We start from the raw sequence: 268,705 nt of genomic DNA on the forward strand, positions 1-268,705 counted from the left end.
GATTAAATTTTTAAAGGAAACTATTAGTTCTGAATGGGGTAAGTATTTTCTGAAAAAATAATCACTTTTATGGAAAATTTGATTCTTTAACAACACTGTATTCTGCTGCTGCTGCTGCTAAGTCGCTTCAGTTGTGTCCAATTCTGTGAGACCCCATGGACGGCAGTCCACCAGGCTTCTCTGTCCCTGGGATTCTCCAGGCAAGAATACTGGAGTAGGTTGCCAGTTCCTTCTCCTTAACAACACTGTATACATTGATATTATTATACATTTCCAAGAAAATGAGGAACTTTGAAATAGTGATTTTAGTACACTTAGTATCTTCCCTCCACAGAACTGTAAACACTATCTCAGTTATCCCGGAAGCATCAACATGTGGGAAGGAACAGGAAAAGTTTTTCACATTTTCTGAGAGAGAAAGTGATATGAAAGACATAATGCCAAAGTTAGATCATCCAATAAATATATACTAGAGATAGGACATGGATTTCCAGATTTGTTTGTGTTTTAACCATTGCTTATCCATCAGTTTTCCATGAGTACAATCTTCTCTTTTTGAACTAGAAAACCATTAGGATAAAATGAAATGGAGAATTGTTTCCATTCAAATAATCCTATATTTTGTTGTCTACCTGGTCTATTCCCTTTGAATGCCATTTAAAAACACCATCTTGGGAATTTCCTTATGCTTTCATCTAAGCCTCTTACCACTGGCACTGTATTTCTTATTTCATCTGCTTCCTGGCTATAACTGTTCATTCCTAGGAAGGGAGCAGGAACCTTTGAAAATATATTTGCTCTTCCAGGAAGGTAAGCAGTACGTTTCTTTAAAAAAAAAAAAAAAAGCATGCTCTCTCATGTTCAGATTAATTATATGGAATCTAGAAAGTTCAAACAAACAAGAACAGTTCTGTTGTTACAGAGATAGCTCCTCTGGACAGCACTATACTGACACAAATTTTAAACAATTTCTCTTCAGAATACTTGTTAGCTAAAACTTTCTATACATATTGCTATTTCTGACACTAATGAAAAGATGCTGAGACAAACAACTATTTTTTTAATGTAGGAAAATAGATAAAGAAATAGCTACCAAAGGCCTCATAAGGATGAAAGAATAGTGAGCAATGTGAGTAATTTCTCTTATTTATTTATGTCTTTTATATAGAAGTATAGTAATTAGGGGAGGAGGAAATGGCAACCCACTCCAGTATTCTTGCCTGGAGAATCCTATGGACAGAGAAGTATAGTGGGCTACAGTCCATGGGGTTGCAAAGAGTCAGATACGACTGAAGCATTTTAGCACACACACATGCATAGTAATTAGGAGCATGGACTATGGGATCTGTTTCCACAGATTTGAAGCCTGGCTCTGCCATCTGCTAGCTGTGTGACTATGGGCAAGTTACTTAACCTATTGATTCAATCATTTCCTTATTTGCTGTATGGGAATAATAACAGTATCTAATTAGTAAGGTTATTATGCACATGAAATGAGTTAATATTTATGAAAGGTTAGAAAAGAGCAAGATACATTGGAAGCACTTTGTTTTGTTGTGAAAGTTGCTTAGTCATGTCCAACTCTTTGCAACCCCATGGACTATACAGTCCATGGAATTCTCCAGGCCAAAATACTGGAGTGGGCAGCCTTTTCCTTCTCCAGGGGATCTTACCAACCCAGGGATCGAACCCAGGTCTTCTGCATTGCAGGCGATTCTTTTGTTAAATACCTAAAATAGTAATAGAAAAATCCATCAATTACATACAATCTCCTTTGACCTGCCCTAGAATTCCATCTTCAAGTTATTGGTTGACGAAAAAGTTCTTTTGGGGTTATCTGCAAAATGTTGTGGAAATATATATGGGTATTTAAAAGGCAGAAATAAAAGAGTTGCCCTGACTTAATTTTACATGCAGTTTTAGCTGTATTAAAAGTTGCTACACAGGAGATGAAAGTATGAAGCAACAAATCTTTTCTAACTAGAGGGAGAAGAGAATGGCACTGATGGAGCAACTATAATTTACCAGGCACAATATTGAATAGTTTATAATACTCATAACAACTCTAAAGCTAGGTTGTTGACCGCTTGTTGAAAAAACTGAAGCTCAGAGAAGTTAAATATCTGAGCCAAGTTCACACAGCTAAGTAAACTGACAAGGCAGGATTTGAACTGCGGCATGTCTGACTTTAAGCACAGTATTCTTTCCATTCCTCTTTCAAGAGAAATGACATAGGAAGGCAATTAAAGAAAGGGTTCAAGACTAGATTGCCAACTTTCTCATTGGCAAAGACACCCATAGAATAGTTTCTACTTTGACAATGTCAGTTTAACCCATTGAGCTGTGGATTTATCCACCACCCTACTTTGTTTATTCCCAAATGTCACTCATGAGCTTCAAGGTCATCAATGGACAGCTCCACTTAGACATCTTTAATTCAACACATTTAAATCTAAACTCACTATCTTTCTCTTCTATCATGTTACTCCTCCTATAGTAGAATGTCATAACTAAATCCATCTACTGGATCAACACAAGTAGTATTTTCCAAACTTCCACAGAATACTCGTGCTCAGTGAGCTATACGAAGTGTTCTGAGGAAAAACAGCTCTGTAGTCAGATGACATCAATATTAGATTAAACAAGGTTAAATAGGACTTCTCAAAATCTTTCATATGTTAAGTCATTGCAAATCATTAAGAAGTGGACATAATATTAGATAGGATTGTATTCAATTGCATGGACTCAACTCAGTAGCTTAACCAAATCAAGACTGATTTTCTTCCCATGGCAAAGAGGCAGGAGGTAGACAGTCCAGAACAAGAAAGTCATTAGGACCTATGTGGTTTTCTTTCTCATGGTTGCAAGATGGCTGTGCCACCTCTAGGACTTGTATCCCCCTTCTAGGCAAGAGAAATGGAAAAGAGAGAAGGGGAAAAGATATATGCCAGCTGAGTCTTTAAAAGCTTCCCCAGCAGCCCCACACATCTGCTTATATCTAACTGGCCTGAACTGGATTATGTGGCCTCTTCAGACCATGAGGATGTCTGAGGAGGTGAATATTTTAACTGGGCACATTGCCACCCTTAAAAAATGAAACCTTTTCTATTAGAAAGAAGAGTAGGTTGAGTGTAAGTAGACATACTGTGTATGTCATCAAATGTTAATAATTTCACCAGTGTATCTGGCCCAAGCACCCAGTAACATATTTCATGGCTCCCCGTCATTGACAGATGGAATTCATGCTGCTTGGCTTGGCACCCAGACCCGCCATGTACCAGTTCCTGCCACAGGGTCTTTGGCTCCACCCACAGTGAATTTCCTGCAGTCTCTGAGCTAACAATGGGCTTCAAGCTCCTTGTTTCTGCACACTCTCTCCCTCTGTCTCCTCTTCTCTTCTGCTTCTGGCTAGCTCTGGCAGATACTTGGAAATTCAATTCAGACATAACTGCTGTGACATCTTTCTTACTCTCTACTCTTCCAATAGTGTTATTTGCCCCTCTGTCATCCCATAGATCACTTCATTATCCTCAATTACAGTTTTTTTCTTATATATTGAGTGGGGGCAAAACATGAAGCAAAATTGTATCTATACCTTAGTTATCTATACCTATGGAAAACATACATATTAAAAAGGCATACAATATATTAAAATACTAGAGATGACCGTTTCTCTAGCTTTGAAATTTTCAGCAATACCATATAATTGTTATGATCACATTTTTATTGTGAAATTGTAACAACTTAAGGCTGAATATGATAAAAACAGTATCTGATTAATGACATATTGGTAGGTGATGAGTAGCAGGTGGAACACTGTGGGCTCAGAAGATTAGAAGAGCTATCCAGAGGATGTGGACATATCTGACCCCTAACATTTGAATTGGTTTAGATGGATTGGTGGCCAATGTGGGTCAGCCTTGCTTGTAATGAACAGGAGTGAATATACAAGGTGCCTCCCAGGAGAGCGAGTGGTATCTAATAGGAGAGGGGTCAGCATGAGATGGGGAAAAAGTAGACTAGGGACAAATAGTTAATGCTTTGGTGAGTCCAGCTGATCTGTGTTGAAAAGCTACATGATTACAGCTGTTATTATCTAGATGTGACCCATAGTAGGGCTTCCCCAGTGGCTCAGTGGTAAAGAATCCACCTGCAATTCAGGAGCCACAGGAGATGTGGGTCTGATTCCTGGGTTAGGAAGATCCCCTGGAAGAAGGCATGGCAATCCACTCCAGTGTTCTTGCCTGGAGAATCACATGGACAGAGGAGCCTGTCAGGCTACAGTCCACAGGGTCGCAAAGAGTTGGACATGATTGAAGTGACTTAGCACACACACAAGACCTATAATAAATTAGAAAAAAGAAGACCTAGAAGGAGAGTTGAGAGCTACTTTATGAGGAGACTTGGATATAAACCAAGGTGATGTTAGAGAAGATGGAGAGAGAGGAATTGAAGGAAAAACAGGGGGTTGACAGGACTTTGTAAATGATCATGGTATTGACAAAGAAAGAAGTTAGAATGTTAGAAGAAAGTTAGAAGTTAGAACCTGGTGGCTCTGAATCTGGTTAGTTGAAAAAAAATGATAGCTTATTTTATCAAAATAGAAGAGTCAGAAAATTCAGTTGCTTTAGGAGGTGGGGCTATAGGAGATGGCCTTGAACAGGTTGAACTAAAGAGAATAGCTGAGCAGTCAAGTGTCCAGACACAGGTTTAGGAATCATTTACATAAAAATACAGTTGAAGGACTTTCCTGGCAGTTCAGTGGTTAGGACTCAGTGCTTTCACTGCCATGGCCCAGGATCAATCCCTGGTTGGGAAACTAAGATCTCACAAGCTGTAGGATATAGCCGCCCCCAAAAAAGATACAGTTGAAATAATAAGCAATAAACAATAAGTTTAAATCCCCCTGAAAAGTGGGTAATTTTAAGAACATTTGCCATCTGTACTGTAACTATCTATTTTGTAATTTTCACAATATAATATTGGCATAGGAAAAGACTTTGGAAATTATTAGGCCAACCGCTTTTTATGGCATGAGAAAACTGAAGTCTGCTGAGACTATACATTTAAAACCTTTTATTCCATGAGCCCCAGTCTACTCAGGGTTATATAGCTAGTTAGGACAAGTGACTAAGTTGGGGTTGAGCCTTCTCTGTGCCCAGTACTCCTAAATCGTCAATTTGGAGCACAAAGGAGACTCCTGAGAGTCCCTTGGACTGCAAGGAGATCCAACCAGTCCATCCTAAAGGAGATCAGTCCTGGATATTCATTGGAAGGACTTATGTTGAAGCTGAAACTCCAATACTTTGGCCACTTGATGCGAAGAGCTGACTCATTTGAAAAGACCCTGATGCTGGGAAAGATTGAAGGCCAAGAAGAAGGGGACGACAGAGGATGAAATGGTTGGATGGCATCACCGACTCAATGGAGATGAGTTTGAGTAAACCCCGGGAGTTGGTGATGGACAGGGAGGCCTGGCGTGCTGTGGTCCACGGGGTCAGAAGAGTCAGACACGACTGAGCGACTGAACTGAACTGAACTGAGAGCACAAAGGTTCTACTCAGTTTTTCTAGCTCTTCAGCTTAAAATCAAATAAACTATCCCCCAGTACACACAGCTTAGAAACCCAACTCTAAAATGCCCATAGTCTCCTAAAGCAGCAATTTTTAAAAATTTTATTCACGTTTAGTTGATTTACAATGGTGTGTAAATTTCTGCTTACAGAAAAATGTATTCTTTTCCATTTTGGTTTATCACGGTTTATTGAATATAGTTCCCTGTGCTATACAGTAGGACTTTGTTACTTATCCATTTGATATATAATAGTTTGCTTCCTAAAGCAACAATTTGATATTAAAAAAAAACTTTGCAAGTGGGATTTCAAGATAAATAATATAGGACAATATATTCAAGCTGCTAATTAAGCTAGGTGTGCTCCTAGTTTGGTTTTACCTACAGATCATAATTTCACTGGATAATTTTTAATCCTAAACTTGGGCTGTGATTTCAGACACAAGCGCTTTTCTCAATGTTTTCATTTCAGGTCTCACAAGATTACAATGCAATTTAGCAGGTAAATCTGTGACATAATTTGCTCTAACCCTAAATTGAGTATAATAGACCTCATTGTAGAACACAGATTCAGTTACCAGGAACATCAGAGAACCTCATTAAATAATGTCAAACCATACACCATCTTCAGAGATCAGGATAACAGCTTCAGAGTATTAATACATTTTGAAAGTCTATCAGCTGAGTGGTAAAGAAAATGGAAGGCCTTAGCCACCCAAGGTTACAATAATAATAATTTCATTTATGTTCCTGCAAAATTCAAAATGGCCCCTCCCATGTTCTACCTTAAACTTTCTGTACTTATAAATGCTATTTACTCACAGAAATATTGCCTACTAAACTTGAGGAATAAGGGCCTTAAATCCAAAGTTAATACAAAATTATTATGAAAATAGTCCTAACTCTGATGAAGTCTAAGCACTTTTTCATGAATGCAGTTAGTTTCTCTAACATAACTATAGAAGATTCCTTCATCATAAAGGAATAATATAGCATTTTCCCACTTTCTTCCTTCCTTCAGGAATGTTTGAATGAAGGCAAGTTTTATTACAAACAGAAAAGAAGGAATCCTTTTTAAAATGATTGATTATTGTTAGAATACATAATATCCTTATTATGGGGAGAACTCTTTTTGGGAATGAAAGCATATATTACTTTTAAAGCAGTATTAGAATTTATATTAGAAAAAATTCCAAATAAGTAGGAGATTTCTCAGTCTACTAATGATGCTTTAGGGCACTTTAGGGGAAAGTCCCTGTAGCTCAAATGGTAAAGAATCTGCCTGCGAGGCAGGAAACCAGGGTTCAATCCCTAGGTTGGGAAGTTCCTCTGGCGAAGGTAATGGCAATCCAATCCACTCCAGTATTCTTGCCTGTAGAATTCCGTGGACAGAGAAGCTTGGTGGGCTACAGTCCATGGGATTGCAAAGAGTTGGGCACTACTGAGCGACTAACACACACACGCACACTAATGACCGTGTAGGAAGTTTGCTCTGTAAAACTATCATTTTCTCTGGCTTCCTACCCATCCAACAGGGAGAAAGAAGGAGGCTCAGATTACTGTCTCTTACTCTGGGAAAAAAAAAAAGGTCAAACCTGCAGACTTGAAGTAATAAGTAGCTAAATTCACTAGCTTTGAATTCTTTTCAGTCTCACTGGTGTGGTCCTGGGTTATAATACTTTTAAATACACAAAGAGAGTCCAATACACTTGTAATTTTCTAGTATGTGTTCTTTTTTGTATACAAAAGTATTTTTAATCACCCCTCTATGGACTCAGAATATTCTGCACTTAGTAAACAAATATCTTGGATATGATGAAATCCAAAGGGATCAGTAAAAATAAAAACCCCCTTTGAAAATTTGGGATGAACCTCTTCCTAATGTGCTTACTCTCAATAGGACTTAAAAAAAAAAAAAAAACTACTGTAACCAGTAACAATAGCTACTGTTTATTAGAGACTTACAGTGTGGCAGACTCTGTGCTAAACCTGTGACAGATATCACCTTCAGTCCTCACAGCCACAGCAGAGAGAGACCTTCAGTCATCATCTCATTTGACAAATGGGAACTGAGACTCCCACAGCAGGGTGGAGACAGTAACCCAAACCCCTGTTCTCTAAAACCCATGATCAAAGCCTCTATGTCCATCATGGTCTTTGGGAAATATGGAAAAGCAGTAGAAAGAGCAAACCCACTGTAATGAAAGGGCAAATCAGCCAAGATGGCATGCTCAGGCTCTCTCGCCCCACGGCCTCTCACTCTTCCCCGCGTTTTGTAAATAATGATCACTAACAGCTGAGATCACTGATAGCACTGTGCGTGAGCATCACAAGGAACTCACTTGGTCACGGACTACTTTGTGAGGTACACCTGTATGAGCTTTACCATGAAAGCCCTGGCTGCTGCTGCATTGGGGCTACATTGGAGCGACTTCATGATTATGTTATATGAGGTTATGTTATGGCTCTGTTACGGTTGTGTTGTGGCTGCTGCCACAGCTGCTGCATCAGGCAGGAGAGAGGTTGTGTTCTGGCTGCCATGCCAGCCAGGAGAGAATAAATGTGTCTGCAGTTCCTATGGCTCCTCAAGACTCCTTCCAGCCTCTTAGTTTGCACCTTGCCCACCCTGGGTTCAGCGAACAGTGTGGACAGCATGAATAGCAAGACAATTGGCATCACGAACAGGATGAACAACAATACACCCATCATACCAAGAAAGCAGTTTACATTTTGGCATATACTTTTCTGATTGTATTTCTAGCCATACGATTTTGGTTTCATACTCTGACTTCTTATTATCGAGTTATTACAAATTATTTCAAAATAACATCACCATGGCCAACAACTATTCCAGTGACTGGATACTCCTTGTTCAACTTAATGCCACACTTGTTTGGACATTTGGGCCATTTTCAGGTTTTTGCTGTAAATAATACTTGCATAGATATTTATGGGAGTTAAATATTTTCTTAATCTGAGATTATTTACAATCATTAAAATGGAAATACATTTAAAAGCCACATTAATTACATTTAAGGTCACATTGCAAACTTCTTTTCAAAAAGGGTTATTTCAGTTTGTACAACTACTTCTAATATACTGACTATTTTACCTCACTCATACCAGGACTGGGTATTATACTTTAGAAATATAAATTTCCTAATTCAGTATGTGAAAAGTGATTCTTCTTAATTTGCATTTCTTTTCCTGGATTATATGTAAAATTGAACATTTATTGTAAAATTTTCTATGCTTGCTAATCAGTTTTTTTTTTTTTTTTTTAATTTTTCATTTATTTTGGCTGCGTTGGGTCTTTGTTGCTGTGAGCAGGCTTTCTCTAGCGGCGGCCAGCAGGGGCTTCTCTCTGCTCGCAGAACATGAGCTTCTCAGTGCAGTGGCTTCTCTCGTTGCGGAGAACAGACTGTAGCTCACCAGCTCAGTAGTCCTGACACACTGGCTTAGTAACGCTGCGGCCTGCAGTATCTTCCCAGACCAGGGATCAAACCCATGTCTCTGCATTAGCAGGCAGATTCTTAAGCCCTTGGGCCACCAGGGAAGCCCGCTAATTGGTTTTATTTCACCCTTTTTATTAGATTCCCAAGGTGGAAGCTTATTGACTTTAGTTCTTTTCTAACATATGCATTTAATTCTATAAACTTTCCTCTAAGCAAATTGATTTTGCTGCATCCCACAAATTTTAACAAGTTGTACTTTTATTTTTCTTTAATTCAAAAAATCTTTAAATTCCTCTTGAGATTACTTCTTTGGCTTGAGTTATTTAGAGGTATGTTGTTTAATTTCCAGATATTTTGGGATTTTCCAATTATCTTTCTGTTATTTGCTTCTACTTAATTCACTGTGGTCTGAGAACATACCATGCTTGATTTCTATTCTTTCAAGTTTATTAACATGTGTTTTATGGCCCAGTATATGGTCTACCTTGGTATATATTTCTTGTGTGTCTACCGTTGTTGTATAGAGTATTCTATAAATGTCAACTTGATCAAATTGACTGATCTGTTCAGGTCATCTATACCCTTACTGTTTTCACCTTTTTCAAATTATGCTCATTTTTTACAACTAGTGAACAAAACAACAGAAAAGTAAATAAAAAACTTAATTACACTTAAAGTTTATAATGCAGGAAACAGATTTCCATGCATGCTTTTCATGAAGTTTTTCACTTTTGCCTGTTACCTCATTCTAACAATGAAAAGGATGTATGAAAGGAAAAGGTGGGTGAGAGGGTAAGCCAGAAACACAGAAGAAAGTGTTGAAAGGAAACACCAGTTACGTCACTAGCCTGAGATTTTTCCATATTCTAAATGATGCTTTCACACCTATTTTTTTAAAAAAGCTTATTTTCTCTTTGTCTTCTTGAGAATTTGTAATTTTTAATTAAAAAGTGATATTATAACTCTTAAAAAGAACATCTATAATCTTGTGATTTGAACTGACCTTGTTTTCACTGTAAAATATCACAAAATCACAGTTATAGAGTTGTAAAGGTAACTGTAATACGGAAAGTCTGGCTGATAACATAGTATTATAGTTTTAAGAGCTCCTTCAAAAGCAATCAGACTAGTTGGAAAACCGTTTTCATAATAAATGTCTTCTTCCTTTAAAATGTAATCACTGAGCCAATCTCAGAAGCAAACACTGACTGCATACTTGTAGCAAGCCGATTGTTGTATTTTAGTTAGAACAATCCAAAAACGTGAACCATAGGTTTACTTTTTAACTCCAACCCTGTTCAAAGATCACTTATTGGCCTCTGAAGGAACAGGTGGCATGTCTGTTATAGTTTAACAAATGGCCTTTGGGTGAGGTATAGTCACTCAGATACCTCTGGATGCTTTGGACGCTCTCATGTGTGGCAGGCTGCACTTGCTAAAACATTCTCCTTTCTAGAACTGGAAACCCAGAGTCTGTGTCTTAGGCATTAAGCTGGTATTCCAGACTTCCCTTCTGAGTCATAGATGAAAAATGCCATCTTGCAACTGAGGCAGCAATTCCTTTGCTAAGAAACCACATTCCTAATTTCCCAATGTTGACATTAATGTCCAATTCTTGGTATATAAGAGAACTGTTGTGTTTGCAGTATACATATATCTGAGCATTCATCTTTCTGATAGCAAACTTCTCAAGGATTTTTTTCTCCTATTAGAGGTAACTTTAATTATATTAGACTCCCCCCAAATTCCAGATTCACTTTAGGTACCAGCAACTCAATTATATTCCACTACTCATAGCTATTGAGTTGTGTTTAACTGGAATTGTATTATATATTCAAAGTTAATTTTAAGGTTATTTACTTTCTTCAGAAATTGAGTTCACATTTTTATGAATATGGTATAACTCTTTATGTATTTAGGTCCTCTTTAAGATATTTCAATAGACTTTCATATTTTCTTCATAAAAATATTGTCAATCTTTAGATTTATTCCTAGACACTATCTTTCTAAGTGTCTTTTTAAAAATAGCATTTTAAAAATCATTGTTGTTGGCATATTGGGACATAATTGATTTTTTTGTGTATTGATCTTATATCTAGCAACCTTACTAAATTCTTAGTTCTGATCATTTTTAGTTTTTTGGACTTTTCTGTATAGACAGTCTTATCATATGTGTATACCTATGGTTTATTTCCAGTCCTTATAAGTTTTATTTGTTTTTCCTTGATAATTACACTGGCTAGAACACTTAGTACATTTTGAATAGTCACAATACTGGATGACTGATGAACTCATTTTGTGAGGTAAGCAAAATGTGCGTGTGTGTGTGTGTGTATGTGTGTGTGTGTGCATGTATATGTGTGTGTTTTGGCCAGCTCCAGCTTGTAGGATCTTAGTCCTCTGACCAGGGATCAGACCAGGGCCCCCTGCCATGAAAGGGAGGAGTCCTAACCAATGGATTGCCAGAGAATTCTAAACAAAGTGTTTTAAAGTTTTGTTTTGTTTTGTTTTTTTAACCCAGCACTAGGTGTTTTGTACTGAGAGAAATCAAATTGTCTAATCTGCCCTATTGCTAGAGTCATAGCCTACCTTTAATCATTTCCCATACTTTTACCTAACCTTTTCTACTAGGTAAATTGCTCTTTATACATTTTCTGAGTCCATGTTTCAAATTCACTTTTCTCATTTCCAATGGTGTATTTTTGTGAAATTGAATATTGATTGTGAAATCAAAACCCTAGTGAGAAACTGTCTTTCTCTTTACATTCCAGTTATTCATACTTCTTAATATTCATGGCTTCTAGGAAAAACTTAATTAAAAATGAATGTACTTTCAAAGACAATGAGATGACTATGGGTCTACCTAGCACATCAGTGTTCTCTGTATCTTCCTACAGTTTTTCTAGTGCTTCCAACATGCAGCTTGCTTTGTTGCACAACATCAGAGGCACCATTTACATTACTGTCTCTGTGAATGGCACTCCCTGAAATTCTGCAGCACACAACCTGCAAGGCTGCTGTGGTGGCCTTGCCTGTCTATTTCACTTTTCTGTCTAATTAGGACTCTGGGGTCTCTCTCAAGCAAGTAGTGATAATCTGTAAATGTCTGACTCCAGAAATAACCCTAAATGTGTTTCAAAAAGATTCTTTGGCTACAAGTAGAAAAATGCTGTCTAGGAGACATGTTGTCATTATAATGTAGCTATAGTAGAGTAGCCTCCTTCTTCCACTCCAAATCAGTGTTGATTCAATGTTCTTTAACTTTAGTATTATGTAATTAAGTAAATTGTCACTCCTGTTTGTATAAACATATGATTAAGATGAGGTGAAAAAAAGGAAAGAATTAAATGTATTGCTTGGGGGAAAGAGTCAATGTAAAACTATTAAATTACAAATCTCACCAGTAGTAATAATAATATCTGTGATTAAATAATGGTAAGGTGCTAATGATAATAATGAGTCCTAGTTGTTTGGTTTAGTTTCATTTTTTTAACTCTTTTTTCTTAACTGATTTACAGTGTGGTGCCAAATGTCTGCTATACAGCAAAATGACTCAGTTATACACAAATAGACACTTTTTAATCTTTTTTCCATTATGGTTTATTACAGAATATAAAATATAGCTTCCTGTTCTGCACAGTAGGACCTTGTTGTCTATCCTTCCTATATATAATGATTTACATCTGCTAATCCCAAATTCCCAGTCCTTCCCTCTCTTACCCTCCCTCTCCTTGGCAACAAGTCTGTTTTCTATGTCTATGAGTCTGTTTCTGTTTTGTAGATAGATTCATTTGTGCCATATTTTAGATTCCACTTATAAGTGGTATCATATGATTTTGATATCACTTTGATATCTCTTTCTAATTTACTTTACTTAGCATGATAATCTCTAGTTGTATCCATGTTGCTGCAAATGACATTATTTTGTTCTTTTTAATGGCTGAGCAGTATTTCATTGTATATATGTACCACACCTTTATCCATTCATCTGTCAATGGACATGTAGATTGTTTTGGCTATTGTGAATAGTGCTGCTATGAACATAAGGGTGCATGTATCTTTTTGAATGATAATTTTGCCCAGGTATATGTCTAGGAGTGGGATTGTTGGATTGTATGGTAATTCAGTTTTTTAACTTTCTGAGGAACCTCCATACTGTTTTCCATAGCAGCTGTACAACTTACATTCTCATCAACAGTGGAGGAGGGCTCCCTTTTCTCCATACTCTCTCCAGCATTTGTTACTTGTAGACTTGGCTTAGTTGCAAATTCAAATTGCTTTGGGGCTTCAGTTCAGTTCAGTTCAGTTCAGTCACTCAGTCGTATCCGACTCTTTGCGACCCCATGAATTGCAGCACACCAGGCCTCCCTGTCCATCACCAACTCCCGGAGTTCACCCAGACTCATGTCCATCGAGTCAGTGATGCTTAGTTTCTGCCATAAAAAATTCTTAAGACAGAGGATTATATACCATAGTTGCTACCTTCTCACTAAGAAATGTCAGTGTTAATGACATATGCCAGACATACAATGACACCAGATTTCCAATTTTTTGAACTCTCATCTTGTGCCCAAGCAATGTCAAAGTTAATTTTATCTGACTGAACCCATAAAGTTATCTTTAGAAAGACAGATCTTCAGTTTTAGACTAAAAGGGGGCAAAACTTATAGCCAATTCATCTTTGTACCTGTACATCCGTAGCTTTGAGTTACATATATTTCATTGATTCATTCACTATTGTGTAGCAGTTTTAGACCTCACAGAAGATAATACCACAAAGGAAATAATATGTGCTGAGTACAAAGTTGTTGCTGTTCAATAGCTAAGTTGTGTCTGACTCTTTACGACCCCATGGACTACAGCTCACCAGGTTTCTCTGTCCTTCATTGTCTCCCAGAGTTTGCTCAAACTCATGCCAATTGAATTGGTGATGCTATCTAACCATCTTATCTTCTGCTGCCCCCTTCTCCTTCTGCCCTCAATCTTTCCCAGTATCAAGGTCTTTTCCAATGAGTCTGCTCTTTGCATCAGGGCCAAAGTATTGGAGCTTTAGCTTCAGCATCAGTCCTCTCAGTGAATATTCAGGGTTGATTTCCTTCAGGATTGACTGGTTTGATCTCCTTGCTATTCAAGGGACTCTCAAGAGTCTCCAGCAGCATAATTCGAAAGCATCAGTTCTTCAGTGCTCAGCCTTCTTTATGGTCTAATTCTCACATCTGTACATAACTACTGGAAAATCCATAGCTTTGACTATATGGACCTTTATCAGCAAAGTGACGTCTCTGCTTTTTAAAATACTGTCTTGGTTTGTCATAGTTTTTCTTCCAAAGAGCGTCTTTTAATTTCGTAGCTGCAGTCACTGTCTACAGTGATTCTGGAGCCCAAGAAAATAAAACGTGTCACTGCTTCCACATTTTCCCCTTTTATTTGCCATGAAGTGATGGGAATGGATGCCATATTAGTTTTTTGAATGTTGAGTTTTAAGCCAACTTTTTCACTCTCCTCTTTCACTCTCATCAAAAGGCTCTTTACTTCCTCTTTACCTTCTGCCATTAGAATGGTATCATCTGCATATTTGAGGTTGATTATTTCTCCCGGTAGTCTTTATTCCAGCTTGTGATTTATCTAGCCTGGCATTTCACATGAAGTACTCTGCATATAAGCTAAATAAGCAAGGTGACAATATACAGCCTTGTCATATTCCTTTGTCAATTTTGAACCAGTCTGTTGCTTCATGTCTGATTCTAACTGTTGCTTCTTGACCTGCATACAGGTCGCAGTAAGGGTTTGCAACCAATTTGCACTGTCAGAAGAAAAGCACTGGATGGAGCCGAAAGAGGAGTGTAGGTCAGTCGTGACCTCGATATAAAAGGACAAAATTTGGATGCTTGGACGTATTTGCTAATAATGATGCTAGCAGAGGAACTAAACAGAAGGCAAAAAGAGAGACCACAGGTTATATAAAAAAGTTACGATTAGTCAAGAGTTGGAAAACAAGTTAAAAAAAAATAAAAGCAGTCTGCCCTGCCAATGTATAAAGTATAGTAGGCTTGTCACTACTATAACAAAGGTCAGCATAGTCAAAGCCATGGTTTTCCTAGCAGTCAAGTACGGATGTGAGAATTGGACCATAAAAAAGGCTGAGCACTAAAAAATTGTTGCTTTTGAATTGCAGTGCTGGAGACTCTTGAGAGTCCCTTGGACAGCAAGGAAATCAAACCCTAAAGGATATCAATCCTGAATGTTTATTGGAAGGACTGATGCTGAAGCTCCAAAACTCTGACCACCTGATGAGAAGAGCTGACTCATTAGAAAAGACCCTGATGCCAGGAAAGATTGAGGGCAAAAGGAGAAGGCAGCGGGAGAGGATACGATGGTTAGATAGTATCACCAACTCAATAGACATGAGTTTAAACAAACTCTGGGAGATGGTTAAGGACAGAGAGCCTGGCATGCTGCAATCCATGGGGTCTCAAAGAGTCAGACACCACTGAGTGACTGAACAACACTACTCTGAGGTGGCCAGGGACAGTAACTGTATTACTTCATCCTTATATCCCCAATCCTGGGCACAGAATAAGCTCTCAATAAATACATGTTGAAAACTGAAGAAGGATGATCAATTAGATAGATATGTGATTTAATTTAAAATATCCCAACTCACAAATGTCACATGTTATTAAAGGAAATCTGTTTCTGATTTGTTTTGTGGGTGTGGTTCACCCAGCATTGGTGACACATCGGGAAAGATAACAAACAGACTGAGAACAAGCTGCAAAAAGTGATCTCACTGTAAACAGCATGGGTGGGCCCGGTAGGTCAGTTCTCATACAAGCACAGTCATCATAGAAAGCTGTCATATGACTAAGAACTGCGAACAGAAATCAAAGAGATTTCATCATTAAACAAATAGGAAACATCAAATAGGTAATGGAAAATGCTGAATGAGGATAGGAAGAAACATTTTTAGTTATTTTTATAACTTTCTGCCCTTTCAATCCTTTTCACATATTGACCTCTCTCTCTTCCTATTCCCCTTGCCCTCTTCCATCCCTACCTTACAAGGCAGGGATGTTTCCCTCTGATCCATTCAAGAGCACCATCTCTGGAGGTTAAGTAACTTGCCCAAGATCACCTAAGAAGAGACAGAGCCAAGATTTGAAAAATTGGACACCAGAGCTGGTGGCTATTACCATTCTACTAAACTAGATGATGCAGTAGTTACATGGCAGGATAAAAGCAAATGCCTTGAAGTTGCCATGGGTTTTTCCGCTATTCTGTCACTAAGCAGCATTATCCTTCAACTAAAAGATTCCAAGATGTCAACCTTCCTCACCAGAAAAAGCCCCCTAAATGTTTCCAAAATATTCAAAGAAATTTGAAACAAGAAAACACCAAAGATCCAGGAATCTCCAGGAATAAAGAATAGAGGTGGGAGGGGAGAGGGTGAGCATTTTACCCACCCACTTAACCTCATTCATAAAATGGGAATAATAATGATGTGTATTTTGTAGGTTTCCATAGAATTGAATAAGTTCATTAAAACACTTAGAATAATGTTTGGCACACTATAAGCATTTAATAACAAGTTAACTATCATTTATCTTTTTTCTATCAGGGATAGTGGATTGTTTTCTTTTCTGATATTTTTTCTAAAAAATATTTCAATACAGCTACATGTTTTCAATTCCTGTCACCCAAAAATGTGATTTCTAGCATGTACTTACATTTTTTAAAACTCTATAGAACTTATTTGGATATTCCATGTTGTAAAACAACACAGCTCACCTCACTCTTTTAACTAGGAATTTATATTGCTTTAACAAAAATGAATTAAAAGATTATCGATCTTGTTGCAAAGGCAGAATAGTGAGATGCTTAAAAGCTCAGACTCTGGCATTCTAACTCTAGAAGAATCCCAGTTCTTCCACTCACTAGCAGAGTGACTTTGGGCAAATTATCTACCCTCTGTATACCTCAGTTTTCTCACCTATAAATTAGGATACTAAAAATAGTATCTACTTCATAGACTTCTTATGAGGACTAAAAAGTCATTTCAAGTAAAGTTCTAGGAATATACCTTGTACATAGCATGCACTTATATGAGTTTTTATTTCTCCTATATTTTGTCCATATAGTTGGAAAATGTATTTTGCCAATTGATTTTTTAACATTTAGCAGCAAAATGTCCATAGGGAAACATTCAAATTCCCCTACTCTAAATGCCTAAAATATATTTAACAGGTGGTTGAAATTCAGACCTTTCTAACTATCTGCCTAATTTTAGTATATTATAATTATTGCTTTAATTCTATTTTAATCCTCAGATACTTTGTTCAGGGTAGTTGCCGTTTACTGTCTCAGCCTGTTACTTTTCCTAAAACTCATGCTCAAGTTTAAATTTGTTTATATAATTTTATATTAAGCCCCTTTCTATCAAAGCAAACTCTTAAGGTATAGTAAATGGTAATAAATGCTTAGAATATTTTATCTGTTTGTACAGACTCTGCTAAACATCATAAGGCTTAGAGCTCAAAAATTAAAATACATGTATATATTTTTAAATTTTATGCTTAACCACTGTTTATGAGTGTTGAAGTTAGCAACAGTCTCAAATCAAGCAGAGAAATATGCTTGTGACTCATCACATTTTCATGCTGCTTAATTTTTAGGCTTCCTGTGTGAATTAGCTAAGAGATACAGCAATTTAAATAATAATGACTAAAACCTTTTCTATTTCCTGTTTAATTTCTTTCTGAAGGAAAGTATTGGTGTTTGAATAGTTCTCAGATGTTCTCTATATAAAGAAAACCAGGGAATTAGAATTCTCTTAACAAGCATATTTTCTAGACCTAAGAATTTTAGATGAAGGAAAAAAGTTAATAGAAAAAAAAATTTTTATTTATTTAGAAATAATAGGTCTATGTAGCTCTAGAGTTTAAAAAGTTCAATCAAATATTGTCAGTTTCATTTTGATAGAATGTTATTTTGTGAATTCTCCAGTCTTGTCCCAATGTCTGACTTCATTCACACACCTGCACACCAGGTACTGGTGGCAGTAAGACAGCACAGTGATCACCTCCCCTTGGAAGAAAGATGAATAAAGAATATTTGCCATTTGGTTCACTCCTTGGAAAATATTAGAAGCATAATAGGAAAAACAATTAAAACTATAAAGAAATTTTTAAAAAATTATTAAGAAGTCAGAGTGATCAGTTTTCTTATTTATAAGGATGGAAAACATTTTATTCACATTACTAAGGGTGTAGATAAGGCTTTCTTTAACTACACCATGTCCTCTCATAGAACTGAATATTTAAAAATATAATGTACAAAATTTAAAAACTCTCCTGGTCCAAAATCAGTTGACTATTCAAAAACCTGTGTCTTCCTCTGCTTCCATTTCATGATTTATAAAGAATTAGCTTCAGCACTCTTTTTAGAGCATAGGTTGAAAAGGCATTTTAATTTCCATCTCAGGGTAATTTTAAAACCACATCAATTATTTTTCATGTGCAGCTGTTTTTATCCACAAATTATTGCTCTAGGCATTTTTACTTTACCACACATTTCAGAAGAGAAGGAATGAAGGGAAACCAGCTAATCTACAAATATTTCACCAACAGTAGATCAGACCACATAAAAGTGAAGGGGGAGTTATAAACCAACATTTCTTTAGGAATAAAAACTACTCATTAATAGTCTGAACCTGGATATATAATCCACTTTGGTGGTGCTGGTGTAGTCACTTCAGTTGTGTCCAACTCTGCGACCCTATGGACTATAGCCTGCCAGGCCCCTCTGTCCATGGAATTTTCCAGGCAAGAATACTGGAGTGGGTTGCCATGCCCTCCTAGGGGATCCCCCCAATCCATGGATCAAACACGTGTCTCTTAGGTCTGCTGCATTGGCAGGTGAGTTATTTACCATTAGCACCACGTAGGAAGCCCATAATCCCTTTTACTTGCATTTAATTTTCACTAAATAGATGAGGAAGCAGTGGAAACAGTGTTAGACTTTATTTTGGGGGGCTCCAAAATCACTGCAGATGGTGACTGCAGCCATGAAATTAAAAGACGCTTACTCCTTAGAAGGAAAGTTATGACCAACCTAGATAGCATATTCAAAAGCAGAGACATTACTTTGCCAACAAAGGTCCTTCTAGTCAAGGCTATGGTTTTTCCAGTGGTCATGTATGGATGTGAGAGTTGGACTGTGAAGAAGGCTGAGTGCTGAAGAATTGATGCTTTTGAACTGTGGTGTTGGAGAAGACTCTTGAGAGTCCCTTGGACTGCAAGGAGATCCAACCAGTCCATTCTTAAGGAGATCAGCCCTGGGATTTCTTTGGAAGGAATGATGCTAAAGCTGAAACTCCAGTACTTTGGCCACCTCATGTGAAGAGTTGACTCATTGGAAAAGACTCTGATGCTGGGAGGGATTGGGGGCAGGATGAGAAGGGGATGACAGAGGATGAGATGGCTGGATGGCATCACTGACTCGATGCGTGTGGGTCTGAGTGAACTCCGGGAGTTGGTGATGGACAGGGAGGCCTGGAGTGCTGCGACTCATGGGGTCTCAAAGAGTTGGACACGACTGAGCAACGGAACTGAACTGAACTGAAAGAGTTGATTCCTGATTTACTTTCCCCCTACCATTTACTCATTTAATAAATATTTATCTATGTGCTTGGAAACATAAGTAAACCCTAAGAATGTTCTCAACCAGCTTACAATCTGATTAGGAATATAAATGCCACTGCTGCTAAGTCACTTCAGTCGTGTCCGACTCTGTGTGACCCCATAGATGGCAGCCCACCAGGCTCCCCCGTCCCTGGGATTCTCCAGGGAAGAACACTGGAGTGGGTTGCCATTTCCTTCTCCAATGCATGAAAGTGAAAAGTGAAAGTGAAGTTGCTCAATCATATCTGACCCTCAGCGACCCCATGGACTGCAGCTTTCCAGGCTCCTCCGTCCATGGGATTTTCCAGGCAAGAGTACTGGAGTGGGGTGCCATTGCCTTCTCCGAGGAATACAAATAATTGTACACAAAACAAATAGAGAATACTACAATCCAATAAAACACACTAGAGACCGGGATGCCCAGAAGAGGAAGGAGAAGAAGAAGAAAAGAGGAAAAGCAGCAGCAGCTGATGGAGATGATAAGCTAAAGAAAGGCAGGAAAGACATTCTGCAAAGGCACGAGTGAAGGCTTAAAGTGAATAGGGAACGCTTGGATACACTGGGTAGGCAAGTCGTAGGAGCAAGGTTCACAAAGGCCAGTGGAATAATAGAATTTAGCTCTGGAATGGAGCTTAGATGCCATCTTTCTGAAGGTGCAAAAAAACCTCTTTTATAGCATCTCTGGATGATAGCCATTTAACACCTACTGTTATGTGTTTCTTGTTTGTTTAGCAAAACACTAATTATGCTCCAGGTTCTACTCTGAAGACTTCACCATTAACTCGAGTGGTCTCATAACAGTCTTGTGATAGAAGTATAATTGTTATCCCTACTATACAGATGAGGAAGTGAGGCAAGGAGAAGATAGGTCATTGGCCTCAGGTCACGTTGCTGAAAGTGACTGATCCAGGATCCTTATGCAGAGTCCACACTCTGACCAGGTGTTTACCCCTTTCGAGGGTAGAGATGACCCTTCCACTTTTGGCCAGATTAGGTAATTAGACATGAGGTCGGAAAACTTCTAAAATTTTTCCTATATTTCAGCATTATTTGTGATGTAGATTTGCCTCATAATAATGCAGATTTCAAGCAAAGTATACTGTAGAACTCTAAAAATTTGAGTGAAAATCTTCCCTGACTTACAGTGGTTACACTCTAGTAACCGCACTGTAAACCGAAGGCATCATAAATCAAAAATGCCCTTAACCTACCAAACATCACAGTTTAGCCCAGCCTACCTTAAACGTGCTCAGAACACTTACATTAGCCTACAGTTGGGCAAAATCATCTAAAACACAAAGTCTGTTTATAATAAAGTGTTGAGTGTTTCATGTAATTTACTGAATACTGTGCTGAAAGTGAACAACAGAATAGTTGTATCAGTGGTTTACCCACATTCTTGTGTGCCTGACTGGAGCTGCAGCTCACTGCCACTGCCCAGCATCATGAGAAACTGTATCACTAGCTCAGGAAAAGTGCAGAGTTCAGAATTCACAGTACAGGCTCAGCTGTATGTGAATCACTTTGGCATCATCAATATAAACTGAACCAGAAAGAAAGTACTTTTCCAAGGAGCATGAGAAAGTGGAGCTCCCTTTGAGGAACACCTGGGTCAGATGCTACCTCCCAGCAGCTTTTAACTCCTCCCCAGGCTGAGAAATTCTAAATTTTAAAACATCCTAATAATTTTTAAAGTATCGATAATGATGGTAAAATAAACACTCAAATTTAGTATGTGGTATTATCATATAAAACAAAGTATTTTATCATAGAACCAGAAACTGACACAAGGCTCAAATATTATTACAAGATTTTGGCTATAGAACCAGAAATACCAGTATTTAAGCCATGACTCATATAGGATGATTTTCTCCAAGGACAAGGTTGATCATTCAATTAAGCACTTAGTATAATAGTGTTTATGAAGAAAAGTTCAGATGTTTCTAAATTCTAAGGCCAGAGAGAAAAAGTTAAATCAGTGACTGAAAATTTACAGATTTTATTGAATAAATGATAAAATACTTGGTTGTGAAAATATGTTTTTCTCCCTAGAGTTACAAAATTTATATCATTCTTTAAGAAAACATCCTAGGAACATCATCAATTATAAAGAAGGATCAGAATTCAGGCTTTTTGCTTTAAGGAAAAGGAACTCTGAATATTTCTTTAATTGCCTGAATAAAACAGCTGTAACACAGCCTTTTATACCTCTGATACAAGCCATATGCTCTTTGATCTATTCAAGTTGTGAAAGTTTTTGGTGGACAAATAATTAGAACCCAAGATAGATTCTGTTCTCTTATAGCAGGTTCCATTTTCTACATGTAAGTTCACAATGGATGCTATAACCCACTAGGTCTATACACAGTCATTGCACCAAATTAGGACTTGAAAATATTCTTAGTTTACTTTACCAAGGCTTTGCACATGTATCAGGGTTGCATGTGTGCGTGTGTTAATCACTCATTCACGTCCGACTCTTTGACCCCATGGACTGTAGCCAGCCAGGCTTCTCTGTCCATGGAATTCTCCAGGCAAGAATACTGGAGTGGGTTGCCATTTCCTTCTCCAGGGGATCTTCCTGACCTAGGGATCAAACCTGGGTCTCCCGCATTGCAGGCAGATTCTTTACCATCTGAGCCACCAATAGGATTGCATAATAAGAGAAAAATAAACCCTGGTACAATTTTCATAGCATTGACATGATCTCTGTTGAGTAAAACCACAATTAAAAAAACAAAAAACCAAAACGGCCCAGTATACTATCGTAACTATGGCCTTAAGTTGTTTAAATAAAAAGAATTGTCATGTTAAAGAAAAATTCTGTTTGTTATTCAACACCTGATATTGGTAGATTGAGACTGTGACCAACAGAACTGAGAGTTCCTGAAAAGAGGAGGCCTTTTAAATAAGGAAAGAATCTGAAACAAAGACAATAAACAGATTTCAAATTTACTTGGTTTTAAGCGTCTTTACACAATGTAGTGAAATTTCATTGATTTGCATTCATAACATCAACTAATGTCACCTAGATAGTGCCAAAGGTTACTTTTGAAGTATTTATTATGCAAGAAAATCAATAATAAAAATTTAAAATAGTTCTTTCCATTTAGAATGCATAAAATGAAAATATTTGGACAAGGTGGCTCAAGGAAATATTTTTAATTTGTAGAGCAATTCCTGGGATTTAGTTTGCTCTGCAGGGAAGAACAAGCTTCCAATAAATATTTTTCCAAATAAATATGTTATTACATTTTTTTCTTAAGTAGTCTAATAGGAAAAATATATATGTAAATACTTTGATTGGTATATATAAATCAAATATTTCCAAAGTAGATATTGCCCACATTTGCCTATACCTGAATTTACAGGGTTTGTCTCTATTTTCATTCACATGATCAAATCATTAAGCCACCATCATGGATGCAGGCATCAGCCATACATTCTAGTTATTGCCGGAGTGAAAGTGGAAGTCAAGAGGTTTAGGAAAAGCGACTAGGTAAGTGCTTTTGCCTGTCTCAAGAAGGGGATTCCAATCTGGGACCCATGAATGAGCTTTAATGAGGTCTGCAAATCTGCAGAAACTGCATGAAAATTTTTGTTTATATGAACATTTTCAGAGAGTCCATAGTTTTCATGATCATCAAAGGTCCTTGCTGCTGCTACTGCTAAATCGCTTCAGTCGTGTCCGACTCTGTGCGGCCCCACAGACGGCAGCTCACCAGGCTCCGCCGTCCCTGGGATTCTCCAGGCAAGAACACTGGAGTGGGTTGCCATTTCCTTCTCCAATGCATGAAGGTGAAAAGTGAAAGTGAAGTCACTCAGTAAGTGCCGACTCTTCGTGACCCCATGGACTAGAGCCTACCAGGCTCCTCCATCCATGGGATTTTCCAGGCAAGAGTACTGGAGTGGGTTGCCATTGCCTTCTCCTCAAAGGTCCTTATCCCCCTAAAAAGTTAACAATTGTTGATTTAAGGAGTCTTTGTTCATGGAAAATCCAGTGTGCCAATAAAATGCAATACGACTTTGAATTAAAAGATTTGGGAGAATGGCATTGAAACATGTAAAATATCATGTATGAAACGAGATGCCAGTCCAGGTTCAATGCACGATACTGGATGCTTGGGCCTAGTGCACTAGGATGACCCAGAGGGATGGTATGGGGAGGGAGGTGGGAGGAGGGTTCAGGATGGGGAACACATGTATACCTGTGGCGGATTCATTTTGATATTTGGCAAAACTAATACAATTATGTAAAGTTTAAAAATAAAATAAAATTAAAAAAAAAAAAAAGATCTGAAATGGGAATTCGATGGCAGTCTAGTGGTTAGGACTCAGTGCTTTGACTGCTGGGGCCTGGGTTCAATCCTGGGAAGTAAGATCACCTAAGCCTTGTGCAGTGTGGCAAAAAAAAAAAGATCTGAAATGATGTCCCATCCCCACTGACCATAAACTGAGCTTTGAGATTAGAGTCACAAGTTTCTCCTGAAAAACACTTCAAATACCTAGCTGCCATTTGAAAGAAAAACTATTCTAAATGTAATGTTATACACTTTGGTAATATTAAACAGTTTTCTGTTAAAGTCTCTTGTATCCCTTCAGTTAACAATATTTTGGCAACAGTATTACATGCAGTAGATGTTGAGAATAAAAACCAGGAACCAAAACAGATATGCCCCTCACCTTACAGAATGTATATATAGCAGAAAACATTCTCAGTTTTCCTCCTTCTTTACATCAACTGGAGAGGGAAACAAATGTCTAAGACATATTCAAGTTCATCTAATCTCAACTCAAAGCACTCACATTTAACTGAATTAATGAAGTAAAGTGACATCTAGTGTTGGTTAAGCGGCAGTGAACCATGTATAAGTACACTGAGGCTTTAGCTTATTCTCTGGAAATAATGTTAAACTTGACCAATTCTTGAAAGCATAGTTTTGTTTTCATTTTTAAAGATATTCTGGAGTATTTTGAAATAATCTAAATTTAAATGTTGATATTGTTTTTACTTTCATAAAAAAAACTCAAAGTGCAGAAAGAAGTATCATATAGACACTCAAGTATCTATCACCCAATTTTGGCATTTTACTGTATTTTCATCAGATAGCTTAAAAGTAAAACACAGGAGACACATATGTGCCCTTTGAACTCTCTCCTGGCTTCATTTGCATCTTTTTCTCCTCAGAAGTAACCACTATCTGGCTTACTATTTCTGTGCCTGTTTTTATATTTTTATTACATATTTGTGTGCCTATAAAATTTATAATACTTTTTATGCTTGATTTATTGATAAATAATACCACACTGAATAAATCCTCTGCAGCTTGCTCTTTCTATCTCAATACTATACTTGTCAGATTTATTCATATAGATCTTTAGTCATTTATTTTAACTGCTGTATGGTAGTAATCCATTGACTGAATTATAGCACGATTTATTTATGAACATTTAGATTGTTTCCAGGATCTTGTTCTTTTAAACCATGCTACAGTGAACATGGAAACTGGAAAAGGTCAGTTTTCATTCCAATCCCAAAGAAAGGCATTGTCAAAGAATGCTCAAACTACCACACAATTGCACTCATCTCACACGCTAGTAAAGTAATGCTCAAAATTCTCCAAGCCAGACTTCAGCAGTACATGAACCGTGAACCTCCAGATGTTCAAGCTGGTTTTAGAAAAGGCAGAGGAACCAGAGATCAAATTGCCAACATCCGCTGGATCATGGAAAAAGCAAGAGAGTTCCAGAAAAACATTTATTTCTGCTTTATTGACTATGCCAAAGCCTTTGACTGTGTGGATCACAATAAACTGTGGAAAATTCTGAAAAAGATGGGCATACCAGACCACCTGACCTGCCTCTTGAGAAACCTATATGCAGGTCAGGAAGCAACAGTTAAAACTGGACATGGAACAACAGACTGGTTCCAAATAGGAAAAGGAGTACATCAAGGCTGTATGTTGTCACCCTGCTTATTTAACTTATATGCAGAGTACATCATGAGAAACTCTGGACTGGAAGAAGCACAAGCTGGAATGAAGATTGCTGGGAGAAATATCAATAACCTCAGATAAGCAGATGACACCACCCTTATGGCAGAAAGTGAAGAGGAACTCAAAAGCCTCTCGATGAAAGTGAAAGAGGAGAGTGAAAAAGTTGACTTAAAACTCAACATTCAGAAAAATAAGATCATGGCATCTGGTCCCATCACTTCATGGGAAATAGATGGGGAAACAGTGCAAACAGTGTCAGACTTTATTTTGGGGGGGCTCCAAACTCACTGCAGATGGTAACTGCAGCCATGAAATTCAAAGACGCTTACTCCTTGGAAGGAAAGTTATGACCAACCTGGATAGCACATTGAAAAGAAGAGACAATACTTTGTCAACAAAGGTCCGTCTAGTCAAGGCTATGGTTTTTCCTGTGGTCATGTACGGATGCGAGAGTTGGACTGTGAAGAAAGCTAAGCACCGAAGAATTGATGCTTTTGAACTGTGGTGTTGGAGAAGACTCTTGAGAGTCCCTTGGACTGCAAGGAGATCCAACTAGTCCATTCTGAAGGAGATCAGCCCTGGGTGTTCTTTGGAAGGAATGATGCTAAAGTTGAAACTCCAGTCCTTTGGCCACCTCATGCGAAAAGTTGACTCATTGGAAAAGACTCTGATGCTGGGAGGGAATGGGGGCAGGAAGAGAAGGGGACAATAGAGGATGAAATGGCTGGATGGTATCACTGACTTGATGGACATGAGTTTGAGTGAACTCCGGGAGTTGGTGATGGACAGGGAGGCCTGGCGTGCTGCGATTCATGGGGTCGCAGAGTCGGACACGACTGAGCGACTGAACTGAACTGAACTGAACAGTGAACATTCTTGTATGTGACACCTGTGCACACCTTTGAGAATTTCTCTAGGCTGTATGCCAAAAAGTAGTACTCAGGTATATACTTAAAAAAAAAAAAACTATAGATATTGAGAAATCGCTTTCCACAGTGATTGGACCAATTTACACCCTCATCAGCAATGAACAACAATGGTGTAAGAAAATTTCTATTTCCTCACTATCTCACCAACACTTGACATTGTCAGGTGTTTAAATTTCTAACTATCTGCTTGGTACAGAATATTATTTCATTGTTATTCAATAAGTGTTTCCCTGATTAGCAGTAAAACGGAGTTTCTTTAAAAAATGTTTTTACCATCCAAGGGTCTACTGTGAATCGCCTATACCTCTCCTGTGTCTATTGGATTACTGGCTATTATCCTTACTGAATTGTTGGAGTTCTTTACATACTCTTTACATACTCTTGATATAAGTACTGTGTAGGTTCAACATTGCAAATATTTTATTGTTCCCCAGTTTACAGTTTGGCTCTTCACTATGTTAATAGAATCTTTAATTTTTGATTGAACCAACTTTAGCTATCTTGCCCTTTCTCCCTTTATGGTGCTAAGTTGCTTCAGTTGTGTCCAACTCTTAGCAACCCTGGACTGTAGCTGACCAGGCTCCTCTGTCCATGGGATTCTCCAGGCTAGAATACTGGAGTGGGTTTCCACGCCCTTCTCCAGGGGATCATCCCAACCCGGGGATCAAACTCACGTCTCTTACATCTCCTGCCTTGGCCGGCAGGTTCTTTACCACTAGTGCCACCTGGAAAGCTCCATTCCCTCTTTATAGCTCAAGAAATTCTTTCATGAGCTTTTCTCCTAGAACGTTTGAAGTCTTGATTTTCATATTTAGTTTTCTATATTGCTAACTTATGTGTATTATGTGAGGTAGGAAATTCGTTTTCTTTTTTCCTATGAATAGTAATTGTTCCAGCATTATTCACTGAAGAAACTATCTCTTCCTTACTGTTCACAGTAAAAGCTGTGCCAAATTTCTCTTGTGTAGCACTACTTGAATAGGACCTTTAGTTTCCCTCTACTGAATCAAGCGTATCTCCTGACACAATGCATCTGTGGGCTTTTCCGTACTCACTGAAATGCTGGACCTGGTTTGCCATCTGCCCGAGAAACACTGGGCAATCTCAGGACCATTCTTTCTAATGTTCTGAGACAGTGTCTGTGTTCTCACCAGTTCTTGCAATCCATATCCTTGTTTGTGTTCCTATTCTGGGTTCTGAGTTAAGGTGACAAGCCATCCAGGTTTGCCCAGGAGAGAAGTCTCCCAAAAGCAGGACTTGAAGTGCAAAAAATGGGACAGTCCCCAGCAGATTGGAGTGGGCCAGGTGGTTACCTTAGTTCTTTCACCTCCAGTTTTAGCTTCCTCCCATGTTGAGTCCTTTACTGTTTAAAGTTGGTGCTATCTCCGTGTTCATCAATCATCTTTATATTGAACTCATGTTTGTTGAGCACCTACTTTATCAGAGGCTGTGTGAAGCATTTTCACATAGGGTATCTCACTAAATAGTTGCAACAGAGTTACGTGTCTTCTTTTTATACATGAGAACTGTATTAATAATTGGCAAGAATCACAAAATTACTGACATAAAAGACAAAATATTTTATTTCTACTAAACTTTCTATCATCCCATCTGTAGCAAAACACTGATGTAATTTCATATATGGGATCCACCCTTATATGAACTTAAGTACTAACTGAACTTCTGGGTGGAATTCCGTTATGTCTAGCTTCTTGCGGTCCATACAATTTTGGTCAAATGTTATTCCTGGTACATTTGACAGTACATAAAGTCAACTTTATTTATTATAAAGCAAAAATCACAATTCCATTTGTTATGCAACAGTACAAACATCTCAATGACTCATTAGGATAAAAAACAAGAAGAAAAACACGAATGTTATAGAATGGCTCATCACACTGCCATGTCAGACTGTATTCCTCCAGTCAAAATGTTACTGCATGGATGTGAGATCCTTTCATCTTACTTCATCCACTTTATCAATCTTTTCCTTTTTATAGCTTATTTAAGAAATCTTTCATTGTGGTCTCTACTTTCTCCAAATCCCAAATCTTATGTATAAATTGTTAATACAAAAGCCATTTGTATAATATTAGTTCCCCAAATATTAACAGGACTTAGATGGGAAAAAGAGAATTCAATTAGTTTGGAAAACAAATTTCCTTGTTCCAGAACTTTTCAATCTTTATTTTGTCAGTTTCCTTTGTTACTTCCCTACATAGAGATAGCGTAGCATCTTTTGAATGATTTGACCTTGGAACATTTTTGTTTGTTTTCTTTTCATAACTTATCCAGTGCTTTGGAATATACAAAGAGAAATTCTGCTTTCATCCATCACAGCAGAATATCCTCCAGAGGGCAGCAGATTCCCTTGGCATATGGCCAATTACCTGTTCATTGAATAGGTTGACAAGGGTCCTGGAACATATTCTATGATTATTCAGTTCATAGATGGAAAATTTTAGTTCCTATAGCAGGAATAGGCATTGAAATCTAGCTGGAAATAAATGTGTGGCAGAAAATAAATGTTCAGTACTAAGATATAATACTGAAAAATAAACCAATGGAGTCTCTCATTAAACACAAGTACATCGTTGGATTATATAGTTCAGATAACAGATCACATCTTTTCCTTCTTCATTCTTCAAACTACAAATATGAACCAAATGTTCTATACAGAATAAAATGAAGTATTAGAATCAAGATTGGGAAATAATTTAGATAAGGCAGCATGTTAGCTCAGTGACTTTCATTCCTGGATGTGATTTAGAATCACAATAATAATGCCCAAGTCCCACCTCAGAACAATTAAATTTGAACCTCTGTATTTTAGTGTCAGGCACGGCATTAAAAAAATACTCTCAGATGATTTAATGAGCTGCCAGGGTTGAAAACCACTATATTATGATAATCAAATAATGCTTTGGGGAAGCAGTTTCTGACCCTTTCAAAGAAAAGCAGAAATTTAGGCTTTTCCCCCACAGGAAATGTTTTAAAAGTGTGTGCATGCACACTCAGTTGCTCAGTCATGTCCAAGTCTTTGTGACCCCATGGACTGTCGCACACCAGGTTCCCCGGTCTGTAGAATTTTTCAGGCAAGAATACTGGAGTGAGTTGCCATTTCCTATTCCAGGTGTTTTAAATGTGGAAGAATACAGAAAGGAAAAGTCATTCTTACAGCTTCTATCTATAGTTAACCTATGTCAACATCTTTATTCTTTCTTTTGGTCATCATCAGAATTGCATACAACAAAATCAAACAATAACTCCACATTTTATAGTTCCTAATGGCATCCAGTCCCATCAATTCATGGCAAATAGAGGGGGAAACATCTATTTTATTTTTTTGACTGACTTTACTTGGCTGACTTTATTTTTTGGGCTCCAAAATCACTGCAGATGGTGACTGCAGCCATGAATTAAAAGATGCTTACTCCTTGGAAGGAAAGTTATGACCAACCTAGACAGCATATTCAAAAGCAAAGACATTACTTTGTCAACAAAGGTCTGTCTAGTCAAGGCTATGGTTTTTCCAGTAGTCATGTATGGATGTGAGAGTTGGACTGTGAAGAAGGCTGAGCACCAAAGAATTGATGCTTTTGAACTGTGGTGTTGGAGAAGACTCTTGAGAGTCCCTTGGACTGCAAGGAGATCCAACCAGTCCATTCTGAAGGAGATCAGCCCTGGGATTTCTTTGGAAGGAATGATGCTAAAGCTGAAACTCCAGTACTTTGGCCACCTCATGTGAAGAGTTGACTCACTGGAAAGGACTCTGATGCTGGGAGGGATTGGGGGCAAGAGGAGAAGGGGACGAAAGAGGATGAGATGGTTGGATGGCATCACTGACTCAATGGACATGAGTATGGGTAAACTCCAGGAGTTGGTGATGGACAGGGAGGCCTGGCGTGTTAAATTCATGGGGTCGCAAAGAGTCATGACTAAGCGACTGAACTGAAACTTCTCAGGAAACATTTCCTAGACTTAGAGCAAAAGACATCATTTTTTGCCTCCAAAACTTCATTATCACTCATCTTAACAAGTAGCCTATCTCATTACAAGTTGATCCACCGGACCCATAAGGGCCTCATCTGACAAAAATGAATTCTGTTCACTTGTCACCTGAATAGAGCTAAGAGGATTATTTGTGCAAAAACTAACCTGTGAGACAGAGGAGGATGGAGAAAAAGATCAAGAAAATATGAATGAATATACATCTTCCCTGGATGGCTAGAATGAGAACTGTAGGCTATAGTTACGGATCGGAGGTTTTCTTCATGCAAAATTAACAGATTTACAGTGGGAAGTGAATGCATGGAAATGTGTCTCATTAACATCATATTCTTACCTTGAGCTCAGTTAGTGTCAATAACCTGATAGGATGGCCATTTTTAGGGCATCATAAAACTGGAGCCCTCCTGAAGACAATGATAAGTCTTTGAACTAAAAGATGGTATTTGAAAATAAAATTCAGGCAGAAATACGAATGCAGGTCCTCTGACAGCTGATAGAGATTTTAAGCAAGGAAACAAATCAATCTTTTGTAAAAGACTTTAGAAATCAAACTAAAAATGCCTAGCTAGGTCTAATAAAGTGTACTTCGAGTGATCCAAAGGAATATATTATTATTATCCATATTTTATGGATGAATTGGAGAAATTAAATAATTTCCCCATGACTGCAAGCAAATAAGAAACAGACAGGCTTCAAAGTCTGCATGCTTGACTACTACACTGTATTGCCTCAGAACTTGCAGAAAATTTCACGTTGCAATACAGAACACACATATTCGCGCATATCACATGTATTTCCTGTTGTAAGACACTTAATTTAACATCTCTAAAACTGGGATATTACCAAAAATCAATGAGGTCTACAATCATAATTACCTATACTGATACATAAGTGATACCTATAACTATAACAGATACATAACTGATAATATAAAACAATGCTGTGTCTTTGAAATATAGTAAAATAAATCTCATAGGCACTTATAGTTTTTCCTTCCTATAGAAAGATGTTCGTAAAATCAGAAATCTTTTTTTTTTTTTTAAGAAAAGTGATTAAATAAATACAAATTTCTGCAAATGAAAGTTCACTTACTCTTTTAGCCACCAACCATTCATTGAGTTTGGTGATCAAAGTAGCAAAAACTCTGAAATCAGACAGACTTAATGTTAAATACTAGTCAAACCATTTTCAAGCTGTGTGACCTTGAACAAGTTACCTAATCTCTCCAAACCTCAGTCAGATGAAGATGTTAATAGTAACTCCTAAAGTTATCATGAGGATTCAATGTAATAATTCATTTAAGGGACCAGCACAATGTTTAGCACACTGATAAGTGTTATCCACTATCATCACTATTAATTTTAAAATCTTTTACATACCTCTGTTGTGCTACACAGTGTCCTAAGGTTAGGTAATACCCCAGTGTTCATCACAGCACTGTTTATAATAGCCAAGACATGGAAGCAACCTAGATGTCCATCAGCAGATGAATGGACAAGAAAACTGTGGTACATATACACAATGGAATATTACTCACCCATTAAAAAGAAAACATTTGAATCAGTTCTAATGAGGTGGATGAAACTGGAACTTATTATACAGAGTGAAGTAAGCCAGAAAGAAAAACACCAAAACAGTATATTAATACATATATTTGGAATTTAGAAAGAAGGTAATGATAACCCTGTATGCGAGACAGCAAAAGAGACACAGATGTATTGAACAGTCTTTTGGACTCTGTGGGAGAGGGAGAGGGTGGGATGATTTGGGAGAATGACACTGAAACATGTAAAATATCATATGTGAAATGAATCACCAGTCCAGGTTTGATGCATGATACAGGGTGCTCGGGGCTGGTACACTGGGATGAGTCAGAGGGATGGGATGGGGAAGGAGGTGGGAGGGGGGTTCAGGATGGGGAACACATGTACACCCATGGCAGATTCAAGTCAATGTATGGCAAAACCAATACAATATTGTAAAGTAAAATTAATTAATTAAAATAATAATTAAAAATTAAATAAAAATTTAAAAATAAGGTTAGATAGCATATTAAAAAGCAGAGACATTACTTTGCCAACAAAGGTCCGTCTAGTCAAGGCTACGGTTTTTCCAGTGGTCACGTATGGATGTGAGTTGGACTATGAAGAAAGCTGAGCACCGAAGAATTGATGCTTTTTGAACCGTGGTGTTGGAGAAGACTCTTGAGAGTCCCTTGGACTGCAAGGAAATCCAACCTGTCCATTCTAAAGGAGATCAGTCCTGGGTGTTCTTTGGAAGGACTGATGCTAAAGCTGAAACTCCAGTACTTTGGCCACCTCATGCGAAGAATTGACATTAGAAAAGACTCTGATGCTGGGAGGAATTGGGGGCAGGAGGAGAAGGGGACAACAGAGGATGAGATTGCTGGATGGCATCACTGGCTCGATGGACATGAGTTTGAGTGAACTCCGGGAGTTGGTGATGGACAGGGAGGCCTGGCGTGCTGCAATTCATGAGGTCACAAAAATTCGGACACGACTGAGCAACTGAACTGAACTGAACCGAATGACTTTAAAACAATGAAATAACGAAAAGATTTAGTTGTCATAAAGCTTATATATATCCTAGTAGAAAGGGACAAAATTATTAATATATATACTTTGTGGTCAGCACCAGGCAAATCACTTAGGGTTTAAGATGTGAGTTACATATAGTAATAACAAAGTAATGCTCAAAATCCTCCAAGCCAGACTTCAACAATATGTGAACCATGAAATTCCAGATGTTCAAGCTGGTTTTAGAAAAGGCAGAGGAACCAAAGATCAAATTGCTAACATCCACTAGATCATCGAAAAAGCTAGAGAGTTTCAGAAAAACATCTATTTCTGCTTTATTGACTATGCCAAAGTCTTTGACAGTGTGGATCACAACAAACTGTGGAAAATTCTGAAAGAGATGGGAATACCAGACCACCTGACCTGCCTCTTGAGAAATTTGTATGCAGGTCAGGAAGCAACAGTTAGAACTAGACATGCAACAACAGACTGGTTCCAAATAGGAAAAGGAGTACATCAAGGCTGTATACTGTCACCCTGCTTTTTTAACTTATATGCAGAGTACATTATGAGAAACGCTGGGCTGGAAGAAGCACAAGCTGGAATCAAGATTGCTGGGAGAAATATCAATAACCTCAGATAAGCAGATGACACCACCCTTATGGCAGAAAGTGAAGAAGAACTAAAGAGCTTCTTGATGAAAGCAAAAGAAGAGAGTGAAAAAGCTGGCTTAAAGCTCAACATTCAGAAAACAAAGATTATGGCACCTGGTCCCATCACTTCATGGCAAATAGATGGGGAAACAATGGAAACAGTGTCAGACTTTATTTTTGGGGTTCCCAACTCACTGCATATGGTGACTGCAGCCATGAAATTAAAAGACGCTTACTCCTTGGAAGAAAAGCCATGACCAACCTAGACCAACCTAGCATATTAAAAAGCAAAGACATTACTTTGTCAACAAAGATCCATCTAGTCATGGCTATGGTTTTTCCAGTGGTCATGTATGGATGTGAGAGTTGGACTATAAAGAAAGCTGAGCACAGAAGAATTGATGCTTTTGAACTGTGGTGTTGGAGAAGACTCTTAGAGAGTCACTTGGACTGCAAGGAGATTCAACCAGTCCATCCTAAAGGACATCAGTCCTGAATGTTCATTGGAAGGACTGATGTTGAAGCTGAAACTCCAATACTTTGGCCACCTAATGTGAAAAGCTGACTCATTTGAAGACCCTGATGCTGGGCAAGATTGAGGGTAGGAGAAGGGGACGACAGAGGATGAGATGGTTGGATGGCATCACCAACTTAGTGGATGTGAGTATGGGTAAACTCCAGGAGTTGGTGATGGACAGGGAGGCCTGGCGTGCTGCAGTCCATGGGGTCGCAAAGAGTCGGACATGACTGAGCGACTAAACTGAACTGAACATATAGTAACCTAGTAAGCTAATTGTTGGGCTTCCCTGGTGGCTCAGTGGTAAAGAACCTGCCTGTCAATGCAGTAGACACGTATTCGATCCCTGGTCAAGGAAGATCCCCTAGAAAATGAGATGGAACCCACTCCAGTATTCTCACCTAGGAAATCCCATTGACAGAGGAGCCTGGCAGGCTACAGTCCATGCGGTCACAAAAGAGTCAGACATGACTCAGTGACTAAACAACAACAAACTAATCATTAACACCTAATTGTAGAAAGTCCCTTTGAAAGTAGTTATGTCCTTAACAAGGACAATCAAGACATTTCTACTTATGGCCTAGTAAGAGATTCAAACTAGTTAATCCAAAAATATTTGTTGAATCAAATTAGGCTGCCTATCTCTTCATTCTAGTTTGCTGTGAGCCAGGAAACTAGAAGGGGCCTTCTTCCAGATAGTTTTTTTAAAAACCAGTTTCCCTCTAAAAATGCTACTATAGAATCACAGGAAATTTTAAAATGTTGAATATTTTCAATTACACATTTTAATTACAATTACACAGGTAATTAATTACAGTTACTTCCAGTTACACATTCAGATACTTCCAATTATACATTCAGATGTTTCACGCATTGCTATGTGTCATTCTGACATATTAACTAAGTTGTCCTTCATCACTAGGGTGATTATTTTTTATCATCAATGATATGCTGAGTCACCAAAAATTCAATCCACCACATAAGATGAGTTCGGCCCCAATGACTAATTCTTCATGATCTTTTACATGACTCCAACCATCTTTACCTTTATATAAGATGATAACTATAGCAGGTGAGATGGTTTAGTGGCTAATTTTCTTTGTATCAGATGAGAACTAGAGAAATCACACTGGTTTCATGACTCTTACCTCAAGGCTCAGGAAAAAGCATCTGAGCCAGTACAGTTTCCCGGTTCCAGTCTAAGAATGTTCCATATAATATTCCTGGTCTCAATTTAGGAACTGAAAGAGATTTTCTTAAGTATTTTTTTGTGAATATGAAAGTAACATACATACTGGTTTCTGAATATTTGGTAAAAAGAGACGTATATAAATGTAACACAATCTTATCACCCAGAGAGAGCCAAATATTAACATTTTTACATATTTCTCTCTAGAAAAAGGAAAACAGTAAAAGAGGTGAGTACATATATATACAGATTCAGTTCAGTTCAGTTCAGTCGCTCAGTCGTGTCCGACTCTTTGCGACCCCATGAATCGCAGCACACCAGGCCTCCCTGTCCATCACCAACTCCCGGAGTTCACTCAGACTCACGTCCATCGAGTCAGTGATGCCATCCAGTCATCTCATCCTCTGTCGTCCCCTTCTCCTCAGGACATAAACAAATGTATAGGTGAAATCAACAAGTAGAGTACTTTATGAAAATAAATAAAAAGATGTGAGTGATTCTTAGAAAACTATAAATTACATTAATTGACTCAAGAATAAGAAGTTTTTGTTGTTTAGTCACTAAGGTATGTCTGACTCTTTTGTAATCCCGCCAACTACAGCCTGCCAGGCTTCTCTGTCCATAGGATTTCCCAGACCAGCATACTGGCGTGAGTTGTCATTTCTTTCTCCAGGGGATATTCCTAGACCAGGGATCAAATCTACGTATCCTTCATTGGCAGGAGGATTATTTATCACTGAGCCACCAGGAAAGTCCCCAAGAATAAACAGTAGAAAACCTAAACAGATCTTCAACTATGAATGAAACAGAAAAAATTTGCAGAAATATACCTCCATGAGGTAGACACCATTATAACCCCCATTTTACAAAATGAAGAAGTTACACGTCAAAGAACTAGCAGAACTGGGACTTGTCAGTGGTTTCCATGATTGTAATCACCATACTCTATGTAGGTCTGGACCCCAATGAGGAAAGATTCTTCCTATGGTAGACAAGCTATTTAACAATCAGTAACCCAGCACCTTTTCTGTGCTAAGCATTGCTATGGATGCCGGGGACACAAAGATGAATAAGTACACCACGGTCTCTGTGTTCAAGAAGCTTCAAGTTGAGTCAAGACCAACAAATAATTATACAGACTATATTGCAACATATCAGTTGTATTGCCAGAGCCTAGAGGAAGGAGTGATGCCATGGGAGATAGGGAAGGGATCATATTGAAAATACCATCTGGGCTGTCTCTGGAAAAGTTTGGCAGAGAAGGGAGAGGCAGGCATTCCATGCAGAGGGAACAGCACGCGCCAAGGCAGAACACTATAGATAATCTACAAGTTGATGTGTCATTAAATCTCTCTTTAAAACAGTGCAAAGAGACATTATGCTGCTTTTGACAGAAGGCAGCAGTTCTCAGCAGCTTCTTCTTCCATCATGACAAAAACTGCTCTCAGTTCACTTTAAGGGGGTAGTGATATTTGGCAGAAATCTACTGTATTTCTTCCTTAATGAGTTGTCAGAGATTCTGCCATGCCATTTGTCTTCTAGGCAAGTTATTATGAAGGCTGTCAGTAAAGAGTAAAAATGAGGATAAGCAATATATTCACCAGTCAGCAGGGGGCTGAGAATCTGTTCATTCAGAAGCAGCAGGGGGCTGTGGGAAAATGTCTATCCTTTAAGCAAGCCTATGAAGGACAACCATTCAAAAGAGAGGGCAGATTTGTAAGAAGCTAAGAATGTCTTTCTCTAATTTAAACTCCCAGGAGCTTTCTTTGGTTCCTATATCTGCTTACAGACAGAGAATAGAATAAAGAATAGCAGACATTCTGATATAAGAGTGATCTTAATTTTGACCACACATCAAAACCTAATTTGGAGACTGACGGACGAGTCTGATACTATACGGAAGGTTATGTGTATGGGTAATTAAGTGGACAATCACATATGTCAAAATAAATCACATTCAGTCTGCAGTACAGAAATTTCACTAACTTAGGCTATTAACTGTATGTAGAATTAAGATAGATTGTGTTTGTTTGTTTTCCCTGGGCTTCATACAGTTTGCATTAGAAGTGCTAAGGAGCAAAGTTGGAGAAAGATCCTGGCTCTGAGGTTTAATCCTTGTGGGATTTTCTGCAAGTTACTTAGCAACTCTAGCTAATAATAGCTGCCTCACAGAGTTGCTGTAAGGATTAAATGAGATGATATATGTAAAGTGTTGACACATAAGTGCTCAATAAATGGCAGTCATAATGATGCTGCTGTTGACTTAAATATTATTATTATTATACAGATCTGAAAACAGTCTAGACTTTCCCCCAAGCATAGCAAGTTCCTATAAGGAGAAGAAAACTTTTATTGTCTAAATAATTATGGATAAATAAATTACATTATGAATAAAAATAGTCTGCTGAATAAATTTAATCTTGTGTCAGTTATAAAAATCTAATTTGTCATCTATAATTGGATAGAAGCAGAATCAGCTTTAGTTTCCCTTCTAAATTATTACATTTCTAATTGCTCTATTAGACTATGGGAATCAAGATACAGATGTTTAACAGCATCATTGCAAAATCTCATTTTACAGTGTATGGTTTTAAAAGAATCATATTTTCTTGCCTAACACTCTGAACATACATGGAAAACTGAAAGGCTTAATCTGTAAGAAACACTGTTACTCAAACTGAAAATCTATTCTGTCTTTTATTTGGGAGTATGAAGGATTAGTCTCATATAATTGAGACCATGGTTACAATTCAAGTTACAACAATAGTTACAACTATATCAAAATAGGTATTTCCTATTTTAATCTTCAATTTATTCCAGTTATTAATTTAAACTATCAGAGAAAATGATTTATTTCAATCCCTTAATTTGACTAATGCAAAACTAAGGCCTAGAGAGGTCAACGGACTTCACCAAATATCTATGGGATCAAGTGTAGAACTAAAAAACTTCTTTGTTTTCAGAATCGCAGCAACCATAAATAAAATAAGTTGATAACTGCTAGAAATAAATAGAACTAGTTTGGTATGGAATAAACCTGACTTTTAAAATCTTAACTGGTTCTCACACCTAAGGATAAATATCAACTATTTGGAACAATGTAAATAACATTAAGTGCCTCATTTCTACAGTTCTTTACACAATAGCCCACTATATTTCTACAACACATGGACAGGTTCTTCAGTGCTTTAAAAGTCAAAATGCTACTCAAATTCCATCATTTTAGACATTGGCTAGCAATAGATGTAGCATCATGTTTGGCTTTGGGAAATTTCACTTTCTTGGTGTATAACTAATACATTCCTCAAATATTTGTCTATATTGTATTATTCACTGTAATTACTGTATATATTGGCCAAAAAGATCAAATAATTTTTTAACAAAAGATACTCTCTGTGTTTGAGAATAACAGAGAATGGCTATTTTTTTACAAGCTAGTTGATGTTACTCTATAAAATATACAGTAATTATGATTAAAAAAAACTAAATAGACTTCTTAACCTTATACGTCAACAATTTTTCACTCATTCACATTCAGTCATGCATGCAAAGCTGTCATTTCCAATCTAGACTATTTCTGGTTAGTCTCTGCTGTTCTGAAGCAATGCCAATCAGAGTGATTATGTTATCACTGTTGTGGCAATTAAATGCTCTATTTTTTTTACTACTGAAAGCATGACTGATCTGATACATAGTCAAATCATAAATAGTTCTGTGTCTGATATTAATGAATGCCCATAATGCATTTTTCCAAAGTTATTTCTTCACAGTTAAAATAACTCTATTTACAATGAAAATCCTTCCTATTTTAATCAGTGGTTCTCAGCCAGGGGCAACTTTGTCTCCCAGGGACATTTGGTAATATCTAGGGAAATTTTTTCACAACAAACTATGGAAAATTCTGAATTAGATGGGAATACCAAACCACTTGATCTGCCTCTTGAGAAATCTGTATGCAGGTCAGGAAGCAGCAGTTAGAGCTGGACATGGAACAACAGACTGGTTCCAAATAGGAAAAGGAGCATGTCAAGGCTGTATGTTGTCACCCTGCTTATTTAACTTATATGCAAAGTACATCATAAGAAATGCTGGGCTGGAGGAAGCACAAGCTGGAATCAAGATTGCCGGGAGAAATATCAATAACCTCTAATACACAGATAAAACCACCCTTATAGCAGAAAATGAAGAAGAACTAAAGAGCCTCTTGATGAAAGTGAAAGAGGAGAGTGAAAAAGTTGGCTTAAAGCTCAACATTCAGAAAACTAAGATCTTGGCATCCGGTCCCATCACTTCATGGCAAATAGATGGAGAAACAGTGGAAACAGTGGCAGACTTTATTTTGGGGGGTTCCAAACTCACTGCAGATGGTGACTGCAGCCATGAAATTAAAAGACACTTACTCCTTGGAAGGAAAGTTATGACCAAACTAGACAGCATATTAAAAAGCAGAGACATTACTTTGTCAACAAAGGTCCGTCTAGTCGTGGCTATGGTTTTTCCAGTAGTCATGTATGGATGTGAGAGTTAGACTATAAAGAAAGCTGAGTGCAGAAGAATTGATGCTTTTGAACTATGGTGTTGGAGAAGACTCTTGAGAGTCCCTTGGACTGCAAGGAGATCCAACCAGTCCATCCTAAAGGAAATCAGTCCTGAATGTTCATTGGAAGGACTGATGTTGAAGCTGAAACTTCAATACTTTGGTCACCTGATGCGAAGAGCTGACTCATTTGAAAAGACCCTGATGCTGGGCAAGACTGAAGGCGAGAGGAGAAGGGGATGACAGAGGATGATATGGTTGGATGGCATCACTGACTCAGTGGACATGAGTTTGAGTAAACTCCAGGAGTTGGTGATGGGCAGGGAGACCTGGCATGCTGCAGTCCATGGGGTCGCACGACTGAGCGACTGAAATGAACTGACTGAGGGACATTTTTGATTGTCGTGACTGACGAGAGGAGGGATGCCACTGACATCTAATGGGTAAAGTCCAGGGATGATGCTAAACATCCTCCTATATATAGGACAGGCACCCTGCTTCAGCCCCAACAAAGAATTATTTGATCCAGAATGTCTGCAGTGAAAAAGTTCTGGAGATTGATGGTGGTGATGGTTGTACAATAATGAGTGTACTTAATGCCAATAAACTATATGTTTAAAAATAGTTTACATGGAAAATTTTATGTTATGTATATTTTACTACAACAAAAACATCAATAAATCAATAGTTCTGAGACAGAGAGCTTTAAATCACTTAGCGTCCTTTTATAAGGAAAGTATTTCAGTACTTCTAGGAAGGCCGAAAGACTCTGCACCTGGTAAAGTGACATTAATAAAGCAAACAACTTTACTTCCTTCTATCAAATCATATTTTGTTCTCTCTTGACTTACTTCCAAATTTCTTTCATCCACTAGTGAATGACTAAAAACAACAGTTTCCTCACCAACATGCACACTGTTGAAACAAAAATGAAAACAGAAACTATAATCAGATTGTTTTTTTTCCCTTAGGCTAGTTTCAGTTACATGCAACCAAAATCTTGACAAACATAGGACACAACAGAGGAACTTGGACAAAGACCAAATGTAAGAAAAAACATGTGGGCTGTATGGAAAAGAAAGAAGAAAAAAGCAATAAGCAAAAGATATAAAACATATGTTCAGTTCTCTAGTAGTCATGGAAATACAAATTAATATGAAGTATTAGTTCACACTAAACAAGTTGACAAAATTACAAGAGTTGGTAACACTGTGAACTCTCAAAAGGTGTTGGTAGAAGTGTAAATTGATACAACCTGTAATGGTTAATTTGATGTGTCATCTTGACTAGGTTATATTACCTGGTTGCTTGGTCAAACACCAGTCCAGATGTTGCTATGAAAGCAACAATGTATTTTTCGATGTGATTGACACTTAAATCAGTAGACCTTGAGTAAAGCAGGTTACCCTGTGGAATGCAGGTGGGCTTTACCCTATCAGCTGAAGGAATTAAAAGACTGAGGTTTCTCAAAAAAGTGATTCTGCCCCAAGACTGCCCTGACTATATTTTCAGTTACTGAACTGTTCTGCAGATTTCAGGCTCAAACCAGTAATATCAACTCCCACCTGAATCTGTAGTCTGCTAGTTTGCCCCACAAATTTTGGGCTTGGCCCACAACCTTGTGAGCCAATTTCATGAAATCTCTGTCTCTCACTCCATATTATATGTATGTGTGTGTGTATAATCTCTGTATGTTTGTGTGTTTATATGCCTGTGTGTATACACACAGAACCTCTTGGTTCTGTTTCTCTGAAGAACCCTAATACACATCCACTTTGAAGAACAGTGTGGCAATTTCTGGGAAAACTGAAGATGAAAAGGTCTAGAAAAGCTGAAGATGGGCATAGCCATTTTCAGATCTAGGTATGCAGCCTGCAGTTCCTCTCAAAGGGGAACTACTGGAATTGTGGTGGGGAAGTGTAAAATAAGATGAAGGAATGGAACTTCTATGTCTTAAAGAGTGTGGGGTGGGGTGGGAAAAAATATGGCAAATGTTAGAATGTGCTAAAAACAGAGATGAAGTATATTTCATGTTGCCATATTGTTTTCTGCCTTTCTTCTGTATTTTGTAATATTCTGACACTTCAATAAAAGCAGTTTTATAGCAACTTTTGTTAAGCCTGATGGCAATGGAAGTGGCCCTGACTGACAGGCCAAATGCACTTAAGCTCAAAGGGGAAAAGACAGTCTCAGCAGAGAACAAGGATGGGTGAGGAGAGGTTAAAGGAGAAAGTGAGTAACACTTGAGAACCCCAACACTTTCAGAATTCCCTTTGTGCACAGAACTTCCTTTGACTTCAAAATGGCTCATTTATCATTAACTGGCAAAGTAGAGAATACACATTTGTCAGATTAACATGATGCCCATGGATATCAGTGATCATCTTGACCTTTATTACTTTGTTAAGGCAGTGTTTGCCAGATTTCTGTACTATAAAGTTACTGTTTTCTCTTTTTATAGAAGTTTTTGAGTCTCATCTTGGAAAATGTTATAAATGGTTAATTTGCTATAATATCAAGTACAACCCTTTGATGATTGTCGCAAATGAGTTTTATGAGAAGTCGAAAGAAGACAGATCACAGCAAGGAAAAACTATAAAAAGCCTAGAATAGGACAAAGGTAGGAAAAAAATGAGATGTTGCTTAATCCCTAGTACTTTGCTATTTTTCTCTGCCTTCCTTTGTCCTAGAAGTTTTTTTTCTTCTTTCTTTCACTAACTGGGTCCAACTAGGTCCAAGCACGCAGGAACCCAGCCTCTATTTGTTAACCCTTGGATCTCCAGAGCCTGTAATAGAGTCAGTGATAAATAGATACTTATTGAAGAAAAGGGAAGAGAAAAGATAGGAGAAAAAGAGGAAATAACTGACCATACAGATTATCAATATATTTCTTAATATTTATTTTCTGTTACATAATCTTAAACTGAGCTTCATTGATTTATATCTTCTCTCTTAAAATATTTTCAAAAGTAGATTTTTTAACTCGATATCACTCTAAAGTCGTATTTTTTTTATTGGTTACCTGCCCTAAATAAAAATTTTACCATGCTTGCTTTAACCCATAGGAATTAATTTCAAATGCTAAAACTTCTAATTCCCTAGGAGATAAACAGGCAAAACTCCTAGCTACACTAAAAATATGTACTACATTAGACTATAGTATTCTTCTTACTCCTTATTTGCAGGAAATATACACTAAAGTATTTGGTGTAATAGAGCATCATGTTGGCAACTTACTAGCAAATGATTCAGGAAAAATAAAGTTAATGTGCCGTGCTTGCAATATTTCAATAAATTTGAAGTTATTTCAAAATAAAAATAATAATTTCCTTTCCATGAATGTGATTAACTACTTGATGTCCTAAGGGCTGGAAACAAGCTTACATAACTAATCCATTAGTTTATATTTGCTGCTGCTGCTGCTTAGTTATATCCAACTCTCTGCGACCCCATGGACTCCAGGCTCCTCTGTCCATGGAATTTTCCAGAGAAGAATACTGGAGAGGGTTGCCATTTCCTACTCCAAGGGATCCTCCCAACCCAGGGATTGAACCTGAGTCTCCTGCATTACAGATTCTTTAGCAGTAGTGCCACCTGCAAAGCCCTAATTTATTATAGGTGGAACTGAAAAAAAAAGGCCACAAACCTGGTCACCATTGCAAGGTTTCCCTTCTCTGAAAGCATCAACCTAAATCAAGACTAGAAAGAGTAGCCATACCTTTTGCTTAACAAAAGTAGCATCTGCAGTGGAACTCGCAATTGGGAAGAAGAGAATAAGCATTAAGACTACAGTTTCAAGGTTCTATTCCCTTCCTCACGTATAATTCTAATCTACGGCATGTCTGTGAGATAATCTAGATCACAGCGAGTCCGGTTATCATTTTCTTCCACGTGTTTTATTCATTCAGTCAATACTGGCAAAGTGAAGCTCTACCTTGGGTGTCATCTGATTGAGTGATGGACTAGGGCCAAACAGTGAAGGAAGGAATCTGCAGGCAGAAGGGTCAGTGACCTGACTGGCATTCCATGGACCAGTATTTGTGGGCTTGATATGGCCAAACACTTCAAGAATTGTGCTCCAGAAGAGCAAACTTGCCTGCCCCCTCGTCAGAAGAGCCTTGCATGTAGAGGAAAGTGGTCTTTGAGCTTGGTTGTCAGCTGCTCAGGGCTGTTCCCTACAAGTGCTGGAACACTTAGCACTTGGAACCTTTGTAGAGAGAGAGAGAGCCAGGAGCCACCAAGCCCAGCAAGCTTATTACCAAGCAACCCAGAAAGAGCCACAGGATGGTCCAACAGACACGCTTGTTTGACTCACTACACTCTGTTAACATTTATCAGAAACACTGAATTTTTGTTTACCTGGAACCAAAGGAATTTGAAGTGAAGTGCTTGTTGCTCAGTCATGTCCGTTTCTTTGCAACCCCATGAACTATAGCCCCTCAGACTCCTCTGTCCATGGTATTCTCCATGCAAGAATACTGGAGTGGGTAGCCATTTCCCTCTCCACGGTATCTTCCTGACCCAGGGATCAAACCCAGTCTCCTGCACTCTAGGCAGATTCTTTACCGCCTGAGCCACCTTGGAATCCAACAGGGTGGGTAACAGATGAAAAGTAAAATAACAAACGTATTTTTTTTTAATTTAGGGACTTCCCTGGTAGTCCAGTAAAGACTCTGCACTTCAAATGCAAGGGGAAGGGTTCAATCCCTGGGCCCCAATTGGGGATGCTGCCCAAAAAAAAAAAAAAAAAAATTTAGAAGTTTGATTCACTGGAAACTCTGGAGGAATAAGAGAGGGAGGGAGATTGTACAGCACAGGCGACTGTGGGAGAAGTTCCACGTGGTTTTGTTTTGTTTGTGTTTTGAGAACAGTGAAGTCCCTTTTTGTACAGATAAACTTCCAAGTGTCTGTATGATTAGAAATTTTACTCAAAATTCACCACCGGCACCCTGTGGAAGTACAGCAAGGAATCAAACTGTGTTTAAAGTTGATATTTGAAGCTGTCATCTGGTTGAGGGGTTCCTAGTCTTTTTACCTCTATATACATGCTCAGTTGCTCAGTCATATCCTACTCTTTGTGATCCCATGGACTGTAACCCGCTAGGCTCTTCTGTCCATGGTATTTTCCAGGCAAGAATACTGGAGTGGGTTGCCATTGCCTTCTCCAAGCAATCTTCCCAACCCAGGGGTTGAACCCATGTCTTCTGCATCTCCTACATTGGCAGACTGATTCCTTACAACTGCACCACCTCTAAAGGGTTTTACTCTCTACTTTTCCCCCAAATTGAATCTATAATTTGTGAAACTAAAAAACATCATTTATTGACAATTTGCTTGTCCATTTTTATAAACCAGATACATCTAATAATGCCCGTAGAGCTTCTGATCCATGATTATCAACTAGTATTTATATTTTTAGTTGATTTCATTCTAATAAAAAGCAAAGGAGCATAAAGTTTTCATCAGTCTTATACAGTCTCTATTAAAGGTACTGACCTTTTCCAGTCCTGTGGCAAAAAAAAGGTCAGCACATTTAATAGAGACTATATAAGACCTCAGATATGCAAATGACATCATCCTCTAACATCCGTTGAATCATTGAAAAAGCAAGAGAGTTCCAGAAAAAATATCTACTTCTGCTTTATTGACTACGCCAAAGCCTTTGACTATGTGCATCACAACAAACTGTGGAAAATTCTGAAAGAGATGGGAATACCAGACCATCTGACCTGCCTCCTGAGAAAGCTGTATGCAGGTCAGAAAGCAACAGCTAGAACTTGACATGGAACAACAGACTAGTTCCAAATCGGAAAAGGAATACGTCAAGGCTGTATATTGTCACCCTGCTTATTTAACTTATATGCAGAATACATCACGCGAAATGCCAGGCTGGATGAAGCACAAGCTGGTATCAAGATAGCTGGGAGAAATATCAATAACCTCAGATATGCAGATGACACCACCCTTGTGCCAGAAAGTGACGAACTAAAAAGCCTCTTAATGAAAGTGAAAGAGGAGAGTGAAAAAGTTGGCTTAAAACTCAACATTTAGAAAACTAAGATCATGGCATCTGGTCCCATCGCTTCACGGCAAAAAGATGGGTAAACAGTGGCAGACTTTATTTTGGGGGGCTCCAAACTCACTGCAGATGGTGACTGCAGCCATGAAATTAAGACGCTTGCTCCTTGGAAGAAAACCTATGACCAACCCAGACAGCATATTAAAAAGCAGACATTACTTTGTCAACAAAGGTCCATCTAGTCAAGGCCATGGTTTTTCCAGTAACTACGTATGGATGTGAGAGTTGGACTATAAAGAAAGCTGAGCGCCAAAGAATTGATGCTTTTGAACTGTGGTGTTGGAGAAGACTCTTGAGAGTCCCTTGGACTGCAAGGAGATCCAACCAGTCCATCCTAAAGGAAATCAGTCCTGAACATTCATTGGAAGGACTGATGTTGAAGCTGAAACCCCAATACTCTGGCCACCTGATGTGAAGAACTGACTCATTTGAAAAGACCCTGATGCTCGGCAAGATTGAAGGAGGGAGGAGAAGGAGATGACAGAGGACAAGATGGTTGGATGGCATCACTATCTCAACAGATAAGAGTTTGAGTAAGCTCCAGGAGTTGGTGATGGATAGGGAAGCCTTGTGCGCTGCAGACCATGGGGTCACAAAGAGTCAGACACAATTAAGCAACTGAACTGACTGAATTTTTAAATGTACTATTTGTTAGTTGTTTTATTTTTGAATAATAAAAAAGTTTGCAAAGCCTTAATACTACCTGCAAAGTGAGCCAAGTCTGTGGCCTGTGTTCGTAAACCATTGATCTAATCCAGAAGTTTTCAATGCGGAACAACTGTGCCATCCAGAGGATGCTGGGTAATATCTGGAGACATTTTTGGTTGTGACAACCTGGAGGGAACGGGTTGCAACTGGCATCTAGTTGGCAGAGGCTGAGGATGCTGCTGCAATATATTCATTCTACAATAAAAGGGCAAACCCCACAGCAAGAATTGTTTGGCCAAAAATGTCACTAGTAGTGAGGTTGAAAACTGTGATCTAGTCCCAAACTGTATAAATGAAGAAAACAAGCCCCAGAATAATTAAGTGACTTTTCCTTGTATTTTAAAAAACTTAGTCTGATTTTAAATTAGACAATTCATTCAAGGATTCCAGAAATAGAACCTATAACTTGAACAGACATTTATCCAAAAATATACAAGTAGCCAATAAGCACATGAAAAGATGCTCAACATCATTAGTCATTCAGTTCAGTTCAGTTCAGTCGCTCAGTCGTGTCCGACTCTTTGCAACCCCATGAGTCACAGCATGCCAGGCCTCCCTGTCCATCACCAACTCCCGGAGTTCACTCAAACTCACGTCCATCGAGTCGGTGATGCCATCCAGCCATCTTATCCTCTGTCATCCCCTTTTCCTCCTGCCCCCAATACCTCCCAGCATCAGAGTCTTTTCCAATGAGTCAACTCTTCGCATGAGGCAGCCAAAGTACTGGAGTTTCAGCTTTAGCATCATTCCTTCCAAGGAACAACCAGGGCTGATCTCCTTCAGAATGGACTGGTTGGATCTCCTTGCAGTCCAAGGGTCTGCAAGTCAAGAGTCTTCTCCAACACCACAGTTCAAAAGCATCAATTATTCAGCGCTCAGCTTTCTTCACAGTCCAACTCTCACATCCATATATGACCACTGGAAAAACCACAGCCTTGACTAAACGGACCTTTGTTGGCAAAGTAATGTATCTGCTTTTCAATGTGCTATCTAGGTTGGTCATAACTTTTCTTCCAAGGAGTAAGTGTCTTTTAATTTCATGGCTGCAGTCACCATCTGCAGTGATTTTGGAGCCCAAAAAGATAAAGTCTGACACTGTTTCCACTGTTTTAGGGAAATGCAAATCAAAGCCACAAGGAGATGGTTTATTAGGATTAGGATTACTATGATAACTATTGGAGAAGGAAAACAGCAACCCACTCAAGTATTCTTGCCTGGAAAATCCCATGTACAAAAGAATCTAGGGCTACTGTCCTTGGGGTCGCAAGAGTTGGACACAACTGAAGTGACTTAGCACATGGGATAACTATGATTTTTTTTTTTTTTAACGGTAAGTGTTGGTGAGATAGTGGAGAAGTTAGAAATCTCATACATTGCTAGTGGGAACATAAAATGGTGCAGGCATTGTGGAAAGCAGTCCGGTACAAAAATTCAAGTACAGAATTACCATATGACACAATTCCATTGTACATTAAAAGGATTAATCCGCGATAGCATGAATATCCTCCACCTCAAATATAAATGCAGTATAAAGACCGTTGCGGACCTCTGTCCACAAGGCAGAAGAAAGAGATGGGCAGGAAGACCACCACGCCATATTCTAGACTTCATCTGAAATATATTCTGTACTTGATCTTCTGTGAGTTTCAGCTCCCTTAAGTCTATCCAGTCTTGCTTCTAACTCCAGAGACCCAAACTCGTTCTCCCAAGTGTACAAGGACTAAGGAAACCCCCAATAGCTAGAAGTAGAAAGTAGAACGTGAAGTCCCTCAGTCGTGTCAGACTCTTTGCGACCCCATGGACTGTAGCCCGCCAGGCTGCTCCGTCCATGGGATTTTCCAGGCAAGAATACTGGAGTGGGTTGCCATTTCCTTCTGCAGAGGATCTTCCCAAACCGGGGATGGAACCAGGATCTCCCGCACTGCAGGCAGGCTCTTTACCGTCTGAGCCACTAAGGAAACCCCCACTAGCCAAGCTGGCGAGAAATCACGATCCCTCTACAGGGTACGCAACAAACCCTTGAGGAAGACGAGCATCTCACTGCCTATGCTGCATCGCAGGTACTCATTCTTCCGGCAGAGCGAAGTAGCTCGTTTTCCAATGGCCGCGCGCTACCAGGAAGGTACGCACCCGTTGGCTCCTGTGGTTGCCCGGAGACAGGCCACCCACTTCCTCCAATCAGCATGCATCTCTTTGAGCCCAATCACAGAAGCCAGAAGAGCGGCAGTCTGAGGTGAAAGGTCATGCTGCTATTTGGCGGCCATTTCTCTTAAAGGCCTGTGTGGTTACTTCAGTCCCGAGGGTCGCACGAGAGTTGCGTCGGCGGCGAGTATCCTGCAGCATTTCCCCACTACCGCAGCAGCAGTCGCGATGGTAAGGAGAAAGAGAACGACCAGAGTTGCGCGTGAGAGAGAGGGAGACTTGCCGGGCCTGGTGGTGGTTTCGCGCGTTTCCCATTCATCCGCGTGAGGCGCCGCGGGCCCGGTGGCCGGCCCCTTTCTCCCCGCCCTGGTTGTCTGAGGCGCGCCCTCCTTCCGAAGCCCTGTCTTTCCCTCCCTAGGAGTGCTCCTGCCTCCTTCCTCTTCGTTTGAATCCGAGCCTGAGGTGTTCTTGCTGCCTGGGGCCCGGGGTTGGGGTAAAGATAAAGCGACTTTTCACGTTCCACTTTACACACTCCAAAATCCTGTTTCGTCTAGTGATGTTGAGAGGCCCGACAGCCCTTTGGAATACTGAGCCCAGCCTTTGAGTATTCTCAAGTAAATGTGTTCATTTAGCAAATGTTTACTGAGCGCCTGCTACCTGCCAGGGCCTGGGCCAGGTAAAGTTCTAGGTGCTTGGAATATAGGGTGAAAAGTATTGATGCGGACCATGCTCTAGGTTAACTCAGTCGGTATGGGAGAAAGACATTAATCAAATAACGATAAATGTGTACTTTCAAGTAATGTTAAGTGCTGAGAAGGGCGCAAACAGGGTGCTGTGAAGGCCTGCCATGGTACGTTAGAAGAGTGGTTACGGTGTGCATCTCTTGGAGGAGGGATTTAACCTGAAACCTAAGCGTTATGAGAATACAGCTCCTTAAAGAGCAGGAAGAAGTGTATGAAGGCCCAGCTCAGGGATCAGGAGCACAGGCCCTAAGGCCGAGAGGAAAACCTGACCAGTTGAAAGAATTGAGAGCAGACTGCAGCCGCTTGCAAGGATAGAGGTTCTGAGATAATAGGGTCGGGCAAGACTTCTTAGGCCTTATGAGGGATTCTGGATTCAACTCCCAAGTGCATTGGGAAGCCATTGAAGCATTTGAAGCAGAGATAAGATAAAAGTAATACTTGCCTTGTGGCTGGTAAGTTGGAGAAAGACAAGAGTGAAAATTGGAGACCCACCTGAGATCACTCCGGATATGTTTATTCTAGAGGAGTTCAGTAGCCAGGTTTCTTGGTTCTTTTCCTTCTTTGAGCTGATGAGTGAGCAGATGAGGAAAGGAAATAAAGTCTGAATTGACTGGGAATACTATTGGTTTGCTGAATAAACAAGTTTAGGGATTGCCTATAGGTAGGAGACCCTGCAAGTCAAAGAAGAGCCAATCCTATCTCCTGGAATTCTAAGTGAAAAGCTGTGGAGCATGATCTGCCCCCTGCCTCCTCCTGTGGCCTCACACAGAACTAACTCCTATGTCCCAGAGATCACCTTATTGATTCACTATTCCCTCCTTTTACATAGGTAGCCCAGCCTGCCTAGATCTGCCCTTTTCCCTCTGGAAATACCTCTCATCCTTTAAAACAAAGGCACTACTTATTTCAGGCAATCCTCCCTTTGCTTTTAACCTGAGATTGTTTGGTATCCTTGTACGCAGCATATATCCTCTTACTACATTGCAAAATAATTGTCTGTCTGTATGTTTTGACCCTCCCACTGTGGGCTTCATGAGAACAGGGACTATCAGCTGCTCTTTTTCCTTTTCCTTTTTTGCCTTTACCTTTGTTTTTTTGTGGCCTTGGGACAGTGAGTGATGTATATTAGGTATTCAGTGTTTTAAGTCGACAGTGAATACTTCTGTAAGTTTTAATGGGTTGAAGATGAAATTGGCTGACTAGGTATTTTAATTTCTCTGAAGCTCTTCAACAGAAGTGAAAATTATGTAATAAAATGAAAGGAAATCAAGAGTTTGCTTCATTTGGACACCAAATAGTATTGATGGTTTAATAAAGAAGAGAATTAATCAAATTGGGTTCTTTTTTTTGTTGTTCTTTATGCAGAGTTTGCCCCTCAACCCCAAACCTTTCCTCAACGGATTAACAGGAAAGCCAGTAATGGTGAAGCTTAAATGGGGAATGGAGTACAAGGGCTACCTGGTGTCTGTAGATGGCTATATGAACATGCAGGTGAGCTGAAGAGTTATAAAGATCATTAAGTTGTATTTATTTTTCTTCCCCTGACTCCTCAGAGGTTTAGTGTGACTTACAAAGATATAATTCGTATAACTGACAAACATAAAATTCAGGAATAAAGTCAAGGCCAGGAAGGATGCTGTAACTGTGATCACTACATGTGAGATTGGGCACAGATTTCACTCCTAGTGTTTACAAGTAAGAAGAGCTCAGACATTTGGTTCACAGTGCCATAAGACAAATACACTAGAGTGTACAGAAAAAGCACAAATTTTTGCAGCACTTAGCTCTGAGAGAAACTTTTCAAGTGAAGTCTTTTGATAAATGCTAAATGTATAACATCAAAGTAATTTGATAAAAGCAATTCTTGAGGGAGAAAACAGACCGTGATGAACTGACTATGTGTCTGTTAAATTGGCTACTGTAAATGTTTCGGCCAGGCTTTATACTTTGTGTTTAATTGTGATTTTAAAATGTATAATGTAAAATTTACCATTTTAATCATTTTGAAGTGTGCAACTCAGTGGCATTAACTACATTCACACTTTTGTGCATCCATCACCATTATCCATTTCAAGAGCTTTTTCATCATCCCAAAGTGAAACTCTATGCCCATCAAACAAGAACTCGCCATTCCCTCTGCCTCCTGGTAAACACTATTCTTTTTGTCTTTATTTGAGGTACCTCATATGAGTGGAATCTTAAAATATTTGTCCTTTCGTGTCGGGCTTATTTCATTCAGCATGGTGTTTCCAGGGTCCATCCATGTTGTAGCATGTATCAGAATTTCAGCCCTTTTTATGGTTGAAGTAATGTTCCGTTGTGTGTAGCAGTCCCTTAGTATCCTTGGGGCGTTGGTTCCAGGACCTGCCTGCTGTGCTGAACTCCACAGATGCTTGGAGTCCATAGTTGGTTCTCCATATCGTGGTTCTGCATCAACTTGTCCATGCAGTTCAAACCTGTATTGTTCAAGGGTTGACTGTATATACCTCATTTTACTCATTCTTCTGTTGTTGAATATTTGAATTGTTTCCACCTTTTGACTATTTGTGAATAATGCAGTGAACATAGGTGCACATGAATCAGTTAAGGGTCTCTACTTTCAGTCTTTTTGGGTCTTATATCCAGAAGTGGAATTGCTGGATGGTACAGTGATTCTTTAATTTTTTGAGGAACTGCCAGACTGTTTTCCATAGCAGCTGCACCATTTTACATTCCACCAGCAATGAATGAGGGATCCAATTTCTTAATATCACCAACACTTGTTTTCTGTTTTTATAATAATAGTCATCTAATAATGTGAAGTAGTATCTCATTGTTTTGATTTGCATCTCCTTAATGATTAGTGATGTTGAGACTTATTTATGTGCTTACTGGTTATTTACATATCTTGCGGAAAATGCCTATTCATGTCCTTTGGCCATTTTTAAATTTTTGTTGCTTAATTCTAGTAGTTTTCAGCCACTTTTTTGAAGAAAATATTTGAGGTTATATTTTCCTGAAGCACAGGTATTTGTGTGACTGATTAATGACTGATGAATGAATTTTAAAGGGAACCTAGATAGGTGGTCAATCATGACTCCGTGTATTCTATACTGGTTATGTTTTTAGGTGAATACTAATAGGCGCACTTATAGGCTCAAAGCTGAGATTTTCTTTACTTTAGAGTTTACCACCTGAACAGACCATGCTCAGGTGCCCAGAGTTCCTGGAAAATTATCTAAGCAGTAATCGTTTGCCAGGGCTATAGAAAAATTTGAAGACTATACCCATTGTGCTAAAAATGTTCTAGACATAGTGGTGATTAATTACACAAGTTTGTGAATATACTAAACATCACCAACTTGTACACTTGAAGCGAATTTTGTGGTATAAGAATGATATCTCATTAAAAGAAGGGAATAAAAAAATAACCCACCAAATATTTGGTTTTAGAAGTAATGTAGCTTTCTAATGAGCCAGCAAGAGTTAGTATCTCTGAGTAACTAACCACATTGGTGATGCTTTTTTGAGTTTGTTCACTGGCACGGAATATACCGGTGAACAAAAGTTGCTGTGCTCAAGAAGTTTATGCTTTAGTGATGGAAGATGGTTTTATAGTGTGATATCAGGTAATGGTAGATGGCTTTGAAGAAAAGGAAAGCAGAAATGGAATGGAGTGAAAGAGTGTACAGTATTAGAAGGGATAGCCAGGGAAAGCCTCTCTGAGAAAGTAAATTTAAGCAGAGACCAGAATTGACTGAGTGAGTGAAGAATATCTGGTGAAAGTGAAAATCACTCAGTCGTGTCCGACTCTTTGTGACCCCATGGACTATAGGCCATGGAATTCTCTTAGCCAAGATACTGGAATGGGTGGCCTTTCCCTTCTCCAAGGGATCTTCCCAACCCAGGGATCGAACCCAGGTTTACCCACATTGCAGATGGATTCTTTACCAGCTGAGCCACAAGGGAAGCTCAAGATACTGTAGTGGGTAGCCTATTCTTTTTCCAGCAGATCTTCCCGATCCAGGAATCGAACTGAGATCTCCTACATTGCAGGTGGATTCTTTCCCAACTGAGCTGTCAGGGAAGCCCTTTCTTGGGAAAGAGCATCCCAATTTGAGGGAACAGCAAATTGCAAAGGCTATGTAACAGAAACATGCTTTTTCTGTTCAAGGCTTGGCAAGAAGGCCAGGGCAGAGTTAATAAGGGAAGTATGATAGAGAAGTTGGAGTGGTAGTCATGGAACGCCTTTTAAGTGATAGTAAGACTTTTGGATTTAATTAAAATATGATAATATACAAACAGCTCATACAGCTCAATATAAAAAAAAAAATGGGCAGAAGACCTAGACATTTCTCCAGAGAAAACATACAGATGGCTAACAGGCACATGAAAAGATACTCAGCATCACTAATTATTAGAGAAATGCAAATCAGAACTACAATGAGGTATCACCTCACACCGGTCAGAAAGGCCATCATTTAAAAGTCTAACAAATGATAAGTGCTGGAGAGGGTGTAGAGAAAAGGGAAGCTTCCTACACTGTTGGTCAGTATGTAAATTGGTACATCTTCTATAGAGAATAGTATGGAGGGTCCTTAAAAAGCTAAAATATAGAGTTAACATATGATCCAGTATTCCCACTCCTGGGCATATATCCAGAGAAAACTAATTCAAAAAGATACATGCACCCCAGGGTTAAGTCTTAAAGAGGAAAATGTAGAATCTAAAAAAATGATACAAATGAACATGTTTACATAACAGACTCAGACATGGAAAACATCTTTGGTTACTAAAGGGAAGGATGGAGAGGGATAAATTGGGAATTTGGGATTAACAGATACACACTACTATATGTAAAATAGATAAACAAGGATTTCATGTATAGCACAGGGAACTAAAACTACCCTGTATCTTGTAACCTATAACGGAAAAGAATCTGAAAAACGTAACTGAATCATCTTGCTGTACACTCAAAACTAGCCCAGTAATGTAAATCAGCTGTAATTCAACTAAAAAAAAAAATGTCGTAGAAGGCCTTTGAAGCATCATTGTATAATTTAGAAACCAGTTAAATGTTGGTGAACAACTGCTGCAAATAATCACTTCAAAAAAAAAAAGCTGGTTGATCTTTTGCATACAAAACTAATTGTCGGCAGTAATTTCAGGCAAAACCATATCCTCTACGAGATTATTTTTGTTGTCTAGGAGAAGGAATAGTATCCAGTAGCATTATTAATTCATTAACATGTTTTAATTACTTTATCTAACATCCGTTCTAAGCCCTGTTTTTCTTTCCCTTTGCCCACTTACCTAGTTAGTGATGGAAATTTGCCTGTTTCCTTTCCTGTTCATTTCTTTTCTGAGTCCCAGTAGCACTGATTGTGATTTTAATTCACAAGTAAAGTTTATTAACTATATGTAGAAGGAAAGCTAAACATTTTGATGTAAAGTTAGAAATAATAGAGTTCTCTAAAGTAACCATAAGGGTCACTCTTAATTACTTAACCTCTTAAGAACTTTTTTTTTCCTGTTTGTTAGCACATTATTTTTTAAATATCCTTATTCATTTCTTTAGTTTGGTTGTTGAATAAGAGTATTTGGCATTTTAATCATAGCTTTTATACCCATTGGGATCCTCAGTATGATTGATACAATGTTGTTAGTCCAAGAAAAGTTACTGTCTAGTTCTTCAGAATTATTCAAGCTTATTCATAAATTGGAGACTTCCTAACATGTTAATGTTTAATAGAAAGAAATATACATTACTGAGAGATTTTAAAAATTGTGTTGAAACAAGCTTTATTATATTAGTTCCACATCCATCAATATTAACTTTACTTAATGTTTTACATGAAACCAAAAAGGACTACAGTAGTATTGGAAAGCTAATCTAATTATTGTGGATAAATGTACATCATTGGTACAGAAAGGTCTCGGTTAATAAGTTCTCTCACCAGTATTAGCTATATAATACTCTTTTCCTCTGGTATGATAATACATTTTCTTCTTATTTAAAGCTTGCAAACACAGAAGAATACATAGATGGAGCATTGTCTGGACATCTGGGTGAAGTTTTAATAAGGTAACAATGTCAGTAGTATATATAAGGAGTTGGTGATGAGCATTAGAAATACATGTTTAAATGAACTATTGGTGCCTCAATCTCAGACTTATGTTTTTTTCTAACTACTATTAATTTAGAATAATATGCTACAGCTAGACTTCGAGAGTCTTGAAATTGTTAAACTTGTCAAAGCAGATTTAAATACTTCGGAGCTGTTCATTCTTAAGGTTTTCCTAGTGTGGCTATTAAACTTTGTAGCTCTTAACTGTGCCTTTTTCAGTGGTTTTAGTTGCAAGAACTTGATTTTTGGGTGGGTCTGTCTGCTGTTAGGTATTTGTATTATACTTACTTTCTAGAACTAGCTTCACACCTCTAAATTCTAGTCATTTTTACAACCACATTGTATAAAAGTAATACCGTGTGCTCTATAACAACCAAAGGTAAATTTTTTTAAAAGAGAAATGATGTGTTGTAACTTTAGCATTAATATTTTTGTAATGAAAAAAATCTAGTAATAGTAATAATTCAGATCTTACATGGGCTCTTGTTGAAACAACAAAATGGTGTCTTTCTGTTTACAGGTGTAATAATGTCCTTTATATCAGGGGTGTTGAAGAAGAAGAAGAAGATGGGGAAATGAGAGAATAGCATCTTTGGGGGGGAATTTTTTATATATATTTGTATACAATAAAAATCTGTTTGGTTTTCAGTTTGACTGTGAGCGGCTATTCATATTCAGATACTTACTTGCATATTCAGATGAAACAGTTCAAAGATTATTCACAGAACTAATACTTTAAAAGCCACCCAACTTTATTCAAGTTTGTTTTCATGTAAACCCAGTGCTGTATTTTTTTTTCCTATGAGAGAAATGTATTTATATGCTTTATAAATGTTTGTGAAAGTGAATTTCAGCCCTTGAAATTGTATATTAACCGAGACCTTTTAAAGTTATTTTTGAGCCACTTTTGACATATATAAAGTTAAATATTTTCTTAGAATTCATATAGATTGTGTTATTTTACTCAGTAGTCAATAAATTACATGTTAACACTATATCAGCGTATGCTAAATGATACATACATTACAGCTAAAATTGAAACACCACCTGAAAATTAAAATAGTTTTGAGTATAGAACACAACAGAAATTGTGAAATCAAATGTAGGCTAAAGGCATATGGTTTGTTCACTTAAGAGAATTAAATTTTCTGAACAGAACACCTTAACGTGAATTAGAAATCAGTCTCAAGGTTGGTTATGTTCAGACCACATAATCTAGTGGTTTTAAGTTTTAAACTCCTCAAAATCAGTGTTTTAGAGCTGTACATTGTTAAAATGTATACCTCATGGTGATAAAACGTATATTATGAACTTTCCTGTGGATCAGTTGAAAAAAATTATTTAAAGTCTCAGGTTGTCAGAATGCCATTATTGCTCTTAAAAGGTCATTCGCCATAAAGTTACACTAACAAAGTAGCTGTGGATGTGTATCCCCAACTGGGACAACAGAAGGAATAAATGTTTAGCTGTATACAGTAATGGTTAGGATATGGATAATAAAAGTCTTCAACAAAATAATGTAACTCTCATTTCCAATCATAAGAGTCTTTTAGAATAAGGGCCTGTCTTCTGAAATTGGTTAGGCCTGTATGTGTGGCAGAATATTGCCATGACTGAAAAGCAAAATCTACAGAATATGCCTAAGGCATTCTGGTAATAAATGTCTTACTGCTCCTGTTCAAGTGAAAAAATACTCTTCCTCCAGGGATTTTGTTCTTGTATCCTTGACTAAAAGTAGTTCATGTTTGTTACCAGATGGAGGTTTTGAACGGTAGATAAGTTGTCTTCCCTGCTGAAACAAAAGAGAAAAATAATATTTTTCATAACCATTATCTATTGAAGTATAACCCAGAATACTAATTATTAACTTGATTTTCCCAAAGAATAATATAGTTTAAAATAATCCAGTTACAAAGAGATTGATGACTAATGGATGTCCAAACGCAGGCAGAGTTAAGTAGCAAATGGAGTACCATGGTATGCAGAAGACAGAGCAGTTAGGTGTTATGGGGAAATGGGAGGGTATAGATAAAGTCATGTGTTTCAGATATGGTAAGCCATGTTTGAGGCCAACACTTCATTTCTCAGTAACCACCAGTAGGAGGAGTAGCTAGTTTCTCTGGTTAGAAGTGATACTTTGCTCTGCTGAGCAACAGTTACTAGCATTTAAAATCCTGTTAAACAATAACTTGAGAAAACCGCCTATTATCTTCTTGAGCACTCACAATCCTGTTGGCTTTTGGAGGTGTTCCAACCAGGAGAGGCTTAGGGACACCCTGAATCATACCTGTTTATTCTCTCTGGGGCATACACTCAACTTATGTCATACTAATTTTTCTCTTTGAATCTTTTCTCTCCCTTTTGTTTATTTTTGTTTTGCCTTTATATCTGAATGTGTGTAAATTAAAAGGATAAAAAACTATTTTGTTGGACATGAAATTTGATGGGACATCTCCATTGTGTCTCAAAAGAGGCAGCAACCCTGTGTGTGACCATCCCTGCATTGCAGTATATTCGACGTTCCTGGCTCCAGGGAACTAAATAGCACTGGCAGTCCTCCCCTTCATTATAACAACAAAAATGTCCTTAGAGGACCAGAATCCTTGAATTCCTTTTCTAACGTCAGATTTCCCCCACCTCCCCACCCTGCACCAATCTCCTTTGATAACCTTTGTTATTAATTTCTGCCTGAGAAAATTGCCAGCAATGAAGTGTTCTGAGTAAAAACCTCTTTCAGAGGTCTTCATATATTGTTGACTTAGCAGCATTTTTTTTTTTTTTTTTCAGTTTTCTTCCAGATTCAGTTTGCATTCTCATTTTTAGTCTGTTAACTCAGTAAGCATTTATTGACTGTCCATTGTGTGCCAGGCATTGGGGATACAAAGGTCATAAAACTCATTATTGGTCACTTGGTGGGCTGAGTAAATAATAATTTATACATGTAGCAGGGTGTTAACTGGCTAATTATCTCTTGGAGGAAGAGGACAAGTCAGATCTTCATAGGCAGAGTTGAACTAGGTAAGTACAGATCCTTTTAAAAAATAAACACTAATTTATATAAAAATCATTACTTTTTTAACATAGTACATATTAACAGTTACCAGTTACCATACTTCACGACTTTTAAGTACTTCAGTGGCTGGTTGTGAGGTGCATAATATGCGTTAGCTATGACTATGGTTAGAATCAGTGTCCACATTAATTCTGCAGATAACTATGAAATTGCCTCCCTGCAATATGATTTCAGACTCAAACTCAGAGCAGGAAGAGAGGCATATAGAAACAAAAGGCCCTTCATACCCAGGGGGAGTAATAGACCACATGTACTTGGAGACTGCCCCATCCTGAACTTCTTATTGAACAGGTAATCTTGAAATATGAAGAACCTTGGCTTCTGCTTAGATTCTCCTGCTAAATCTGAAGTGACTCTGGGTAAATTATTTTAACTTCAGCTGTAAATCTCATTATTTTCACAATGTGAGGATTAAAAGACCCTTCCAATTATATATAATACACTATTATTTTTGTATTTCTGTAGTTTCATGTACCCAGAGCTAAAGAGGCAAGGGAGAAGTTTCTTTTACTAAAAAGTGAGTTTAATGGAAAACTGTAGACCCAATAGTTTAAATTATTCTAAAAATAACAAGGAACCAGAGAGATCAGTTGAACTGTCAGCGCACTTACTGAAGTTTAACCTGAATAAATGAGACGAGTTAGGTATTTTGTTTTTACATTACAGAAGCCCTCACACATTGATGTAGCTGGACCTATTAACAATAAAACACAGACCTTCTTTTTCTTTGGTTGTGCTACTGCTCTTTCCAGGGCGGCTTTTAGCCTTTCCTCCTGGTGTTTCTGTTTCTCTCTCATTTTCTCTTCACGCAACCTGTCAAAAGAGGAAGACATTGTTCTAGCTATAAATCCCAGTCAAAAAGATCTACATCAATACTATTTGATAAAGAATTACCTAAATATTGTTAAGTCTCCTTTAAGGCTAAATGAAAATAATACTTCATCTTCCCCCATAATTGTGGGTTTTGAATATTCAGGTGAAATTTCAACAACAAACCCTGTTTATGTTGAAATGGGAAGAAAGTGCATGTCACTGTTGTGGAAGAAGCAAAATCTACCCAGATCTTGGTCCAAAACAAGCACCTCAACAGAGCCCTCTCATCGTTTCATTTACAGTTCAGTACTTTATATTAGTCTATATGATGGCCACTTGAATTATTGATAGTTTCCAGTTATTTTCCCCTCTTTTTAAACCTTTTTATTGAAGTACAACATGCAGAAAACTACACAAGTCACAAGTGTATAGTTCAGTTGATAACCACAAAAATATATTTTCCAATAAATCTCTTTGAATGTTATCCTCAAATTAAGGCCAAGAAATACTATTTGTCTTTGTTCTCTTTAGAGTTGTTGTGAGGATAAAATTAAATGAGATATGCACACTGTCTAGTCCACTGCCTATTGCAGAATAACCACTTGCCAAGTGACTATTTTATGGATGTATATAATTATCAATGTAACATTCACTGAACATTTTTTATGCAAAATTAGGTATTATGTTAGGTGCCTCCGAACCATGGGAAAACATCCACTAAAATTTTTTTGATCAAAATGATAATTGGGATTAGATTCATATATTAATCTCACTGTTAGAAATAGAAATAGTAGTTACACTTTAGTCAGAATATATTTTCTACTGTAAAAAATGCAGATGTTCTTAGTGTAAGTGAAAGGTCATCTTGTAGAAGGAGTGATTTCTCATAATTTCTTTAAAATGTGCTTCATATTCAACAAAATCCCATCAGGATCACCTTAGTATATTCTAGTCTTTGTTTTTATATGGGTGGAACAATATCCCCAACACCCCAGTAAAGTGGTAAGCAATAACAAAGTATCTAATATGAACGTCTGCTATTAGAGTACTTACTGTACGCCAAGCATGCTTTAGTGCTTTTACATAGATTTTTCTTTTTAATTTTATTTTATTTTTAAACTTTACATAATTGTATTAGTTTTGCCAAATATCAAAATGAATCCGCCACAGGTATACATGTGCTCCCCACCCTGAACCCTCCTCCCTCCTCCCTCCCCATACCATCCCTCTGGGTTGTCCCAGTGCACCAGCCCCAAGCATCCAGTATCGTGCATCGAACCTGGACTGGCATCTCGTTTCATACATGATATTTTACTACATAGATTATTTAATTCAGTCCTCACAACAACCATATGAGATAAGTGTCATTATTGCCATTTTACAGGTAAGGAAACTTAGCTGTTGGCAGTTAGGAACCAAGGAAAAACCCTCATTATCTAGCTCTTTCAAACAGTTCCTTCACAGATTAAATCTCCCTGTAGTTTTCCAATTAAGGAAATTCTAGTCTTAAACCCTTTCACCACAAGTATTCTCCTTCCACATGATAATCCTTTGCATATTATAAGTAGGGAATATTCACTCTGAAAATTCACTTTTTTTCAGACTGGAGGGACCCCTTGCCCATCTGAAACTACGTCATTTGTCCCTGGTGAACAAACTCTTTGCTTCACAGTGCTCATTTTATCCTTGGTAATGACATTTATTTCCTAAGAATATTGATGAATATATCTCCATACTAAATAATAGCTCTATGAGGACAGCAGATCTGAGTTTGATTCTAGTGTCAATATGGCATATAATGAGACTTGCCATATAACAGACTTGCCTAATGTTTAAGTGTTTTATTATATGTATATCATAAGACAGTGACTGTACCTTTGCCGTCGTTCTTTCTGTTTCATCCTCTCAATTGCCTCCACATTTTCTTTAGGAATGGAGTCAATGAGATCACTCAATTCTACCAGGCGAGACTCTACTTTTACCAGCTTTTGAACTGGGTTGAGGCTTCCAACCTCAGCATCTCCAATGCAGACTTTGTATACTTGGTTAATTTTTTTACTAAGAGAGTCTATCAGTTTTTCCTGAGATTAAAAAGAAAAGGAGAGCAGAAAACATCTCATTACTGTTTGCTTGTTCATTCAATAAATGTAAAATTCCCTTTTACTATATTGTAATAGGCTTTTATTAATATGTTCTACTAAATACTTTTTTAAAAGAAAAACTTTAATACAACATTAGAACAGTGGAAAAAAATGCAGCAGTCAATTTATGTCATAATTTATAGTCAGAGCAGGCTTCCATGGTGGTTCAGGGAAAGAACTCGCCACAGTGTGGGAGACCTGGGTTCAATCCCTGGGTCTGGAAGATCCCCTGGAGGAGGGCGTGGCAGCCCTCTCTAGTATTCTTGCATGGAGAATCCCAGTGAACAGAGGAGCCTGGTGGGCTGCAATCCATGGGGTCGCAAAGAGTCAGTCACAACTGACCGACTAAGCACAGCACATAGAGCATTACTATAATAACATCCTGGATTATTTCTTTAAAAATATTTCAGTCTAGGTATAAAATAATTTAGTAGGACGCTTGAATGTTTTTGTATATCATTCCCATTCAAGTAGACACTACATAAACATTTAAATCCTTTTTTCTCCCCACTCCAGTGCATTTCCTAGCAGCAGTATGTGAACTCCCTTTTTTGTGCTTGCTACTCTAATTACTGGCTTCCCTGGTGGCTCAGAGGTTAAAGCGTCTGCCTGCAATGTGGGAGATATGGGTTCAATCCCTGGGTTGGGAAGATCCCCTGGAGAAGGAAATGGCAACCCACTCCAATATTCTTGCCTGGAGAATCCCATGGACAGAGGAGCCTGGTGGGCTACAGTCCAAGGGGTCGCAAAAAGTAACTACTAACACTATAATCCTGTCTGACAGTTATTTGCATACATGTCTTATTGTCCCTTATAGACTGTAAGCACCTGGAAGGCAGGAGCTATTTCTTATGTTTATACTTATATCTAAAGTAGCCCCTTGCATGTAACTATGCATTTAATAAATGTTTGCTGAATAAATGAATGCATTTTTTCATAGGGAAAAAAAAGTTACAAGCAAACAGCTTCCCAGGCTGGCCTACAAAACATTTTGAGTTTTCATTCTCTCCATCTGGAAGTCATTCCAGTATTCTACTCTAAGCGGAGGCTTAGGCCACGCCTTGCTGATCCCTGTACCTGGCCACTGTGCCATTTTAACTGTTGGTAGAGATGTTCGAACTTGTAGGTAACATTTTTCGAGACTGTAAGAAAGCTCTGTTTCTGTGTTTCCACTGTATACCCGGCATTCGCAGATAAAAGGATCTCAATAAACTTCTGGGCAAAGTAAATCGTTCTCCTGGTAGAATCCTGCCCCCATTCCTGCTTCTGCTCAAGAAGATGAGAATCACCATAAAGCCACGGACAAATAATACTCAAGATAGATGTGGCTCCAGGAGCCATGGGAAACCCCTCCTGAAACCACAGACTCATTACAGAGCTACCAACACTTAATTACAAATCAAGATCTGTTACCAGTAGCTTACTTCAAACAGCTTGTCTCTCCCACCTAGTTTAACAAGCTTTCTGATGGTCCTATTTACTATAAAGCCCCCTCTCTTTCCTCCTACAGTAACACTTACTGTAGTACCTATTTATATTTAAAATGATTTTAGGAAGTTTGGAGAAATACCTATAAAATAAAAGGAAAAAAGAAAAAAAAAAAGTCCTGTTTGACGTAAAGCTCCTTTTTGCTACCCCTGGGTCAGGAAGATCTCCTGGAGAAGGAAATGGCAACCCACTCCAGTATTCTTACATGGGAAAGAAAGTATGGACAAAGAAAGGATCCTGGCAGGCTACAGTCCATGGGATCGCAAAAGGAGTAGTGACTAAACAAGACAGACGCTGGTCGGAGAATAGGGAATTATTGTTTAATGGGTACAGAGTTTCTGTTTGGGATGATGGAAAAGTCCTATAAATAGTGGTGATGATTATGCAGCATTGCAAATATAATTAATGCCACTGAATTGTACATTTGAAATGGTTAAATGGTCAATTTTATGATATGTATATTTTTTACCACAATTTTTTTTTAAGGTGTAAAAAAGACAGCATTGAAGAGCTGAAAGGTAGCTTTCAGCTCTAGCAGTGCACAACCCCATCCCTCCCTTCCTTGGTGTTACACCACATAAGAAATGTGGATTGTGACTGGAGCCATAAACAGGTTTGTTTTTGTAACCCTGCCTGCTTATATGGGTAAGGGAGCACAGTGATCTTCTGATAAGAGTCCCTTTAAATCTACTGTTTGAAAGTCAAGTTCATAACTATAATTGTGATATTAGTTTCACATACGAGTTTGGAATTTTTATTTCATTCAAGATTTTACAAAGAAACCAATGCTAGCTGGAGTTTATTGTGGATCTTAAAACTAGCCTGATCATTCATTCAACAAACATTTATGGAGCACCTGCTTTATGAGGTTGCTAAACTGAGCTGAATAGAAGGGTAAGACAAGCCTTGCCCTAGGGTTTGCATCCAGCTGGGAGAGACCTGCATGCAAACAGATAAGCACACTAGTCTATGTCACAGGTGCTCTGGTGATAGAACTCTGCAGACCCCAAAGGGGCCACAACCTATTACAAGCTCAGTGTTGGGAAGATACTCCATTCAGTGCTGATTCAGTGCTTCCTGTCTTCATTATTTGCCCTTGAAATTAATACCAAAATGATCACAGCAATGAACTACTTCATATGTATAGTCATGTGTATACTGACTAAAACAAATGTATTTATAGGTGGGGAAATCTCAGCATCATACTTGATGCTTACATCATAAGAGAGTACCAATGATAATTGAATGTTTTCTATCCACTGTGTAAGTTGGCTATACATATTGACAAGGTAATTTCCAAGCAGGTTTTCAGCCTCTGTCATCAACCTGGGACTTGTGGTTTGCTTTAATCCTCTTATTCCAATGCTTAAGACACAGGGAATGCAGATTCTTATTACCATGAGCCAAAATAAAATTACTGCAGGCAAAGAATGATTACCTGAGCATCTGAGTTATATTGTCCAAAACTAAATAGCCTGGACCTTAATTCCAACTCTGCTGCTTTTTCTTCTTCTCTTACACAGTTGGCCTTGAGCAATGCCTTGTGTTCCAAAAGAAACTCTATGTTGGTATTTCTATTGCAAAGAAGAAAGAGACCCTTATCTGTAATTTATGATTCAGTGAAATAAACCATCAGTCAGGAGCTTCAGCACTCTAGATCATGTGTCAACATCCTATGTCTAGTAAGCCAAATAGAAGTTTATATTTTAAGATATTGACAAAATACCTGCAACTTTTCAGGTTAAAATAAGAAAAATAAATGCACAGATGCTTTTCAACGTCTATCGGGAAGTATTTTCTCACCCCTCTACTTCTGTGGCTCCCCTGAGTCCCCCAAATAGAAAAAGCAGTAGAATTGAGGTATTGGAAACCCAAGCTGGGTGACCTAGGATGTCACTGTTCTCAAACCTGACTGATAATCAGAATACCTGGGGAGCCACTGGGAAAAGTAGAGACTCCTGACTCCTTACTTAGAGCTTCAGATGTAAATACCCTTTTCCTGCCCAACCATACACACCCCATCCCCTCATATCATAGTGTCATGGTGGGGGCACCATATACTGAGGACTAGAAGTGAGGAGACAAGGATTAAAAGGCGACAGTAGTTTACTGGGTGGCTATAAGATTATGGTTTTAAGTTCTTCTAATATGTCCCAAAGTTCAATGCAGTTTGACAACTATTTAAAAAGATTGACATCTTCTGGTGCAAATGAGTCTTCCAAAAAAGGTTCTGCACATTTTTACAACAAGTATTAGAGTAGAAAGGAATTTTTTGAGTCATCAAATCCAGCCCCCTTCCCAACAGAAGTCCCTTTTATAATAGCCCTGATATTGATAATGTACATTATAAAATGATACAATATTTAAGTCATGAAAAAACTTTTGCTGAGAGTCACAGCCAAGGAAAATGAGTTTATTAGCATCATCATCCAAAGCATGATTTGGTCAGCCAGATGACAGCGTAAAACTGCATTGAACAAAGAGTAAGGCAGTAGGTGACATTTTGATTCTTTATAATCTTCTATATTGTCTTTTATTCTTGCTAGCTAGGAAAATATTTTGACAAGTGAAAGGAATTAGGGACTAAAACTAAAACCAGTCTATTCTGTATAAATATAATTCCTACTTTTTCCATTCTGCAGTGTAAACTATTAATAAAAATTCTTCCCTAAATCCAGGGAAACCACAAGGAAGGGCCACACATAAATGAAGGTGGACTTCGTCTCTGATTAGAAACTGGTTAATAGAATGTCTGCTTGTTTTTTATGACTTACATTTTATCCTGTATAACTTTTTCTCTTTTATTTACATCTTCAAGATTTTCATCTACATCTTGGGAATATTGTACCAAAGTAAGATTCTGCTCTTCCAGCTCTGTGAGGACTTGAAGTAACTCTTCAGGTTCTTTGAAATAAAGTTCAGGCTCCTAATCAATAATGAAGAATATAATTAATTCACTTAACATGCTACCTGTGCATATGTGACTTATCTAGGAAAAAACAGTGGGGTAAAGGAATACTGTTCCGATTATAAGGGAGATAATGGGCAAAGAGTGACGACAGCCTATTTCCATGTGAGAGCTGGCCTTAGGGAAGAGAACACTTTTGGTGTTGGGGGGGAGATGAAGTTTATTAGAGACGGTGAAAAGGAAGAAGAGAGTGAGGAAAAGAAAAAGGAGAGGGATGGGGCAGAGGAGGAGGCAAAAGCAGGAAAAAAGGAAAGGCAAGTTTCTAGGGAAAGACGAGAGAAGAAGTAGAATGAGAAAAGACAGAGGACTGAGTGAAGGTCATTTTCTCCCTACATTTTAATAATTTTCTATTTTCTAAAATTTTAAGCATAAGTTTATATCACTTTGAATTAATTTATAGCGAGATGACTTGGATATTTGCATCCCCACGTTCATCAAATTTACTGTAGCAAGAAGTGGAAGCAACCTAAATGTTCATCAATGGACTGATGGATGGATAAAGAAAATGTGGTCTATCCACCCTTAAAAAATAAGGGAACCCTGTCATTTGCTACAATATGGATGAACCCGAAGAACATAAGGACATGAGACTAAATGAAATAAGCCACTCATGAAAAGACATACTGCTTCCACTTTTACGAGGTATGTAAAGTAATCTAACTCTTAGAAATATAAAGTAGAATGTGGTTGCTAGGGGCTAGAGGGAGTAGGCATAGGGGAGTTGTTCAGTTGATGTATAGTTTCCATTGTGCAAGATGAAAAAGTTCCAATGGTCTGTTACATCAGCATGTTAATAGTTAACGCTGCAGGATCATACACTTACTAGTTAAGATGATAAGTTGTGCTTTTTCCACACACACACACACACACACAAAGATGATTTGGCTAAGGTATGTTATATGTAGTATACAGTTAATGCTTTTAAGTGTTTTGTTCCTTTTCTGTGAGTTTCTGTGGTTGTATTTAGGGTGAGATTAGTTCACAATCAGACCTGTAGCCACAAAGAACTGTTTTGTTGAAGCTCAATTTATCTCACAGTCCAGCTACCCAATATATCTCAAGCCCCAATAAAATGATAAATAATCAGAAGGTGGTTATGTTCACAGGAAGATTGTAGATAATATATATCTCCTAAATTGTTACCTTCTAAAGGACACATTTATTTACTTATAATTTTTTAAAAATCTTTTGGCTGTGCCTCACAGCATCCAGGATCTTAGTTCCCCCAACCAGGATGGAGCCCATGTCCCTTGCAGTGGAAGTGTAGAGTCTTAACCACTAAACCGCCAGGGAAGTCTTGACATATATTTTTCATTAAATGTCTGATGACAAACATGAACTATATATACAACTAGAGAACAGTAGCAAAATCATATTTGGGGGGATTTCCCTGGTGGTCCAGTGGCTAAGGCTCCATGCTGCCAGTGCAGAGGGCCCAGGTTCGTTCCCTGATCAGGGAACTAGATCCCACATGCCACAACTAAAGATCCTGCATGCTGCAACTAAGACCTGGTGCAAACAAATTTTAAAAAATCATATTTTCTTCTGAAAGGTTGTGGAATATTTGGAACAGGACATTTTAATTTCAAAAGAAGAAATGAGCATCTATACTTTTCATCAAACAATATTTAAGTCAAGACAAATAGTCCGGTTACCAGATCGTAGTCCATATCATCATCTAAAAAGAATTCCAAACTGTCTTCTGAACTGATACTCTCAGTTTGGCTGTAAAAGGAAAAGAAAATGCCTGATTTCTGAGCCATTTTCTATCAACAGATTTGCTTTCATGACTAAGTTATTTTTGGAACCTAAATGTAACCTAGTTCTTTTCAATAGCCTGTTTAGCCTTTTAGGGAATTGCAGGAATCCATGGATTCCACAAGAATGCAAAAGAAAATCATTCATTCCCAGACAAGGGTGACATATGCAAACAAAGAGACCATAAGGAAGAGTTGTACCGTGTGGTACCAATTATTTGAGGTGCATCTGTAAAATATCTTCTGATCAGGCTGGGGAAATGTTGGTTGGGGAGTGGGGTGGGTGATGAGATACATACTTAAAGAATAGTTATGTGGCTTGCAAGGTGGCTCTGAAAGAATCCTTTAAGAACGATAAATTGAAAATGATTGGAATGTTAAAAGGGCAGGGGCTAAGGAAGGAGTAAAGCAGCTGTTGGTGTGACCTAGGTAAGTAATGTTTGTAGTGATGGTGGAAAACAAGTCAGTGGTTGGGGTTGGGAGGAGAATCTAGAGACACAGGAAAGAAAGAATTCATGGGAACCAAGAATAGAAAGGGCTCCTGGGGCACAAAGAGAAGAGACCAGATGACTTCAGCGTTTGTAGTCAGTAAGCCTGGAGTAGTGGAGGTCATGCTAACAGGAAGGAGAACAGCTTTAAGGATAGGATAAGGACAAGATTGGGCTTCCCTGGTAGCTCAGCTAGTAAAGAATCTGCCCCCCGCCCCGCCCCCGCCGCGATGCAGGAGACCCAGGTTCGATTCCTGAGTCAGAAAGTTCCCCTGGAGAAGGGCGTGGCAACCCACTCCAGTATTCTTGCCTGGAGAATCCCCATGGACAGAGGAACCTGGTAGGCTAACAGTCCTTGGATCACAAAGAGTCGGACACGACTGAACGACTAAGCATAGCACAAGGACAAGATTAACATTTGCTTTGTTCATGCTGAGTTTGAAGGGACAAAATAACCTGCTTGGAGCTGCCCTTTAGCAATGGGAAATATGTTGTAGGGAAATTGAGAGGGCCATAGAAGTCAAGGGATACTTGGGAAACATCCACAGTTCAGTCCACTGTTAGTGGATTCAGTAATATCATTTTCAAATCAGTCTTCTCCCACCTCTCTGATACTATGTTACTTTTTGGTTCCTTTTCTTTGAGTCTGTTTCCTCAGCCTTCTTCCCTCTCCTTCTACCCATCCTCTGGGGCTGATCCTCTCTTATAGATTCAACCACTACTAACATACCGACTCCCGCATCTCTGTCTGTCTTGAGCTCTGGACTTCAGTGTCCAGCTTCCAGCTGAACATCAGTATCCACTTGGGTGTCCCATAGAGAGCTCAGATGAATGCATCCAAAATCACACTCCTTATTTTCCTCTCAGGCCTGCTCCCCTTGCTGTGTTCCTAATACCTTTGAATGACAACACCACACATCCAGTTGCCACATGAGAAATTTGGGAGTTATCTGTGGCCACTCTTTTTATTGGGGGAATTCCCTAGGTAGCATTTCCCTGATGTGTCCCACAGCCTCTCCTTCTTGTTCCAGCTGCCACTGTCTGGCTGGGGGAGTTCATTATCTCTCATCTAATGAATTGTGACCACAGGTTCCTAACTGGCTCCTCTACATCCAGTTTTTTCCCTGTCCATTCTGTTCTCTAAAATACTACCATCTCCAATTTTCTAAAATGTAAATCTGATTTGAGCCTCTGTCACATTCTTGCTAAAACCTTCAGTGACTCCCAGGGCACTTGGAACAAAACACAGACACCTTTGGGATGACCCCACTGCCTCCTTACTCATGAGACAATACCTAGTTACCCCTCCAGTCTTGTCCATTTACACCCTGCAGCCCAGCCATTCTGAACAGACCCAAACACTGCCACCCTTGTGCCAGCAGGCCCCTCCCTCTTCACTGACCCCTCGTCCTCTCACCAGACACAGCTTAGATGCCATCTGATCTGGAGGGTGTCCACTGATCCCGCCTTTGCTTCTCCAGTCCCTCACCTCTCCTCTGGGCTGAGAGTCCTTCCTTTGCAGGCCTGAGGCACCCTGATTGTCCTTCCAATGGCCTCATCATGGTATAATGTAACTGACGAACTCCTTGTCTGTCTTCCTCACTAGACAGTAGGCTTGTTGAGAGCAAAGACTGTCTTTTTTTTCATTCTGGCCCTATAGGGCACTCAGTAAATACGTGCTGAGTAAATGAAAGAAACTAAGAAGCAGTGAACTTTCTGAGAAAGTGAATGTGACGTCTGCGTATTACTTTGTGCTTCAACATGGAAAATCCTTATGATGTTCTGTTTTTGATTGTATCTTGACTGTACTGATGTCAATATCCTGTTCGTGCTATTATACTACAATTTTGCAATAGTTGTTACTATTGGGGGAAACTGGGTAAAGTATAGTGAGACTTCTCTGTATTTTTTCTTGTAACCGCATGTGAATCTATAATTCTCTCCAAGTGAAAATGTAATTAAAACACAACAAAACAGTGACTCTAAAATGCCACAGAAGTAGAATGACCGTGAGGCCCCTGAAATTCAGAGCACAGTGTTGACTTTTATCATGGATAATACACTGCTGGCCCAGATACTTCCTTTGGGGTCAAAGTATCCATCCTGGACATCAATATATTTTCTTACAGCTCCTCTAGGGTAGCTGGGGGCTTCCCTGATAGCTCATTTGGTAAAGAATCTGCCTGCAATGCAGGAGACCCCAGTTCAACTCCTGGGTCAGGAAGATCCACTGGAAAAGGGATAGGCTACCCACTCCAGTATGGTTGGGCTTCCCTTGTGGTTCAACTGGTAGAGAATCTTCCCGCAATGTGGGAGACCTGGGTTTGATCCCTGGGTTGGGAAGATCCCCTGGAGAAGGGAAAGGTTACCCACTCCATTACTTTGGCCTGGAGAATTCCATGGACTATACAGTCCATGGAGTCGCAAAGAGTCGGACATGACTGAGCAACTTTCACTTCACTTCAGGGTAGCTAGGGTGGAGAACTACCACTTTCTGAAATAATGAATATAAATGAGTCAATAATCAAGTAAGGGAAGAAACAAACAAAAAGTGCTTTCTAGTCCTATAGTGGAGAAGGCAATGGCACCCCACTCCAGTACTCTTGCCTGGAAAACACCATGGATGGAGGAGCCTGGCAGGCTGCAGTCCATGGGGTCGCTAAGAGTCAGACACAATTGAGCGACTTCACTTTCACTTTTCACTTTCATGCACTGGAGAAGGAAATGGCAACCCACTCCAGTATTTTTGCCTGGAGAATCCCAGGGACGTGGTAGCCTGGTGGGCTGCTGTCTATGGGGTCGCACAGAGTCGGACACGACTGAAGCTGCTTAGCAGCAGCAGCAGTCCTATAGCAGCAATTTTGAATGCCATGGTAAATTTGTAAACACATGAGTCAGCAGAGTAGATCAAAAACAACTGGGCAGTGGATTCTGAGAGGCAAAGAGCCAAGAGGCAGGGTGTGGGTGGTTTCTGCAAATAGCAGATGTAGGCCCTCATCAAAGGATACAGGAAGACCTGTGAGAACTTGGTCACCTGCCGAGCACATAGAAATGGCAACCGCTACCTCCAGCATCTCCTATGGTGGGTATGGATACGTGGCACATATGTTGAAGAAAGGCTAAAAGAGATATTTGCTTATAAAAAAATACACCATTTCCAAGAGAGGTAATCAATATGTACTGTACTTTGATAAGGATGATTTCTTATCCTCTAGGTTGGGAGTGGTCCTCCTGCGTGATCTTGCTATTCAGAATGTCCAGGTGAAGTCCACATCATTGGTGATGGTGGAGGTAAAAAGAACATGTAATTAGGAATGAGTGCTTGCTATTTGGTGAGCAGGATTCATTTTTCTGTACTGATATGCCCATTACTTAAAAAAAAATTATTAGAAACAGTCATATAGAAAATGGTGCTGTTTTATTCTACTGACTTTTGGTTCCAAGCATAAAATCAGAAATCGCTGTTTGGGGTGGTGTTTTTATTGTCTAAAACATGGCACAAATCAGGGACATAAATGGTGAATATAAATCACAGTTCTCTTGTTACCTAATCATATACATTTTTAATCACAGATTTTAAAAGATCAAGGATATAAAAATGGTGGACTTTATTTATTACCAATGTCTGGGTCTGACCATGGTCTGAAACTCAGAAGTGGGTAACTGGTCTTGGATCTCTGCATCCACTGGCCCCCAGGTCATGCTTCCTCATGCCCGAGCTTTTGTGGCTTCCAACCACCCTTCCTGCTATTCCGTCTTGAAACTACAGCAGGTCTCACTCCCCGATCCCTCTACCTGGAAAGTCCCACTTATTCTTCAAAATCCAGCTCAGATGTCACCTCCTCTTAAAGACTTTTCTGAATGCCTTAGGGAGAGATCACATTTTTGGTTTTTGCCCCCAGACCCCTCACCATCACTGCTGTATCATTTGTCCCATTACATTGTATTTGTATAGTGCAGTATGCAGAACTATATCTTACTCATCTTTGTGTACTTGGAGTTTCAAAAAGTTGCTGATACATAGTATTCCTCCAGTATATCCAAGGTGAGTGGGGGAAGGAAAGAAAATGGACAAAGAACCAGTGGATTGTAGCACCACCGTAAATGAGCATCTTAAATTTTTAAGCTGATACTGGAACACATATTACTAAAAATGTCTTGGGAAGGGATGCTATTCAAACTGAGTGACTCCTATATTCAAGATTTTAAAGAGAAGAAAATATGGACCCCACCACCTACTTCCTCTACACCCCCTTCACCTGCACCCTACTCCAGATCCTCTAACAGACAAAGTAGTATGTCTTAAATAATTTGGGTCCAAATTGGCCTCACACTCTGAAAGAATCCACCTTTTCAATCAGCTGGCCAAGTGCACTTATGCCAGGGTTGTTTCTGGGCAGGCGAATTGTATGGTTGATCTTTACCCCTACCACTAAATACCTCTGATGGTTGGCAGCAGGATAAAGGAGAAAGAGAGTCCCTGGAAGTCAGCTTGCCTGTGTGTGTTGAATGACTACAGGGCAGGGGTTGGGCAGGGGTTGAGGCTGAAGGTATCCTTAGAGTTGATTATGAGCATGGTAGAGCTTCCTCAGTCTTCCCAGTTACTTCCCTGAGTCACCTGCCAATGACAGTCACCTGGTTGCTGTTGGCCTGGATTGTTGGGCCCTGGGAATTGGTCCACCAACACCAGAGGGCAGGCTTGAACCAGAGGAATGAGGAGGCCCAGCTGAGAAGGACCTCAGAGGATGTGCTAGTCAGCCAGGGACAACTTGTACAAGATCCTCTGCCCCTGACTTCTCTGCCGGTTCTATTCATTCCCCCACCTCTCTGAGTTTCGTAATAATGTCTAGAGAGACAGAAACAGAACACCTAGCTCCCCAGGATTAAGGGTGATGTGGACACTAGGCTCTGTTTTTCAGTTTATAGGTCCTGCATCTCCACTTTGAGATGGGCACCTTCTCTGACTTTACTTTTGTGGGTGAAGTGCCAAAGATCCAGTGTTACCTTGGCTACTTCTTCCCAAAGAAGAATCTTCCGAAAATGATGTCCTTCTGGACTCGTCAGTGGTCTCTCTTCTCCTTGCATTTAATTCTAGAATGGAAAATAAACAAGTTGGGGTGGGGAAACTTTTGAGAATGAGAGCTTTGTTTCAGGGTGAAGGCCAAGTTATTGTGAAAATTTCCAGGGACAGAAATGTAAGATGGGGACATGGTAACCAGCATATGTATTATGCAGATGGCCAGGGCTGGTCTCTGGAGAAGGCAGGATGGATGAGAACTAACCTAGAGGGCCTGAAGAAGTCTCTTTCCCATGTCAGTCTATCAGAACTTCTAAAATCCTGGTGTTAACCATTCAACCCTCTGGACTGAGACTCAGCGCTTTCTAAGCATCCTTGAGTTACAGGACAAGTCTAGGAGCACTGAATCCTAAGCTGTTAAATGTAAATACTTCTCAGTTTTCCTTCCCATGTGTTTTCTCTCTTGTCAAACATCACATAATGAGTTTAACCCAATGTCATTACTGTGCTTGACACTTTATACACATGATCTCATCTAAGCACACGCAGCAACCATGAGAGACACAAGGGAGCTAAGCAGGGGAGTCACCCCTGGTGTGCTAATTAAGGCTTAATAACCAGCTCTCAGGGGAAAGATTCTCCCTGATTTGTAATGTGCTGATTTCAGTGGTATAAGTGCTCTCACCCCTAAGGCTCAGGATGAGCTCTCAGCTGACGAGTCGAGAACCCTCTTTCTGTGTGGCTTTCTCCCCTCCAGTACTCTGCTCCGGGGACTCCAGCCACCATGGTCTCCCTACCCCCAGCTCTGTCTTCTCCATCCACAGAGCCTGCTGAGGCCTCCCTCTGCCTCACTGAGTCCTGGAAGTGTTCTCCAGGCAGCACCCTGAGGCCAGCACAGGGCTCAACTCATGTGTTTCCCTTCTCTCGGGGATTACTTTGTTTTGCTTCTTGATGTCTGATGTCTTAAAACTGTTGTTTCCTATGTTTTTCAGGCAGGAGGATGTGTCTGGTTCTTGTTACCCCAATATTGCTGGGAGTCTGTCTTCATGTTTGATTTGTGACCCTACATTCATCACTTACATATGAAATTCTTACCTATAATAGGATCTATTCCTGTTCCACTGAGCTTCTTAATGCCAGTACCATACAGTTTTCATTTTTGAGACTGTGATAATATAACATCTTAAAGGATAAGTAACACACCCACCCGTCACCTTCTTAGTTCGGAAGTATTTGTGTATCTTTCTAGATGAACCTCAGAATCATCGTGCAAAGATCTACCTAACCCAACTCTCTGAGGAATTTTTGGTAACATTATTATTATACTTCCATAAAGCTTATATATGAATTTCAGAAAAATTGGCAACTTTACAAAATCAATCTTCCTGTCTGATAACATATTTCTCATTTGTCAAATCTCCTGGTCACACATTGAAGGTTATTATTGCTTTCTTGAATTTAACTTCCTTGTATATTTTCTAATTAATAAAGTTAACCTATTTAGCTTAATATAATAGGTTAATAAGGAGAAGGCACTGGCAACCCACTCCAGTACTCTTGCCTGGAAAATCCCAGGGGCAGAGGAGCCTGGTAGGCTGCCATCTATGGGGTCACACAGAGTCGGACACGACTGAAACGACTTAGCAGCAGCAGCAGCAGTAGGTTAATAAAGTATAATTGACTTTGTGTCCAATTACTCTACAGAACGTTTTAACAAGTCAAATTGTATTTCAGGGTTTTTATTGGGGAGAGGTTTGTAGCTATGCTATTCTCACTATCTACAAATAAAATATTTTCTATTTTTCCATGTATATATTTTTATTGCTTCATATTTGAAATTAACCTGAATTTCCAAATTAATAATTTATAATATCAGAGTTAGTGGGATTGTTCAGGGTCTGCCTACAATAAAAATTCTAACTAATAACAAACACTGAAGCAGAATATTTTAGAATTAGGATATGTACTTAATTGAATATGGGACTTACTTGTTATTATACTTGGAAGCATGACATTCACATTTTCTTTACTCCTTGACACCCTTTTCATTGCTTGCTGGATCTGCCATTGTTTTGGAGACAGTTTCAGCAGAAAAAACCCATATTTCACGTACTCTCTAAGGAGGAATTCTGTTTTTGCTATTTCACTACTCAAAAGAAAAATAGATATGGTTAGATATACCCGTGTGAAAGCATGTTCATTTTTTAAATAGGTTTTAAAAAAGTCATTCTCTTGATCATGTATTTGAATAATAATTTGCTTAACAAATATTGTAAATATGGCCATAAAAATAAGGACTTCAATAAGATATGACACAAGAGGCAAGAAACCTGTAGGAATGTTATTTGAACCAAAATGCCCAAGGCTAGGCAGCTGACCCTCAGAACCAGCACTGAGGCAGAAAGTACATTGAGGGGGCCAGGATCGAGTGTGCCCAGGTGTTCCCTATAAAGGAGCAGCATGTGCTCTGGGCCCCAGATTGGCAAACCCTGGTGCTTTCCATCATCTCCCATGAACGCGAGGGTTTTCCAGGTGCAGCCAGCATTGCAGCATCCCATGGACCCCGAGCCTCTTGTAAGACTGACATCTGGGCCAATCCATGGAGGCCGGGAAAAGGCAGCAGGCATTTGCTCACAGCAGCTGTTCCAGGCTCTTCCATGTTTTTTCTGGCCTAGAAGCAAAGTGCTTCGAGCACAATGATGGGAGACAATGCAGTCAGCCAGCGGCAGAGCTCCAACTTCACTGGGGGCTTGTTTTCCCCCAGAGAACAGGCTCCCACATGGAGTAGTCCTGGCTGTCCCACCATCAGCTCTGCCTCGCACTGTGAATATCAACTTTCCTCAGATCAAGAGAAAGCAGGTAGAAGACATTTGACTGGCTTTTCTAACTTACTTTGCATTTTTTTCAGCAGCAAAACCATATTGGGTCTTTATGTCAGAATAAGAATTTTTAGAACAGATGTAAAATTACAGTTCAAGGTAAGATTCAGAAGAAGCCTGTCTTGCCTGAAGTCAGAGCCTAATGATGATCTTGACTTACTACATTTGGCTCCTCCTTGGGTACCCAGTGTTTTCCTCTTAAAAAAAAAAATTTATTGAAGTATAATTGATTTACATGTTGTTAATTGCTACTGTACAGCAAAGTGATTCAGTTATATATACATTCTTTTTCATATTCATTTTCATTATCACAGGACATTGAATATAGTTCCCTGTGCTGTATAGTAGGAAATTATTCATTCTGTATATGAGTTTGTATCTGCTAATTCCAAACTCCAATCCTTCTCCCATACCCTGCCCCTTGGCAATCACTACTTTGTTCTCTATGTCTGTGAGTCTATTTCTATTTCAGAGATAAGGTCATTTGTGTCATGTTTTAGATTCCACATATAGGTGATATATGATATTTGTCTTATTCTGACCGACGATAATCTCTAGGACCATCCATGTTGCTGTAAATGGCATTATTTCATGCATTTTTATGGCTGAGTAGTATTCCATTGTGTATATATACCACATCTTCTTTGTCCATTCATCTGTCAGTGGACACTGAGGTTGTTCCCATGTCTTGGCTACTGTAAATAGTGCTGCAGTGAACACTGGGGTGCATTTGTCTCTTCAAATTGCAGTTTTCTCTAGATTTATGCCCAGGAGTAGGATTTCAGGATCACTGGGCAGTTCTGTTTTAGTTTTATGAGGAAACTCCATACTGTTTCCTACAATGGCTGCACCAATTTACATTCCCACTAACTGTGCAGACTCCACACCTTTTCCGGCATATATTATTTGTAGACTTTTTAATGACAGCCATTCTGACCAGTGTGAGGTAATACTTCATACTTTTGATTTGCATTTCTCTAATAATTAATGATGTTGGCCATCTTTTCATGTGCCTGTTGGCCATTCTGCATGTCTTCTTCTAAATGTCTATTTAGGTCTTCTGCCCATGTTTGACTGGATTGTTTTTTGTTATTGAGTTGTATGAGCTATTTGTATATTTTAGAAATTAGGCCCTTGTTGATTGCATCATTTGGTTCCATTTGTTTATTTTTGCTTTTAGTTCTATTGCCTTGGGAAACTGACCTAAGAAAATATTGGTACATAAAATCCTTGTTTTAATATCAATGTTAATTTCAACCAAGTGTAAGTACAAATATAAAAAATACTGCCAATTATAATTGTAAGATAATTGTAAAAATATTAAAAGCATCCTAAATTCAGAGATGTTAAAATGGGGGACGGGAAGAACAGTGCCTTAGAATGAAGAAAAAAGAACATTTAGGAAATAATTTGCTTACCTCTAACATTGGTTTCCTTCTTTTCAACTAATATCTTGTAATGACAAGTTAGAGAAACTTTTCAGCCAGAGGTCACTGTCTCCTGGTCCCCAGGTAGACACAATCGTTGATCAACAAATTACTTATTTTTAAAATGTGTTCATACTTATGAAATCACCAACTGATCAGGATTAGTCCCCCTGAGGTCTTGCCAGGCACCAGTAGGTTTCAGTGGGGGCAGGGACAAATGATGGGTAGAAGACAGGCCCAGCCTTACCTTTTCACAGACTGGATCTCTAAACTCGCCTTCTTGAGTTCCGCCGTCATTTGCAGTTTGTTTATAGTTTCCTGAGCTGCACTGAAAAGGAACAGATTTGTTAGTGTGTTTTGTATTGGGCTGTGTTCTGAAAAACTAAAAAGAAGAAAGAAGAGGGTAAAAAGCGATTTGGCCAAAGCGGGGGTGCGGTGGGCAGTAGGGGGAAACGAACATTTTGAGAGCATCTACAGATCTCTGGTCATTTTCTCGGAGGAACTCCTCAAAGGCTATTGCGTCGTCTTCGAGCTTTTTTTCTGCTTTCATGAGTTGCCTTTCCTTCATTGCTGTGTGTTTTTCAAACCTTTGAATGGTGTTTCTTTTGGTTGACAGAGTATACTGAGAATGTTGAAAACACAAGTGCATCAAGAACATGACTCCACATTTCTAGCACATTTCAAAGGTTTCATAACAAAGGGGGAAAATAACCTGCCTGGTTATTTTTGTATATCTGTGATCATTTGTATTAGAAATAATAGCGTGTGAACCTTGGGGCTGTGGCCTTCATTTCATGAAGGAATTCTATTTTCAGGATAGGTAGAAGGGAGACTAATGCCTCTCTTTGACTTTTATGAAGAGGCTTGATATTGCTCCAGAATAGCCCCACAAATAAAAATAGCTATGTGTCTCCTCAGGCTGTATCCTAAAAAGGGGGGGAGGGGCATGTTCCATATTTCTCCAAAAAGCAGGTCCACTTAGTGTTACCCACACTCTGGTACTTTCTGGGCCTTGGGAAATTGGATTGTCTGCAATCACAAAGGCTCTCCTATAGGAAGTACCATGGGAGAGTCAGGGTCCAACAGTTCCTCCAAGCCAGCCCCAGGGTCAGGGGGAGTGCGGGGTGGGGGAGTGTTTAACCAGCCTCAAAGCACCCTGTTTAGATCCTCCAACGCAACTTTGATAGCTAGATTCTGTTTTGTTTTGTTTTGTTTTTAACTACATAATGGAAGAATCTACTTGTATTTTTAATGCCATGCATGAACAATAAAGTATAAACAAAGCCACAAACATTATAATATGAATGGATTCAAATGTGGAAATGAGATAACTTTAAATAAACAACAGCCAGGACTTCACTGGTGGTGCAGTGGATAAGAATCCACCTGCCAGTGCAGGAGACACAGGTTAGCTCCTGGGTCCGGGAAGATCCCATATGCCTCAGACAACAAAGCCTGTGCTCCACAACAAGATAAGCCACCATGGTGAGAAGCCCGGGCACTACAACAATGACCCAGGGCAGCCAAAAATAAGTAATCAATGAATTAATTTTTTTTTAAATACAGTATTTCTAAATATGAATGGATGTAAAATAAAAGATTAAAGGAAAAGAAAAAAACCAAAAGTTAGATACTCCACGTGTATAACCCCCAAATATTTATTACTTCATTTGCCAAGCAGTTACTGTGTGCTTACTGTGCACCAGTTCTGTTTTAATCATTCTTTTGGAGCAGTGAACAGAATAAAATGGATTGCTTTTGTGAGATGTTAATTCTAGCAGAGGGAGATGTCGATTAAAGGGGAATAAGTGGTCCAGTGGGCAAGGGCAGGAGATTAACACCATGTTTAGCCCAGAAAAGACTCCCTGATACAGTGAAAACTTAACAGAGACTGAAAGGAAGTAGGGAGCAAATCATGTAGCTATCTCAAAGAGGAATCTTCTTCCCAGAAGGAAAAGCCTCCTGTGCAAAGGTCCTGAGGGAGAGAGAGTATGACTGGTGTGTCCTGGGAACAGCAAGGAGGCCAGCGTGGCTGAAGCAGAGTGCGCAACGCACAGGGTGGAAGGAAGGAGGTCAGAGAGTGAGCAGAGCTGGGGACCAGAAAAGTCAGCTCTTCAGCAGAGCAGGGGCAGGGGACAGACTGACTACAGGGAGCAAAAGTGGAAGCAGGAAACTAGTGCTCAGAAGTTATAATAATAATCATGCAAGACCTACTGGTGACATGAACTACAGTGGCAGCAGAGGAGGTCATGAAAAGTAGGGTGATTACAGATATATTTGGGAAAAAATATATCCCAAAGGGTATTTGGATGTGGGTTGTAAAGGAGTTGAGGATAACCCCAATATTTTGGGTCAAAGTAACTGGAAAAATGGAATTGCTGTTGACAGAGATAGGAAACACTGCCTGAGATTCAGATTTGCAGACACAGGGGAAAGGATAACAAGGCAAGTTTTGGAAATGTGAAGTCTGACATCCCTGTGGAGCATCTTAAGTAGAGATGTTGAGAACTACGGGTATAGTTGTTGGGTCTGAGTTGTACTGGTGAGTCTAGAGTTCAGGAAGGAAAATCAGAAGTAAATTTGGAAGCTCTTAATAGGATGGTAGGATTTAAAGCCTCCAGCCTGGAGGAGAGTGGATAGAGTGTAGGGTGAAGTGTGAGCCCTGGGGTATTCTAGCATTCTAAGATCAGGGCACAGAGGAACAAGAAAACTATGAGGGAGGGAGCTGTCAGTGGAAGAACCAGGACATAGAGGGTCCTGGAAACTAGCTGAAGAAGTGTTTCAGGTAAGGATGATCACCTGGGCCAACAGATGCTAGAAGTAGGTAGAAGGAAGATTGAAATGACTGAATTGGGCAATGGAAGTGGTGTTGGTGGAATGATGAGAACAAAAGCCTGATTGAAGTGGGTCTGGAAGAGGCTGGGTCTTTAGGGTAGGAGGGGCAATGGGGCTGGGGCCTGTCATGGGAAAGGAAAACATCCAGGTGAAAATGTGGCAGTGCTATTCAGGAAGTCTTCAATTCAGCTAACAGGAGAAAGAAATTATTTTAACTACCTCGAGCATAAACCTGTCTCTCTGGTCACTAATAAATTCATGGATGGTCCTTTTTGTGTCTGCACCTTTAAAGAAAATTGAAATAGACTTAAGTTTGGTTCATTATCCCTCAGAGATGTTATATAAAATAAAAGCTATGTAATTAAATTATTGCATACAATATCTGAGTTTTAAAAATACTATACTTTTAGAAAAACTTTTTTCCTAGCCACTGAAAAGTGACTTTAACAATATTATAACTGTCATTTATTTTATGTCCATATTCCAGGAACTTCACTAGATTCTTTACATCCATAATTTAACTTAATTCCATTAATACCTCCAATAAGGTTCTTGTTACTATCCCCATCCTGTGTGTGAGATCCTGAAGCTCAGAGATGTCACAAAGCTTGTCCAAGATCACACAGCTCACAAGTGGCAGAAGGTATAATCACTGGTATATCACTATATTACCAGCATTTGCCTCTTTTTCATACAGTTACCTGACATTAATAGTAAATATTCAAAATGATATTCTTAAACAAACAGTAATTTAGACTTACCTTCTGTTAATCTGAGAATAAGAGTGGGATCTAGCCCCAGTCGTTCAACTGAGGCACCACCTGCGTCGGCAAAGATTGCTATTTGGCCCAGGTGTGAACGATTCTTCATTCGTGATGAAAAAGTAGACTTTTGGTAGACTTTCATATTACGGTTCAGAAACTTTTCCTGCCCAAGTGAAAAAGTTTAACAGAATTTCTAATGTACCAAAATAATGTTGTCTTAAAATAGTGATCATATATAAATATCATTTGCAACAAGTCCTTTTCTCAGTACTAATTCGTTAAACGAGCAACTTCAAGTTCTCATGTCTGAAAGGTTTTGCTTGGTTTTCAATCCCTTCTCGTAGGAAGCTGAGCACAAAGAAAGAACATTCAAACTTGATTAAACATGAACTTCACAAACAGAAGATTAGAAAGTGATCTGGTTTTAATTTCACAGTTTCATCCAGCTCAGAATGCAGGTCACTTGGAGATTCCACTGATTGAAAAGGATTGGTTCTGTCGAATTGAAAACTTAGAACAAATAGACCTCCCAAGTAGACATTCAAAAAAAAAAAAAATCACACAGTGATGTGGGGTCTCATCATACAAGCAGGAAAATTAACTGCAAGGCATAGTTAGGAAGTTGGCCATAGTTTCATACCAGCTCATTCTAAAATGACACCTCTTCCTCCACTTTTATTCCGTCTTCCTCCCCAGTACATACATATGCATTCTCTTATTTGCATCTGCCTAGCAAATTCTGACTTGTTTTTAATGATTCAGTTCTTATTATCTCCTCAGTAGTCTCTGCACACATACCCCATCATGGCTCCCACCACCCTCTCTTCCCTTTTTTCACTGACAAATACAAGTGTCCCTTTCTCTCTGCATGCTTCTGTTACTGTATTTCAACTCTAAGATGCCATCTGTAAGATGCACTATCATTTTATGCGGTGCCAGTGCTGTATGGCATCCCATCTATGTAGCTGAGCCCCAATTTCAGAAATGTGAAAATGCGAGAAAACGTGGGCATCAGAATCGACGGATAGGGTATACTGTACCTGTCATACCAGATTGTAGTGCTGTGCCTGTATTCTCCAGTAGGCAGTGATCGCTAGCTCCCTACCACGGCTGGACGCTGTCCTAAAACAGCGATTACACCAGCTCCTGGCATAGTGGGAGACACGCAATCTGACATCTGACTCTATGTCTCAACCCAGCAAAGTTCATAAAAGTGATGGCTAAGAGAGTATGATTCTAACATTAATTGCAGTTGTGGTTTATTTATCTTACCCTTTTCTTTGCTGCCATTTCATTTTCTTTGTAAAGAAAGAGATCTTTAAAAAAGATCTTATATGGCCTGTCCTTTTTGATTGTCTCATCTTTTTCTTTCTCTGTTTAAAAAAAAAAAAAGGAAACAAAAAACTTCTGTCAATCCTCCTGTTGACCAGAACAGCAAGGCTCCCACCATACAGGGGAGAGTAAGTGAGGGCACCTGCATCTCTGAGGAGGAGGATCCATGCAGCCTTGCCCCCAACAAGGCGGGGATGTAGGGCCTGGATCATAGGGGCAGGAGCCACAGTTCCTCTGTTTCCCAGGGGAAAAGGAAGGAGCCACTGCCCTAAGCAGTACAAGGTAGCTGAACACACAACACTGGACTGATGAGACTGGCAGCAATTTAATTAGTCACATAGGCCCCAGTGTAGGAGGATGCCATGGGCCATGCAGGGCCATACCACATCACACGTGCACTCAGGAGCAGAGTGAACCAGGAGCTGCAGGAGGCAAGCTTTGTCATAACAAGAGGGTTGAATGACCTCTGGCTTCTACAGGAGGATGTGACTGACTTGTTTGAATAGTTTCACAGGCTGGCAGGAAAATAAAACCCATTATGTTGAAGAGCAATGGAGCATAGCTGGTCCTGCTGATAGAGGAATTAGCTTCATGGGGAACATTTCCCACTTGGTGGATGTCATATCTGCCAAGAACAGGAGGACTTACAGTTGAGCCTTTAGAGCTCTCTGAGGCTCAAAGATGTCAAAGCAGAACATGAAATTTTAGGTCTTGTAATAAATTAGCAGAGACAGTTGAGAGTGGGTCCAGGCAGCTGGGCTTGGAGATGCAGTGTGGATGAGAGTAGGCAACAGGCTTGATGGCTGCCCAAGGTAAGGAAAGGTAAGGTATGGGGTGCAAAGTATTGTCAAGATCCTAACTTTTGTGGGTTCTTGTGGGTTCAGAGGGTCATATAATGTTATTAATATGTAGTTTTATTAATTTATAAGAAGGTCATGGGCTCAGGAAACTGGTCCCAAAGATGTTGTTCATTGCTCTGTGAGTGATAAAATCCTTTCACTATGACCCAGGAGTTTTGTATCCAAGCAACTGTGGCAAGCAAACTTATTAGTTTGTAAATAGAGGAACATCTTAGATACCTCATAGTTCTTGACAAAGTAATACAAAACTTTTAGGAAAGGAGGGATCATCTAATACATACTATTCTATTATTCTGCATCTTGGTTTTTATCAGTTGGCAATATACTTAGAGTTCTTTCTATATCAGCACATATATATTTAGCTCATTTAAAAAAAAAAGCTAGTAGCCAATTCTTTGGATGTATTATACTTAATACAACAAATCCCATATCAATGGACATGATGGTTGATCCCCGTCTTTTGCTATTATAAATAATGCTGCACTGAATATTCTTATATGCATATCTTTAATCACTTGTTCAAATGTATCTGTAGAAGAAATTTCCAATATGGTCCTATTTAAATGCTTGTTAAAGTTTAATAGTGGAGCAGAGGCTACTAATGGTTCTCTGATACCCATTCTCCATTATTCTAAGAAAGAGAGCCTTCAACTCTAACTTGGCACATGGGCACCCAGAGTTAAGACTACATGTCTCAACCTCCCATGGAGCTAGACATAGCCATGTAAGTAAGTTCTGGCCAAGGGGATGTCAGGAGAAGTGGTGAGTGCAGCTTCTAGGAAGTGTCCTAAAAAGAAGGAGTGTGCACCTCCCTTCCTTCTTCTCCCCCTTGCTGGGAGGAATATAGGTGTTATCGCTGGTGCGGAAGTAGCCATCTTGGATAGAGTACAGACCGGCAATAAACTAAAAGAAGCCTGGGCCCCTGATGTGAGCTCTCATAGGAGCCGTGGAAAGCTTCTATCCGGAGTTTGTTACTTAAGAGAGAAATAAACTTGTGTCATGTTTAAGTCACTGTTGTTTTATATTTTCTGTCAAGTGCAGCTAAACCTTTTAATTCTAAACACAGATAGGGCTATGTTTTTTTTTTTCCAAAGAGAATGCCTCTGGAGCACCTGTCATCCACAGCACATTCTTGGTGTTGTCCAATTTTTAAATCTTTGTCAAATTTATAAGTGATAAAAAGTTATTTTTGTATGTAGACCAATACAAATTCCTTGTCCATTTGTAAAGCGGAAAAATGAGATAAAGGATGATAAAAGAAAGAAGACAGATTTTGTTAAAGGGTAGTTTTTATGTCCTTTATTATGATGAATAATTGAGCTAATTATTTTATATCATGAAGGACTCTAAGAATGTAGCTAACTGTGATCATTTAATGCCCCTCTGATTTGAAGATTTTTCTTTTCAGTATTAACAAATAGAAGGGAACTTTCTCAGCAGGCAGTTCATAAACTCTTTACATAGAGACACTAAGTCTGATCTTATCATGCAGTCATGCAGTATTCTCCTTTTCTTATTGCCCAATCCATCATGGAGACTAACTGTAACTAGCTACAAAGTAAGAACCCAGTAATTGATTTCTTCTTTACCTGCAGGAGTCACTGGTGATAGTGACAAAAACTGGGATGACATTTTGTGTCTTGGCCCTGTCCAAAGAAAAGGAAATATATTTTTAAAACTCTATAAACATTACATAATACATAGCACATGTAAAGGGAATCAGTAGTCTCTAGAAGTTATTCTACATCTGTATTTTCATATGTATTAATCCCTTTGTTGATCAGTTAAGGGCTGGTGATGAACATAAGGGAGAAGAAAACAGCCAGCTATTCTTAGAAATTATAAAGTTCCCAAACTAAACCAATATGATATACCAACCAGGGAAAATAAGTCAAAGTCAGTGGATGTTTTTGTTGTACAAAATAGAAATAGCAGGATGACTAATGGGCTTCCCTGGTGGTTTAGATGGTAAAGAATCCGCCTGCAGTGTGGGAGACCTAGGTTCAATCCCTGGGTTGGGAAGATCCCCTGGAGGAGGACATGGCAACTCACTCCAGTATTCTTGCCTAGAGAATTCCATGGACAGAAGAGCCTGGCAGGCTATAGTCCATGGGGTTGCAAAGAGTCAGACACGACTGAGCAACTAAACACAGCACTCCCAAATGAGAGGGAAAATGTTGTCAGGTTGCATAGCAGATGTCCGCAAATTCAAATCTAAAATACATGTACAAACCCAACTTCCAATGGAAGAAAAAGAAAGTTGGAAAACCAGGGATTGAAAATGGTGGTGTTTGATTGCAAGCCATCATTTTTAGAGGAAACACAAGCTTGTGATTAAGAGCCTGGACTCTCATTATGCTTCTTCATCCTTACCCCTCAATTTTCCCATCTTTCAAAAGGGACGGTAAGAATAGTACCTACCTCCTGAAATTGTTACAGGAGTTAGCATATGTCTTGCCCTTTGGACAGCATCAGAAGCATAGTAAGTGTCATATAAGTGTAAGCTCATGGAGAAAATACTCTAAGAATGGAAGATACTTGGTGTGTTTGAGAACAGCAAGAGACTAGTGGAGCTTAACCAGTGAATAAAGGGGAGAGTGACAGCCAAGGTCAAAGAGACAACAAGACCTTATAGGTCATTTACTAATTGGAATACAGATCATTAAGTGAATCACTCTGCATGCTGAGCTGAGAAGAGACTACAGAAGAGGTTGAAGGTCAGGTAGGGAGATCTGATGGGATGCTACAGCTATGGAGAGGCAAGAGCTTACGGGTTCTCTTAGGATAGTAGCAGAAGTGGTGATATATTTGGAAAGTAGAGACTATAGGACTGGGCGATGGTTTGAATATGGGGTATGAGATGAAGAGCCCAGGAAATAAAGGATGAAATTGCCATCAATGGGGACAGAGAAGACTGTGGGGAAAGGGGAGGTTGGGAAGAACAAAGGTTCAGTTTGGAATATGATAAATTTGAGATATCTATTAGACCTCCAAGGGGACTAATATAAATACTATTCCAGGTGAACACCATGCTGTTTGGTTTAATTAATTCTCACATTCTTCTAACATTATGCAATCACATGTGGTCACTGCATTATATAAAAGTCAGGTCCTTTGATGCATATCGTCGTAGGGTAGCATGAATGCCACTGTGGAAAGACCCTAGCCTTTGGGGACAGGCATGTTTGAATCTTGTTTCTGACTCTTCTCGGCTCGCTCTCTTAGGCCTACCCAATTAAATTCAGTGCATCTAAACTGCTTCTTCCAAGTATGGATACTAATTTTCTTTCAGCCTTTCTTACAGCCTTGTTGTAATTTCCAAACACAGATAATGTATGCAAAGTGCTTACTCATGATAGACGGATAGGGAAATAATTGCTTATACTTTCTTCAAAATAGATATCCAGATCTGTCTTCTTTCTAGTCCACTCTGTCTTATGAACAACCACAGTACTCGTAAAGAATAGGAGGGGTAACTGACAACCACTTTCATAAGAAACCCTGAATTAAAGTTCTTGAAACCAGGTTGTTTGAGAGGAGTAGACCACAAATATTGATACAAATTTGGGGAATCTGACCTACCTTATTGGGTTTCCCAAGTGGCGCTACTGGTAAAGAACCCACCTGCCAATGCAGGAGACATAAGAGATGATGCAGGTTTGATCCCTGGGTTGGGAAGATCCCCTGAAGGAGAGCATGGCAATCTACTCCAGTATTCTTGCCTGGAGAAACATGTGGACAGAGAAGCCTGGTGGGCTATAGTCCACAGAGTCCCAGAGAGACCCACCTTAGCACAGAGTCTTAATATTCCAAGCTTTGTGAAAGAGGTGGGGTTTTACATAACAATATCTAAACCTACAGTCCTAGAGCAACTTTAAATGAATTCCCTATAACAGTATCTAGCAGATGTTATTTGAAGCAGTTTGTGTTTGGTTTTCTCAACAATTCTCTCTATAATTCAATGGAAGTGGATTTGCAGATTCTTTCATCAGGAGATAGAAAGCTTTGTCTCTGAAATGCAAACGAAGATTTGGACAGGTTCTCTCAGACCCAATGCCTTTCAACTTTTTCCCACCTTCTTCCCTCCCACTTGGACAAATACTCGGAGAAAGGGCTGTGAACTGTGTCCTTGGATGGTGTAGAGACACCAGCGCAAGCAATCTTTTTTTTATTTACCAGAAAGCTGGGAGCCACTAGGTCCTTGGCCTGCTCCGTGACCTGCCTCTCTCGATTAGGTCAGAAGCAGAGCATGGTGATGAGGAAATTACCTTCAGCTTGACCTCAGAGTCCCTGCTGGCGTCAAACTAGCTCTTTTGTACGGACTTTTCTGTTGACATTTCTGACTGTACCTTTTGCAAACTGAAAAATAACTGCAGGTCCAGAAGAAGGAAGAGTAGGGGAAAGAAACTGGCCAATGTGAGTCCCATGATGTGGAAAATACTTTGTAAACTAAAGATCTGCAGAGATGCTGGTTATTTCTTGAGGCTAAATGTGTTATCATCACCCCTCTATAATTATTTAACAATGACTGGAGGAGAGAAGTCTGCTCTTAACCTTCTTAACTTCTGCAAACTTGTTTGCAGGGGCTTTTTTAGCAATGTTGTCTATGTGGACTGTAATCGAATACACTCAGTTCACCCACAGATATAAATCCTCGTGAAGAAAAAGGACAACTTCTTTTAGACTTACAAAGAACTTGTAAGCTTTAAATACATGGTATGTGCTTTGAAGGACTATCGGTTGAAATCAAATCTTTAATTGACCAGCAAGACAAATAACAGGATTAAAATAAACTAACAGTAATAATCAGTAATAATAGTATTACTTCTTTAGAGCTAAGCACTGGGCTAAGTGATTTACACACCATCTTATTTAAAGCTCAGGTAAGTCCATAAAGTAGAAACAATCATCCCCATGATATAGATGAGAAAATGGGAGGCTTAGGGAAATTAAGCAAACTCCCAAGGTCAAACAGTTCATAAGTAACAGAAGTGGGATTAAGATAAGTTTATCAAACCCCAAAGGCTTTTATATTCCTATAATTTCATCCCATCCTTTATACCTAGAATTGCATGTATCTGCAAATATGCCTATAAATGCAAAATGTAACTGATTTAGCAGAAATTTTCTAAACAAAATGTTAACATTTCTCTATAAATTAGTGACTTTATGTGTCTCTATTTTCCACTGTTTCTACTTCTATTATTTCTCTGCATATATTATACTTTTCTTTTTAAAACTGTGAAAGACACCTCTGTTTGTGATTGTGTGTCTGAGCTGTGGGTAATCTATAGATTTCTTTTTTTCTCCTTTAGTGTCTCTTATTTACATTATCTACTTAATTCTTTCCCATTTTTCCCTTCTCTTTCTTACCTGACTGATCTCTTTTTTATGGCCGTAATATGAAACTTAAGTATATTCTTACCTATTGTGTTCATTTAAAGGAGTTCTTGCTTTCTGTTCTTTGTTATAAATGGTTTATAATGACACAAAATTGCTTTTAGACTTTGTGGTTTTGCCAGCCTCAGCTTTCTTTGATCATATGTTATTTGCATCAAGTGTCTTCCTTTTGACTGTAAAGTCTTTGCTGGGAAGAAAAGGGGCCTTCCTATCTTTGAATGTCCTACAAGGCCTAACAGAGAGCTTCTAATAAGTGTATAAACAAAACGAAATATTTAGAAAGCTCAAAATCCTGTGCCTGCCAGTGTATTCACAGCAACTGACAGGCAGGAAGAGATGTGGCTAAGAATTACAGACCATCTTCCTTTTACTTGAAAGTGAAAGAAAATGAAATCACTCATTGATGTCTGACTCTTTGGGACCCCATGGACTGTGGCCTACCAGGATCCTCTGTCCATGGGGTTTTCCAGGTAAGAATATTGGAGTGGGTTGCCATTTCCTTATCCAGGAGATCTTCCTCCCAGGGATTGAACCCGGGTCTCCCACATTGTAGGCAGACGCTTTATCCTCTGAGCTACCAGGTTAAGTCTCCTTATACTTGAGGTGGTCTCCAATCTTGGTGGCTAATTGAGGGCAGGCCCCGTTGTGTACAGTTGGGATGGGGGACATCAAGCTGAAACCAGTTTTACCTCAACAAGTTGGGATCCAGGAGCGTTTCCAACCTATCCTTCAGTAAGGGGTTAGGGGAAGCTGGGTGAAGGCGCCAATCGATTCTGCAGTCTCGGCTCTATCCTCTCCCACTCCGGTAGTAGGGGATCCGGGAGTGCAGCTGGCCAACCGAAAAGTGTGAGGCACCCGTCACCGTGCTCGGCCGCGCGGACCCTGGAGCAACTCCACCCGCAACGCCCCACCACCGACGCCTCCCACCCCCACCCATCCCCAGGTTCCCTTTGCAGGTGGCCCCTGCGTCCCAGGCTGCCGCTCCAGCCCCCCTGGGCAGAGGTTTCTCCAAACTCTGTCCCTTCCCGGGGCTCCCTCCCAGGTTCTTCCCCCCACCTCCCCATTTTAACTCCTCTGGGGGTACCCTAGTCCTCGGTGACGCCCTTCCGCCAGGTCGCTTGATCTTCGTAGCCCACCTTTCTCTCCCTTCCCACCACTGAGCTGCAGTTTTCTCATCTGTGAAGTAGGGACAGTAATTCCTACCGCATTTACCCAGAACGGGACAAAGTGACCAGGAAAGAGGAGAGTCCATTATAACATGTATTACTAATCAGCATTTTTGTCTTTGTACTCTCACTGCCCTCGCGGTCGATCGTGGAGGGGAGGCCCGCATCCCTGGCAGTCAGGAAACTCCAAGGCGAGGAGCCCCTGCCCCGCCCCGCCCTCGGGACTGGTGGCTACACCCCTGCGGACCTGCCCCCTCCAGTGCCGGCTGAGCTCAGCGCAAGCCCAGCAGCCTCCCTTAGACTCAGGGTGCCTGGCGACATGGCCGGCGGCCACCGCCTCCTGCTGGAGAACGCGCGGCAAGTGGTGCTGGTGTGCGCCCGCGGCGAGCGCTTCCTAACCCGGGACGCGCTGCGCAGCCTGGAGGTGCTGGAGGGCGCCAGCCTGGTGGTGGGCACGTAAGTGGCCGCGCCGTCTGGGCTGCGGGCGCCGCGGGTCGCTTGCTGGGGGGACCAGTCTGCCAAGTACTCGTTCTGTAACTTGTGCACTGTGGAGGAAAAGGCGGTAACAGCTTTCCTGCACCCAGGGAGATGGTTGCACGCCTCCTTTTCAGGCGCCTATTGCTAATGTGTTTGGCTGCTTCGGGTTGTCATTCACTTGGAAAAGAAAAGCACTCAAGCTGCACAACCCACTGAGCCGCATCAGGATCGCGCCTATGCTGATAAAATATGATTGCAGCAATCAGAAGGGGTAGGGGTTCTCTCCAATGCTTCCTGAAGTGTGGACAGGGGCCACCTGCCTCAGATGGCCTGAGTTTGTTTTTTTTTAAAGACAGATTTCTGATCCCTCCCCACCCCCTTATCCTCAGATCTACGCCCCCACCAAGTTTTATTGAGATATAATAGGCATACAGCACTGTGTAGACTTAAGGTGAACAGCATAATGAATTGACTGACATACATCGTGAAATGATTACCAGTAAGTATCGTGAGCATCCATCCTTTCATACAAAGTCAAAGAAATAGAAAAAAAAATTTTTTTCTTTGTGACCAGGAATCTTAGGACTTACTCTCTTAACAACTTTATAACATGTAGCAGTGTTCATTATATTTATCGTGCTGTGCATTAGATCCCTAGTACTTATGTATCTTATAACTGGAAGTTTGTACGTTTTGATTACTTTCGTCCAGTCCCTGCCACCCACTCTGTACCTATCCTCAGGTCTTTTGAATCAAGATCTCTATGGGTGGAGTTCTGAGATCTGAATTTTTACAAAGTGTATCTCTCACCTGCTTCTGCTGTGGGAAAAACTTGAAACCCACAGAAGCCCTTTATATGGTGATAGTTTGGGGTGATATAAAATTAAAATTCAGCCACCAGAAAGAGAGGACATTTTCAGTTATTTTCATTTAACCTTCTGAGAGTAAAAGAACAGCCGAAGCTTGGAAGGCAGACTTGGAGTGGGCCTAGGGGTTGGATTCCCATCTGAATCGAAGAGCCGGTGACACTGAAATTACACAAGTTTCATCCCTTATCTGAGGCTGCTTAGGGTTGTGTAAGAGCCCAGTTTTTAGGGACTCTCTGTGTGTTTAATTAACAAAGGAACAAAAATATTCCCAGTGTTATGGTCAAAAATTTGTTAAAATCAGTTAACAAGAATTGCATGGATATAGGAACCTAGGGTCAGTTGATAGCCATACTCCATGGAGTTCCAAGGATCTAGACCCCTACCTTCTTGCTCAGCTGAGCACCCCACTCTTCCTCACATTCACTCCATCATCCAAGATGGTTGTGCCTTCTCTCATTATGGTGTCTACATTCCAGCGGGTAGGAAGTAGGAAGAGAAGAGAATCCTATTGGCTAGAACTTAGTCACATGGCCTCACCTGGCTGATGGGAGACTTAGAAATGAAGTCTTTATTCTGGGTGGTCAAGATTTCAGCTAAAATTTAGGAATCTAGCACTGTGGGAAAAGGAAACATTGATCTTGGGGAACAACTAGCAATCTCTGCTACACATGACTTTTTGCCTTGCGTGTGTCTGGAGTCAATTTCCAAAGACAAAAGCTCAAGAAGGAAATACAGTAAATATTGATTGACTGAAAGTAACTTCATTATACTTACTGGTAATCATTTCATAGTTTAAATCATTGGTCAAATTTTTCACAATACTTCTTCCAAATTTTGTGATAATTTCTTGATTTTTCTTCAGAGATGGTTTCATAAAAGCCATCGGTCCTGCTGATGCTATCCAAAAACAGTTTTCAGAAGAAACATTTGAGGAAAGAATTGACTGTTCTGGGAAATGCATCTTGCCAGGTATTAACCCCTTTTGCAATAAAGGCCTGAAAGCAGTTTTAATAAAGAGGAATAGTAGTACCTTGTTTTAAATAAGGTCTCACAATATATGAAAATATAATATCTGCCATTTATTGAATTTCTACTAGTAAATGTCTAGCTGCTTTACCGACACATTTTCTTGTTGAATGACACTGAACTGCCTTGTAAGTATCATTGTCTACACATCATAGATTAGAACACTGATATTTACATGTGAAATATCTTACCCAAGATCTCTAAACAGGTAAAGGACCAACTGGAATCAAACTCATTCAATCCACTTCTTTCCACTCCCCTGCTGAAAAGAAACCAGCTGTGTTGGGTTTGGATTCAAAAACTGTCCAAAGAACTTTATTAATCCATTGCATAGGGGAGGCAAATAGGGAAGCTGCTCTCTCTAATTCTAGAATAGACTCTAAATTTGTATAGAGTATGAAACAAAGGACCCATCTCCAGGCAGAAGAAACATAAGCCAAAGATCCCTAGAGATTTCACCAAAGTTCATTTTTATCTTTAGTGATTGACAACAGAATCAGTTTATTAGCCACCATGTCCTAAATTATCCATGTTTTATGGCTTCCCTGGTGGCTCAGATGGTAAAGAATCTGCCTCCAATGCAGGAAACCCGAGTTGGATCCCTGGGTTGGGAAGATCCCCTGGAAAAGGAAATGGCAACCCACTCCAGGATTCTTGCCTGGAAAATCCCATGGACAGAGGAGCCTGGTGGGCTACAGTGCATGGGGTCACAAAGAGTCAGACATGACTGAGCACTAACACTTCACTCTATCATGGCTTTTATGTAATCATCTGAAACAAAGTTCACACAAATTTTGAGTTTTGTGCAGACATTGAGGCTAGGGTTTATACCTTAAAAATGTGTAGTCTGTATATCTGACAGAACTTCTACTATCTGGCTCTTGGGGGTCAGGAGAGAAACTCAGGGTGAAATCTCAGGAGAAAGAACAGAATGTGGTAGAGAAAGCAATCCAAATAGGGATTTTTGGTTTTACTCTAATCAAAGCCACTAATGAATCATTTAATCCATAAGGAACTTAAATGCTCTGGAAAGACATAGTTTACCAAATTGTACCTGCATAAACAAAAGTTCCAAGTGGTTGCTTTATAGTTTCTCTTTAATTAAAACACATTTCTTTCTTGAAGAAAGATTCATCTTTATGATTTCATATTTTGCCTTCTCAAAGTGGAGGGTAGGGATTGTATTATTCTTTTTCACACCTAGATTATTCTTTGGTGATAAAGTCCTTGGTTTTGCTCAACTAGTAGGTTTGACATTCTGTTCTAAAAGCTTGTTTGGAGAGCATGGATTTATTGGGCAAAAGGAGCTGTGTTTTCATCATGTTGAGTCAGTATTCCATTAGAGCCTTCTAGACCAACCATGGAGAGTCTTCTTGGAACCACACAGACACATTCTTCCTCCTTCACCCTCCAAGATGGCTATCACCATCATGCTTTCCCAAGAACCATGTTAGAGTCTGCCTACTGTCCAAGTGCTTTTGATTTCATAACTTTAAACATGATGTGATTTGTTGATTACAGGTTTGGTGGATGCACACACACATCCAGTATGGGCTGGCGAAAGAGTTCACGAGTTTGCAATGAAGGTAACTGTAGTAAACAATGGCAAATCAAAATAAAGCACAAATATATACAAAACTTTTTCTAGAGTTTGTAGGCTGTTAGACTTTACAACAAATGTCTATGTGTCTATTTAATGGATTTTTTTTTTTTTACTAGCTTCGACTATGGAGATAAGTTACTACAAAGTTAACTAATTTATGACTTGGTGCCAAATCTTTATGTTGTGCACAGGGCTATCAATAGTTTGAAGTATAATAGTTTTCAAGATATTTTAGCTGCCAAGTGCTCCTTTTAAAATAGAGCTTTACCTGGTTTGCTCACTAATTTCCCCCTTTTTCCCCCATTCCATTCCCTGGTAGCCTTTGAAGGGACTCCAGGAAGCAGTTTGAAAATCGCCACTAATTGGGGTCAAAGTTGGAAAAATGTATTATTAATCACAAAATAAGCTTTATATTGTTCCTACAGAAAAATTAGACATTAAGAAACATAAATTATAGTCCTTTTAATAAGTCATTAATTAGCCACAGTTAACCCTCATATCCCTGGTTTGAGCCATTTTCACACTTTTTATTTGCTTGTTTTTAGTAGACTTTTTTAGAGCGGTTTTAGGTTCACAGCACAATTATATTAAAGGTTCTGAGATTTCCCATATGCCACTGGCCCCCAACTTCTGTCCAAAGCACAGCCTTTTCCGTTTCAACATCCCTGACCAGAGATGTACATTTGTCAGCATGGATGAACCTACACTGGCACATTATTATCACCCAGAGTCCGTAGTTCTTGTTACTGTTGACTCTTGCTGTTGTGCATTCTCTGGGTTTGAGGAAATGTCTACTGACATGCATCCAGTATTGTAATATCATACAGGGTAATCTTACTGCCCGCCCGAAATCCTCTGTGCTATGCCTATTCTCTCCTAAAAACTGGCAACTGCAGATCTTTTTACTGTTGCCATAGTTTTGCTTTTTCCAGAATGTCATATGGTTGGAATCCTACAGTATGTAGCCTTTTCAGATTGAGTTTCCTTCATATTTTTTCTTCACACTGTTTTTTAAAAAACTGTACATCCTAACAGCCAAATTGCATGATTTCAGAAAAAAAAATTTTTTATTCAAGTATTGTCTACCTTTCTCAACAATCTAGAGCTGTTTTTTAAGACTTTATTAAACCACTGAATTTCAGAGCCAAAAATTTAGAGGTTTGCAGTCCAATTCTCTAATTATCTGATACAGAAAGGGCCGAACCCACCAGGTTTTTGTGAACATGAAATCCTTGAAGATAATTTATTATAAAACCATTGAATTTTCCTTAAAAGCTCTAGTTTGCAATAACTTGAATGTGACAGAATTAAGAACAAAGGAAAGGATGTAGCAAAGGGAGCCCCCCAGGATAGCACATTTTGTCTGCACCACCCTCCTTGCAGCTCCGAATAACAGGAGCTCAGCAGGATCTCAGAAAGAGCCTTTTTATTTTCTTGAGTGACAGAGATCAGGCCTGAAACTCTAGGTGGCCCAATACTGAGGGGTGGGAATGCTCTGGGCCTCTTGGTGGAGACTCAGGTAACGACAGTGGGATCCCCTGATCGCCTAAGCTTCACTTTCTCATAGGTGCTGAGCAGTAGACTGAGATTGGCTGGTATGCACTGGGACTAACTGGATTGTTGAAATACTTTTGTACCTGTTGGTAAACTGTCACTACCCTAAGACCCCAGGTCCCTACCACGTCTCCCATCTCTGCTACCCTGGTCCCTTCCTGGCACACCTCTGACCCCCACAACTCCTCACCACCCTGGCAGAGTAGGGACTTCTAGAATTGTGTGTCCCAGCATCCTTTCTGATTGGCTATGGTGCCTATGCCATATCAGTTGTCAATCATGTTGAATATCATCCCTGGACATAGGTTCTGCAGACCTGCCTGCAGCCTCCCTTTATTTTCCAGACCTAAGGGTGAGCCTGTGTGTTCAGTTGGCAGGAGCCACATACATGGACATTCATCAGGCTGGAGGAGGGATCAACTTCACAGTGGAGCGCACCCGCCAGGCCTCTGAGGAGGAGCTGTATAGCTCCTTCCAGCAGCGGCTTGGGTGCATGATGCGGGCGGGGACCACGCTGGTGGAGTGCAAGAGTGGATACGGCCTCAATCTGGAGACGGAGCTCAAGATGCTGCGGGTGATTGAGCGCGCCCGGCAGGAGTTGGACATCGGCATCTCGGCCACCTACTGCGGAGCCCACTCCGTGCCAAAGTAACCTCAACAGAAGGGACTGGAGTTTAATTCGGGCAGTTGAAAACCAGAAGGGGTCATGTGGGGATGTCTAAGTGGGGGCTGTGCTCTCCAGGGGGTGAAGGTGCACCAGCAGTTAAGCTCTTGCAGAGGAACCAGTAGAGCCTTTGGAAAGGTGTTCTGATTTTAAAGGTCAGTCATCTCACACACATGGTTTTAGGAAGGTGGTCTCCATCAGACCCACCCATTTGCAAGTCTCTTCATGGTGAAGGAAAAACAGACGTTCACAACTTTTTTTTTTTTTTTTTGGTGAACAAAAAGAAATTGCCCTGATAGGTCCTTTAAAATGACAGATACTCATTTAAGTAGTTTCCCATGACAGTGATCACAAAGGCACCTTAGAGATTAACACCCTGTAGAGGTATCTGATGTCAAGATAACTCATGCTGGGTTTTTTGTTGTTGTTGTTCATCTGTTTGCTTGTTTAGCAGCAAGCATTTTTGTTTTATTGTTGTAAATGTGTTTTTCAGCTTTTCTCTTTATCTAAAAAGTTTCTCCCGTGTGGGATTTGCCATAGAGAATTCTCTCCCCTTCTGTTCCTGCATCTTGTCTGTCCTGAAATTACTACTTCAGAAGGCCCACAGTTCCAGAACCAAAAGATCCAAAAGAAATCCAGGACTACAGAATTCACAGGGCGTTGCCTGTGAAGTTTTAAGTTGTGGTTCAGTTTAGTTCAGTTGCTCAGTCGTGTCCAACTCTTTGCAACCCCATGAACTGCAGCACGCCAGGCCTCCCTGTCCATCACCAACTCCCAGAGTTCACTCAAACTCAAGTCTGAGTCAGTGATTGCCATCCAGCCATCTCATCCTCTGTCGTCCCCTTCTCCTCCTGCCCCCAATCCCTCCCAGCATCAGAGTCTTTTCCAATGAGTCAACTCTTGGCGTGAGGTAACTTAGATAATAAATGCCTCAGGCTTACCAAAATGGTTTAATTATTTAAATAGCCCATTTAATTAAATAATATTCAAAATTAATAATTAAATCATTTCAGGTTTAATTAAATTTTTTACACTTATTTAGTTTTGTGAACTTTGAAAAATAGAAATTTTAATGTTAATATTTGTTTACCATCCTCAATCAGAGGAACCAAAAAAATTAACGTTGAAAATTATTGTGAAAAATTTACAAAATGAATTAAGTAGAAAGAAACATAAATATTGAATATTTACAATGATGTTTTTTGTATGTATTTACCATTTATACTTCTGAAATTATTAAGACTTGAAACTGCACTAAGACTTCTGGGATATCCTGTCTATGATAGTCTGTTTTTTGTTATTTTTTTCAATTGAAAAGACAATGTGACATGGTAGAAAAGTCTCAGACTTTGGAGAGACCTCAGACCTGGGTTTGAATCAAGCTTAGCTCTGTCCAACTGGTTGATTTTAAGTTTTGATCATTAATTTTTCTGAACATGAATTGTTCATTTGTAAATCAGCAAAATAACACCTTTCCTATATGGTTGTCTGAAAAATAGAAACAACATATATAAGTACCTGTCTCCTCATAGTCCACATCTGTCTACCCACCCAGGCAGTTTTTGCTGAGTGAGAGTTTTCTGTGTGCCAAATACAAGGCTGATGTTTTACAGAAAAATTCTCCATCTGCCACTGAGCCTGTGAGGTCTCCTCTTCATCCCCAAAGATAAAGGCCCAGAGGATACCACATGACGTCTGCATCGTGTGTCCAAAGTTATACAGCCAGCAAAGTGGTGGATCTCTGGGGCTCTCTGACTTCAAAAGCCCAGCCCATTCTCAGATATAACTACCCAGGAATTTTAGAATTTCAAGGTCTCCTTCTTCCCCTATGTCTGATGAGACAGAACTCCTTAGGCAGATGCCTCTAGAAACTGTGGAGGAAGAAAAAGTCAGGATGATAGCTGGACCCAGGTAAGGGGCCCACAGTTGGGTGTCAGGGAAGCATCCAGGATGTCCTCTAAGTGTCCTTGACAAGAAGATTCAGGTTTTCAGCCAGGTGGCCTTGCTGACTTCCCCAAAGGCAACCCCAGTATGCCAGAATGGGTGAGCCATCTGTCTCGCTGCCTCTACGGCCAGTGTATACAGAAGTCTTGTCAATACCTCTGTTAGGCAGGTTTGTCCCAATTGTTAAGAGTCCTGAGTTATAGCTTTGATTCTTTCTTTACCTTTTTGAGGCTCAGGGTCACATATCTATAGTTTCTCAGGTTCTCCAAGTACCAAAGACTCCTTTCTCCAATAATTTTTTTTTTTTTTTAACTTGCCTTTGGTGATCTCCTTTTCTTCTCTCAGAGGAAAAACTGCTTCTGAGGCTGCTGATGACATCATCAAAAACCACCTCCCAAGGCTGAAGGAACTTGGCAGAAATGGGGAAATACACGTTGACAATATAGATGTGTTCTGTGAAAAGGATGTCTTTGATCTTGATTCCACCAGAAGAATTCTTCAAAGTGGGAAAGATATAGGGTTACAGATTAACTTCCATGGGGATGAACTCCACCCCATGAAGGCTGCTGAGGTATGGCTGTTCTTTTGCTCTTCTTTTGTCAGCACTCGTGCTATGGAAAATTCAGTGAGTTTGTTCAAAGGAAGGAATGACCTTCTGAAAAGATAGAGAATGGAGAAATTTGTTAGAAATATGTGCAGGTTGGTCTGGTTGAGCTTTGAAATCCTTTTTTGCTGATCATTTACTTTTATTATTTCCTCCTGGTGATACTAGTAGGAAAAAAAATACCTTTGTGATCTCATTTACTAAATTCACAACCTGTTTTGATTGTCACTCGAAGTCACCCTAGCACAGTCTCTTAATTTCACATGAAGAGTTTTTCTGTGGCAGCATTCAGACGAATTTTAGTGGAGCATGCCTTAATAGTGACAGGATGATTTTCAAATTGTTAAGTCTTTCCCAGATTCATTTATTCATACATGGAAGAGATTCAAAATCCCCTCCAGGTTTCATCTGAGTGACCACCTCTCTGGGATCCTTCCCAAACCTCTCCAAGAGTGGGTTATAGCCTCTCCCTGTCCTTGTTCCACTGTTTAAAATCTCCTCTGTGATCCCTACTGGACATGAACACATTGAGGACCACACCCATGTCTTCTTGTGTGTGTGTGTCTGTGTGTGTGCACACGCTTAGTTGCTCAGTCATGTCCAACCTTACCCAGCCTTATTTCCTGGAGGTTAACACAGTGCCTAGAGTGCAAATGGTCTTTAGAAAGTAAATATTTGTTAAATGAATGAGAACTGGGTGGTCAACAAGACACTTTGGGCTGTAGAGAGTGACTGTGAATTAAATGTGAATTAAATCAATAGAAGTTGATAATTCCCTGGATGAGCAAATCAAGTTTGGAAAAGTTGAGGAAGATGCTAAGATCAAAAGGGAACCTGCCTTGGGGAGCATCATCTGCGCTGTCCACAAGCCCCCAGAGCCCCGATCCCAGAGCTCGTCTACCTGAGCCAGATGCTGGTGGGGGGCTCTTCTTCCCTGCCCTGGTGTGGGCATCACAGCCTCCCTGGCTCACAGTGGAATGCCAGCAGCTATCAGTCTTCTTTCCTTGGGATGCTCATCATGTCACCTTTCAGCCTGGGGCACTTCGCACGTGCGCACATGTGTCAAAATTTGTCAAGTTGAGAAATAATCTACTTTAATACATTCTTATCTGAGCATTATCTCTTCTTGAGAAATAATCCACTTTAATACATTCTTATCTGAGCATTACCTCTTCTTAGTTGTCTTCTAACAACCTAGCATAAACTTTTCATCTGGAGGAAAACCAAGTTCAAGAAGATAATCTAGGGACTTCCCTGGTGGTCCAGTGGTTAAGTCTCTACGTGTCCACTCCCAGGGGCCCAAGTTAGGCCCAGGAATTAAGACCCCTAAAGCTGTGAAGTGTGGCCAAAAAAAAGAAGATATTTTCAAATTACACAAATGATTCCACACTCCTAAAGTCTGTTTTCTCACCTGATCTGTTTTCTCTGAGTGCAATGGCATTCCAGGTACCTTTCTTGTATTTTTATGATATTTAACAATCAGATTTTACTACCAGAATTAGTCAATGTTTTATTCTGATTCATAAGATTCGTAAAATTTTTAACAAATGTTTGAAGATCTTGGTAAGCATTTGTGTGTAAGAATAGTTTTTGAAGTAGCATGCTAGCTAAATTTTCAAATGAATGTCCACCATAAACCCTTTACCCACTTGGAGGCTTGTGCTTACAAGAGGTAGTTGACAATAATAGAGTATTATTTATTTTTGTAGGAAAAACTGTATACAGGCATTTTATTGATTTGTTGTTGCTATGCGTGAAACCTCTCTTTCTCTGTCCATTCTGCTTAGCTTGGGGTGGAACTGGGAGCCCAGGCCATCAGTCACTTGGAAGAAGTGAGTGATGAAGGCATCGCTGCCATGGCGTCAGCCAGGTGCTCTGCTGTTCTCCTGCCCACCACGGCCTACATGCTGAGGTGAGGTTGTTTTCCACCTCCACGCAGGAGCTAGCTGCAAGTACAAGCTGTAAAGGCACAGACTTCCCAGATGCCCAAATATTACTTCATCACCCTTACAGATCCCCTTTAAAATGCAGATCAGGAAAACTTAGCTCATGGAAGATGCCAACTGTATGGTGTGATGTATGATGTGATGTTCGTAATGAATGACCCCAAGGAAGGAGCTTAGACCCAAATTTCATTTGAGTAATGGGATTACTGGGGAGCATGGAGCTTTATTTTACTTTCTTCCTCATTTCTGGAATTTTCCAATTAAAAAATCAATATACATTACTTTTATAATTAGAAAAGAGGCTTTATACTTTAAAAAACACACATAAGATGGTAGGAATATTCTGAATCCGAATGAGTTGCTTTCCAAGATGATTCAAGTAAGGACCATTATCCTCATAATTCCTACAAGTAAGAGGAAAAAGGAGATGTGATGTCTAAGTATATTTTGTGGCATCTCCCCAGGGATTTAGCCATATGCCTTCCGTGGATTGAATCTTTTTCTAGTGGTAAGCAGGGACTATTCTTCGTTGCAGTGCACAGGCCTCTCGTTGCAGTGAGAGGCCCCTTGTTGCAGAGCACAGGCTCTAGGTGCATGGGCTTTAGTATTTGGAGCACATGGGCTCAGTAATTGTGGCTTGAGGGCTCTAGACACGGGCTCAGAAGTTGTGACGCACAGGCTTAGTTGCCCCACAGCATGTGAAATCGTGCCAGACCAGGGCTTGGACTGGTGTCCCCTGCATTGGCAGGTAGGCTCCCATCCACTGAGCCACCAGAGAAGTCCTTCATTCATCCTTTTAAAACATCCAGTTACCCTGCAAAAAACAAAGTTCAGTTCACACTGGACTCTTCTCTTTTGCAATAGTTATTACTGAATTAAATCTCTCCTCACCATATTAACTAGTGTCCAGCTTTGTTTATCTTTGACATAACTTTTGAGCCATGTCCTAAAGACTAAATTGTATTTGGTCAAGGAGATCAGGGAAATACCCAGTCCAGGAATAAGCACAAACACTGTACATCTTAGATTATTGGACCTTCAGATGAATTTTAAAGAACCTACAAAAATGTTTGAGACCCCCACCTTCCAAAAAGGAGAGGGAGAGATATGAATTTTAAAATTGCAAAATGAAAGTTAACTTTAAAAGCATTATTTAAACCTTGTTGTTTATATTTGGGAATTCCAAAAAATGTATTATGTTTGAAAACAATTTTCAGTTATACTTTTCCTTCTTCACAAGAATCTCTCAATGTAGTGATTGTCATGATAATCCCCAATTAAAGAAGTTAGTCATACCCAAGTGATTTCAAAAGCAGGATGATAAAAATCAGGAGTCCTGGGGTTATGCTAGATCCCACCACTAATCACTTAATCTTGAATTTCTGTTTCTTCTTCCAGAACACAGAGGAGATGGATACCTTATTGTTGTTATTCAGTTGCTAAGTAGTGTCCAACTCTTTGTGACCCCATGAACCGCAGCATGCCAGTATATCTTAAGTCTGCTTCAATTCTGAACACCTATTCTTCAAAATTTCCACTTCTCAAGACTGATATCTTTCTTCCCCCTTCTCTTTAGACTGAAGCAACCTCGAGCCAGGAAAATGTTAGATGAAGGAGTAATAGTCGCCCTGGGCAGCGATTTTAACCCTAATGCGTATTGTTTTTCAATGGTAATTATTTTTAACATGCCTTTCTGAGCAGACTGAAACTTCTCCCAAGCATATAAATAATTTAAAACTATTTCACTAACTGGTAAAATGTATCAAAGATCTAAAAATGTCTTCCAGTGAAACCGGAAAAAGAATGTGTAGACAGCAGTATAATTGCGTATTTCTGTGCCTCTTGAATGCCTCCAGGTTTAGGGAGAGGAGAGAAGGGTCTATTAGGCTTTGATGCAGCCTTAGGCATTGTGGTTTTACAATAACCTATTCTCCCCCTCAGAATTGAATAATCTCAAAGAAGTTTTAGTAAGTAAACATGGAGGTGAGCTTCCTATGACAGGAAGTGACCTTGAAAAGTAGTGTTTGTGCTCGAGTTCGACTCTTTCTGTGACCCCATGGACTGTAGCCCACCAGGCTCCTCTGTCCATGAAATTTTCCAGGGAGGAATACTGGAGGGCATTGCCATTTCCTTCTCCAGGGGGTCTTCCTGACCCAGGGATCAAACCCAAATCTCCTGCATTGACAGGCAGATTCTTTACCACTGAGGCACCAGGGAAGACCCTTGAAAAGCAATAAATAAATATTAAATACATATGGGGTGGGTGGTAAGTAGTCTCTGTAATAAATCTTTCCCAAAGCATAAGAATCTTTACATTTAAATTTAAAATTTTTCCCATGTTAATTCAGCCTGCTCCACTTGGGCATTTATCTGTCATTATTTGTTGTGCTTTGTTGAGAAATGTTCTAGGTGGCAGTTGTCTCGTTCCTTTTCTCCGATGCTTTTCTCTTCCCATCTTAGCCAATGGTCATGCATCTGGCGTGTGTGAACATGAGAATGTCCATGCCCGAGGCCTTGGCCGCTGCCACCATCAATGCCGCTTATGCCCTGGGAAAATCTCACACACAGGGATCTTTGGAAGTTGGCAAGCAGGGAGATCTCATTATCATCAATTCACCCAGGTGAGTGTTCTCCCAAGTAAACCATTTTATTGTATGAAAATAAAAGTGTTAGTAGCTTAGTCGTATCCAACTCTTTGCGACCCCGTGGACTGTAGCCCACCAGACTCCTCTGTCCGTGGGATTCTCCAGGCAAGAATACTGGAGTGGGTCACCATTCCCTTCTCCAGGGGATCTTCCTGACCAGGGATTGAACCCAGGTCTCCTGCATCGCAGGCAGATTCTTTACTGTCTGAGCCACTGGGGAAGCCCCATTTTATTGTATGCCCACTGTCATATGGAGACTTGGTTAAAACCTTTTTCCACTGATGATTCGTGTCAGGCTCTGTGTAAGCTCAGAGAAGCTACCCAGTCTTATTGTCACCCTTTTCTAAGCAAAAAGTCTCCCTCAAGGTCCTAAACTTCAGGGTAGACCGACTTTTCTGGTCTCTTCACCTGTCTTACATCTTTCCTAGATCTCTGGGTTTCTGCTCTGTTTACCTGGACCTTGGACTTGTGCTGCTCTTTGACATGTGTTTTTGTTTTTCTTCTTGTGTTCTGACCTTTTCTGCTTGCGGTGAGCCATGCAGGTCACAACTCTAGCTTGTCACCCTGCTTCTAATTCATTACCTCTCTGACTTCTCGTTCCTACTGCATCCCAAAAGCTTTGCTTCAGTTATTCTGCCTCTGGTTTTGTACTATTCACCCACAGTCTGCTGCCTCGTGGACCTCCAATGTAACAATTTGAGTCTTATTGTTATAAATCTTAAAGTTGTGAATTCTGTGGTGTCTGGACACTAGCAAGTCTCTCCCAGCTCTTGGACCTCATGTTCAACCAAAGAGGGTGGCTCCATAATTCTACTCTTGAGGATCATAAGCCATTGTCTCATGGAAAATAATGCTAATGTTACCATTTATGCATCATTTAACTGAACCAAATATTTTAAGATCAGATATTTAATATCATTAAACAATATTTGATTTATCATAGACTGATTATCATGGTACTCTGTCATTTTTTTAAAAGCCCAAATATTAACTACTAAGTATACATAAATTTTTAGAGAATGTATTTTGAAATTAACATTTATTGAAAAAGTAATCATTTTGACTTGTATGCATTAATGTTTGATTTCTTTCTAGATGGGAGCATTTGATTTACCAGTTTGGAGGCCATCATGAATTAATTGATTATGTTATAGCTAAAGGAAAAGTCATCTATAAAAAATGATAGATCTATAAGGAAAGAGGAGACTCTTCGACTGCATAAGTCAATACAGTTATATTAAGAGTTAAAATACCTTAGTGGTTTAGCAGAATGATGTCACTTAAATATAATTCAATATTTTGTTAATCCAGTTGAAAAACCAAAGGGATTCACTTATTTTAACATGTGCACATAGACATATAATCAGGTAAACAATTTGTGATGATAGTCTCAAACATTAATTTCACAAAGGTTTGTTATAAATATTCTGCAGATTAATTCATTAGTGTCCTCTGAGGGGAGGGTGTTCTTCTATTTCTAATTTCTTCTCAACCCTTACAGTAGAGCTTCATGGCAGAGTTCAAGACTTGTCATTTTATACACAAGTACAGGGACCTTCTTGTAATGGATGTATTTTGATCAAATCCAATAATACAACTTTTTTAAATTGTTTTTAAGTTTTTGATTCTTCACATTAATTACAAATGTCTGAAAATTTTATAGCTCTTAATAAATATTTGCTGTCCCTATTATTGTTGTTCTTTACAGCAACACGAGAAACCAGTCAGTTCTGTTGTCTATTAGAGCTTTTAAGGAAGTGAACAAATTACAGAAGAAAGTGGATTACATACAGAAAAAGTGGATGATTATATAAATGGGTGTCTCTAAAGCCTTATGAGTTTATTTGAAATCTTTTAAAATGCTTTCATCATCTTAATTATCACAGCTTCATGATCAAACTATGTTCTGTTTAGGAAGAAATGACTAGACAAGTAAGTTCAGTCAGTTCAGTCGCTCAATCATGTCCGACTCTTTGTGACCCCATGAACCACAGCATGCCAGGCCTCCCTGTCCATCACCAACTCCCAGAGTCAACCCAAACCCATGTTCATTGAGTCAGTGATGCCATCCAACCATCTCATCTTCTGTCGTCCCCTTCTTCTCCTGCCCTCAATCTTTCCCAGCATCTGGGTGTTTTCCAATGAGTCAGCTCTTCACATCAGGTGGACAAAGTATTGGAGTTTCAGCTTCAACATCAGTCCTTCCAATGAACCCCCAGGACTGATCTCCTTTAGGATGGACTGGTTGGATCTCCTTGCAGTCCAAGGGACTCTCAAGAGTCTTCTCCAACACCACAGTTCAAAAGCATCAATTCTTCTGCACTCAGCTTTCTTTATAGTTCAACTCTCACATCCATACATGACCACTGAAAAAACCATAGCCTTGACTAGACGGACCCTTGTTGGCAAAGTAATGTCTCTGCTTTTTAATATGCTGTCTAGGTTGGTCATAACTTTGCTTCCAAGGAATAAGCATCTTTTAATTTCATGGCTGCAGTCACCATCTGCAGTGATTTTGGAGTCCAGAAAAACAAAGTCAGCTACTGTTTCCACTGTTTCCCCATCTATTTCCCATGAAGTGATGGGACCGGATGCCAAGATCTTCGTTTTCTGAATGTTGAGCTTTAAGCCAACTTTTTCCCTCTCCTCTTTCACTCTCATCAAGGGGCTGTTTAGTTCCTCTTCACTTTCTGCCATAAGGGTGGTGTCATCTGCATATCTGAGGTTATTGATATTTCTCCTGGCAATCTTGATTCCAGCTTGTGTTTCTCCCAGTCCAGCATTTCTCATGATGTACTCTGCATATAAGTTAAATAAGCAGGGTGACAATATACAGCCTTGACATATTCCTTTTCCTATTTGGAACCAGTCCGTTGTTCCATGTCCAGTTCTAACTGTTGCTTCCTGACCTGCATACAGATTTCTCAGTTGGCAGGTCAGGTGTCAGGTCAGAATTTTCCACAGTTTATTGTGATCCACACGGTCAAAGGCTTTGACATGGTCAATAAAGCAGAAATAGATGTTTTTCTGGAACTCTCTTGCTTTTTCAATGATCCAGCGGATGTTGGCAATTTGAGCTCTGGTTCCTCTGCCTTTTCTAAAACCAGCTTGAACATCAGGAAGTTCACGGTTCACGTGTTGTTGAAGGCTGTTATCACCCATTTCAAGTGGATAGAGCCTGAATCAATGAGTCTTTACTGTATTCAGTATAGATCAAATCAAGAGATCCCTTGTCAGAAGGCTAAAGGTGACAGTGCCCGTCGCTATCACCGGCTAGTAGCGCAGAGTCTCTGCAGCTCAGCTCCTCACATGCTTGGTGAAGTAGCTGAAAGGGGGTGTGGGAAGCGCATGGTTGCTGTGGGTGATACCTCGCCTGTGACTGGTCTCCTAGTTAACAGTGGGAGTCTGGGGTGCAGGAGATAGCTAGAAAGGCCAACACTAAAGATTAGGTCTGTCCTAGAATCCAAGCCTGGAGAAGGAAATGGCAACCCCCTCCAGTATTCTTGCCTGGATAATTCCAGGGACGGGGGAGCCTGGTGGGCTGCCGTCTTTGGGGTCGCGCAGAGTTGGACACGACTGATGTGACTTAGCAGCAGCAGCAGCAGCAGAATCCAAGCCATGCAGAAGTATATCCTTACACTTAGGAATAAGCAAGTTAAGCACTTCTTATTTTCCTTCTGTGTGTGCTTAGTTGCTCAGTCATGTCCAACTCTTTGTGACCCCATGGACTGCAGCCCGCCAGACTCCTCTGTCCATGGGGATTCTCCAGGCAAGAATACTGGAGTGGGTTGCCATGCCCTTCTCCAGGGGCTCTTCCCAACCCAGGGATCGAGCCCAGGTCTCCCATATTGCAGGCAGATTCTTTACCATCTGAGCCACTAGGGAAGCCCATTTTCCTTCTAGGAAACATTAACTCTAAACAAGTAGCATTCTTGCCTTTTTTGAAAGAAACCAGAAGAGGATGTCCACCTGAAACTGCCATATTCCTCCCAGACCAGTGTCCTACAACCCCTTGCAACTCATGGAAACTGGCTAGGAACGCAGAACCTCAGCCCCACTCCACATCTACTGAATCAGAATCTGGTCTTAACAAATCCACAGGTGATTTGTCTGCCCCCTTGAGTCTGAGAAGGGCTGCAGTCTAGACCCTAACCACACATGGTGCCTCAAAACCTCCATTTACTTTTGCTGCTGCAGACCTCACAGCACCTTTTCCTGTACCTAGAGTGCTTTCCCTTCTTAATGTGGGAAATCGGAGCTAGTCCCTCCCCATGCCCACCGTGCTCCCATTCCTCTGTGAGTGCCTCTAGAGCATTGCAGCTGAATTGTCTTTCTCTTTAAACTGTGTGTTAGGAGAGGAAAGGGCCTGGTCATGTTCCCCTGATCTAGTACAGTGACTGGTTTATAGGAGGTGATCAATGAGTGAAGTAATGAATGGCTGCACAAGCATACAGATGGTCATAGTGGAAAGTACTTATTAAAATACACTCAGCAGGCCAACCCAGGAATGAAGTATTAAAGAAAGTACTTGTTCCACATATTGGAAAGAGCATATGAATTCCTTAATGTAATGTCATTTCTGTAATGTAATGTCATCACTGCGGATGGTCATTACAGCCATGAAATTAAAAGATGCTTATTCCTTGGAAGCAAAGTTATGACCAACCTAGACAGCATATTAAAAAGCAGAGAAAAAATAAATAAATAAATAAAAAGCAGAGACATTACTTTGCCAACAAAAGTCCATCTAGTCAAGGTTATGGTTTTTTCAGTGGTCATGTATGGATGTGAGAGTTGAACTATAAAGAAAGCTGAGTGCAGAAGAATTGATGCTTTTGAACTGTGGTGTTGGAGAAGACTCTTGAGAGTCCCTTGGACTGCAAGGAGATCCAACCAGTCCATCCTAAAGGAGATCAGTCCTGGGGGTTCATTGGAAGGACTGATGTTGAAGCTGAAACTCCAATACTTTGTCCACCTGATGCGGAGAGCTGACTCATTTGAAAAGACCCAGTTGCTGGGAAAGATTGAGGGCGGGAGGAGAAGGGGACGACAGAGGATGTGATGGTTGGATGGCATCACCAACACAATGGACATGGGTTTGGGTTGACTCCAGGAGTTGGTGATGGACAGGGAGGCCTGGCGTGCTGCGGTTCATGGGGTCGCAAAGAGTTGGACACGACTAAGCAACTGAACTGACTGGATGTGATGTCAAAAGATGATGCTTATGGGGAAGTAAAGATAAAACGTAACAAGAAACAGTGTCATGATTGGGTGGAAAGGGGCGTTGCCATCCTTGGGAGCTTGGAAGGATTTTGATGTGAAGGAAAGGCTCCAAGTTGGGGGATCATGAGGGTGTTCAGGAGGGGGGCAGGTCTGAGTACTCCTAGAGTGGGGATACTGGGACTCTAACGTTGACTCAGGTTTCACGAGACTTGGCATGTCAGGCTCACTCATTGGAACTTCATTCTTAAAGTCATGGGAGGCCACTGCAAGTTTTTGAACAGGTTAGGACCAGGACAAGTTTTTGTTGTAGAAAGAAGAATCTGGTTTTAGTCAACACAGTCAGATATGTGCTGTGTGAGTGGACTCTGGAAAGACACCTTAACCAAGTCCTTTGGTGGAGAGAGTAGGAGGTATCAGGTGCTAGAAGTCTGGATGAAAGCTCTCGAAATGGCACAGTGAAATATGAACACCCCCTACCTGACCATGGCTTGAAAAACAAGGAAGCTTATTAGCTCCCCTTGGAAACTCACAAGAAGGACAGGCTTCAGGACTGGTTATCCAGCAGTTCAGGACCCCTGAAGACCCAGAGTCCTTCCCCCGCTCCTGCTCTGTCCTACAGTGTTGGGGACACCCCAAGGCTAGGTCCCCCCGGGGTGGCAGTCTAGCAACAGTCAGAGGGGCTGTGCCTCCTCATTCAGGTCAAGCAGGACAGGGAGAAAGCCTGCTCTCAGGAGAGAAAGAGTTTTCTAGAAGCCTCTGTTACTGACCAGAGTTCTTGGCCTCCTTAGCCGATGGAAATTGACCAGAGGCCAGACAAGAAATTCAGGCAGGGTTTTACTAGGGCTCCTGTTGCAGCAGGGGCTGCGGGGAGGGGGAGGGCGAGAACAATCAGCAGGGTCCCTTGTTCACTGGCTCCCTGAGGGGTGGGGGGAATTTGTTCCTTATATGGAGTGAGGGTAGGGGTGTGTCCAGAGGTTGGCCAGAGGAGTGGCTTAGGTGGTGGTGGGTGCAGGGGACATGCCCAGTACCCTGCTTTGGCTCGCAACCTCCTTCTTTTGCTCCAGGCTCTTTAAAAGTTGCAGTTGGGATTTTTTAAATCTTTTTGCAGCTTTTGTCCAGAATTTGTCCCAACTGACTATGCACATGGTTCATTTTAGTCCCATATAGTTTCTTTGTATTTTGTTGTTCAAGAAAAGGTGTGTCCAGGTATAAGCATTGCAGCACTGCCACAAAGGGTCCCAGGACCCAGGCCTGTCTCACCTCCAGTAAAATTCTTCTGTTTCATTGGTCCAAGCTGTACCCCCCTAATATCTCTTGAACTAATCACCCAGTAGAGGGAATGGGACCATCTTGAGACAAACCAGGCCTGTGCCCTGAGCTGAAATGAGTTTCCTCCAACTCTTTTTTTTTTTTGGTATAATGTTAATGTTAACATTAAATGTTTACATTTAATAAATGAGTACCTTCAACCAAAGTAAACTCCCAAGTGTAAAATGATCATGCTATTCATGAGATAATTAGAAGCTTTAATAAAAAATAACTCAATGACAAGGTTCAGAAATGAGACACAGCTTTAAGTAGTAATGAAAAGTAGCTTCTTTGGAATTTTTCAGGTTATGCGTGGAGTTTCATGTATGTGGTAGGTTGTTATAGCAACAGCCCCAAATCACATGCCCTCATGTGTTACTCTCCCAAACCAATGTGGGCTTGACACGTGACTTGCTTTGGCCAACTGGACATTAGCAAATGTGGCACAAAAGGAGCTTGAAAAGCCCTTGTGCTTTCGGTGTTTTTCTCTGGCTGCCCTAAGAGAGCAGGTAAAGAAGCCCAGGTGAGCTCACCTGCATGAAAATCATGATGCCTCCAGCTCTTCCGGGCTCCTCAGTGGGAAAGAGAGAGAAAGAATGTCTACCAAATCAATCACATTGTCTAAAGACACTCTGTACTGTGTGAACATTCAGTGACAAAAATCTTACACAAATGTAATTAACTGCAACTTGAATAACCTTTCCCTGGTGAGGTGACATACATTGTTATAAAAATCTAAGAACACAGCAATGACATAAGACAGTAAGACTTAGTTTATTCCACATTTACCTTGAAATTCCCTTGAGGGCACAGTTACAGATCTGTATAGAAAACTCAATAACGAAGGGTCCCGGAGGACCAGCCCTGGCAACCAGCACACCCCACAGCAAAGTGACAAACAGCCATCAAAACACTGGGTTCACTTGCTCCACTGCAACTTGTGGATAAGAATGAATAAACTTCATTCCTGTGTCCACATTTCAGCAAAGAACAGCATCAAGAACCACCTTTCTACAGGTCTACAGGTTCCTCAGCACATTTTGGTTTGTACCTCTCTCTCCACCTTTCCTGTGGACAGGTTGCAATTAGGAAAAACTGCTGTGAAATACATGTTGGACACATTTTAGGCTGTCATCAGGTAGGAAAGCGGGCAAGCATGTCTGCCCTTTCCTTGACCAACTGCAGTGGTTAGAGCCATGGTTTCACTGCACTTGGAAAGTGCTTTGCTCCTGTTTGCACGGAAGGGTGCAGAGTCATAGCCTCAGGGAGTCAAGAAGTCTTTGGATTCATCCTTCATTTGGACAATTACACTTAAGCCTTCCCAAGAGGTCCTTTATCTTCTTCAGTGGGGAGGGAACAGACTGAGTAACATCCTGAGGCCCATCTGATCTCTGTCAACAGGGCCTTGTTTTAATGATTACCATCACAGAGAGGGGGTTGATTAACTTCTAAACATCAGATTCCTTACCTGTGAAATGAGGAGGCTTCTTAAGCTAGGTTATTACAAGAACATGAACAAAGTACTAACACGTAATAAGGCAGCAATAACACTAACCTCCTACTACAGTTTAAGCATCTGAATCCTTTCTTTGATATGCATAGTGACATCTGATAAATATGAAAGTTAATTGAGAACCACTCTAATAGCAATCTTTCTATTCATTCCTTAACTCCTTGACGCAGAATCTCTTGTTGACCAATTGACTATTCTTTACTACAATTCAGCTAATAAAACAAAAAGCAGCTTGAGAACAAATTATGACTTAAAAAGTATTGTTTACAAAGACATATTAAGGAACATTTATCATATCATGGCTTAGTATAATCCACCACAGTTAACTAGAACTTGTCAAAGCAAAAACAAAAAGAACAACCAAAAACCAAAACAAAAGAAAGATTCACAGAAGTCTAATGTTTTTGGAAAAGAATGCCATCAATCTGTTTCAAGATTTGAGTTCATCTAATGTCCAGAGTCAAACATCCACACAATTGTGGTTACTCTTCTCACCCTTAGGAATGAGTGACCTGTAGATATTGTAAGAAATAATTAAAGTGCTATAACCTGGAAACACTGTTTACATCTCTAACTCAGGTCAACAAGAACACACTAAATTTAGTAAATGTAATATTATCACCAGCCTAACCAGAACAGGTATTATAAGACCCAAACTATATAATAGATTGATCCGCCTGAGAAAGGTCTCAGGTCTCTCCTTCAGCATAGTACTATTTGCTATAAAATTAAGTACTATCTAATCTTCTAATTCATGACAAAAAGCATTAAAGATCCTCAGACTCTGGGATCTTGGTAGATTTCTTGTGCAGAAATTCCAGTGAAAATGCTGTTGGAGAAACAGGTCTTGATTCCGGAATATGCTCCATTCTGTATTTTTCAATGTATGGTGCAGCTACTTCCCAAACCTGAGATGCAAGGACAGAGCAAAGTATTGACAACATTGTTTTCACATGCATAAACAACTTCATCTGAAGTCAAAGCATTATCTCTACCTGACTAGATACATAGCAACTGTTTGCTCGCTTTTATCATAAGCCATTTGACACTTGACCTGTCAATTCGTTTTTGGTTGCTTTAACAGCTTTTAAAATACAAAGTTCAGAATGTTTCTAAAGTGACATTAAGGTTTTCAGCTGTTTGCTCTTCTAAAGCAAAACAAGCCAGTGAACAAACAAAACCTAGAGGATTCAGTATGGGTGGAATTAAGGAAAGTTACCCAAGGGTGGAACTGTGTGTTTTCTGAGGCAAGCCTTTAATGATAAAAGGCAGTGGATCTCCTCTTTGCCCCAGTTCCACACCAACGCACTCTGTTCTTTGGACCCTTGTTCCTCAGAGCATGGCCCCTGCACCAGCAGCATCACCTGGGACGAGTCAGAATGTCAGCCCTACTGCAGACCTACTGAATCTGAATCTGCATCTTAACAAGGTCCCTGGGAAAACCACGTGCTCTTTACAGTTCAAGAAGCACAGCTTCATAGCCTTGTTCAGGGTCTACCCCCACCGGCCAACCTATTCCCTTTCAAGCATAACACCTTCTCAAATGAAGATCCAGTTTTTAGTTTATATTATAGCTGCTTTTTATTCGGTTGCCCCTGATAGGAAAGGAGCATTTCCTATTTGTCTGTATTACCTTAGAAAATGTATTCTTTCGAAAGCGACCCTAGGGACTGTAGCCCGCCAGGCTCCTCTGTCCATGGAATTTTCCAGGCATTATACTGGAATGAGATGCCATTTCCTTCTCCAGTTTCAAAAGCTAACCTCCTTGAAAAGATATCTGCACTTCCATGTTCACTCCCGTGTTATTTACAATAGCCAAGGCAAGGAAGCAACCTAAGTGTTCACCATCAAATGAATGGATAAAAAAAAAGCTGTGATACACACACACACACACACACAGAGTGGAATAGTATTCAGCCATAAGAAGTAAGGAGCTGTTGCCATTTGCAACAACACAGATGGACCTTGAGGTCATCATAAGTGAAATGTCAGACAAATATCATACGATCTCACTTGTATGTGGACTCTAAAATAAAATAAAATAGCTCATAGATACAGAGAACAGGTTGGTGATTGCCAGAAGCAGAGGGTGGAGGAGTGGGTAAGGAAATGATTTGACAGTAGTCAGAAGGTACAAACTTCTGCTTATAAAATCAATAAATCCTGGAGATGCAATGTACAGCTTGGTGACTATAGTTAATAATACTGTATTGTGTATTTGAAATTTGCTAAAAGAACAGATCTTAAAAAGTTCCTATCACAAGAAAAAAATAACTGTGTGGTAATATTAAAAGACGCTTACTACTTGGAAGAAAAGTTATGACCAACCTAGATAGCATATTGAAAAGCAGAGACATTACTTTACCAACAAAGGTCCATCTAGTCAAGGCTATGGTTTTTCCAGTGGTCATGTATGGATGTGAGAGTTGGACCGTGAAGAAAGCTGAGTGCAGAAGAATTGATGCTTTTGAACTGTGGTGTTGGAGAAGACTCTTAGGAGTCCCTTGGACTGCAAGGAGATCCAACCAGTCCATCCTAAAGGAGATCAGTCCTGGGATTTATTTGGAAGGAATGATGCTAAAGCTGAAACTCCAGTACTTTGGCCACCTCATGTGAAGAGTTGACTCATTGGAAAAGACTCTGATGCTGGGAGGGATTGGGGGCAGGAGGAGAAGGGGACGACAGAAGATGAGATGGCTGGATGGCATCACCGACTTGATGGACATGAGTCTGAGTGAACTCTAGGAGTTGGTGATGGACAGGGAGGCCTGCTGCTACTGCTGCTGCTAAGTTGCTTCAGTCGTGTCCGACCCTGTGCGACCCCATAGACGGTAGCCCATCAGGCTCCCCCGTCCCTGGGATTCTCCAGGCAAGAACACCGGAGTGAGTTGCCAGCTCCTTCTCCAATGCATGAAAGTGAAAAGTGAAAGTGAAGTCGCTCAGTCGTGTCCGACTCTTAGCGACCCCATGAACTGCAGCCCACCAGGCTCCTCTGTCCATGGGATTTTCCAGGCAAGCGTACTAGAGTGCGGTGCCATCGCCTTCTCCGAGACAGGGAGGCCTGGCATGCTGCAATTCATGGGGTCGCAAAGAGTCAGACACGACTGAGGGACTGAACTGAACTGAACTGAATGGAGGTTAACTAACTGTAATAACCATTTTGCAATGTATAGAGAGATCAAAACATGTTGTACACTAATATAATGATGTATGTCAAGCATATTTCAATTGAAAAAAGGCTGAGCTCTCGCCTACCTCTCTTCTAGCACCAAAGCTGGCAGCCAAGCGAGGGAATTCCCCCTCAAAGGGTATGGGGAACACTTACAAATGACAGGAGTGAAGGTCAAACGAAAAAACTGTTCTCAAGAGCAGGGCAATAGTTCTAAAGGAAGTCAAGCGACTCTAAGGGGCATGATGGCTACAAATGACTGCAGAAGGTTTAAAGAGCTTTTAAAATACATTTTAAACATAAGTCTGCATTCTAGGCATCTGTCTCAATTAGACAAGTCTGTAGTCAATGGAACCAGAGGGCAGAAGCAGTAAAGAGAACCCGTATCTCACCCAGCCTGATGGGGAGGACACACCAGCGCAGGAGGTAGACCCAGAGCCCTTTGAATAAAAACTTGGGAAGTGTGTTTTCCCTTCAGGTCTGTGCAGTTGCTGGACCAGGTTGGGGGCAGCATTACAGAAAAAGAGTGTGCTTTTGAATAAAAGAGAACCTTCTTGGTGAGGAGGAACCTATGAACTTTCATCTTATATTCTCCCCATGAATACTTGTCCCAAAATTCTATTTAAAATTCATTTCAGCTCCTAATCCTTAGACAGTCAATGTTTGGATGCAACATGGGGCACTTGTGAGTTTGTCAAATAGCTTCTTAGTGGCCTTAAAAGTTGCACGAGTACCTTTTGGTTCACTTCCAAGAAACAGCCAGGAAACAGAAGAATAAGAGAATGTTTCTCTACTCCCCACCCCCACCCTGCTTCCCCTTGTGGTGGGGTGATTTAGTCACAAAGTCATCTCTGACTCTTGTAACCCCATGGACTGTAGCCCACCAGGCTCCTCTGTCCACGGGATTTCCAGGCAAGAATACTGGAATGGGTTGCCATTTCCTTCTCCAGGAGAATCTTCCCAACCCAGGGACTGAACATGGGTCTCCTGTATTGCGGGTGGATTCTTTACCAACTGAGCCACCAGGGAAGCCCTGCTCCCTCTTAAAGACCCCAAACTAAAAAACAAGGCAGGCAGCCCACTTACCTTCTGCTCTACGAGCAGCCTGTGCGCTGCCTCGATGTCTGGGGCCATGAAGCGATCTTTTATCCAGGGCCTGCAGAGAAAGCACGTCACACCGTCAGCCAACGTTAACCACTGCCAGGGTCCACAGTTCTGAAGTGGTGTCACTTTCCAGGGATCTGTTTGGTTTTACCTCACAACAGAGCGCACCAGGTCATAGACCTTCTCCAGTGGAGTGGTGGTTTTCAAGGGGCGGAGGAACTCTATGCCCTGGCAGGCTGCAAGAAGCTCGATGGCCAACACTGAAACAAGGACAGGGGATGACTGGTTAGACTGTGACTCCAAGCTTGAGGGGTATAAACCCCACGCAAGCTGCCAGCCAACTAAAGGATAGTTGGTTTTCAGTCTATCGGTAGAATGAAGCTGCCTTGGTATTTGTATACCATTTTAAATCTACTTTTCTAACCCCTCGGCTGCATCTTTAATGCTGAGAAGCCGAGGACTACCCAGGTAAATCAGCTTTCTCCTTCTCCCTTCAGCTGATCAAGATGGATAACCTCTGTTTCCTATTTCCACCCTTGTGTAAATTTCCATTTGTCTTCAGTCTTGCTGTTCCCTATGGCCTGAAATACCTGGCACATACACCATCATCAAAAGACTGAAGGAGTCAGTGAATGAGCAGATAAGTCTTTGGTTGCCACGGAACTGTTTCTCTAATGTCTATTTTAAACCTTCAATTTCAAAGGCTCCCAACAAGACCACATAGAGAGGATGAGAGAGTGATGGATAAAGGGTGCAAGGTTTCTTTCTGGAATGATGAAAATGTTATAATGTTGACTGTGGTGTCGACTCACAACTCTGAGTATATTCACAACTCTACTAAGACCCACTGAATTGTACAAGTTAGATGTGTGAATTGTATAGTATATGAATTATACCTCAATAGAACTGTTGCCTGCCCCCCAAAAAAGGATACTCAACTCTCTTACATTTATCTTAAGATAATGCTATTTTGTCAGCCAATTGCTTCCAGTACAGTTGCAAAGATTGAGGAATTTAGAGAACAATGCCTAAAGGAAGGCAGTTTCTCTTTAAGAAACAAACAAGCAGTGATTAAGAAGGCTGGAATACTTTGACCCAACATTGCCCCACCTGTGAACTATCTTTGCCAAAAAATGCTGGAGCTAAATCTTGTCAAGTCTTTAGGACCAACTGCAACCCACAAGAAACGGGACAGACCAAACATACCACCACAAGCACGCTCACAGGTAAATCAAGAATGTCGGTCTCTCAGAAAACTAAGCTGGTTTTCAAACTAGTCAATGACATGAATTTTTTTTAAAAAAGGGGGAGTAAATGAAAAGAAGCTTAAAACCTTGACCACTAAATTTAAAGAGTGGGTCTTGAATCTTGGTTTGAACAAACACTGGAAAGACACTGAAATAATCGGGAAAATTTGAATACGTACTCGATGATACCAAGACTTACTGTTGATTTTTGTTGGATGTGATAATGGCAGTGGGTAAGAAAGCAAACGTTTGTACTTGAGAGAGAAAGTGTGCAGGAAGAAAACATGATGACAGGGATCTGCTTAAATGATTGAGAAATTTTTTTAAGAAATGAAGTATAATGTATTAACTGTTGAATTAGAGTGAGGTGTATATGAAGGTTTATGGTACTATCTCTCCACTTCTGAATGTTTTAAAATTATTTCATTTTTTTTAAAAAGCCAACTGATGAACTGGCTTAGCCAGAAAGTATGGATTCTTAATCTTCAGCCAGCATCAAAATCACCTATAGGGTTTGTTAAGTCCAGATTGTTCTGTTCTCAGAGTTTCTGAGTCAGCAAGTCTGGGGCAGGCCCTGGGTTCCCAGGTGATACTGATGTCCTGATGGGGATTCCATTCTGAGGACCATTGGCATAGAGGTCATCGGTGAGGCCTGCATTCCAGCTGGCTGGGGTTACCTTGCTCCACATGCTCAATGACCCTGAGGGCCTTCCTTGCTGCCCATCCTCCCATGGAGACGTGATCCTCCGTGGCAGCGCTGGTGGAGAGAGAATCCACAGACGAGGGGTGGCACAGAGCCTTGTTCTCAGAAACTGCAAGAGGCCAGAAACTAAGTTAGGAACATATTTTTGTTCCTAATAGAAAAATGTGCCAATGACACATGGCTCCCCAAAGTGCTCCTCAGTGCGGGATACCCTCTCCAGGAGTTCATGGTCATTATCAAAGAACTAGATGTTCCAAAGTTACTTTGGGAAAAGGAAGTCATGTGGGTTTCCCACCCCCCCCCCCCCCCCGCCAAAGTAAGAAGGACTCTTAAAATTGTAGGGAGTTCTGAGATGGGACTGGGAAGGGAACCCTCATATTACAAAGCAAAGCTGAAAACACTGCAAGCATTTGGCATGCCAGGGAGACTAAGGGGAAAAGGAAGTGATGGTCATTTCCAGGACTTGGAGGAGAATCTGGTTATGACAGCAGATGAGGTGGGATGGCATTTGCAGGTTGAGGCTGGACCCACAGACCTTGAGCAAGAAGATTTAAAATTGAAACTGTCCAATGATGACATAGTGGATGTACTCAGTTTAAGCAAGGGCTCGATGACAGCTGGGGATGTCTTGGAGATGTGGGGGGACGTCTAGAGTTGGGCCTAGGTTGCTGTCTTTCAAACTTTATTGTGAGTCACTCAGCCTTGTTAAAGTGCGAATGTTGCGTTTCAGGTGGGGCCTGAATCTGCTGTTCTAACAAATTCCCAGGTGATGGCTGTATTTTTGGCCAGGGGACTATAACTTAAGCACCAAGGACCTAGAATACAGAGTTCCTTCTCCCCAGCTTCAGAAGCCAGGAAATGTCCAAGTCAAGAGTTTTTCCCCCACTTTTCTTTTTGACCTATGAGAGCAGCTTTGAGTTCTTTTCTATGCTATAGGGTATCCAGGGATAATCCAGTACAAACTACGGTGATTCACTCATCCTATTTTGCCCAGAACTTTCAGGTTTCAGCACTGCAATATGAATCACCTGGTTTGGTGGCGCTTGTTTAGAAAGGTAACTTACAAGTGGCCAGAAAAAAAAAAAAGAAAACCACTAGTTTAATTATAACGAGAGCAAGCCAAGCAACTTCAAACAGCTAGGGCAGCGAAACACATTCAAAGGAGACGCCCCAACTTCACAACATTCTCTAAAAATCAATGACCACCCCACCATGCTAATGTGGGGCTTCCTAGGTGGCGCTAGTGGTAAAGAACCTGCCTGCCAATGCAGGATACATAAGAGATGAAGGTTCAATCCCCAGATCAGGAAGATTCCCTAGAGAATGGCATAGCAACCCACCCCAGTGTACTTGCCTGGAGAATCCCATGGACAGAAAAGCCTGGCAGGCTGCAGTCCATAGGGTCTCAAAGAGTTGGCCATGGCCGAAGCGACTTAGCATGCACGCGTGTTAATATGAAAGGTCACTGCCTTTTAAAGGGATTTTTTTAGTAAGGAAGTAAGTGAGCAGATAGAAGATACTGGACAGAAGATGAATTCAGTGGCTCTTTGTTAGCTGTGTTGAGTCTAAGTGTGAGACTTAACTGAAAAAGTGGTGAGGAATAATAGTAACTACTAATATTTAGTGCTTACGGTATGCCAGATATAGTTCCAAGGCTTTCTATGCATTAATTCATTTACTCCTCAGAACAGCCCTATTAGGTAGGTTTTTCACCCCCATTTTACACAGGAGTAAACTAAGGGTCAACAGGATTAAGAGACTTGCTCCATATCAAATTGCTGATAAATGGGTGGAGACAGGATTCAGGCCCAGAGGCTATGCTCTTACTGAACTGCCATGCTGGGTAGCCCCGTTGGGTAGGCTTGCCAAAAATATTGCAGATGCTTAGTTAAATTTGAATTTCAGATAAAAAAATAATTTTTATTAACAAATAATGTGCTGAATAATTCAAATTTAACTTCCATAAATTTATATTAGTGCATCCTGCATTTCTGTTTGTTAAATTTGGCAACGATATTATAGGATTAAGTACTGATCAAAATGAAATCCTCATTAATTGAAGTCTGAGCATAGATTTGGGAGCCAAAATTCGTGGGTTTGAACTCTGCCTTATTTCTTAGTAGCTGTGCAATATTGGGTACGTTCTTTACCTTCTTGGATCTTCAAATATCCATCTGTGAAAGAGGAAATAATAGTACCTGCCTCTTGGTATTGTTTGACAATTAAGGGAGTAAATATAAGTAAAGCCCTTTGTGCCAGGTCCTGTTCTGATGTTATTTCTCTGTCCCTTACAGTCTTGAATCAGAAGTCTGCTATTTTCCAGCTCAGTTTTCATAGAGGGCATCTTGTTTCTTATAAGCATTTTTGTGTGTTTAATCACATCCTTATGTTTTTAGTGAAAGATTCACCAGTAGCTATAATCATCTTTGTCTTTTTCCTTCTGATATTCTTCAACTTGAGATTAGGGGAAAAGCCACAAAAAGGAAGTTCACATGTGTTGTCACATTGCTTCCTACAGAGAAATCATGAAAACCTCCCTATTTACAACCTCATTAGTGTATTATTACACTTCAGTATAATGTTGCTTAGGTTTTATTTTATATTTTTTCTTGAAACATGCTTTTGTATTGAGAGAGGTAGGATGCACATAGAGGTGGTGGAAAAGTTAGATCTCATTCAAAGACAGAATGTGATACTTTCAGGTAAAATGGAAAGACCCATAAATGGATGGACTTGAATTCTGGTCAAAAGGCAGGGTCCTTACCCAGGGCTGCAGCGGTGCAGTGGGCTATCATGAATCCAGAATTCAGACCACCTTCAGCCACCAGGAAGGCAGGCAGCTCGCTGAGGGAGGGGTTGCAGAGCCTTTCAATTCTTCTTTCACTAATTGAGGCAAGTTCATGGACACCAATGGCCAAATAGTCCAGGGCCTGAAAGAGTGTCTCAATTAGGTTGGCCTATACTGGGATAGGGGCTTCCCAGGTGGCTCTAGTGGTAAAGAAGCTGCTGCCAATACAGGAGACATAAGAGATGCAGGTTTGATTCCTGGTCGGGAAGATCCCCAGAAGAAGGAAATGGCAACCCACCCAGTATTCTTGGCTGGAGAATTCCATGGACAGAGGAGCCTGGCAGGGTACAGTCCATGGGGTCGCAAAGAGTTGGACATGACTGAGGGAGTGACTAATGCTTTCACGCATGATGGGATATGCTTTCAGGGTCAGGTCAGGAGCAATTCTAAAAAGCTTACTTTGGCTGGATATTCACCATGGAAGTTTCCTCCAGAAATAGTCTCTCCCCTGCTGGCAAAGACCATCTTTCAAAATCGGTTAAGGCTTCTGCATAACACTTGCTGAAAACTTGGAGCATAAGTCTCTCCCTAATCGCTCATTTTTAACATTGAGGTGGCAGCCCTTGTAAAAAGGCAGGGTGGAGAGAAGGAGAGTCTTTGCACAAGTAGGTGTTGACATACAGGGATACAAAGGTACATGAAACAAAACAGAACCCAGCCTGAAGTAAGCATGTCGGAGAAGCCACACTGAACAGGTCTAGTGAGAAGCCTCACACAACTGCTGTCTGCTAGCCCGGGCTGTGCAGGGCTCTCAGGGCTGCTCATCAGTACTTTCTCCAATGTTAAGAACTGAGGCAGACGTGAGGGAGACGAAATAGATTCCTAAGGGGTTGGATGGTCTTTAAAGGCAGTACTGATTCTGTGATTACTTTGCCAGTATGACTCCTGACTGCTCACATCAAATTATAAGGAACTAAGTCAACACAGAACATTTTGTAGCAAAAACAAGGTGGCGGTGAGAAACCCATACTGTGAAGGAAAGGAGCGCTCCATCCTTAAGAGATGGAGGCATCCTTCCTCTTCTCTGTACAAACATGGGAACATTGATTTGAGTAAAGTAGCACTAGTGGTAAAGAACCGGCCTTCCAATGCAGGAGACATAAGACATGTGGCTTCTTCGTGGGTCAGGAAGATCCCCTGGAGGAGGGCATGGCAACCCTCTCCAGTATTCTTGCCTGGAGAATCCCATGGACAGCCTCGTGGGCTATAATCCATTGGGTCGCAAAGAGTCAGACACAACTGAAGTGACTTAGCACTCACTCACCACATCAGAAATAAACTCAGGATGGGGAAAGTCATAACTCTGATCAATACTTAGGTAAATGTTAAAAGGCTTCTGTGTAGTACACCAAAGTATCACTGAACCCCAGAAAGGCTTCTATAAATGCCATGGTACTGAGGGTTGCCACAATCACACTTGTGATATAGGTCTTCATCCTTCTACCAACAACCTCAGCAATGGATTTTAGGGCAAATGCCTTCGTGAAACCCTTCAGCTGATGCTGGAAATATCCCCTTTAATCTTTCATCCATCAGTTTTGGAAGCACAGCCTGTTAGACTCCAAACCTGAGGCAAGATTCACAGACCTGTTTCTGCCACTTATCAGCTCAGATCTACAGCTGATAGAGGCATTTAACCTCAGGGCCCAGGCATTTAGTCTATGAAATGGAGAACCAGAGTGGTTATACAATTTTAAGATCTTCGTCAGATCTTAAAATTACCATCTGAAATTCTGTAATTACAGCTTAGTAAGCAGTTAAAAGATACAGGGTTATCTGTTGCACTGTTAATTTCCGTGGTTATGATGTTCTTCACAAATGCTATTGTGTCATTCACCACACCATGGACCTAAAAGACAATATCAAATGAGTTAATTCATGGAAGACACTGAGTCTGGTGCCTGTCACATAGTCTGATATTCTTATTAGAACAGTAAGAACATTTAAACTGGAATTTATTCTTAACTGTAGAGCTCATATGTCAATCATTCCCCACAGACATTTTTCAGTCTAGCTGAGCTAGAACCGAACTTGCTGAGAAGAAGGAAAAGAGCATAAAATGAAATGAAAATAAAAAATTAAGTTTCATTAAATCATGTTCATTTAATTTATTCTATGGAGGATTCTTTAGTACACTATGGCTTGGAACTTGGTACAGCCTGAAAAACTGTCTCACTCTTGAGATGAGGTTAGCTCCTTATCCTAGTAATTTCTATTTGCAAATGAGTTATAACATCTGCAATACACATTGCCTCACTACAGTTTAAAGTTAAGACTCACAGGTTCATTTACAATGGTTTATGTCTGCCTGTTAAGTGCAGATAGATCTAATCATGGATATGCCCTCGAATTGTGGTTGGATTTTCCGATATATCCCTGGCAGTTCTAATAGGGAGAACCAGTAAAACTCCATTGACTGGTTAGGATGATATTATTAATAAGAATTTTTTAGAATTTTTTAAACTTAGGGCACTAAACCTAAACAACAAGCTGTCTGTTGAACTTCTCTACAGGGGGGTTGAGCAAAGCAATTCAAAGGGAAACAAGCAACTTACCATAGAGAACAGAAACTTCATAATAATTGGACAAATGGGGGTATATATGATATACATCATTTTTAATAGAGGCCGTAAAGAAATCTGGATTACCATTAACATTACACAACTTCCTGACACCTTCCTCTCTTTCTATCGCTATCTCAAATTGGGAGAAAGAATAGAGACTTGTCGGGTTTTTGTCTACCTGTGGACAGCAGCGCAAGGTGTATGCATCTTGAACACGATCGCAGAACCTGTGACTTTCTATGGAAAAGGTAGAGGGGATGGCAAGGGGCATGTTAGCAATTCTTTGCAATTATTTTCAAAAGCAAATAAGTTCAAGTAGGCATGCCCAGACCTGCTATTTCAGATGGGTGGTGATCCGAGTCCAAGAGGGACCGAAACCGAAAAGCAACTTCAACTTGCCCACGATGAGGGCGAACAGCGTGAATGTCTAGAATTGATGAAGGAGGAGAAGTCTGAGCAGTTCTTACATTGAGTGAACTACCATCACTGGCACAGGACCGTCCACTGTGCTGACCTGGTCCTGAAAAGCCCCAGGGCTCCTTAACCATTGCTCAGAATTAGAAACTTAACTCCAAAAGCAAGATTTTCTATATTGACTTTATTCTTTCTACTTTAAAAATCTGAATGCAAACTATGAGTTGAGCCCATAGGGAACTCAACTCAAGACACTGGCCCTACCCTGAAAAGATTTAGGCTCATAACAGAAGGGAGCTCAGTGGCCTAGTTTAATTAAGTCATTTTTAGACAGGTTTTTTTTTTTTTTTTGGTCCTTCTACATATAAGAGTGGAGAGTCCTTCAAAGTCTAGAAAAGCTATCACTTGTACAATTTTTCTCTCCCAATTTTCTAATGGGCACTAGCTGTAATTCCACACCAATTCTCAAATCCTGCCAACAGATCCTTAAGACAACAAGTAGTTTGATGGGAATCAGAGCTGGTGGTCTGGGGCAGGTCACATAACTCTCTGGGTCAACATTTGTCTGTGAAACGTGGTTGTTTCAAGGATCAAGTGTGGCATAACTGAGATGAAACTGCAGCAGTCCTGCAAATCCACAGGCACTTGGATTTTCTTCTTCCCCACCATCTACCCCTGCCACCCCCATGTCCAAAGACCTTGACCATCCCATCCCACGCCCCACCCAGCTCTGGCTGAATGAATAGCAAACAAACAGCAGAACCATGCTGACCAGTATCGAAGGCTTTGGTGGTGCCCTTGAGAACCTCGAGGGTCAAGGCCGCCACTATGTCAGCTTGCCGAGCGATGGCACTGGCTCTCTCCACAGCCTCACAGCCGAGGGAGGTGATCATCTGTGTCCCATTGATGAGTGCCAGACCCTTCAGGTGATGCAAGAGACATTTCCTAATGCTTTTTGTTGTAATAAGCACTGCTTTCGCTTTCCTATGATGAAAATTTGCCTTCAGCTGAATGATGTTGATTCATGGTTTCTAAAGTGCAGGGCAGTGATGCTTGTTTAACTACTCAAGGATGAGTGTCATCATATAAAATTTGGCAAATGGAATAGCTTTGAATAGTTTCCCTGTCATGAAGCAGCAGAGAAGTTCCAATGTAGATGGCATATAAAACCTTTAGCTCTTCATTATGCTATATTTCAAGTTCTCATCATTACAGATAAGACACCTTGAAAAATTTCTGATCTGAGGCTCTTAACTTAGAGCATCCTAAGTGATGTTGGTTTACAGTATCATTCAGGGATCCTTAGAGATCCTGATTAGAAGTTTAAGTTCTCCTGTAAAAGAATCCCTGAGCATCTCTGCACTGGAGAGGCTTTTCAGTAAATAAGGGAGAGCCCTTTCTTCAGTGACCAACTTAAGCAACTGCTGCTGCTGCTAAGTCACTTCAGTCGTGTCCGAATCTGTGCCACCCCATAGACGGCAGCCCACCAGGCTCCCCTGTCCCTGGGATTCTCCAGGCAAGAACACTGGAGTGGGTTGCCATTTCCTTCTCCAATGCATGAAAGTGATAAGTGAAACTGAAGTCGCTCAGTCATGTCTGACTCTTAGCGACTCCATGGAGTGCAGCCTACCAGGCTCCTCCATCCATGGGATTTTCCAGGCAAGAGTACTGGAGTGGGATGCCATTGCCTTCTCCGAACTTAAGCAAACATGGATGCTATGTTTAAGAAACAAGTGAGGCTGATATTGAGACTAAAAGTAGTGCATAATGATTTGTTAAAAGGAACAACTTTTCCTTGAGTCTCTTACCTCTTTTGGTTTCAAAACAATTGGCTTCAATCCATGAGCTGCGAGGACCTGTAGAATGATTTAAACAGTGAAAATGGGTATCAAATGAAATACCAGCATATTTCTAATTTCATGTAGAATCTAATAAAAGTAAGCTCAAAGGTCTGTCTTCTAAAAGATTAGACCTACGTAAATTCGCTCTGTTCATCTTCGCTGATCTATTCTCTAGTTCTTTTCTTTAGTCTGCAAGCAGACTTAGCTTTCGAATAACTTTTGTACCTAAAATTGTCAGAGGCTAGTGTATACAAAATCAATCCTGAATACTGGGTTCTAGGCCCTTTGCATTCAGTTTGCACTTTAGTGATTCACTTTTTTTTTTTTTTAGCTGCTGCTTCTGAGCACATGTGCACATCCAGATGCAGATGCTCCAAGGCTGGGCTGCTAACTCTGCCCACATTCCCTGGCCTCTAGAGCTTGACCTAAAGTCCTCCACCCTCATCCTACTTATCTTAACACCAGCAGAACCTCACGCTATCAGAGCAGGGCTTCTCACTTGTATGGCATATGTGTGACCACCAGTGAAAAGCGGAGTGTATGGCCTAAGAGATAGACACAAAATCCTCAGAGGAAATGAGCAGAATTATCTTCCTCTGAAATAAAAGAAGTGAAAGCAGTCACTAGGTTAAGATTCTTCTGGGGAAGGAGCAGCAGGGAAGAAAGAAGACAGAGGTAGCACAATCATTTTCACAGCTTATTAAAATACCAGTCACATGTCTAATTCTGTCCTGGATGTGGGTCTGAGGGTAGGAAAAATGGAGACAGACAAGTTCAAGGGCAAACACAGTCATAGGTTAAATACAGTCTTAGGCAAATACAGTCATAGCACATAGGTTAAGTGCTCCAGGAGGTAGGAAGTGGGTAAGGTCCAGTGGAAAATAGTCACATAAGATGCTGGGGGAGCACAAAGGAGGGGCAAAAGGAACTTGGCAGTGGTGGGGTATAGGGAAAAGAAGCAGAAGAGCAGAGAAGGAAATTTCTCAGAGGGCTTAGCAGAAACAGGAAAAGAAGGGTGGACATGACTGGCCCCTCCACCTCAGACACAGCACACTCCAGCTGCAGGGCACCTCTAGCTTCTGTGATGTGCAGTGTTGGTGGGGAAGGATTCAGGTGGCTGGGGGTGTGGCAATATGGCAATAATATGTCAAGACTCTTGTAGGCCACTTTCATTTTAAGCATTATCCTAAGGACAATGAGAAAAATGACAAGTTTGGGCCAGGACATGGTCAGAATTGCTATGTGAAGGTGGTTGAGGGGGATACTGGACATAGAGAAATAATCAAGATTAGTCTGTAAAGAAGGAAGGTGATCTGGAACTCAAACTCTTAGAAGGACCACCTGTTCTCTTGACTTCTTCCTCCTTGGGCTTCTGTCCCTGGACTCAGTGTTAGAGGACCTCCCAGCAAAAGGTCAGAGATGACACGTCAAACAATTGTTTGGGCTGCTCTGACAACCTAGGGACCAAACCCACATCTCCCACATTGCTGGCAATTTCTTTACCATCTGAGCCAGCAGGAAAGCCTCAATGAATGTATAGATGAATAAAGAAAATTTTAAAGCTTTGTCAAACCCAGGCCCTTCTGACTGACCACCAGGATGACAGCTTGGGTGTGGGGGGATATGGAGTCTCCTTTCCAGGGGCCTTATATCAGGGCCATGATCCACAGCTCTGTACACATTAGACCAGCAACTAGCTAAACCTCCAACAATGTGTGACCTCCTGGATAGGCACTGGGAGTGCATTAGGTGCAGAAGAAGTTCCTGCAGTGAACACTAGCAGCTTTACCTTTTTACCAAGGTGATCACCAAGGCTAGGAGGCTGACGGTTGTGTAGAGAAGCTAAGAGTATAGCTTAGTTGGACGCCTGTAGTGCACTAAGGGGCTTCCCTAATGGCTCAGGTGGTAAAGAATCTACCTGCGGTGCGGGAGACCTGGGTTCAATCCTTGGGTTGGGAAGATCCCCTAGAGGAGGGCATGGCACCCACTCCAGTATTCTTGTCTGGAGAACCCCCATGGACAGAGGAGCCTGGCGGGTTACAGGCCATGGAGTCACAAAGAGTCAGACACAACTGAGTGACTAAGCGCGCACACACGCACTGCACTAAGGCTGGGCTCCTGACTCAGTCTATACTTCTAAGCTTCAGTTATCACAGCCATAGAGTGGGAATGCTTTGTCATCAGGCTGCTGAAAAGATGAAGTGCTAGAAAACACGGAAGTCTACCTGGTGTCCAGCCTGGGGAAATGACTGCCACGGAAGCTATTATTAGTCTTACGTATTTAGCATCGGCCCAGCCGCTCTTTGGAGACCACATCTTCCCTTCTCCAATCAGCCCAAGAGCAAGATGAGAGAGTGGGGCAAGGTCTCCACTGGCACCAACAGTTCCTTTCTCTGGAACATATGGCAGGCAGGAGGCTGGGAGAAAAGGAGACACTGGTTACTTCAAGAGTACTTCATTCTAGCCAGCCTCGCTTTGACACTGAGACCAACCTATCCCAAAAGATCTAGTATCACAAATGGCATAGACACCCAGGGAAAGACAGGTAATGCTTAAGGGACCTGGCTGAGCTGCTGTAGAAAGAAAGAGGTGAGAGAGAGAAAGAAGATGGGAAAGCAGACCCTCCTGGGAGCAAAGCCTTCTCCATAAGCCACTTTAAGTTTAGACTCTATTCTAAGGACAATGGGAAGGATGACAGGTTTTGGCCAGGACATGCTCAGATGTGCTGTATGAAGAGGTCGGGAGAACGCTATACATAAGGAATTAAGATCAGAATGCCTAGAAGAAAGGTGATCTGAAACATGTATCCCACAATGACCATCTCTTCCCTTCTTCCTTCTCTGCCCCTGGGTCCTCTGCCCCTTTGTTTACTGTTACTGTACATCTTCTAATCTGACCTAGAAATTTCTGGAATATTTAGCAATGTATCTTAAAGATGTGATCAGGAACTAGCTGTTGTTCATTGCCACCTTATTTCTAGGAGCAAAAAGTAAAAAATGTGCTATAGAGGAAGCTAAGAGAATTCCATTGAACCAAATGGTCTGTGTAGCCATTAAAACCTATTGGAGACTATTTGAAATCAAGTAAATGTTTATGGACATGAGTTTGAGCAAGCTTCGTGAGTTGGTGATGGACAGGAAAGCCTGGTGTGCTGCAGTCCATGGGGTCGCAAAGAGTCAGACATGACTAAGCAACTGAGCTGAACTGAAATGTTTATTACATTAAAAAAGTAATACAGAATTTCCCTGGTGGTTCAGTGGTTAAGAATTTGCCTGCCAATGCAGGGGACGTAGGATTGGTCTCTGGTCCAGGAAGATTCCACATGCAACAGAGCAATTAAGCCCATGAGCCCCAACTTCTGAGCCCACGTGCTGCAACTACTGAAGCCAGTGTGCCTAGAGCCTGTGCTCTGCAACAAGAGAAGCCACCACTTCTTCAACAGGGGAAAGCCCGTGCACTGCAACTGGAGAGTAGCCCCCACTCCCTGCAACTAGAAAAAGCCCACTGAAAGCAACCAAGTCCCAATGCCACCAAAAATAAATAAAATTTTAAAATTGTTTTACAAATTGTTGATAAAGTGTACCAGGGTATTAACAGGGGTTCTTTGCGGGAGGTAAAGTCATGGGCAACTTAATCTCTGCTTTTCTGCCTGATTCCTGGTCACCTAGTCAACCAGCTTACCACCACTTCTAAATGCACATGTATTGTTTTAGATGAAATTCCCATTGGTGGTGGTTTAGTCGCTAAGTCGTGTCTGTCTCTTATCACCCCATGGACTGTAGCCCACCAGGCTCCTCTGTCCATGGGATTTTCCAGGCAAGAATATTGGAGTGGATTGCCATTTCCTTCTCCAGGGGATCTTCCCGACCCAGGATTGAACCCTGGTCTTCTGCATTGCAGGCAGATTCTTTACCGACTGAGCTATGAGGGAACCCCCATTAAAAGGGAAATTCCCATTAATTTACTAAGATAAACAAACAAAAAGGCTATATTTCCAAGGTAAGTTCAGACTACTGATAGCAATTGTTTTTACAACTGCTAAGTGATGTCAGTGGGATGAAGCCGTGCCATCCGTAGGTCAGCTTCCAGGCCATAGTTCACCCTGGGGAATTCTCAGAATTCTAGGACCCAGAGGTGCCTTAGACTCACCCATAAAGCATAGGTGGGTTCACGGCTGAAGCTGGACTATCTGGGATTTTAGGCTTAGAGTCGGGAGTAGAAATAGGTGTTGAAATCACTGCTGGTCTCTTCAGCACAGCCTTGTATGCTATAGATTGTTCATTCAAATTACTGTTCACTGTTGGCATTTATAGGTCACTTGTGCCTATAGCATGGGAAATCTCTCACGCCCTTTGTGCTATGTGACTGCCCAGCCCTGCTTCTGCACCCACTCCTTCACCCTACAGGTCCCTGAGCCTCCACTGACCTAGAATGCTTATCCTTATCTGTGGGAAGGAACAGGCTTGGCCTCCCAAGAATGTCACATCTTGTCTCCACACTGGAATTTTCCCAAGAACAAGCCCCGAAAAGTCGAATTGATTTTTCTCTCATCACTAGACCACTACATGATCACAAGCGAGCCTTTCATCTCTATATTTCTGTTATACCTTTGGAAGAGGCTGAATTTCAGTTATTTTTAAGTCTGGCGATCCCACCACTTGGGGAGCATGAAGAGTTCAGATTCCCAGGCACCAACCAGAAGTACTGAATTGGTCTTTGGGATGGACATCCAGGAATCATCGTGTTTCCCAGATGATCTGAATAACTTCTCTAACCGCATTTGAGCATCACTGAATCAAGGGTTCTCTCCAGCTCTGAATTTAAGGCCAGACTTAAGCGGTTTGTTCTGATAGAGAAGGATGAAAGTTGACAGGAGTAAGAGTCTCTGCCCCTGCCCGCCCCCCACCTTCTGCCCCATATAGCTATCTTCCTTCTTGCCAAGCCCACTTCCCACTCATCTTCATTAGTTTATGTCTTATCTCACCAATATCTCACCACCCTGTCAATCAAGTCTGCCTGTGGTACCCACCCAGCCTGCATGGAGGGTCATTTGGGGATCCATTGCATTACCATTAAATACTTCGATAACTTGTTTGAGGGTCCCCAGGGAAATGCCACTGTATCCTTTGGCTAAGACATTGATCCTTAAAGCCAAGAGCATCCGGCATCTCTCAGGGCTTAGTGGTTTTCCAACGCCTACAAAACAGAACTGATGTTATCTCTAAGATAAACAAAATCCTCCTCCTCCCAGCCACCTCCACCTCAAATTGCTCTCCAGGTCTTGGTTCAGGTAGTTGCCCTGCCTTCCCTTCTGATTGTCCCACTTCTTCAAGTCTCATCTTCCAGTCAAATGTGAGACTCCAGTTTTGCCTCCCCAGTTCTCTTCCTTGGAAGCTTCAGTGAGCCTGAGCCCTCCCCAACACCTTTGGAATGGTGTCCAGTCTTCTCACACAAGGTCTCTTGCAGTCTGATGGGAGGCAATTCTTGACAGTTTCCCTTCTCACCACATCCAGATCCACTCATCCCTGAGTTCCAGCTGTAATTTTGTCCCCTGACTGCACCACTCTTTGGCATGACTGTATTCATGCTCCTCATCCCAATTCTATCCTTCCGTCTAGCCCATTCCTTTTTCTGGGATTCAGTTGAAAGGATATCATGTCTGATGCTCTTCTTCCCTCCTTGGCAGCAGAAATGGCACCTACTCTTTGGAAGGTGCTAGCTGCTGGTGGCTGATACAGGATGTCTGATACTGTGCTGCATGGTCACCCCCAGGTATCCCTGCAGGGTTCCAGCCCCGCCCCTCCCCTCCCCTCAGCTCCTCCCACCCCCTGCCCCCTTATGTAAAGCAACATAGTACAGTCTGCCCTTAGCACCTGTAGATTCCTTATCTGTGAATTCAACCGACAACTGAGACTAGTTGAATCATCCAACTTGCAAATGTAGGAACCTAGAGATACTGAGGGCTGACTGCACTTCATTCATCAAATCAAACAAAACCTAGGCGGCACTGGACGTTTGGAATGAGTTACCTGAAGAATGTGAACGTACTAGGTTGAACTGGAGCTCCCTAGAAGAGAAAGTGAAGAAACCCCTCTCAGCTGGGAAAATGAAGGGAAAATAGTCAAATCTTTGGAGGGACAGATTAAGGCATGATAGAGCAATGGAAGAAACCAGCAAGTCTGTATTCTCTACGTCAACTCGTGTGTGTTAACCTGAGCCTCACCCTCCTTGTCTGTAAATTGGAGCAAGTATTAATTATTTCCATTGTTGAAAGGAGTCTCTAAGATGAGAGTTTGTGTGTGTTTGGTGGGGAGTGAATCGAATTTATGTGAATGTGTGTGTCTTTGGTGGGGAGTGAATCAAACTTACTCGAGTTTACTGACGGGAATTACAGTTCTGGCAAATTTCCCAAAACCCGTAGTAATGCCGTAAACAACTAGAATAAAAAACAGACATCATACAATTGGACGCAGGCTGCATTTTTTAAGTCTGTAAAAAGAAATATGTAACACAAAGAGAAAAAGCTACCAGTTTTTTCTTCCACGATTCTGTCTATGACTTCCCTGGATTTTTGCACCCTCTTTTCAGCAGTGGGGGTAAGCTAGGAAGACATTGGGCAGAGCTGAACATGTTGAAGACTTACATGGGCAGCAAGAAAGGTTAGGACATCATCCCCCTCTATTCAGCATACCTTGATTTTGTAGTGTCCCTTGCCCAAGCTGACCAGGTCCTCTGTGGTCAGACTGTCCCCATCTAAGGCGATGTACTGCACAAAAAGAAGGGGATCTCCGTGAGCATGAACAGCTTAATTGCTCAAACAAAAGAGCAGGGAAGCATCGAGGAGAATCAAGCTGTGGCACTTCAGAGGTTTTATCACTACTATGAAACATGAATATGGTAGTTGAAAAGACAGCTTGCTGAAGAGGAGGTTAAGGAAGAAAAATTAGAAATGGAAAAGCAGGACTTCCATGGTTTTCCAGAGGTTAGGAATCCACCTGCTAATGCAGGGGACAAAGGTTCAATCCCTGGTCTGGGAAGATTCCACATCCCATAGGTCTACTAAATCCACCTGCCACAACTACTAAAGCCCGCATGCCTAGAGCCATGCTCTGCAGCAAGAGAAGCCACCACAATGAGAAGACCCTGCTCACTGCAACTAGACAAAGCCCTGTGCAGCAATGAAGACCCAGCACAGCCAAAAATAAATAGGTTAAAAATAATAAATGGAAAAGCAAAATGTCTTTCCCTGTTACACAGAGCTGGATAATGCCCTGTCCTCATGGGTTATGTTTTGCTCATGAATTTTGCTAGCCCTCCCCCACTTAAATGAGGAGAGGGAGGGACTTAATTTTCTTAACAGAAAGGAAGTGGTTTGAAACTTACCTTCTCGGGTTCCCGGTATTTGCTGTATCTGAAGTCAGGTAAAGGATAATACTGGGGAATGGAAAAGCCCCCAGCCCCATCACTGGTGGGAGGGGCCCCCAGAGCAGACCAAGGAGCCTGCAGGAAAGGATACAAGTAAACTCCTTCTGGCTGCGAGGGAATGAAGTCGGGAGACATAGCATCTCCTTCTATAACTGAAACAAGAGTGCAAGAGATACTCTTACGAATCACAACCCAGAATCACATTTGGCATTACCGGTAAACCAAGAAAAGAGCTCTTCAATTACCTTCAAGTTCTATAGAAATGACCGCTTTAAAACAACTTCAGATGCTTTCAGACAGCAAAAAGTCAGAGATGTAAACATGCATGAAAAGGTTTAAATGAAAGTTCAAGATTCAGTCTCCACTTCCATTTTGTTTTAAATCTTTTGTTTATTTTGTTTTAAATCTATTGTTTCAATATATAATACTTTTAATATTTAGTATTTGCAATGCATTTAATAGATTTAATATTTAAACCTATTTATCTTAGTGTTTGACAGTTTTGTTAAACAGAATTGATTTAACTTGGTTTTAAAATGATGCTACTGGCCTCCTGTCTGGTAGGTTCTTTTGAAGAGCAAAGGGACTTTGAAAATGATCCAGTAAGCAAAGGTCTTTAGCCCTGCAGTGTTGAGTTCAGATCTAGTTTTTGCTATTAGTAAGTAACTCTCCTCCTTTCTGAGTCTGCTACCTCATTGTAAAAGGTAGATAAGAATACTGCCTTCCTCACAAGGGTGTTTGAGAATTCAATATGCTCAGGCAGCATGCATTTTCACCAGAGTAGATCCTCTGGAAGAGAGCATGGCAACCCACTCCAGTATTCGTGTCTGGAGAATCCTATGGACAGAGGAAACTGGCGGGCTACAGTCCATGGGGTTGCAAAGAGTCAGACACGACTGAGTGACTAAGCACACACCGCCTATACACAGGAAGGACAGGGACCGTCTCTCCTGACGATGCCCGGCTGCATGCTCTGCGTCCCCTCCCCTCCAGCCACTCACCCACTTCCACGAACTCATTGTCCTCCAGGGCCACGTCCAGTGGGTCCTCATTGTCCAGCAGGCCCAAGCCTTTGCAGCGGCGCACGAGGAAGCGGGCGTCGTCCACCGAGGCGAAGCCACCATTGTCAGGCTTGTTCTTGATGTACCGCCGCACAGCCTCCCGGCCCAGCCAGCCCACCGTGAGCTGCGCGTCCTGGCAGGGCACGGCCAGCCACTCTCCGCGAACGTGCACCGTGTACCTGGGCATGGCTCCTCTGCCTGTGACAGTCACCGTGCGGGCGGGGAGAGCTTTATTGGGAGTCACTGCCGAGGTGTGGTCCACAGACCTAGGATGGACTTTCAAACACCCCCCCCTCCTTTCCCTGACTCATTCCCGCAGGGGATAAATATTTATTGAGGGCCCCACGGTGTCCATTTGAGTTTTGCCACTGAGCGAGGAGCAAGAGTGAGGGTTGCCGCTGCCGGCTACCTGCCCTCCACGTCTGCTACCAGACAGGCCTGCGGTCTCCAGCCTGGGGGTCCTGGCACCTGTGGGCCCTGCTGCTGACCTCTCTCTGCAGGGGCTCTGATTCCTCCCTCCCCTGGTTTCTGTCTGTGTCCCTTCATTGCTGGCCGCTTATAAACACCATGTTCCTGTGTTTATCTGGAATTACTCAACTGTAAAATGCTCTCCACACCAGGAAGTGTGGCAATCCTCATCCATTTGTTTATTCCCCAAATACCTGTTGAGCAACTTTGCCCTTACCACAACTAAGGTTTTCTGAAGCTGTCCCTCTAGAGATCATCTTCACAACTCAAGGTCACCATCTGGGTGACAAGCCACCGTGGACTGGAGGTGAACAGCTCAGACAGCCATAGGTGGGGTGCGGCTCCACCACTTATCATCCTGGAGCAGTAAGTTATTGACCAGCCTGTGTTTCCTCATCCAAAAGCAAAGGGACTTGTTGGGGGCCAGAGTGAGGTACTCCGCCCGTGACAAAGGTCATGAGGAAGGAGGCTCGACATACGCAAAGGCGGGATCGAGCCTCAGGAGTCCCCCTGGAAATCCTCGAGCATCTACCCCCATAACCAGACCCTGCCTACTTTACTACTTTGTGCTCATCTACACCTCTGACTTTACGGGGGGCTGTCCCCCACCACCTCTTTCGGAGAAGGAGTTAATTTAGAGCTCCAGTTAATAAAAACTCCTGGGCGTGACAAGAGTGTTTTAACCTACAAACTCCTCTGAAGGTTCTCTGGCCTGCCTGACAGGCTTGTCCGGCCACATGTGATTGCTCACAGCCTCCCAACTGTGAGAGGCACGAGATGCTTTAAACCTTCTAAAAACAGGTTCCTTAGAAAAGTTAGAAAACCATCAGTATAAGTATAGTGGGCTGATTAGAAATTTTATTGGTGAAGGGTTTTTCATTTGTTGAGCCAATGTTTGTTGCTAAGACTCCACATCCCCTGCCCTTACACACATTAATGAATATATAGAAGAAATAAGTATTAACCTTTGATATAAATCACATTAGACCTTAAGCTAAGTAAATTCTTTCCTTAACTAAAACCCACTACACCCTCACCCTATAGGAATGTAACTTTATTTGGGTGGCATCTGTTTTAAGAATAATCACCCTTGGAGAAAAAACTGTTCTGGTTGACTGACCACTGTCACAAGGAGAGGGTCATAAATTGTCATCAGGCCCCCCTGGCCAGAAGATGATGTAACACCCCTAAGACCTCTGTATACATTTGTATGAAGCACCTGACTTTAATAAAAGTCAGGACTGCTGTCCCCACGTGACTTTTGTATAACATCTCAGTGTATAAAAACAGACTCTGGAAAATAAAGAATTGGGATCAGTTCCTCAAAAGACTGGTCTCCCCATGTCTCTCTCTCTCTCACTCTGGCTGAGTCTCCATCTGGAGCGCAGAACCCGCCATGCTTACTAATTATGCCTGGGCTTCTAAGATCCGACCAGGGAGGCCTCAGTGTCTCTCCTTCGGGAGAATGGAAGGACGCCTGTGGCCTGCGTAAGTGGTGCAAGCTTCTTGTCTTGAAGTTTTATTGGTCTCCCGCGTAAACCAAGCTACTCAGCCTCTTTTCTCCACTAAATTTTCCTACTGAGCTATCCTCATTCTATTACTCTTTATATCTTTGATGAATATTTAAATAGTCGCCGAAGCCATCTCCCCTTCGAATACCCTGGATCAGCCGGGGCAGGACCCCAGCAGGACTAATTTCCTCACTGCAGTGTTTGCAGTATCTATGCCTTGTATGTGCTAAGTTGCTGTGGCTGTGTCTGACTCTTTGTGACCCCATGGAGCCCACCAGGCTCCTCTGTCCATGGGATTCTTCAGGCAAGAATACTGGGGTGCATTGCCATTTCCTACTCCAGGGGATCTTCCCAACCCAGGGATAGAACCTGGGTCTCACATTTCCTATATTGTCAGGCATGTTCTTTACCACCAGCGCCACCTGGGAATCCCTACCCATGCTCAAATCCTGGCCCCACCATTTCCTGACTGTGTGACCTCTGGGCAAGTTACTTGACTTCTCTGGGCCTCAGTTTCTTCACCTACAAAATGAAGATGATATTAGTACCTATTTCAAAGGGCTTTTGGGAGGACTAAATGAGTTTATACATGTAAAGCTCTTAGAGCAGCACCTGGTACAATGGAAATGCTACAAAATTGTGATGACTATCATTGAGACTTTTTAAAAGTTTTTTAAAACAATATATTAAAAAATATTTGGCTGCATTGTGTCTTATCTGAGGCACACGAGATCTTCATTGCATCATGAGTGATCTTTCTTTGCTTCGCTGCTGCTGCTGCTAAGTCGCTTCAGTCGTGTCCGACTCTGTGCGACCCCATAGATGGCAGCCCCTCCATCCCTGGTATTCTCCAGGCAAGACCACTGGAGTGGGTTAACATTTCCTTCTCCTAAAACCTTCAGTGGGGGTAAATGGCCCTTTTCTAGGCTGCTTTCCTTCTTCTTTACCATTATAAAGAAGTTATTTTTTTTTCATTGAAGGATAGTTGATTTACAGTGTTAATTATCGCTGTACAGCAACCATGATTCAGTTGTATATACATATATACATTCTTTTTAAAATAGTCTTTTCCATTATGGTTTATCACATTATATTGACTATAGTTCCCTGTGCTATACATGAGGACCTTGTTTATCCATACTATATGTAACAGCTTACATCTGCCAACCACAGCCCCCCACTCCCTCTCTCCCCCAGCCACCTCCCCAGTAGCAACCACCAGTCTATACTCTATGTCTGTGATTCTGTTTGTTTCATGGATAGGTTCATTTGTATCATATTTGAGATTCCACATGTAAGTGACATAATATAGTATTCATCTTTCTCTTTTGGACTTACTTCACTTAGTATGATAATCTCTAGTTGCATCCCTGCTGTTGCAAATGGCATTATTTTGTTCTTTTTTATGGCTAAGTAGTATTCTACTATATATATATATATGTGAAAGAAAGAAAGTGAAAGTTTGCTCAGTTGTGTCTGACTTTTTGTGATCCCATGGACTGTAGCCTGCCAGCCTCCTCTGTCCATGGAATTCTCCAGGCAAGAATACTGGAGTGGGTGGCCGTTCCCTTCTCCAGGGGAATCTTCCCAACCCAGGGATCAAACCCATGTCTCCTGCATTGTAGGCAGATTCTTTACCGACTGAGCCAGCAGGGAAGTGCCTGTATATATGTACCACATCTTTATCTTTTCATCTGTCGATGGACATCAGATTGTTTCCATGTCTTGGCTATTGTGAACAGTGCTGCTGTGAACACAGGGGTGCAAGTATCTTTTTGAATAGTTTTGTCTGGATATACACCCAGGAGTGGGATTGCAGGATCATGTGGAAGTTCTTAGTTTTCTGAGGAGCCTCCATACTGTTCTCCACAGTGGCTACACCAATGTACATTCCCACGTTGGATGATTCTCTTTTCTCCACACACACAGTTGGACACGACTAAGCGACTTCACTTTCACTTTTCATTTTCATGCATTGGAGAAGGAAATGGCAACCCACTCCAGTGTTCTTGCCTGGAGAATCCCAGGGACGGGGGAGCCTGGTGGGCTGCCATCTATGGGGTCGCACAGAGTTGGACACGACTGAAGCGACTTAGCAGCAGTAGCAGCAGAAATTACTTATTTTTGTTCACTCAGAAATTATGTGTGAACCCAGCCTGGCACAAAGACATTCAACGTACACTTATTAGCTGAGTAAGGGTATGCTGAGCTGAGTAAGTGTATTTGCTGAGTACAAAGACATTCTACATACACTTATTGCTGCCGCTGCTGCTAAGTGGCTTCAGTCATGTCCAACTCTGTGCGACCCCATAGACGGCAGCCCACCAGGCTCCTCTGTCCCTGGGATTCTCCAGGCAAGAATACTGGAGTGGATTGCCATATACTTATTAGCTGAGTTAAATGTACATTGAGCTGAGTAAGTGTATTAGCTGAATAAGCATAGCTGCCACTGAACTGGCTCCAGGTAAATCCCTATGAACATTTGTCTTTAGCGCCCTCTACCTCCTCCATCCCGTCCTTCAAGACCACCCTCATGTATCCCTGGCCCCAATTCATGTTCAGTATCACTAATCAATGACATTAGCTTAAAGTATGGGGTATGCTTATAGATCAAGGGAAGACTCCTAAAGCATCACCTGTGTCCATGGATTTGCTCAAGTCCAATCACTTAGGGCTCCCCAGGTGGCCCAATGGTAAAGAATCTGCCTGCCAAAGCAGGAGATGCATGTTCTATCCCTGGGGTTGGGAAGACCCCTTGGAGGAGGTAAAATGGCAACTCCAGTATTCCTGCCTGGAGAATCCCATGGACAGAGGAGCCTGGCAGGCTATAGTCCATGGTGTTGCAAAGAGTCAAACACAGCTGAGTGACTGAGCATGCACACAATCACATAGAATGTGATTATATCCCATGAATTTGAGCTGAACTCTGTCCTCTGATAGTCCCGGCATGGAGATGAGTGAGAGCAGAAGCTTGAAAAACAGAATTGCACTGCAGTGTAGAAACATGCCCAAAGGGAGAGAACTGTTTGGGACAGTGAAAGCAGGGAAGTCTGAGGACTACAAGAAGGGTCAAGGTGTTTGCTTCAATTTAAGACCTCCCCCCTCTTTTTACTACATTAGCACTTTTGGAGGGTATTTAACGATGATATACCCCAACCACATTTATCCTTCAAGATACCATTCCTCTTTGCTAGAGTTTACTTGGCCATGGGTGGATCAAAGCTGGGTCAGTCTCACCTATGGGAATTTTGAATTAGGACAGTCTCTCCATATGGTAAGAACTATCTGCAACAGTAAAGTTAGGGGTGGCCAGACTATACAAGGTGGGCCAGTTGAGTTCAGTCACTCAGTCGTGTCCAACTGTTTGCAAATAGAAATGGAAGATAAGAGTATTGATGTCTCTCCTGTCCTGGTGTCAGGGCCCTTCTGTCCGTCCTCAGATGCTGATAACCTCCCCTTACCCTGTGTTCTTAAAATAATCCTTTTCTCTTTCTGAACTCTAGTCATCGGGGTTGCTATCACTTACGATCAAAGCATCCTAACTAATAGACCAGTGGTTTCCAAGCTCTGTGCTGAGGCACCCTAGGGCACTTCATTACATTCATGGGGGTACGTTGTTACTCTCTCACTTGGATCAAGTTGTTGTATTGTTTTTAATTCTTTCTTCCTCTGTGTTGTATGCTGTTTGTTGGTGGAGAATGTTTGCTGATCACTAAGGAGATGAGGCAGGTTGAATAGATTGTCAGGTATACCTGAGGGAAGAAGCAGGGTATTCAGGTTGACCATCTGACCCTAACAGACAGGAGAACAGGCCAGCAGGGGATCCAGGTATGGGGAGCAGAGTGCTCCCCCAAGTTTATACACTTTTGGTAAGGGAGTTGATCCTATGTCCACCAGCTGGGTGATGAGCAAATCTAACCAAGTATTCATGTGTAAGTTTATTTAAAAAGAAAAATCTTAATTATGCTGAATTTTTGGTGTGCAGAAGACTCAAATTAGAGAGCTTAAAAAAGAGGTAAATAATAATATGTTGACATGTCTATCTTGTGACCATGCTGCTGCTGCTGCTGCTGCTAAGTAGCTTCATATAGGGAGAAAATGAATATGAAATAATTGAAAAACCTGACATTTATAAATCAAAAGGTTAAGCTTTGCTAAAATTCACTGTACAAAGAACACGCCACCAGGGCTGCAGCAGGGGGAGGTAGCTCAGCTTTATTTATGAAAAAAAAAAATCACTGACAAAACAATAAAAAGCCAAAACTAAAAAGACATTTTTAGTTACAATGTGAGCTGAAGCGTTGTATTTTTTTATGAATTTGATTTTAAAAAGAGAAATATCTGACATCAGCAATGGGCAGGTCCTTAATCCACTTTTAAATCTTTCCCCACAAGCATGGCAGTCACAGGGTGCATGGATGCCTTGTGCTCCTTGTAGGTACGGATGGCTTGATCATGGGATTTGTCAAAGGCAGCAAGGTCCCTGCATTGAGAAAAAAAAAAAAGATAATGACTTGTTGACTTGTTTTGGCAAATTTTATTATGGCTTGCAAAGCAAACAGATTAATAATACGTATGCCAGGTTATATTTTTTCAGAATTCCTGTCAAATTCATAGTCAAAATAATTTCACTGAGGTATTTTTAAATTGTATCTTGTGGCCACGATAACAACTTTTTTCAATTTTACCAAGCATTCCTTTATTAAATGTCAAGCAACCTACTCTTCTACCTAATTGCAACATTTGAATTAAACAGGTTTGGCTTTACCTGCTTGATCCTTCTTGCATTTAACTTCAGACACTTTTTTCTTGTGCTTCCCTACTCACCAATGATCTTCTACTTGATTTTAAAGATCTTCCTGTGTATATAAGATTGCCTTCGATTTATTTCCTTTTCAGCAGCATCTAATCCTATTTGGCTGGCCCATAACAGATAATCTTCTTAAAAAGCTAACGAAATCATCTCAAATTTAAAACATTTAGAAGTGTTAACTCCTATTCCAAAATTATATCTATAATCTTTAACAAATTTTAAAATATTATTTTTAGATTGCACTTTACAAAGTATTATAGCAACAACAAAAATATCTGTTTAAGATTTTTCTTTCCCATTCTTAATGTAAAGTCAAAGCACAGGGAGACTTGGTTCTTACTTGAATAAGGGCCGTGTAAACTTCATCCTTCCTTGTTCAGTTGCCATTTTTAGAGCCAAAGGAATTGCTTCCTCCCATTTCGATTGAATGCAGAGTCGTAACCATCTAAAAGGAGGATTTTAGGTGGTATGGGGTGGGAAATGAGGTGGGAACAGGATATGACAGGCACATCTGAAAACTTCTGTAATGACAAATAATCCCATTATAGCTGCACTGCACACCACTTTATATTATGTCCTTATTCTGAGAATCTCAAATCCTTATATATATCGTTCAATAATTGGAGAAGAGAAGGAAGAAAAGTGTGTTCTTGAAAAATATCATGTTTTAGAATTTGGATTATGTAGGTGCTCATGGGCCTAACATATGCAATTTCTGAAGGAATTAAACTTTGATTCAGGCTTATACTACCAAATTTAAATTAAGAAAGATGGACAGAATCAAAGATTTCTGACTGTTCCCATTTCAGAGCCCATTTGGTTAGTTGTGGAAGAGTGCTGATTTACCACTGGATCCTTAATTCTAATTTTTTTAAAGGCAAGAGAAGCTTACAGAGAATTCTAACAAAAACTAATATGATCATATTACAGACACTGCAACTATTCCTTAAAGACCACTATAACTCTGTATATAGATGCAGTGAATTTAACAAGGATTTCTCGAGACTCAAGTATGTCTCACATGCTGCTTCCCCTTTCTCTATCTGTTAAACTAGTTTTCCACTTTCTTCCACAGAGACAAGTTAAAATGATGTACCTGAATCGTATTTCAGAATTGTTAATGGCATTGAAGTTGTACACCTCTTGCATTCGCTTTATGTGCCCCAATGGAAGAGGTGCCTAGAGCAAAATAAAGAAGTATAACGTATCATTTCAACAGGATTCCTTGGAAGAAAGGAGTGGGAGAGAAATTCTTAGCCAGATTAAAATCCTCAAGTGTATAATATAGCAATTAGTTAGATAAAAATAAACAAATGCACACTAAGATAAATTTTGTGCAAACTTATTCTGAATATGGATGTCCTGCTAGGAGGCAAAGTGTTAGTCACTCAGTCGTGTCCAGCTCTTTGCGACCGCATGGACTGTAGCCCACCAGCCTCCATAGATTTCTCCAGGCAAGAATACTGGAGTGGGTAGCCATTTCCTTCTCCAGGGGATCTTCCTCACCCAGGTCTCCTGCACTGCAGGCAGATCCTTTACCGTCTGAGCCACCAGGGAAGCACTATGAGCCAAGGGTTAATTTAATTTGCAAGATACATGGAGAATTAAATGAGAAGTACTCTCTTGAGACTTTTGGATGTGTATAAATACTAACTTTCAGACCCTTTCCAGAATCTTTCAAGTTCTTCCTTATACTTTACATATCTTAAATTTATTCTATTCTCCAGATTCAATCACAGTTAATTTTTTTCCCTCACTGAGTTCCCCCAGTGTTATCTTTGTATGTTTCCTCTGAAATCCCTTTTAAATTATCTATATCCCTACAAAATAGCAGTTTTTAAATTTTTATCTTACCCTTTTCAGAATGTGATGACTAATATGTACCCTTTCCTTAAGGGGAAAGTACATATATAAATATGAACTTATGTGTACAGTTTCAGGGGATTCATCAACTCTTGTGACCAAGTTGTGTGTGTGAGAGAGTGCTCAGTCATGTCTGACTCTTTGCAACCTCACAGACTATAGCCCACTGGGCTCCTCTGTCTGTGGAATTTTCCAGGCAAGAATACTGGAACGGGTTGCCCTTTCCTACTCCAGGGAATCTTCCCAACCCAGGGATCGAACCCACATCTCTTCCATTTCCTGCACTGGCAGGTGGATTCTTTACCACTGTGCCATCTAGGAAGCCCCTGTGCCCAGGTTAACCCGCCCTAAAGGGAGAACAAGTTTGGGTGAAGGAGAGAAAGAAGAGTTCAGTTTGGTCAAGTGGAGAGTCTGTGGTGCCTGCATGATGCAGGCTGAGGAACCACGAGGTAGTCGGTAACTCTCTGCTCCAGCCACGACTTTTTCTTACAGAACCTCACTCCCACTCATTAACCATCTCTGCTCTCACTGACTGCAAGACCCTTCCCAAATCGTTTCAGTTCAACTCAGCTCCAAGTCAAGCCAGGCTGGCCAGCTGGTTATGGTCTCGTCCTCAGTGCCCTTCCTCTCCAGTGTTTGATGTGCCTGCTCCCTAGTCACCCCATCATTTCTCTTTTCGCAGTTCCAGGAGACAGGGCAGGAGGGGCTACAGAAGTGTGTGATGACGGCTTCATGCACTAAAAAATACTCTAAAGCCCCTGTTGCTGTAAAATGCTATTCCTCATCTTGTATCAATTCCACAGGAAATTCTGTTCAAAAGTCTCCATCCCTCTCAAGGTCCTTAGACCTAAGTTCTTAGGTCTAAGGACCTGTCTTACAATAAGAAAGACCTCACTGTGTCCCACTCAACATACAGCATCTCCTCTCAGCTGTGCCTATTCATTTAATCCCCTGGCTTTGAAACCTTCAAATCTGCTTGGACTTCTTCCTGTTAACCCCTAATCCAGTGAGTCCCCAAACCCCTCGCTCCATCCTGTGATCTCCTTCTCCTGTTCTTTCCCTTCCCACCAGCTCCCTCCCTCCTGTCCTGGGCTCCTTCGAGTCTCCCAACTAACTTCACTGCCAGCATTCCTCATTCCATCCAGCCTCCCCAGCATCAGAGGAATAGTCGTCATAATCACCATTGCATCAGATGAAAGTGAAAGTTAAGTCGCTCAGTCGTGTCTGACTCTTTGCGACCCCATGGACTGTAGCCTATCAGGCTCCTCCGTCCATGGGATTTTCCAGGCAAGAGTGCTGGAGTGGACTGCGATTTCCTTCTCCATGGGATCTTCCCAACCCAGGAATCAAACCCGTGTCTCCTGCATTGCGGGCAGACGCTTTACCGTCTGAGCCACCAGATGACTCGTCGTTAAAAATGTGAAATCCTTTGCTCCTATCTAGAACCACATCTAACATTTCTAGCTTGACATTCAAGACTTGTCACATCGGGTCCCAGCAGTCTTTCTTGTGTTCTCTCCATTAACCTCTTTCCCAAACCCACAGTTTCCTCCTCTTGCAACACCGGCCACGCTCTGTCATGTTCCGCTCTGTCTGACTTGAATTTGTACCTCCCTGCTGATTCTGTTCTGCTCAGATCAATCCCCAGTTCCCCCAAATCCTTCCTGATTACCCCGGTTGGAAGGGAATCCTTCTTCCCTTTTTTCACAAATGACACCTAAAATTCCTTTTACTGCTAAATTTTGCATGTGTGACCGTTCCTAGTAGCTTATAAACTTTTTGAGGACATGGGATATTTCTTTCTTACATACTTTTATATTCAACACTGTATTAAACATAGCAGGCATTCAATCAACAAATGTTTTTAAGTAAACAAATGAATTTTAACAAATCATTTTTTTCTGTTAGTTTCTACATTAATACTTTTCCAATGCTATGCCTTTATGCCCATTTTAATTTCTAATATTTTGAGCTAGTACTTACATTCTGGAGCATCTGTGCTAAAAATTCATTCACTTGATGGGAAGAGAAGTCTTTTAGGTCTGCTGAGCTGAATGAATTTAAATCATCATCTTTGGCCTGAAATAAATGTTGCCTGATTATTTACATTCATGTACAACTCAACAAAATGTATTGGTTTATCTGACATAAAAGTTAAGAAAGAGAAATACAAGGATACATAAGATTATAAAAAAATTAAATTAAGCATTAGCTATAAATCATTCTGAGATGGCATCAGTGTAAGTTAAAGAGCTGATATGATTCCTAGATCTATATTACTTAAGAAAAATTAGACTGTTAAGAGTGGAGGAAACTTTTGACATCCTCTGCCATTTGCATTATGTAGATTTCCAAAGTAAAGAAACACTGCAAAATACACGGCAGGTAATTTACAGGCCAATTCAAAAATGTGGGTAAAAAATCATATTGCATATTCTTTAAAATACCACACTAAGGAACACATAAGTCCACAAACAGATCTCTCCCTTCATCTCCACATATTCTATTTTCCCCTGCTTAAATCTTGGAAATTGTCTAAGGAAAAAAAAGTGCTTCTGTACTTTTCAATTTAGGATTTACTGTGATTTATCTTTGAGGAAATGATTAAGGAATATTAATAAAGCTTATCAAAATGGGTATTTTTAGAATCTTTTAAAATAGTTTCAAATTATTTTAAACTAGGGTTTCTTTTAAAAGAAATATATGCATGGGGAACACATGTATACCTGTGGTGGATTCATTTTGATATTTGGCAAAACTAATACAATTTTGTAAAGTTTAAAAATAAAATTAAAAAAAAAAAAAAAAAAGAAATATATGCAAAGGTTTGAAAAAAAAATCAAATAGGACCAAATGAAAAATTCCTCTGCTTTTGCTCCCTGTCTCTAAGTCCCACTCCTCAGAAACCTATATTAATAGTTCCTTGTATATCCCTCCAGAAAATTTAATGTATGCATATACATCTTTGCATAGAAACATTATTTTACAGCTTCCTCCCCTTCAAAATGCCCTTAATATCAGAACTTATTCCCTTTTTAGAAACTGACGTCAATATTAGAAGTTACAGATCTCATTCTTTGCTTAAAAACATGCAAATTTAAACTATCGAGGATATACTTATTAGTGGTAAAATCATAAAGAGCAGGGAAAAGATAAAACCACAATTCATGGTCACGGTTACATGGCAGGGCCAGGTCGGTGGAGAGAAGAACGAGACGGGGAGGGCCAAGTACCAACAGAGGAGGTACATATGTGTACAGCCAGCCCACTGCTCTGACAGGAAACTGTTGAATTTTGTATTTTCTTATGTTCATATTTTATTTAAAACCAGAGTATCTTTGTCATGGTTTCCCATTCTGTTTTCCTGATTTGCCTTACTCCTGATTTGGTTTCTTTTCCTTTTGCTGGCTTTCCCTTGGTTCTCCTAATACCTGGAGCTTTCTACTCCTCTCTTACACTCCAGTCCCAGACTTTGGGGGAAACTGTGCCTCCCTATCTCTTCTTCTAAGGGCCCCTATATTCATCGTTCCCAAAAATCATTTCCTCTCCCCTAAGAGGCCTATATTTCCCTTTCCCTTTTAAGATCAAGAAAAATCAGAACCAATACCATCAACATCCATTTGTTTTCCCCTCAAATTTAACTTTACACACTGGGGGCTGGTATATGTTATTTTGGACAAACCAGACTGAATGAATAGCCTTTCCGAGCACATGAGTTCATAAGTAAAGCACCACTCTCCCACTTCATTGAGTAGAGACATATTTGTACAATTCAAAAAGGAGGCAAAAACCATACATTACTACTCACAGTGATCCATCTTTGACTCAAGGAAATGCAAGCATTTGTCAGGGTCATATCATAACTGCAACAATGAAAAAATATTAGAGCTTATATTTTATACAAAGCCACATGCTTTTGCATCAATGCCATTCTGAAATTATAGAACATTCTTAAATCTCAGAGTTCTTTTGAAAATAACCCCAGAGTGATGGCAATAGGAAATCTTCTACCTGATTTAAATATGACTGATATCCTCTAAGAACACAGAAATCCAAGTAGATACCAAGTTCATGAAACACTGGATTATTTTGTTTTTTATTATTGTCTGTGCTGGGCCTTTGTTGCTACGTGAGGGCTTGCTCTCACTGTAGCGAGCATGGGCTACTCTTCACTGCTGTGTGCGGTCTTCTCACTGCGGTATGCAGGCTTCTCAGTGTAGCGGCTTCTCTCGTTGTGGAGCACAAGCTCTAGAACTTGGGTTCAGTAGTTGTGGTGACTGGCTTACTTGCCGTGAGGCGTGTGGGGTCAAACCGCTGTCCCTTGCCCTGCCAGGCGGATTCTTAACCACTGGACCACCAGGGAAGCCCCAACACTGGATTATGCATTGGAGAGAATGCCAAAACCTCGTAGCAGAGACTGTCACACGCTTCAGCAGTATGTGCTGAAGGGGCTGGGCTGAGCATATGCAGTGTTTTCTGATGGCAGGAGCAGTTGCGGGTACACAGGACAACCTGGCAACCACCACAAGGTCCTTGCCTTCGTGGATTTTACCTCCCATGGTTCCACCCATCTAATCATCCACCAGATCTGCCAGTAACTGCTGCGTGATAGGCACTGTCCTAGATGATGGGGAAATAATGGTGAAACCCTTGGGAGACTCCAAAATCTTGTGATTTTGTTCCTCTCTCTTCAGAAGAAAGCAGAATTAACGAACCCTGATCATTAAGCAAAGCAACTTATGTTAAGGTTTATGAGTTCTCAGCTTGGAAAACAAATCATGCATTTTGCAACAATGAAAAAGACCATGTAATGTGTGTGAACTTCTTGTAAAACATCCCTCTTTGTCTGTAAGTCATGCTTGCTTGATGTGAAATGTTTCTGTTAGAACACAGAGGGGTACCTGTCCTGCAGGGCCTAAATGAGGTAAGTTTGATTATAAGTGACCACAGAACTTGCTTTCAGACTTTGTGCCATGGGGCAAGATAATAAAAGGGTCAAAGCAGTGACCTTTTTGTTTGCATTTTGTTTTGTGGCCCCATGGCTTGTGGGATTTTAATTTCCTGACGAGGGATTGAACCTGGGCCCTTAGCAGTGAGGGCCTTAACCACTGTGCCACCAGAGAGTTCCCAGCAGTGATCTTTTCTGAATTAAGCTGCCAGTTTATTTTCATGAAGTAGTCAGGCTGTGGGCAGTGGGCAGGACCTTTTGACTGCCCTCGAGTCCAAAGTGGGACCAGAGGTCCTTGACTGCTCAGAATGTAAATTACCTTCAATTAGAACATGACTTCGGAGAAGGCAATGGCACCCCACTCCAGTACTCTTGCCTGGAAAATCCCATGGATGGAGGAGCCTGGCAGGCTGCAGTCCATGGGGGGTCACAGAGTTGGACACGACTGAGCGACTTCACTTTGACTTTTCACTTTCATGCATTGGAGAAGGAAATGGCAACCCACTCCAGTGTTCTTGCCTGGAGAATCCCAGGGACGGGGGAGCCGGGTGGGCTGCCGTCTATGGGGTCGCACAGAGTCGGACACGACTGAAGTGACTTAGCAGCAGCAGCAGAACATGACTTAGTACTGATTTCATAAGAAACAGCAGGACAGTAAAAAAAAAAAAATCTTCAGCTGGTCTGTTTCTTGGTGCCTGAAACTTCCTTCTCAATGTCAAAAAAAAAATTAAATAAGGATTAGCCCAGGCAGGCAAAGCAATCCTTTCTTAGGGCAAGGTCCTAAGGAAAGTAACGAGTGACCCAAGTATAAGGCCTGTTCTCCTGGTGCTTCAGTGGAGTGAAGGAGAAAGACTTAATAATTACACAAATAGGGGAGGACGGGGACGCAGGGACGCGGTTTGAGCTCAGGCTCCCCTCGACCCGCGTCCCGCCGTAAAAAAAAAAATAAATAAATAATTACACAAATAAATTTAAGATTACAGTCGTGGCAACAACTGTGAAGAAGTGATCTACAGCACCGAGAAACCCAAAATGGGAGACTTGACCTAGTTAGAGAGGTCAAGGAGTGCTCCCATGAGAAAGTGGTTCTTGAGTTGAGACTGGAATTAACTGGGTAAAGAGTACTCAGGTAGAGGGAACAGCAAGTTCCTGGCCGCAACACGGAACAGTCAGCATCTCTGAACAGGACTCTTGGAAGACCAGGGTTCAGGCCCCTGCTTTAAGGAGTGTGCTTTGTGTAAAAGGCAGTATAATGGGTTGATGGCAACCAAAGTTTAAATCTCAACTCTCATATCTCCTGTGCAACCTTTGACAAGACCCTTTACTCTAGCTAAGCCTAATATACCTCCTCTGGAAGTGGGGATGGTAATTTATGAAACTGTTGTAATAATGAACATAAGGCTCTTGTGTTATTTTTCTTACTACAAAGGTTTTCAAGAAAAGGGTAATATCTTATTCTTTTCTGTATCTCTCACTGTCTTTGTGCAGAAAGGAGGCACAGTTGCTGTGTCAGGTCCGACTCTTTGCGACTCCATAGACTGTAGCCTGACAGGCTCCTCTGTCCATGGGATTTCCCAGGCAAGAATACTGGAGTGGGTTGCCATTTCCTTCTCCAGGGGAATCTTCCCGACCCAGGGATCAAACCCGCATCTCCTGCATTGGCAGGCAGGTTCTTTACCACTGAGACACCAGAGAAGGCCTCTCAGTAAATACCTGCAAGGACTTTAACTAATTTATATTTATAATATTACGGAAATTACTTTTTTGACCCCAGGGTTAAGGTTCTAACACCTAAGAACTCAACTCTTATTACAAACTAGTAATAGCTTAAGGAAGGCATAAAACTCTCTCAGATACTTTGAGGAGCTCTAGGATTTCAGAGAATGAGAAGGAAAGCTTTAGAATGTAAGCATTTACTTGGGTTTTACAGGGGGCAGTCCAGGAGAGTACAGCCAGGTGTTCCAATCCACTTGATTGAGAATATCAACCTGAGAAGAGAAGGCACACGCAGTTTACTACAGAACAGTCTTTTCTATTGAAAAAAAAAATCTAAAACAGATTTTTAGGTCCTCAAATGTATAATTCTGTCTACACTGATGTGCAAGATAATTTTTAAGTCTCTCTGAAATAAATGTATATTAATCGGCAGTATTCTTTTAAATAAATAGGAAAATCAAGTATACACACAAATCTCTGAACATATTATTGCAAGTTGCTCTGATATAGGAAAATTCTACACATTAGTTCATCCTGTTGAGACCACATTTTAAATAGGAAAACATTCAATGAAAGACTGAGTCTTAAATTCTTGGCCAGTACCACTATCAGGCAACTCAAATCGGCCTAACAAATAGCTATTAAATAAAGACAGATTAGGCATGCAAAATAAGAAAACTCTTAAAATCCAACCTTATCTTTAAAGTGGGAATACAAGAAATCCTTCCAGTTATCAGTAGTTATGCTCTTGTAGGAAAATTTCTCAACATAAGCCTTTAAGAATCCTAGGAAAACCTCTAAGGTTTTTTAAAAAGAAGAAAAAAAAGTCAATTAATAGATAAATAATTAATATATTTTTTTGGCACATTGTACCAAACAGCAGAGAACATTCAGAGAAAAGGAAAAGCAGAGAGGGCTACAAGGATAGAATAATGTCAAAATGTTCAAAAGTAGAGGTAGAATTTAAGTTGTACCTTGAAGAACATATGTAATTTGGTGGAAGGGAGAAGAGAAATCCTAATTAGAGATAAGAGGATGACATAAGACACAGAAAAGGAATACACAACATAAATTCTAAAAGCAATGATCCGAGTATGACTAGAGAGGAGGAAAATCAAATTGGACAGGCAGGATGGATCCAGATGAGGAAGGGCTTTCAACGTCTATCAAGTCAAAGTCCAAAAGAGAGTACAGTTATTTATTTATCTAACCATAAGTTTTTATTTTTTTAATTGAGGTATCATTGATTTACAATGTATTAGTTTTAGGTATACAGCAAAGTGATTCAATTATACATATCTGTGTGTGTATACATATATTTTTTTTCATATTCTTTTCCAAAAGAGAGTACTTTTAAATGCTCATCAATGGGGAAGGTTACATAAACTCCATACAATTGGTATTAAAAAGCATAAGCTAGATTTGTAAATTCTGTTATGGAAAGATATATGTGAACCATTGTTGAATTAAAAAACAAATGTAAAAAAATATAGAACAAATACATAATATGATCCATTTTCTGTATTTAAAATAAGTATATGTACTTATTTGTCTGTTCATTTACACTGAGAAAAAGATCTGGAGCCATATACACTAAACTGAGGGACTCTCACTTGTCACCCCTATAACCTTCTATACCACATTAAGTGTTTTCAATGAGCACAAGCTATTTTCCTAATTTTTAAAATATTGAAGAGGTTTTTTTTCCTTTGAAGTGAAGCAGTACAATTCAGAATGCAGGGGCTATTCAAGGTTTCAAATAGAGAGGTAATGTCAGAAAATGATATAGATTTCTTTAGCAGCTACATAAAGAATGAACTGGAAGGATAAGACAGAGAAAAAACAATAGTTAAAAACTTTATTACTCTTGAAAAAAAATCAGAAAACGCCAACTACTTGCCTGGTCCTCCAAGAAGCTGTTCAAGGTAAAAGAGTAAAGCAAAGCCCTTCTCATAGGGAACTGAAGAATATGCCACGTCAGGGTCTGTGTTCGTCAGGTCAACCACGAGTTTGGTGAAAGGATGGGTCTCCCCAAAAGTCTTTATCTGTGGGACACAGAGAAAAGTTCAAATATGAAGTCTGGTTACCACCTTGCAGACAAGCCAGTAAGGAAGTGTTACTTTACTTAGTGTCATAACTTTAGGGGAATCTAAATTTTAGGAGAATTTAGAGAGTGGTAATTATAGGATATGTTAGCACACATTTCTGGAAATCAATTAATGGAATGGCTACTAGTGTAAGATTCTGTAATATTTCTTGCCTAGACTAGAACAATGTTTCAGTGCCTGGTTAGCAAATTCAGCTCTCAGGAGAGAGCATTTAAACATGACATAAATATGCCAAATAAAATTCAAACTCATTGAATATATTCATTGCAAAGCCCAGTAAGCTCCGACTAGTCATGAACACCACCATACACAGGATAAGGATTAACATGTAACAAGAGAACATAATACCAGCATCCGCTTGCTTTCCCACACTAGTAAAAATGACTTTCTTATTGCCATTTAGTACAGTGTAAAGTAAAGCTGCCTTACAAACTGAATCTTTGAGTTTGACTTACACAACCTGGGATGGATGCTTTTAGAAGTATGACTTATTTACCGAATTCTGGAGTTCTCCCCATCCGCCCAGAGCGTGAAAATGTCTAAACTTTTCACCAAACAGTCGTCCACAAATGTGGCGTTCCAAGTATACGGTATGTCCTTCATTTAACCTGAAAAAAATTGAAGAATAAAAACACTGGCACAGCTGAGGAAAAAAGGCATGTGATCAACAAGATCTTTTCTTTTTGGTGTTTCTACAGAGCAAAGCAATTGTAAAGTGTGAATACTCCACTCTAAGCAGACTGCTCTGCGTGGCTTCCTTGCATTCAGTTCAGAGCAATGGGAAGCCCAGCCCAGAAGGTGGCAGTGTGGGAAGTTAAGCTGTGGCTCTGGTTCTATGCGTCCCTGTGTTAAAATGTGACCACACCACGAACTAAATAGCATCAGCTGAAAACTTCTTTTCTATCTGACACTGTGCCAAATATTACAGAATTAAAGAAAAAAACCCTGTAAAGAGATGATAACAAAGATATACACACAATCCAGAGACGTGGAAGGCAGGGAAAGAAATAAAATCAAGAACCAATAAAGAAGGAATAATAATAAATCTTACCAAAAGTGATCCCAAGTTTTGTTGGTCACTAGATTTCCTGTCCAACTATGAGATATTTCATGTGCTATAACCTAAAGGAAATAGAGGAAGTGATTATCTAAGTCTAAAATAATTTATTATGTAAGCATTCTACTTTTTTCAATTCCATGTTGTTCATTTCATTTTTTCCCCACATTTTCAGTTTTTTTAACATTAGCTGAAATATTCAAGGAATTATTCAGTTCAGCAAAAAAACAAAAAACACAATTTAGCCAAACATAAAGTATTGTAGAGTTTAAAAAATGGAAATTCAACATTATTTTAATAATACTAAATAGATACATCACTCCATTAAATAATATTTCATAAATATATCAAGAGATCAAACCATAAAATGTTCTTAAATCTAAGGCAATTAAGAGCGTAGTATATGGCTGATACATGTTGAGGTTTGACAGAAAACGACAAAATTCTGTAAATAAATTATCCTTCAATTAAAAAATAAATTAATTAAAAAAATAAAGTTGGATGGGTTCAGAAAAAAAAACAACAATGTAGTAATGTCTTGCAACAAGATAATACATTTTAACTTACATTGGAGAGTGACTTGTCACCAGCCTAAAAAAATAAAGAAAATTACCTTAGTATTTCAGAAATCAAATTCAGACTATATCTAAACGACAGCCTATGTCAAGACATACGTCTGCCATTTATGGTTCACTGTATTTCTGCTATTGTACTCCAAATAGTTCAAAAGCAACATGTATTGAGGAAATTTTTTAAAAATGCAGGACTAAAAAATAGCATTATTCTTTCTCTCCTTAATCTTGGGAATTTTCCCAATACCAAGAGGCCAGTATACTTGTCTCTAATTTCCCAGAAACATTTCTCCTCTTCCATTTTTTTTAATGTACCCTAATTTTCTTTCATTCTCTCCTTAAAACCCACAGGATATTTAAGAAAATTTTGTAGTGTCCTGTGTCTACTAAGGTGTATTTTATTTATTTAGTTGCCAATCCATTACTCACTTGGTTTTAGGAAGGATTTAAAGTAGCTTACAAAGGCATATAAAATATAGCTATATACTATGGGCTAATTCTTCCCTAGTCATGGTAAATGGAGTTTTGTTTTGCCTTTAACCAGAACCTACATGCCAACTGTAAATGTTTCTTTCTCTGGATACACAATCCATCAATAGACTGTTATTACACAACCTTCCAGTCCCAGCATCCCAAAGCACCTTGAACCTATATTATTTTCTCCCAAATGGCCAAGTTAGAAGTTGATATGATGATAGTAACTACAAGAAACAATAAAATCAGAAACAAAGATTACATAAATAAAAGACTTTAAAAAAATTATTAGGAGCTGAAGTTTCTTCTTATCTAGGTGTATGTTTGAAGCAAATTCAACTTTAGATGAAGAAACATTTACACTTACCAGCAGAGTAGGAGTTACAAAAGTGAGGCAAGGGTTCTCCATGCCGCCATAGGGAAAGGATGGCGGCAGGACCAATAGGTCATACTGCCCCCAAATATATGGGCCTCCCAGATCTTCTGCAATTTTAAGCATAGATTCAGTCTGGAAAATGAATGCATATATATTTGTACATCTTAATCATTGCCATCATAAATTTCTTAAAAGTACACATTGCTTTCTACGAAGGCTATGAGTTAATGATGCTATTTTAAATGAAAATGATACCCCAAAAACGCATCAACTGCAAACTCATATAAAATAAGATACACTATTTGACTCTTTTACCACATTACTTAAAACCATTCGTTTCATACTCAAAATCTTAAATCTACTTTCTATCACTATTATTTTAAAAAGGGTAACTTTATGACCAACCTCAGAAAATTCGTAAGCAGACTTTTCCACCTGCTCTTTCTCGGACCATACCAATGTCCTTGGGCCAATCTGTCTGCAAAATGAAAAGGCTCAATAAAAATGAAATTCAGGGCAAATTACTCACCTGGTTCTAGGAAAGATTTAAAGTGTCTGCACACAAATCCTGACAGGAGTATGATTTACCACATGCTTATGGGGAGGAGGTGAGGCTAAGTGGTTTTTCTGAGGTACAAACCTCCTGTTGTACATGCGGCAGTAAATCTGCTTGTCTATAAAGGGGAGCAGCTTGAGCCACATGAAAACCTAGACGTTACGTGCCCCCAAAGGTTAGCTCACTGGCTCAAGTAAGACCCTTAGGGATCTAGTTTTTTCTTCCCTCAATGTTACAACTGTAGAAACCCAGTCATGGCTCAATAAGAGATTATTCTAGAATAGAAGTGGATGTAAACTCTGTTATGCACTTAAAGGTTGATCGCTTTTATAGAAGAATAAACAAACAGAAAGAGAAGGAAATTCTGTCAAATGCTGTAACATGGTGCAATAAGGCGGTTACTGATGGACACATACTCTCTGATTATCTATGAGTCAAACTCAGTGTCAAACTCAGTGAAACAGAAAACAGAACAGTGGTTATAGAGGTGGAAATGGAGCTGTTGTATAAAGGGTACAGAGGTTCAATTTTTCAAGATGAAAAAGTTTTAGAGATTTGTTTCAATAATGACACAAGTGACTACTGAACTATATATTACAGCTAGTTATTATAATTTTGTGTTTCTCTTAAAACCACAATTTAAATACAAGGAAGAAACAAATATAACTATATATCACATATAGGACTATAACTCAAACATTTTTTTAATCTAAATTTCATCTTGAAAATTGTATGCAATGCAAATACCAAACAATAAGACTTTGCCTTGATATTCTTCCCCAGAAAGGCAGTGGACTCTAGGGCAATGCCTCTAAACATCAACATGCTTACAGTTATTTGGAGAGCTTGTGCAAATACAAAGTTTGATGTAGTAGGTCTGGGATAGGACCCAAGGACTTGTCTTTCTTATTCCTTTTTAAAAATATTTATTTATTTGGCTGTGCCAGGTCATAGCTGCAACATGTGGGATCTAGTTCCTCAACCAGGGATTGAACCCAGGCCCCCTGCATTGGGAAAATGGAGTCTTAGCCACTGGACCATCAGGGAAGTTCTCGCCTTTCTAACTAACTCCCAGGAGATGCCAAAGCTATTGGTCTGTAGACCACTGTGAGTAGAAATGGTAACCAGGGCTATGTAATATAAATTAATGACAGCTGCAAATGTGAGCTACGTGTGTAATTTTAAATTGTCTAGTAGCCACATTTTTTTTAAAAAAAAAAAAGCAAAATGAAGAGGGTGAAATCGGTTTTAATACTATATTTTGTTTAACCCAATATACCAAAAATATTATCATTTTGACATGTAATCAGCATAAAAGATTATTAGTAAAATATTTTGCATTCTTTTTTTTCATATTAAGTCTTTAGAAATCCAGTGTGTGGTTTACATTTATAGCACATCAAGCCTCATGTGGTTAGTGGCTGCTCCTCCAGACAGCAGAGTTCTAAGCTACAGGGGCTCCAACATCAGATGGCCTAGGATGGGTCCCAGCTCTGATATTTTCTAGCTATGCTACTCTGACCCAGTTATTTAAACTCACTGAGTTTTTTTTATTGGTAAAATGAGAAAGAGTAATTGTATTCATTTCACAGAGGTGTGAGGATTCAAGAGGATGATGCTCTGCAAAGTGAAAATGAAAGTCTCTGAGTCGTGTCTGACTCTTTGTGATCCCATGGACAATACAGTCCATGGAACTCTCCAGGTCAGAACACTGGAGGGGGTAGCCTTTCCCTCCTCCAGGGGATCTTCCCAGCCCAGGGATTGAACCCAGCTCTCCCGCATTGCAGGCAGATTCTTTACCAGCTGAGCCACAAGGGAAGCCTGATGCATTGGAGCTGGTACCTAATGAGACCTGCTAATTGGCAACTGCTATGACAATGATGACAATTATTTAGTGAGTGCCTCCTATACGTCAGGAGCTTTACTTATGTTGGGTCTATCAATCCTCACAAAAATCTTTTGAAGTACATATGATTATTTCTAGGTTTTAGGTGACGAAGATAAAACCCCAAAACCTTCAGCATCCTCTGAAGTGAGATGTGGGTATGTCTTGGTGAGTGTTCATCCTGATGCTCACAGATGCTCATCCTGAGAAGTGAGCTACCCTGGGATGTTCATAGTTAACTTCGAGAGCTGGACCAGAAGCTGTGTTTGTCTGACATGTCCACCATGTCCACATTTCTGGCAATTTAAAGAATGTGATTACTATACAGCCATTCTTAGTTTTCAGTTGTTTAGAAATAGGAACAAACAAGAAATTAAGAAAAGGGCACTCTAGCTGCTGGTACGGAGAAGGCAATGGCACCCCACTCCAGTACTCTTGCCTGGAAAATCCCATGGATGGAGGAGCCTGGTAGGCTGCAATCCATGGGTTCGATAAGAGTCAAACACGACTGAGCGACTTCACTTTCCCTTTTCACTTTCACGCATTGGAGAAGGAAATGGCAACCCACTCCAGTGTCCTTGCCTGGAGAATCCCAGGGATGGGGGAGCCTGGTGGGCTGCCGTCTATGGGGCACACAGAGTCAGACACGACTGAAGCGACTTAGCAGCAGCAGCAGCTGCTGGTAAAATTTTAACAAAATATCTTATATTTCTGTAATATTCATAGGCTTCCAAGTGCTTTAAAATACTTTATCTCATTTATTGCACATAATCACCCAATGAGGTAGGAAGGGGGATGTCGTAATTTGAAGGATGAAAAAACAGAGGTTATGAGGATTGACTTGTTTAAACTTGTTTTAGACTCCAGATTAACAGTAAGAGTATGCTCATTCTCTAATACTTGGAAAGTCCAAGGGGTGACTGGTAAAGATCTTTTAATTTAAAATTAATTTGTGATTCACATTTCATGATTAGATTTGAATATTTCTAGAGCTGTCAGCTTATTATCTTGAGAAACACAAAAGTGATCTAACAATAAATCCTGACAGAGGGTCAAAACACCTAAGGTTTGATCTTTGTGTATACTTCAAAATTTGTTCAAAAGCTCACCTGCTTTCTAAAGCTCCAACAACCAAAGCAATCAGGTAGCAGGGGATTGGAACCTGAAGGGGCAAACAAGACACACAGTACATGCTCGAATTAGTGATTAGGAATGTTAACAGAATAAGACAATTCATATTCAAAAGAAAGTTTCCTTTCAAATCTCCAAACATTAGTGTAGATTACTTTCTTTTGGTACTTCTCAAATGGTTCCCATTTTTGAGGGGTCTAGCAGTTCAAAATTGTAATATAAAAACTTTCAAAACATCTATTTTCCTTTTATCCTATGGAAGGAAAGCTTCTGAAATGTGAAAAATACGACTGCACAGTATTACAAGGTACCTCTTAAGCATTTCACAAAAATTAACATATAAGAAGGCAACTGTGCTTTCCTCTTTGTTTTGTCCTTTCTTCTTGAATTAAAAAATTTCATTTTAAATTGCTTTTTTGAAATCACTCCTGGCATATTTGAGAGACACAAAATAATCCAGCAATGAAAGGATGCTAAAGGTTTTAGAATCCCAGAAGCTGGTGTGGGGACAGAATTGTCCACTGTGATTCAATGACAAGTTCTGCTAAGGAGGATGATTTTAAAAAGCATTAATGTACACACAGACAACAGACACAATTCATTAAAAGTCAAAGAAAGAAGTCAAACTACCAGCTACCTAGGAATTGTAACTTAAAGGACTGAAACTGTTTTTTGGTCTAAGCGCTCTTCCATCTGTGAAGACTACGCCAATACATACCCATAGTTCGGTACCAGGGCAGGTCAAAGTAACTTAGGAACAAGAAACCTGCTACTGACTGAGATGAGCAAAAATGCATCAGGCACACCCCCTACCATACCTACCCAGCAGCTTCCTTCTTCAATACAATGTTGCAAGCAGAATTAAATATTTCAAAAGAGCAAGAGATAGAGAAAAAAAGCAGAAGCTGCATTCTAAATTCTGAAATATTTCAAAAGCCATTTTGCTTTCCAAATGGGAAGAAGCTATTTAGAGTTCACCACCAACTAAAACACAAAATCTAGACCCTAAGATCTTACTTTTTGGCTGAATCTGTAAATTTTCCTGTTCGGGTCTTCTGGGTCAGGTGCTTCTCCGTCACGAATGGCACTCATAAGTGCCACCAGTTCTTTGGGGACAGACACCTAATGGAGAAGAAAAGTCATTACCAGTTATAAATAAAATGTTCTACATAAAATAACCTCTTCCGCCTTCTTGACTCTTGATCCAGTAGACTATGAACTCAGTACAGTCATACGTATCAGTTTTATAAACAGAATTAGCGTATGTAAAACTGGCTTCTTTAAAAATGAATGTGAAATATCAACATTTTCATTCACCTATTCATACTGAAAGCATCTGGTAGAAACTAGATTAAAATCCCAGCTCCGCCATTTACTAACTGCATGGACTTGGGTAAATAACCCTCCTGAGCCTCCATTTCCTAAATCAAATGAGGGTCATACTTCATAGAATTGTTGTGAGGAATAAATAACCTAAATTTATGTTACTTATAAAGAACGTACATTATTTATTTTAATCATTTATTTTTATTATGTTAATATTTTTATCACACCTGGCAATGGTAGTCACCAGGCCTGATCCCCTCTATACCCTCAGGAGAGATTCAAAAGGATGCTATACTCACTTTAGAACAGAGAATACAACTCTGAAAATTTAAATATTTAAAACATAAGAGTTACAACATTCTACTTTTAAAATATCTAAAGTTTAAAAATAAAATAAAATTTAAAAAAAAATAAAAAAATAAAATATCTTAATTTATGTATTTTTGGCTGTGCTAGGCTTTCTCTAGTTATGTCAAGTAGGGGCTACTCTCTAGTTGCAGTGTGCAGGATTCTCACTGCAGTGGCTTCTCTTGTTGCACAGCACAGGCTCCAGGCAGGCAGGCTTTCGCAGCTGCAGCAGGCAGGCTCAGTAGCTGTGGCACAAGCTTAGCTGCTGCGTGGCACATGGAATCTTCCCTGACCAGAGACTGAACCCGTGTCTCCTGCACTGACAGGTGGATTCTTATCCATTGTGTCACCAGGGAAGTCCCAAATTCTACTTTTTAAGGGTCTTGAGTGTGAGGAACTTAAGCTTATTGCTGAGAAAGGTGAAATAATCTTCTCTGGAACCTTGTATGGGGAAGATCCTTATGGAGCAAACCTATGGTCATTGGTGTGTGTACCCCAGCTCCATGATTCTGAAAGTGTTACTTCTAATGAATGCCAGGATAGAGGACCATCCCCTGAGTATTAGTGACTTAGCAAGCATCCATCCCAACAATTGTGGACTTTCTTGTTCTGTCTGCACGTAGTAATGTTAGTCCCTCAGTTGTGTCTGACTCTTTGTGACCCTGTGAACTGTAGCCCACCAGCCTTCTCTGTCCATAGGATTCTCCAGGCAAGAATGGTGGAGTGGGTTGCCATCCCCTTTTTCAGAGGATCTTCCCAATCCAGGGATTGAACCCTGGCCCAGCCCTCAAAGCTGTTACTGCGACAAGCACAGAATCAGGAGCTCCAGAACCAGCGCTGCTATAGCCACAGATCCTGGAGCTAAAAGCCTAGAGACTACTGTGGTTCCACTTCCTCCCTTCATTTAGGCAGTGATACGTCATCCAGATGAGAAAGCTGAGGTGGTGAGGTCACAAGACTTGCCGAAGATCATGCAGTTATTCAGTGGTGGAGAAGATCCCAGATCCTGGGATTCTTGGCCTCCAACTGTAGTTTTTGCAGCGTTATGCTCAGGGTGGTTTGGTGGTGGGACAATGTGGGAATCAAGATGTTTCCATAAATACCAGATGGTCCTCAGTTCCATTTGCCTGGTATGAGTAAGTCTAGCCTCTGGGCTAGACTTATTAATTATAGTCCACCTTTTATTAATTATAGTCCACCTTTTCGTAAAAGGGTTAGCAGTACCTACAACAAGAATACGTTGGAAATGCATACAAATAAGTCTGTAATATACACCCATTAGGATACCTAGATAGATATTTATATGGCTAGTTCCCAGGTGGTGCTAGTGGTAAAGAATTCACCAGCAATGCAGGAGACAGAAGGGATGTGGGTTTGATCCCTGGGTCGGGAAAACCCCCTGGAGGAGGAAATGGCAACCCTTCCAGTATTGTTCCCTGGGAAATCCCACAGACAGAGGAGCCTGGTGGGCTATGGTCCATGGGGTTGCAAAGAGTAGGACACGACTGAAACGATATGCACAAAGTGCATTTATACAGCATTTAATCCTAGAAATTTTTTTCAAAGTTAAAAAGAGTTGCTCCCAAATTCTTGATTTTAGGTCTAGAATTCTTTTTTTGTGTATGTTATTTTATTTATTTTTGGCTGCACTTGGTCTTGGTTGCTGCATAGGTTTTTTTCTCTAGTTGCAGCAAGCAGGGGTTACTGTTCGTTGCAGTGTGCGAGCTTTTCACTGCCGTGGCTTCTCTTGCTGCAGAGCATTGGTCTAGTTGCGGCTCCCAGCTCTAGAGACAGGCTCAATAGTTGTGGCACACGGGCCTAGGTGCTTTGCGGCATGCAGGATCTCCCGGGAGCAGGGATCGAACCCTGTACTGGCAGGTGGATTCTTCACCAATGATCCACCAGGAAAGCCTCTGAATTCTTTTTAAAATCAGAATGACACTCATTTCCCTTTTTTACATTTATGTTTGAAACTGCCTTTGGAACAGAGGTTCAAAATGAGATCCATTTTTCTAACATATTTCAGGCAGAATTTAATAAGTAAACTATTGCTAGCTAAAAAAAACATTATTATCTCTGCTTATCATTATTGACTTATTTGATTCATTTTGGAAACACAATCTGTGTTCATGGATTGGAAGAATTAATATTGCTAAAACATCCATACTACCCAAAGCAATCTATAGATTTAATGTAGTCCCTATAAAAATACTCATACAGAACAATTCAGCTAATAATTTCAGTAATAGTTACCTCTGCGCTGTAGGTTAATTTCACGGAAGGAGTGTCCTGGCAAGGAAGAATAGCTCTACAGTGGATAGCCTGGGAGAGAGAGGGAAAAAAGAAACAGCTGTTTCCCTGACTCATAAATCAAGTCATTAAGAAGTCATTACAATTGCAGCATTGTTCTTAGATACGTTCTTTTAAAAGTAAAAATGTCTCACATTTTTTCAGTTCTTTTCAAGTAGCAAAAGTAGATCTGTGGATAAAAAAATCTAATTTCCCCTTTTAATGTATGCCCCACCCTCACATTTCAGTTGGAGCATGAAGCAAGGTTAAACAATGATTCCTGAGCAACAGTAGCGCCCAATGAGAAGTTGTTAAGAACCCTGTCAAAAAAGGCTCTTTAGTGAAGTAAATTTGAGAGCCATGGCATGTTACATGCCTGTCTGGGAGAGTCACCAGGAACATTAGCTTTCTGAAGGCTCTGAAGAAACCTGTTCAAATTCTTATACTTATTTCAACACAAAACCCACTTTCTTTTGGTTAATTATTAAAGTCTAATGGGACGCCAGTTTTCTGAGAAACACAGCTTGGACAATGCGGTTAAGGTCTTGACATTTTGATCTTGTGGCAAACCTTGAAAGTAAACACTAGGAAGACAGGAGGGAGAAAGAAAAGTCTCTTTTAACACCATCTAGACATATCCATTCACCTAACAGGTAGAGCGTTTCTTTGCTTCCACATCCATCTGTCATAATGATCAATTCCATCAAGAAGAATGACCAGAGTACCTACAATTTCATACCCTGGCCTGTTGTCAGATAAGTCTGCATCTATTGCTGGTGAGCAAAGGGAACCCAACCTCACTGAGCTAGAAGGAACATTGACACTCACCTCTCTCTCTGAGGTTGTTATAAATCCCAGACACACTTCACACCTCTGCAAACTTCCTCCTATCCTCCAGACACCAGCTCTTTTCACTTCAGATCTAATAGATTCTCCAAAGATACAGGAGTCCAAGTGACCTCACTTCTAGTTGGATTAAGTTGAACTAGAAGAACCAGATAGTCTGCTCTCCCCAAACAAGGTTCTAAGACCATGCATTTAGGGTTCCTTAAAGGTTCATGGTTATGTGACTCCGCAATGCCAGGGGTGAGGTTTATGTGTATTTCACTGGATAAGACCAAACCCAGGAAAATATGCATAGAGAACAGCTATAAGCAAACTCATCAAACAAAACATGTCTATGTGCTTCCTATCAACTGTAGTAATTTAACTGAAATCGCTTTCCTCCATTTTGAAAACTGCTGCCAACAAGAAATGGAATAAAATGTTCAAAATTCACATTCTTGTGACTCACAGATCTTGCATTTCTTGCTAGCTTTAGTTTATGGACATTCCATAATAATTACTGATGAAAATCAAATAAGAGATGGAGTGTATAATTGGTACATTCTTGCCTAGATCATGGTATCTCTTCCAGATTAGTGAACTGAGGGTTTCTTGACAAAAAATAAAACTTCATTTGGCAATAAAAAGTAAACATTGCCAGCATTGCTTCTTTTCTGATAGACTTGTTTTCAAATGTGAGCCTACCATAGTGTCTTACACAGAGGAATATTTAAAGGATTAAATATGCAGAGTACCTTACACAATGCTTGGAAATATAGTCAATGTTTAATGAAATAAATTCTTTTAATTGTAAACTATTTGATTGCTAAAAGAATTAGTTTTGTTTCTTTCAGGAGTTTGACACGTATTATTCTTGTGACAGACTATCTCTAAGTATGTTCTTTATTTTTAGTTTTTAAACAGAAAATAGATGTAGTCTAAATCATATCATCTTAATGGTACATTAATATATATACATAATGTGTACATGTGTAAATGTGTAAGAAAAATCTGGAAAGGCTACCGACCAACTCAGTTGTTATCTCTGGACAAGGGTGTCTGGAGAGGAATGGGAAATCTGATCCTTCCCTTTATTGTTAAGCAGTTTTCATAACCAGTACATATTTTGTTTAACAGTGTTTTCCTTTCATTTTAAGACCATTTACTGAGTGCCCACTCTATGCCAAGTTCTATGGTAGGTACTGAGGATATGAATATATTAATAAATATGACCTAGATAGTCCAGCCTAGGTAGACATGTTTCAAATGAAAGGAAGTTTCTTTTTAAAAGTAATATATGAATGTATTAATGGTGAGAGATATAAATGAAAATGTATGTAGTCTTTATAAGATAAATACTATCTTAGGTAAGATCCCAGTATCCGTAAGACCACTGTCCACTTTGCTTCATTCAGTTGCATGAGCTGGGAATAAGAAACCATCCCAAGTCCTTTTTACCTGGCACTGACTAAAGAGATAGGGGTGCTCTTTCCCAGAAGTTTGTTCAGGAGTGAGCCACTGAAGAGCAGAAGATTTTGGAGATGTCTCGAAAGAAATCTCTATAACAATTTCTTGATTTCTGTATGAAAGGAACAAATACATTAATAGTATACAATTCAATCTAACTAAAATTTTAATTCATAGTACATAAACAACATGATATACACCAAATAATATAAACAGAATTTTATGAGGTCTCATTACTGCTTGAGAGTAAGTTCTAGGAATGTTTGCCTTGCACGCTCTTACCTGAGTGTCAGCCTATGAGTCTTTTTTTCTACATGGTAACTGCTTATGAAGATGTAAGAGGAAATAATATTAGGTGAACACCCCAGCTTTTTTTCTGTGATACCAGGTAATCTTTTACAGTGGTGGGAAGGTAGAAGAAATAACTTTGGAATGCTGACGACCACTGCAGGGGTGGCAGAGCATAACACAGGGCAGTGCTAGTTTGCAAACTGTTTCTGGAAGAGTTAAGTCAAGAACTTGAGAGTAAATGTTCATGTCTGTTAAATCTATGATAAAAGCATATGTGTTTGTATTTAATCTCTTCTTCCTAGTAATTAGTTTTTACTGCATTTTACAAAAGTATTAGCCTGTGGTGGACTGGAACTAACAAAAACTGGGTCCTTCACCCAGATAGATTGAGCAGCATTGTTAATGAAGAAACAGCAAGAGCCCTGGAGACCAGTGGCTGTGCTTGAGTCCTGACTCTACCACTGACTGTGAACTTGGCTGTGCTGTGAACTTGAGCAAATTATTTGACCTTCCTATGCCATAGTTGCTTCATCTGTGGAATATGGTTAATGATATACCTCATAAATTATGTGTGTTTCCTTTCTTTTTCTTAAATGGGAAGAGAAGATATGAAAACACTGGCTGGTACAAGGTGGGATTAGATTGACTTTGCTCTAGGTCAGTGGTTTTCCACCATTTATTCCCTCCCCAATATACCAAGGAGTGGGATATACTCCCAACATGACACCTCTGGCTAACTTTCTTGAACAAGTTACCTTCTGTCTCGGAGGTTCCCTTCCCTCATTTGTCACTTGTATTAATCGAATAACAATGACAAACACATAACCATTTCACCTAACCATTTCTACATACTAATCTTGGGATAAGAGCTGTAGATGTAGTCTTTAATCCTTATAGTGCATGCATGCTAAGTTACTTCAGTCATGCCCCTTTGTGACCCATGGACTGTAGCCCACCAGGCTCCTCTGTCCATGGGATTCTCCAAGCAAGAATACTGGAGTGGGTTGCCATGCCCTCCTCCAGGGGATCTTTTCATCCCAGGGATCAAACCTGCATCTCTTACATCTCCTCATTAGCAGGCAGGTTCTTTACCAGTAGGGCCACCTGGGAAGCCCAAACGCTTATAGTAACCCTTTGTAAAATGTAGATCACGCCACAAAGGGTTACTATAGGGATTAGAAGAAAGAATACATCTACAGCACTCATCTCAAGCACTTATGTTTGTCATTGTTATTCCATTAATAAAACTGGCCAGCCTCTGGCGAGGAGGTGAAAAATACACAGCTTGTAAGAGCTTCCCAGGTGACCCAGAAATGCTTCCTTAAGGCATTCCCACCATCACTCTAGGTATTACTAACATGATGAGTGAAGAAGTAACAGTTATCAAGTCCTATTTTTGAGTATTTTATACAGTGAATTTCTTTAGTATTTTAGGAATATATAATTTTCACTATAAGCTTCGATCTGAACAGCAGATTGGTAGGAGGAGTGTACCAATTACTACATACACACAAACTAAAAATAGGAAATGAAAAAAGAAACTACAATAAAAATATATATTCCCCTTATTTAGCCATAAAAGAGAAAGATAAGAATATCCATACTTGCATAGAGCAATAGGAAGAGAGATTTCGATTGGTGATCCTTTGTAACTTTGTCTTTCTCCAAGAGTATATTTGACTTCTTGTCCATTGATGACCACTTTTTCTATTGTGAGGTCCTTTGTATCCAGAATCTAGAAATAAATCAGTATTTTTAGATGATAAGAAAATTGTTTTATGCACTGGGAAAAACTAAATGATAGTCACAGTCTTACTACAATTTCAGATTAGAACTAGTTGCTTTAAGATAGAGTAAGATACAGAGTGAAAGACAGGAATTAAAGGAGTTGACAGTTAGCGTAGGTCCCAATCCACATTCTCTAAACTTCCCCTCTACCGTCTGAGCTACCAGGGAAGCCCTGGCTTTAAGTAAAAGTCAGATCTAAATGAAAATGCCTTTGCTTCTGTCTCCTAAAACTTAACTTCTCTACTATGAAAAAGCTCATCCATAACTTGTCTTTCATCATGACTCCTCAATATATATTACCTTGTATTTCTTCCTACAATTCATATAGTCCTACTGCTCTGTACTAATTTCACAGACCCCAAAATTAAAACAAATCTTGGTGCTAATCAGGCAAATAAGCAGACTGTACTGCTTTGTGTATCTAGAGAACGTCCAACCTGGTTACAGCAACTCTGATCAAATGGCCCTACAGAGCAGCGGTCCCCAACCTTCTTGGCACCAGGGACTGGTTTCACAGAAGACAATTTTTCCACAGACCAGGGGGGTTGGGGGGATGGTTTCAGGATGATTCATCCACATCACATTTATTGTGTACTTTATTATTATTACATCAGCTCCATCACAGATTATCAGGCATTAGACCCTGGAAGTTGGGGACCCCTGCTACTGGGAGATTGGGAGTGCATATCTACTTGCCAGGCAGATTATCTGCTTTGGGCAGGAAGGGAGTGGCAACAAGTGTCTGAGGATTTTCCATCCCAATGTTCCTCTATCTAAGCCCTAGAACCCATACCCTTTCATTATCTCTCAACTAATCTCTTGTCCTAGAATCTTCAACCTTCCTATGCCACAAGCCTGTTTCCAAACAACTTAAAGCTTCCAGCTTCCTATATTAATTTTAAAACTTCACTCAATCCTTCTGCCCGCTTTGATAACTATTCTACTTTTCTCCTTCCTTCCTTAAACTCCAAGGGTTATCTCTGGCTGCTATTTCCACTTCCTCATCAATCTATCCTCCCTTTCTCCTCTTTAGTCTGACTTCTAGTTTCTGTGCCACAGGAAGGGCAGTCCTCCTGATCAATAGGTCTTTTCTGTTCAGTAACCTGGACCTCTGCTGCTAATGGCCCCAGTGGACCATAACATCTGTTTGAAGGCCTTTCCTTGGCTGCACACATTAATGATGTGTGAAGTCACACATCTTTGTCTAATACTTTTTTCCTCCCCCTCCTATCTAACTACAAAATCTAGATATGTCCCCATGCACTAACTAGCCTTGGGCTTTCAGTTTACTTACCATATTCAATCCCTAGTTTTGCTCATTCTCACATCTTCACCTGGAACCTCTGTGCAGGTGACTACCCATCTCTTTCGCAGCTGCCTCCCCTCCCCAGGACTTCAGCAGGTATCTCTAACTGTCTGGTTAACATTTCCATGGGAAATAGCATCTCATATTCAATAGGCTCCTGAAGATTCTAAAAACAAAGCCACCCTTCTGTACCCCAAGTTTGCTCTCTCTCCTGTTGTCTCTATTCCACTGATGGAACTCCTCAACTTACCTAAGATTTGAAATATTCAAATAATCCACAATTGGTCCCACTTCCCAATCCCACATAGCCAAGTAACAAAGTTTTCTTTCACACTGTCCTCATAGTTTTTTTTTTCCTTCCACCACCACCCTAGGTCAGGCCCTGTGAACTTTCAGAACTGCTCACTATCTAACCTTCCTACCTCTGACATCTTTCCCTGGAAATCTGGCCTAGAATAGCATGGGGAGTTAGACAGCCAAGAAACAGTCACTTTCCAATCCCCTCTCTTTTGGATCAGTTAACTGGGTGATAAGTTGAGGAAATTTCAACAATTTTATTCTTATCTAGAGTCTAGAGTTTTTGGCTGGGAAGAAATTTCCATCCTGGTTTTATTATCTTTTCCCTTTCTCTTTGTTTTTTAAGAGCAGCCAAATTTGTTATGAGTATCATCAGTTTTCCTTCCAAAGGGCAATTATTATTTCTTTTGGAGTACTCCTCTTTTTGGGAAGTCCCTCAATGGTTGCCCTTACTCTAAATTAAATTATCTTCCCACTCTTGCACATTCAGAAATACTGGATTTTATAGCTTAAGAATAATAAAGGTACTCCTTTGCTCATATTCCAGTACTTGTTTCTGAATATCTGATTTGCTGTAAAAACCTGATGGGAGTATCTTATGTATATAAACTACTTATGTTTATACTACTTTTATAACCATAAGGGTTTTCCTGGTGGCTCAGCTGGTAAAGAATCTGCCTGCAATGTGGGAGACCTGGGTTCAAGCCCTGGGTTGGGAAGATCCCCTGGAGAAGGGAAAGGCTACCCCCTCCAGTATTCTGGGCTGGAGAATTCCATGGACTATACAGTCCATGTGGTCACAAAGAGTGGAACACGACTGAGTGACTTTCACTTCACTAAAACCATAAGGGTGAATCATTTGGGTCATTTCCCAGTGGAACATTTTCTATTTTTTGTATTGCCTAAACTTTTCAAACCTGTTCTGTATCAGAAAACTGTTTTAACTGTTTTTCTGTGAAACCTTTTCCCTATCTTCTGTGTTTGTTACAGCAGCTGGCCCAGCTTTCTCCAGCAGCACTTACTGTGCCACATTACAAGGATTTGTTTTATCCATTAGACTGAGGGCTCTTCAAAAGAAAAAGAATGTTACTTAGGCTCGCATTCCCAGAATTTCACACAGTGCCAGAGAAACAGTAGATGCCAATTAATGCATGAAACAAGTCCTGGACCAAGAGAAAATAGGAAATGCAATGTTTAAGCTGTGTATCTCAAGTCCTAACCTCAGCTAGCACTCCCAAATTACTTAAGAAATTCCCCTTCAAATTTCACTGATAAATGTTATTAAGCAATTGATCAAAAATAGAAATGAGAAGGAAAAACCAAGGAAACTGGATAGTTGGCTAGTTGGAATTAGCAATTTAAAAATCTTCTCTTGAAATTTGCAGAATGCAAAAAAACAGGCAAGTTTTTAGACTGGAACTTTGAACAGACATAAAATTTAAGCGTCCTAACTCTAGCTTACTCATGGAACAGAGGTAAAGGTTTAATTTTTATAAATAGGAGTGCAAGGTCACATTAAGCAGTGACAAACTATCAAAATTCACTTTCTTTTACTAAAAGGAGAGATTGCATTGAAAGAGGACTTCAGTTCAGCCAATCCTAACTGGGCAAAGCTGTCTGCAATAATAAATGATAGCCTGGCATTTCAAGCAGACAAAGTGCAGCCTATAAGGAAATAGTTGTGATCTTGCTAATACTACTTTGATTTATTTATTTCCTTATAGTACTTCTGGGGACTACAAATCAATACATAGAGGAGTCCACCAATTTTTCAAACCAGAATTAGTCTAGGAAAATGTTAAATAACAAAGTAAGAAGGTTAGGTGCTTTATTGGTTCATATCAATGAACTCAAAATACAGGTCTATTACTCAAGCAGGCAAAAGTCATAAAAGCCACCAACTCTTATCTAAACTTATTAATACACCCAATCAGTGGATCCCACTGATTCACCCTATCAAGCTTACAATATACTTTCTCTATTGCTTATTGCTGGGCTGTAGTAGCCATCACCACACTATGCAATATATATGGCTAGTTTTCTTGTTCCTCTTATTTGTAAAAATCCTTATCTTTGAAATTCAAATATTATCAGACAGTTTGAGTAAGAACACTGGAAATAGGCTATGTTGTACAGATAAAATAATAACACTTCACAAAGCCAAACAAGTTTTTCATCATTCTGGTGGCTAGAGAGCTTGGAGAAGTCCTTATTTTCTAAGAAAGTGCAATATTACTTGCTGCTGGGAACCAACTATTAATCAGTTGTATTGAGACATCCTTAGAAAGCTTGAATGTCCCACCCCTCCTTAAATTATTCTCAGAGAAGGGTGATAAGAAGCAAAGGTAGGAAAAACCATGAATCCGGAGACAGCTGCACCTGGAGTTATAAAGCAGAGACTGAAAGTTATTACAGCGGGGCTCGGAATTCTAGGGGGTTTTAGAACTGGCAGGGAGATGGTGATCCGGTCGTATCCTGTAGATCTGCAGGTTGAAATAAAGGGGCCTGGGAGGGAGAGGTGGGACTGAGAATCTGCAGGACAGAGGGCCTGAGACTTAGCTAAGAGTGTGGACTGAGGAAAGTGGGCTGGGGACTGGAAGAATTCTGGGGCCTGAGGAGGGAGTTCTGGGCTGCAGGCCGAGGAAATGGGGAGACTACAGGGGGCGGCTTTAGCGCTGGGAGCTAGGATTAGCGGGGAAAGGAGAATTCCTGCTAAGATGAAACTTGAGGGCTGGGTGAGGAGCGGGGCGTAGAATGGGCACCAGGATGTGTCCAGGAACTGCGAAGGAGGCTTTGGGGGAAAGGAGTGGAGGAGAAGGCAGGTATACATAGTGGGAAAGAAGGAATGCAGAGACTCCAGTTGGACTGGGAGGGATCGATATGGGATGCGTAGGGGGCTGAAGACGGGGCACTGAGAAATGAGTTGAGGCTGAAGAGGAGGTGCAGAACAAGGGTTGTGGGCTGAGGAGGAGCATCTACGGATGCGTGAAGCAGGCGGAGGGCAGGCATCAGGAAGGGGCCGAAGCGGGGTGAGAGACGAGACGGGTGGCCAGGGAGAGGCGGGCACCCGGGAGCATGTCCCACCATACCAGGCTGCGCAGATTGTCCTCCTGGGACTGGATGGTGAGCGCGGCGGTCCCGCTCAGTACCCGGCGAGTAAAGTCGATGCTGCAACGCAGGTGCAGGTGTTTGGTCTGGCAGACGGACGCCGGGGAGGCCAAGGAGCACGTATCCACTACCTCGGGCATGGCTGTGAGGAGTCCCGATGCACACGATCTGCACCCCAGCTCTCAGCAACCAGACTACTCCGCTGAGCGCGAGAGAAAGGGGGAGTGAGGTAAAGAGAGGAGGAGGAATTCGCGGCGTCCGCTGGGAAAGGAAGTTCTTTAAAGTCAGTAAAGAGTAGGGTGTGGCATTGATGGAACTACAAGTCCCATGGTGCAGTGCGACAAGGCGTGCGCTTTGCTCTCTGGGAGTGTGTGTGTGTGTGTGTGTGTGTGTGTCGAGGGGTGTAGAAGTGGATCGATATTTCTCCCAAAGTGGGAGGAGGGGAGAAAAGGAGGGGAATGGAAGTTAGAGGAAGGGTAAGCAGATGGAAATAAGTGAAGGCTTTTATTTTAGTTCCATTCAACTTCGATGGAAGTTGCAATAGCAGTAGAAGTGTCAGGCCTACTGATGATTGTGGGTCATGAGAAGGGCGGGGTAAAAAGAGATAAGAGAACTGTCAGAACAACGTTTGTCGTGCAATTCCTCGTTAGTATAGTGGTGAGTATCCCCGCCTGTCACGCGGGAGACCGGGGTTCGATTCCCCGACGGGGAGGCACTGAAGAAGTTTTTTTTTTTTTTCCTTGCAGGGTTCATGTAAGCATTTCAAAAGCTACTGTGAAAGAGAGTCAACATCAGGGTTTATATTTTAAAACCGTTTTGTGTCTGCTTTCCACGTCGGCAACCCAGTATGTACATTTCCAGGCCCTAGAGATCAAAACGAAAATAAACCACATTCTCATCTTAGAAACTTAGAACGATTACCTCAGTATACTGTAGTGAGAGAATTTTATGATAAAAGTGTGCAGTGGGTGCAAGGGGAATGCAGACCTGGGGCATACTGGATGTGAGGAGGGGTTGAAGGATGACTTACCTAAAAAATGGAACCTCAGAGTTGAAACTGGGAAAATTGGAGAAGAATGTGTCTCGAAGGACTTTGAACAGCTGGACATTTAATCTTGAATGCTTAAAGGAACACTGGTAGCATTCAGAGAATGACTGTGTGTGTGTTAGTCTCCATCTGACTCTTTACGACCCCATGAACTGTAGCCCCTCAGACTCCTCTGTCCATGGGATTGTCCAGGTAAGAATACTGGAGTGGGTTGCCATGCCTTTCGCCAGGGGATCTTCCCTACCCATGGATCGAACCTGGACCTCCTGCATTTCAGGTAGAGTCCTTACAGTCAGAGCCACCAGGGAAGCCCCAGAAAATGGGTATGAGGTATCAAAACCAGAGTCAGGAGATTTGGAAACTGCCAGGCTTCCCTGGTGGCTCAGATGGTAAAGAACCCACCTGCAATGTGGGAGATCTGGGTTCAATCCCAGAGTTGGGAAGATCCCCTGGAGAAGGGCGTGGCAACCCACTCCAGTATTCTTGCCTGGAGAATTCAGACAAAGGAACCTGGGGGGTTACAGTCCGTGGGATCACAAAATGTGGAACACCACTGAGTGACTGTCACTTCACTTCCACTGCTAAAATAAATAGTCCAGGAAGAAGATGCTGGGGGCCTGACATAGGTATCTAATAAGTAGAGATGGAGAGGAAAGAATGGAAGGAATACTTAAGAGATAAGTGGTGTCACATTAAGAAGGAGCAGAAGATGATTTGTTAGGTTCTAGGCTTCAGTGGTTGGTTAGTCTAGTCTAACCAGAAGTAGAGACTATGTGAAGAGGACAGACTTAAGTGGGAAAGATCTAAGTTTAACTTGGGACAAATGGAGTTTGAGAATGTATGGGAGTCAGAGTGGAGGCATCCTTGAAACATTCTGGGGAAGGTTCAGGTAGATATGTGAGTATCATCATGCGGTGAGTCAAACTATGACAGTGAGTAAACTCAGCCCAGGGATCATGTGCAAAAAGAGCAGTGAAAACAGCTGGGAAGCTTGGAGCATGCCAGAATTTAAGAAAACAAAGCTAGAGGATGGGAGGAATCCTTTTACCGTGTGTATGTATACCAAATCACCACGCGCACACTTTCAATATCTTAACATTTTATTTCTCAATTCTACTTCAATAAAGTTGCATTTTTTAAAAGGTGGGGGATGGTGGTGCTAGAGTAAAAGAAACTCATGAAATAAACTAAAAAGAGCCAACCAGCAATGTCAAATACAGCCTAGAGGGCCATTACAATAAGAAGTAAAAAGTCTTCCTTGAATTTGGCAATGGGATGGAGGTGGGAAGATAGTGGTTTTGTTGACCTTTGTGGTTTAGTTGAAGGTGGATGACAGAGAACAGCAATTGAACAATAAAAAGAGTAGAGGGGAAATAGAACAGAGGCTGCTTTCTCAAGACCTGTGGCCAATGTGAGAAGGGAAGAAAAATGAGGAATAGGGAGGAGTATAGGAGTATGGTGCTGAGAAAACGTTGTCTTTAGAGAGAGGGAAACTTTAACATGTTTAAAGGTGAAAGGATTTCTAGAGAAGCTGAATTGAGCAGTTGGAGAGCACTACATCTCTCCGTTTTGTTTCAAAGTTATCTAGCAATTAAATTTGGCCCCAGCCACAGATAGAGAGGCTATTCAGTAGGGTATCCTTGTGTTGGCCCCTGCAAGCCAAAGGAGAACAAAATGAAACCTCTCAAACTATGAATTCCAATACCTTACACATGCATAAATCCTAACTCCATAGAGCCTAAGAATCTATGACATGATTGGCATTTGCAAACACATTTTGAGGCCTAAAAAGTGTTCCTGGTGTCACCAAATCTAGGGTAACAAATATGATGCACTATAATTGATTTAGCAAAAGAATATACAATCAAATTATCTTCCTAGTGGAGAAAGGATAGTTTGTTTTACTAAGAGAATGTCAATATCATCGTCTTCCATTATTAACCACCAGGAACCCATAGAGTTTATGCCTCTGTGTTAAAGAAGAGATATCCACAGACAAACACATATGAATCCCTCAAACAGATTAATAGATTAATCAAAAGACAAATATACAATAGGAATTGTTTTCTATGATACCACGGACACCCCAAAATAAGTGTACAATAATAGCAATTCACAAATAGGAGTGTCATTCATATCTAAAGGTGGATTGAGTTTTTTAAATGAAGCTTTCCATTGCTTTTCTAAAATGAAGATTCTATGAGGGTGTATATGCAACAGGAGATTTATATTTTATATATATATATTTTTTTTAAGATTTATTTTTTGACTATGGGAGGTGTTTGTTGCTGCATACAAGCTTTCTCCAGTTGAAGTGAGCAGGGGCTGCTGTTCATTGCAGTGTCCAGGCTTCTCATTGTGGTGGCTTCTCTTGTTGCAGAGCACAGGCTCTAAGCAAGGAGACTTCAGTAGTTGTGGCGCTCAGGCTCTGGAGCACAGGCTTAATAGTTGTGGCACCTGGGCTTAGTTGCTCTGCAGCATGTGGGGTCTTCCCAGATCAGGGATTGTATCAGTATCGCTTGCATTGCAAGGCAGATTCTTAACCCCTGAACCACCAGGGAAGCCCTAATTTTATATTTTTTAAATTGTATTGAAGTCATCTGGTCCCATCACTTCATGGCAAATAGATGGGGAAACAGTGGAAACAGTGTCAGACTTTATTTTTATGGGCTCCAGAATCACTGCAGATGGTGACTGCAGCCACGAAATTAAAAGACGCTTACTCCTTGGAAGGAAAGTTATGACCAACCTAGACAGCATATTAAAAAGCAGAGACATTACTTTGCCAACAAAGGTCCATCTAGTCAAGGCTATGGTTTTTCCAGTAGTCATGTATGGATGTGAGAGATGGACTATAAAGAAAGCTGAGCACGGAAGAATTGATGCTTTTGAATTGTGGTGTTGGAGAAGACTCTTGAGAGTCCCTTGGACTGCAAGGAGATCCAACGAGTCCATCCTAAAGGAGATCAGTCCTGGGTGTTCATTGGAAGGACTGATATTGAAGCTGAAACTCCAATATTTTGGCTACCTGATGCGAAGAGCTGACTCATTTGAAAAGACCCTGATGCTGGGAAAGATTGAGGACAGGAGGAGAAGGGGACGACAGAGAATGAGATGATTAGATATCATCACCAACTCAATGGACATGAGTTTGGGTAAACTCCGGGAGTTGGTGATGGACAGGCAGGCCTAGCATGCCTCAAAGAGTCAGACACAACTGAGCGACTGAACTGAACTGAACTGACAGTTGATTAACAATGTTGTGTTAATTTCTTCTGTACAGCAAAGTGACTCAGTTATATGTATACAGCCACACATATATATGCGTATATATGTGTATATATATGTATTTTTTCATATTCTTCTCCATTATGATTTGTCACAGGATATTGGATATAGTTCCCTGTGCTAAACAATAGGCCTTTGTTGTTTATCCATCTTACATATAATAGTTTGCCTCTGCTAATTCCAAACTCCCATCAAAAGGAGATTTTACTAAGGATGAAAAAGATGATTTACGTAAAGTTCTATGAAAAGAAATGTACATATATTTACAGGGCATTATGAACAGTAGGCATTTCAGCTCTACTGCTCTATGACTCTACCTGGTTGTTGTTGTTTAGTCGCTAAATTGGGACCACATGAACTATAGCACGCCAGGCTTCCCTGTCCTTCACTATCTCCCTGAGTTTGCTCAAACTCATGTCCACTGAGTCAGTGATGCTATCTAACCATCTCATCCTCTGCCATCCTCTTCTCCTGCCCTCAATCTTTCCCAGCCGAAGGGTCTTTTCCAATGAGTCAGCTGTTTGCATCAGGTGGCCAAAGTACCAAAAAGAACAATTCTGGGAGTAGAGAATTCTCAAGCTTAATTCAGTGCTGCACACACTCCTTAACAGTTTGCCTTGCTTTCCTCTCAAGATTATATATCTGACACATAGAGAACATTAACTATTCCCCAATATATATATTTCTTTTCATCTCTAAGTAGTAAAACCCTCAATGTTTATCTGGACACATGGCCTCTCAGTAGACTGCATTTTCCAGCCTTCTTTGAAGTCATGGCCATGTAACTAAGTTCTGGCAGAATTGTCAATTATGACTTTAGAAAGTGTCCTTAAGAGAGACTTTTAAAAAACACTTTTAAAATTCTGTTATGTGGAATGCAGACTTGATGTCTGGCACTCTGTCATATTGTATCATGAGGTTGGAACAGTTCTTGAAGGTGGCGGAGCTGCAGCATAGAAGGAGTTGGAAGTATGGGCTGTAAGTAGCCAGTTGTCTGGTGATCATGGAAGGCCCCTGTAGACTAGATTCTTTTCCTTGAGAGAGAAATAAAATTCTGCTTTAAGACAGTTATTTTGGGTTTTCTGTCATCTCCTGGGAATTCAGTCTTTACCAGGACACCTTGTTTCAGTTGGATGAGGTTTTCAGTTTTGCCCTAGACTGTTACCCTTGTCCATCCATTTGTTACCACTTATTTTGAGCTATTACATAAGTTTGAAAAAAGTGATCAAGGTAGGCTTTCTTCCCTCTATCTTGTGTTTTCTGCTGCAGCATTTTTTCTAATCATCTCACTACCCTGTTTAAAAGCCTTCAAGTTCCCATCAGTGTCTGCTCTAGATGTTCTCTACTTTTTGGTAGATGTGGCCTGGGTATGGTTTAGTGAAGACTGAGCAAGGAACAGACATAAGAGGTGTGAGAGACCATGAAACAGCAGAAACAGGGGACTGGAGTTCCTGGGGGGCCACGGGCAGTTGAAATCAAAGTTCATAGCTGAAAAGATAAGGGGTTGGGTGTGGACAGGGAGTCTGACAGAATAAGATTATGGATGACTGCCTCTTTTTGTATAAAAGGGGAAGGAGAATATATACAAAATTTGCTCATATTCTGGAAGGATCTCAAAAAACTCATAGCATGGTTTGGTACGAGGAAGGGAAGTGAGGTGGCTAAAAAACAGAAGAGAGAGGTAGGTATTTCAAACAAGTAACCTGTTAAAGTGAAATCGCTCAGTCGTGTCTAACTCTTTGTGACACCATGGACTAGCCTGCCAGGCTCCTCTGTCCATGGAATTCTCCAGGCCAGAATATTGGAGTGGGTAGCTGTTCTCTTCTCCAGGGAATCTTCCCAACTCAGGGATTGAACCCAGGTCTCCTACATTGCAGCTGGATTCTTTACCATCTGAGCCACCAGGGAAGCCCAAGTAACCAGTTAAGCCTTTGAATTTTGATACATGTGAACATGCTACCTATTTATTCAAAACTATTATTTGTAGATATTTTAATATCTATATTATCACCAGAACTCAGATATGCAAAAAGAACCAGGAATAGCCTTCTGTGACTTTTGTTTATATGAAGCTCCCTAGCACGGGAGCCCTGCAGTCTCACCTCCACCTGCTCTGCTTCAGCAGTGCTGAATACACCTTGCTGGAGACCTCTACTCTCCCTGGAGCTGGAGGCCGCTACCCCACCCCCACCACTACCCCTCTACCTCCAACCCACCCACCTCCATTGCAGGGGCTCCATGGCAGGGCCCTTCTTTTGGGAGCTAAAGGTGGCTGAAATCATTTCCTCGATTTTCTCACTCACTGGCAGGATGTGAAGGGCATCACATACACCTGTTCCATTGTTATTGTTCAGTTGCTCAGTTGTATCCAGACTCTTTGCGACCCCATAGACTGCAGCATGACAGGCTTCCCTGTCCTTCACTATCTCCCAGAATTTGCTCAAACTCATGTCCATTGAGCCGGTGATGCCATCCAACCATCTCATCCTCTGTTGCCTGCTTCTCCTCCTCCCTCAATCTTTCCCAGCATCAAGTCTTTTCCTTTGAGTTAGCTGTTTGCATCAAGTGGCCAAAATATTGGTGCTTCAGCTTCAGTCCTTCCAATGAATATTCAGGGTTGGTTTCCTTTAGGATTGACTGATTCCTTAAGGCAAAGAGATTCCCCTAGACTCCTGCCCAGACCCAGACTGGAGGGAAAAGAGGAAGAGTCCTGGGGGGCAGAGGAGGGCCCTCACATGGCTGACTGGCAGGCAGGGTCTGGAGAACCTCAGCAGGGAGCTGGTCTCCCACCTAGATCCGTCTTTTGTTTCTCTGCTTGTGCCCTCAGAGGGACCAGCCTGAAAAAGACAGATTGTCAAGCTGTGCCTGGGCTGGAGCTGGAGAATCACTGCTGGTCACTCTCCTAACTCACACAGAGTGGTTCCAGCACCAACAGACCTCAGCCACCACCCCACCTCCCCACAACACACCGACACCCCGACTCCCACCTACAGGATGAGAATTTGCATCTCACAAGATTCCCCAGGTGATTCATGTGCATATTACAGGCTCAAAGGATACTTTGGAAGTCAAGGAAGTTCATTTCCAGAGTTAATCAAACTTGGCAAGACCCCTCCTCTTGGAGTTGACAGCCCTGGACCCTCCAGTCGATACTCCCTTCACACCCTATTGTCACCCCCAGCACAGCACCTCCCACCTTGTGTATAACTGTCTGTTTACTTAAGTCCCAGATGGTATATTTTCTCTCTCTGAGCATGTGTGTAGTTGGAATAAAGACCTGTGTGAATGAATGAATGAGATTTTGTATGAGGCTCCAGGCATCCTTGTACTCAGTGTGTTGATCTGTTGACTCTGGAGCAAAGAGGGCCCTCTGAGCCCTTCCTTGTCCTGTGATATCACCAGGCAGAGTGTTTGCTTGCAACAGGAAATGCCCTTACCACCCTCCTGCTAATGGTAAACACTTCAAAAACACTTTTCTTAAAGCAAACTCTCCATTCTTAAAAGCGCACCTCTCATAAGCATATTATTCTCTGAGTAGCACCGACATACGTACACTATATGTTCAGGTGTAAAATAAACAGCTGGTAGGAAGCTGCTGTATAACACAAAGAGCTCAACTCAGTGCTCTGTGATGACCCAGAGAGGTGGCAGGGGTGGGTGGGAGGGAGGCTCAAGAGAGAGGGGATATATAATATATAGTTGGTTCTTGTTTTTGTACAGCAGAAACTAACACAGTGTTGTAAAGCAATTAGACACTTCAATTAAGAAAATAAGTACATTACCCTCTGAACTTGAACTGAACACACCCAGTGCAAACAGCAGCTAGATTAGACACAGAGCCTGACCACCATCACCCCTCCCCCGCCACCAGCTGCCTTGTCAAATTCCCTTCCAGTCTCTATAAATCTCACTCCCCAGGGGTAACTGCTGCCTGAATTGCAATAACTCATTCCTTCTACTGTTGAGCTCTTTATATTTCCTTTTGTTGTTTGGTTGATAAGTCGTGTCTGACTCTTTTGTGACCCTGGGGACTGCCAGGCTCCACTGTCCATGGGATTTCCCAGGCAAGAATACTGGAGTGGGTTGCCATTTCCCTCTCCAGGGACTCTTCCCAACCCAGGGATCAAACCTGCATCTCCTATATTGGCACGCGTATTCTTTACCACTGAGCCAAATGGAAATGTGCAGGAGAGGTCCTCTTAAGCCTGACTTCTGCAGCTCATGTTTGCGGACCCTCCACACTGTTGTGCATTCTCATTGCTGTGTGGTATGACACGTGTGGACAGACCATGATTTACTTATCCATTCTACTATGGATGCACATTAGAGTGATTTTCAGTTCTGGGACTTATACTGCTTGGGACAATTCCAGAACATGTCTCTGGTGAGCACATTATAGCTAAGTTTTGATGTGCTGCTTTTAAGTTTGGACAGCATTTTTCCAGAAATTTCCTGTGGGACCCTTGCACCAAGCCAAAAATCAGTCATTGGGGCAACCCAGGACCTCAAGTCATGGATCAGGCATGGGGGGAAGGTGTTTTCCAGTTATAAGAAAAAGATTGCTTTGCAAGTGAGACAGGTTGGAACCTGGGACCCTTTGCTGCAATGCTGCAAAGCTTGCACCTGTACATACCTCTCCTTGAGCTACAAAATACAGAGAAACTGTAGGGGACAAAATTAACTCTGTGCACACAGTTGAGGCAAATTCTGGAGCAAAAGATACAAAGACATTTCTGAAGATCAGGGTACAAAATATGGGTACTGTGAATGTCCCCCCGGCATACAATACTACCTAAGGGGTGGGCAAACCAGCTAAGCCACCCCTCCAGCCCGAAAGCCTTGCCTGAATTTCTTGTCTGGCCTCTAGCCAATTTCTATTGATTGGAGAAGGCCAAGAACAGTGGTTGATATCACAAGTACTGGATCAGATCATACTTCACTGTCCCCTCAGTCACTTCTGTTTCTTTTCTGGGTGTGACTGATCGCAAAGTTCAGCTCTACTGGAATTTTTCCTGACTCAGAGATTCCAGGTCTAGTTATACTTTTCCGACAAAGTAGCCAGTGGTATTTCATCAGAACAGGTATTTCCACCTTTTGTTCTAAAGAATGAGTGGGATTTGACAAGTGTCTACAGGGTCGTGTTTTCAAAAGCATTTTCAAAAGCATACTTTCAAAAGTATTTCTGCCTCTTATGGGTTGACTTTGAGCCCATTCTCTCTTGCTTTGCCAACAGAGCAGGTTATTACTACCTGCTGGTGTTGAGCAAAGACCTTCCCCCATCCTCCCAGAGGCTTTCTCCTAAACATTTTTCTTATCTACAAATCTGTGTTTGAGGAAGTAACTCTTATTTTGTCATCTCTCTTGAAAGGCCTCTCTTAGTATTTGGAGTTGAGCAACTCAAGTAAGCTCCCATAGTTGACTTGCTTTTTACCTTCTCCAGCAGAGGTGGCTCGGTTATTTCTCAAACTGAGGCATGGACTTCCTCCATCTGGTTCCCACCACCCTTCCAAGCCACTTTCTCTTCCTAGACACACCTCACTATGCTTAGCTGTCCCCATCAGGTTCCTAGAATATCCCCTTTTCTCATTTCTCTTCACCAATCCCTTCCTCCATGAATATTTTCCCAAACTATTTTCCTTTCTCTTTGGGTCCTTACATTTTCTCAATGCAAGTTTTACACACACACACACACACACACACACACACACACACGCATGCACGCGCACACACACACACTCACATAGTGAACCCTCATTAGTGGCAGATTTCATGTTTCTGAATTTGTCTACTCACTAGAATTTATTTTTTACCCACAAATCAACACTTGTGGTCATCTCTGTGTGCCCAGAGCTGTGGAAATTTCAAATTGTGCAGCTAAGGTTGAGCTTAGCCTTCTTGCTTCTGTTGCTATACTGTGAACACGTGTCGGTTTCGTGGTCTATTTAATGACACGTTTTTCACATTTTCATGCATTTTGTTGGTGATTTCACTGTTAAAAATGTCCTCCAAGCCCACGCTGGAGTGATGCCTAGTGTCCCTATACATGAAAAAGCTGTGATGTGCCCCACGGGCAATGTACACGGGTTAGCTTCACTCAGGCCTTCGCTCAGCACAGTTCACATGCTGTCAGCTGTTAGTTCAGTGTTAATGAAGCTGTATGGTATTTGTAGGAGTACAGGTGCCTTTAGACAAAAACACACATAAAGCAAGCTTACCTATTGACTGACTGATGAAAATGTTATGGTCCGAGGCTCTCGGGGCCCTGCTGTATTTCTCCTGGGAGCCAGGGACCAGGATTCACTAATTCAGTACTTGAGGTGACTTTATGAAACGTAATTGCTACAAATAAGGGGAATCAACCGTATATATTTCTTGTCCTTCAGTTAGTTTGCATTTGTTTCTTTCAACCTCTCTCCCTCTGTTCCTAAAGTAATTAAGGTGGCAAGTTTCTTCCAAGCCTACCTTAACTGTCTTGAAACACCAGCTCAGTACAAAACAGCATGCTGTGTCCTCAGCAGGTGTGGACTGAGTAACAGAAGCGAGGGTATAGGCGTTAGGATGGAGGGATGACGGGGAACAAGGAGAATGGCAGAAACAAAAGCCCCAGTCATAGAAGCAGAGGTGATTGCTTTCTCTAAAATGGTTTGGCTTCCCAGAATTTTTCAATCTCTCAGTCCTCGAATGCTTCCTCTTTATTTCTGAGCAGAACATTAAACTAGAATAATATAAAATTAGAAATTAAGTGTTATTTTGTGATAGATTTGATGTATGGAAGTCTTAAAGCTATCCTTTTCTGTTCCTTAAGGAATCAAACAGAGCAGAGCATCCAGATTCTTTTGCTGTTTTTCCATTTTCCATCTCCTCACTCCCTCCCCCTAGGGCTTCCCAAGAGGCTCTTGTGGTAAAGAATCTGCCTGCCTGCCAATGCAGGAGACTTAAGAGACTCAGTTTAGATCCCTGGGTTAGGAAGATACCCTGGAATAGGAAATGGCAACCCACTCCAGGATTTTGGCTTGAAGAATCCCATGGACAGAGGAGCCCGGTGGGCTACAGTCCACGGGGCTGCAGAGAGTTAAACACGACTGACTCAGTCAGTCGCTCAGTCTGAGCATGCACACACACCTCACCCCAACATCTTGGTCTTCACTTGGAGAGAGATAATCACAGAACTCCTAAACTTGGGCACTCACAGCAGGCACAACCACAACATGGCAGCATCATCAGACACCTTTCATGAGTATCAAGCCTCATGGATGCTGCCTGTGCCTGGGAAGTTAGTAAACCTATTGGGAAAATGGAGATGATGAAGTGAAACTGCCAAAGATCAGTGTGGGAGACTGACTAATTAAAGGGCACTCAGATGGACCAGTCTGCAAATGCTGTAGAATTCAATAGAAGGATCAGTGGGCATCTTCCTGGAAGCAGTGAGGCTTGCATTGAACCATAAAGCAGGGATCTCTAAATTTTTAAATTACTAATAACAATAAAAATTTGGGACACACCTTCAGTAAATATTTATAACTTCTCTACATGTGTTAATATAATTAATGAATATTTGGGCTCCAAAATCACTGCAGATGGTGACTGCAGCCATGAAATTAAAAGAGGCTTCCTGCTTGGAAGAAAAGTTATGACCAACCTAGATAGCATATTGAAAAGCAGAGACATTACTTTGCCAACAAAGGTCTGTCTAGTCAAGGCTATGGTTTTTCCAATGGTCATATATGGATGTGAGAGTTGGACTGTGAAGAAGGCTGAGCGATGAAGAATTGATGCTTTTGAACTATGGTGTTGGAGAAGAATCCTGAGAGTTCCTTGGACTGCAAGGAGATCCAACCAGTCCATTCTGAAGGAGATCAGCCCTGGGATTTCTTTGGAAGGAATGATGCTATAGCTGAAGCTCCAGTACTTTGGCCACCTCATGTGAAGAGTTGACTCATTGGAAAAGACTCTGATGCTGGGAGGGATTGGGGGCAGGAGGAAAAGGGGACGATAGAGGATGAGATGGCTGGATGGCATCACTGACGCTATGGACGTGAGTTTGAGTGAACTCCGGGAGTTGGTGATGGACACGGAGGCCTGGCATGCTGCGATTCATGGGGTCACAAAGAGTTGGACACGACTGAGCGACTGAACTGAACTGAACTGAAGGCACAAAATGAGGCTTCCCAGGTGGCTTAGTAGTAAAGAATCGGCTTGCCAATGCAGGAGAGTATGTTTGATCCCTGGGTTGGGAAGATCCCCTGGAGAAGGAAAAGGCTACCCATTCCAGTATTCTTGCTTGGAGAATCCCCATGGACACAGGAGCCTGGCGGGCTACTGTCTGTGGGGTTTCAAAAGAGTCAGACATGACTTAGTGACTAAAAAAACACCAAAGGCACAAAATACATCAAGGGCAAGGTTCATTGTTAATGACCATGAATATAAATAAAATAGCCATCTTAATAATGTTGATTTGGCATGGTAGGGGGCTACCTTCTTATCTGACTTATCATCATTGTTTTGTTCATCAGATCAACATGCCCACTTTATCCTGGAGTAGGAGAATCTTTAGTTCTGTCATTTTCCTGGTGCGCATTTATTCTACATGCTACCTTCTACATTGAGGTTGCAATTCGTGAAATGTGATTCTAGAACTCTGAGTGACTTGAGTGTCTAGAAAAGTCATGAGCCTGCAGGAGGTTTTAACAGGGGTGATACTACCCACTGAAAGAAGTTACAGGAAGAGTAGAAGAACAGAATATAATTGCTTATGATCATATCTCAGAAGTCATGCCTGTGAAACAGAGCAAATACATAAATAATATTCGAGATTTACTATTTTATGCCTGAACGCACATGATTGCTGTGTGCATGTGTCCAGCCCACTCTGGAAACCCCTTCCTGGATGAATGTATCAAGTTTGGAAGGGAGATTGAAAGGGAAAGAACTCCCAGTGAGGTTGGTGGTTAAGAGCAAAATCAGATACCAAAGGCAATTTCAGAAAAATAACTCACATTTCTTGAACCCCTAGATGTATTTCCAAAGAATGAGTCCACTGCATTTTACACAAGATGCCTGTGTGCCCTGGGATGGTCCACTCCACTCTGGTCTGATGACCGAGGCAGGGACTCATTGAGGTTTCCTGTCCCTTAGAGGAAGAGAAATTAGCAGCTACTGGACAGCCATCTTCCTAGCTTTAAGCTAGCATCGTTGAGCCTTGAAGTGACATACCACCACTTTGCAATGTTCGATTGGTCATATAGAAAACCCTGATACGATGGAGGGACCCGCACAAAGCAGCAAAAGCAGGAGGTGGGGGTTGTTGGGGACTGGCTACTACCATGAGGTCAGCATTATTATCGCCCCTGTTTATAGAGGAGTAAACGAGGCTCTGAGAAATAATTTGCTCAAGTCACCGAGTTTGGAACAGGCAGAGCTGGGGCTCAAACCCAGGCAGTGTGACCCCAGAGCAATCCTTTTTGAGCACTGCCCTGTACCCTGGCTATACCACAAGCTTTTTTCTGACTTCCTTTCTTTCCCCCACTGCACCAAGCCTTGCAAATAAGGTATATTTCCTTTTGCTTAGACCATTTGGAAGGTCTTTGTTTCTTCAGGGTGGAGCTTGGAGAGTTTCCAAAGAAAGAAATATAATGAGAACATCTGGCCAAAGTCCCTAATGTGTACACATTTATTAATTAGTTAAGACATAACACAGAGACTACAAATAACAAGACCACTGACCCAATTTCAGAGCCTGAAATTTACAAGCCATACCCAGGCAGAGTGGGTTGTATGTACATTCTGTTAAGTTGCTTTTCTTTGTGGTTGCTTGGGTCAGATTGTGGTCTCATGAGGTTGGGTGGGCTCCGCTGAGCAACATTTTGCTGAAACAAGTCTGCAAGATTAGATCTTAGGAAACAAAAGCCAGAACGAGAAACTACATTTCCTATAAAATGCGTAACTGTGGGATAACACATTTGACAAGGGTGTGACTGGATAGAGGCCAATTCATTTATGAGAAGGAATGGGATTATGTATGATATATAATGTCATCTGTATAAGTGATCACATGAAAGATAAAGCTTTATTTTGTTGTTGTTGTTGTGTTTTTTTTAAAACCAAATTTTTGCTGCATTAGACATCCCCGTCATAAGCCCAAAGCTGCCGGCAGCCTTCTTGTCATCATGCTATGTTTGAGAATGACACCAAAATAAAGAAAGTAAGAAAGGAATGCAAGAGAAGAGGTCTGCTGGTGACATTGTTTGACCTTCTGGATCACACCCACTGAAATCCAAGATATACTCATGGACTTCATGTGCCAATGAGTCCCTTTTCATATTATGCCAGTTGGAGTTTTCTATCATTTGCAACCAAAGGAACACTAACCAACAGATATATTTCACTATATATCTACATGTCTATATCTATTTCATTATATGAATATGTCTCCCTACTTGACCATGATTTTTTGAGGGCAGTACATGCTCAGTATTTGTTAAATGAATTTAGTTGAAAAGTGTTTTGAAGGGGACTGAGCCTAGAGCAGGGACATCTTTTTTTTTTTTTTTTTTAATTGAAGTGTAGTTGTTTTACATATGTATATATTCTTCTTCAGATTCTTTTCCATTATTGGCTGTTATGAAATACTGAATATAGCTCTAGAGCAGGGCCATCTTTAGGGAAGATAATGAACTTGGTGCAAGATATGATCAAGGGACTCAGGTTGGAGTGGGATTGAAAGAGAAGGGACAGATGCCAAACAAGGAATTAGTAGGCAATGATGCAGAGTGGGGCAGAGCAATAGTTGGCTTAGGTGCTACCAAATTCTGTGTGTTTGTGTCTGTGTTGTTTTAGTAAGGTTCTCTCTAGACTAAATTAAAATTGGATTTTACCAGCCTGTCTGAATCATCCATCTCTACCAGTTTATCACAAGTGGGGAAATTCACATTGGAGAATCAGAGGCTCACAATATGGACAAATAAGCATGATGGTCACACAAAAAAAGGGTTGTTCCTAAATAAGCACCGTCAGGTCTTCATAAGGGCATGCCCAGAGCTTACAGACCTAAACAGCTCAGTTTGCAATGACAAGCAGCTTCTGGACAATTTAATGGAGTACCGACTGCAAGCAAAGGCCCCCGAGTGAAGTGGAGATTGGGAGGCGAGGTTTCACTTACCTTCTAGATCCGCCAGCCAAGAAGACTTGTGGAAGGGATGAACAACAGACCCACCAACCAGCTCCAGGACCCAGTGGAAGGGTCCCTCTCTTTCTTCCATCCCATCACCTTAAAAAAGAGTTCTATTGAGATCTGACATCTTCATTTTCAGCCCACGCCTGGGAGGGTCAGGAGGAGGAGGGGCATTGTCTGTTTTGCTTTGAGATTATTGCTCTTCTGTTCTCCGACTTGGTCACCGATCTACAGGCTCCCAGCTGTGAGGTCTCTGTGTGACCCACACTCAGGTCATCCTTGGGGAAGAACCCACTCTCCAGGATAAGGAATCTGCAGCATAACTGTCCAGTGAAATTTTCTGTCATGATGGCAATGTTCTGTACTTATGCAGTCCGTGATGGTAGCCACATGTGGTAACATCAGCCACATGTGGCTATTGAGCACCTGAGATGCATTGAGTATAACAGAAACTGAATTTTTAATTCAATCTAATTTAATTAGCTAAACTTTAAGCAGTGACTAGTGGCTGCCCTGTTAGATAATTCAGCTCTCCAGTTTCTTTCTCTCTCTCCCTCCCCTCTCCTGCTCTGCCTTCTACTTATCTCTTGACCCATCCCGCTCCCTCTTGCTAAAATAGCTCCTGTGGAATGTGGACTTTCTATTTTTTAAAACTCTTCCTGTCTGGACCAGTGCCCTAAGCCAGTGGATACACAATGAGTCAGTTGAATGTGACAAGGAAGATTCTTGACAGTGAAACAACAATAGAATCTATGAAGAATAAAACAGTATGCGGATATTTTTTATTCTAAAAATTTATGTTGTCGCTGTTGTTGTGTTGTTCAGTCACTAAGTTGTGTCTGACATTTTGTGACCCATAGAATGCAGCATGCCAGGTTTCCCTGTCCTTTACTATCTCCCAGAGTTTTCTCAAATTCATGCCCCTTGAGTCGGTGATGCCATCCAACCATCTCATCCTCTGCCGCCCTATCTCCTTTTACCTTCAATCTTTCCCAGCATCAGGGTCTTTTCTAATGAGTCAGCTCTTCACATCAGGTGGCCAAAGTACTGGAGTTTCAGCTTCAGCATCAGTCCAGTGAAGGACTGACTTCCTTTAGGATTGACTGGTTTGATCTCCTTGCTATCCAAGAGACTCTCAAAAGTCTTCTCCAGCACCACAATTCAAAAGCATCGATTCTTCAGCACTCAGACTTCTTTATGGTCCAATCTCACATCCATACATGACTAGTGGAAAAATCATAGCTTTGACTATATGGACCTTTGTTGGGAAAGTGATTGCTCAGCTTTTTAATATGCTGTCTAGGTTCATCATAACTTTCCTTCCAAGGAGCAAGCGTCTTTTAATTTCGTGGCTGCAGTCACTGTCCACAGTGATTTTGGAGCCAAGAAAATAGAATCCGTCACTGTTTCCACTTTTTCCCCTTCTATTTGCCATAAAGTAATGAGACCGGAGAAGGCAATGGCAACCCACTCCAGTACTCTTGCCTGCGGAATCCCACGGAGCAGGAGCCTGGTAGGCTACAGTCCATGGGGTTGCTGGGAGTCAGACACGACTGAGCGACTTCACTTTCACTTTTCACTTTCATGCATTGGAGAACGAAATGGCAACCCACTCCAGTGTTCTTGCCTGAAGAATCCTGGGGATGGGGGAGCCTGTTGGGCTGCCGTCTGTGGGGTCGCACAGAGTCGGACACGACTGATGTGACTTAGCAGCAGCAGCAGCAATGAGACCGGATGCCATGATCTTAGTTTTACAAATGTTGAGTCTTAAGCCAGCTTTTTCATTCTCCTTTTCACCTTCAAGTGGCTCTTTAATTCCTCTTCACTTTCTGCCATTAGAATGGTATCATCTACATATCTGAGGTTTTTGATATTTCTCCTGGTAATCTTGATTCCAGCTTGTGCTTCATCCAGCCCAGCGTTTCACATGATGTACTCTGCATAGAAGTTAAATAAGCAGAATGACAATATACAGCCTTGATGTATTCCTTTCCCAATTTGGAACCAGTTCATTTTTCCATGTCCGCTTCTGTTACTTCTTGACCCGCATACAGATTTCTCAGGAGGCAGGTAAGGTGGTCTGGTATTCCCATCTCTTTAAGAATTTTCCAGTTTGTTGTGATTCACACAGTCAAAGGATTTCATGTAGTCAATGAAGCAGAAGTAGCTGTTTTTCTGAAATTCCCTTGCTTTCTCTATGATCCAATGAATGCTGGCAATTTGATATCTGGTTCCTCTGCCTTTTCTAGACTGTTTATCTCTTAATAAGAAAAAACTGTAACAGCCAAGAACATGTCTATAAAGAGTTCTGGAGCCAGACTCCCAGGCTCAAGATGACAGTCTCACTTATTAGCTAAAGTCTCTTGGGCAAGTTACTGAATTTCTCAGTATTTCAGTTTCCTCCGCCTGGAAAGAGATAACAGTACCCAAAGGGTTGTGGTGAAGCTTAAATAATTTTTCTTTGCAAAGCAATGAGACAGAGCTTAGCACATAGTAGGTGTTAATCCGTATTTACTCATATTCTCTTGTCACAGAAGGGGCTCAACAGAAATTAGCTGAATGAATGACTGGATTAAGTATGTGGCCACCGGGTGGCAGTAGTGCCTTACTAATAGAGACTGAACCAAAACCCAGGGACTGTGCTTTATAGGAGATTCCCTGAACCTCCCTCCTGAAGTCCCAGATGCACAGTATGAAGAACTGAGCCTCTTCTCTCTCCTGCCCCTCCTTTTTCTCTCATCTCTGCCCTCTCTCTACTGTGATGACCCTTTTCTCATTTTCCTACTGTATTGCTCTGCTCAGGCTACCGTAACAAAAGACTGGGTGGCTTAGTGACAGACATCTATTTTTTCATAGTTCTAGAGGCTAGAAATTCAAGGTCAGGGTGTCTACAGGGTTGGTTTCCAGTGGGGCCTTTCGCTTGGTTTGCGATTGCTTCTTCTCTGCATGCACACAGAGAAAGATCTTTGGGATCTCTTCCTCTTCTTATAAAGTCACTAGTTACATTAGATTTGGGTTCCACCCTTTTGACCTGATTTAACCATAATCATAATTTAATCATAATCCCTAAGGGCCATATCTTCAAATACAGTCAACATACAAATTTTGGGGAGACAGGGACATAATACAGTCCATCAGTTCAATACAGTCCAATACAGTCCATCAGTTCAGCTCAGTCGTGTCCGACTCTTTGCGACCTCATGGACCACAGCACACCAGGCCTCCCTGTCCATCACCAACTCCCGGAGTTTACCCAAACTCATGTCCCTCAAGTTGGTGACGCCATCCAAACATCTCATCCTCTGTCGTCCCCTTCTCCTCCTGCCCCCAATCCCTCCCAGCATCAGGATCTTTTCAAATGAGTCAGCTCTTCACATCAGGTGGCAAAAGTATTGGAGTTTCAGCTTCAGCATCAGTCCTTCCAATGAACACCCAGGACTGATCTCCTTTAGGATGGACTCGTTGGATCTCCTTGCAGTCCAAGGGACTCTCAAGAGTCTTCTCCAACATCACAGTTCAAAAGCATCAATTCTTCAGCACTCAGCTTTCTTTATAGACCAACTCTCACATCCATACATGACTATTGGAAAAACCATAGCCTTGACTAGATGGACCTTTGTTGGCAAAGTAATGTCTCTGCTTTTTAATATGCTGTCTAGGTTGGTCATAACTTTCCTTCCAAGGAGTAAGCATCTTTTAATTTCATGGCTACAGTCACCATCTGCAATGATTTTGGAGCCCCCCAAAATAAAGTTTGCCACTGTTTCCCTATCTATTTGCTATGAAGTGACAGGACCAGATGCCATAATCTTAGTTTTCTGAATGTTGAGCTTTAAGCCAACTTTTTCCCTCTCCTCTTTTACTTTCATCAAGAGGCTCTTTAGTTCTTCTTTACTTTCTGCCATATCATCACATTTATTTCTAATCTCTATTCTTGTACATATATGCTCATTCGTGTCCAACTTTTTGCAACCCCATGGACTGTAGCACACCAGGCTCGTCTGTCCATGGGATTTTCCAGGTGAGAATACCGGAGTGCATTGACATTTCCTCTATTCTTGTATTTGTTACCAATGTGACTTTCCTTTCTTATTTCCTATCCTCACCCCTGCCCTCCCTCAAGCTTTGCATGGCTTTTCTAGGATTGGTTGTACAGGTTGTAAACTGAATACCTCTAGGGGGGGCACCATTCATATCATATTTAACATATATTCATATATTATGACTATGCTGAGACAAATGGAAGGAAAGTTATGACCAACCTAGACAGCATATTAAAAAGCAGAGACATTACTTTGTCAACAAAGGTCCGTCTAGTCAAGGCTATGGTTTTTCCAGTAGTCATGTATGGATGTGAGAGTTGGACTATAAAGAAAGCTGACCGCCAAAGAATTGATGCTTTTGAACTGTGGTGTTGGAGAAGACTCTTGAGAGTCCCTTGGACTACAAGGATATCCAACGAGTTCATCCTAAAGGAGATCAGTCCTGGGTGTTCATTGGAAGGACTGATGTTGAAGCTGAAACTCCGATACTTTGGCAACCTGATGAAAAGAGCTGACTCATTTGAAAAGTCCCTGATGCTGGGAGGGATTGGGGGCAGGAGGAGAAGGGGACGACAGAGGATGAGATGGTTGGATGGCATCACCGACTCAATGGACATGGGTTTGGGTGGGCTCTGGGAGTTGGTGATGGACAGGGAGGCCAGATGTGCTGCGGTCCATAGGGTTGCAAAGAGTCGGACACGACTAAGCGACTGAACTGAACTGAGACAAATGGTGTAACGTAGACAGGGGAGTCCTTTTCTAATTCACACAAAGGGTTGGCTTTCCTCATTTTCGTCCATTGTCTTCCTTTCCTTCTCAGTGTCATTCTCTTTGTCTTCCCTCCTTCCCTGCTCTCCTCTTCAGGCTGAACCTGCTCCGTGTTCATAAAGAGATGATGAAATTCATCACAGCACACGTTTGTTCAGTACCTTGGGGGAGCTGGGCTCTCTGTGAGTGCCAGATGATGCACCCTGCCCTGGTACCTTTAAACCAGCCAGTCCTTCCACATCCAAGAGACTGTTACCCCATGGAATGAGCCTCCAACATCCTTGGATCATTCAAGGCCTTCTATTACCTTGGAGCAGACATTAGGACCAAACATGGGCTGGGAGGGAGGCATATAGTATTATGATATGAACTAGCATTTGCTAAACACATGCCATGTGCCGCAGACAGTTCTGGACCCTCTCTATGTATTAGGTTTAACATTAAAGCCATGCTCTTATTTTGTAGATGAGAAAACTAAGCTGCAGAGAACATGGCAGAGACTTCTGATTTCCAGCGTCTCTTTCTTGAAATAATAGAACCCAGGAATTTTGGCTGGGCCCAGGGCTCCCCAAGAATAGTCTCATTTCTCAGCCTCCCGTGCAGTTTGATGTGGTCATATGACTCAATTCTGGCCACTTAGATGTGAATAGAAATGACATCTGTAGGTTCAGGGTTCCCATTCTTGAAAGGAAGCTTCTTGCTGTCTGTGTCCTCCTTTCTCTGTCCTCAGGCTTAGACAAGGGTGGGGCAGTAGTAAGGCAGCTTTGACTATAAGAACAAGACTGTGATGAACAGAAAAGGAACCTAGGTCCCTGGATGAGTTTATGGGACAAAGGCACATGCCTGCCCTAAATCTACCTTCAGATTATTATGTGAATAAGAACTAACCTCCTATCTTGCTTGAACCAATGTATTTTGGGATGTCTTCATTACAGCAGCATAGCCTGTGTTGTAACTAATATGAAAAGGTTAAATAACATGCCCAAGACCACACAGATAATAAATGGTAATAAGAGGATTTAAACTCAGGCAGGATTTGAATCCAGAGCCCAGACTCCCAGCCAGTAATTGGATAATAATGTCTTACTCCTGCAGAAGTTTATCATCTCCAGGAAGACAACATCCTGTGCTGAGCTTTGAAGGACAGTCAAGTGGACTCTAAAACACCATTTGTATAGCCTCCTCACCGAGTATCTGAAAGCCCTATTATTATCATTCTCTTCTTTGAGGCATTAGCAATCAAGTTAAAATGTAAACACGAGGCGCAAGCAGCACAGAAAGCTATTATCAGTCCTATCCGACTCATTTTGATCCTGTGGACTGTAGCCCACCAGGCTCTTCTGTCCATGGGATTCTGTAGGCAAGAATACTGGAGTGGGTAGCCATTCCCTTCCTTCTCTAGGTAATCTTCCTGACCCATGGATTGAACCCAAGTCTCCTGCGTTGCAGGCAGATTCTTTACTGTCTGAGCCATCAGGGAAGCCCCTTAGGCCATTTGGTACTAGTTAATTCCTCATACTTTCTAGTCTCCCAGAGTTGAAATAAAGTAAGACACGGGACAGATGAAATTTAATGGAATGCTGTGAGGGAGATAGGTATCACTAAAATGGAGTATAGGGGAATAGAGTATAGGAAAGAAAAACAGAGGGACCCTTTGCCTTAAAGGAAGATGTGGTACAGAGAATAATATTTTTTCGGCTCCAGTGATGTCCACGTCTTAATCCCTGGAACTGTGAATATGCTAACTTGCAGATTAAGGGTCTTGAGATGAGGTGATTATCCTGGATTATTTGGACAGGCTCAACCTAATCTCTGGAAGGCTTACTGTCAACAGCAGAACAGCAAGTCCTTGGTTCTTGTCTTTTCAAAGAGAAATAATTCAATTGAGAGATATGGAGCGGCTTTAAGCAGCAAGAGTTTCATTAAGCAGAGCTAAAGTAGACTCCTGAGAAAGGATGAGAGTGAGCTGTCTGGAAACCAGAAGCAGCCTTGCAATGGGGTGGGGCTGGGTTTTGTAGAGTGGTGGCCGCTCCATGTCCTGCATCATTTGACTGACTGACTGATTGACAGTTTTAGGTTGTATAGCTTTTCTCCTGCTGCACAGGCACTCACCATAAACACCCAAGCAAAACCCATGGGGAGGGGGGTACAAAACCACAATGCTAATGTATTATAATTATGGCACAAAGAACCAACCCCAGGTTACTTTGAGTTACCTTTTAGGTCTTGGTGCCTTTGTGCCAACCTGTGCTGGTGGTTTTATCTTGCTTGGTCTTGATATGGCTGGACACCTAGTGGGTGGTCCTTGGCTACAAGAGGGAGGGTCTCTGGGTATGTTCTGATCACCAGTGTCTGGGGGCGGGGAGATGACCCCATCCAGGACAGGGCAGGGACCCACTCATGTCTGACTAGCTACCTAATGTTATAAGGGAAAGAGGGAAGCAAGATAGAGTCAGAGAAGGCAATATGACAGCAGAAGCAGAAGTCAAGAGAGAGAGGAAGAGAAATATGAATATGCTACACTGCTGGCTTTGAAAAGGGAGGAATGGGCATGAGACAAGGAATGTGGGCAGTCTCTGGAAGCTGGAAAAGGCAAGGAAATGGATTTTTCTCTTAGATGCTCCAGAAGAATGAAGCCCTGCTGACACCTTGATTTTAACTCAGTCAAACTCATTTTGGACTTTGGACCTCCAAAGCTGTAAGATAATAAATACTATCAACTTTGCAGTTGTGATAATTGCAATTTACAGGGAAAAATTTATTTGGTCACTCATATCACCAAAATATATTTCTTATATACATTTGGTCTTCCTCCACAGTTCCTGGCTCACAGCTCCTCAAATCCTATGAATTTCTGAAGTGCGGCAATAAAGGTGTCTTTTGTTATGTGAACGAGTGACTTTTGGAAAGTACCTGAGGATGACCCAGTGGAACCAACCTTGTGATCAGAGGATGGGAACTTTCAGTCCTATAGGGAGCGGGGAGGAGCTGGAGGGTGAATCAGTCACCAGTGGCCTAATCAATCATGACTATAAAGTCCAAAAGGATTTTATAGTCATGATTAGAGAGTTTCTGGGTTAGTGGGCATTTGGGAGACTGGGGAGGGTGGGGCCTGTAGAGAGCATGGAAGCTCCGTCCCCTTTCCTCATGCCTGGATCTATGCATCTCTTCCTGCTGGTTGTTTCTGGGTTATATCTTTTTATAATAAACTTGTGATGTAGGGACTTCCTGGCTGTCCAGTGGTTAGGAATCTGTGCTTCCACCCAAGGAGCTATGGGTTTGATCCCTGGTTGGGGAACTAAGACCCTATATGCTGTATGGTGTGGCCAAAAAACAAACAAACCAAAAAACCTGTGATGTAGTAAGAAAACTGTTTCTCTGAGTTCTGTGAGCTTCCCTAGCAAATTAATCAAATCTAAGGAGGGGATCATGGGGAACCACTAATTTGTAGCCAGTTGGTCAGAACCCCAGGTGATAACCCAGGCTTGTCACTGGCATCTGAAGTTGGGTGGTCAGTCTTGTGGGACTGAGCCCTTAACCTGTGGGACTTGATTCTATTTCTGCTTAGGTAGTGTCAGAATTGAGTTGAATGGTAGGACATTCAGCGGCTGTCTGGAGACTTGCTTGTTGGTGTAGGGAAACCACCTTCCCTCTAGTATACACACATTGAAATTGGATCTAGGAACAAGCAGAGACATTACTTTGTCAACAAAGGTCCATCTAGTCTATGGTTTTTCCAGTAGTCATGTATGGATGTGAGAGTTGGACTATAAAGAAAGCTGAGCACCGAAGAATTGATGCTTTTGAACTGAGGTGTTGGAAAAGACTCTTGAGAGTCCCTTGGACTGCAAGGAGATCCATCCAGTCCATCCTAAAGGAGATCAGTCCTGGGTGTTCATTGGAAGGACTGATGTTGAAGCTGAAACTCCAATACTTTGGCCACCTGATACGAAGAGCTGACTCATTTGAAAAGACCCTGATGCTGGAAAAGATGGAGGGCAGGAGGAGAAGGGGATGACAGAGGATGAGATGGTTGGATGGCATCACCGACTCAATGGACATGGGTTTGGGTGGACTCCGGGAGTTGGTGATGGACAGGGAGGCCTGGCGTGCTGCGGTTCATGGGGTCTCAAAGAGTCGGACACAACTGAGCAACTGAATTGAACACATAAGTGGGAATTTGTTAGAATATCAATAGGAAATAGTACAAGGAATGTGGTTGTCAGAGTCCCTGCTGGAAACAAGAGGCATGCATATAGGGCTTAAGTATCAAGAGTTTAATAGATTATGTCTTATGCAGGTATGGACAGGTTTAAGAGCACAAAAAAGAGTGAGGAGGCTTTAAGCAATTAACAGTAGAGGGGAGCTGATCCCATCATGAGGCCTGAAGAACAAGGTGTCACTGGGGACCAGTGAAAGCTATGGTCACAAAGAAGATGCCCAACAGAAGCTGTGGCCACAAAGATGGGGCTCTGGGTGGCAGATCTCCCCAAATTTTCCATTATGTATAATAAACTCCATCAGTGAAGAATTCTTCATAAAAGACTTTGGTCCCAGAGATTTATAATGAATTCCTCACTCATCCTGTGAGGCCAAACCAGACGATGTAAACAGTTGACTTAATGAGGAAGAAACTCCATTAGACCTGCTTATTTGTGTAACTTAACTCTTGTACTAGCTTTTACTTTGTTTTGAATATGTAAAAATGCTCTTAGTGATTATGATTTATGCTCCTTACTTCAACAGATCTTTTAATGGAAAAAACATATCAGTGAAGCTTAGGGTACAAAGGAAATGCAGTTATCCACCCATGCAAAAGCTCATCTAATTGGCAGAAGCTATAAACTGAGTACCACTGTGCATCTGGGGGCAGTGACCCATATTTCAGGCAAAGCAAGAAGGGGAAAATGTAAAGTTCCTCTAGTTTTAATATAGTAGTGGTTACCCTAATCTCACAAATCATACCCAGAATCAACTGGGAGAATGTGCAAGGGGAATGGGTACTTTGATCTTTTCATAGTTTCCTTCTCGGTAAATAAACTTGTATTTTCAAGCCAAATCTCATCTTGCAATTTCCTGCCAACTTCAGTTCTCTGTGTAGCTTACCTTTGCTTTTTCCACTTCTGGCCTCTGGCATTCAACAAACACTTTGTTTTTTTTTTTTTCCCAGATTTAAATTAAATGTTTTAGAGAAATGAGGCATGTGATAACAGTTCCTGCAGCTCTCCTCTATAGTATGACATTAATTTGGGCCTCTGTTTTCTCTCAAACTTTCTATTGCCCCCTGACTTATATTAAATACAGCTACACTGGAAGATTTAGAGGTAAGTTAAGTGGAAACAGCTTGAGTCTCTAAAAAAAATACATATTGTAAAAGTCAGAATAAAATAATTACAAGCAAATTGGAAGAACAGACTCAATTTTGTCACCAATAATTTTGAGAATTTGTTAGATTGTCACTTGTTATTACTCTGTTTCCACTTCTTCAGTCAAAACAAGTTCTAACAAACCTGACTATTTTTGTAGATGAATTCAATAATTTCACATAACTTGAAAGAAATTGCAGAACAGTTACATAATGGAATCCAGTTCACTTGGATCCTACCTATATTTGCCATGATTTGGATATGAATTTGTTCAGAGTTTACTTTTCCTGTCCACGGGGCGGGGGGGGTGGGGGAAAGAGTTTACTAGGAAAATACTGTAAATAAGATTTCAATGTATTTAAGTCAAATGGCTTCCAAGTACTTGAAGAAACTTTGAGAGTGTTAATTTGCATATAAATCAACTGTTTTGATAATGACTAATGATTATCAACGTCCCTGACTTCATTGACATTTAATTTGAATTTGTAGTTCAAAACATTTTTGTGAATCAGAATTTTTATTCTCACTGTATAGAGACATTCATTCAACAAGTATTTTATTGGGCATCTAGTGTGATGCCAGGCTTTCCCTATATGGGCTTCCCCATAAGTCATACCCAATAAGGTATGGGCTTCCTTCGGCTCAGAGGGTAAAAAATCCTCTTGCAAAGCAGGAGCTGCAGGAGACATGGGTTCAATCCCTGGATCAGGAAGATACCCTGGAGAAGGAAATAGCAACCCACTCCAGTATTCTTGCCAGAAAAATCCCATGGACAGAGGAGTCTGGTGGGCTACAGTCCAAAGGGTCTCAAAGGGTTGGACACGACTGAGTGACTAAGCATACATTCAAGCATGGTGCTAGGCATTGATCAAAAGCTGAAAAGAAAACTGTAGACTTAAACCAGAACTTGCGCCTAGGTTATATTCATCTTCCCACTCACCACCCCCACCCCAGCACCACTCCACTAAATATTGAACTTGCCCCTTTAAGGACAGAGTATATGTCTTAATTATCTAGCTCTCCAGAATGCCCAATATCTAGAACTGAGCTTGGCACATGCTGCTGCTGCTGCTGCTAAGTCGCTTCAGTCGTGTCCGACTGTGTGACCCCATAGACAGCAGCCCACCAGGCTCCCCCATCCCTGGGATTCTCCAGGCAACAACACTGGAGTGGGTTGCCATTTCCTTCTCCAATGCATGAAAGTGAAAAGTTGGCACATAGTATATGCTCAATGAATGTTCATTGAATGAAAAACTTCTGACTCCCAGTCCAGTGCTCTTTTGTTGTAACACAGCTAATACTTATTTAGAGACAATTATGTGTTTGGTGCTTGGCTAAGGAGTATACCTCATTCCTCAAAATAACCCCGAGAAGTAGATAGGTAGACAGTACTAATAGTTTCACTTAATAGATAAGAAAAATGAAACTCAGAGGGTTGAAAGTATCTTGCCCAGGGTTGCATACCTAGAAAGTGACATAACCAGCATTTGGATCATCCCAGATCACGGGGTGCCTACCAGGTGTCTAACACCAATTATTTCCTCCTACTTTGCTGCCACTAAAGCCACACCCACAGCCCTTCGGTTGCACTGCCGGGACACTCCCTGAAGCCACTAAGCTCATACTAACAGGTTTTCGAGGTGGGCAAGCTTCCCTGGTGGCTCAGATGATAAAGAATCTGCCTGCAATGCAGGAGACCTGGGTTAGATCTCTGGGTCAGGAAGATCCCCTGAAGGAGGGAATGGCATCCCACTCCATTATTCTTGCCTGGAGAATTCCATGGACAGAGGAACCTAGTGGGCTACAGTCCATGGGATCCCAAAAGAATTGGACATGACTGAGCAACTAACAAACTCCTTAGATGATCTTAAAAGGAGAGCTAGGACTGTTCTCTGGAGGTGATGGCAAATCCTTTTGTTCCTCTCTGGGCAGACAATTTAGAGAAAGGCCTCTGCTCTCTCCCTAGGGCTTCTGCTTTCTACCATCCATGCACCAATCCCTGAAGGGCAAGTGTGGGGGTGAAGTTCCATTCACTTCCTTCCAGATTCCCACTCCTCCTAGACTCCTCTTGAATTCTTTGCCAGACCAGCCCAATTAGTCCCCTCACCCTTCCTGAAGCTTTTCAGGGAAGCAATATTACAACATGGACTCCCTCATTATCTCACTCCTTCTAAACTCTATGATTCTAAGAGCCACCCCCACCCGCCAGGGGCGGGGGGTGGGGGGTGGGGTGGGAGGGCAGAAGCTAATTAGCATGACTTTAACCCTTCCTTGAAAGACTTCTACTACACACACACACACACACACACACACCCCAAAACAAGGTGAGAGGAGGGGGTATTCAAGAATGCATTTAAAAGTGAGACAGAATTTCAGACGGATTGTAAGTAAAAGAAAACACAGTTCTATTCAAGTACAATGTGAAAAAGTAAAGCACAATGCCTGTGTTTCCTAATTCTCACCACAGGATGCAATGACGACTTTTCTAATTTACGGGTTTGTTAGTATGAAAGAAATCTCATGAGCATAAAATCAAACAGTTAACAAATTATCTTATTATAAAGGAGTATAATTACGTTGTGGGATCTTTCATCCCCCTCAAACACTGGGGGAAAGGTTACTTCCAGGCTGGGCCAGTTCTATTCATGGAAGCACAACCTTCTGATTTGTACTAGGGTTTTTCACCTTTTCATCTGCTGATGTCCAAAGTAGATGTACTTGTTCAGGATATCCATTTAAATGCTGTGTCTTCTCTGATGTCTTAGCAAAATGTCCAGAGCATAGGCTGGAGGGAGTGGACAGATGCTCCAACTCTGTGGACCCTGGGAGTATTCAGATGTGTTTGGAGAGTGGAGGTTTCTGTGGGGCGAGCTCTGTGCACAGAGGGGTAAGCGTATTTGTGTTCCTCCACTTCTCTGCTGTCATGACCGCGACTTCTTTGCATTCTGTGATTACTGTTTATGCAGGAGAGTGAAGGAAGGGGTTTGAATCCTCACTGATGGTTATATTACCAGGCAGGGATTCATGTACTGGGAGACACAGAAAACTAAACTCTGATGAGTGTTTGAAGGGCTCCAAGCTCATGCTTCAAAGACCCAAACTTCTTGATGATTTTTTTAAAAATTTATTTAATTGAAGGATAATTACAGTATTGTGTTGGTTTCTGCCATACATCAACATGGATCAGCCATAGGTATACATATGTCCCCTGCACCTTGAGCCTTTCTCCCACCTCCCACCCCATCCCACACCTCTAGATTGTCACAGGGCCCTGGTTTGAGATCCAGAGTCATACAGCAAATTCCCACTGGCTATCCATTTTACATATGTTAGTGTATACAGGCGAGCGTTTTTAAAGACTGTCAGGATGAGTGATCAGCTCATGGGCTTTCTTCTGACTGGTTAGTGGTGAGGTCATAAAGTGTTGTTTTTGGGAATCTAGGTCGTCATCCTTCTGGTTCCTACCAATCTGGGGTCCACATGCTTGTGGTCAGCATGTAGTCACCCTCCTCCAACTGGGTGAAGATCTTAGTTTCTGCAGAACAACTCAAAGATACATAAGATTGCCTTTCTGTATCCCATCAGGAGGAACTAGGAGTCCTGTGACTTCTGTCCTAATCATTAGCTGCTTGAGCCTGCTCTTTGGGAAGGCCTAGGAGACTAAAGCCCTTTCTTTTCTATCAACAAGAAATGGGGAGCACGGAGGAGCTTTTGTACCCAGGAAGTGGCTGCAGGACCCTGTCGGGTTTCAAACCTCCCGCTTTTCTTTGATACATCTCAATTTTGAGGGGAACAGGGCCAGGACAAGAAAGGAAATACAGTTTGGGATAGAGAGATTAATCATAAATTCAGCAAGAGTACTTGGTTTTGTTTTGTTTTTTGGCTGCTCCACATGGCATCAGGATCTTGATTTCCTGACCAGGGATGAAACCCACATCCTCTGCAGTTGAAGTGTGGAGTCTTAATCGCTGAACCACCAGGGAAGTTGAGAACTCAGTTTTAGGGGGACTCAGCTTCATTTGGGGTGGTGGACAAGGCCTGGCCCCAGGAGGAACCATGTTATAGGCAAGCTCATTTTAACAGAAATAATCACAGGACGGTGGTACTTCAATGAGTTAGTAAAAGTGAAGCAACCTGAACCGTGCCTGGTACACAGGATACCATACCCAAAGTTCAGCGGTTACCCCTGCTCACTGCGTGTTTGTTGAATGAGTGACTGTTACACTTTGTGCCACCCTGGCAGCTCCAGCAGTCTCAGGATGATCCTCCTCCTGGCTGTTCTTTTTCTTGCATCCTCTACAAAAAAGGGCATGAGCTCACTACCTGACCCCTACATCTTGAACAAAGGGGCCAACCCTCCCACCTCTGCTCAAAGCTGGAAAGCTTCTGGTTTTGCAGTGAGCAAGGGACCCCTGTTGGCAGTGAAAGAATAAAGGAAGCAAGACCCAGGTGGGTAATAAAACTGCTGCAAGTCACTGCAGGAAAGAGCAGTTGTCTCCAAAAAAAAGCAGTTGCACCAGATTTTCTAAACAATAAGAAGGGTCAGTCCCTCTCAAGAGGAAAGAGTCAAGGGTTCCTCTGAGAAGGAACTAACTCCCTCAGTAAATCAGGAAACCTCAAAGCACTCACTGGCCAAGGGGAGGCCCAGCACCTCCCCTGAGTGATTCACTTGTTCCCACTGAACCCGGAAGCTCAAGACCAGTTGGGCCCCTTCCTGGGAACCCTTTGCTCCCTCTTCTCCCCAAGAAGCAGGTTTGCACCTTTCACAAGACATCCTTCTATGCCCAGTGACTCCCTTCCCCATTGATTCACAGCTGGCAGCTCCTGACCCCTCCCTGGCGAACCTGGGCCTAGCAGGCACCCTCTTCCTTCACCTAGAGCCACATTTGGCCTAATACTTGTCCCTCAGGAGCCTTTTTAATTGTGAAGCCTTCCATTTCATAAGCCAATGAAAGGTGCTGTGAGGCTCGTACTTGTAAACAGGTCCTGTGCATGGACTCCATGGAGAGTCCCTGCTGCCTTTTTCCTCCTTCCGTTCACCCTGGCCTCTCGAGGGAAGCGCACCATTTTGAAGAGATCAAAAGTAAGTTGCTGGGGTGGTTTCACCGGTTTGGGGCTCTCTTTGGGGTGATGAAATGCTTTGGAACTGGATCGAGGTGGTGGTTGCTGAGTATAAACTAAATGCCACTTTAAAAGGGCTAGTTTTATGCTGCTGCTGCTGCTAATTTGCTTCAGTCATGTCCGGCTCTGTGCGACCCTATAGACGGCAGCCCACCAGGCTCTCCCGTCCCTAGGATTCTCCAGGCAAGAGCACTGGAGTGGGTTGCCATTTCCTTGCTAGCCCTCAATAAAAAATTAAATTGCTTTTACCACCAAATATTGGCCCAGATTCTCAGGCAAATGGGTTTAGGGGAAATACTGTAAATGAAAGAATGGGGAGCTACTTCGGAGACAGCAAGGGAGGCTTGCCTTTCTCAGGCTCCAAGGCAGAGGCTAATAGGGTAAGGAAAACAGAAAACACAGTCGGCTGCCCTGCATATGCATTCCCTGAGGTGTAGAAAGGGCTGGGCTGGGCATCACTAAGGCATCAGTTTGCCCTCAAGATAATGTTACTTGAAGGTTTAAATTTTTTTCCTATTTTCTTTTTAAATTTACTTTTTAATTGGAGGATAATTGCTTTACAATGTTGTGTTAGTTTCTTCTGTACAACAATATGAATCAACTTTTGTTCAGTGGCTCAGTTGTGTCTGACCCTGTGGATTGCAGCATGCCGGGCTTCCCTGTCCTTCACCATCTCCTGGAGCTTGCTCAAACTCATGTCCATTGAGCCAGTGATGCCATCCAACCATCTCATCCTCTGTCATCCCCTTCTCCTCCTGCCCTCAATCCTTCCCAGCATCAGGGTCTTTTCAAATGAGTCGTCTCTTTGCATCAGATAGCCAAAGTATTGGAACTTCAGCTTCAACGTCAGTCCTTCCAATGAATATTCAGGATGATTTCCTTTAGGATGGACTGGTTTGATCTCCTTGCTGTCCAAAGGACTCTCAAGAGTCTTCTCCAGGACCACAGTTCAAAAGCATTGATTCTTAGGTGCTCAGCCTTCTTTATAATCCAACTCTCTCATCCATGAATCAACTATATGTATACATATATCCCCTCCCTCCTGAACCCCTCTCTCCCCACCCCTACCCCTCCAGGTCATTACAGAGCACCAAGCTGAGTTCCCTGAGCTCTGCAGTAACTTCCCATTAGCTCGATATCTTATACGTTGTAGTGTATATGTTGATGCTACTCTATCAATTCATCCCATCCTTCCCTTCCTCCCAGTGTCCACAAGTCTGTTCTCAACATCTGTAATTTCATTATTATAGGACAACAACATTTCTTTTTTGTGAAGAGTCCCTTTGACTGAGTTAGTGATAATTGGTCATTTGAGTTTCCTATACTAAATCACTCATCCCTTAAACAAACATTTCTTGAGTCTGAGAACCAACTCCTAGAAGCGTTCAAAGGCTAAACTATTAAATAAGGAAGGCAGACTTCACAGAAGGATTGCCTTCCACTTCTGCCTTCAGTAGAAGCTTCTGGAGGCATCCTGTACCTGGGTTCAAGTTGCCAGAGAAAATATTAATACAAGGTGCCCATCAAATTTGAATTTCAGATCAAGAAAAAGTACTTTTTAAGCCTAAGTATCTCCAGTGCTGTATGCTGTATTTGGCCTATAATTATACTAAAAAAAGAAGTGTTCATTATTTATTTGAATTTCAAATTTCTGCATTTTTATGTGCTAAATCTGCTAAATCCGATTTCTAGAATTATAGATGACCCAGGCTGCGAGTTTGGAGAATGTATGGTCTCCTCTAGGACATAAGTTCCCCCACTTTAGTCTTCTTCCCTCGGAACATTCAGGCTCCCCAAATGATTGTGCAGCTTCAACTACCATGAGCCTGAAATTTGTAACAAATGACCAGTGGCTAGTTTTGTTTGTTAATACCCTGCCGGTGGCCACAGTAGCCCTTATAATTTGCACCAGCAGCATCAAACCTTCCAAATGGAGACAAGTTGTTTGTGATCAGATGGAACATGAAAAGGGTGGAGCTCAACCCACTCTGAAGCAGCAACCTAGCTCCACTAAGAAGTGCTATGTCTTGGCCTCACCCATTTCTGGTGGAAAACTTCCTGGGGAGTTGTTTCAAGGTGGGCCCGCTGGATTTTGTCATTCTCCTCCTGCTTCTGTTCTCCTGTGTTAAGCTTAGGCCATGAGGGCTAGGTGATGGGAGGAAGAGGCCTAGCCACAGTGTGAAGTTCTTGTAGATAGAAACTCAATACAGCTTAGTGATGGTCCCCTGCTGAAAGCTGGACAGCCATTCTGAAAGCCTGTTTGCCTCAGTTCAGACTTGGACCCCGGGACAGTAAAACAGAAAGAGATCACTGTCGACTGCAAATAGTTGACAAGATTGGTAATAGACAGCACCCTCCCACATCATCAAGCCCACCATTCAGCTCCAGTGCTTCACTTGCTTGAAGATTGAAGGAGGAAAAAAAAAAGGTTTGGCTCTCTTGATGGAACTCACCCCCGAGCACATCCACCCCTGCAAAGTTCAAACAAATCTCCAGGCTGGGGCGGCGGTCTTGTCATGGAAGTCTCCCTCTTGGAGGCAGTTGGCCAGACCCCCTGAAACACACAATGCTTTGGCCCCGGCTCAAAAAACACCAACATTCATTGCCGACAACGTTCCCACCTACCACCCGTCCCCACCCACCCCTTCCTGGAAAGTGTGATGCAGGGTGGTGGTAGGGGGGGCGACTCCAACACCACCACCTGGGTCTCCTGAGCAGACCTGGATGCCGGCCCGGAAGCAGCCCTGGCCGGCTGGGTGCACAGACAGCTTCTCCGGGCTGTGCAGGGGGGCGGCCCAGCCTTATTCTCACAGTTTTCACTTCCTGCGGGGCTGTGCAGTCACGTCTGTTGGCTTGGGTCTCTGTGACCTCGGATGATATGGGAAATGGGGGGCTGGTGGGTGAAATTGGGAGGCCGGGCTGTGATATGCCACCATCCGGCTTAGGGTGGGACGCTTTGTCCCCGAAGAGGGAGGGTGACTTCCCACCACACCCAGGCCCAGCACAGCCTTTCCAGGGTCACCGGCCGTCCCCTTCTCTCCATGCAGCCCTGAAAACACCGGCCACAGGCTATGGCCCAGTCGCCGTCGGAGGTAATCCGAACCTGGCAGAGCGGCTAACACTCAGTGCTTTGTCTACTGCTGCAGGAAGTCTTAACTCCCTTTAGGATAGCTGAGTTTTGGAGGCCTGTGGAGGAGGGGTGTGGAAAGTATAAAAGCATACTTTCAGAAGTTTGCTCACAAAACAGTGTCGTGCTGAAAACTTCCAGTGATTCCAACAGCACTGACTGAAATCCTACACTCCCATCGATTTCCACTAATCCAGACATCTCATCAATATGACATGTTTTTCTCAAATGTTTCAAACTGGAAATAGATAGATGGACTCTGTCACATCTGCTCAGTCAGACACAGCACCCGGTGGCCTCAGCCAGATCCCAAAGGGAGAAGAGTATAGATGAAATCTGACTCACTCAACGGGGTCCTGGAAAAGAGGACACAAAACGATCGCTCACATAGTAGGAGAACCTGATAAGACAGACCTTTCTTCTTTCAGACGCTGAGGAGTCACTGAATTTCCTACTCAACACAATTCAGATTACTGAAGTGATGCAGAGACTATTCTCAGGTGTTCTCCAGCCAGCCTTTGTGGAGGGTCTTTTATGTGCATGCATGCTAAATCACTTCAGTTGTATCTGACTCTTTGCGACTCTAAGAACTGTAACCCAGGCTCCTCTGTGCATGGGATTCTCCAGGCAAGGATACTGGAGTGGGTTGTCATGCCCTCCTCCAAGGGATCTTCCCGACCCAGGGATCAAACCCATGTCTCCTATGTCTCCATTGGCAGGCGAGTTCTTTACCACTATCGCCATCTGAGAAGCCTCTTGTATGTGTCTCTTATCGGGTTTCTCCTCAGCTTGGGGCTCCCTATCTGTCATCCCCTGCCTAGGAATGCTCCAGCCTGGAGGATTTTCAAACCTCAGTGTATCTGTCCCTTCCTCAGAAATGTTTCCTAACCACCTCTTTCAACCTTAGCTTAGCTTCTCCCATTTGAATTTGTTATTCTTCTTGTTACTGTTAGAGCACTTAGCACAAATGGTATTTTCATATTTAATTGTGTGATGATATATTTACCATAGAACTCCTTCCTAAGCTAAAATCTCTGTAAAAGCAATGTTATGGGTTGAGTTGTGTTGTTGTTATTATCATTGTCATTATTATTATTACGGGTTGAGCAATGGCCCCCCAAATATGTTCTGTCCGATTTCTTGGAACATGTGAGCATTACCTGACAAAAGGAACTTTGTAGACGTGATTAGTGGAAAAAAAGTGAAAGTGTTAGTTGCTCAGTCGTGTCTAACTCTTTGCAACTCCATGGACTGTAGCCCACCATATTCCTTTGTTCATGGAATTCTCCAGGCAAGAATATTGGAGTGGATAGCCATGCCCTTCTGCAAGGGATTCCTGATCCAGGGAACAAACCAGGTCTCCTGCACTGCAGGTGATTTCTTTACTACCTGAGCCATTAAAGATCTTGCAATGGGCAGATTTTCCTGGGTTATCTTGTTTGGCTCAATGTTTTCACAAGGATTCATATAAGTCAAAGAGGAGAGGCAGGGTCAGATGTGATAATGGAAACAGAGGTTGGCATGCTGGGATTGCTGGCATTGAACATGAAGAAAGGGGCCGCAAGCCAGGGGATGCAGGTGACCTCTTAAAGGATTGGTGACACATTCGCCCCTGGAGCCTCCAGAGGGAACATAGCCCTATGTCTACCCTGACTTTAGCCCAGTGACGTTCATGTCTGATTTCTGACCTATAGAACTGCAAGAGAATATATCTGGGTTGTTTTAAACCACTAATTTGACTTATGTGGTAATTTGTTGTAGCTGCAATAGGAGACCAATACACTTATTATTATTTAACATTTGTATGCTATTGAATCCAAACCTTGACCTGAGGAGGTTATGGACTTCATTCAGTCTTGTCTGGAAACCCAACCTCATCACCTGCCCTTTCACTTACTTTAGGTCTTCTCTCTTCCTTAAACTTCTTCAGGCTTCAATTTGCCATTCCTTTTGGTTGAAATGCTCTTCCCCCAGCTCTTCACATGGCTTATTTGAAGCATTTGGGTCTAGAAATAAATGTCACCTCCTCAGAGACTTTCTCTGACCATCCTTCTAAACTTTCCCTCTCCACTCTTCTCTCTCTCATTACCCTTTTTTATTTACTTTATAGCCTTCATTACTTTAAAAGAAGACTTAATTTTTTAGGATAGCTTTAGATTTACAGAAAAATTCCAAAGATAGTACAAAGAGATCCCGTGCACTCTACTCCTGGCCCCAGTTCCTGTATTATTAACAGCTTACACTAGTGTAGAACATTTGTCATGATAAATGGACCAGTATCGATACATCTTAACCTAATGTCCCTTTTCTGTTCCAGGATTCCATCCAGGACACCACAGTACATTTAGTTTTCTCTTCTTGGCTGCGATAATGTTTTTGATGACCTTGACAGTTTTGAGGAGTACATGTCAGGTATTATGTAGAATGTTCCTCCATTGAGATCTCTCTGATCTTTCTCATGATTATTCTGGGATTCTGGATTTTGGAGGAGAAAGACCACAGAGGTAAGTGCCATTTTGGTCACATTATGACTTACGATCTGGTCTGATTTATGCCCAAACATTTTTTTAAATATTTTAAAATTTTATTTATGGCTGCACTGGGTCTTTGTTGCTTTGCTCTGGCTTTCTGTTGCAGTGAGCGGTTGCAGTGCATGAACTTCTTACTGCCGTGGCTTCTCGTTGTGGAGCATGGGCTCTAGGCACACAGGCTTCAGTAGTTGTGGTGCGTGGGCTTACTTGCTCCAGTGGATGCCATACCAGGAATTGAACCCATGTCTCCTGCATTGGCAGGTGGATCTTAGCTACTATGCCACCGGGGTAGATCTGGTTTGATTTGTGAATGTTGACATTGACCTTGGTCACCTGGCTGATGTAGTGCTTGTCAAGTTATCTATAAAATTACTCATTTCCCTTCATTTTGATAGGAATGGAAGGAAGTCAACACACACAGTCCACACTGAAGGAATGGAGAGTCAAGCCCTTGTCATTTTTTAAGTTGTTGTATTTATTTGTTCAATTATGTGTTTTGGATGACTCCATTTCTGGGCTAATTCATAGTCACTCTCAGCTGCCTCTTTAACTTGCTGCTTCCAGGCAGATGTAGGAATGTCAGAGGCCTATTTTCCTGTCTCCCTCCTCACAATGAAACAGAAGGAAGTCTGGTATGTTTGGGGGGAAGGCATTTGCTTTCCTCACAGGAGAGATAGACACAGTTGTTCTATTGTTTCCTTCTTTCTGCCTTGAAAGTGGAATCCTGGAGTTGCCGTGGCCGTCTTGTGACTGAATGACAGGCATGGTGGCAAAGTCAACATGCTAAAGATGCCAGAGCGGAGAAATAGAAAAAGCTTGGGCCTTGGATGACAACTGATGCCAACCACTGCTTATCTTTGGATTTCCTGTTATGTGAGGGGAGTTAAAGCCACACCTAGTGGGGTTTCCAATTATTGTTCAAAATGTTCTTAACTGATAAGGTAATTCTTTCATATCTTTTTCTAAAGGTGAAGTTCTTTAAGGGAGGACAGAAACCTTGTCTGTCTTACTCATCTTTATGTTTCCAGGGGTTGAATTAGGGTAGATCCTCAGTGTCTTTGGGCTGCATGAAAAGATGATGATAGTTTAGGGGAGAGGTAGGATCTCAGGAGATATTTCTTTTAAGAATTAGGGAGACTGGAAAATAGTTGTAGGATAATGAGAAGGCACCAGAAGAGAGAGGGAAATGGAAGGTATAAAGGAGAGAGAAGGAGAAGATAACTCGTAAAGGATGGTCTCAGAAAAGGGAGAGGGATGGGATGCCATTCCCTGATGAAAGTGTGTTGGATTATGAAAGGTCAAAAAAAAAAAAAAATCAGAGAGAGGCTCTTAATCTCTTCAATGTGGGTGCATTTGAGAATCAGCCAGGAAGCTATGGAGACTCTCCCTGAAAAAAAGCATGTAGTCATACGGACATCATTTTACATTTATTTTCATGAGGTTCATGGATGCTATCCCCCCATTCACCCATGGCTTCCTCACTTGAATTTCAGTACCAGTGAAATTAAAAATAAAATGAGAAAAATTGACATCAGGTTATCAACTTTTGGGGGCTTCCCAGATTGTGCTAGAGGTAAACAGCCTACCTACCTCCTACATGCAGGGGACTTAAGAGATGTGAGTTTGATCCCTGGGTCAGGAAGATCCCCTAGAGGAGGGCATGGCAACCCACTCCCAGAATACTGGAGTGTATTCTTGCCTGAAGAACCCCATGGACAGAGGAACCTGGTGGGCTACAGTCCACAGAGTCACAGAGTCAGATACCACTGAAGCAACTTAGCACAGCACACATCAACTTTTTAGATTTAATTAATTTAATTTTGGCTGTGCTGGTTCTTCATTGCTGCACACTGGCTTTCTCTAGTTGCTGAGAGCAAGCGGGAGCTACTCTCTAGTTGCAGTGTACAAGTTTCTCATTGTCATGGCTTCTCTTGTTGCAGAGCATGGGCTCTAGAGCCCATGGGCTTTTAGTTGCCCTGTGGCATATGGAAATTTCCCAGACCAATGTCCCCTGCATTGGCAGGCAGATTCTTAACTACCAGGAAAGTCCCAGGTTGTGTGTGCTTATGCTCAATCATATTCAACTCTTTGTTACCCCATGGACTGTAGCCCGCCAGGCTCCTCTGTCCATGGGATTTTTCAGACAAGAATACTGGAGTGTGTTGCCATTTCCTTCTCCAGGGGATCCTCCTGACCCAGGGATTGAACCCATATCTCCTGAGCCATCAGGGACATTCTAGGTTATCAACTTTTAATTTTCCTAACTAAAGATATTAAAAAATGAAACAGTTGCAATCTCTGTCTTTTCATTAAAGAGTGGTTTTTTTAGGTTCAAAAAGGCAGGAAGGAGCTGATCTCAAATAGTATAGTACTTATTATTTATATTGAATAAGTTTAACATCACAGATAACTTACTGCATTTTCCTTAATAGAACCATAATGCAGGTTTATAGTTAAACAATCTGAGCTCAGCCCTGCCTCTTATGTGTTGCATGATTTTGGGGAAGTTTCTAAACCCCTCTAAGCTTTGATTTCTTTAGCAGCAAAAGAGGAGAAAATAGTACCTAACTCATAGGGTTGTGGTGAGAATTAAATAAGATCATGTCAGTGAACCCATCCTAACACCCAGGGATAGCCAGTTAGCTTTTAGGGAAGGATCCTTCTAAATATGGGTGTGAAAATGATTATATTAATATATATAACTAGAAACATACATAACCACACACACAAACCAGATGCTTGTGTGTATCTCTTTGTACTCTGCTTTCTCCCCCTCTTAAGAATAGACCATAAACATCTTTCTGGTCACTGCATATTCTATGACATTATTCTAAGTGGTTACATGGTAGTCTATAAAATGATGTAGCTTCATTTATCTATCTGATCTTGTTGGACATTTAATTAGTAGGAATGCTTTGTTTTATATTGCTTTGCTTTATTGAGCATCACAGATTTGCTTTTTTTTTTTTTTTTCAAATTAAAGTTTTTTGGCAACCCTGCATCAAAGTTGATCAATGCCATTTTTCCAACAGCATTTGCTCATGTCCTGTCTCTATGTTATGTTTTGGTAATTCTCACAATATTTGAAAATTTTTCATTGCTGTATTTGTTATGGTGATCTGTGATTAGTGTTCTTTGTTTCTATTGCAAAAAGGTATCTTGCTAAAGGCTCAGATGATGGCTAGAAATTTTTAGCAATAAGATGTTTTCTAATTAAAGTATGTACATTGGTTTTTACAACACAGTGCTGTTGCACATGTAATAGACTACAGTACAGTGCAAACATAGCTTTTATATGCACTGGGAAACCAAAAAATTCATGTGACTTACTTTATTGCAATATTTGCTTTATTGTGGTGGTCTGGAACTGACCCTGCAATAATGAGATGTGCCTTTATTTCCAACTTTTAGCAAAGATAAACAACTCTGCAGTAACCCTCTTTCTAACTAAAGTTTCTCATAGCCGTGATTGTTTCCTAGAAAACAATTACTAGGTTAAAAAATGTTATGTCAAAGATATATACTGTTTAAATTCATTTGCTTTATAAAGCCACATTGACTTCTAAAAATTTTGTGCTAATCTAAAATTGAAGAAATTAGGGAAAACCACTAGACCATTCAGGTATGACCTAAATCAAATCCCTTACAATTATACAGTGGAAGTGACAAATAGATTCAAGGGATTAGATCTGATAGACAGATAGATTAGATCTGATAGATCTAATCAGGCACTTCAGTTCTAGAGCGCCTGAAGAACTATGAACAGAGGTTTGTAACATGTACAGGAGGCAGGGATCAAAACCATCCCCAAGAAAAAGAAATGAAAAAAGGCAAAATGATTGTCTGGGGAGGCCTTACAAATAGCTGAGAAAAGAAGAGAAGTGAAAGGCAAAGGAGAAAAGGAAAGATATACCCATTTGAATGCAGAGTTCCAAAGAATAGCAAAGAGAGAAAAGAAAGCCCTCCTCAGTGATCAATGCAAAGAAATAGAGGAAAACAGTAGAATGGGAAAGACTAGAGATCTCTTCAAGAAAATTAGAGATACCAAGGGAACATTATATGCAAAGATGAGCACAATAAAGGACAGAAATGGCACGGACCTAACAGAAACAGAAGATATTAAGAAGAGGTGGCAAGAATACACAGAAGAACTATACAAAAAAGATCTTCATGACCAGACAACCATGATAGTGTGATCACTCACCTAGAGCCAGGCATCCTGGAATGCAAAGTCAAGTGGGCCTTAGGAAGCATCATTACGGACAAAGCTAGTGGAGGTGATGGAATTCCAGTTGAGCTGTTTCAAATCCTAAAAGATGATGCTGTGAAAGTGCTGCACTCAATATGCCAGCAGTGGCCACAGGACTGGAAAAGGTCAGTTTTCATTCCAACATTACTTTACTAACAAAGGTCCGTCTAGTCAAAGCTATAGTTTTTCCAGTAGTCATGTATGGATGTGAGAGTTGGACTATAAAGAAAGTTGAGCACCAAAGAATTGATGTTTTTGAATTGTGGTGTTGAAGACTCTTGAAAGTCCCTTGGACTGCAAGGGGAGCCAACCAGTCCATCCTAAAGGAAATCAGTCCTAAATATTCATTGGAAGGACTGATGCTGAAGCTGAAACTCCAATACTTTGGCCACCTGATGCGAAGAACCCACTCATTTGAAAAAACTCTGATACTGTGAAAGATTGAAGGCGGGAGGAGAAGGGGACGACAGAGGAAGATATAATTGGGTGGCATCACTGACTCGATGGGAGTTGGTGATGGACAGGGAGGCCTGGCATGCTGCAATCCATGGGGTCGCAAAGAGTTGGACATGACTGAGCGACTGAACTGAACTGATACTTATAACAATCTGTAAAAGTGCCTATTTCTGAACTCCCTCGTAGTACTATATATTTTCCTCTTCTAAATTTTTTCTTTTTTTGAGAGAAGAAATATCATATCTGTTTTTTTAACTTATATTAACGTGATTACCAGTAAAAATCAATTTTTTCAAACGTTTATTGACTGTTAATTGTTTTGTGAATTTGCTATTGTATCTTTTACATATTTTAGGAATATTTTCATTTTCTTATTGACTAGTAGAAATTCTTTACATAATAATGCTAATCTTTTGTCATTCAATTATATGGCAAAGGACTGGGTCATTTATGTTCCTGAAACCTAAAGAGAATACAATGAATGACTTTGACCATTACCTGGGACTTTGAATTGGGAAGGGGAGCTTGGTGGAAAGTCAAGGGGTTATGACCTTCTGAAGTGGTGCTCATCTCTGACCTTGAAATTCTAACTGTAGAGGGCAGTGAATAAACCAGATCAGAGCTGATGACTGGGTGAATTGGGAGAGGTTGTCCAAAGACCTAAAGATGGCTTTGGGTGCTGACAATAATCTTGTCCTTTCATAGAACTGGAATCTTTAAGTCAATTCCTTGGGGTCTGATCAAAGAATTTTAGATCCACAAACAGCTGTCATTGACTGATAAGACCACAGGACTTTAACATTGCTCTTGTTTCTTATGTCAGTAGCATCTTCCTTCTGTAATGGTTCCCTTTCTGCTTATTGACATGGTACAATATTCCTTATATCCCTAGGAAGCATATTGGCTATTAGAAACAATATATTCTGTAATTATGACCTTTTGCAGAAATGCATAAAAACAACAATGCATGTGCCAGGCCCTTAATTAGTATTTGTCACACTGAATTAAATGAAACTTCTCAAAATATCACAAAGCTACAATTCTGATATGAAATAAAGTTTTTCTTAAAAAAAAAAAACTTGTTTCAGAATGTAGGCAAAATGTGTCAATAATTGACTTTGCTTTTAGAATGTGGTCTAAGAAGTTATGGCATGCTTTATCTTTTCTCTTTCCTTCTTTTTTAAACCTTAGGTTGGTAAGGGACCAAACTCAGCAAGTTCAGCAGCTCTGGATAGAAATGGGTTTCCACTTTGTGCTGCAGTGGCAGGCAGTATTGGAAGTATTTACCTTTCTTTCAGTTTTATGAAGCTAAGTGTTTTAAGTTACCTGGATATTTGCATAACACACATTGTCCTGGGTTTGTTTGAGGGATTGTAAAGTTAATAGTTTTTTTTGGCTTTAAACTTACGTGGCACTAAAGATGTGGAAAGTAGGGTTGGCTCAGGAAACAGATTAGACTAGGTATTATAAATACCCAAGTATGTCCCTGCATTAGGGTCTGCTATTATAGACTTCAAGGCTTTCTGGTTAAAGCTAGGAATACTATGCTGAATTATGTTGCTTTCCATTGGTGCTGCTGCTTTCTGCCAAGCCATAGTTCATGACAAACTTTTGCCTGTTCTCAAACTGATGAGAGGAGCCAAGACTTATAGAATACCTGTTTTCATATATTTGGTCCCAGGCGCCACTTTTCGTATTAACTCACTCAATCATTATAACAAAACAATAAGATAGGTTGTATGAGGACAGTGAGAGTTGCTGTAACAAAGAAACCCTAACATTTTATTGGCTTAATCTAAGAGATGGTTATTTCTTATCCCATAAACTCATCTACAGGTATTTGATAAGGAGGTTCAGGGACCCAAACTTCTTTACTCTAATAACTTTCCAATACCATGCTGCTGCTGCTGCTAAGTCGCTTCAGTCGTGTCTGACTCTGTGCAACCCCATAGACGGCAGCCCACCAGGCTCCCCCATCCCTGGGATTCTCCAGGCAAGAATACTGGAGTGGGTTGCCATTTCCTTCTCCAATGCATGAAAGTGAAAGTGAAGTCGCTCAGTCGTGTATGACTCCCTGTGACCCCATCATGGACTGCAGCCCACCAGGCTCCTCCACCCATGGGATTTTCCAGGCAAGAGTACTGGAGTGGGTTGCTATAGACTTCTCCAATACCCTAAGAGCCGCCAAATCCTTCTCTTTTCAGCTAGCAACTGGAGAACAAAAAAGGAGAAATTTTTTTAATTGATGAGGCCTGAAGCAGTGCACATTTTCTGCTATGACATTTGCCAGAGCTCAGACATATGGCCTCATCTAACTGCTAATGTTTAAGAAATATGGTCTAGCTGGATTTCCAGGTAAAAGAGGAAATGGTCTTGGAGAACTATGTATCTGCCACAGCCTGTCCTTTGGTTACCAAATAACCTTACTCACCTAACCCCTTTGCCCACACAGATGACACACTCGTCCCCTCCTCAGAGGAGACGACCCAATGTCCTTTACAGTCATTACATTCAGCTAAAACCTCAGGATTTCTGGGTGGAATGGGGACTTTTCCCACCAAGATGGAGTGTTTGCCTCCTTGTCCATCAACCTCTGACTTGAAAGGACAAGCTGCTGTCTCTGCCCCATTCATATGCCATATAAAGTGTTGGGCGAGAATGAGATAAAGTGATACACATGCCCATTTGGAAAGGAAAGAGTGGGAGACGCACAGCACACACCCCTGGTGATGGTGGAGTCCTGACGTGAGCACGTTGTGTGGTGGCCCCGTCCTGGGTGTAAGAGTAAGTTCCTTGGCTGCACCCTTCTTATCATACCCTTCCCTGTCCTTTGCTCTCTGTGGTCCACCTCTGCTCTCTGGAAGGCTCTTCCTCAACTGTTATCCTCCATGGCCAACTAATAGGAACCTATGGGATATTGGGGGACCCATCCTCTTTGAGGATGGCTTTTGAAGCCCACTTCCTGTTTGAACAAGTTTGGAGACTCAAGGATTGCTTCAAGGCCCTCACTGTCAAAGACCTTTAAATCTAGGCTCATTTTTCATTGACACTGTAATTCCCTAAAAACATAGAAACCTCCAATCTTTGCTTCTCAATAATTCCATGATCAGAAGTTCGTACAAAAGTTTTTTCCCATATAGAATTTTTCAAGTTTCATCTGTTTCTTTGCTTCCTCATTAATGCCATTCCCTTGAGTGGCCTGATGGACCAGGCCTGGCATGCTGCAATTCATGGGGTCGCAAAGAGTCAGACATGACTGAGCGACTGAACTGAACTGAACTTGAGTGGCTATCTTGAGAGTATCTCAGATAATGGGCAAATGAGAAAAATCACACTCTTACTCAGATCTTTGTCAGTAGGTGTGAGTCACAAAGGGACTTTGCCTCTCAGATAATCTTACTATATGGAATCCAAACGTAGTAGGCTTTTATATCCCTTGGGATCCTGTGTTTCTGGATTCTCAAGCCTCTTTCTCTTCTTTCAAAAATTAGCCAATCATTCCTGAATATACCTCTTTCTTGTAATTCATTGTTAAGAGCAGAGTTGTGCAAGTAGCTGCCACCTTAATCTTGGGCCCTGGATGCCTCACTCACCTCATCCTGGTCCCTGCCCTGGGAAGAGTCAACACACCCTATTACTCTGACTCTTCCCAACCACCTCCCCTGAAACTAAAGGCTTAGCAGACATGCTGTCTGCCACTGAAGGCAGCATTTTATAAAACACGTCTCCTTTCCAGCCTATTATGTCACTTTCCTCACCAATTGCCACTCAACTGCTAAGTTAATATATTTTAGGTTTTTGTTGTGGTAGTACTCCACTTCTAGGTACCAATGGTGCCTTGCTTGGCACAGCTCTAGATGCTATAACAAGCCTTGGCATTTCAGTAGCTTAATCCAATAAAAGTTATTTCTTCTTACAGTCAAGCCAGTGTAGGTATCCTCTACATGATGCTTCATGGCCTCAGGCTACTGCCAAGAGTCCTGCTATGCCCTGGGGGCAAGGAATCCTCAGCTTCCAGGCAGTAGATCAGTAGAGACACAGAGGATCATCCATGGGAGGGTTTTAATGTCCAATCCTGGGAGTTCAATTCTGTCCACATTCCGCCAGATAGAACTCAGTCATGTCTGCATCTAATACCAAGGGAGCTGAGGGATATCATCTGTAGTCGTATGCTCAGTGAGAAGGACCAGGCTTTGATGAACACAGAACAAACACATACAGCACCGGAACTGAGCCTCCAACCAGGTCGTCCTTTGTGTCTTCATGGCATGGTGATCTCCATAAAGTACAGATGTGTCCTTACAGAGGTCCAAGTGCTCGACCACACTGGAGAGAGAGAGTACAGAGGAAGGTTTTATGTATGTGTGTGTGTGTTTTGTTTAATGGTAATTTACTGCAACCATTTCTTAGGGGCAGTTTCTATAAAGATAGAGGCTAAGGTAAACTTGACATGCACCTTCTGCCTCCACTTTTTGTCTCTGAAGATGGCTCAAGGATTTCTCCCCCTACCATTGATGTGTCTGATGCCAGGGAGCTGGGGCTGAAGACCATAGGGAAGGTGTGTCTGGATGGGAGCATATCAAACTAAGGGGTCGGGCAGCCATCCCTTTAGAAATGCTGAGTGGTGGTGGTTTCCCCCAAAGCAGGGCTTGAGTAGATGTAGTTTGGAGGAATGATCCATAAGGCACAATCAAGGAAGTAGGAGAGGTAAGTCAGGGCAGAGAGAAATCCCCAAAGCAGGTTACAGTCAGGGAAAAAGGCACTCAGTTCCAGTGGGGACCTTCTGAGAAACAAGGTGGAACAAGCTCAGCACTGTACCCCTGAAATCAAGGAGGCTGGGGCATTTCCCCAGTAAGTCCCATTTGTATCACTGACAGTTGGCCCCAGAGCACTAAGCATCCTGTCCCCCATCTATGGGTTGTGTGTACAAACAGTCTAGTGAGCTCCTGTGACGGGCATGAACAAAGATCTCTCTAGGCACTTGAGAGGCAAAGTGGTCGGCTGGCCCCGGAGCTGTCCACAGCTGAAGGGGGACTCAGGTCGGCCAGGGAAACTGGGGCACCTGCTACAGGTGGGAAGAGGCACAAGCAGTTAGAAGTAAGGACCCTGACATACCACAACCTCTGAAAACCCGCCTAGCAGATGTCAAATGCTGTATCTCTCTTTTGGGTGGAACCAAACTCCACCTCCCTCATGTACTAACTCGTATTAGCAGCCAGCACTGACTGAATATTCATCAGGTGCCAGTAACTATAAAAGGGCTTGACGTAAGTCATCTCATTTTAATATTGATCGACCATCTTCCATGTTCCATAGGAGAAGCAAGAGCAAGTAAGACTTAACTCCCTGCCCCTAATTTAAACTCTGGCAGGAAGGCAAATCTTGGCAAAACCCAAGATTTTGCACAGCAAAGGTTATAACGACAGCTGCTGCTGCTAAGTTGCTTCAGTCATGTCTGACTCTGTGCAACCCCAGAGACAGTAGCCCACCAGGCTCCCCAGTCCCTGGGATTCTCCAGGCAAGAACACTGGAGTGGCTTGCCATTTCCTTCTCCAATGCATGAAAGTGAAAGTGAAGTCGCTCAGTCGTGTCTGACTCCCAGCGACCCCATGGACTGCAGCCTCCCAGGCTCCTCCGTCCATGGGATTTTCCAGGCAAGAGTACTGGAGTGGGTTGCCATTGTCTTCTGCATAACGACAGCAGAAGGGTTACAAATAATGAGGAAATTTATGAAGCATGAAACTAACTTCTGAATGGTGGATCAGGGGTTCTTGAGGAAGAAAGAGGCATTTGCCTACCCTGGAAGGATGGGCATATTCGGGGAAGTACATCTGTAGACAAAGCTACAGAGTGTTTGGGAAGGTGGAGGGGAAGGAGCCAGGATGAAGGGTGAAAAGGAGGACAATACGGGCATTGCCAGGAAGCTGTCACAATACAATCATACCCAGGAGTGAGACAAATCCCTAATCCAGATGTGATGTGAAGGTTGGAGGAAGCCAGATCAAGCGTGAAACTGGCGGACAGAGAACATATCCAGTGGAAAGCATGTGGGAGAGGAGAAGTTTGGGGGAGGAGGGAGATACAGTAGGGTGGAGGGAAGTGATTCATTCAGGAACAGTGCTGTGATTGCTAAGTGTCTGTAGCAATCCATTCAGTTGCTCACTACCCTTCATTCAGTGTTTTCATGTATTCAACAAGTATTTATTGAACACCCACTGTTTCAGATACCCGTTTAAATAATGGGGATACAGTAAAAAACCTCTGACATCATGGAGCAGACACAGACAATATCATAGAAATGAAATATCTAGCATGTCAGGCCATAGGTGGTATGGAGACCAACTTAGAGGAAGCAGGTGGGCAACAGGAGTGCTATCTGGAGAGAAAGATGGGTGTTTTAGAAAGAGTGGTCAGGGGTGATCTCCATAGGAAGTGAGACATTTGAACAAAGACCTGAAAGAAAGGGAGTGAGCCACGTGGCTCCCTGAAGAAAGACTGCAAGGGCAAAGACCGCAGGTGGGAATACGCCTTACGTGGCCTGAAAACAGTAGGGAGAACAAGTAAGGCTGAGCAGAGTGAGTGAAGTACATAATGGTGTTGAGGTCAGAGAGAAGAAGGCAGACCAGATGGTAAAGGTCACTGGTCTTCAGTGGGGTAGGACCATCTCATAATTAATGTTTTTTGAAATTCATGGAGATGTTTTTGACTTACAGTGTAGTTGCGCCTGAATGTTAAAATACGTATTTTCTTACAGAGTACTTTCTCTGAATTTGTGCCTTATTTATTTACAGTGAAAAATACTTGACATATGATATTATGTGAGTTTAAGGTGTACTCATAAGTGATTGGACATTTACATACATTACGAAATACTTTCTGTGTTAAGTCTAGTAACCATATGAAGTCTGCAACTCCATACAAAATTCTTACAATATTATCGACCATATTCCTTATGGTTTATTCCAATTCCTAAGGCTTATTTACCTTATAACAGGAAGTTTGTACCTCTTAATCCCCTTCTCCTATTTAATCCTCACCCCATCTCTCTGGCTGGCGACCACTAATCCTTTTCTCTTCATCGACAAGTCTGTTCTTGTTTTCTTTGTTTTGTGTTTTAGATTCCACTTATGAGTGAGTCCGTATGGTATCTATCTTTCTCCAGCTGCCTTATTTCACCGAGAGTAGTACCCTCTAGGTCCATTCATGTTATTGCAAATAGCAAGATTATTTTTACAGTTGAGTGATATTTCATTTTGTGTTTGTGTGTGTATGTACAAAATATCAAGTCAAAATGGAATAAAACTTCACCCTTATTAGCAACCATAAAATTATTAGACTAACTATTCAGATCTTAAACAGGGATTTCTTCTAGTCCAGCCTAAGTATTCTTAAAAGACTGTAGCATCTCTAGGTCAAACAGTATGTTTAACCTTTGAATCTGTAGGGCATTACATCTAGGAGGTATTTGCAGAATGAATATTAGTTAAATGAATACATTCTAGTATGTTTTTTAGGATATTTTTATTAGGTATATTTTTAATGTGGTGTAATCACATATCCATTTCATTTATTTCCTAATTTTTACTTACTATTTTATAATTTTATATATATATATATATATATATATACTTCATTAACTATCATTTTATGACTGCATTATCTACTATATGGATGAACTGCTGTTCTATTTTCTACTCCTCATTATTCAACATTAAGACTCTTTCAGTCTATCAAAATAATAAGTAAAACATCAATGAACTTTTTTTCTTAATGAGCTCTTTAACTGTTTTAGATTATTCCAGTGGGGTGATAAGATTTCTTGATCAAAGGTTATGATAGATAGTCAAAATATATACCCATATCTGTTTCTCTACTTCTTTTGCACAAGTAGGAAACCTCATTTCTTAGCCTACTTGCCATTGGGTAGGAGTAACTAGTTCTGGCCAATGAAATGTGAAGGGAAGTGACAGTGATAAATACTACCTCACTACCAATCCGAGATCAGTAAGTTGAGTGAGTAAGATGTAAACCTTTGTTATGATAATCTACTGGGATTGTAGAGTTAATTTGTTATCACAGCTAACCTAGTTTATCCTGATGATTACGTAGACTTTGAACCTTATTATGGATTAGAGTGTACATTGGAAAATTGCACAATGGTGTAGGTACCAGAATGAAGCAGGGCAAAGGCTAATAGAGTTTTGCCAAGAGAATGCACTGGTCATAGAAAACACCCTCTTCCAACAACACAGGAGACAACCCTACACATGGACATCACCAGATGGTCAACACCAAAATCAGATTGATTATATTCTTTGCAGCCAAAGATGGAGAAGCTCTATACAGTCAGGAAAAACAAGACTGGGAGCCGACTGTGGCTCAGACCATGAACTCCTTATTGCCAAATTCAGACTTAAATTGAAGAAAGTAGGGGAAACCACTAGACCATTCAGGTATGACCTAAATCAAATCCCTTATGATTATACAGTGGAAGTGAGAAATATATTTAAGGGGCTAGATCTGATAGACAGAGTGCCTGATGAACTATGGACAGAGGTTCGTGGCATTGTAAAGGAGACAGGGATTAAGACCATCCCCATGGAAAAGAAATGAAGAAAAGCAAAATGGCTGTCTGGGGAGGCCTTACAAATAGCTGTGAAAAGAAGAGAAGTGAAAAGCAAAGGAGAAAAAGAATGATATTCCCATTTGAATGTACAGTTCCAAAGAATAGCAAGGAGAAATAAGAAAGCCTTCCTCAGCGATCAATGCAAAGAAATAGAGGAAAACAACAGAATGGGAAAGACTAGAGATCTCTTCAAGAAAATTAGAGATACCAAGGGAACATTTCATGCAAAGATGGGCTCGATAAAGGACAGAAATGGTATGGACCTAACAGAAGCAGAAGATATTGAGGAGAGGTGGCAAGAATACACAGAACTGTACAAAAAAGATCTTCACGACCCAGATAATCATGATGGTGTGATCACTGACCTAGAGCCAGACATCCTGGAATGTGAAGTCAAGTGGGCATTAGAAAGCATCACTACGAACAAAGCTAGTGGAGGTGATGGAATTCCAGTTGAGCTATTTCAAATCCTGAAAGATGATGCTGTGAAAGTGCTGCACTCAATATGCCAGCAAATCTGGAAAACTCAGCAGTGGCCACAGGACTGGAAAAGGTCAGTTTTCATTCCAATCCCAAAGAAAGGCAATGCCAAAGAATGCTCAAACTACCGCACAATTGCACTCATCTCACATGCTAGTAAAGTAATGCTTAAAATTCTCCAAGCCAGGCTTCAGCAATACGTGAGCCATGAACTTCCAGATGTTCAAGCTGGTTTTAGAAAAGGCAGAGGAACCAGAGATCAAATTGCCAACATCCGCTGGATCATTGATAAAGCAAGAGAGTTCCAGAAAAACATCTATTTCTGCTTTATTGACTATGCCAAAGCCTTTGACTGTGTGGATCACAATAAACTGTGGAAAATTCTGAAAGAGATGGGAATACCAGATCATCTGACCTGCCTTTTGAGAAACCTATATGCAGGTCAGGAAGCAACAGTTAGAACTGGACATGGAACAACAGACTGGTTCCAAATAGGAAAAGGAGTACGTCAAGGCTCTATATTGTCACCCTGCTTATTTAACTTATATGCAGAGTACATCATGAGAAATGCTGGGCTGGAAGAAGCACAAGCTGGAATCAAGATTGCCGGGAGAAATATCAGTAATCTTAGATATGTAGATGACACCACCCTTATGGCAGAAAGTGAAGAGGAACTAAGAAGCCTCTTGATGAAAGTGAAAGTGGAGAGTGAAAAAGTTGGCTTAAAGCTCAGCATTCAGAAAACAAAGATCATGGCATCTGGTCCCATCACTTCATGGGAAATAGATGGGAAAACAGTGGAAACAGTGTCAGACTTTATTTTTGGGGGCTCCAAAATCACTGCAGATGGTTAGTGCAGCCATGAAATTAAAAGACGCCTACTCCTTGACCAACCTAGATAGCATATTCAAAAGCAGAGACATTACTTTGCCAACAAAGGTCCATTTAGTCAAGGTTATGGTTTTTCCAGTGGTCATGTATGGATGCGAGAGTTGGACTGTGAAGAAAGCTGAGCACCAAAGAATTGATGCTTTTGAACTGTGGTGTTGGAGAAGACTCTTAAGAGTCCCTTGGACTGCAAGGAGATCCAACCAGTCCATTCTAAAGGAGACCAGTCCTGGGTGTTCATTGGAAGGAATGATGCTGAGGCTGAAACTCCAATACTTTAGTCACCTCATGCAAAGAGTTAACTCATTTGAAAAGACCCTCCCTGATGCTAGGAGGGATTGGGGGCAGGAGGAGAAGGGGATGACAGAGGATGAGATGGCTCGATGGCATCACTGACTCAATGGACGTGAGTCTGAGTGAACTCCAGGAGTTGTTGATGGACAGGGAGGCCTGGCGTGCTGCGATTCATGGGGTCGCAAAGAGTCAGACACAACTGAGTGACTGAACTGACTGACTGAAATGTAGGTACCTAATAGATATCTATTAAATAAATCAATGAGATTAATAATATGTGAAAATACCAGTTCCACTGTTTTATCAACAGCAATGAATTTACTATTTGATTTTTCTTGCCAATCTAGTAGGCAAAAATATCATCTTGGCCAACAAGACATTTGCCAATTTCTTTGCTTATTGAAAAGGTTGAACATTTTTTTCATTTCTTAGCCATTTCCTCTTTTGAGCCTTATTTGTTTAAAAATCTTTCATTCATTTTTCAATAACTATTCATTGAATGCCTTCACCATTCTGGATATTGGGGCTATCATGGTGAATAGCATTGCTATCATAGAACGTTTATTCTAGAGGGGAGAAAAATGACATGTAAACAAATGCTTACCTATTTGGGGAATGGTAAGTGCTGTGAAAAATAAAGCAAGGTCAGTAGCTTAAAGAGAGACTAGGCATGTTTTCCCATAAGGTACTCATTCAGCATCTTTCAGATAATATCACTTGTGAACCAAGGGGATGAACTAGGAAGATATTGGGAAGAGGGGTGTTGCAGGCTTCGGGAACAGCACATGCTGTTGCTGCTGCTAAGTCGCTTCAGTCGTGTGGGACTCACGAGAGACTTAAAGGCAGGGACATAACCTGGTACTTTGAGGATGTAGCAGGAAGCCAGTCTTGCTGAAGCAGAGTGAGCGAGGGGAGAGCAGCAGGACATGAGATTGAAGAGGTAACAAGCTGGACCATGTAGGGTCACCTAGGCAATTGTTAGGCCTTTTGACTTTTCTCTGGAGTGATACAGGAACCACTGGAGGGTTTTGAGTTGAGGAATGACGTGGCATGACTTACTGTTTAAAAAAGATTGCTCTGGCTTCTCTGTGGATGAAGTGATTGGGGGCAAGTAGGAGGAGACCAAGTAGGAGGCTATTGCAATATTTTTATGGAAGATGATGATAACTTAGCCCAGGGTAACATCGAGAATAAAGTGAGAAGGAGTCAGATTCTAGATACATTTTGTGGTAGAGCTAATAGGGCTTGATGATTGATTGGAAGTAGGACTGAGTGAGGGAAATGAAGCAGTCAAGGATGATTGCAAGGTTCTGATTTGAAAAAATAGAAGGATGCAGTCTACTGTGTTCTTTATTCCTCTTTGGAGCCATATTTGGTATTTTTAATGACTCCAGAAAAAGTCATGTCAGAAATTAAAGGAACAGTGTACTGGTGTGGGTGTGGTGCTCACTTCCCAGATGTAGGCAGAGGTTGATTGAAAGTGATCATGGTCTTGAGTTAGCTCCCTTCAGCAGTGCAGGGCTCCCATCTTCTCTGGCTCACCTTGCCATATCCCTCTCTCTTCTGGAAACATGGCCTCCTGTGTGGCTGTCTCTGATGGCAGCATCAGGGATTTTTTGACAGGCAGGTGAACAAGCCGTTGAGGTGAAGAACCACAAGAAAGTGGTGCTTTTATTTCTGAGTAAGGACAGGAAGATCCTCTGGGAGGAGGGCCAGGAGATCCTGGTAGGTAATGTAGACCAGGCTGATGATGACTACTTGCCCACTTAGGCAGGGCACCACCGGAGGAGGGCTGCCACTACATCCTCTATGATGCAAACTAGAAGACCAAGGGGAGTGAAAAGAGGATCTGGTACTTATCTTCTGGACCCCTGAGTCTGCATTTGTTAAGAGCAGAATGATCTATGCCAGCTCCAAGGACCCCATCAAGAAGAAGCTGAAGGGGATCAAGCATGAATTATGAGCAAACTGGTATGAGGAAGTCAAGGACTACTCTACCCTAGCAGAGAAACTGGTGGTGGGGGTGGGGGGGGAACAGTTCTGTTTCTCTCTGGAGGGCAGCCTTGGTGAGCCCTCTCCAGCTCCCTGCCTGGAGTAGAGGGCAGCCCCAGACCTACCCACTGGGGTTGCAGGCTGCCCGCTTCCTAACCTGAGAGATCTGGGGGATTCCAACTGGGGGAAAGCAATCTCTTTATTTAGTTACCAGACAGCCCCCTACCTCGTGGACTTGCCTCTTCTTCCCTCCATCCCTGATGGCCTGGCCTTCCTAAACCACTTTTAATCTTCTGATTCCTCCTGAGGTAAAGCAGACCAAGTGCCTCCTTAGTACTGCAGTTCAGGGAGGGTCTGTATGTTTTCAGAGACACTCTCCTACTCCCCACTTATTTCTCCTCCTTCCCATACTACCACCTTCTAACCACAATAGCGAGGCTGTGCTCATCTCTTTAGTTCTGTGTGTAAAGGGAAAGTCGAAGAGATGACCTCACCCCTTGTCTCATGGTTGCAGCCATTCATGGAAGCAGGACCAGTAAGGAACTTTCCGTTAAAACACTCATATGTATATGAGTGAGCACACACACAATTTTTTTTTTTCCCTCAAATGTGATCTGTTTATTGACCATGGCCACAGTGATTGGTTCGGGGTTGGGCATGTGACCTTTGATGATTCAATCAGAGACCCAGGACTTTCACTGAATGATTTGGGTTGGCTGTTCCTGCTAGAAATGAACAAGGAAGCAAGCTTGGCTCCCTGAGGCTTATAGTAGTTCTCTGGTTCCTTTGATAGAAACCAGCCTTAGAATGAACTTCACATCGTGGAAAGGAGAGAAAAGAGATAAAAAGAAAGGTTATTTCTTTGTGTGTTTGACATGGTTGAGTCACTATATCCATCCTCCCCTGAAATCTGTCCAGAGATGTTCAGTTACAGGAGCCAACAAGCTCCCCTCTCTCGTGTACATCAGTATGGGCTGTGTTTTCTGTTACTTGCCACCAGGCACCTCCTGCCTGCTTGGAGCGGCTTTCCATGTACATGCTGTCCATAGCTCTCAGGCAGAATGCTCTCACCACCTGGTATCTCAGAACACAGGAAACAGTCACCCCAGAAAATCTGCAAACCATTTGAGGCTTAGGTTCAGAGAGTTACATCATGTTCTGAGAGAGGAAAGACCACCTTTGGAGAGTACGCCATCCAAAATCCTGGAGGAATGGATCCCAGGAACTGTCAGAGCCAAGAACATCACCTGGCATCAGTTGATCTCAGCTGTTCCCTGAGCAGTGAGGGCTGGGCATCCTTCCTGAAATGGAGGGTCTTTGGCAACTTGCTTCTGGATAGTGATGTGTTTACGGTCATATCCACCAATTGCCGGAAGTGTGGGGTGGAAACTGATTCTGAATGCACAGTCTCCTTGAATACCAACATCCTGCTTCATTATTTGTTTCTGAAAACCTTTACCAGTTTGTGCTCCTTTCAGAACAATTTGGGATCATGATGAACAGGACTACCTGGGCTTCTTCTCTCCTCACTTCCCTGGGGCTGTTGAACCCCAAGGGGTCCCAGGGCCGAGTTCAGCTGGCAGGTAAGGGCCTTACATTCCAGTCCCAGTAAATCCTCTGCTAGGCACTTGAGATCTTCCAGGATTGCTATAGGGGGGGCTTCCCAGAGCCTGTCTCCCCAGTTGTCTTGATTATCATCAGTTTGAAAGGAATTCTAGTCTAGTGACCATAAGCATCAACAGCCTGCTGCCAGACTGTTGAGATTTGCATCTTAGATCTACCACCAAGGACTGTGCAAATGACCTTACCTCTCCCTGCTTCAGCTTCCTCCTCTGCAAAATGGAGATAATAAAACCAAACAAAAACACAACTATCTCCATTGCCTAGACTTACTTGGAGGAGACATGAGTTACTACAGTCTTTGAACAGTGTCTGACATCAGTGAATATTAGCTGTTAGGCTGCCTGTAACTTGCTACTAAATAATGATACAGAAACACCAAAGCAAAAATGAGTTGGGAGAGAAGAAACAGAAATGCCTAGAAGCAAAGACTACCGTTGAATGTCTGACAAAAAAGAGACTGGTCAGGGTGCCTTTCAACAAGGCTCAGTCTCCTCTCTCCAGCCAGGGTGGAGTCTCTGGGCTGGAACCAACAAGAAGGAAGGGGAAGCCCAGCCACCTCCTTCCTGTTGCTGTGGCCAGCAGCCCCTGTGGCTTCTTTTTTTTTTTTAATACTGCATTAATATTCCTCCTCATAATAACTACCACTCCTCACTTTAACATTGAAGTTTGCAGAGCTCTTTCATACCTCTCTTTATTCCCCTTCCAAAATGATACTCAGAACCAGGTAGAATCTATTATTTTCCTATCTCACCAATGGGGAGAAAAGGTCTTAGGCTTGCCGTCCAGTTTCAGTAATATTCAGAATATGCAAATATTGTGGATTCTCTCTCCGTGTGTGTGTGTGTGTGTATATGTGTATATATATGTGTGTGTACATATAGATGTAGTGTCCTAGGGCACAGTTTGCAAACAACACACCTACTTCATTTCTTGGAGCTGACTTTTCTGCCCGGTCATTACAAACGCGTTTGATGGATGCCCTCATTGACTGAGAACCTGGGAAATTTATGAAGTTTACTTAGAGGTATACTTTGTGTCAAGTGAAAGTGAGAGCATTAATCACTCAGTCTTGTCCGATTCTGTCTGACCCTATGGACTGTAGCCTGCCAGACTCTTCTTTCCATGGGATTTCCCAGGCAAGAATACTGGAATGGGTTGTCATTACCTTTTCCAGGGGATCTGCCTGACCCAGGGATTGAACCTGGGTCTCTTGCATTGCAGGCAGATTCTTTACCTGCTGAGCCACCAGGGAATTCCTGTGTCAAAGTCACAGTCATATAAAAACAAAGTACTAAACCTCATATCTTAGCCCCTAAAAATATTGATAACAGTAAACTGGATAAATGGATACCTGTTAGCTGCTCCTCAATCAAATTCCCAGAGTACAGACCTCTGTACACACACTGACCCTAAATATCACGTGTCTCTTTCTGCCAGGGTTTCTTACTCGCAAGTATTATATTTTTTATTTTAGAAATTTTCTGCAATTAAAAACTGCATTGCTCTTCTTTTGTTTTAATAATAATAATGGGTAATTCATACCGAACATCACATGTGCCAGGTATTGCCTTAAGAACTTTATTAAATCATTTACTTCTCACAGAAATTCAGTTAGGTAGTCACTATTACTTTTCTCCCTTTACACATACAATTACTGAGGCACAGTTTGCCGCTGCTGCTGCTGCTAAGTCACTTCAGTCGTGTCCAACTCTGTGTGACCCCATAGACAGCAGCCCACCAGGCTCCCCCATCCCTGGGATTCTCCAGGCAAGAACACTGGAGTGGGTTGCCATTTCCTTCTCCAATGCATGAAAGTGAAAAGTGAAAGTGAAGTCACTCAGTCATGTCCGACCCGTAGTGACCCCATGGACTGCAGCCTACCAGGCTCCTCCGTCCATGGGATTTTCCAGGCAACAGTACTGGAGTGGGGTGCCATTGCCTTCTCCAGAGGCACAGTTTACCTGCCTCTATTAGGTTTAAACTCAGGTAGTTTGGTTTCAAAACCAACACACTTAACTACTATATTAGTCTACCTGACCGAGGTAGAATTTTAATAACACAAGCAAAGCTAAAAAGTGGGAAAAAAAAGTTGAAGTATAATTCTAACACTCAGATATAACTACTGTTAACATCTGATGTATATTAAGGACTATAAATCAGGCAGGTGGTGAGGTGGAAGGGAAGCATATACCAGAATTATTTGGGGAGTTTTTTTAAAAACACATATGCTTAAAGTTGTCTCCCCAAGGAGGAAGGGCAAGCATGAGGATTTGGTGGAAAAAATTAGGTGTTACTAAAATAAACAGCCTCCCCTTTTCCCTTCCACGTTCCAAATACCATCCTCCATCCCAACTGAAAGCCACTGGTGTTTCTTTGCAATCTTTTTTCTCTGCACAGCTACATTTGTATACACAAAAATACACACTTATGAGGGACAAGTCAAAAACAAATGGTTGTAAAAAAAAAATGCCAGGGCAAGCAAGAGATGCTGGCTCATAGTAAGATAACATTCCTAATTGGCCTGGATTCTTACTGTACCTCCAGGGCACATCAGTGAGACAGAGTTTCCAGGTTGGAACCTGGTAGGCTTTTCGGCATTAATCGCTCTTCCTGTGAATTTGTTGTTTTGTGATTTGGCAGGTGGAAGCAGCCAAGTTATTTTTCTGCCCAGGTTCTCCCAGGGGCCTAGTACCCTGGGCTGATTTGTGCTTCACCGTTTTCCAGACACAGCTCCGTGCCAGGGCCCTGGATGGCTGCCTGGGCGCAGAGCATTCCCTGTGCAGGCGAGCCTGAGAGCCTGGGGAGAAGAGGCAGGGCGAAGCCAGCAGAATGCCTGGTGTGTTTAGGAAGGAGTGAGAACCTGAGCCCCTAGGGAGAGCCGGAATGTGGTGCTTCCTGTCTCGGCTCTGTGACAGCCCACTGTCGCCCCTGTGACCCTACGCCCTGGTATCAATTTACTCTCCCGTCCCCTTAGTGGACTGGGTGCTCCTTACGGCAGAAGGCAGGTCAGTTATTTTGTCTTCTTCCTCTTTGTATCCTGACTGCCTGGAATGGCACCTGGAACAGAGTAGGAGCAGCAGCTCCTTGTAGGAATGAATTATAGGTGTGACCACAGCCAACATCCAGGGCTGCTCTGTGCCTCAAAGGCAGCTTAACAAGACAGTTTCCCATCCAATCTTCACAACAGCTCCATAAGGGAGAGTCTAGAGCCTATTAACTAGGCAGAGAGAATTTGAGTAACTTGCCCAAGGTCACACAGATCCGTGGCTGGCTGCAAGGAAACCCAGGAAGCTGAGCTCCAGAATTCATATTCTCTCTCTCTCTTTTTAAAAATGTATTTATTTGGCTGTGCCAGGTCTTATTTGCCACACGTGGGATTTTTAGCTGTGGCACATTGGATCTAGTTGCCTGACCAGGGATCAGTTGCCTGACCTTGCATTGGGAGCATGGAGTCTTAGCCACTGGACCACCAGGGAAGTCCCCTGAGTTCAGGTTCTTAATCCCTACCCTGTGCTGCTTCCCCCATGCTTCCCTCTCCTTCAGCTCATTGGCCAGCTGTGAACTGTGCATGTGTGCTCAGTCGTGTCTGACTCTTTGCGACCCCATGGACTATAGCCCGCCAGTTTCCTCTGTCCATGGGATTTTTTCTAGGTAAGAATACTAGAGTGGGTTGCCATTTCCTTCTCCAGGGGAATCTTGCTGACCCAGGGATTGAACCCATGTCTTCTGTGTCTCCTATATTGGTGGTTGGACTCTACCACTGAGCCACCTGGGAAGCCCAGAGTGATCACCTAAAGTTTCACTGTAGCCCATCACTCTCCTGACCAAGAACCTTCAAGGCCGGCCTCCCCAGGGTCGGGTATAGGCTATCTCCTATTGTTCCTAGTCCCCTCACCATATCAGAGGCAGTAGGAATTTGATCCCAGTTCTATTTACTTGCCAAGTAACCTTGAACATGTCACTTGACCTCTCCCCACCTCATGCTCCTCAACACACAGGAGGGCAGTTACAGTACCAATTTCATGCTATGCTCATGAGGGCTTAATAATCATCTGCTGTGGGAACTGCTTGGGCCCTGGGTTTGCAAACTTTTTCTGCAAAAGGCCAGATGGTAAATGTTTTCAGGTTTCTGGCCATACGGTCTCTGTCACAACTACTCAACTCCACCACTGTTGTGCAAAAGCAGCCAGACAATAGGAAAAAGAGTGTGGCTGGGTGCCCGTCAAACCTTATTTATGGCCTCTGAAATTTGAATTTCAAATAATTTTTTGTGTCATGAAATATCCCTCTTAAATCCCCCACCCCCTACAACCATTTAAAAAAAAAAGTAAAAACCTTTCTTAGCTCAGGGAGAAGACAAAAACAGGTGTTGGTCTAGATGTGGTTGCTAACTCCTTCTTTGGAACATTGATACAGAGGATGTGCTCAGTAAGTCCAAGAGAAACACTGTGAAATAGGAGCACAAAGGAGGAGTTTGTTAAGTGCTGAGGCCTTTGACTTGGTGGGGAGGTGTGGATGGAAGAGACAGGCCAAATGTCAGAGGCTGAATCAAGGAATTGACATCTGCTCAGCACCCAGTCTGGCCAGGTACCACTTTCTATGTATCTTCCCACTCTGTCTTTGTGCTGACACTAACCTTCCATCCTATTTACAGAGGAGATGAGTGAGGCTCAGTGAGGTTAAGTAACATGTCCAGAGTTGCACAGTTTTAAATATTAGAATTAGGATCTGAACCTGGTTTTTACAGGATACCATAGACTCTGCTTTTTCTTCTACACCATTATGTACTGCACACACACTGAGAATCTATCACGTGTAAGGTGCTGTGCCAGGTCTGGGAACACAGGGCATAAAGGATTTCACTCTGTCCAGATGGAACGTATGGTGTAGTAGGAGAAAGTAAAAGTGAAGTCGCTCAGTTGTGTCCGACTCTTTACGACCCCTTGGACTGTAGCCCACCAGGCTCCTCCATCCATGGGATTTCCCAGGCAAGAATACTGGAGTGGGTTGCCATTTCCTTCTCCAGGGGATCTTCCCTAACCAGGGATCGAACCCAGGTCTCCTGCATTGCAGGAGCCACCAGGGAAGCCCATAGTAGGAGACCAGAGATCTAAATAAGTTATAACTCAGGGTGAAAACGCCGATGAGAACACATGGGAGGGGATCAGAGCTGAAGATTCTAACCCACATCTGGGAAATCAGAGTGGGCTTCCTGAAGGAAGTGATGTCAAAACTGAGACTGCAGGTCAGCAAGGAAAGACCCAGGGAATAATAACACTGAGTTCCAGTTTCTTGTCTGCTCAACCAGGTTGTCAGTGGGCACTCCCTACCCCTGAGAAACCTGGTTCTAAGATTCATGGCCTTTGAGATTCACGGCCTTTGATGGTCCCTTCCCAAGATGGCCCCTGAGTCCTCTGTCCTGAGGTGTTCTCTGCCTCTACCTCGCTCATCCTGAAATGCTATCATGATTTTGCCCCACAGCTCTCCAGAGATAAGACTCAGCCCCTTCTCTATTTTCCTCATTACTTACTTCAGTATCGCATGAATTGGTGAACCTGACTTAAGATTTTGGTGGAGGGAGGCAGGCATCGTGGGGAGGGTCCCTTTCGGAGCACAGGGTTTCCGCCCTCTCCTGGCCCCCCACTTCCTCCCTGGAGCTGCAAGCAAAATCCTCTCTTTGTCTTGCTGGGAGCGGCCCGCCTACCTCCGTCCCCAAGGATCTCGGTTTTTACTTCTAGCAAAGGATTTTCTCAACAAACACAGCTCTACCTTCCTAAGAGGAATTCTGATGAATAAAACGCTCTTCTCTTTACACGTGCATTGTCTCATCTGATCCTCCTAGCAAATCTCCAACAGAGCCATCATTGTGCCCATTTTACAGATGGGGAAACTGAGTAGCCAGGTGGTGGCACTGAGAGTAAAGAGTAGGACTGTCTGAATCCAAAATCTACATTCTCAGCTACTCTATCCTGCTTTCCAGTACCACTTGGATTGGATCTGAGGAAGAGAGGGGTTGGGAGGGAGGACAAGGAAGATGATTAGATATCAGAAGCTGGGTCCATAGAAAAATATGAATTTCACCAGCGATGCTAGTCTGCAGTGACTTACATCTCCACAACCTTAGGGCAATTATTTCTCACTCTTGTATTTTTTTTTCTTTTTGGAGCGGGAGAATCAGACCTGATTGGCAAAAGTCACCAACACCCTCAAACAGACAAGGCTCCTTTATTAGAGGATTAGAATTGCCCTAACAGGTCAGGGTGATCGTGCTCAGCCAGCTGTGGCCTGGCTGTGGACACCCCAAAATGCTCAGGCCTGGGGCTCATTCCACCGGCTGGGCCTGAGGACCCTCCTGAAAGTAGTGCTGTTTTTTCCTTATCAGGGAGCAGATGCTAGGGAGACAGGGAGAAGAGGAAACAGGAAATGAGAGAGAAAAGGAAGTGGAGGGGGGGACAGTTCTATATGAATACAAACCATGTTAGGTTTACAGTGAATCCTGATGCTGAAGCCAGAAACGCTAGACCCATTCACACAGGTGGAGGTTTGGGGCCAGCTCTTCTGAGAGCTTGGTTCCAAGTCTGGAAAATGAAGTTATTATGAAGCCAGTGTCTCAACCCAGGAATCAAGGCCTCATTTCCAGCTAACAGAAGACTTTGGAGACTAGCAACACCCGGGTGCTAGAAGCTTTGAACCTCGCCCACGTGTGGGTATGTGAGAGCCGTGTGCCCAGAAGAAAGCCTGACGTGCAGCAGAGAACAGGGAGCCCCGCCTTCAGGAAGTCTTGAGAGAGGAGCAGCAAAAATGTGCTTCCTCTTCCCTCCTCTCTCCAGCCCTGAAGGTCACTGTGGGCTGACAAGCCCTCCCCCTACACCCTGTGACTTGAACCTGGCTCCCCTCGCCCCACCCCTGCCCTCACTGTCCCCCTCTGCTGCATTGGGCCCCTCTTTATACTTGTCTCTGTCCTGGCTGGGCTGTCCAGTCTTTGCACCTTTGCTCTGAAAGACAATGGGAACCAAAGGCCACTGTCACCATGGCATATGAGCATTGGCCCCAGTAGGTCTGCATCTTTTAATGGTGGGTGGCAGTGGGTGGTACACTGGGAGGCCCAGGAAGTAGGAAATCCTCTTCAGCATCCAGGGGAAATATGCTCAGAACAGTGTCCGGTCTGTGGTAACTACAGGGGAGCTGTTAGCTGTCATCCTTGCCCCCAGCCCAGCTCTGAGGTATGTGAGAGTGAGTGGACAAATGAATGAGGTGGGGATGGAGGGAACCTTGAAGGTTAAACACTTGAGGCTGCTTGGGGCAAGTGCGTGTACAAAGGCCCAGCAGTAGGAATTAGCAAGGTGTCTTGATAGAAATGTGAGTGGACCAGAGGAAGACAGTGGAGCGGTCACAGTAGAGGGATCAGGTTACAAATCCTCAGATTGCTTAGGGCTCTTGATTGCCAGCCTAGGCTATTTGAATTTTATCCTGTAGGCAATGGGGAGTTGGCTAATTTGACATGATTTTCCTATCGCAGATTTAGACTTGGTACTTAATTGAGCTCTCACAAAGTTCAAAAGTACAAGGTTCAATTTGGTACCAACTTGAGCTCTTGCTTTGTGTTTGAGTTCTGTGTTTTTTCCTTCTTTCCTTTCTCCCTCCCTCTCTTCCTCTCTCCTTCCCTCCTTCCCTCCCTCTCTCTTCCCCTTCCTCTCTCCCTGCCCATCTCCCCTCTCACTCTCACTTTCTCTCCTTGCATTTCCCCTATTCAAAAATTTTATGCATTATATTTTTTGTGTCGTTGGTAACTAATTACCATCTCCTGGGAATCTTCATGTCAATTGCTGAGAAGTTTGGAAATGTCACACGTTCTTTTTTTTCTTTATTCAGCAGGATTAACCAGCTAGTTGTACAGTCTGCACAGAAGGGAGGGCATCTCACTTGTCACCTCTGAGGTTGTCTGATCCTGTCTTGTTGCACCAGACACTTAATTTATGCTATTAGGGTTATCATATGCAACTCTCATTTGAGTTACCAGGGGGTCTCACTCTCCCCAGTCCTAATAGACAAATGGTTTTCAACCAGGGACCATTTTGACCCTCAGGAGACATTTGACAATGTATGGAGACATTTTTAATTTTCATAGCCTGGGTGTGTGTGTGTAGGGGGCGGGGGTGATTTAGTGGGACATTTAGTGGGAGGGGGCCAAAGATGTTCCTAAACATTCTACTATGCACAGGATAGCACCCACAATTCTTTGGATAACAGAGAATTATCCAGCCCAAATATCAATAGTGCTGAGGTTGAGAGATCCTGGATTAGACTGGAACCTCTGACCAAGAGAGGAGAGTGAAATAAACTGAGGGTCTGTGTGGACAGGATCGGGATGAGGAATGATCTGAGGAAAAGATCTACCAGAACCAACTGTGCTGAGAAGGACTAGGCAGCAAACAAAACCCAGAAATTTAAAAATTATGTTTTTTATGAGCCAGTGCAATTCATCTCTTCTTGATTGACTCTATGGAGATAATAAATTGCATTTTTTGGTTCTGAAGGGCTCCCAGCAAGAGTAGCTACAGTTGTGTTGGGCATTGCAGTGTTGCCAGTAACAGCCTTTGAAGCCCCTCATAGCTTCGACTTTAAGGAAATACAGGTAATAGTCTTAGAAGGGAGCAGGCGCTAGACATCTGTTTTGATGGGAGAAATAAAGCATCGAAAGTATTTTTCTAGCCCAAGTGGTAAGACACTGACCCTGATCCTCTTAGAAAGAAAGTAGTTATTAACTCTGTGTGAAGGATTCGGGACTCTGATCCTGGTGGTTCCCTGAATCAATAATCCTGCTCACAGATCTGATGTCCAGGATCTCCGTACAGTAAGCTCTGTGTGCCTGGCTCAGTCCTCAGTCTGATCCCTCTCCCGTGTCCGTACTCATTGCCATGTGCTCTCATCCACTCCCGAGGCTTTCATCCTCTCCGGGGTCCTTCACACGAAAGAGCAATCCCACTGCATCTCCCCAGTCCTTTAACTCTCCTGATTTCCGTGGAGGACCATTTCACATCTTCCTTCTGCTTGAATTTCCAACATCCCCTTCCCCATCACTCAGCACTGATGACCTGACTTCCTGTTTCCCTGAGGAAACAAGTAATCAGAAGCCACTCCCACGTATTTCATCACATGTACCAACCTCTGTCCTTTTGTCCTTTTCTTCCATTTCTATGGTCCAACTTTAGATTCTGCCCCATCTGCCGCCAGAGAGACGTTGCTGCTTCTTTCTCCTGGATTCATGCTCCCCCTATGCCCTCAACTGGATTATTACTGTCAAACTTACTTAGAATATATTCTATATTTTGAAAATATCTTCTTTGACCTTGCACTTTCCTTCAGCTGTGGCCCCAGCCTCCAGTTACCATAATAGCAAAAGAGAACTGCCTCCTTATCCCCTCCTCCTCCTCTGTCCTGAACACTTTTTTTTTTTTAAACTCTCACTCATCGAATCACCAGCAAATCCTACTCGTTTCAAGGTCACTGTGACCTCCACCTGGCCAAATTCCATGGTTAATTTTCAGTCTTTATTGAGACATTCATCAGCATCCATCACAAGGCTCATTCTCCCTCTCGACTCTCCCGTGACAGCCCAGGAGAGCATGGTGGTTTCCTTAGCTGTGAAATGTCTTCAACACAGGGAACACTTGGAGATGATGAAGTCAATCACATCCATAGCAGGAAGTTTTTTAATGTGAAGTTTGGAAATAACCTTGCATTTGATATTTTAAGTGTGTGTGATGTTTAAACAAATTTGGTATATTGGAGAACCATTTGCTACATGAAAAGACTTTTGTAAAGAGTAATCAATTATATCAGTTTGTAATCAATTATGGAACATGTAAAAGAATTTTGAACCTGTTATACTACATTTATAAGTGTAATTTTGTTAGTTTAATAAGAATGACTGAAGTAGTCAGGATTCTTTTTCTTTTTTTTAGTAGATTAATTCTGAGTTAGTTAATTAACACAGGCTAAAAGTCAAAACCTGGATTCTAAAGCCAAACTGTATGGTTCACAAAGTAATTCAGATATTGTTAGCTATGTAACCTGTTGAAAATTACTCTCTGTACCTCAGTTTCCCTACATTTGAAACAGAGGTGATAATACTTTAAGATATCTGGTTGAATTGCTGTGAGAATTAAATGAGTTAACAATGTAAATTGCTCAGAAAGGTTTCTGAGCCTAGTCAGGGCTGTCAGTGTTAGCTGTCCTTGAAAAGCAAATCACATATATTATATTAATAGATGCAGTTAAACACCTTTAAATTTGTTTAATTAACTAAGTCTAAGTGGAACCAACCCCTTAATAAAGTCTCCCAGAAAGTAAGTTAAGATTTTGCATGATAAATAGCACAATTGGCTTTGTAAAAGGGGGTTTAAAAGTTTAAAGGAAGGTGGTGGTGGTTTAGTCACTAAGTCGGACTCTTGCAACCCCATGGATTATAGCCTGCCAGGCTCCTCTGTCCGTGGGATTCTCCTGGAGTGGGTTGCCACTTCTTTCTCCAGGGGATCTTCCCAACCCAGGAATCGAACCCACGTCTCCTGAATTGCAGGCAGATTCTTTACCAACTGAGCTACACGGGAAGCCCCACTTAAAGGAAGGAGTTGAATTCTAATGTGTTACTCCAATAAATCAAATATGGCTTACTGAGAAAAAAAAAAAAAAAGCCTGTGGTCCCAAAACAGTCTTTTTCTGTACAATAGAGTTGTCCTCTGGGATTAGCTAACTTTGTAAATTCACAAAGGCAAAACTAATCTCCAAGGAGCCTTGGCATCTTCTAGTTGCCTCTGGATTTCTGAGGGGCCTGTGGTGTGAGAGGGAGGCTCATTCAGTGGGCTAACCCTGAGGCCAGCCCCCTCCCACCCACCCTAAGCCTTAGCGACTCCACTTAGATCAGTGCACTAGGAGGGGTTTCTGCCTCAGACTTCAGGGAGTGAGAGTTTGGGCTCCAGTGAAGTTCTAAAATATCATTGTTTTATTTGGATGATGACCTCATCTTCTTTAAGCTTAAATTTTTAGAGGCTCCTGAGAAGCATTATTCCAAAGGTAATAACGTCTTTTAACCAAAGTCATGCTATTGAACTCCATACAGCCCAGGAAGAGGAAAGTCAGAGTGTGAATTCCAACAGTGAGGGTCTGTTATAGACTCAAGGGCTGGAGCTGGACAGGGCTCTCTCTTACCACACAGTGGTTGCAAACCAAGAAGCTGCTCACTTCTTGGAGTGGCGAGAATCTGGCATCAAATGAAATCGCAGAGTCACTGAGTAGCACTTGCCAGTGTCTGGTGCATAGAAAGAGTGCCTTGACTATGTAATTTGCTTTGAGGCTGAATTCTCATCAATTCCTAAATTTTTCATTTTTTAAGAAGAGGGATCTGTAAACTTCGAAGGTAAAAGGACAGAGAATAAACATTTTAGAATTTGCAAGTCTAATGACCTCTGTCACTGCTGCTCAGTTCTGCCAATGTGTCACAAAAGTTGCCATATGTAAATAAATGGGCATAAACCTCTTCCAATAAAACTTTATTTAAAAAAAAAAACAGGTGGAGGGTCAGATTTGGCCTGTTTTAGAGTAGTGCTTCTCAAACTCTTTCCACTATGACTGTTGGGTTTGTGTTCAACAGTTTCGTTCAATAGATTATTGTTCCTTGCCTCCTTGATCCTGGACTCTGTCGTGTGACTGACTTCTGTCAACAGGATTGTGCCGTCCACTATATGTTGCCTTTCACCCAGGGGAATGTTAGGACATGAGGCAAGCAGAGGATTGAACTGTGCTTATGGGATGAGGCTTGCTCTTTTGTGCTTTTAACATTATGATGAGAAGAACTATTCCCAGGCAACTGCTGCCCCTTTAACCTGGACCCCAGTGACCATGGTGGGACAGATCTGGATCCAGCAGGGAGTGGCCAAGCTTGGTAGGACCTGCAGTTTGAAGTAAAGCTGCCCAGGTGAGCCCAGCCTAGATTAGCCAATCCTCAAGTGACCCACAGGTGAGTGAGCATATACTTTATGTATATATGCTCATGTAATACTTACACTAACTCTATGAAGTACGTAGGTATTATTATTCAGGTAAGGAGACTGAGGAATGGATGAGTTCAGTAACTTGTCCAGGGCCGCAGAGCTCGTACATGGCTACATGGTAGAGATTCGCAGTCGACAGGCCTGGCTCCAGAGTTCATGGTTAACTATACCTAGATATTGTCTATTCCACTATAATCCATTACATTTTTTTAAATTACATTAAAAAAATTGATGGTTGTAGCCCACTACATGGACTTCATGACCTATGATTTTTAACCTCCTCCAAGGAATTATTCTGTGACAAGAACCAAAAGCCAAATTCTCACTCGAGAATCTTAAAAACAAAATTTCCATAGTTGAATTATGTTCCTAGAGCCTGTCATCGCTGTGTTCCTTGCTGACCCCCAAGAAAAGTGCTTTGAACATGCTCGTCTGTGCCTTAGTGTTGAGGAGCTCAGCAGATAGAATAACTTGGGCCAGACATCCCCTCCCCCTCGCTCACCCACTTCCCTCCAACTCCCAGGTGCTGCAGAATCAACAGGAATTGGCAACTTCCTGACGAGAAAGAATGTCACCAGCATTTCAGGGAAAGCAAATGGCTGCCTCCTAGTGCTGTTGGGGGCTCTTGGAGCTTTGGTCTCAGGAAGAAGAGCCTGAGTCTGAACAGGAAGGTAAAGTGTGATTCAAGGACAGGAGTTTCTGAGGGGTCCAGACCACCCACTGGGTCAGGGCAGGGCAAACCTCTGACAATTTTAGGATTTGATTGAAATGGAGGGTAGAATTGGATCATTATAGATATGACATGGAAATGAAAGTAGTTGTACCCTTAGATCCACTGTGGAGAGAATGCATAAGACCAACCTTGGGTAATAGCACAGCTGCTTGATTTTTTTTTTCTTTTTACACAATAGAAAAAAAGTCGTTTAATTGAGAAATAACAGACATACCTCACTGAATGAGTTGAAGGTATACAGCCTGATGGTTTGAGTTACATATATTGCAAAATGACCATCATAATAAGTTTAGTTATCATCTATCATCTCACTTAAATACAATAAAAAAGTTTTCCTTAGGATGAGAACTTTGGGGATCTGCTCTTTTAACAACTTTCCTATGTATTATACAGCTGTATAAACTAGTCATCATGTTGTACATTCTGTCCCTGATACTTATTCATTTTATAACTGGAAGTTCACAGCGTTTGGCTGCCTTCATTCAATTTTCCCTTCCTGGACCCCATGCCTCTGGTAACCACAAGTCTGACCTCTTTTTTCATATGAATTTGATGGAGTTTTGTTTGTTTGTTTGTATTAGATTCCACATATAAGTGAGATCATACAGTATTTGTGTTTCTCTGCTTGACTTATTTACTTAGGAACATGCCTTCAAGGTCCATCCATGAGAAAAATATTTGTATAATATGTAATTAACAAGTTTCACATGAAAAGGAAATAGAAATACAATGTTCAGATATTTAGGAGCCTCAACTCAAAACTAATATTAGAGTATTGATTTAGGGGGGAAAGAAAGCTAAATGAAGGCAACTAGAAGTATGTAGAAAATGTTATTTATAGAATGACCTTTAAAATTTTCTGATGTTATTTGAATATTTTAAGTAAGAGTAACAAATGAAATTCTGCCCCACTGCATCTTACCTCACAGGAGTGGTTTTCAGAGAGTCTTTAAGGCAGTGAATTAAAATCTTGCTATTGTCAAGGAACTAACAAAAACTTCCATGCTGTATGTGATTCTTTTTCTGTTTTTTTTTTTTTACTTATCAAAAGAAAAACCCAGAAAGATATGTCAGGTTTGTGTAAATGAGGTATTCAGAAAGAGTGGCCAGTTTTGTTTTATGATCTTATGAAGGAAAATGTGTGTGTGTGTGTGTGTATACATATATGTACATATATATCTTGAACTAACAATGGGACTTCCTTTATATTGCAAATTACATCTTAATTTTTTCTTAAAAAGGATTTTTAAATGCAAAATGCAGCTGCTGCTGCTAAGTCATTTCAGTCGTGTCCGACTCTGTGCGACCCCATAGATGGCAGCCCGCCAGGCTCCCCTGTTCCTGGGATTCTCCAGGCAAGAACACTGGAGTGGGTTGCTATTTCCTTCTCCAAAGCATGAAAGTGAAAAGTGAAAGTGAAGTCGCTCAGTTTTTTGGTGTTAACCATACCTAGAGTCTGTAATTAACAGTACTGAATTTCAGGGTCTCATGCTGTCCTATATTCTTGCCTGCCTTTTCATTCTCGCTCACTGCACCCTCTGGGCTGTGCTTCAGTTTTACACCAGTTGTATAAACTACACTAGAGGAAGGGCTGGTCTGCTGGTGGAGATCCTTCAGTTCCAACCTACAGTCAACTACTGACCAGATTTTGCTTCCTTCTTGTTCCTTGGACAATCTTTGTTTGTACCAGGATCTAAGTTTATAAATTAAAAATTGTAGCTGGTTTATAAAAAATCCCATAAGACTCAAAAGAGAACAAGTTAAGCACTCTAATTGCCAATCAACCAATCATCAACCCATTTTTACCAAATAATCATAAGTCTTCCAAGACCTATGGAAGATTTCTATCTGGGATATCCACAGTGGAGATTCCTATATGGGATTTAGGAAACATGAGGTACCCATCTTCTTTTCTAGTTTTGGAAATTTTTATTTTGAAATCATTTTAGACATATAAAAGTTGCAAAAATACACTGAACTCCTATATGCTCTTCATTCAAAAACCCTGATTATTAACAATTACCTAATTGTTTTTTTGTCATTCTGTCATTGTGTGTGTGTATTATTTTTTCCGAGCCATTGGAGTATAAGTTCAGACATGATGCCCATTCACTCCTATACACTTCAATGTGTGTTTCCCAAGAATGGTGGAAATTCTCTCACAGTGTGACTACAGTTCAATTTTCATATTAAGGAATTAAGATTGACACAATATTAGCTTTTAATTTATAGTCCTTATTTGAATTTCACTAATCTGCCTCCTGAGAAACCTATATGCAGGTCAGGAAGCAACAGTTAGAACCGGACATGGAACAACAGACTGGTTCCAAATAGGAAAAGGAGTACGTCAAGGCTCTATATTGTCACCCTGCTTATTTAACTTCTATGCAGAGTACATCATGAGAAACACTGGGCTGGAAGAAGCACAAGCTAGAATCAAGATTGCTGGGAGAAATGTCAATAACCTCAGATATGCAGATGACACCACCCTTCTGGCAGAAAGTGAAGAGGAGCTAAAAAGCCTCTTTTTTTTTTTTTAATTTTATTTTATTTTTAAACTTTACATAATTGTATTAGTTTTGCCAAATATCAAAATGAATCTGCCACAGGTATACATGTGATCCTCTTGATGAAAGTGAAAGAGGAGAGTGAAAAAGTTGGCTTAAAGCTCAACATTCAGAAAACTAAGGTCATGGCATCTGGTCCCATCACTTCATGGGAAATAGATGGGGAAACAGTGGAAACAGTGTCAGACTTTATTTTTGGGGGCTCCAAAATCACCGCAGATGGTGATTGCAGCCATGAAATTAAAAGACGCTTACTCCTTGGAAGGAAAGTTATGACCAACCTAGATAGCATATTAAAAGGCAGAGATATTACTTTCAATAAAGGTCCGTTTTTCTAGTGGTCATGTTTGGGTGTGAGAGTTGGACTGTGAAGAAAGCTGAGCGTCGAAGAATTGTGAGTCCCTTGAACTGCAAGGAGATCCAACCAGTCCATCCTAAAGGAGACTAGTCCAGGGTGTTCATTGGAAGGACTGATGCTGAGGCTGAAACTCCAATACTTTGGCCACCTCATGCGAAGAACTGACTCATTGGAAAAGACCTGATGCTGGGAGGGATTGGGGGCAGGAGGAGAAGGAAACGACAGAGGATGAGATGGCTGGATGGCATCACCGACTCGATGCACATGAGTTTGGGTGAACTCTGGGAGTTGGTGATGGACAGGGAGGCCTGGCGTGCTGAGATTCATGGGGTCGCAAAGAGTCGGACAGGACTGAGTGACTGAACTGAACTGACTGAATTGTTTTAATAATTTCCTTTGTATCAAAAACAATTTCTATTTCTGGCCCAGGATCCAGTCAAGGGCCACAGTTTGCATTCTCATCTCCTCTGTAAACAGAGTTCTTCAGAATCTGTTTCATGACCTTGACATTTTTTAGAAATACTGACTGATTACTTTGTAAAATGTTTCTCAGTTTTGGTTCCTCTGAACCTTCCTCCTGGAAAGGTATTTTGGGCAGGAATACCACAGAACTGATGTTGTTTCTTTTCAGTATCATGAGATACACCATGTCAGTTTGTTCCATTCCTGGTGATATTAACTTTGATCATAAAGATGGTGTCTGCCAGCTTTCTCTACTGAAAAATAACTAATTTTCTCTTTGTAATTAATAAGTAATTTGTGACAGGTACTTCCTCATCAAATTTCTACTAATTTTAGAATCCAATTGATGATGCTTTCTGAATCAAGTATGACATTGACTAAAGGATGACTCTCCTACCCACTGCAGGTTTATTGAGGTTTGATTGACAACCAGAAGTTGTATACATTGTATACAGTTGTACATATTGTAAAAAGTGTACAACTTGCCATTTTGGTATAGATATACATTGTGAAATGGTTACCACAGTTAGGCTAATTAACATCTGTCACCTCACATAGTTACCTTTCTTTTTATGTGTGTATCGAGAGCATTTGAGATCTACTCTCTCAGCAAATTTCAAGTATATAATACATTATTATGAACTATAATCACCATGCTGTATGTTAGGTCTCCAGAACTTATTCACTCATCGTTAACTGAAAATTATACCTTTTGATCAACATCTTTCCATCCCATTCCTACCCTGCTGCCCAGCCCCTGGTAACCATTATTATTCTATTCTCTGTTCTGTGAGTGCAACATTTTTAATTTTTTATGATTCCTTAGCTAAGTGAGATCCCCACTCCAGTACCCTTGCCTGGAAAATCCTATGAATGGAGGAGCCTGGAAGGCTGCAGTCCATGGGGTCGCTGAGGGTTGGACACGACTGAGCGACTTCACTTTCACTTTTCACTTTCATGCATTGGAGGAGGAAATGGCAACCCACTCCAGTGTTCTTGCCTGGAGAGTCCCAGGGACGGGGAGGCTGGTGGGCTTCCATCTATGGGGTTGCACAGAGTCAGACATGACTGAAGTGACTCAGCAGCAGCAGCAGCAGCAGCTAAATGAGATCATGCAGTAGTTGTCTTTCTGTGACTGACATATTTCACTTAGAATAATGTCCTCCAGTGTCATTCATGCTATCCAAAATAACAGTTTTCCTTCTTTTTCAAGGCTGAATAATATTCTGTTTATATTTTGTATATTAACCCTTTATTGAGTATGTGGTGTGTAAATATTTTCTCCCATTCCATAGATTGCCTTTTTGTTTCGCTGACTGATTCCTTTCCTGTACAGAAAATGTGTAGTTTGATTTAGTTCCACATGTTTATTTGGGCTTATGTTGCCTATGCTTTTGGTGTCAGTCTGAAAAATTATTGCCTAGACTAATGTGTAGGAATAGCTCTTCAATTCTGATGTTCACCCAGACTGCCCTGGAACTTACCCATTCCTTTCTCACTCTTATCCACAGGTCCTCCTCTCAATCACACACCCTCACCCCCACTCCCAAACACATACAACAGTTACATGAATCCTTTGTTTCTAAATTATTCTATTATCTACTCCTGGACCATCTTGACTTGAAAATCTATCCACTTAAAGGATTTAAAGAACTCTATTAAAAAAATTAGATATGTTCAGGCAATGTTAAGTACTAAGAATTAAATGAAATAAGGATGGAAGTGTTGAATGGAGGTGGGACTGCTTTAGACACTGTGTTCAGGATTAGCCTTTTAAAATGAGACCTGCAGCATGAGAAGGAATCAGCCAGTGAAAATCAGGGAAAGAGGGTTCAACACTAAGGAAACTAATGGCTCAAAGACCTTGAGGCAAGAATCTGATTGTCTGAGGAAGCAGAAAGAATATGGCTAAGGATATTAAGACAATTTAGTGGAGAAAGAAGCGTCATCTTTTCGACACATGGAGCCAGAGAACTGGATAGCCACATGTAAAAGAATGAAACTGGACCCCACTTATACTATATTTAAAAATTAGCTCAAGTCATAGCCCTGAGTGTAAGTTCAGTTCAGTTCAGCCGCTCAGTTGTGTCCGACTCTTTGCGACCCCATGAATCTCAGCACGCCAGGCCTCCCTGTCCATCACCAACTCCTGGAGTTCACCCAAACTCATGTCCATTGAGTCGGTGATGCCATCCAGCCATCTCATCCTCTGTCGTTTCCTTCTCCTCCTGCCCCCAAACCCTCCCACCATCAGGGTCTTTTCAAATGAGTCAACTCTTAGCATGAGGTGGCCAAAGTATTGGAGTTTCAGCCTCAGCATCAGTCCTTCCGATGAACACCCAGGACTGATCACCTTTAAGATGGACTGGTTGGATCTCCTTGCAGTCCAAGGGACTCACAAGAGTCTTCTCCAACACCACAGTTCAAAAGCATCAATTCTTCGGTGCTCAGCTTTCTTTACAGTCCAACTCTCAAATCTGTACATGACTACTGGAAAAACCATAGCCTTGACTAGATGGACCTTTGTTGGCAAAGTAATGTCTCTGCTTTTTAATATTGCTGTCTAGGTTTGTCTTAACTTTCCTTCCAAGGAGTAAGCGTCAAAGAGCCAAAACAATAAAACTCTTCAAGGAAAATATAGGAGTTTATCTCCATGACATTAAATTACACAAAGCCTCTTTAGATAGGATGCCAAAAACATAAGCAGAGAAAGAAAAAATAGATAAATTGCAGTTCATAAAAAATTTAAACTTCTGTACTTCAATGGACAAAAAGTGGAAAAAACTGAAATGTCTATCAATTGATGAATGATTAAAGAAAATGTCTATATCCAAAATATCGTAATATTATATTAGTAGAATACTATTCATCTGTAAAAAGGAACAAAGTGTTGATATAATCTACAACATAAATGAGCCTTGAAAACATTGTGCTTAGTGAGTGAAGCCACATATAATGATCAGATAGTGTAGGATTTCATTTATATGAAAATTCCAGAATATGAAAATCTATAAAGATAGAAACTAGATTAGTAGTTGCTTAGGGCTGCAGATGGGCTTCCCTGGTAGCTCAGCTGGTAAAGAATCTGCCTACAATGCGGGAGACCTGGGTTTGATCCCTGGGTTGGGAAGATCCCTTGGAGGAGGGCATGGCAACCCACTCTAGTATTCTTGCCTGGAGAATTCCCATGGATAGAGGAGCCTGGTGGCCTACAGTCCATGGGTTGCAAAGAATTGGACATAACTGAACAAATAAGCACAGCACAGCATGGGGCTTCAGGGCAAACGGGGAGTGAGTACGATAGGTACAGTTTCTTTACAGAGTGATGAAAATGTTCTGAATTCATTCTGGTACTGGTTTATAACTGTAAATATACTAAAAACTATTGAGTTGTATAGTTAACTTGGTGAATTGTATGTATATGAATGATATCTCAGTAAAGCTGCTATATAAAAAGAGAAAGAGAGAGGAGGGAGTAAGGGAAAGGAGATCCAATGAGGCAGACAGAGGGCTATGGCGCTATATAAACATTCACTGCTAATTTTTAAGCTTCTTTTAGAAATCAATGTACAAAAATATATTGATACAGTAGTTCAGATAGTACCTGAAGCATGTGCATAAACAAAGAGTAGGACAAACTATTAAGGGCCTCAAAGTTAGAAGCAAACATCATGGGTCAGATATCTTAAATGAGACCAAGGGCAAAACATACAAGAAGATAGAGAGCAGTGTAGAAGCATTTGCTAGACATGTTTCCTTAGCATTATCACTGGCCATTAGTGAAGAGGAACTAATAATAGAGGTGAATGTTTATTCAGTGTTTAGTATGCACCAGGCAACATTCTAAGTACTTTTCCAGTATAAGCTCACATAATCCTCACCACATGCTAAAGAGATAGAAACAATACTAATCTTTTGTACAGATGGGAAAACCTGGACACTCAGTGAGGTTAAGCCTGGTCCTCCTTCACCTGAGCTGCATGGCTCCTGAGCATGTGCTCTTTACCACCTCCCCAGAAGGCTCCTTATCATTTCTTCTCTGTCCGTTAGTTCTTTATATAGAAAAACAGGAAGCAAGCTGTAAATGGCTTACATTATAGAGTGTGGGGTGAATACAATCAATTCTTTGTTGATCTTCACTAAGTCCCTAGTAAGTCTCAAATATTATTGTGTGTGTGTGCATGTACATGTGTGTGTATTGTTTCTCTATCTCCCTATCTTAATATATATATATATTCTAATGAATGAAAAAATACTTACAAAAGTTAAACTTCTGGTACCCAACAGGTATTATGAAAGCACTGTATTCAATATGCCAGCAAATTTGGAAAACTCAGAAGTGGCCACAGGACTGGAAAAGGTCAGTTTTCATTCCAATCCCAAAGAAAGGCAATGCCAAAGAATGCTCAAACTACCACACAATTGCACTCATCCACACGCAAGTAAAGTAATGCTCAAAATTCTCCAAGCCAGACTTCAACAATATGTGAACCATGAACTTCCAGATGTTCAAGCTGGACTTAGAAAAGGCAGAGGAACCATATATCAAATTGCCAGTATCTGTTGGATCATCAAAAAAGTGAGATGTTCCAGAAAAACATCTACTTCTGCTTTATTGACTATGCCAAGGCCTTTGTGTGGATGGCAACAAACTGTGGAAAATTCTTCAAGAGATGGGAATATCAGACCACCTTACCTGCCTCCTGAGAAATCTGTATGCAAGTCAAGAAGCAACAGTTAGAGCAGGACATGGAACAACAGACTGGTTCCAAATAGGAAAAGGAGTACATCAAGGCTGTATATTGTCACCCTGCTTATTTAACTTATATGCGAAGTACATCATAAGGAATGCTGGACTGGATGAAGCACAAGCTGGACTCAAGATTGCCAGGAGAAATATCAATAACCTCAGATATGCAGATGGTACTTCACGGGAAATAGATGGGGAACAGTGGAAACAGTGTCAGACTTTATTTTTTGGGGCTCCAAAATCACTGCAGATGGTGACTGCCGCCATGAAATTAAAAGACGCTTACTCCTTGGAAGGAAAGTTATGACCAACCTAGATAGCATATTGAAAAGCAGAGACATTACTTTGCCAACAAAGATTCGTCTAGTCAAGGCTATGGTTTTTCCAGAGGTCGTGTATGGATGTGAGAGTTGGACTGTGAAGAAGGCTGAGTGATGAAGAATTGTTGTTTTGAACTGTGGTGTTGGAGAAGACCCTTGAAAGTCCCTTGGACTGCAAGGAGATCCAACCAGTCCATTCTGAAGGAGATCAGCCCTGGGATATCCTTGGAAGGAATGATACTAAAGCTGAAACTCCAGTACTTTGGCCACCTCATGCGAAGAGTTGACTCACTGGAAAAGACTCTGATGCTGGGAGGGATTGGGGGCAGGAGGAGAAGGGGACGACAGAGGATGAGATGGCTGGATGGCATCACTGACTCGATGGACGTGAGTCTGGGTGAACTCCGGGAGTTGGTGATGGACAGGGAGGCCTGGCGTGCTGTGATTCATGGGGTTGCAAAGAGTCGACATGACTGAGCGACTGAACCAAACTGAACTGAACCACCCTTATGGCAGAAAGTGAGAATAACTAAAGAGCCTCTTGATGAAAAGTGAAAGTGGAGAGTGAAAAAGTTGGCTTAAAGCTCAACATTCAGAAAACTAAGATCATGGCATCTGGTCCCATCACCTCATGGCAAATAGATGGGAAAACAATGGAAACAGTGAGAGACTTTATATTTTTGGGTTCCAAAATCACTGCAAATGGTGACTTCAGCCATGAAATTAAAAGACACTTACTCCTTGGAAGAAAAGCTATGACCAACCTAAACAGCATATTAAAAAGTAGAGACATTACTTTGCCAACAAAGGTCTGTCTAGTCAAAGCTATGGTTTTTCCAGTAGTCATGTATGGATGTGAGTGTTGGACTATAAAGAAAGCTAAGTGCTGAAGAACTGATGGTTTTGAACTGTGGTGTTAGAAAAGATTCTTGAGAGTCCCTTGGACTGCAAGGAGATCTAACCAGTCCATGCTAAGGGAAATCAGTCCTGAATATTCATTGGAAGGACTGATGCTGAAGCTGAAACTCCAATACCTTGGCCACCTGAAGCAAAGAACAGACTCATCTGAAAAGACCCTGATGCTGGGAAAGATTAAATGCAGGAGGAGAAGGGGATGACAGAGGGTGAGATAGTTGAATGGCATCACCGACTCAATAGACATGAGTTTGAGTGAGCTTTGGGAGTTGGTGATGGACAGGGAAACCTGGCATAATGCAGTCCATGGGATTGCAGAGTTGGACACGACTGAGCAATTGAACTGAACTGAACTGGTCCAACAGGTTAGGATTTTAGTTAGGATACTAGTTCGACTACTGTTAAAAAAAGTCAAAATAACAATAGCTTAAACAAATAGAAGTTTATTTTTCTGTCCTGTAATAGTCGAAGCATAAATAATACAAGGCTAATGTAATGACATCATGGTAATAGAAACCCAAGTTTCTTCCATCTTGACTCTCTGTTATGCTCAACAAAGGACTTCTGTCTCATGGTTGAAAGTGGTTGCTCCAGATCCTGCCATCATGTCTGCCTCCCAGCCTATAGAAAGGGGAGATGGAAGAAGTGGAGGCTTATTTTTTCCCTGTAAGGTCATGGACCAGAAATGGCACAAATCACTTCTGCTGACATCTCATCAGTGAAAATTTATTCCTTTCCACACCTAAGTGCAAATAATGCTGGAAAATGTATTTTTTAGTGAAACAGTCACTGGTTTGGCTAAAAGTCAGAGACTGAATCGTCAAAGGAAGAAGGAAGGATTGGCTGTTAGGGGACACCCAGCAATCCTGCCACTGGGTAAAACCAGGTCAATAGACCCTTGTATAGAATCCTGCCTTGAGAAGGCTTATTTCATATTGAATACACACCATTTTGTATTCACAAACTATTTTACTGCTTTTCTGTGCCTTTTAAGAATACAATGGAACTACTGATGACTGGCACCTCTAATGTGAACATTTGCAGAGGAACGTTTTTTAGCGGAGAAGCTAAAAACTCAAAGGACGACAAAATCAGTCTACATTCCTACTCCCACTTAGGGTGAAAGCATAAAAAGTTAAAGTAGATGCATAAGAGAACCAAAGGAAACCCACTAGCTTGATGTTCCCACATGATGTGTACACAATGTGAGGTACTCAGTAGATTGGGTACTTTTCTATCAGCAGTTTAGTCAATTCACTTGGAAATGGAATGGATTCACTTCTGCACAATGCTAGAAACAGCAGGATCACATCTTTTTTTCCCAAACCCCCACCTGCCACATTTAGACTCAGATACTGGCTTCGGTGTGAATACAATAGGCAATTCCCTGGCGGTCCAGTGGTTAGGACCTTGCGATTTCACTGCGGACAGCCCAGGTTCAGTCCCTGGTTGGGGAACTAAGATCCTGCAAGCCATGTGGTGCAGCCAAAAAAACAAACAAACAAAAAAACCCATGAACCCAGTAATACACTGTGGACACAGAGAGCATACCCGTGGAACACATTGATAGCCTGGAGCCATTTCCTCACCTTGTTTACTCTGGTCTGAAAGACTGGTTCAGATTACATCAAAGTATGTATCAGTATCAGCGAAAACCCATGTCTCATAGAACTGAGCTGCTAAACATTATGATCAATACAAGGGTGACTTGATGACCCACAAGCATAATATAAGTTATAGGTTCATGTCTAAGTTCAAGGAGTAAGACAAAAAATATAAAATTACAGGCTCTGTCAAATGACTAAAACCACCAGTCAATTTAATAATAACAGTCAATGAAAATCCATCAGATGGGTTATTTAGGAAACTTGCTTATATAGGCCATACAGTAAAACAACTGAATTTTTCACTCATCAGCAAATTACCTGTGCCCTGTGAAGACACAAGCTAAGAGAATGATAAAACCAAGGGACTCTAGAAGTCATCATATCCAGTCCTCCGTCTGTGGTCAGGTCAATACTTAACCTATTTTTAGCAAACTTGAGTAATGGGAATTGAACTGTCTTCCTCTGAAGTCTGTTCCAGGGTCCAATTAGGAAATGCTTTCGTATTCATAACCACCATTGTGCTGTAATCTCAGCCCATTTCCTATAATTTGCTCCTCCATGGAGATGGAAAACAGCTGGCCATTTTTTTTCTTGTGATAATCTTTTTTTTTTTTTTCCCCCAAATCCACGCACACTCTGTTCTTGCCTTTCCATGTTAAAACACCCAAACTTCTTTAGCCTGTTTCTGGAAACTTCTTTATTTTCTAGCGCTTATTGTTCCAACTCTGGTTCTGTGAGTTTCTCTGTATATCTTTTAAAAATACGAAGTCCTGAGCAGTTTAAAATGGCCTTGCTCAGTTCAGAAACGCCGAAGGAGTCTGTCTCAGCCTTGGTATCTCACAGTCTCGACTGTGGTCTCTGTTTAAATTTTAGTCCTCTGTGACCTTCAGGTCATTTTCATGACCTGAGAGCTCCACCAATTTTTCCCCCATTCAGCTTTTGGAAAACGACTTCTTTTGTTGGTCAAGGTGGCTTAGGACATGATTTCCCTCCTTCAAAACGTTTAACATGTCCCCAAACCTGATGTCCTCTGTGACCAATAAACACAATTTAAATGAATTCCTCCAGCAGCAGACGAAGATAGCTACAGCCCTAAACTAGCATGTGTGAGTCACAGGAATATTTCCCCTCACTGGATGCTTCAGAGCACAAACCTCCACAGACACAGTTGGGTTCACTTGACATATTGACTAAATACTGTGGAAGGTACAGTGAAGACCCAGGTTTAGGCCAGGCCAGGGTTTCTCCATCTTGGCACTCTCAGTATTTGGAACCTGAGAATTCTTTATTCTAAGAGGCTGACCTGTGCATTGTAGAGTGTTTACCAGCATCCTTGACCTCTGCCCTCTAGATTCCAGTAGTAATTTTCTGCCCAGGGATGAGAGTCAAAAATGTCCTCAGACATGGCCCCAAATCCCCGCTCCAGAGTGGAGCACAATCAACCCCCAAGTTGAGAAACCACTCTTCCAAATGTATGACTTCCTTTTCCAGGAAGTGAATTGGTTCAAGAAAATTTGCTTACGGCAGGTTCTCATTCTGTGCTTCCCAGCCTCCCAGGACATGTTGGACTGATCATGCATTGTATGCTAAGGTGCTTTTCCCATCTTCTCTAATCCCATCCTTTGAGATCAACATGATCCCCTTTATTTTATCAATATTGAGTGGTTGAACTGAGTTATGTATGGATGTGAGAGTTGGACCATAAAGAAAGCTGAGTACCGAAGAATTGATGTTTTTGAACTGCGGTGTTAGAGAAGACTCTTGAGAGTCCCTTGGATTGCAGCTCCAATACTTTGGCCACCTGATGTGAAGAACTGACTCATTTGAAAAGACCCTGATGCTGGGAAAAATCGAAGGCAGGAGGAGAAGGGGACGACAGAGGATGAGATGGTTGGATGGCATCACTGACTCAGTGGACATGAGTTTGAGCAAGCTCCAGGAGTTGGTGGTGGACAGGAAAGTCTGGGTTGCGGCAGTCCACGGGGTTGCAAAGAGTCAGTCATGACTGACTGAACTGAACTGAATTAAGAATGAAGTACCACTCACCTACCAAGGGATGTATTTGAACCCAGATCAGGCAGGATATAATGGCTCTGTTCTTCCATCATCTAATACAGCCTCTTCTCTCGATGGTTGGTGATTTGTAATTACTGGGGTCATCCTCTCCCTTTGAACACGTTGCAGATCTCATCTTATAAGAATGCTGCAGTCTTCTTTAAGTAAAACCCACACTGTTTCACTGAGGTGGTAAAGAAGGAAACCCCAGTGGAGAATCCCCTGTTGGCGTGGACCTTGACAAATCTGGGTTTACTTCATTAGTTGAGATGGCGGTTTCCTTGTGCATCTTTAAAAAGCTGTTTCTTCTCCCCCAACCCCTACACACACCCTGCCCTTAGAGTTTCACTTCCCCTTGTTATCGTCTGCTCTCACCATCCACACATCCAGACCCTTTTGGCCTGTTCAGTTGTGCAGGGACTGTTTCAGTCTCCTTTATCACCTTTCCCCACTGTCAGCGGGGTTGGGTTACATTTGCCTAAGACTTTGTAATTCCCAAAGCACTTTCCCATGTGCTGTCACATTTGATTCCTGCCCCATCTATGAAGGAGCCTGGGCAGTGGGATTACCAAGATGAAGAAAACAGAGGTGCATGCAGGTTCTGGATGGCGGGGGAAGGCTTGGAAGTAGGGTCAGGCCTCCTGACTTCACCTTGAAAGCACATTCAAGGGACATCTGTTTGGTTAGATGGCAGTAAGAGCTCTTTCTGCAAAAGTTGTGCTTTGGTGGCTGTTCACACTCCCCTTTTTTCTGCGAGGACTGGTTCCATTCCCTGGGTCCTCTCTTTTTATCTAATAGACAGAAAGAATGGTTTTTAACTTTGTGATCACATCAACCTTTAATAATGGCATCATTTTCTGCCTTCCATTGTCCCCTCGTGGTCTACCTTCATGCAGACAATCCAGGGTCTAAGAAATCTGTTTCGGCTGCATCCTTTCCATGCACATGATCTCTTCTGCCAGGCAGCACCCGAGTCTCCTTGCTTTCCCCTGTTGGCTGCAGCCTCTAGGGAATTCATTCTTTTTTCTGTGCCTCATATCTCATCCCCTTCCCCTTGCTCCCCGCAGCTCAGTGCCAGCACCTTCTGAAGTCCCCAAAGCCAGGCCTCACCCACTTGGTCTCACCCATGTCTATCTCACTGGACTGAAGTGAAAATTGGATGAAACGCTGCCTGTGAGCTACATAATATACACAAGAAGGGCATTATGACGAATTTAGTATATGATGTGAAAAGGGCATCCTGTTCCCTCAGACCCTTTGTCCCTCAGATTTCGTTCCCATTAGCTTTTCTTGCCAAAACCCTGAGCTTGAAGAAATGCACCTTCCTGCAGCCTGTTTTCTTTATCTCGCTGATTTCTCTCCTTCCTTCCTTAGAACCCTGAATGTTATCATTTTGTAGTCATTTCCACTGAAGTCCCCGAGCACTTTTCTCCAAAGATGGGAGAAATGTGGATATGTTTAGAGGCTGAGCAGGACTCGGGAGAGAGGGGAAAGTTAAAGACATAGAAGACCGGAAGAATTATTGAAGCAACAGAGTCCTGGATGAGATGAGTCCCTAGAATAGAAGCAAGGACTTTCTGAGGTAGGAAGCACAGAAATGAGATGGTGCAGATAAGTTGGAGGGGGGTTGAGGGACATTTTAAGGTCTTAGACTTAGTGCAGTAGGGGCTTCGTGAAGATGGGCGTGGTGTGAGGCGTTGGTTGACTTGGCAGAGCCCAGTGACCCAGCATAGGGTGGAGGGGGGCGTTACTGGTTTAGAGAAGGCTGGACAGTTTGGAGGATGGGCTTTGGAAGAGAACGTTGTGAAGGAGCAGAACACACATGTTCAAACTGATAACTGGTGGAATCCAGGCTGGGCAGGAAGCAAGTGAAGCAAAGAGGGTTAATAGACTTGGATTGTGTCCTCAACAAGAGAGCTGAAAGGCTAGACGTTGGAGGTCTGAAGCCTCGAGATTAGAATTTAAGATTTCTGGCAGAGAACACCTCTGGGTGATGACAAGACCCCAGATGTGGTAACATAAGCGGCTGCCCAAGAACAGTGGAGGTGAGGGCTGACCCACACGACTGTGTGGACACTGCTCCCATGACCTTGCCAGCGTCCCATAGAACAGGGAAGACCTCATGAGCCCTGTCCCTGGAGTAAGTTCTGCCTGATCTGATCTGTGCCTGCCCCTTCCTGTCCGCACCGACCCTCAGTGATCAGTTTCACCAGTGTCGTCTTTGCTTGGCCTCTCTCCTCTGATTTCTTCCATGTTTTCCACCTCACACGCAAGTAATGACTTTGGCTATTCCCAACAATGACCCCAACTCTCCCTCCTGGACTTCAGAGCCCTTCAGGGTACTCTCTCCCCAAGGACCCTCCTTCTCAGGCACCACCCAGAGAAGATTACTTTCACCCAGCTGCCCTTGGCCTCAGGTGGAGTGTGGACAGGACTCCTCGACACTGAAATCACCAGAGGACAGCAACCATCTGGGGAGAGGGGAAGATTCTAAGGCAGGTTCTCAGTGACAGTGAGGAGCTAACGGTATATAATATTTTTGCTCTGCTAGGACTCAAATTCCTATAGGAGCCAAGCAGGTAAATAAACCAGTGATGCCACCCAATGTCGTGTGATAGAAACCAGTGCGGCCCACGGCCACCTGGCAGACACATGTTCTATCTGTGTGGAGCAAGAGTGCTCAGCTCCCAAATTGTTGCCATACAGGAATGTGGGCTCAGCGCTGCCACAGCTTTTCATCATTCAAGAGAAGCCAGAAATCTAGGTTTGTACATAGAATCTCCTGGTTTTCAAATGATTACAACTCACTCAAAAGAACATTTTAAGCAACTTGTTAGCCAGACCATCTCTGATGATTGAATATCACCTGAGGGTCGCCAGTGTGCCTGAGTAATGGTGTGACCACACCAAAGACAAGTGAAGAGAAAGCTTGTTTTCCATCCTGGGAACTAGGGACAGCCCTGGTGTTGGGGTGTGCCAGTGAAGGGATTTCCTATGAAGGGTATAATTTTTCCTCCTGCTAAGACTCAAGAAACAGAGTTGACAATGAATTTTAAGCTTTTTTCTCTCAACACTTTTTTTTTGTTACTTTTAACCCTTTGGAAAAGTCAGTTAAAGACACACAACCTTGATTGGTGGCATGTTGGAAAACTGAGAGGTTAGCAATAAAAAGAAGTAAAACTTCCCTGCGCAAGCCCTCCTTTCGGGTTGTTGTTGTCAGCCGTGTCCGACTCTTGGTGACCACATGAACTGCAGCATGCCAGCTTCCCTGTCTGTCACAATCTCCCAGAGTTTGCTCAAGCTCACATCCATTGAGTCAGTGATGCCATCATCCAACCATCTCATCCTCTATGGTCCCCTTCTCCTCCTGCCTTCAGTCTTTCCCAGCATCGGAGTCTTTTCTAGTGAGTCGGCTCTTCTCATCAGGTGGTCAAAGTATTGGAGCTTCAGCCTCAGCATCAGTCCTTCCGATGAATATTCAGGGTTGATTTCCTTTGGAGTAGCTTAGCTGTATTACATTGTACGGGGTGGAGGATGGGCACCTGGAGGATGGAGAACCAGGAAGGCAGCAGCAGGTGAGCCAGCAGAGGGACCAGGAACAGCTGGGAGGGTGAGAAAAAGCAGGAAATGTAAACAAACAGCTGAAACCAGGACTGACTCTGCTGAGACCCAGGATAAATCACCAAGGAGGATGGCCATGTTCCCCAAGGTTGGTGGGGGCTGACATGGAAAGATCTTTGCCATATGTGGCTAGGTGGAAAAGCAAATCCTAAGAGAACATTACAGAATGGTCCATTTTGTAAGAAACACATGAATATTTAGATGATATGTGCATGGAAAAAGGTTGGAAGAATATAAATGAAATATTAAATGTGGCTTTTATTGGAGAGTAGGGTGGTAGGTGAATGGTATGTTTGTACAATTCACAGAGATTGCTTTTGTAGTATAGTAGAAATGGGTCTGGCATTGCTTTTTTTTTAAGTATCATAGAGTTTATCTCTTAATTTTACTATTTTTTAGCCACACTGCCTGGCATGACAGGTGTTAGTTCCCCAACCAGGGATCGAACGCACACCCCCTGCAGCGGAAATGCCAAGTCTTGACCACTGGACCACCAGGGAAGTCCCTGTTACCGCTTTTTAAAAACTTTGCACGTGTTAATGGGTTTGACCCTCACTACAGCCTTCTGAAGGCAGTACTGTTATTATCCCCCGTTTTATTATTGAGAAGTAAAAGAAGGTGAGGAAAGCTAATAACTTGCCCTTGCTCATACAGTTGGAAGCAGTACAGTGGTATTAATATTAAAAATGTTACAATTGTTGTTTTTATAAAGAAGAAATTATCTCCACATGTGAGCACTTATTTGAAAATCTGTGTTGTGCAGTATTTTTTTTTCCAGCTGATAATTTGGGGGGTTCAAAACTTCTTGCCTGTTCCTAAACTAAAACAAACCAAAAGTTTTCTTGGTTATTGGATCGCCATCTTCTTTCATCTTGGTCACTGATGGTCCAGAGCCTATTCTTAGTCTTTACTTCTTCCCCATATGTTTATTGAATGCATTTTTATTACATGTGTAGAATCTGTGTTTACCACTCTCCTGCTTTTATCCCTTCACTGTTTTTCTCAATGAAAGTGAAAGTGCAAGTTGAGACCCCATGGACTATACAGCCCATGGAATTCTTCAGGCCAGAATACTGGTGTGGATAGCCTTTTCCTTCTCCAGGGGATCTTCCCAACCCAGGTTTCCTACATCACAGGTGGATTCTTTACCAGCTGAGCCACAAGGGTTTTCCTCAATATATATTTTATTATGAAAAATAATGGGTTAAGATTGAGTTCTTTCTGAGGCTTCCCTGGTGACCCAGTGGTTAGGACTCCACGCTTCATTGTGGAGGGCCAGGCTTCAATCCCTGGTCAGGGAACTACAATGCCACACAGTACAGTTAAAAAAAAAAAATTGAGTTCTTACTATGTGTCAAGCACTATATTAGCCGCTTTCAGAATATATATTTAATTCTCACACCACCTTATCAATAAGGTGCTCTGATTGGGCCACAGATGAAGACTGTGAAGTACAGAGAAGTTAAGTAACTCTGCCAAAGGCACACAGATAGCAAATGGCAGAGCCAGGATTTGAACTCCAGTTCTGTCTGATTCCATAGTTTATGCCTTTAAGGGCTACACTCTACTGCTAGCCCTACTCACTGTATAGTAAGGGAGTGAACAAGACTCCTTTGTCCTGGACCTCAGGGTATACACGGACATCCTTGAGGCATAAGGCCTCCTGCTTCCCCTGCCTGGCTCTGTTACTTTTGGCTAAAAATCATGGCAACCTGGAATAACCCAGGCCCCTCCGGCCCACATTCTTGGCATGTTTGCCAGGCCACTGTGTCTCACTTGTGCTGATGACATCATTACCCTGGTCCTGAGCTGAGAAGTCAGAAGCTCCTTCTCTTCACATTTATGTATGACCCTTTTCAGTCGGTCCATCTGTCAACATGAGTTTTCCTCTTGCTTTCTTTTCCCGTGGCTCCATTCTGGCTCTCTTCTAACTTACCATGTCTCTACAGGGGCTTGATTTCCCTTCGGGCTTGGAAAACCCAGGCTGTCTTTGACTTAAACCCTCTGCTCCCTTGGCCCTCCAGCCTGTTCCCAAAGACACTCTCCCTTTACTAAGGATACAGTCCCCTGCTCTCAGATCACACTCCTGTAGAAAATTGAAAACGTTCCTCCAAATCACTTGTACAGGGAGTCTTGTGGGTCATGCCCACTCCTTCTCCTTTCTGCTCAAATATCTAAAGTTCCTCCTGGCATGCTTGTCCTAGTTGAGGCTGGTCAATATCATTTCAGCCAAATCAGTACAGAACGTAGTTAGTACTCTGGAGAAATGCTTAGTAATAATATGGAGCTGGGTGTTCAGTGGGTAGCCACCTTCCAGATTCACTGAGTGATTGGATGACCTGTTTCTCTCCCCAGACCCTCTCATTTTCTGTTCCTCTTTTCTGGTAGGAAAAGGTATGCTCTTAGAAAGCCTCCTTTTAATGGACCAAGAGCATTTCTTTTTAGCCACGCTGTTCTAGATCCTAAAGACCCCTTCCTTAAAATGAGAACAACTTGGTGCAAGGGGAAGAGTGATGATCAGAAGATCAAGGTTGTAGAACTGGTTCTGTTAGTTAATTGTGTGTTTTGAGCAGTCACTTGAGCCCCCAGAGCCTGAATCTCTCTCTCTTTAATATTTATTTACTATTTGTCTGCACTGGGCCTTTCTTGCAGCATGTAGGATCTTTCGTTGTGGCACACAGACTCTCTAGTTGTGGCATGAAGGCTCCGGAGTGCTCGACCTTCAGTAGTTGTGGCATGCGGGCTTGGTTTCTCCATGGCATGCAGGATCTCAGTTCCCCGACCAGGGATTGAACCCACGTCCCCTGCATTGTGAGGCAAAGTCTTAACCACTGGACCTCCAAGGGAAGTCCCCTGAATCTCTTTTTATGTGAAATGCTAGTGATCATCCATCCAGTGTCAGAAGGTAAAGAGGTTAAGACAGCTTTGATGACAATGCAGACATAAAGTCACATTATTCCTTCAAGTTTTCTCTCTTGGAGGCCCATGCTGTAAAACTATCAAAACTTCTACCTCGACTTCTAAGAGGAAAGTTGAAATCCTTAGGTGATTGCTTTTAAAGATAGAAGGTATAGTAATGACAAGGTATGGAGGTGCCTGGGGCTGCCTTGGCCCCTCCTAGTCTATGATATGGACAGTCGCCTGCTTCTCGACCTTAAAGGTGCAGTGCAAATGCAGTTTCAAGACCTCATCCCTACTTCCCATTTAATTGGCACTTTTAAGTCCCTTCTGTATAGAAATCCTAAAATCATATCAGATTGCTGTCTATTAATTTGTAATGTGAAATTGAACAAAAATTAGATAACATATATTTGTATATGAACTATCTATTTGAATAGCCACTGTATTTTTAAGTAAATACTCATATTGTTCATCTTATAAGAAGTAGACATGTATAGTAAAGAGGGTTTCTAACAGAATACAGTGCATTTTTAGGCTTTTCCTTAGACATACTTTCACATCAATGCTCAGTAGAACCTCTATTACTTACTAAGAAATAGAAGCATCTCTAACATTTACTCCTTGGCAAATCCAAGGAGTAAAAGTTAAGATCAAGAAGAAGTTGTTTGTCATAGGTCTATCAGGTAGGAATGCTTTTGACTGCAATTTGCAAAAAGAGCCCAACAATAGTTAAAACCATGTGTATATCTGTTATTTACTTAAGAAATCTAGGGTTGATTTCTGTATTTCAAGAATGAAATCAGTCAAGGAACCAGGCCTTTACATTGTCCTACTCAGCCATCTTCTGCATGACACCCTTATATTTATCACCTCATATTTGTAAGACGGCTGCCATTGCTCCAAGTATCATATCCCTTTATGATAGCATTCCCATCAAGAAGGAAGGAAGGAAGAAAGAGAAAGTACGACAAACCTTTTTCTTCATGCGACTCATCAGGGAGGAAAATCATTCCTGAAGTTCCCAGTAAACTTTGCGTTATTTTTCATAGCTCAGATTTAGGTTACATATCATCTTCAGTCCTATCACAGGCAAGGGAGCAAGAGGCTTCGGTTGTGATTCATCCCTCAGGCTGAGTGAATTGCAGCCCTGAGTGGCTGTTGGGTAGACAACAGTATTAGCCACAACAAAGTAATCCAAATGTGGGCTTACAGAAAATGAAGAATTTGAGTTAAGTGAAAGCACACACATTTCTCAAATGTAAAGTAGCTGTATGTTTTATTCATGAGCTAGAAAATAAGAAACAAATGTACAAAAAGATGTGCTGGGTTATGCCAGGCAGAGAGTATATAGATCTGGTCTGCAGAGTGAGTGTGTCTACCTGTATTAAGCAGGTGAGAATGTTGAGTGGATGAGACCCACTTGGCTGGAACCCATGGAGATAAGCAAAGTGACAGCAGGCAAACAAGCTTCTATATAGGTATCTCTAGGAAAAAGAATTGCTATATCCAACTGACAAGTCTCTAAGAAGAGTGATCACTCTGCATTGGATGTCTACCGGCTATCCATGTCTTGGGGGATCACAACCCCAAGACTCCAACATCACAGCCCCTCCAGTGGGCCTGTGATCTTCATTTGAACTGGTTGAATCCTCCATCCTCGGCTTGGGAACCTGGAGCAGAAACATAGAGGGACAAATATAGTTGGAATTAAGTCATCCTATGGCAATGCCTACAAAGAGGGTTCAGAAGTTCCTGCTACTGGTCATCCCTGTCTCCTGTCACCCATTCCCAGGGCTTAATTTTTCAGCTCCTCCTTTCTACTCATTGATTATTTTTTGGAGGGGGTTGCTACACTGGATCTTCGCTGCCATGTGTGGGCTTTCTCTAGTTGCAGTGCGTGGGCTTCTTGTTGTGATGGCTTCTCTTGTTGCAGAGCATGGGCTCAAGGTGCTCGGACTCAGTATTTGTGGCACATGGGCTTAGTTACCCCATGGCAAATGGGATCTTCCCACGTCAGGGATTGAACCTGTGTGGCCTGCATTGCAAGGCAGATTCTTAACCACTGGACCACCAGGGAAGCCCTCTACTCAATGATTGATCCCACAAATATTGGTGCGCATACTGTGTGTGCTGGGCCCTGTTCTAGGGTCTGGAGTACAAACAAGAATGACAATGTCCCTGCTGTCATGGAATGAGCAGTCTCATAAGGGAGACTGATGACAGAACAGTAAAGAAGATCATTACCCACTAGACAAGTCCTATGAAAGAGATAGGGTGTTGGTGTATTAGAGATCAACAGAAGAGGTCACTACAGATAGGATGGTCAGGGAAAACCTCCATGAGCTGCCCACGATCCTCCAAATAACCCTTCTTTCTTGCTCTGTGTAACCAGGGTCAGTTTTAGTTGCTTGCTGTCGATCATTTCTGACAGACACATGGAACCAAAGGGAATTCATGAGACCCTATCACAGGTGATGCTACTGGTAAAGAACCTGCCTGCCAATGCAGGAGACATAAGAGATGCAGTTCTATCCCTAGGTCGAGAAGATCCCTGGAGGAGAGCATTGCAACCCAGTCTAGTATTCTTGTCCCCTGGCTACAGTCCAAGGGGTCACAAAGAGTAGAACACGACTCAAGTGACTTAGCACTAACATAGACAGGAAATATCAGCCTATGGATCACAAGCCCTTCTTTCTCTGAATCCATATACCCAAATCATCTTTTTGGGTATCAAATCAAATTTTGATAACTAACTTAACTTACTAAGAAAAAAAATCTAGGTAGTATATTAATACACATATACCATTAATGTAGGGAAAAGGTGTTCTGGAGAGCAGATGGAGGTCTTCTTGCCACTACACATTCATAAAGAAGCTTTCTGGGACAAATCTGACTTGTCTGAGTCTGGGGAGTATGAATCAGTTCTCCCAGGATCTGATCTTATCTCTGAATGAGGTGATGGCTTCAAGTGGTCAGCACTGAGAGTTAGTACCTGGATAACTCAGTAAAGTACCACAGCCCATGAAGTCTGGCTGCAAGAGTCTATGGATCTTACCCATCATCTTTAATACTGAGGGTAGTTTTGAAGCCATCTTGACCTCACAGTATTCATGAGGAAACCTAGGCTAGGACCCAGATCGATCACTCAGGGCAACCATGCCTCAGCACTTCTCTGGGTCAGGAGTCATTGTACTTTCAGTCTGGAGCCCTGAGTGTGAACCGCAGCTGCCTCGATCATAGAACAAAACATCTTAACACAAAGAATTTTGTATTCAGTGCATGGCAATGGAGGACCCGTGGTGAGACACGCGGCTTGAAGAGTAAGTTGGAGCCCGATGGTGTAGGGCTGACTTGCCCTTAGGAATAGGGAGACACAGAACACTTTTAAGTAAGGGAAATGGTGAAATCAGATCTGGGTTTTAGAGAATCAGGTCTGATGAGAAAGGGGAGGAAGGTACTTGCACAGGATTAGGAAGGATGAAAACAGTTCAGGTGAAGTCTTGAAGTAAGGCAGTGGGAACAGAGAGAAAGGAAAAACATTTGCAAGACCTTACAGTGATATCAATAGGCCTTGGGGGGAAGAAGAGAGGGAGGGATCTAGTCTGAGCGGATCCAGGCAGAGGAGGAAGAAGAGGGCCAGAGAAGTCACAAGTGGGAGTGAGAGGAATTCGGGGTGGTCATGATGAATTTAGTTTTAGCTTAGTTAGAAACATTTACCTAGAGGTGTAACCCCCAGAGTCAGCTAAACCACCATTTTGTAAAGTAGCCACTGATACTACCCATGGGGAGGAGGTGCTTTGGTAGAAAATCCTAAGAATAAAGGGTAGAAATGAAAGAAGTGGGGACAAATGTGGGTTTAAAAAGAGAAATGATTGGGAGCGATGGCTGAGGGAGAGCAGAGGAAGGAGGAAGGAAGCAACAAGAATTGCAGGAGCGAGCCAGAAATAGACCAGGGGCAGGAGCAACCACACAGGAAGGAAGGGGAAAGATGTGAACATATGGGTGGAAGGGGGAGAAAATAGGTGGGCAGTAGAGGATGTGAGTGTGGAAAGGACATCTCCATTGGAAGGTGGAGGACACAACTCTCTTCACAGTTGCTTCCCCCATCCCCATCTCTCTCTCTTCCAGCTACTTGCCTTAGTAGTATCTGTGCAAAAAAGGATTTTATGACGAGAAGCCTGCCCAGATCAGACCTACGGGGGTGTCTTCTGGATCAGAGGGTGTTCATCAGCAGTCTTTAAAAAGACCTCCTCTTCCTTAAGAATTTTTGTTGGCAAAACATGGAAGGTATATATGAGATACAGATATCAGACGCCCCTGGTATTCTTCTTTATCGTCTTCCTCCTCACCTTCCTCTTGGTTTCCCAGGTCAAAAGGGCAGAACTTCCTGTCGGAATTTTAAAGCCTCTGTCGCCTTGATTTTGTTCCTGGCTCAATGGAGATGAATTCCAAGTTGAAGACAAACAATTGTGCCTTGTGAACAGTCGTCCATGTGTTGAAAAGACTCTAAGAGTGTTTTTTTTTTTTTTCCAAACCTGTCTCAGGGAAAATTCCCCATGGGGGAGGAAGGGAGAGTAAAATCCATGCTAGAAAGAGCAACTTCTGATGACTCTGAGAATGTGATTTTCTAAATAAATTCATGAAAGTCAAAAGTGTCTAATAATAAGAGATGTGGGGTTGACTGTAAAGAGAGAAATAGCATTCCACAGAACAAAACCTCCCTGAGCAGCCGTAAGTCTTGAGGTTGGAAAAGTTGCTTGCACACTCTCAGCCTGCTGCTGGGCACTTTACACCTATGATGGCTGGCTGCCCAAAGTTACCATCTCCTCTGAATCACAGAAGCTGCAAATTAAGAGCTTTCTGGGTAGGTGGACACACAGTGCTGTGCAGACATCCTGCACGCCCAGTCTTGTACCGCTTGCCTGGGTAGAACCACCTCAACTTTCACTCTCCTGATTTTCAAATTACTGCAGAAAAGCAGAAGTCCTGGATCTAGGAAAGGAGTAAAAAAGTCTCTGAAATTCCATTCTCAGGATAAAGTTTACCGCTACTCATACAAGGACTGATGCTCAACAAGAAACATTTAAGCAGTATCAGTCATGTGAAGACCAGCCCTCCGAGTCCTTGTCACCAAGTCTTTGCAAAAATTATTTTCTAGAAACTGTGATCCTCTCCTCTCTTCTGTTCTTGCCCAAAACAGAGGCAAAATATTGTATTTATCATCAGAAATCTGTATGCAGGTCAGGAAGCAACAGTTAGAACTGGACATGGAACAACGGACTGGTTTCAAATAGGAAAAGGAGTACGTCAAGGCTGTATATTGTCACCCTGCTTATTTAACTTATATGCAGAGTACATCATGAGAAATGCTGGGCTGGAAGAAGCACAGGCTGGAATCAAGATTGCCAGGAGAAATATCAATAACCTCAGATATGCAGATGACACCACCCTTATGGCAGAAAGTGAAGAGGAACTAAAAAGCCTCTTGATGAAAGTGAAAGTGGAGAGTGAAAAAGTTGGCTTAAAGCTCAACATTCAGAAACGAAGATCATGGCATCCGGTCCCATCACTTCATGGGAAATAGATGGGGAAACAGTGGAAACAGTGTCAGACTTTATTTTCCTGGGCTCCAAAATCACTGCAGATGGTGACTGCAGCCATGAAATTAAAGGACGCTTACTCCTTGGAAGGAAAGTTATGACCAACCTAGATAGCATATTGAAAAGCAGAGACATTAGTTTGCGAACAAAGGTCCATCCAGTCAAGGCTATGGTTTTTCCTGTGGTCACGTATGGATGTGAGAGTTGGACTGTGAAGAAGGCTGAGTGCCAAAGAATTGATGCTTTTGAATTGTGGTGTTGGAGAAGACTCTTGAGAGTCCCTTGGACTGCAAGGAGATCCAACCAGTCCATTCTGAAGGAGATCAGCCCTGGGATTTCTTTGGAACGAATGATGCTAAAGCTGAAACTCCAGTACTTTGGCCACCTCATGCGAAGAGTTGACTCACTGGAAAAGACTCTGATGCTGGGAGGGATTGGGGGCAGGAGGAGAAGGGGACGACAGAGGATGAGATGGCTGGATGGCATCACTGACTCCATGGACATGAGTCTGAGTGAACTCTGGGAGTTGGTGATGGACAGGGAGGCCTGGCGTGCTGGGATTCATGGGGTTGCAAAGAGTCGGACACGACTGAGCGACTGAACTGAACTGAACAAGTGTGTAGTGACTGCCTATTGTATGCCATCTGATTGTGCTAACCACTGATGTGAAGTTATATTAAAAAGCCAAAGTGATTCAAAATTAATTTTTCTAAATCTTTTAAAACATCTAGAAATGTTGTAAATTCAAGGTGAGGTGTCCCTGTCATAGGGAGATACTTTTTTACTTTTTAAAGTAAAAATGTTTTAAGAGTTCTCTCTTCACAATATTATCTTTGAAATCTTCTGTTAAAATACTTATTTACTTAATTCATCCAATAAGTAATTGAAGGGTGTACTAGGTGTCAGGCACTAATCTAAATGCTGAATAATTTAGTAGTAAATAATAATAATTATAGTTTGTATATATTGAGTACTTTCTGTGTACTCATTGTGTTAAGCATTATGTGAAAAGTGTGAAAAGTGTTAATACCCACTCTAGTATTCTTGCCTGGAGAATCCCATGGACAGAGGAGCTTGGTGGGCTACAGTCTATAGCGTTGCACAGAGTCAGACACAACTGAAGTGATTTAGGTTCAACACCTCAACAAAGCATTTCACCTTTTGAGACTCAGATTTCTCATCTTTACATTGAAGATAATCACCTATAAAGGATTGTGAAAGTGAAATGAAAGTGTTAGCTGCTCAGTCATATCCAACTCTTTGAGACCTCATGGACAGTAGTCTGTCAGGCTCCTCTGTCCATGGAATTCTTCAGGCAAGAATACCAGAATGGGTTGCCATTCTCTTCTCCAGGGGATCTTCCCAACCCAGGGATCAAATCCAGGTCTCCTGCACTGCAGGCAGATTCTTTACTGTCTGAGCCACCAGGGATGGTATCATTCATTAATACCTTCTGTCTGTGAGGTTGACCTGTAATGCTGTTGATCAGCTTGGGTGCTGCTGGTGATGTGGAGACTCACTACAGAGGGTTAGAGTAGTGAGAACAGCCCCAGCTCTTTCATCTAAGCTTTAGCCGTTTGAGTATAGAAGACATACAGCAGTTTCCTGCTCCCATGGAATGTTTTCAAGTGAGAAGAGAAGTTAAGTTCAAAGATGCTCAAAATTTAAAGTAATTAGAGCTGAGCAGTCAGGTTTAACCTAGTTGACATCTGTGTTAGCAATAAATGATCTACAGATCAGTATAAAGCTGAAAAACGTTAGAAAGTATCACACGGAACTAGGAAGTGTTTCTATCAGTATTAACAGTATGAGATTCACTGTAAATGGTAGGAATAATGCTTGTCACATATTAAAAAAGACTTAGAAGGTAGAGAATCTTTAAAAATCTATTAATCTTTATTCACAAAATTTTACAAATTAATCCTTATTTTCCTTTTTGTAGTTGTAAGGCTTGGACAAATTACACACTCCCTGAGCCTCAGATTTCTCATCTGTGAAATGGGAAAGTTATTACATTGCAAAATTGTTAGGAAGATTTGAGATAACACATGTTATATTAGTTCTGGCTGTTATAACAAAATACTCACAGAGTGGTTTAACCAACATTTATTCCTCACATCTTTGGAGTCTGGGAATTCCAAGATCAAAGTACTGGCAGATTCAATTCTTTTTTTTTTCTTCAAACTTACTTTGCTGCATTGGATCTTAGTTGTGGCACAAGGAATATTCATTGTGCCATGCTGGCGTCAGCAGTTGCAGCATGCAGCCTCTCGCTAATTGTGGCTCATGGGCTTCAGAGCATGCGGGCTTCGGTAGTTGGGGTGCACAGGCTTCGTTGCTCTGAGGCATGTGAGATCCTAGTTCCCTGACCAGGAATCAAACCCTCTTCCCCTGCATTGCAAGCTGGACTTTTAACCAGTGGACCATCAGGGAAGTCTCTCGCAGATTCAGCTCAGGTTCCTTTTCTTGGCTTGTGGGAGGCTACCTTCTTGCTGTGTCATCACATGGCTAAGAGAGAGAGTGGGAGCCAGATCTCCGCTGTGTCTTCTTATAAGGTTGCTGCTGCTGCTGCTGCTAAGTCACTTCAGTCGTGTTAGATTCTGTGCGACCCCTTAGACGGCAGCCCACCAGGTTCCCTGTCCCTGGGATTCTCCAGGCAAGAACACTGGGGTGGGTTGCCATTTCCTTCTCCAATGCATGAAAGTGAAAAGTGAAAGTGAAGTTGCTCAGTCGTGTCCGACTCTTAATAATCCCATAATAGGGGCTTCCCTTGTGGCTCAGCTGGTAAAGAATCTGCCTGCAATGCAGGAGACCTGGGTTTGATCCCTGGGTTGGGAAGATCCTTTGGAGAAGGGAATGGCAACCCACCCCAGGATTCTGGCCTGGAGAATTCCATGGACTGAGTGGCAAAGAATCGGACATGACTGAACGACTTTCACTTTCACTTTTCAATCCTATGAGGACCCCACCCTCAGCACCTCGTCTAAACCTAATTACCTCTCAAAGGCCCCATCTCCAAACAGGAGCACACTGTGGTTAAGGGTTTAACATGGGATTCTGGAGGGACATGATTCTGTCCATAGCACATGTAAAACCTCAGTACAGTGACTAATAGGAGCTCAATAAGTAATAACTATTTCCAGCTTTGGAAGAGGAAAATCAAGAGTTTCCTTCCCCCCTAGACACATCTGTACTTATGTCTGTGTTGCCTCTATTGGGTTCCTCCTGTAAGCTGTTCATTCCAGAGTTTGTAGCATATTTATAGTACAAGCATTTCCTATACTTGACTAATGCCTGGGCATATTTTAAAGTAAAAAAACTATTATAGGTTGATTTCAATTGTGTTTTATCCCAAACTATAGAAGCATAAAATTATATCTAATCTCCTATGCAACTATAAAACCAAACTGAATATAAGAGCCCAAACTTACACAATCAGTATAATTCAGAATAGCAATATTAGCATGAGAGATGGTATTTGCATTAGCATAAATTATTGAACACGAGGAGACTATGGCTCTGACTTCTCGGTGCCAGGTCTTTTGTGTGGGCCCCGCCCCCACTTTTCTTGTTTGTACAGTGTTCCTTGATGTCACTTGGTTTTCAAGGTATCACTCAGGAATTAGGTCCATCCATGCTCCTTTCTCATTAACCCAAGGTAATTACAGTGCTACTGCTTTCTGCCGAGATGATGCCAAACACACAGACTTGGGAAAATAGTCCCTGTATATGGGATTGGTGACCCAGAATATGTTCATATTAAATCTTTAAGACGACATTTGATATTAGTACACAAAAATCGCAATTTTTTATTTTAATTTTTTATTTATCCTTAAAATTTTGTAAAATATTTATTTGGCCGCACCAGGTCTTAGTTGCAGCGTGTGAACCCTTAGTTATGGCATGTGCAACCTAGTTCCCTGACCAGGAATCAAACCCATGCTCCCATCTCAGGGAAGTCCCTAAAGCACAAAATTTTAGAATCATCAGGGCAAACTCTTAGACCTATAGGGACCTACAGACCTCGGTTGAGGAACGTTGATGTGATCCTTAGATCTGTGAGCTTTGCCCTCAGGGAGTCTAGGTTTAAATCCTGCTCTACCACGTGGTACTTATGGAATCTTAGAGGAGTTCACTCTTTTAGCCATTCAACAAACACACAATGAGCATCTACTATGTTCCAGGCACATTTTTAGGCCCTGGGGGTATAATGGGATACAAGACAAACAAGGTCACTGCCTTTGTGGAGCATACATTCTAGAATCTCATGGGACAAATCATTTAAACTCCTCCCCAAGCCTAAGCTTCTGTATTTATAAAATGTGAATAATAATGGGGCCTACCTCTGGTGAGGATGAGATGGTTGGATCACCAACTTGATGGACACTAGCTTGAGTAAGCCCTGGGAGTTGGTGACGGACAGGGAAGCCTGGTGTACTGCAGTCCATGGGGTCGCAGAGTTGCACACAACTGAGCGACTCACCTGACCTCTGGCAAATCTCTGGCCACCTAGATAAACTGACACATACTTAAAAATGTAGGCTGGATTTCCCTGTTTGGTCTAGTTTCACTCTTCATCCTTCTTATCCTGCTCTGTGCTTCTGGTTGGGCTCAGCTACACCAACTCTCACAGCGAAGGGCAGAGGATGGAGAGTAGGGTTGGGGTACTTATTCCCTAGGCTCCTTGCCTGCCAGGCTTCCTGTAGACAGCTCCTGCTTCAGCCTCATATGTGAAACAGGAATCTCATTTCACAAACCTATATGTGCAAGAATGGTCATGTAATGTATTTTCGTTGAAAAGAATTAAATTTGCCTCCAATCTCCCATTCCACTGGGTCGGCAGGAAATGCCATGGCATTTCTCTCCTAAGGGTCATGCAGGTCGCGTCTCCTTCTAAAGAGGTTCTGTTCACAACAGAGATCTATACTTAAGTTTGTGAGACTGTGAGGGTGGGTGTGTAGAGTCCAGGCCTGTACCTGAGTCTTGGAACAGCAAGGTCCGCTGAGCTCTGCACACATCCTGTAGATCACAAACATGCACACTCACTGGCACGTGGGACCGTGCCCTGCCCCACCTCATGCCAGCAGCTGCTGCTTCCTCCTGACCACAGGCCTCAGAGACCCTGTTCCTATTCTCCCCTCCCTCTACACTCGACAGGCT

General features: G+C 41.5%; 5 protein-coding genes and 1 non-coding gene across 13 annotated transcripts; 3 read left to right on the plus strand and 3 right to left on the minus strand.

The window, feature by feature from the left end:
- Positions 1-42,203: 42,203 nt before the first annotated feature.
- On the plus strand, positions 42,204-57,332 carry SNRPF (small nuclear ribonucleoprotein polypeptide F). Of its 2 annotated transcripts, XM_059886725.1 has the most exons (6): positions 42,204-42,283; positions 48,865-48,983; positions 49,095-49,234; positions 51,112-51,237; positions 55,746-55,810; positions 56,374-56,501. In XM_059886725.1, the coding sequence occupies exons 1-6, from the start codon at positions 42,204-42,206 to the stop codon at positions 56,438-56,440; spliced, it is 597 nt and encodes a 198-aa protein (XP_059742708.1). In that variant the 3' UTR covers positions 56,441-56,501. The 2 variants fall into 2 exon arrangements, with proteins under 2 accessions (XP_059742708.1, NP_001181956.1); NM_001195027.1 differs by lacking the exons at positions 42,204-42,283; positions 48,865-48,983 and having other exon boundaries at positions 49,086-49,234; positions 56,374-57,332.
- On the minus strand, positions 55,511-89,983 carry CCDC38 (coiled-coil domain containing 38). 2 transcript variants are annotated; one of them, XM_059886961.1, is made up of 16 exons: positions 89,785-89,983; positions 85,285-85,341; positions 82,776-82,876; positions 81,501-81,666; positions 80,959-81,023; positions 78,363-78,526; positions 78,152-78,232; positions 75,587-75,744; positions 73,586-73,672; positions 71,768-71,825; positions 67,992-68,061; positions 66,143-66,294; positions 64,807-64,942; positions 61,615-61,820; positions 59,643-59,739; positions 55,511-57,645 (listed from the first exon to the last, which is right to left on the minus strand). In XM_059886961.1, the coding sequence occupies exons 2-16, from the start codon at positions 85,325-85,327 to the stop codon at positions 57,532-57,534; spliced, it is 1,698 nt and encodes a 565-aa protein (XP_059742944.1). In that variant the 5' UTR covers positions 85,328-85,341; positions 89,785-89,983; the 3' UTR covers positions 55,511-57,531. The 2 variants fall into 2 exon arrangements, with proteins under 2 accessions (XP_059742944.1, XP_024848272.1); XM_024992504.2 differs by having other exon boundaries at positions 55,511-57,642; positions 89,785-89,982.
- AMDHD1 (amidohydrolase domain containing 1) lies at positions 66,288-105,282 on the plus strand. 2 transcript variants are annotated; one of them, XM_024991451.2, is made up of 9 exons: positions 66,288-66,978; positions 92,470-92,576; positions 94,155-94,219; positions 96,161-96,438; positions 98,744-98,969; positions 100,790-100,914; positions 102,525-102,618; positions 103,409-103,569; positions 104,689-105,282. In XM_024991451.2, the coding sequence occupies exons 1-9, from the start codon at positions 66,947-66,949 to the stop codon at positions 104,774-104,776; spliced, it is 1,176 nt and encodes a 391-aa protein (XP_024847219.1). In that variant the 5' UTR covers positions 66,288-66,946; the 3' UTR covers positions 104,777-105,282.
- A 5,597-nt stretch (positions 105,283-110,879) lies between these two features.
- HAL (histidine ammonia-lyase) lies at positions 110,880-134,547 on the minus strand. Of its 4 annotated transcripts, NM_001105440.1 has the most exon segments (20): positions 110,880-112,545; positions 115,893-115,962; positions 116,062-116,170; positions 117,835-117,969; positions 120,625-120,790; positions 121,108-121,173; positions 122,477-122,557; positions 123,451-123,509; positions 123,604-123,699; positions 124,459-124,606; positions 125,495-125,542; positions 127,805-127,944; positions 130,598-130,723; positions 131,557-131,594; positions 131,897-131,963; positions 132,056-132,128; positions 132,219-132,293; positions 132,911-132,938; positions 133,044-133,104; positions 133,954-134,206. In NM_001105440.1, coding segments are annotated over 20 exon segments (1,974 nt in total). In that variant the 5' UTR covers positions 134,201-134,206; the 3' UTR covers positions 110,880-112,404.
- A 5,641-nt stretch (positions 134,548-140,188) lies between these two features.
- On the minus strand, positions 140,189-170,744 carry LTA4H (leukotriene A4 hydrolase). Of its 2 annotated transcripts, NM_001034280.1 has the most exon segments (19): positions 140,189-140,475; positions 141,146-141,250; positions 141,902-141,984; positions 144,652-144,747; positions 146,477-146,531; positions 149,534-149,604; positions 150,026-150,129; positions 151,233-151,377; positions 151,937-152,048; positions 152,492-152,562; positions 153,065-153,088; positions 153,911-154,051; positions 154,325-154,397; positions 157,470-157,522; positions 158,509-158,613; positions 161,419-161,487; positions 163,738-163,858; positions 165,642-165,772; positions 170,518-170,734. In NM_001034280.1, coding segments are annotated over 19 exon segments (1,836 nt in total). In that variant the 5' UTR covers positions 170,677-170,734; the 3' UTR covers positions 140,189-140,357.
- Positions 170,745-171,176: 432 nt separating this feature from the next.
- TRNAD-GUC (transfer RNA aspartic acid (anticodon GUC)) lies at positions 171,177-171,248 on the plus strand. The gene has a single exon. It is a non-coding gene; the product is annotated as a tRNA-Asp (tRNA).
- Positions 171,249-268,705: the final 97,457 nt, after the last annotated feature.

Source organism: Bos taurus, chromosome 5 (genome assembly GCF_002263795.3).
Source record: "Bos taurus isolate L1 Dominette 01449 registration number 42190680 breed Hereford chromosome 5, ARS-UCD2.0, whole genome shotgun sequence".
Lineage (NCBI taxonomy): Eukaryota > Metazoa > Chordata > Mammalia > Artiodactyla > Bovidae > Bos > Bos taurus.

What these genes read in the sequence shown, in the direction of transcription:
- SNRPF (XM_059886725.1), top strand. Translation starts at nt 42,204, where the DNA reads ATGGAAGTGGCCCTGACTGACAGGCCAAATGCACTTAAGCTCAAAGGG. An exon ending in GGCCGCGCGCTACCAGGAAG is followed by an intron (nt 48,984 to 49,094) that starts GTACGCACCCGT and finishes CGGCAGTCTGAG; the next exon opens with GTGAAAGGTCATGCTGCTAT. An exon ending in CTGGGTGAAGTTTTAATAAG is followed by an intron (nt 55,811 to 56,373) that starts GTAACAATGTCA and finishes TTCTGTTTACAG; the next exon opens with GTGTAATAATGTCCTTTATA.
- CCDC38 (XM_059886961.1), bottom strand. Translation starts at nt 85,327, where the DNA reads ATGTCATCCCAGTTTTTGTCACTATCACCAGTGACTCCTGCAG. An exon ending in TATTCTCAGATTAACAGAAG is followed by an intron (nt 81,024 to 81,500) that starts GTAAGTCTAAAT and finishes TTTTCTTTAAAG; the next exon opens with GTGCAGACACAAAAAGGACC. An exon ending in AAAGTTATACAGGATAAAAT is followed by an intron (nt 64,943 to 66,142) that starts GTAAGTCATAAA and finishes TCTTTGCAATAG; the next exon opens with AAATACCAACATAGAGTTTC.
- AMDHD1 (XM_024991451.2), top strand. Translation starts at nt 66,947, where the DNA reads ATGAAAAGACATACTGCTTCCACTTTTACGAG. An exon ending in ACTGCTTCCACTTTTACGAG is followed by an intron (nt 66,979 to 92,469) that starts GTATGTAAAGTA and finishes ATTTTTCTTCAG; the next exon opens with AGATGGTTTCATAAAAGCCA. An exon ending in ACCCCATGAAGGCTGCTGAG is followed by an intron (nt 98,970 to 100,789) that starts GTATGGCTGTTC and finishes CATTCTGCTTAG; the next exon opens with CTTGGGGTGGAACTGGGAGC.
- HAL (XM_059886723.1), bottom strand. Translation starts at nt 134,200, where the DNA reads ATGCCCAGGTACACGGTGCACGTTCGCGGAGAGTGGCTGGCCGTGCCC. An exon ending in AGTTATCGAAGTATTTAATG is followed by an intron (nt 127,945 to 130,597) that starts GTAATGCAATGG and finishes CTTTTCTCCCAG; the next exon opens with CCTCCTGCCTGCCATATGTT. An exon ending in CCACCCATCTGAAATAGCAG is followed by an intron (nt 123,510 to 123,603) that starts GTCTGGGCATGC and finishes CCTTTTCCATAG; the next exon opens with AAAGTCACAGGTTCTGCGAT.
- LTA4H (XM_059886213.1), bottom strand. Translation starts at nt 170,676, where the DNA reads ATGCCCGAGGTAGTGGATACGTGCTCCTTGGCCTCCCCGGCGTCCGTC. An exon ending in CTGCTTACGAATTTTCTGAG is followed by an intron (nt 154,052 to 154,324) that starts GTTGGTCATAAA and finishes TTCATTTTCCAG; the next exon opens with ACTGAATCTATGCTTAAAAT. An exon ending in CTGCCCCCTGTAAAACCCAA is followed by an intron (nt 146,532 to 149,533) that starts GTAAATGCTTAC and finishes TCATTGTTGCAG; the next exon opens with TTATGATATGACCCTGACAA.